Source organism: Lepisosteus oculatus, chromosome 6 (assembly GCF_040954835.1).
Source record: "Lepisosteus oculatus isolate fLepOcu1 chromosome 6, fLepOcu1.hap2, whole genome shotgun sequence".
NCBI classification, from domain to species: Eukaryota; Metazoa; Chordata; class Actinopteri; order Semionotiformes; family Lepisosteidae; genus Lepisosteus; species Lepisosteus oculatus.
The window spans coordinates 42331299-42587356 of NC_090701.1; the positions used below are offsets into that span (position 1 = coordinate 42331299).

At 50.5% G+C, this 256058-nt stretch overlaps 14 protein-coding genes and 1 long non-coding RNA gene across 25 annotated transcripts; 7 read left to right on the forward strand and 8 right to left on the reverse strand.

Moving 5' to 3' along the window:
* Window positions 1–1104: 1104 nt before the first annotated feature.
* Window positions 1105–21194, reverse strand: ssh3 (slingshot protein phosphatase 3). The gene is made up of 17 exons (XM_069191360.1): window positions 20674–21194; window positions 15991–16068; window positions 14718–14755; window positions 13049–13223; window positions 12293–12408; window positions 11924–11992; window positions 11241–11306; window positions 10576–10764; window positions 9666–9747; window positions 8972–9100; window positions 8393–8439; window positions 8123–8269; window positions 7582–7782; window positions 6846–7029; window positions 3570–3704; window positions 3013–3141; window positions 1105–2615 (listed from the first exon to the last, which is right to left on the reverse strand). Exons 2-17 carry the CDS (start codon window positions 16051–16053, stop codon window positions 2259–2261), a joined length of 2127 nt encoding a protein of 708 aa, XP_069047461.1. The 5' UTR covers window positions 16054–16068; window positions 20674–21194; the 3' UTR covers window positions 1105–2258.
* Window positions 21195–25825: 4631 nt separating this feature from the next.
* On the reverse strand, window positions 25826–41419 carry ankrd13d (ankyrin repeat domain 13 family, member D). The gene is made up of 15 exons (XM_069191363.1): window positions 41244–41419; window positions 39582–39717; window positions 37417–37541; window positions 36346–36391; window positions 35874–36017; window positions 35235–35424; window positions 34889–34955; window positions 34701–34782; window positions 34479–34540; window positions 34003–34133; window positions 32142–32299; window positions 31288–31407; window positions 29932–30104; window positions 28866–28945; window positions 25826–28157 (listed from the first exon to the last, which is right to left on the reverse strand). The coding sequence occupies exons 1-15, from the start codon at window positions 41325–41327 to the stop codon at window positions 27785–27787; spliced, it is 1971 nt and encodes a 656-aa protein (XP_069047464.1). The 5' UTR covers window positions 41328–41419; the 3' UTR covers window positions 25826–27784.
* Window positions 41420–44132: 2713 nt separating this feature from the next.
* On the reverse strand, window positions 44133–67264 carry kdm2ab (lysine (K)-specific demethylase 2Ab). Of its 2 annotated transcripts, XM_069191361.1 has the most exons (22): window positions 66427–67264; window positions 63147–63285; window positions 62869–62947; window positions 62557–62603; window positions 61794–61972; window positions 60015–60121; window positions 59638–59731; window positions 58534–58687; window positions 56586–56701; window positions 56357–56483; window positions 55906–56144; window positions 55744–55821; window positions 55202–55456; window positions 53427–53561; window positions 52508–52594; window positions 50789–51127; window positions 50538–50570; window positions 48715–50021; window positions 47491–47654; window positions 46638–46784; window positions 44856–45071; window positions 44133–44371 (listed from the first exon to the last, which is right to left on the reverse strand). In XM_069191361.1, exons 1-22 carry the CDS (start codon window positions 66460–66462, stop codon window positions 44190–44192), a joined length of 4260 nt encoding a protein of 1419 aa, XP_069047462.1. In that variant the 5' UTR covers window positions 66463–67264; the 3' UTR covers window positions 44133–44189. The 2 variants fall into 2 exon arrangements, with proteins under 2 accessions (XP_069047462.1, XP_069047463.1); XM_069191362.1 differs by lacking the exons at window positions 63147–63285; window positions 66427–67264 and having other exon boundaries at window positions 61794–61968; window positions 62869–62913.
* A 2885-nt stretch (window positions 67265–70149) lies between these two features.
* Window positions 70150–91380, reverse strand: stx3b (syntaxin 3b). 7 transcript variants are annotated; one of them, XM_069191365.1, is made up of 12 exons: window positions 90964–91376; window positions 83252–83329; window positions 82390–82489; window positions 81665–81739; window positions 80528–80595; window positions 80042–80150; window positions 79152–79225; window positions 78937–79071; window positions 78212–78322; window positions 77418–77528; window positions 72049–72130; window positions 70150–70862 (listed from the first exon to the last, which is right to left on the reverse strand). In XM_069191365.1, the coding sequence occupies exons 1-11, from the start codon at window positions 90991–90993 to the stop codon at window positions 72053–72055; spliced, it is 969 nt and encodes a 322-aa protein (XP_069047466.1). In that variant the 5' UTR covers window positions 90994–91376; the 3' UTR covers window positions 70150–70862; window positions 72049–72052. The 7 variants fall into 7 exon arrangements, 6 of the variants coding, with proteins under 6 accessions (XP_069047466.1, XP_069047470.1, XP_069047465.1 ...); XM_069191369.1 differs by lacking the exon at window positions 78212–78322 and having other exon boundaries at window positions 90964–91374; XM_069191364.1 differs by lacking the exons at window positions 70150–70862; window positions 72049–72130 and adding an exon at window positions 73704–74516 and having other exon boundaries at window positions 90964–91375.
* A 1224-nt stretch (window positions 91381–92604) lies between these two features.
* Window positions 92605–99345, reverse strand: ran (RAN, member RAS oncogene family). The gene is made up of 7 exons (XM_069191370.1): window positions 99267–99345; window positions 97531–97589; window positions 96948–97032; window positions 95759–95884; window positions 95320–95507; window positions 94387–94557; window positions 92605–92999 (listed from the first exon to the last, which is right to left on the reverse strand). Exons 2-7 carry the CDS (start codon window positions 97561–97563, stop codon window positions 92955–92957), a joined length of 648 nt encoding a protein of 215 aa, XP_069047471.1. The 5' UTR covers window positions 97564–97589; window positions 99267–99345; the 3' UTR covers window positions 92605–92954.
* A 2932-nt stretch (window positions 99346–102277) lies between these two features.
* On the reverse strand, window positions 102278–116385 carry LOC138239432 (red-sensitive opsin). 2 transcript variants are annotated; one of them, XM_069191377.1, is made up of 7 exons: window positions 116283–116366; window positions 106543–106701; window positions 105733–105922; window positions 105299–105437; window positions 103201–103365; window positions 102919–103006; window positions 102278–102631 (listed from the first exon to the last, which is right to left on the reverse strand). In XM_069191377.1, the coding sequence occupies exons 2-7, from the start codon at window positions 106690–106692 to the stop codon at window positions 102422–102424; spliced, it is 942 nt and encodes a 313-aa protein (XP_069047478.1). In that variant the 5' UTR covers window positions 106693–106701; window positions 116283–116366; the 3' UTR covers window positions 102278–102421. The 2 variants fall into 2 exon arrangements, with proteins under 2 accessions (XP_069047478.1, XP_069047477.1); XM_069191376.1 differs by having other exon boundaries at window positions 102287–102631; window positions 106625–106701; window positions 116283–116385.
* On the forward strand, window positions 110531–114565 carry ndufs8a (NADH:ubiquinone oxidoreductase core subunit S8a). The gene is made up of 7 exons (XM_069191378.1): window positions 110531–110604; window positions 112092–112139; window positions 112372–112437; window positions 112592–112681; window positions 113166–113338; window positions 113733–113861; window positions 113974–114565. Exons 2-7 carry the CDS (start codon window positions 112094–112096, stop codon window positions 114103–114105), a joined length of 636 nt encoding a protein of 211 aa, XP_069047479.1. The 5' UTR covers window positions 110531–110604; window positions 112092–112093; the 3' UTR covers window positions 114106–114565.
* tbc1d10c (TBC1 domain family, member 10C) lies at window positions 116324–136752 on the forward strand. Its single transcript, XM_069191371.1, has 10 exons — window positions 116324–116415; window positions 122009–122156; window positions 125153–125252; window positions 126534–126641; window positions 127044–127150; window positions 127354–127468; window positions 128116–128181; window positions 130549–130738; window positions 131830–131984; window positions 133018–136752. Exons 2-10 carry the CDS (start codon window positions 122017–122019, stop codon window positions 136411–136413), a joined length of 4377 nt encoding a protein of 1458 aa, XP_069047472.1. The 5' UTR covers window positions 116324–116415; window positions 122009–122016; the 3' UTR covers window positions 136414–136752.
* rad9a (RAD9 checkpoint clamp component A) lies at window positions 136405–150290 on the reverse strand. 2 transcript variants are annotated; one of them, XM_069191375.1, is made up of 13 exons: window positions 150200–150290; window positions 145229–145313; window positions 144945–145015; window positions 144049–144171; window positions 142488–142602; window positions 142007–142106; window positions 141391–141497; window positions 140573–140679; window positions 140118–140182; window positions 139278–139373; window positions 138051–138291; window positions 137590–137719; window positions 136405–136907 (listed from the first exon to the last, which is right to left on the reverse strand). In XM_069191375.1, the coding sequence occupies exons 2-12, from the start codon at window positions 145260–145262 to the stop codon at window positions 137597–137599; spliced, it is 1182 nt and encodes a 393-aa protein (XP_069047476.1). In that variant the 5' UTR covers window positions 145263–145313; window positions 150200–150290; the 3' UTR covers window positions 136405–136907; window positions 137590–137596. The 2 variants fall into 2 exon arrangements, with proteins under 2 accessions (XP_069047476.1, XP_069047475.1); XM_069191374.1 differs by lacking the exon at window positions 150200–150290 and adding an exon at window positions 147015–147176.
* Window positions 150291–150296: 6 nt separating this feature from the next.
* Window positions 150297–162167, forward strand: LOC107078198 (182 kDa tankyrase-1-binding protein-like). Its single transcript, XM_069191373.1, has 7 exons — window positions 150297–150488; window positions 151471–151646; window positions 152953–153313; window positions 154212–154338; window positions 155814–156013; window positions 161260–161333; window positions 161778–162167. The coding sequence occupies exons 1-7, from the start codon at window positions 150297–150299 to the stop codon at window positions 161839–161841; spliced, it is 1194 nt and encodes a 397-aa protein (XP_069047474.1). The 3' UTR covers window positions 161842–162167.
* Window positions 162168–163789: 1622 nt separating this feature from the next.
* Window positions 163790–191798, reverse strand: LOC102692622 (sarcoplasmic/endoplasmic reticulum calcium ATPase 2). Its single transcript, XM_069191372.1, has 23 exons — window positions 191452–191798; window positions 190423–190546; window positions 188889–189011; window positions 187854–187871; window positions 187202–187284; window positions 186940–187044; window positions 184985–185123; window positions 184206–184372; window positions 179758–179913; window positions 179345–179486; window positions 178188–178354; window positions 176704–176792; window positions 176406–176508; window positions 174338–174469; window positions 174029–174154; window positions 171732–171950; window positions 171260–171604; window positions 170453–170673; window positions 169552–169754; window positions 167932–168017; window positions 167666–167799; window positions 166686–166803; window positions 163790–166250 (listed from the first exon to the last, which is right to left on the reverse strand). The coding sequence occupies exons 3-23, from the start codon at window positions 189004–189006 to the stop codon at window positions 165945–165947; spliced, it is 3177 nt and encodes a 1058-aa protein (XP_069047473.1). The 5' UTR covers window positions 189007–189011; window positions 190423–190546; window positions 191452–191798; the 3' UTR covers window positions 163790–165944.
* Window positions 191799–197872: 6074 nt separating this feature from the next.
* On the forward strand, window positions 197873–207736 carry clcf1 (cardiotrophin-like cytokine factor 1). 2 transcript variants are annotated; one of them, XM_015353984.2, is made up of 3 exons: window positions 197873–198184; window positions 205351–205505; window positions 206478–207736. In XM_015353984.2, exons 1-3 carry the CDS (start codon window positions 198169–198171, stop codon window positions 207504–207506), a joined length of 1200 nt encoding a protein of 399 aa, XP_015209470.2. In that variant the 5' UTR covers window positions 197873–198168; the 3' UTR covers window positions 207507–207736. The 2 variants fall into 2 exon arrangements, with proteins under 2 accessions (XP_015209470.2, XP_069047480.1); XM_069191379.1 differs by lacking the exon at window positions 197873–198184 and having other exon boundaries at window positions 205056–205505.
* Window positions 207737–219486: 11750 nt separating this feature from the next.
* On the forward strand, window positions 219487–231508 carry pold4 (DNA polymerase delta 4, accessory subunit). The gene is made up of 5 exons (XM_069191380.1): window positions 219487–219592; window positions 221169–221267; window positions 221386–221481; window positions 225080–225191; window positions 231324–231508. Exons 2-5 carry the CDS (start codon window positions 221171–221173, stop codon window positions 231346–231348), a joined length of 330 nt encoding a protein of 109 aa, XP_069047481.1. The 5' UTR covers window positions 219487–219592; window positions 221169–221170; the 3' UTR covers window positions 231349–231508.
* On the forward strand, window positions 221491–223173 carry LOC107078196 (uncharacterized). The gene is made up of 2 exons (XR_001479162.2): window positions 221491–222799; window positions 222895–223173. It is a non-coding gene; the product is annotated as an uncharacterized lncRNA (long non-coding RNA).
* Window positions 231509–234851: 3343 nt separating the features above from the next.
* Window positions 234852–254893, forward strand: LOC102693228 (FACT complex subunit SSRP1). Its single transcript, XM_069191381.1, has 16 exons — window positions 234852–235331; window positions 235660–235845; window positions 237240–237345; window positions 237819–238012; window positions 239115–239345; window positions 239443–239546; window positions 240088–240216; window positions 240810–241031; window positions 241701–241773; window positions 247252–247390; window positions 248376–248421; window positions 248540–248675; window positions 249206–249376; window positions 249631–249734; window positions 250935–251100; window positions 253329–254893. Exons 1-16 carry the CDS (start codon window positions 235278–235280, stop codon window positions 253389–253391), a joined length of 2124 nt encoding a protein of 707 aa, XP_069047482.1. The 5' UTR covers window positions 234852–235277; the 3' UTR covers window positions 253392–254893.
* The last annotated feature ends 1165 nt before the right edge of the window (window positions 254894–256058 follow it).

Genomic DNA, 256058 nt, shown 5'->3' on the forward strand with positions numbered 1-256058 from the left:
GTTCAACAAGAGGGCTGATCAGCTCTGTAGCTTGTGTTTGACCTTTACAGGCTGCTGTAAGACCATGAGACGGGTCCCAGACACGAGGAGTTCACGGGCACCCCATCTGTCCTGATCAGTAGTTCGCAGGTAACCGATCCTAGGATCTCATCCAGCCGTCTCTTGAAAGAAGCCAGGGTATCGGCCTCAACCACGTGGCTGGGCAGCTTGTTCCACACTCCCACCACCCTTTGTGTAAAGAGGTGTCTCCCGATCCCAGTTTTAAACGCACCTTCTTTAGTTTCTGTTTTGCCCTCTGGTTGGTGTTTCGCTGCTGATCAACTAATCTTAACAACTTAAGAAGGTGCATTTCTTAATGCTGAAGTCCCTCTTAATGCAAAGTCCTCAAGAAGGACTGAAAACGTGATTGACCATCTAGTGATCCACTGTCCTCAGTGGGGGGTCTCGAGAGGTCCACTGCAAACCAGAAGAGAAGGGGAGGGGGATCGAACCACTGCCTCAGACAAGGGACCCAAACCGCTGCTCTCACTGGTCCAATATAGCGCCCTCCGTTGGGCACTGCTGTTCTTGGGAGTGTGCTCCCAGCCCCCTCTGCACGTGCGATAACACACCCACGACACAATCTTACAAGATGCACAAACCCCCAGTAAACAACATCTAGATGCTGAAACCCTCCAGAAGTATCTGGTGCTCCAGAGGCCTGCTGATTGCCTGGGAATGTCAGAGAAACATGCGAGTCAGAGATATAGAGTGTCAGGGAAATAAGGGAGTCAGAGAATCGAGAGTCTGAGAAAACAAAAGAGTCAGAGAAACTAGAGAGTCAGAAAAATAAGTGTTAGAGAAAATAAGAGTCAGGGAAACAAGTTTCAGAGAAAAAAAGAGAGAAATAAGAGTGTGCGGATGCAGAGTGTTTTCTGCCTGTCGTGTGTGAGGTACCAATCGCTCAGTCACTCGAACACGCAGTACAGACCTGCTTGTACCAGTGCTTCAGAATAACCCAACAATCATGACCAGACTGCAACAAATCTGCACAGACTGCTCTGACAGGGACGGATGAAAGACACTATATAACCAACCAGCAAGCTCTTGAAAACTGTCCAACAATAAGATTTTAAAAAGTAACTTTATAATTTCACAGTTACAGTATAAACAGAGTGTACATACAGCATACAATATCTTCATTGAAAAAGGATTAATACAGCATGTGGAACAATACAGTGCAGTATAGACAGGGCCCTTCAGCTCTGCGCCCAGTGCTGTATCGCAGACAGGCCGCCCAGTCACTGTCCAGTGCTGTATCGCAGGCAGGCCGCCCAGTCACTGTCCAGTGCTGTATCGCAGGCAGGCCGCCCAGTCACTGCCCAGTGCTGTATCAGTGACAGGATATAGACAGTCACTGTCCAGTGCTGTATCAGACACAGGCCGGTCAGTGACTGTCCCGTGCTTAATCAGAGAAAGGCTGGTTAGTTGCTGTCATATGGTGGTCAATGTCCAAAAAGCACTGAATACATTAATACAGGCATGAACAGTCCCAGTGTCTGGAGTAAACCGATTCAGATACGAGCACAGTCCCAGTGTCTGGATTTAACACTTAAACTCACTGGCCAGTGAGGACAAACACGGGAGTCAAAGGCCATAGTTATACAGTAATAATAACTGGAAAAGAAGACGATTTCAACTCCATCACCTCCGAAATGAAATAAAGTATTCTCCCAAATACCAAAGTAGAATTAAAAAATACTTTAAAATTTAAAAAAGTGAACATTGCATAGTATTCTCATTAGAGAGTGAACACTGACTGTACATAAGCATTCCCACTTGAGAGAGGAGCTCTTGGGCCATTTCTCAGGACCTTAGTCTCCCTTCCTTCCACTCCCTCTCCTGTCTCCTCTCTTCCACTCCAGTTCCCATTCCTCTCTTCCTCCCTACATCTATCTACTCTCCTTCCTCTCCGTCTTTCCCTCCCCCTCCCCCTCTCTCTCCCTCAGCTCCTCCCCCTGCCCCCTCAGCTCCTCCCTCTGTCCCCAGCCCCTCCCCCAGCCCCTCCCCTCTCTCAATCCTTTAATCTCTCCCTCAGCTCCTCCCTCTGCCCCCCTCCCTCCCACTCTCCCTCAGCTCCTCCTACTCCCCCTCAGCTCCTCCCCAAGCCCCTCCCCCTCTCTCTCAACCCTTATCCCTGCCTCTCTCTCTCCCTCAGCCCCTCCCCCTGCCCCTCTCCCTCCCTATATGCCCCCCCCTCAGCCCCTCCACCACCCCTTTCACTCTCTATCCCTCTGTTCCTCCTCTGCAGTACCTCCACCTGTCTCACCCTCTGTCCTGCCCACTGCCTCTCCTCTTGTCTCACTCTCTGACGACCCCTCTGCCTCTCCCCTAGTCTCACGCTCTGTCCCTGCCCCACTCTTGCTCCCTGCCTCTCCCTCCGTCTCTTCAGTATTCAAGGTTGAGAAATGCGGCTCCTCTCCTCTTTGCCCCTCCCCTGCTGTGCTGTGCTCCAATTGGCTGCGGGGCTCGGGTGACACGTCCACATGTCTCTGCTGTACCAAGACCCGCCTCCTCGCACTGTCTGCCCGGGACCGCCTCCTCGCCGCTGGAGACCGGCGCTGATGGAGAGCTATCTGTACAGACATTATCACACACAACCCGGGTCACACTGAGCTTGAGAAAAGAATGTCAAAACCAAAATGTATTTAGACTGACAAAGTTAACAATAATCCAGGTGGAAATTTTGAATCAATGAACTGCAACACAATGTTCTGATGACCCCGGTTAAGCCACTCGCACTGGTTCTAGGATCGATAAGCTTGACTTTAAATACTACACACAGTTAGACAGACTGCCAAAACACACAGACGACAAGAACTGAGAGTTTGATATGGCGCACACACTGCTAGAAACAAAGACACACCCACTGCCAGATACAAAGACACACCCACTGCCAGAGAAAACTGACAAACACAATGGGAAACAGACACAGGCAGGCATACAAGCAGACAGGAAATGGAGTCCACTGACCTCTCTGTTCTCTGTCTCTTCTTTCTCCTCTTGCTCTTCATCCAGCACACTGATGGACTGCATGAGGGAGAGCAGGTTCATTCTCCCACTGCGACTAGGGCTCGGCACAGTCGGACTCAGCACTGCAGACTGAAAGAGAGGGGTTAATACAGTCCAGACACACTGACTGGACACTACAGTACATTAACACTGCACTGAGAGAGAGGGGTTAATACAGTCCAGACACACTGACTGGACACTACAGTACATGAACACTGCACTGAGAGAGAGGGGTTAATACAGTCCAGGCACACTGACTGGACACTACAGTACATTAACACTGCACTGAGAGAGAGGGGTTAATACAGTCCAGACACACTGACTGGACACTACAGTACATGAACACTGCACTGAGAGAGAGGGGTTAATATAGTCCAGGCACACTGACTGGACACTACAGTACATTAACACTGCACTGAGAGAGAGGGGTTAATACAGTCCGGACACACTGACTGGACACTACAGGACATTAACACTGCACTGAGAGAGAGGGGTTAATACAGTCCGGACACACTCACCTCTCTTCCCTGTATCTCAGGCTCCTCCACAGTGATATTGGGAGAGAGGTAGTTGTAGGGTCCACCAGTGTCCCCTGAGACAGGATCGCTGGAGTCCTGAGGTGGTTCGCTCTGAGTGGCGATGTCAGTGAACACCTGGGACAGAGGCCACAAGACAGAACAGGCTCAATCCCTGAGTGCATCATGACAGAGACAGGGAGGAGAGTGAATGGAAGAGAGAGGAGTTGATAGACATTTCACCCAGCGATGCCCGAGCCAAACCCCGTAGCCCTATGCCTACTGCTACCTCATCGTCACACAATTTGACAACTGGGAACTGAGGACAGGGACACACAGAGCTCCTGTCCTCTGGTCTGTCAGGCTGGAGGAACTGAGGACAGGGACACACAGAGCTCCTGTCCTCTGGTCTGTCAGGCTGGAGGAACTGAGGACAGGGACACACAGAGCTCCTGTCCTCTGGTCCGTCAGGCTGGAGGAACTGAGGACAGGGACACACAGAGCTCCTGTCCTCTGGTCTGTCAGGCTGGTGGAAGTGAGGACAGGGACACACAGAGGTCCTGTACTCTGTTCCTGATTCGCATGTCCCTCAGACTGGAGGAACTGAGGACAGAGACACACAGAGCTCCTGTGTGCTCGAAAAGAGTAGGGGTGTAACCCCAGGCCAAATTTCCCATTGGCCCTTACCAATCATGGCTTCCTAATAATCCCATCTACGAACTGGCTTCATCACTCTCCTCTCCCCCCCCCTCATAGCTGGTGTGTGGGGAGCGTTCTGGCGCACTATGGCTGCCGTCGCATCATCTAAGGTGGGGTTGCACACTGGTGGTGGTGGAGGAGAGTCTCCATTACCTGTACAGCGCTTTGAGTGGAGTGTCCAGAAAAGCGCTATATACAGTGCCTTGCGAAAGTATTCGGCCCCCTTGAACTTTTCAACCTTTTGCCACATTTCAGGCTTCAAACATAAAGATATAAATTTTTTATTTTATGTGAAGAATCACCAACAAGTGGGACACAATTGTGAAGTGGAACGAAATCTATTGGATTTTTGAAACTTTTTTAACTAATAAAAAAATGAAAAGTGGGGCGTGCAAAATTATTCGGCCCCTTTACTTTCAGTGCAGCAAACTCACTCCAGAAGTTCAGCGAGGATCTCTGAATGATCCAATGTTGTCCTAAATGACTGATGGTGATAAATAGAATCCACCTGTGTGTAATCAAGTCTCTGTATAAATGAACCTGCTCTGTGATAGTCTCAAGGTTCTGTTGAAAGCGCAGAGAGCATCATGAAGACCAAGGAACACACCAGGCAGGTCCGTAATACTGTTGTGGAGAAGTTTAAAGCCGGATTTGGATACAAAAATATTTCCCAAGCTTCAAACATCCCAAGGAGCACTGTGCAAGCGATCATCTTGAAATGGAAGGAGTATCAGACCACTGCAAATCTACCAAGACCTGGCCGTCCCTCTAAACTTTCAGCTCAGACAAGGAGAAGACTGATCAGAGATGCAGCCAAGAGGCCCATGATCACTCTGGATGAACTGCAGAGAACTACAGCTGAGGTGGGAGAGTCTGTCCATAGGACAACAATCAGTCTTGCACTGCACAAATCTGGCCTTTATGGAAGAGTGGCAAGAAGAAAGCCATTTCTCAAAGATATCCATAAAAAGTCTCGTCTAAAGTTTGCCACAAGCCACCTGGGAGACACCCCAAACATGTGGAAGAAGGTGCTCTGGTCAGATGAAACCAAAATCGAACTTTTTGGCCACAATGCAAAACGATATGTTTGGCGTAAAAGCAACACAGCTCATCACCCTCAACACACCATCCCCACTGTCAAACATGGTGGTGGCAGCATCATGGTTTGGGCCTGCTTTTCTTCAGCAGGGACAGGGAAGATGGTTAAAATTGAGGGGAAGATGGATGCAGCCAAATACAGGACCATTCTGGATGAAAACCTGTTGGAGTCTGCAAAAGACCTGAAACTGGGACGGAGATTTATCTTCCAACAAGACAATGATCCCAAACATACAGCAAAATCTACAAAGGAATGGTTCACAAATAAACGTATCCAGGTGTTTGAATGGCCAAGTCAAAGTCCAGACCTGAATCCAATCGAGAATCTGTGGAAAGAGCTGAAAACTGCTGTTCACAAACGCTCTCCATCCAACCTCACTGAGCTCGAGCTGTTTTGCAAGGAAGAATGGGCAAGAATTTCAGTCTCTCGATGTGCAAAACTGATAGAGACATACCCCAAGCGACTTGCAGCTTTAATCGCAGCAAAAGGTGGCTCTACAAAGTATTAACGCAAGGGGGCCGAATAATTTTGCACGCCCCACTTTTCATTTTTTTATTAGTTAAAAAAGTTTCAAAAATCCAATAGATTTCGTTCCACTTCACAATTGTGTCCCACTTGTTGGTGATTCTTCACATAAAATAAAAAAATTATATCTTTATGTTTGAAGCCTGAAATGTGGCAAAAGGTTGAAAAGTTCAAGGGGGCCGAATACTTTCGCAAGGCACTGTAAGTGTAAGCAATTAATTATTATTAAATCTTCACAAATGTGGAAGAACTCTGAAATACAGTGCTGTATTTCAAACTGAGCGAACAAATGTTGCAGAGATCGAGGATCCTGGGATAGCAATACTCCAGCCAAATGTTCTCTAAAGGCTCCAAGGTTGGGTAATATAAAACACAGGGGATTGTGGGAAACTGCGGCTCCTCTGGTACTTTAGCGTTGTAAAAGTATAGCTGTATATGGGCTCTGTATATAACAAAACCTTCTAGACGGCAAACGCCACTCTTATAACACCACCAGTCGCCAGCAATAGTGGCCCTCATCACAGCTTGTCTGTTCGTTACTGTCTCAATGGGGGACTCATTAACTCCCACAAGTCCCATTATCCCATGAGCACATGGCATGACGTGACATTTCTCGCCCTGTTCCCACTTCGTCTGACCTCGCGGCCGGAGACAGAGTGGTCACAAACCCGGTAAAGTCCAGGCGAATAAGCAGGCCGCAATAGAACCGTACCCACTCGGTGTCGCGCTTCCGCGCAGATGGGTGTCGAAGGGCATGATGGGACGGCCGCATGGAGGCAAAATGGATGAGGGCAATTTGAAATAAGAAATTCAAAAAAATGCCCCAGAACGGTTACCGAGAGTTACACAGTGGGGTTGAGGAAAGGGCAGGGTTGTCACGAGACCCCCCTCCCCCCTCCCCCCGTCTCAACTCAAGGACACGCAGACGAGCCACACGACGATCGGGCTGCCCTTACCTCGCCGTCTCCCTCGTTCTCCGGGCCCTTCTCCTCCTCCAACTCCCCCTCCCCCTCACTCTCTCTGTCCTTCTCCACCTCCCCCTCCTCTTCGCTCTCGGAGTCGCTGCCTTCCCCGCCCTGCAGGGGGAGCCCTCTCATCTCCCGAGACTTCCTCCTCCAGAGGGCGCTGTGGCGCTGCTTGCTGAGGGGAGAAACGGGGCAACAGAGGTGCTGACACAGTGCAGATTCACAGACAGGAAACTGGGACAGGCCGCAGTGTGAGGCCATACAGTACAGCAGGCATCGTATCTTTATATTCCTACATGACGATATGACGTTCAGAGACGTTGTGCTCCTGTTGTTTTTATGCCCAGCTACCAAAATTTCCCTTTAGCTGTAAAATTCCATATTAAGCGAATTTAATCACGCACAGTAGAGAGATTAAATGAAGCAATCGTCTCACTAACAACTAATGCTCCAGAAGTGCCACCTGGGCATCATCTTTGGTCTGCAAATCACGTACCGCGGCCGACTGCAGCCCGAAACCAACGGTATAGGCTTTTACAGCGCATTTTGAATGGCTACATCTGTACTTCCAGGGCTGTGCATCTGATGATACAGTATACAAACACGATACTTAGCACACAAGTAAACAGTGACTCAAGATATTGCACAGCAGATTCTTTAAATATCTGAGACATTTTAAAAGAGAGTATCTAACGAAGCAGAAAGTCATGCTACAAACACAGCTCACCTGGCCTGCAGAATCCCACTGTAGGTGGCCAACTGCTTGAGGAAGCCTGCGTTGGGCTGGACGATGGGCCTCCTCTCTCGGATGTGGCCCAGGGTGTCCTCGAGTGACCAGCCATACTCCTTCATCACAAATGCCACCACTGTGGAGGCTGAACGGCTCACCCCCATCTTACAGTGAACCAGAACCCTGCTGCCCGCGATCCTGATAGAGAGATCGGTATATAACACTGCACTGAGAGAGAGGGGTTAATACAGTCCAGACACACTGACTGGACACTACAGGACATTAACACTGCACTGAGAGAGGGGTTAATACAGTCCAGACACACTGACTGGACACTACAGTACATTAACACTGCACTGAGAGAGAGGGGTTAATACAGTCCAGACACACTGACTGGACACTACAGGACATTAACACTGCACTGAGAGAGAGGGGTTAATACAGTCCAGACACACTGGACACTACAGTACATTAACACTGAACTGAGAGAGAGAGGCGTTAATACTACAGTACATTAGAATACATGTCAGTACTCTACCTAGCTCTGTGGATGAAGTGGTAGGTGTTGTTCCAGTGAGACAGGAGGTCTGTGGTCTCTACATCATACACTCGGATGTTGAGGTAGGTGAATGTCTCTGGAAAGAAGTTGTCTATTTCTCTTGTTACGTTCAGTATGTATCCCACACTGTCAACACACAGTACACAACTATCAATGCACAATGCACACTGTTACTAACACACTGTCAATGTCCATCATTCCAGAGCTGCACGGCGATGTGTGAAGTGTCGGGCTTTGATTGATCTTTACCCGTTTTTCTGTAGCTCTTCAAAATTGGCCGCATTCCATTCTGACCCCTGTAACAATAAGATGATGTCAAAATCAGACTTTTACAGAAACACCCCCTTTTCCTCTCTTAAACCCCAGAGTGAGTGTGTGACGGCTTACAAGCTTACGAGACGCCCCTGACAGCCCCAGTGTGAGGATGAGGGAGACACCCCAGGGTGAGGATAAGAGACGCCCCTGACAGCCCCAGTGTGAGGATGAGGGAAACGCCCCAGGGTGAGGATAAGAGACGCCCCAGGGTGAGGATAAGAGACGCCCCAGGGCGAGGATGAGGGAGACGCCCCTGACAGCCCCAGTGTGAGGATGAGGGAGACACCCCAGTGTGAGGATAAGAGACGCCCCTGACAGCCCCAGTGTGAGGATGAGAGAGACACCCCAGTGTGAGGATAAGAGACGCCCCAGGGTGAGGATAAGGGAGACGCCCCAGGGCGAGGATAAGGGAGACGCCCCAGGGCGAGGATAAGGGAGACGCCCCAGGGCGAGGATAAGGGAGACGCCCCAGGGCGAGGATAAGAGATGCCCCTGAGGCCCTGTGATTCTCACCAGGTACAGATAGTCGAAGATCCTGGAAGGCTTGTCCATCTGAGCCATGGTGACCATCATCTCATTATCGATGAACTCCTTGTAGTCCTTCATGTCCACACCAAGGCACTGCTCCAGGGCACAGCGCACCTGCGATCACAATCACAACAACCGAGTGAGAGAGTGCACACCCTCCATCACAAAGGCACAGCAGCCAGTCTGAACATACACAAATACAACTCCCAGGAGACACTGGGGTGCTCACGGAGTGGACATCAGTGTCTGAGGTGCTGTTATGCATTATGGGAATTGTAGTTCAGAAAACTAATGAGCTCCTGCCATCATCACACACAGGTACTAGTTGATCACTATAGTAACAATTACAAGAGCGATGGCAATAATCATACTTCCCTTGAGAATCAATCTGGTATTCATCAAGTTTAAAATGAAAGTGACAAGTTGATAAGTTATTCAGTCCTTTCAGCCTGCAAGTACATCTTAAATTGCCCCCCCCGGGGATGAATAAAGTATTTTGAATTGAATTTACACTTGTCTGTATTAAATGTCATCTGTCAGGTGTTTGACCACTTTTGAATTTGTATTTAAGTCTAAATCAGAGGCAGGTGAGTCTCTGACAGAGAGACAGACACTCCAGCAGAGGCAGGTGAGTCTCTGACAAAGAGACACCCCAGAGGCAGGTGAATCTCTGACAGACCTGTTTGGAAGTGATGTTCTCCAGGTCCTCTTTCCACATGATCTCTCTGAGCTGAGACTTAATCCTCCTCTCCATCATTGCTCTAGAATACAACACCATCATTAATACAGTACAGACACAGACTGCATCATCTGTCTAGAATATAAGCATTCTCTACCATCAGTACAGACACTGACTGGACACTACAGGACATTAACACTGCACTGAGAGAGAGAGGGGTTAATACAGTTCAGACACACTGACTGACATTAACACCAGCAGCCATATCACACTGCAGCTCCCATCTGGTAAACCCACTGAAGTTCAGCAGGTGTGAGCCTGGTCAGTACCTGGATGGAGACTCCTGGGAGTAGTAAGGCTGCTGCTGGAAGAGGTGTTAGTGGGGCCAGCAGGGGGCGCTCACCCTGCGGTCCATGTGGGTCCTAATGCCCCAGTATAGTGACGGGGACACTTTACTGTAAAAAGGCGCCATCGTTCGGATGAGAGATAAAACAGAGGTCCTGACTCTCTGTGGTCATTAAAAATCCCAGGGCGTTTCTCGTAAAGAATAGGGGTGTAACCCAGGGCTCCTGGTCATATTTCTCCCTGGTCTTTACCAATCATGGCCTCCTAATAATCCCCATCACTTCATCACTCTGCTCTCCTCCCCACTGAGAGCTGGAGTGTGGTGAGCGTACTGGTGCATCATCCAGGTGGGGCTGCACATTGGTGGTGGTGGAGAGGATCCCCATTACCTGTAAAGAGCTTTGAGTGGAGTGTCCAGAAAAGCGCTATATAATGTTAGGATTATTTATCATTATGCTAGTACTTATTATTATTAAACTAGAACCTTCGAGTAGCAGTGTTTCACGGACGGAGCATGGCAATCCATGTATTTGTACCCATTCTTGACCTGTCTGCCCCCACTGACCTGTCTCCCTCTCGGCAGTAGTCCCGGCGCACAGACTCCAGATCGGTCATGGCGTTCCACTCGTGGATGCAGTGCCTGTCCGAGCCGAGCCGCATCCTGTAGTGCTGGGCCCAGTCCAGCCCGGAGCCCGGAATGACAGAGCCGATCACTGCACTCTCACAGCAGCGGTGCAGAGCCTGGAGGACGGACCTGCGACAGACAACGTGCCTCGGGAGTGAGGAGGAGACTGAAGGAGAGAGACCGACACTGCACAGGAACAGAGGCAGAGCTCAGGCAGTCCAGCAGTGAAACAGAGACACAGACACAGAGAGCTCGACACACAGAGACATCCAGCACAGACAAGCAGACTCAAGGTACAGACAAACACAGATGCTCAGACTGGACAGATAAATAGACAGACAGTATGGACTGAGAGATAGAGAGACTGAGAGAGACAGTATGGACAGAGAGACTGAGACAGACAGTATGGACAGAGAGACAGACAGTATGGACAGAGAGACTGAGAGAGACAGTATGGACAGAGAGACAGACAGTATGGACAGAGAGACTGAGAAACAGACAGACAATATGGACAGAGAGACTGAGAAACACACAGACAGTATGGACAGTATTGCCTGAGAGACAGTATGGACAGTATCGACTGAGAGATAGACACATTAACTCACCACATGGTCTGTATTGACACGGGTTTGAAGATCCTGGTCTCTTCTGCTGACACCACACTGAAGCCGCTGAGAGAGCAGAAGAGAGAGGAAAGGAAGTTGTTGTCCTTCACTGTTCTTGTTGTTGTTTCAGTTTAGGCAGAAATACCTGATCTGAAATTCCAATCTGAAACCTGAGCGACTCTCAGAATGCATTTTCTTCAACACACACACGGTGCTGACTCTGCTCCAGAAACCTGTGACAGTGAATGTAAAACCTGGACTGGATTCCAATGCTGTACACTGGGAGTGTGGCCAACAACCCTGTAAAACCTGGACTGGACTGCAATGCTGTGCACTGGGAATCGGATTGACAATGTTGTAAATCCTGGACTGGATCGGACTGCTGTGCACTGGGAATCTGATTGACAGTGCTGTAAATCCTGGACTAGATCGGACTGGTGTGCACTGGGAATCGGATTGACAATGTTGTAAAAACTGCAGTAGATCAGACTGCTGTGCAATGAGAGTCTGATAGAATTCTCCAGTTTTAACAGAAAGTTATGTTTGCTCTGGGGCAGACTATTTTGAATAGGCCCAGAAGACGTCACTATTCATTAAATTTATCAGATAAACTGCCAGGAGAATTTAAATTACACTGAGTATTTGGTTAGAATAATGTCCCTGTGGGACAAGAGCCATCTTACCCGTCTCCATCCAGATACACCTGCGTGTCGCTCCAGATCGGCAGGACAAGACCGATAGTGCAGTCATCACTGAGGGAGAAAGACACTGCTGTCACACAGACAGACGCACAGACAGCACAGACAGCACAGACGCACAGACCCACAGACGCACAGACGCACAGACGCACAGACGCACAGACGCACAGACGCACAGACGCACAGACGCACAGACAGCACAGACAGCACAGACAGCACAGACAGCACAGACAGCACAGACGCACAAACACAGAGAAACACACTCAGGACAGCAAAGAGGGACAGAGACAAACGTAGGACAACATACAGAGAAGTGTGCAGGACAGCACTGACACAAAACAGTACTGTTGGTACCTATCAGTCTTGAGGAAGTCCATTCCCAAAAGGAGGTTCTCACATTTTCGGGAGAGAGTAGAAACAACCAAGAGATACCTTACACGGACTGGACTGACTGACTCCAACTGTACAGCCTGAGAGAGAGAGAGAGAGAGAGAGGTTAATACAGTCCAGACACACTGACTGGACACTACAGGACATTAACACTGCACTGAGAGAGAGGGGTTAATACAGTACAGACACACTGACTGGACACTACAGGACATTAACACTGCACTGAGAGAGAGGGGTTAATACAGTCCAGACACACCGACTGGACACTACAGGACATTAACACTGCACTGAGAGAGAGGGGTTAATACAGTCCAGACACACTGACTGGACACTACAGGACATTAACACTGCACTGAGAGAGAGGGGTTAATACAGTCCAGACACACTGACTGGACACTACAGGACATTAACACTGCACTGAGAGAGAGGGGTTAATACAGTCCAGACACACTGACTGGACACTACAGGACATGAACACTGCACTGAGAGAGAGGGGTTAATACAGTCCAGACACACTGACTGGACACTCCAGGACATTAACACTGCACTGAGAGAGAGGGGTTAATACAGTCCAGACACACTGACTGGACACTCCAGGACATTAACACGGCAGCAGGAGAGTAAAAAGATCAGCTTCAACATGTTGTCAGGAAGTTGCAGCCTATTATGAGTATAAGACAGAGGGGTGAAAGAAACTGCGTGAGGGAGTCAGAGTCTCACCAGTTTCAGTTTGTCCTCTGGCCGCAGTAGCGCAATCATGGCCTCCAGGTGTCGCTGCTGAGCGCCAGAGCGCCCGCCTGTGGGGCAGGGCCTGGACAAACGGGTGATTTCATCATCTGGCTCCTCCCCTTCATCAAGGAGAAGGACCGCCCCCTTAACCAGAGCAAAGCTCTCCCTGAAAGAACAAAGCCCATCGATACGCTACACGGAAACAAAAATACAACAGCTCACTTACATGACCACCCTGATCAATGATATCCGCCACAGCTGACCTGGGGAGTAATGTATCCCCAGTCTCCTGGGTCAATCACACCCAATCTGTCGTCCCTGAAGTTCCCCCTTATTCCACTTGGTGCAGCAGTTTCTCTCTCCTTCCCCTGACCTGTGTGCAGTGGAGCTGCTGGTGCAGGAGGGGGCTGTGTGTCTCCCAGGTGGGGCCACTGGTGCAGGAGGGGGCTGTGTGTCTCCCAGGTGGGGCTGCTGGTGCAGGAGGGGGCTGTGTGTCTCCCAGGTGGGGCTGCTGGTGCAGGAGGGGGCTGTGGGTCTCCCAGGTGGGGCTGCTGGTGCAGGAGGGGGCTGTGTGTCTCCCAGGTGGGGCTGCTGGTGCAGGAGGGGGCTGTGTGTCTCCCAGGTGGAGCTGCTGGTGCAGGAGGGGGCTGTGTGTCTCCCAGGTGGGGCCACTGGTGCAGGAGGGGGCTGTGTGTCTCCCAGGTGGGGATACTGGTGCAGGAGGGGGCTGTGTGTCTCCCAGGTGGGGCCACTGGTGCAGGAGGGGGCTGTGTGTCTCCCAGGTGGGGCTGCTGGTGCAGGAGGGGGCTGTGGGTCTCCCAGGTGGGGCTGCTGGTGCAGGAGGGGGCTGTGTGTCTCCCAGGTGGGGCTGCTGGTGCAGGAGGGGGCTGTGTGTCTCCCAGGTGGAGCTGCTGGTGCAGGAGGGGGCTGTGTGTCTCCCAGGTGGGGCCACTGGTGCAGGAGGGGGCTGTGTGTCTCCCAGGTGGGGATACTGGTGCAGGAGGGGGCTGTGTGTCTCCCAGGTGGGGATACTGGTGCAGGAGGGGGCTGTGTGTCTCCCAGGTGGGGCCACTGGTGCAGGAGGGGGCTGTGTGTCTCCCAGGTGGGGCTGCTGGTGCAGGAGGGGGCTGTGTGTCTCCCAGGTGGAGCCACTGGTGCAGGAGGGGGCTGTGTGTCTCCCAGGTGGGGATACTGGTGCAGGAGGGGGCTGTGTGTCTCCCAGGTGGGGATACTGGTGCAGGAGGGGGCTGTGTGTCTCCCAGGTGGGGCCACTGGTGCAGGAGGGGGCTGTGTGTCTCCCAGGTGGGGCCACTGGTGCAGGAGGGGGCTGTGTGTCTCCCAGGTGGGGCTTCATCTCAGTGGGGAGGAGGTGTGTCCCCCCAGTGTGTGAAGAGTTCTGGGGTGAAAGGCGCTGTGTAAAATATGATTCTCATACCAATTGGTCACTGAGATTACAGTAGGTGTGAGCAGCAGGGGGTCAGTGGCTGGACCGTCCAGCTACAACAGACTGATGCCCTGCTGCTCCCTCACACAGTGAGGCAGTGGAGTGGACCGTCCACTACAGGGCCGGGTCTGCACAACCCCCTCCCCGCGGTCAGGCACGCGCCTCTCTACCCTCGTAACGCCGAAGACGACCTGACCGAGAAAGAGCAGCTGTTACCTCTTCTGGAGTCTACCTCGTCGGGGAATCCGCTCGCCCTACAAGAAATCGACAGCACTGATCAGAACCGAGAGAGGCAGAGCTGAACCGGGCCGGGCCGGTCTCCTGCCCTGTGAGGCAGCGAAGGGTTAATGACTGAGGGAAACCTGACACCAGCACGCTACCTGAAACACGACTGACATGTTGAGACACAGCAGACTGGGAGAGAGCCTGCTGAGACACCTTAATAGTGCAGCATCCTGGAGGCACAGACACACAGGAGGAGATAGAAGAGATACAGAGCACCACTACTGAGGAACAGGAGAAAGACAGATAAAGTACAGGACCTTAACACTGCACTGAGAGAGGGGGGTTAATACAGTCCAGACACACTGACTGGACACTACAGGACATTAACACTGCACTGAGAGAGAGGGGTTGATACAGTCCAGACACATTGACTGGACACTCCAGTACATTAACACTGCACTGAGAGAGAGGGGTTAATACAGTCCAGACACACTGACTGGACACTACAGTACATTAACACTGCACTGAGAGAGAGGGGTTAATACAGTCCAGACACACTGACTGGACACTACAGGACATTAACACTGCACTGAGAGAGGGGTTAATACAGTCCAGACACACTGACTGGACACTACAGTACATTAACACTGCACTGAGAGAGAGGGGTTAATACAGTCCAGACACACTGACTGGACACTACAGTACATTAACACTGCACTGAGAGAGAGGGGTTAATACAGTACAGACACACCGACTGGACACTACAGTACATTAACACTGCACTGAGAGAGAGGGGTTAATACAGTACAGACACACTGACTGGACACTACAGTACATTAACACTGCACTGAGAGAGAGGGGTTAATACAGTACAGACACACCGGCTGGACACTACAGTACATTAACACTGCACTGAAAGAGAAATTAATAAAGCAGATGTACCACTGCCACCAGTGCAATTAGCACTTCTGCTACTACTACCAGTGTAACTCACCGCAACTACTAGAGCTAATGCAACATGTGCTTATGCAACTACCGTAGTGCTCTGAGTGCTGCTGCCTGTGGTTAATGTTGCAAACACTTGCAGAAGAGATGCTGTCAGGCACAGCAGCTCATAGGAGCAGCAAGACTCAGGGAGGTCAGCACAGTCCCCGCCCAAGACGAGGAAGAGGAAGAGGAAGAGGAGAGGGGAAAGAGGAACTGGCAGGAGCAGAAGATGCTGGAGGAGGGGAGGGAGGAAGGCTGAGGAGGAGGAGTCACTGACCTTGGCGGTGGGGCCGCTGGCTGTGTTTGCTGATGGAGACCTGTGCAAGGTCAGCAGAGCCATCCCGCGGAGACGGCGCTGCCAATGCAAATCATTCACAGCGTCACAATTCACACCAAGACCCCGTCATTCAAAACGTCACAATCTACACTGACAGCCCATCAACTCACACCAACACCCCGTCATTCACAACATCGCAATCTACACTGACAGCCCATCAACTCACACCAACACCCCGTCATTCACAACATCGCAATCTACACTGACAGCCCATCAACTCACACCAACACCCCGTCATTCACAACGTCTCAATCTACACTGACAGCCCATCAACTCACACCAACACCCCGTCATTCACAACATCGCAATCTACACTGACAGCCCATCAACTCACACCAACACCCTGTCATTCACAACATCGCAATCTACACTGACAGCCCATCAACTCACACCAACACCCCGTCATTCACAACATCGCAATCTACACTGACAGCCCATCAACTCACACCAACACCCCGTCATTCACAACATCGCAATCTACACTGACAGCCCATCAACTCACACCAACACCCCGTCATTCACAACATCGCAATCTACACTGACAGCCCATCAACCCACACCAACACCCCGTCATTCACAACGTCTCAATCTACACTGACAGCCCATCAACTCACACCAACACCCCGTCATTCACAACATCGCAATCTACACTGACAGCCCATCAACTCACACCAACACCCTGTCATTCACAACATCGCAATCTACACTGACAGCCCATCAACTCACACCAACACCCCGTCATTCACAACGTCACAATCTAGACTGACAGCCCATCAACTCACACCAACACCCCGTCATTCACAACGTCACAATCTACACCAACACCCCATCATTCACATCACAACTCACACCAACACCCCGTCATTCACAACGTCACAATCTACACCAACACCCCATCATTCACATCACAACTCACACCAACACCCCGTCATTCACAACGTCACAATCTACACCAACACCCCATCATTCACATCACAACTCACACCAACACCCCATCATTCACAACGTCACAATCTAGACTGACAGCCCATCAACTCACACCAACACCCCGTCATTCACAACGTCACAATCTACACCAACACCCCATCATTCACATCACAACTCACACCAACACCCCATCATTCACAACGTCACAATCTAGACTGACAGCCCATCAACTCACACCAACACCCCGTCATTCACAACGTCACAATCTACACCAACACCCCATCATTCACAATGTCACAATCTACACTGACAGCCCATCAACTCACACCAACACCCTGTCATTCACAACATCACAACTCACACCAACACCCCATCACTCACAACGTCACAATCTACACTGACAGCCCATCAACTCACACCAACACCCCGTCATTCACAACATCACAACTCACACCAACACCCCATCACTCACAACGTCACAATCTACACTGACAGCCCATCAACTCACACTAACACCCCATCATTCACAACGTCACAATCTACACCAACACCCTATCATTCACAATGTCACAATCTACACTGACAGCCCTTCAACTCACACCAACAACCCGTCATTCACAACATCACAATCTACACCAACACTCCGTCATTCGCAGCCTCACAATCTACACTTGACACCCCATCATTCACAATGTCAGTTTACACAGTCTCTCACAAACAGGAACCTGGGCATGACACTGTGATACCAACCCTGCCTGCTCAGGTTCACTGAGCTACACAACTGGCACCCTGACCCCCACACAGAGACCGATAGCCTGGAACACTGACCGACCAACACACTGACCAACAGCCTGGCACACTGATGGACCAACACACTGACCAACAGCCTGGCACACTGACCGACCAACACACTGACTAATTCTCTGGCACCCTGACACACTGACCAACAGTCTGGCACACTGACAGTCCAACACACTGACCGACCGTCTGGCACACTGACCGACCAACACACTGACCAATACTCTGGGACCCTGACACACTGACCAACAGTCTGGCACACCAACAGACCAACACACTGACTAATACTCTGGCATCCTGACACACTGACCAACAGTCTGGCACACTGACCGACCAACACACTGACCGACAGTCTGGCACACTGACCGACCAACACACTGACCGACAGTCTGGCACACTGACCGACCAACACACTGACCGACAGTCTGGGACCCTGACCAACATGCTGACCAACAGTCTGGCACACTGACGGATATCCTGTCACACTGACTGATACCCCAGCACACTGACAGACTGACATGCTGACTGATACCCCAGCACACTGACTGATACCCCAGCACACTGACAGACTGACATGCTGACTCACACCCTTGCACACTGACTGATACCCCAGCACACTGGCGGACTGACATGCTGACTGATACCCCAGCACTCTGACTGATACCCCAGCACACTGGCGGACTGACATGCTGACTGATACCCCAGCACTCTGACTGATACCCCAGCACACTGACAGACTGACATGCTGACTCACACACTGGCACACTGACTGATACCCCAGTACACTGGCGGACTGACATGCTGACCGATACCCCAGCACTCTGACTGATACCCCAGCACACTGGCGGACTGACATGCTGACTCACACCCTGGCACACCGACTGATACCCCAGCACACTGACTGATACCCCAGCACTCTGACAGACTGACATGCTGACGGATACCCCAGCACACTGACTGATACCCCAGCACACTGACGGACTGACATGCTGACTGATACCCCAGCACACTGACTGATACCCCAGCACACTGACAGACTGACATGCTGACTCACACCCTGGCACACTGACTGATACCCCAGCACACTGGCGGACTGACATGCTGACTGATACCCCAGCACTCTGACTGATACCCCAGCACACTGACGGACTGACATGCTGACTGATACCCCAGCACACTGACTGATACCCCAGCACACTGACGGACTGACATGCTGACGGATACCTCAGCACACTGACTGATACCTCAGCACACTGGCGGACTGACATGCTGACTGATACCCCAGCACACTGACTGATACCCCAGCACACTGACAGACTGACATGCTGACTGATACCCCAGCACACTGACTGATACCCCAGCACACTGACGGACTGACATGCTGACTGATACCCCAGCACACTGACAGACTGACATGCTGACTGATACCCCAGCACACTGACTGATACCCCAGCACACTGACAGACTGACATGCTGACTCACACACTGGCACACCGACTGATACCCCGGCACTCTGACTGATACCCCAGCACACTGACAGACTGACATGCTGACTCACACCCTTGCACACCGACTGATACCCCAGCACTCTGACTGATACCCCAGCACACTGACAGACTGACATGCTGACTCACACACTGGCACACTGACTGATACCCCAGCACACTGGCGGACTGACATGCTGACTGATACCCCAGCACTCTGACTGATACCCCAGCACACTGACAGACTGACATGCTGACTCACACCCTGGCACACTGACTGATACCCCAGCACACTGGCGGACTGACATGCTGACTGATACCCCAGCACTCTGACTGATACCCCAGCACACTGACGGACTGACATGCTGACTCACACACTGGCACACTGACTGATACCCCAGCACACTGGCGGACTGACATGCTGACTGATACCCCAGCACTCTGACTGATACCCCAGCACTCTGACAGACTGACATGCTGACTCACACACTGGCACACCGACTGATACCCCGGCACACTGACTGATACCCCGGCACACCGACTGATACCCCGGCACACCGACTGATACCCCGGCACACTGACTGATACCCCGGCACACCGACTGATACCCCGGCACACTGACAGACTGACATGCTGACTGATACCCCAGCACACTGACTGATACCCCAGCACACTGACAGACTGACATGCTGACTGATACCCCAGCACACTGACTGATACCCCAGCACACTGACAGACTGACATGCTGACTGATACCCCAGCACACTGACTGATACCCCAGCACACTGACGGATACCTCAGCACACTGACGGATACCCCAGCACTCTGACTGATACCCCAGCACTCTGACAGACTGACATGCTGACTCACACACTGGCACACCGACTGATACCCAGCACACTGACTGATACCCAGGCACACTGACTGACCAAAACGCTAACCAATATCCTGTCCCACTGACCAATACCCTGGCACACTGACTAACTGACATGTTAACAAACTGCATGATCGACACACTGTAACAATGATAAAGTGATACACTGATACTCTGACTGTCACACTGCCACACTTGAGTGTCACACGGACACACAGATAAACCGCCACACTGACTGACTGACACTCAGTATCACACTGACACACAGATAAACTGTCACACTGACTGAGAGACACACCGATTAACACACTCACCATCACACCGACACACAGATAAACTGTCACACTGAATGAGAGACACACCGATTAACACACTCACCATCACACCGACACACAGATGAACTCACTGGCACACTTCCTGACGGACACACAGATACACTGACTGGCACAAAGATAACACTGGCTGACACACAGATGAACTGACTGACACAGCGACACGCAGAACACACTAACACCCCGGAGAAACTACTCCCAGGCGTACCTAGAGCGCACCGCCGGTCACCGTGTTTCAGAGTCCCAGCAGCCTTCAGTAAACTTGCAGTTTCAAAACTCCTCTGGCACTAGGAAAACCGCAGCGCGGCGCGTCTGGACCAACACCCGCACACGCAGCTTGCGGGTCCGGGGACCGAGCACACGACCGGCCACCCACGGTCCCACTCGCCGCGAGCGCAGGCTCAGGTCGCCTCCGTGGGCAGCTTGCGCAGGACTCGGTCGCTCTGAGGCGCACGAAACTCTCCCTCCAGCTGCAAATTAAGGAAGTGCAGACGGAGCCTGAGACGCCGCGAAAGAGACTCCGCCGTCGCGTTCCCCAGTGCACCGACTCCCCGGGATCTGTGATCCCCCGCCTCCCCTCTCTACCCTCTACCCTCTGCCCTCTACCGTCCTCGTCGCGACACCCCCTCTGCCAGCCTGACACCCGAAATCGAGCAATGTATGTGTGAGAGCGCGTTAAAGGGGAGGGTCTGTCCCTCTGTTCGACGTTGCGAAAACCAGGAAGAAATAAACTCGGCCGAGAAAAAGTAAACATGCCCTTATTTGGCAGAGGCGGATTCCACTGCCCCTTAAAGGCGCAGCTGCTGGAATTCGGCTGGTTTGTCTGTACCTGTATGTGTATCGGCTACATCTCCTTGGGCCACGGGTGCGATAATACAGTGATGTGTGTTACAATACAATCAATAACGCGCCTCAGTACTCCTCAAAAATCAACTGTCTCAACTTGTCTCTCTCTGGACAGTGTCTACTGGACACAGTGTGACCTAGCCTATCTCTCTCTCTGGACAGTGTCTACTGGACACAGTGTGACATCAATATCCACAGCCTTTCTCTCTCTCTGTGGTTAGTGTCTACTGCACACAGTGTGACATCAATATCCACAGCCTGTCTCTCTCTGGACAGTGTCTACTCCACACAGTGTGACATCAATATCCACAGCCTGTCTCTCTCTCTGTGGTCAGTGTCTACTGCACACAGTGTAACATTAATATCCACAGCCTGTCTCTCTCTCTCTGGAAAGAGTCTACTGCACACAGTTTGACCTAGCCTGTCTCTCTCTCTCTGGACATAGTCTACTGCACACAGTGTGACCTAGCCTGTCTCTCTCTCTCTCTCTGGACAGTGTCTACTGCACACAGTGTAACATCAATATCCACAGCCTGTCTCTCTCTCTCTCTGAACAGTGTCTACTGCATACAGTGTGACCTAGCCTGTCTCTCTCTCTCTGGACAGAGTCTACTGCACGCAGTGTGACCTAGCCTGTCTCTCTCTCTCTGGACAGTGTCTACTGCACACAGTGTGACCTAGCCTGTCCCTCTGGAAGCCTGGAGCGCAGGGTCTCAGCGAGGAGCTTTATCTGCTGTGTGTGGGAGCCGTGCTGGAAGAGGCAGCCTGCTCCTGCAGAGGACACTCTGTTTCCTGGAGATAGTACAGATCTGGCTCAGTGGCCACACCCCACCAGGGACAGCGGACAGGCAGGGAAAGATGTGCAAACAGACACAAGCGCTTACAGCCACAACAGGACAGACAACTACACGGATAACTACAAGGGGGCCTGATCCAAATATCCCAGGGTCACTGACAATGTCAACCCAGCAGGAGTCTTCAGAAAATAAATCAGAGGACACAGGTGGAAACTATGTAGGAGAGCTTGCAAAACTGAGAATAGGGGGGAAACCTTTCTTTACACAAAGGGTTGTGGGAGTGTGGAACAAGCGGTCCAGCCATGGCAATGTGGCTTCTCTGAGGACCCAGCTGGAAGAGAAACCTCTAGTCATTACAGGAGGCACTTCTTTACACAAAGGGTGGGGGGGCTTGGGGGGGTGGAACAAGCTGCCCAGCCACGTTGTTGAAACGAATACCCTGATGTCTCTCTAGACGCAGCTGAAGTCTACTGACAACCAAGCAAGCTAGATGGGCTGAATGACCTCTTGTTTGTGACCTGTCTGGTCTTCTCTGGTCTTCAGAGAGACAGCAAGTGAGACTGACGAACAGCGTGACTGACAATCTACAGAAGACTGTTACAAGACTGTGGGTAGAAATCATGGAGTGGTGAACTATTTATTAATTCACATTATAAACAGAAAATCAGATGCTAACTGCAGTTCTCTTTAAAAAGTAAGAGTCATACAGCCCTTAAAGTCTGGGAGTACTGAACAGTACCTCTTACAGGCACTTGATTACCAGTACAGGGAGAAAACTGAAAAACGTACGACACTTACCGCTGTTAAGGGCAGAAGGGAGTGTCGGTCCCTCTATTGGATCCTGTGAAGCCCAGAGCCCATATTCGACAGAACCAGGAAACGGAACTGAACCCTGAAATTGAGACACAAACACTGTAGAGGAAAAAAAACTAAAAGACCCTCACAGGACTCAATCACTCCTGTACACCTGATATAGAGATGTCAAACGTTTCTCTTTCTCCCAAACACTGCATCTCTTGACCAGGGAATAATTTCTTTGGTGGACACAACAAACAGAAAATCAATATTTCCTCAACTATAAGCCAAGAGTCCCTTCAGAAAACCCAGAGTCAGTCTCCTCAGTACCCACATCCCCCGAACTGGAGTTCTGCTGCAGAAGGAGCTCCTGTTTCTCCTCCTGCTTTCTCTCTTCTGATCTGATTCTCTCTGTCCCCTATCTGTAGCCTCTTAGGGCCTACCTTCTGTCAGTGCCATCCCAAAGAAGCTGTCTTAATCATCTACCAGAAGCTCAAAATGAGTACAACTCCCAGGCCACCTGGATAATTGATCAGTATGAGCACCTCAAGGAAACGATTAAATCACCTGGATTATTGGTCATTGTGAGCACCTCAAGGAAAAGATTAAATCACCAGGATTATTGGTCATTGTGAGCACCTCAAGGAAAAGATTAAATCACCTGGATTATTGGTCATTGTGAGCGCCTCAAGGAAAAGATTAAATCACCAGGATAATTGGTCATTATGAGCACCTCAAGGAAAAGATTAAATAACCTGGATTATTGGTCATTGTGAGCACCTCAAGGGCAGGATTAGGCCACGGTCACTGAGATGTTCAGAGACTGTCCATTGACTAATTCTAAACATATCTGTGAGGTGAAGTTAGAAATTAGGTTATGTTGATAGCCCGTGTCACACTTGACAATATAATACATACTGAACTTCAGAAAATCCACCCTCCTCAGTTTGCTGGCCATTGTTAAGATAAACAATTCCTACTAGTTGATCAGTTGGTGATGAAGAGAAACACGTGGGAATGACATGGTATTGGGCACAGCCACTATATCAGACTCGCCCACGGTGGGAGAGACAGTATATCCGACACGCCCACAGTGGGGGTGGCACTGTATCAGACACACCCACAGTGGAAATGACAGTGTATTAGACACACCCACAACTGGAGTGACACTGTAATCAGACACACCCACAGTGGGAATGACACTGTATCAGACACACCCACAGTGGGAATGGTATTCTATTAGACACACCCACAGTGGGAGTGACACTGTATCAGACACGCCCACAATGGGAGTGACACTGTATCAGACACGCCCACAGTGATCAGTGTTTTTCCTTCTGCAGATCTAGTTGGTCCCAGTTAAGGCTGCACACCTGAGTGAGAAAGACAGGGCCTGGTAAGTGTGTGGCAGTGATGCTGGGTCCTGGAGCCCCAGTGGAGGTCAGGGTGATGATCATCTGGGGCTCAGAGACCAGAGGAGAGTCAGGCTGCCCAGACGTGTCTTATCCAGAGATCAGGCACAGTCAATCTCCCAGCCCTCTCCCAGTGTGAAGCAGGAGCCCTGATTCCAGCAGAGACCCACCACTGCCCGACTGTGACTGCTGATGAGAAAAATAACCAGCAGAGAGAAGGTACCTGTCAGGCCTGTTTGATAGCCTGTCAGTGCACCTGCTGCAGAAAGCCTGCAGTCGCCTGGCGGTAACCTCACGACATTGGCTGTGTCCCAAACGCCTCACTCAGCCCTAATCCCTTCCTGCAGGACCACTCTGTTATGATATAGAGCAGGTGTGCACTTCAAGTGCCTGAGCATTCAAGGTGCACTGAGACACCCTCGCACTATAGCTCCCGGTCACAATAAAGTAAACCCGGCAACACCTCTCTCTGTTTATTCAAAGCTTTGTGCTGTTGAATGCTTTGTCTCTCCATACAAAATACACCACAGTGAACTAATATTCACCCATTGAAATGGGTTAACACAATAATAGCGTTATGTCAACGCTTGGCAGCAAGAATACATGGGAATCTAAAGAGAAATTCTTTTTACGTAAAATATGAGTTTTAAAGCTGTAAAAAAGTGAAATGATACCAACAGGTGAATATTTCATTCTCCACGGAAACTTCTCTCCGCTGTGGTAGGCTGGAGCATGAAACGTCGGCTCCGATGCGGACTTCAGAGAAGGGCACGCTGGGGGCGCTCGTGAGCACCCTTGTGACACACAGACGAGGAACGGGGACACCCTCAGCCCTTGCAGATCCGAGTGGGAACGCGCACAGGAAGGCCACGAGACGCAGGTTTGGATACCGGGACTGGGCCTATCTTTGGGAGCTGGGTGCCAAGGTTTTCATGTCCAGGATACAATGCAGTTGTACTACAGCTGTAGTTGTAGTGTGGTTTATGTGCTACTGTACCGACTTCGGCACCCTCTGACACGTTAGTGCCTTGCGTCGGGCCCGTCAGGTCACTCGAGACTGGAGAGGTGAAAGCCATGGCACTCCCCGCCAGCCCCTAGGAGTCACAGGGTCCCGCTGCAGTGTGGAAAACCCACCACCGGGTGGCGCTAACGTCCGCGCAGGAGAATCATTGAAACGAGAGCAGGACCTCCTTTCCGAAGCGACGCTGTGCTGCTGCAGTGTTTTTTATTATATCACCAGTGTCAGGGCTGGTGTGTGTGGACGCAGTCTGACCACAGCACTGACACACACTGGAGGGACAGACCAGTGTCTCACTGTGACTGGTCACTGAGGGCTGGTGTGTGTGGACAGTCTGACCACTGCACTGACACACTGGAGACACAGTGTCTCACTGTGACCGGTCACTCAGGACTGGCGAGTGGACACTGCAAGTCAGAGGACAGACGTCATGTAAAACAGACCTCAGAGGAGATATGGACAAACACAGCACACACACTGAGCATCAGCAAACACATTTTAGTAATCTTTTATTAATACGTGTCACTTCAACACAATGTTCTCATTCGTTTCCTTCATCTTTATCATCTTAAGTTATTTTTGCTGTAAGACTCCTTATATCATTACATCATGTTATAGCATTAAATTAAAATTCATTTAGGTTCAAAGTCTAGGGATCATTCTTGCTCAAGTATACTGTACAGTATCTCAAACAACTTCAAAGAAAAAAAGGTTTCTAAAACAATAAAAAAAACTTTCTCAGTGCAGTGTTAATGTCCTGTAGTGTCCAGTCAGTGTGTCTGTACTGTATTAACCCCTCTCTCTCAGTGCAGTGTTAATGTCCTGTAGTGTCCAGTCAGTGTGTCTGGACTGTATTAACCCCTCTCTCTCAGTGCAGTGTTAATGTCCTGTAGTGTTCAGTGTGTCTGTACTGTATTAACCCCTCTCTCTCAGTGCAGTGTTAATGTACTGGAGTGTCCAGTCAGTGTGTCTGTACCGTATTAACCCCTCTCTCTCAGTGCAGTGTTAATGTACTGGAGTGTCCAGTCAGTGTGTCTGTACTGTATTAACCCCTCTCTCTCAGTGCAGTGTTAATGTACTGGAGTTTCCAGTCAGTGTGTCTGTACTGTATTAACCCCTCTCTCTCAGTGCAGTGTTAATGTCCTGTAGTGTCCAGTCAGTGTGTCTGGACTGTATTAACCCCTCTCTCTCCCATTGCAGTGTTAATATACTGTAGTGTCCAGTCAGTGTGTCTGGACTGTATTAACCCCTCTCTCTCCCATTGCAGTGTTAATATACTGTAGTGTCCAGTCAGTGTGTCTGGACTGTATTAACCCCTCTCTCTCAGTGCAGTGTTAATGTCCTGTAGTGTCCAGTCAGTGTGTCTGGACTGTATTAACCCCTCTCTCTCAGTGCAGTGTTAATGTACTGGAGTGTCCAGTCAGTGTGTCTGGACTGTATTAACCCCTCTCTCTCAGTGCAGTGGCATCCTCCGTCACGACAGAAGGCTCTTCTTTACACAAAGGGTGGCGGGAGTGTGAACAAGTTGCACAGCCATGGTGTTGAAGCCAATTACCCTGGTTTCTTTCAAGACACAGCTGGATGAGATCCGGGATAGATTAACTCTGTGATGGTCAGGTTTGGGGTGACCGGGACACCAGGCCAGGATTCTTCAAACATCACAAAATCCAGATGCTTTTCATGTTTCAGCATCAGAAGGGTGTTTTACAAACAGCGAACAAGAAAGTCCTGTCTGTCGTGAATCTTGGCTTGTGGTCCTGAATGGTCTGTCTCCTCCATCACTGCGCAGCCAACAGGTGTGGAATTGACTCAGCTTCATAGCACAACGCCCCAGAAGTCTCATCCCGAAGTATTTTCTTTCATTTCATCCAGTTGGAGTGTCTCTTACCTCTGACTGTGCCTCCTGTCCTGTTGTGTGTGACTATTACTGAGGGATTCTCTGTGATCTCCTCTCTCTTTCACTGTGTCTCCTGTCCTGTTGTGTGTGACAATTACTGAGGGGTTCTCTGTTATCTCCTCTCTCTTTCACTGTGTCTCCTGTCCTGTTGTGTGTGACTATTACTGAGGGATTCTCTGTGACCTCTCTGTCTCACTGTGTCTCCTGTCCTGTTGTGTGTGTTTTTGTGTGTGTTTATCACTGAGGAATTCTGTTATCTCCTCTCTCTCATTGTGTCTCGTGTCTTGTTGTATGTGATTATTACTGAGGTATTCTGTTATCTCCTCTTTCTCACTGTGTCTCCTGTCTTGTTGTTACTGAGAGATTCTGTGATCTCCTCTCTCTCACTGTGTCTCCTGTCTGTGGTGTGTATTACTGAGGGACTCTGCCGTCACAGAGAGAGAGGAGAGAACATGAGGAACGGAGCAGTTGCAGTTACAGTTACAAACCAGAGACATTAAAGTATTTTGTTAAGAACAGAAGCAGCTGCAGTGAATCCAAGGTAACAGGAAGCTCTACTTCTCCGTGAGTGACAGCTGCAGTATCCTCTCCAGCTCTTCCTCTTCCTCCCGCCTCTTCCTGTCCTGCTCTTCCTGCTCCAGGCAAGACAGCTCCATGGCAATGCGAAGCTGCTCGTCAAAGCTGGTTGCCACGGCGAAGGCCCCAGGCATTCTCTGGGCGTAGTTGGGGTCATCCAGTGAGCTGTAGGAGGGTGGCGAACGGACTTGAGAGGGGGAAAGGGAGAGAATTGGGGGAGGAGTCAGATGTATTGACTCCTCCTCTTCCACCTGCGACTCCTTTCCTGTCACTGTTGAGGTCTGCATGCAGGTCCCACTCTCTCCACCCTGACCTCCAGCCAAAGAGAGGGAGAGAGACTCCTGTATAGCCCTGAAACAGAGAGAGAGGGGTTAATACAGTCCAGACACACCGACTGGACACTCCAGTACATTAACACTGCACTGAGAGAGGTGTTAATACAGTCCAGACACACTGACTGGACACTACAGGACATTAACACTGCACTGAGAGAGAGGGGTTAATACAGTACAGACACACTGACTGGACACTCCAGTACATTAACACTGCACTGAGAGAGAGGGGTTAATACAGTCCAGACACACCGACTGGACACTCCAGTACATTAACACTGCACTGAGAGAGAGGGGTTAACACAGTCCAGACACACTGACTGGACACTACAGTACATTAATAGTACTGTGACTGCACTGGGACTGGTCTGAGACTGTCCTGTCCATCTGTGACAATGGTGCTTCTGATTCTGATCCCTGTTACACTGAGATTGGACACTGAGCCACTATGCTGTCGGCTTCTGGTTTGCTGGTTCTGGAAGCCCTGGGACAGTGAGTCGACAGAACAGGACCAGGATAGCGAGGCAGGCCCACGGGCCATCAGCCAGCACTGTCTGAACACGTAAGACTTGTCTTGCCAGTGAAGCGTTTGAGCCTCAACAGGAGAAGGAGATAAAACGCCACTAAACATTCAAATCGGAGTTTAAACAGAGTCGTATTTCCATAAAGATGTAAATGCCTGCTTGATAAAGGGCTGGAAGAAGAGCTCTGTGTGAGAGGGCCTCACCTCTCCAGCTGGGTGTCCTCTTCGTACAGGGGAGTGTGGGACACAGGGCGACTGTTCGTCAGGGCTTCCCATATAGTCACCTGGGGAGAGAGAAAGAGTCTCATTGCTGGGATCAGTACCTTTTCCCTGGATGTGCATGTGAAACTGGGAACCTGAGGCCCTTCTTTGCACAGAGGGTGGTGGGAGTGTGAACAAGCTGCCCAGACATGTTGTTGAAGCTGATACCCCGACTAAATCCAAGACGCAGTCAGAGGGGATCCTCTAGTCAGGATAGGAGACACTTCTTTACACAGAGGGTGGTGGGAGTGTGGAACATGCTGCCCAGACATGTTGTTGAAACTGATACTTTGGCCTCTCTCAAGACACAGCTGGATGAGATCCTGGAAACCATACTTATGACCAAACAGGCCCACCTCCTTCATTTCATTTGTGACCTGCACTGTTGATCAACACTGACAGTGGTGTGTGCTCCCATTAACAGAGAGAGGCTCAGACCTGGAGCCTGTACCGGAAGGGTAATAATAATAATAATAATAATAATAATAATTGCTTACACTTATATAGCGCTTTTCTGGACACTCCACTCAAAGCGCTTTACAGGTAATGGGGACTCCACTCCACCACCACCAATGTGCAGCCCCACCTGGATGATGCGACGGCAGCCATAGTGCGCCAGAACACTCACCACACATCAGCTATCAGTGGGGAGGAGAGCAGAGTAATGTAGCCAATTCATAGAGGGTAGGGCACAAGGCAGGGCTACTCCCTGGACTGGGCTTCTGTCCACCACAGCTCACACACACATACCAGGACCACTGAAGGAAACCAATTTACCCAGACAGTAGTCCTTGGATGGGACATCCCAGATGGGAGAAAACCAGAGCCCTGGAAAAAATTCACATGCGAACTCCACTCAGAGGGCACCCTGGTCTGGACTGGATACTGGAAATACTTGTGTCTGCGTTTTGTGCCCAGTTGGTCATTCCCAGTTCAGGGCTGAATCAATACACGGATATCTGTAAAAGTGGAAGTGGAAGTATTACCAGTGTCTAACTGCTGCCCTCACCTGGTCACTTTCCGTTCCAGCATCCAACAGGCTCTGCTGAATGGCAAACTGCAAGAGGTTGTCATCCTCGTCTCTCATTGGCTCACTGCGGCCAGTACCAAGTGTGGCGTACTCTGCGGGAGGCTCAAACACGGAAGGATCCACCTCACAGCAGAGGGGCGGGGGGGTACCACCTGAGTGAAAGAGAGCAGATCAAGACGGGAAATCTATGATATGTCTATTTGCATCTGCACATATTTAAATACCTGAGTATTTTATTGGAACTATTCAAGTGATATACCTCGCTCAATTGTATTATTTCACCTGGGATTTAAACCCACAGCCTTTCAGTAACAGGTCCGGGGCTCTGACCAGTGCTCCACACTGCTGCCCAACACGTATGATCTGCAACATGATATCAACAGTGGAATCCCTGGAGGGCTCTGCCATGCGTCACGTGACATGGTCACATGCTGGTGTCACATGACGTGCCCAGTGGGGGTTCTGAATCGAGGCAGCGAGGTGAAGCCAGCCCTCCCAGGGGCCAGCAGGCTGTGGAGAGCCCAGCCCGCTGTGTCCCGTCATTTCACACTACAGTGAATCGGCCTCGCTGCGCCGGCTTCCCTGCTCCTGCTGCTCCCCCTGCTCACACACGTGCGCCTGAAACACAGTGTCTCACACGAGCCTCATGATCGCCCATCGTCCCCCCTGGTGTCGCCTCGAGGGTAACCCCAGTCCCAGCAGCTTCAGGTGCCCCTTTCCTTTCTCCTTCTGCCTACCAGTTTAAGTCCAGACTCTGTGAGGCTTCTGGAACAAGCTGCCCAGCCATGTTGCTGAAGCTGGTTCCCTGGCTTCTCTCACCACACAGCTGACAGAAATTCTCCAGTCAGGACAGGAGGGTCTTCTTTACACAAAGAGTAGAGGGAGTGTGGAACAAGCTGCCCAGCCATGGTGCTGAAGCCGGTACCCTAGCTTCTCTCACGACACCGCTGGATGAGATTCTGGAATCAATTCGCTGCAAACTATCAAAGAATGGCCTCCTCCTGTTTGTGACCTTACTCATTTTCTTATTTGACACATAACGACATTGTGGCAACACAATTTGCTTAATAATTTGCTTACAAATGCTCAAGTGGCCGAGCTTCCCCAGCAGAACAATGACACAGCTCAGTCAGGATGCCTGAATCCCAGGACAGCGTCCACCGCTGAAGTCAGCTTCTGCAGCTGCTGGGCGGCTCTTCAAACAGGAAGCTAACAAGGGCAGCACAGAGGGCCGCTCTGCCCTGGGAGGGTGGAAGTCCGAATCTGGCCCTGGTCGGCGTCTGTGGCCTGTGAGCGCCTGCTGAAAGAGTGACGACTTCCCCCCTGGACCAGTACCTGTCTCAGCTGCGCCCTCTGGTGGCGGGGGGCAGACAGTGACGGAGCTGACGGGCTCGTCGCAGCCGCAGAGGTTACTGAAGGTCACCCGCGCGTTGAGGACGTGGAACAGCGGGATCTCTGCGAGAGAGAGAGAGAGAGAGAGAGTGGGAGAGGGTTAGGGTCACCAGTGGGAACGTCAGGTGGGAGACCCGTCCTGAGGTCACAGTGTGGCCCGGTCCGCTGCCAGCTGGGCTGGACACGACCGGGGCAGGACTGGCAGGAGGGTTCGGGGACACATTCATTCTGGGGCCGTTTCCCTTCCTTCTGCTATGATAACCAGTCATGTTTCCCAGTGCCCTGATGGCCATGGGACATGGTGTGTGCCACTGTCAAATACTGAAAGGAAAGCTGTGGACCAGAGGAAACCAGCTGTATGTGCTGGAAGTGTTTTCTAATGAGGGGACAGGGACTGTGCTTCCCTTTTCAGTACAGTGATCTCTCACAGTCAACCTGTACTAAGCAAAGCCTCATTCTCCACCTTATTCTCCCTGATCTAGTCTGTCTCTCTGTGTCCCCCCACACCCTCAGTCCCCTCCCACTCTCTCATGGGGTCCCCCCACCCCCTCAGTCTCCTCCCACTCTCTCACGGGGTCCCCCCACTCCCTCAGTCCCCTCCCACTCTCTCTCTTTTAAACACCTCAAACTCACACACTGTTCCCTCCCACTTTTTCAGTCTCCTCTAACTCTCAAGCTGTCCCCACCCACTCAGTCCCCTCCCACTCTATCACACGTCCCCTCCCACTTGCTCACAATCTCCTCCTACTTCCTCACTCTCCCTGTCTCCCCCCACTCTCTCCCACAGTTTCTCTCACCGATCTTGACGGGGAAGCCAGGTGGCAGTCTAAGAGTAATGAAGTCTCTCAGCTTGGCAAAGTGGGCGTTGGAGATTGCCATCAGGTCAATAATGGGGGACACCTGCTCCACTAGAGACAGGGGGTGAGACTCACTTAACCACAGCGTCGCCTTGAACCTGAAACAGAAGGACAGGGTTAAATAGCAGAGAGGACACCAATGACAAGGCATTACTGAGCCAGTCAGTACCTCTGCACCTTACTGCTGAGCTCCACTGACACTCTCACACACAGTACGGTACAGTACCTCTGACACTCTCTCACACAGTACGGTACAGTACCCCTGACACTCTCACACACAGTACAGTACCCCTGACACTCTCACACACAGTACAGTACAGTACAGTACCTCTGACACTCTCTCACACAGTACGGTACAGTACCTCTGACACTCTCTCACACAGTACAGTACAGTACCCCTGACACTCTCACACACAGTACAGTACCCCTGACACTCTCACACACAGTACAGTACAGTACAGTACCTCTGACACTCTCACACACAGTACAGTACCCCTGACACTCTCACACACAGTACAGTACAGTACCCCTGACACTCTCTCACACAGTACAGTACCCCTGACACTCTCTCACACAGTACAGTACAGTACCCCTGACACTCTCACACACAGTACAGTACCTCTGACACTCTCTCACACAGTACAGTACAGTACCCCTGACACTCTCACACACAGTACAGTACCTCTGACACTCTCTCACACAGTACAGTACAGTACCCCTGACACTCTCACACACAGTACAGTACCCCTGACACTCTCTCACACAGTACAGTACAGTACCCCTGACACTCTCACACACAGTACAGTACCCCTGACACTCTCTCACACAGTACAGTACAGTACCCCTGACACTCTCACACACAGTACAGTACAGTACCCCTGACACTCTCACACACAGTACAGTACCCCTGACACTCTCTCACACAGTACAGTACCCCTGACACTCTCACACACAGTACAGTACCCCTGACACTCTCTCACACAGTACAGTACAGTACCCCTGACACTCTCACACACAGTACAGTACCTCTGACACTCTCTCACACAGTACAGTACAGTACCCCTGACACTCTCACACACAGTACAGTACCTCTGACACTCTCTCACACAGTACAGTACCCCTGACACTCTCACACACAGTACAGTACCCCTGACACTCTCTCACACAGTACAGTACAGTACCCCTGACACTCTCACACACAGTACAGTACAGTACCCCTGACACTCTCTCACACAGTACAGTACAGTACCCCTGACACTCTCACACACAGTACAGTACAGTACCCCTGACACTCTCACACACAGTACAGTACCCCTGACACTCTCTCACACAGTACAGTACAGTACCTCTGACACTCTCTCACACAGTACAGTACAGTACCCCTGACACTCTCACACACAGTACAGTACAGTACCCCTGACACTCTCACACACAGTACAGTACCCCTGACACTCTCTCACACAGTACAGTACAGTACCCCTGACACTCTCTCACACAGTACAGTACAGTACCCCTGACACTCTCACACACAGTACAGTACCCCTGACACTCTCTCACACAGTACAGTACAGTACCTCTGACACTCTCTCACACAGTACAGTACAGTACCCCTGACACTCTCTCACACAGTACAGTATCCCTGACAGTCTCTCACACAGTACAGTACCCCTGGCACTCTCACACATACTGTAGTACAGTACAGTACCCCTGACACTCTCTCACACAGTACAGTACCCCTGACACTCTCACACACAGTACAGTACAATACCCCTGACACTCTCACACAAATACAGTACAGTACTTCTGCACTTTGCTGCTGAGCTCCACAGGCCTGCCGATGTCTCTGCGGGTCAGCGAGAGGTCAGGGTTGAAGTACTCCTCCGCAGTCAGGGCACTGGGGTTGGTGGGGCTGGCACACTGGGAAACCTGGCTCTGTGGGGAGGCAGGAATGTCAGCGAGACTCAGTGCCACTTCCCAGTGTCCTTAGCACCCTGGTCACGGCTGAGACAGAACAGCGCCGAGCAGGGCAGCGGACCGTCCAGTAAAGTCACGAGACAGGTGACAAACAAGAGGAGGGCAATCGGCAGACAGTAGAGACTATCATTTCCAAGACAGTGGCTAATTGATCCAAAGTCTTCGTCCAGCTGTTTCTTAAAAGAAGCCAGGGTAACGGCTTCGACAACTTGACTGGGCAACTTGTTCTACACTCCCACCACCCTTTGTGTAAAGACACGTCCCCCTATCCTTGCTTTTCAAAGTTTTATTATAAGAACTGACCCCACTATGAGAGACGTGCTGCTCAGCAATTCCCAGGAAGGACTGGAGAGGAGTCTTAGAGCCTGGAAAGAGAGAGAGAGGAGCTGAAACAGTACAGTTACCCACACAGCACTGTGTTTCTCTGTGCCTCTAATCTCTCTGTATAGAGAATGTGATGACGACGATGACGATGTGTTTATTTCATGCGCTGGTGTAGCCAGGCGGGTCTGGGGGTTCTGGTACCTCTGCTCCTGGACTTGTCCTGGTCCGAGAGATGTTCTGTTCGCGTTCGGGTCACGAGCTCCACATTGCTGGCACTGTAAACCTTTAAATGGAAACAGACAGAGTCAAGAAAGCTGAAACAGTTAGCTCTTCCACTTCTGGATGGAGTTTAAAGAGGAACACAGACTGACAGACAGAGATGGACTGACCTTCGCCTCATATCCACTGATCATCTCAGTCTTCTCTGATCGCCAGCCCCAGATCCCAGACTTGTTCCTGCATAACAACACAAACACACACGTGCAGATGTCACACCTACTGTCTCTATCCTGGTCTGTCTCGTCTCACCTTGCATCTGAAATTCCTGTCTGTCTCTCTGTCATCTCACTGCCCGACTCCCACTGGCTCTGATCCTCTCTTCCTGTCTGTCTCTCTGTCATCTCACTGCCCGACTCCCACTGGCTCTGATCCTCTCTTCTTGTCTGTCTCTCTGTCATCTCACTGCCCGACTCCCACTGGCTCTGATCTGTCCGGTATCTCTCTCTCTCTCTGTACCTCTCAAAGGAGATGTTCTTCGTATTCAGATGAGTGGACACGATAGGAGAAGTCAGCCTGTGGGCAACACTGTCTTCAGTGGGCATCATGGCCGCCAAAAGAGACTCAGGATCCCGCAAAGGAAGGGAAAGAGACTCTGTGTAGACCACCTGCTTCTCATGGTCAACCTCCATTACTACTGCTCCTCCCTCTGAGCAAGAGAGAGAGGGGTTAATACAGTACAGACACACTGGACACTACAGGACATTAACACTGCACTGAGAGAGAGGGGTTAATACAGTCCAGACACACTGACTGGACACTCCAGTACATTAACACTGCACTGAGAGAGGGGTTAATACAGTCCAGACACACTGACTGGACACTCCAGTACATTAACACTGCACTGAGAGAGAGGGGTTAATACAGTACAGACACACTGGACACTACAGGACATTAACACTGCACTGAGAGAGAGGGGTTAATACAGTCCAGACACACCGACTGGACACTCCAGTACATTAACACTGCACTGAGAGAGAGGGGTTTAAAAACAAGGAGCAATAAGGCCATTGAAGCCAGTTCTGTTAATTTCCTTATAATCAGGCATCATCACAGAGCATCAACATCATCAGCAGAGCTGAGACGAAAGCTGTTCACCTCCTCCCTTGAAGATGTAGCTGCGTCGCCCCTTCAGCCAGGTCATGTGCTCAAAGCCCAGCAGGGTGGTGTCCACTCGCAGGCTGGAGCCACTTTTCCACACCCGATACACATCACTGGGACACACCTTGGACACCAGAGGTACTATGAGAGAGAGGGGTTAATACAGTACAGACACACTGACTGGACACTCCAGTACATTAACACTGCACTGAGAGAGAGGGGTTAATACAGTCCAGACACACTGACTGGACACTACAGGACATTAACACTGCACTGAGAGAGAGGGGTTAATACAGTCCAGACACACTGACTGGACACTCCAGTACATTAACACTGCACTGAGAGAGAGGGGTTAATACAGTAAAGACACACTGACTGGACACTACAGGACATTAACACTGCACTGAGAGAGAGGGGTTAATACAGTTTGGACACACAGATTGGATGAAGACAGAGCACGGTGTCTCACCCCAGCTTGTGAACTCCCATTTCATCTCTACGTAGAAGTCACGTGCCTGCAACCACAAATACAGCACACTGTAAGGACACAGAGCACACAACAGAGTAATTAAGTCCTGTTCACAATGGCAGTACTACAAGTGTGCTCAGAACAACGCAAAAAAGTATGCAACTGTTCACGTTAGTGTTAGTCTGCAGTGTATTACAGTGCAGTGTACAGTATTACTGTGCAGTTCTGTGTGGTGTTTTATAGTGCAGTGTATTTCCCCTGACCTTGCACAGTGTTGTGTGCAGTGGGCTACAGTGCTGTGTTGTGTGCAGTGTGTTCCAGTGCTGTGGATCTCCCCATGACCTTGCACAGTGTTGTGTGCAGTGTAGTGTGCAGTGTATTTCCCCTGACCTTGCGCAGTGTTGTCTGCAGTGTGCAACAGTGCAGTGTTGTGTGCAGTGTGTTCCAGTGCAGTGTTGTGTACAGTATGTTCCAGTGCAGTGTATTTCCCCTGACCTTGTGCAGTGTTGTGTGCAGTGTGTTCCAGTGCAGTGTTGTGTGCAGTGTGTTCCAGTGCAGTGATGTGTGCAGTGTGTTCCAGTGCAGTGTATTTCCCCTGACCTTGTGCAGTGTTGTGTGCAGTGTGTTGCAGTGCAGTGATGTGTGCAGTGTGTTCCAGTGCAGTGATGTGTGCAGTGTGTTCCAGTGCAGTGTATTTCCCCTGACCTTGTGCAGTGTTGTGTGCAGTGTGTTCCAGTGCAGTGATGTGTGCAGTGTGTTCCAGTGCAGTGTATTTCCCCTGACCTTGTGCAGTGTTGTGTGCAGTGTGTTCCAGTGCAGTGATGTGTGCAGTGTGTTCCAGTGCAGTGTATTTCCCCTGACCTTGTGCAGTGTTGTGTGCAGTGTGTTCCAGTGCAGTGATGTGTGCAGTGTGTTCCAGTGCAGTGTATTTCCCCTGACCTTGTGCAGTGTTGTGTGCAGTGTGTTGCAGTGCAGTGATGTGTGCAGTGTGTTCCAGTGCAGTGATGTGTGCAGTGTGTTCCAGTGCAGTGATGTGTGCAGTGTGTTCCAGTGCAGTGTATTTCCCCTGACCTTGCGCAGTTTGCTCAACAGCTCTGGGATGCCAGCCAGTCTCTCTGTGGCTCTCTTGTTGTCTCTGTACTGCAGAACCAGCTGGACCAGCTCAGGGTCTCCAGTACTAACCGCCTCCTGTAACACTGACCACATACGACGCTTACTAACATCCGACATCTTTCATGTCTCACCAGTCCAACCCTGTGCTGTGTGTGGTCAGTGTGTCTCACCAGTCCAGCCCTGTGCTGTGTGTGGTCAGTGTGTCTCATCAGTCCAGCCCTGTGCAGTGTGTGGTCAGTGTGTCTCACCAGTCCAGCCCTGTGCAGTGTGTGGTCAGTGTGTCTCACCAGTCCAGCCCTGTGCTGTGTGTGGTCAGTGTGTCTCACCAGTCCAGACCTGTGCTGTGTGTGGTCAGTGTGTCTCACCAGTCCAGCCCTGTGCAGTGTGTGGTCAGTGTGTCTCATCAGTCCAGCCCTGTGCAGTGTGTGGTCAGTGTGTCTCACCAGTCCAGAGCTGTGCTGTGTGTGGTCAGTGTGTCTCACCAGTCCAGCCCTGTGCAGTGTGTGGTCAGTGTGTCTCACCAGTCCAGAGCTGTGCTGTGTGTGGTCAATGTGTCTCACCAGTCCAGCCCTGTGCTGTGTGTGGTCAGTGTTTCTCACCAGTCCAGCCCTGTGCAGTGTGTCTCACCAGTCCAGCCCTGTCCACCCCTGGTCAGTGTATCTCGCCAGTCCAGAGCTGTGCTGTGTGTGGTCAGTGTGTCTCACCAGTCCAGCCCTGTGCAGTGTGTGGTCAATGTGTCTCACCAGTCCAGCCCTGTGCTGTGTGTGGTCAGTGTTTCTCACCAGTCCAGCCCTGTGCAGTGTGTCTCACCAGTCCAGCCCTGTCCACCCCTGGTCAGTGTATCTCGCCAGTCCAGAGCTGTGCTGTGTGTGGTCAGTGTGTCTCACCAGTCCAGCCCTGTGCTGTGTGTGGTCAGTGTGTCTCATCAGTCCAGCCCTGTGCAGTGTGTGGTCAGTGTGTCTCACCAGTCCAGCCCTGTGCAGTGTGTGGTCAGTGTGTCTCACCAGTCCAGCCCTGTGCTGTGTGTGGTCAGTGTGTCTCACCAGTCCAGCCCTGTGCTGTGTGTGGTCAGTGTGTCTCACCAGTCCAGACCTGTGCTGTGTGTGGTCAGTGTGTCTCACCAGTCCAGCCCTGTGCAGTGTGTGGTCAGTGTGTCTCATCAGTCCAGCCCTGTGCAGTGTGTGGTCAGTGTGTCTCACCAGTCCAGAGCTGTGCTGTGTGTGGTCAGTGTGTCTCACCAGTCCAGCCCTGTGCAGTGTGTGGTCAGTGTGTCTCACCAGTCCAGAGCTGTGCTGTGTGTGGTCAATGTGTCTCACCAGTCCAGCCCTGTGCTGTGTGTGGTCAGTGTGTCTCACCAGTCCAGCCCTGTGCAGTGTGTGGTCAGTGCGTCTCACCAGTCCAGCCCTGTGCTGTGTGTGGTCAGTGTGTCTCACCAGTCCAGCCCTGTGCAGTGTGTGGTCAGTGTGTATCACCAGTCCAGCCCTGTGCTGTGTGTGGTCAGTGTTTCTCACCAGTCCAGCCCTGTGCAGTGTGTCTCACCAGTCCAGCCCTGTCCACCCCTGGTCAGTGTATCTCGCCAGTCCAGAGCTGTGCTGTGTGTGGTCAGTGTGTCTCACCAGTCCAGCCCTGTGCTGTGTGTGGTCAGTGTGTCTCACCAGTCCAGCCCTGTGCTGTGTGTGGTCAGTGTGTCTCACCAGTCCAGCCCTGTGCAGTGTGTGGCCAGTGTGTCTCACCAGTCCAGCCCTGTGCAGTGTGTGGTCAGTGTGTCTCATCAGTCCAGCCCTGTGCAGTGTGTGGTCAGTGTGTCTCACCAGTCCAGCCCTGTGCAGTGTGTGGTCAGTGTGTCTCACCAGTCCAGCCCTGTGCAGTGTGTGGTCAGTGTGTCTCGCCAGTCCAGAGCTGTGCTGTGTGTGGTCAGTGTGTCTCACCAGTCCAGCCCTGTGCTGTGTGTGGTCAGTGTGTCTCACCAGTCCAGCCCTGTGCTGTGTGTGGTCAGTGTGTCTCACCAGTCCAGCCCTGTGCAGTGTGTGGCCAGTGTGTCTCACCAGTCCAGCCCTGTGCAGTGTGTGGTCAGTGTGTCTCATCAGTCCAGCCCTGTGCAGTGTGTGGCCAGTGTGTCTTACCAGTCCAGCCCTGTGCAGTGTGCTGTGTGGGATCTGCCTTGTGTCTCAGTAGCACTCGGGTGCTCTCCAGGTGTCCTAGGCTAACAGCCAGCTGCAGTGGTGTCCGTCCACGAGGGTCCACTGCCTCCTTGTCATGCTGTAAAAGACAGTGAAACACATACCATCAGTACCAGTGTACAGTGTGGAAATATGCCAACAGACATACAGTGTAAAGAGCAAAGTGTTCTGTGGTGCACTCTGCAGGTACATCTATCATGAATAAGAACCGTGAACAAAGCAAGTTTCACAGATACTGCATCTGTTTATTAATAGAGACACACATGAATACAAAACCATATCACGGATAGCTCAGTATAACTATCAATACTGCTACTGCACACAAATACAAAGCTCACACTGTAGAAGAGATCAATACTGCTGAAAAACATCAGTCACCTGTCTACCTGCACAGTGCTGAAGACCATCAGAGACCTGAACACTGCTGAAGAACATCAGATACCTCTCCAGCTGAACACTGCTGAAAAACATCAGTCACTTGTGTACCTGCACACTGCTGAAGACCATCAGACACCTCTACCCGAACACTGCTGAAGAACATCATATACCTCTTCGCCCAAACACTGCTGATACTTGTCCACCTAAACACTGCCGAAGAATAGGTACCTCTCCAGCTGAACACTGCTGAAAAACATCAGTCACCTGTCCACCTGCACACTGCTGAAGACCATCAGAGACCTGAACACTGCTGAAGAACATCAGATACCCCTACCCGAACACTGCTGAAGAACATCAGATACCTCTTCGTCTGACACTGCTGACACTTGTCCACCTGAACACTGCCGAATTATAGGTACCTCTCCAGCTGAACACTGCTGAAAAACATCAGTCACCTGTCCACCTGCATACTGGTGAAGACCATCAGAGACCTGAACACTGCTGAAGAACATCAGATACCTCTTCGCCTGAACACTGCTGACACTTGTCCACCTGAACACTGCCGAATTATAGGTACCTCTCCAGCTGAACACTGCTGAAAAACATCAGTCACCTGTCCACCTGCACACTGCTGAAGACCATCAGAGACCTGAACACTGCTGAAGAACATTAGATACCTATTCGCCTGAACACTGTTGACACTTGTCCACCTGAACAGTGCCGAATTATAGGTACCTCTCCAGCTGAACACTGCTGAAAAACATCAGTCACCTGTCCACCTGCATACTGGTGAAGACTATCAGACACCTGAATACTGCTGAATAAAGCTACCTCTCCAGCTGAACACTGCTGAAGAACATCAGATATCTATCCACCTGAACATTGCTGAAGAACATCAGGTACCTGTCCACCTGAACACTGTTGAAGAACATTAGATATCTGTTCACCTGAACACTGCTGAAAAACATGAGGTACCTGTGCACCTGAACACTACTAAAGAACATCAGATACTTGTCCAACTGAACACTGCTGAAGATCGTCAGATACCAATTCAGCTGAACACTGCTGAAGAACATCAGGTTCTTGAATTGGAAGAAGCAGCAGCCAATAGTATTAATTGCAAATGTTACTACTAATAATAAGAACATGGAAACAGCACACAAGTAAATACTACTTTAGAATAATAAATTACTACCACTACTACTACTAATAATAATAAATACATACCTTGTTCTTCTGCAGTTCTCGGTCCAGTTCTATGTACTGGTTATACCAAACGAAATAATGTAGCGGATACGTCTCCTTGTCCATTTTTACATGAAGAATGTCCTAATAATACTGCTGAAATTATCAATCGGCTTCAGACATCATTTACACGAGAAAGAAAATCAAATTATAATATATTTCTCTTTTCCTATTTATACAGTTTTCTCTGTCAGCTACGGGCGTTTTTTAAATAAGTTACAATAAATAATCTGGAAGACAAATAAATAAAAAATAAATAACATTTAATTAAAATATTTCAAATGACACTGCGGCAACGGTATTGACTGAACTGAAACGGCTTATTCAGCCGGCGTCTCTTCACCATTCCCACTGCCAAGATTCAGATGGTATCAAATATGACATTTCTCAGTAGATGTTATTTATCTCATTCCTGACCATTTCGCTCTTCAGAAGCGGTCTACGTATTGCCGGACTGTCACTGCGACTGAGCTCTATACTGCGGCCTACTTCACATTTCACATCCAGGTCTCTCAAGTGACGCGCCGCGCCGGGAGGGGGATGCTGACAATGCGGGATCACGGCTCTCTCTCTCAGTCGGTCAGCGCCAGGATCCGTGCTCTCTCCCAAACCGGGCCTTGATCGGCTTTCGTGAAGTTAAAACAGAAAACGAAATCCCTGCGTAACACAGTCCATTTTCCGACACGCACGTCTTCAGTGTCTTGAAACGAAATTGGAGTTTAAGACGTGCATTTCTGTCGCTTTTGTGTGGACCTGTCAGCAAACGTACTTAACTTCCAGGTTAACGGAGTGCAAGGAGATCCGAGTGCGATGTGCACGGAGACAATATATTATTTATTTATCGGTTTATTATTTATTTCATTTGAAACGGAGAAAGTGAGCCGCTAGGGTCGTTCAGTAAAGCGCAGGTCCATGTCTGCAAAAGTTAAAGTATTTACATTGTTACAAATATACCAGTTCTGTAGCTAATAATTGTGAAAATTTGAGTTCTGCTTTAAGAATGTTTTTTTAAAAAAAACGGCATGCTTGTTAGCTCAATTCGACATAAATTACCAGAAACAAAATAAGTTTAAGCATTTTAAATGTATAGTCTAAAGGACTATAATTAAGAATTCAGAAAACCAATCTCCAACCCTGTTCCCATAGTTCAGTTTAGAAAGTTTTAGAAATGACCCGGAAACCATCAATTTACAAAGACACGGAACAATAATCATGAATTTAATTAAAATTATGTTATTCAGCCATCGCTTGGAACAAATCATCTGAACATCGTTAAACCCCTGAGGACCAGAGTTCACTAAATGCAATAAATTACTTACTTAAGGTACACATCTGCAGTCTTTATAGAAAGGGGGCAATTGAGGGTCTTATAAAACTAACCCAAATGGAGCTCACCAGGATTAGGGCTGGAAACCTCCGAATTAGTGTGTTCCTTCCACTGGTGCCTGTACAGATCTGACGACAGGAACGGTCATTTAAAAGCTGTGGACAAGACAGGCTAGCCTTGATTAGACCAGACTTCTGGCCCATCAAGCGATGGTGAATTCTGAACTCTGCACTTGACCGCAGGACTCCACACTGGCCTTGTAATCTGTCAATCAGATGGTTGATTGGGCCCACATTTTTCTCACTACAGATTAAACAACGACGGCACCTAGTTTCTCCAGGATATGCGTGGATGACTTGAACGGTTTTCTGCCCACTCATTCCTCTCTCCCCGACAGCATCACAGAAAAAAAAAACCTGTTTTTTTAACGAACTTGTTGAAACCACATCCTTATCAAATGCAAAGCTTTTATTTTGATGCATTTTTTTTTCTTTTTGGAAAAGAAAACAAAAAAATAAAGAAAGTTTCTGAAAATAATTATAATGCTACAAGATCTGTCAGTCATTAAACAGTGAAAAGAGGGGGAAAAAAAATCTGAACATCATTTATATTCCTTTTTGAAAACAGAAGAGAGAGAGATGGGGGAGGAGAGAGTGGGAGACGGGGAGCCAGCAGGAGAGAGAGAAAGATTAAGACATTTACAGCACCATCAATATTTGTGTTTCCAATAGTCCTGCAATGGCCAGCCCTGCTGCAGCGCGGGTTACCACTCGCCCTGAGGGATCGGGCACGGGGGCCGCTTGCTGTGTCCGCTGGTGCCAGGGCGTGGCCACTGGGCTCTCGGGATTCTCTCCGGGAGGTCTGCGACCTGCAGCAGGGCACGTCGCCCGGGGAACGGGTCGGAGGAACGCCAGGACGGGCTCCGATCGGGCAGAGGCCCTGCGGGAAGCGGGTCTGGCCGGCTCCGAGGGGGCCTGCTGGTCTCTGCCCCGCTGGGAGCGGCTCGTCACCGGTGTGTGCCACAACTGCCTGGGTGGAGGCAGCGAAGGCGAGGCCCAAGGGGCTGTGTGGGCACCACGGCCTCCGTGATCTCCCATGTAGTGGCCTGTTCTTCACAGCTCCCAGAGGACTGACTCGGACAAAGAGATGTCTTGGGTAGCACGTGTACAGACTCGCTTCTCCCCCTGTGGAGTTTCCTGGATTTGTTTTTTTTACAACGCGTCTAACTAGAACACAATTAGCTCACTTCCTCTTAATATTGGAACTGATCGAGAGGTTGTGCATTTCTGAGCGGTCTGTAAAACACCAGCACCCCACCCTCACTAATTTTCCTAACCCCTCCACAGTCTGTCTGGGACTGTATGACACCCCCTCTGCCAATCTAACACCCTGTATCAGCTTGTCCTCGCACCGACAGTAGTCTCTTTCACAGTAGTCATTCCCCCCTGTGCAGGGCAGTCTCTCCCTCGCTCCGACACCCTCAGCATCACCTTGTACAACACACTCTTCCCCTCGGCACACCAGTCTCTCTCACACAAAACAAGCCTTTGTATTAGTTTATCCTCTGATAGTTCTCTTTGTCCGTACAGCATAGTCTCTCTCTATGAGATCCTCTGTATAAGCTTGTCCTCAGAAAGACAGTACAGTGCGTTGACAGACAGTTCGGAGATAAAGGCCTCGCAGGCTCTTCGGCTGATTCCCTTACAACCCCGCAGATCCAGAAGAGATAGACAAGACACCCGCTTCAAGAAGACCAGACAGTCATCCGTGAGCTTGTTACAGCCTGAAAAAGAGAAAGAAAGAGAGGGGTTAATACAGTCCAGACACACTGACTGGACACTCCAGTACATTAACACTGCACTGAGAGAGAGGGGTTAATACAGTCCAGACACACTGACTGGACACTCCAGTACATTAACACTGCACTGAGAGAGAGGGGTTAATACAGTCCAGACACACTGAATGGACACTACAGGACATTAACACAGCACTGAGAGAGAGGGGTTCATACAGTCCAGACACATTGGACACTCCAGTACATTAACACTGCACTGAGAGAGAGGGGTTAATACAGTCCAGACACACTGACTGGACACTACAGGACATTAACACAGCACTGAGAGAGAGGGGTTCATACAGTCCAGACACATTGGACACTCCAGTACATTAACACTGCACTGAGAGACATGTAACAGACGTACAGAACAACAAGGCTAGGCAACAAGGACAGAAGAACAAGCTGACAGAGTGACAAACATTCAGCCCACCTCCCAGGTTGATCTCAGTGAGGGTGTTCCTGGTAGAAGACCCCACAGCGGTCAGCAGATTGACGGACTGGTCAGTGATGAGGCGACAGTGTGACAGATCCAGCCGGGACAACAGGGGCATGTGTCTAATAATGAGCCTCAGCGTGGCATCGCTCACTTCTAGACCAGATAGCCGGAAAGACACCATGTTCCTTAGCTTACTGTGATTGTCACAGCCTGCAAACACAGGGATAAGGCATAGGTTTGAAGAGCTTAACTCCATCCAGCAAAAGAAAACACTGCCATGCAGAGAAACAGGTTAGAGAACGTCTGAGCATGCAGCAACAGCTGAGACCCGAGACCAAATAGGACCGATTTCCATGGGTTCAAGTTGTAATATAAACCATGTCTCCAGCTCCACTTAATGGACAGGATAAGTAAGAGAAAACAAGACAATGAGAGAGCACAACATTATGTAGAAGACAGCGAAAACAACAAAAACAATACAAAATAAAAAAAAAGTACACTGTGTAGGTGCGTAACAGTGCACGCGAGTATGGACGTGTAGCTATGGACGTGAATACAGTAATTTCTATTATAACGCAGGTTCCCATAACATGAATTGAGCAACTCCGATTTATTGGGGAATGCGTTTTGCATGCTGGCTGTAACGTGACTTGAGTATACTGGGACTAGCGGAGCAAAAACTGCTGTGCAGCAGCCTCGACTCAGCGACAGACTCATGGGATGCTGGCGGTTCTCTTGCGCGCTGGCGTCAGCCTCTGTCCAGCCTGCAGACACATCACAGCGCATCTGCGCTGAGCTGCTGTCATACAGCCATACGAGAGAAGCATGGTATAGTTCACACTACTCCTCTCAAACCTCCATCACGTCTGCTTGTGGGGAGTGCCGAACACATTTTATTTATACATTTATCCAATGTTCTTAGGGGAAGTAAAAAAATGATAGTGGTTTGTATTGTTAAAAGATGTTCTCACCCTCCTCCACTGCAGAATTTCTCATCCTTAGTGATAGAAATACTGATGCACACTAACCCTTACTTTTTCCCCCATTTAATTTTGCAATTACAAAAACACATTAGGAAGACGTAATGTATTCAAACTAATATGACCAATTACTATAGAAAAAAAAACCTTTGTTATTGTGAATCTTAAGCTCAACCCCCTAACCCCTTAATCTCCATTGAACTAATGGTTTCTAGAACATGATTTTGTAAAACAGTTTTCCAAACCAGCTATCGTGGTATAGCAGACATGCTAGAGTGTGAGAGGGTGCGAGTATATTACTGTGTGTGTGAGAGAGTGTGAGAGTGTGAGAGTGTGAGCTTCACAAGAGGTCATAAGCTGAAGACTAGGTTTGTCTTTACCACAGAAACCAAATACTTTCATGCCAGAACGTCCCGATTCTCTGCGGTTTTGGTGAACGATTGTCATATGCTCTGATTGCCCTGCACGAGGAGGTTCAGCATCAATCCACAAAACCAGGCTGCCGATGTACCTGCTTCAGTCACACACAGACGTGCAGAGGGCAAACTCTGTGTGTGACAGAAATACGGGACTCAAGTCCAAAACACCACCACCTGGAGGCAACCTAAATACCACACCTGGACACTGAACCTCCCGAAATCCCCGATGTGCTCACAGGCAGCTACTGGCTCACAGAATAAGAGCTGAACACAGTGCCTGTGCGCCCCTTGGGGCTACTTGTTACCGAGGCCTAGAGCCATGAGCAGCTCTTGACGCTGGATGAATCAAAGTGATGGCGGCTGCCGGGTGAAAGTACCTGGGGGGATGATGAGGTCCCTGATCTGAGTATCTCTGACCCCCTCAGCCCAGCGCAGGTCCAGAGTCCTGAGGAGGGGACAGCTGGGTGTGCTAAGAGCTGACACTGACGACCATGAGCAGCCAGACAGCATCAGATCCTTTAGCCCTTGGCAAAGAGAGAAGGAAGTTAATACAGTCCAGACACACTGACTGGACACTACAGGACATTAACACTGCACTGAGAGAGAGGGGTTAATACAGTCCAGACACACTGACTGGACACTCCAGTACATTAACACTGCACTGAGAGAGAGGGGTTAATACAGTCCAGACACACTGACTGGACACTACAGGACATTAACACTGCACTGAGAGAGAGGGGTTAATACAGTACAGACACACTGACTGGACACTACAGGACATTAACACTGCACTGAGAGAGAGGGGTTAATACAGTACAGACACACTGACTGGACACTCCAGGACATTAACACTGCACTGAGAGAGAGGGGTTAATACAGTACAGACACACTGACTGGACACTACAGGACATTAACACTGCACTGAGAGAGAGGGGTTAATACAGTCCAGACACACTGACTGGACACTACAGGACATTAACACTGCACTGAGAGAGAGGGGTTAATACAGTACAGACACACTGACTGGACACTCCAGGACATTAACACTGCACTGAGAGAGAGGGGTTAATACAGTACAGACACACTGACTGGACACTACAGGACATTAACACTGCACTGAGAGAGAGGGGTTAATACAGTCCAGACACACTGACTGGACACTACAGTACATTAACACTGCACTGAGAGAGAGGGCTAACAGAATGGATGAGGCAGAGATGGCGAGGTTACCTGGAAGCCTGTTGATGAGCCAGGTAAGCTGTTTTTTGGAAATGCTGGTCCAGCTGAGGTCCAGGATGATGGGCTGGCGCTTGATGATGCCGGACAGAGCCTGGGGGCTGACTGACCGACAGCGGCTCAAGTCGATTCGTGTCCATAAGCGCTTGTCACAGGTCCTGGATTAACAGCACAACACTGGGTCAGGGCACAGCACTACAGCTCTTAATGGAGTCACAGCAGCCTTTCCATCAAGTGCAAACTACAGGGAAGAGGACTTAAAGCTGAGAGAAGAAACAACTGGATAAGATCCTCAAATCAAATAGCTACTAACACCCAAACAGGCTGGACAGGCCAAATTGCCTCCTCTCCTTGGCAACCCTTATCCCAAAAACAAGAAAATAAGATACCTGAGAGCTACTAGATCACCAGGTGTAGAGAAACATAAAAGAGCTAAAATCTTTTCTCTCCCCAGTATTTGTGGGGAAACTGCGCAAGTCAGCACACCAAGCCCACAGCCCAAGATGACACACCGAGCCCACACCTCACTCTTTCTTAATCAATTACGACACAAGAGAACACAGTGAAAGTGCTGCTCCTTCAGTACTACAGCAAGCTGGCTCAATATGGCAGATGTAAAGTCAATAGCACATTGCGCACTCTCCAAGAGTGCTAGACACACCAGGCAAAAGAGAACCGGAGGAAACACAAAGCACTACAATCCCCCACCCAGCTACAGGAATTAACGAACACCATCACCTGGACAGGCATCCAGCCAGCCCAGCCTAGCCCAATCGCACCCAGCCACGCTCTGCCCATTATACACAGTAGAGCCACCACGCCATACCCCGCCCATCATGCAATGCAAAGCTCCACCCATTATACACTGAATCTCCACCCACCCAGTCAAGCCCCACCCATTATACACTGAATCTCCACCCACCCAGTCAAGCCCCACCCACTATACACAGAATCTCCACCCACCCAGTCAAGCCCCACCCATTATACACAGAATCTCCACCCACCCAGTCAAGCCCCACCCATTATACACAGAATCCTCACCCACCCAGTCATGCTCCACCCATTATACACTGAATCTCCACCCACCTAGCCACCTCCCACCAATCATACACTGCAAAGCTCCACCCATTACACGGTGATGCTCTGTCCCAGCCAGACCTGCCCCGCCCTGTTGCTCCCAACAACCCTCTGCCTACACCCCCCTTGCCTGCGACTCACCATTTGTACCAGCTCTTGCACACAGTCATGCAGACGCACAACTCAGCCCGGGTCAGGTAGCGGAACACCGACACCCACACCTCCTTCTCACAGCCCGGCTCGCTGCCCCCGTCCTGCGCAATGAGGAACGACGAGGCTGAGGAGAGCGTGGGAGGGGGGGAAGAGGAAGCGGAGCCCCCGATGCTCGATCCTGCGAGCGCCGCGGAGAGGGTGTGAGAGAGCTGGGAAGAAGTCTGCTGGTGACCGTGGTGATTGAATGAGGGGTGGCTGGAGCCAGCGACGCAGTCGGGGCGACTGTCCCCTCGCTCCCTCCCTCCGTCCAGCCTGCAGACCACAACTCGGGCCTCCGACACCCCAAGCTCCGAGTGCCTGGGTGTGGAGAGGGATGGCTGAGCAAGGGGGGAGTTACTGGAAAAGTTTCGGGAAGCGCGGGACGATGAAGACCTCCTTTCGGAGTAGGGGTCGGGATTTTCAGACGCCATCAGTCCAGCCCTCGACTTTGGCCTGTGGAGGGACTTCCTTTGGATGTACCCCTGGTTGAGTTGTGTCCCTGTTTTGGGGGAGACGGCCTCCAGCTTGGGGACGATGGAGCCAGGGTCCCTTTTGGAGCGTGTGGGGCGCTGGAGAGTGACGGTGAGGTAGGAGCCGTTCAGCAGGGGGTCGTCGCTCAGATCCGACACCAGCAGCACGGGCGGGTCGGGCTCCGAGTCCGAGTGGGCCTCTCCGTCCTCCCCCTCGTCGTCCTCCTCCACCCCTTCCATCTCTTCCTCCTCGCGGTCTTCGTCATCGGAAGGGTCTCTGCTGGACTTGTGCGGCCTGTTCTCCTTGCCGTGCGACGAGACGCCCCCGAGGCGGTCGCGCTCGCCCTCCGAGAGGCCGTCGTCTGTCCGCCGGGCCTTGCACTGCTGCCGGCGGCGGAAGCGTGCCCCCCGCTGGCTCTCCTCCTGCCTCTCGCCCTCCCTTTTCAAACCCCCTCTTCCGCTGTTGCGCCGGGAGACTAGAGAGGAGGGTCGGCCCAATTTGGGAGGGCGTCCCCAGGTGCCCCGCCTGCCGGTCCCCCTGTGCCGGGTGTCGGAGGCGGCGAGCGCCGGGGACAGCCGGGAGGAAGAGCGCAGGCGGGAGGAGGAGGACGTGGAGGAGCAGCCGGCGCGCGTCTGCGGCCCGTCCTCCACCTCTGCCCCGGGAAACTCGCACTCGTCGTCCTCGTCGTCGGGGGACGCGGCGTCGGTCTCGCCATCCCCGCGCCTCTGCTGCCGGAAGAGCTTGGCTCTGGAGTCTGAGGAAAAGGAAGAGGACGCCTTCCTCTTCTGGAGAGAGAGAGAGAGAGAGAGAGAGAGAGAGAGAGAGAGAGAGCACAGGAGAGGGGTTAGATTACAGCAAAGACTGGACACCATCTTCTGAGAAAGACGAAAAAACAACCCAGATTTCTGTCAGCACCACTCTTGGTCCAAGGGGGAGGAGACGGATTTCCCCAGCACAGCGCTATAAAAAGGCCGACCAACCACAGCAGCGGCCTTCGTTCCCCCTTAAGACGCTTTTCTGACTTCTGCTACTTCAAACTAGTTCACGCACACACAGAGGAGAGCACGAGGAAGCAGTCCTTCCAGCTCCCAGGAAACACCCTTCCAGCTCCTCGGTACCAGGCTCGGCTCAGCGGGAAGGGCGTTCCATGGGGAGCAGGGAGGACCCTCTGTCTAATTCTCTGAAGATGCCGCATGAGTTGCATTACTCCTGGCAATTGGGAAGGACCAAGCAAAGGCACAATGACGCAATGAGAACTCTCGGCCATCACAGGCATTTGAATAATTTTCTACTATACTCACAGAGTTTAAGATCTTGTCACGCTCCATTTTTATCTGTTAGGGAAAAAAAAACAGATGTCATTCAGATAGCAGAACAGCCCAATCCAGCTATAAAAGAGCAATAGAAAAGCAACAGCTACACATAAAAGCGATAATCTATTATAATTAAGTGGACTGTAGTAACGAGTAAGAGTGCTGTACTTCTTCCACAGTGCGTCCTCCACAGCTGTATTCACATCAGCGCTACAGTGCCAGTGGTGACAGTGACGTACCCTCTTTCTCAGATTGAACCCCAGAGCCCCGGCTCTCCTCCGCTGTTGCTGCTGTTGCTGCTGCAGTAGCAGCCTGTGGGAGGGAGGGGGCGCTATTCTGCGAGGACGCTGGCTGAGGGAGGAGGATGGTTGACGCCGGGACAAGGGCAGAGCTGACAGTGGGAGAGGGGGTTTACCAGCATGTTTGCTGGACCTATACCCCCCTCCCTCATCCCCCTCCCCGCCCCCTCCACCACCCACTCCCTCCCTCAGGGAGCGCTTCTCAGATGGGGGGGCCGCTGGAGAGAGAGAGCCTGCTGACGCCACACTGTCCTCATCCCCTTCATCACTGACTGAGGACTGAGAGAGAGAGAGTGAGAGAGAGGGGTCAACACAGTCCAGACACACTGACTGGACACTACAGGACATTAACACTGCACTGAGAGAGAGGGGTTAATACAGTCCAGACACACTGACTGGACACTACAGTACATTAACACTGCACTGAGAGAGAGGGGTTAATACAGTCCAGACACACTGACTGGACACTACAGGACATGAACACTGCACTGAGAGAGAGGGGTTAATACAGTCCAGACATACTGACTGGACACTACAGTACATTAACACTGCACTGAGAGAGAGGGGTTAATACAGTCCAGACACACTGACTGGACACTACAGGACATGAACACTGCACTGAGAGAGAGGGGTTAATACAGTCCAGACACACTGACTGGACACTACAGTACATTAACACTGCACTGAGAGAGAGGGGTCAACACAGTCCAGACACACTGACTGGACACTACAGTACATTAACACTGCACTGAGAGAGAGGGGTTAATACAGTCCAGACACACTGACTGGACACTACAGTACATTAACACTGCACTGAGAGAGAGGGGTCAACACAGTACAGACAAACTACTGGACACGACAGGACATTAACACTGCACTGAGAGAGAGGGGTTAATACAGTCCAGACACACTGACTGGACACGACAGGACATTAACACTGCACTGAGAGAGAGGGGTTAATACAGTACAGACACACTGACTGGACACGACAGGACATTAACACTGCACTGAGAGAGAGGGGTTAATACAGTCCAGACACATTGACTGGACACGACAGGACATTAACACTGCACTGAGAGAGAGGGGTTAATACAGTCCAGACACATTGACTGGACACGACAGGACATTAACACTGCACTGAGAGAGAGGGGTTAATACAGTCCAGACACATTGACTGGACACGACAGGACATTAACACTGCACTGAGAGAGAGGGGTTAATACAGTCCAGACACACTGACTGGACACGACAGGACATTAACACTGCACTGAGAGAGAGGGGTTAATACAGTCCAGACACACTGACTGGACACGACAGGACATTAACACTGCACTGAGAGAGAGGGGTTAATACAGTCCAGACACACTGACTGGACACGACAGGACATTAACACTGCACTGAGAGAGAGGGGTTAATACAGTCCAGACACCCTGACTGGACACTACAGGACATTAACACTGCACTGAGAGAGAGGGGTTAATACAGTCCAGACACACTGACTGGACACTACAGTACATGAACACTGCACTGAGAGAGAGGGGTTAATACAGTCCAGACACACTGACTGGACACTACAGTACATGAACACTGCACTGAGAGAGAGGGGTTAATACAGTACAGATACAGTCACTGAGAGAGCGTTCCAGGGAGCTGCCTTACCTCAGTCTGCGTGTCTTTGGCCAGAGTACACTTGGGACACTCCCAGCAGCTTGGCAGGTCCTTGTTCACCACACCCTCTCCTGACACCTGAAGAGAGGGAGGTTGAGTTGTTGGAGTAGTGTAGAAGGAAAGCTTGCATGTACAGATAAATATTGAAGTATGGAATCACAGGACTACACTAGCCATATTAAAATGATTTTTACATAAAAGGTTGTGAGAGTCTAGAACTGTATCTGAGCCAATAAGATGGCTTGTTTAATGTTTAATTCTTCTCCTTTGTAAGATGGCTTGTGTCCAAATCTCCTCTGGATGTGTTCAACACCGTGCAGGGATTATTTCTTTATCACGATTGCAATGAAATCTCAGGTAAAAACATAAAGTATGTTTTCCTGGGTAGCAATGCAGGATTGATGAACACTGTGCTAATAATTAAGCACAGACACAGTGATAACTTCAACTCCCCAAGCGTTTAGGTTCAACATTTGAAGTGGAAAAATAAGGAAAGAAATCTGGTTCCCTACTTTATGGCACAAGTACATCGTTATTGAACACACATGCACAGATATGGTGACTTCAACTGCATGTGCAATGAGAGGATACAGTGTTACTGCGTGTGCAGTGTATGCAGTCAGGAGCTCAATCTGTATGTGTTTGCAGTCAGAGGATACAGTGTTTCTGCGTGTGCAGTGTATGCAGTCAGGAGCTCAATCTGTATGTGTTTGCAGTGAGAGGATACCGTGTTACTGCATGTGCAGTAAATGCAGTCTGGAGCTCAATCTGTATGTGTGTGCAGTGACAGGATACAGTGTTACTGCGTGTGCAGTGTACACAGTCAGGGCTCAATCATACCTGTGTGCAGTGAGAGGATACAGTGTTACTGTGTGTGCAGCTATTGAGTGTGCAAAAAGCTTTCCGTTACCTTGATACAGTCGGGATGTGCAATCTGCCCACAGGCCGTGCACTCCATTAGGGTGAGAGAGAAAACTGGAGTCTCACTGGGGTCCTGAGAGCCCTCCCCACACACCTCACACACTGCTGACAGGGGCAGGCCAGGCTGAGAGACAGAGAGATGTAGAGACATTAACAGCATCCACACACACCCACAAGGTTTGAGACAGTAACAACGCACACACACACGCGCACACACACACACACACACACACGGCCAGGTGTGAGATTTAGAGTCCACATATGCTTCAAACGTTACAAATACAGTCATGTGGTAAGTATTAATCTTTGTGGGGAGAAAGTAGAATATTCACACTGCACTCATCAGGCACACACAGTCTGATGTGTGCAGTGTGAGTGTGTGTTATACTTCGCCTGTAACACTAATGTTTTTCACATTATCAAACACATGGAAACCCAAGATAATTCAGGTCCTCATTTGTCAAAAAAATGTCATCGGAGATGATGCTTCTATAAAAATTAATGACAAGAAGTCTGCTGGTAGTGATGTCTATTTTAAAAATACTGCTTATCCCAGAAAAGTAGAGGCATGTCAAACCCTCACGAACAAGCACCGGGTGCTAAACCTGGCCTGCAGCTCAGTTTGTCGAAAAAGCGGATTCTCGGTGTCACAGGAGACAAACTCCAGGCATTTCACCACCTCAGTAGTGACACAAAAGTGCCTGTCGTGTCGAGATATCTTGAGTCAGTTAATCAGCAGTACACGTGCAGAAAGAACACCAGGGCAGAAGGGCAGCGGCGCCTCTGGGTGCGAGTCGGGCAGCGCTGACCGGAAGACGCGTGATTTTAAATCGGCTTCCGAAGAGAGACGGGTGGGGAGGCTCATTCGCCCTCGGGCAGAGCGTGCAGTTCTGGAGAAAGACCCCCTCGACTCGGGGGTCTGGAAACAGCTCTGAGAGTCCTTTTCGCTCGACCCCTGCACCCATCAACAGTGCCGTGTGCTGACGGAGACTGGGGTGAGAGGAGGAGCACAGTGCCAATCTAAAACACCGTGTTCTGCAGTAAAACTACCCAAGGATTAAATAACTGCTGTTGCAATCACTAGCTGAATTTATTTAAGGGGTTAAGACCAAGGGGTGAAGGACGAAGGAGAGGGGTTAAGGCACTACGCAGCTGTAAGTAGTTCTCACTTCTGTATGCTAGGCCTTAAAGTCTGCAAACCGTTTTCATGGACCTCTGGTTGTGCAAAGTTAGAATTGCTCAAGCGGAGCGTTGCGGAACTCGAGAAGCGACTTTCCGGGTGTTTAACACTGATGATGTCCCCTCACACTCACTCCATCACCAACTACCCCCAAAAGTCACAAAATTGACATCTGGCCTCTTTCCATCCCATCGGGGATCGCCGCTGACGGAGAGCGTCGAGCAGTACGTTCTGGCACTGACAGGTGGAAACGCACACAGGTGTTATTCAGTCAGAACAACTGTCCAAAATCTCAAAAACTGGCTGGGTCAGGAAATGTAATTAAATAATAGTTGCGCTGTTATAGCACAATTAACAGTTTCCAGACAGCATTCATTTTCGGAAATAGTACAGCTGAGACTACTAAGAGAGCCTGCTTTGCCGTCCATCTCCAAAGCAGAGGACTAGACATCACGACCCCGGCGACACAGAAGTGGGCTGGACAGCGCCGGAAACGAACACATACATGTCACATGAGCAGACACACGCGGCAGCTCCACACACAGACCTTCACATCACCCACTGCGCCCCCTCTCTGTACTCACAGCGAGACACTGGCGGAGCACGCAGGTCTGTTTCAGACGCCCGGGGCCCCCGAATTTCTTCATGTCTCGGCAGAAGTTGCAGACGCCGCACTCCTGGCGCAGACAGGCGGCACAGCGCTTGCAGCGCACCCGGCGCCTGCGCAGAGCCGACACAGAGGCGGGGCGGGGCGGCCGGGACGGCGCAGGACACGAGGGGTACAATCGTGGACGCCCCACTGGCAGTGGAGGAGGAGGGCACGGCTGGTACCAGGAGGGCTGGGAAAATAAGGATTAAGGATTACTACTGACACTTGGCCTCTTTCATTCCCATCGGAGAACACTGATGATGGAGAGCATGTCAGGGGTTAATACAGTCCAGACACACTGACTGGACACTCCAGTACATTAACACTGCACTGAGAGAGAGGGGTTAATACAGTCCAGACACACTGACTGGACACTACAGGACATTAACACTGCACTGAGAGAGAGGGGTTAATACAGTCCAGACACACTGACTGGATAGCACAGATTCCAGCATCAGTATTAGATGTGTAACTCACTCTCTTTGGCCACTGTACTATGGGAACTCCACTATAAGCTAGTTTGGGGTCATCATTAGCATGTTCTTGCAGCAGGACCTGCGATGACAAAGAAGACAGTCAGTCTACACTATCATTTCAATAACGGTTACATATAACACAGAGACAGGTGTAGGTACTAGCCTTGATGTCATGCAGCAGAGCAGGGGCGTTGTGAATGCCAGCTGGCACACACTTCTTGTGGGAGGGAAGGGACTCCAGCTTGCCCAACAGGTTCCATAGCCCCTCCATTTCAAAGGGTGTCAGGTGAATTCTCCCATCAGGGCCAACTGGGGAGGCAATAGGGGAGTCGTCCTCTTCTTTCAGGGCATGGCCATTAATGGGTTTGGCCTCAGTCGAGGAGGAAGGATCAGGTTTCAAACCTTAACAAGAGAGAGAGGGGTTAATACAGTCCAGATACACTGACTGGGCACTCCAGTACATTAACACTGCATTGAGAGAGAGGGGTTAATACAGTCCAGATACACTGACTGGACACTACAGGACATTAACACTGCACTGAGAGAGAGGGGTTAATACAGTCCAGACACACTGACTGGACACTACAGGACATTAACACTGTTGAGAGACTCACCAATGCCTAGCGACAGCCTCTGAAACTCAGGAGTGAGGTAGGAGGTCTTGGTGAGGCTGTACAGGTATCTCTCCAGCACATACCAGCACATCTCATAGTAGAAAGGGTAGCGAAACTTCGTAGGTACCTACAGCGAGATGGACACAGGCAGAAGAGTCAGGCCATTCTCTTTCATTCAAGCCGTATGGCACAAGCAGAGCCACAGCAGTGTGACCGAGTGGAGACTCACTCTGGTCCTGTCCTCAATGCTGTAGATGTGGAGCTGCATGGGAATGTTGAAGCTGTGCAGGAAGTTCCCCCCAAACACCAGAGTGTCCACTGGGGTGTAGACGGCGTGGATCCAGCCTGCAACAAAGCAACACAGAGAGAGAGAGGGGGGCGTTAAAACTTCCCAGCTCAGGGAGGACACTGGAGAAGCCTGCCATAATATTTCCCAGAGGCCTGAGCAATTCTGAGGGTCAATTGCCAGGAGGAAGATAATTCAAGCTCGCAGTTACCCAGAGAGAAGCTGGACAGAGCAACGTCTGAAGTTTAATATTGCCTTTTTTTTTTTTAACATGCACCCAGGACCAGGGAGTGCACTCGCCCCTGTTACTGCAGCGTGATTTTCATTCCGCTGATCGCAGCCTTCACCGAGCATGTTGGACAGAGACCACAGCCCCACGCTGACCACCTCTGCGGCCGCTCCCTCGAGAGACCTGCCCGAGGACATCACGAGCTCTTCTAAAGCCACTGGGGACTCCGCACAGCAACACTCGCGTCCAAACCAAACAGCAGAGGAAGAGCCAAAGAACCTGGCAGGACAGCTCTGCAGAAAAAGCACACCTGCTGTAAGAAAGGTGTGTTTTTACAGCTCCCTCGCTCAAAGGGCACGAAGACCCAGGGTCTGTGCGTCAGACTCGAAAGGGAAAGTACCAGCAGCAGTCTCGCACAAGACGCAGCAGTCGCGCTGTAAGCTGCAGGGGAGCCCGAACATCCCTCGGGGCAGCTGTCCTTGGTTCAGAAGTTCACGCAATTTTTTATTTTTTTTAGCAAAAGCTGAACAAATGTTTAGATGTCTTCTTGCCAAAATCGCAGGGGGGGAAAAAAAAATGAAGAGGCGGTCTCCTAGGTTACCATCGCGACCTTTTCCGACGCAAAGCATGATGGGATGGAAACACGTGCGCTACAGACCCCGAGAGGATTTCTTTTCCAGTCTTATTTGGGAAGATGATGCGGCCACGGGCGCCCTGTGTTGTAAAAAAAGATGCTCGAGATATACGATCCCCAACTGCAGCAGCAGGTCCGGTGCCGCGCCGGGAGAACGAGGGCCGCGAGTCGCGCTTCTCCAACGGCGGCTCTGCAGCAGCAGCAGCCGCGTTTCTTCTGAAGCCGAAGAAACCCTGGCTAACGAGCGCCCGGCACACTCGTGGTGACGTGCCACCGGTTCAGGAACGCAGTCATGTTCCTAAAAGCCTGTTTACAGTATAGTGTCCCCGTCACTATACTGGGGCATTAGGACCCACATGGACTACAGGGTGAGCGCCCCCTGCTGGCCCCACTAACACCTCTTCCAGCAGCAACCTTAGTTTTTCCCAGGAGGTCTCCCATCCAGGTACTGACCAGGCTCAGTGGATTGCCAGTTGTGAGTTGCAGGGTGATATGGCTGCTGGCCCTTACCAATCATGGCCTTCTAATAATCCCCCCTCTGTGAATTGGCTACATTACTCTGCTCTCCTCCCCACTGATAGCTGGTGTGTGGGGAGCGTTCTGGCGCACTATGGCTGCCGTCGCATCATCCAGGTGGGGCTGCACATTGGTGGTGGTGGAGGGGATCCCCATTACCTGTAAAGCGCTTTGAGTGGAGTGTCCAGAAAAGCGCTATATAAGTGTAAGCAATTATTAAATAAGCAGTTGACAGGCTCAGGCAAGCACCGCCCGGGCCACGGAGGTCCGCCCGCAACCATCTCCACTGAGGTCTCCTGTCGCTCGGGATCCGGACAGTCCCACCAAGAGAAGAAACAGAAGGGCACTGCTGAGCACCGGGCGAGGCTCTGGTCAGGTTGGAGGGGACCCCAGCCTACCGTCTCCCCCGTGAGCCTCTGGCAGCAGGTGTGGGCACAAAGCGGAGAGCTACTTCCTGAGGGGAACACTCAAGATCAGCACCCTCCAGAGTCTGACCTCAGCGCTGCCCTTACCCGAGGGGATCATGAAGGTGTAGCCCTGCTTCAGCTCGATCCTCTGGCAGTCGCTGGCCTTGTCCCCGAGGAAGATGTCGCCTTGTTTGCCGGACAGGACCCAGTTCTCGTACAGCTCCAGATTCTGAGCAGTGGGGGGTATCAGCCAAAACACCTAAAGGGGCAAAAGGGGGGGGTTAATACTTTAGATCATATTAAGTACGTGGCCCGCAGGCCATATTCAGCCCACCAAATATATCGGTTCAGCCTGCATGGCAGCTGCAGCCACAGCCATCAGCTCGCTGCTGAAGTTCTCTCCCTCTGTCCAATCACGCTTGATGTCACAGCCCAATCTGACAGGAGCATGGGGATCGATGGCCGAGATTATGGCCGAGGCGCTGGTGTGACTGTACCAGTCTGGCGCACAGTGCTCGCTGCTGAGGTTCTCTCCCTCTGTCCAATCACGGTGCCCCGGCTTCATGACGTCACAGACCCACTCTGACAGGGGCGTGAAGCCCAAAACTCGAGGACACAAACCCCCCCCCCCCTCCAAACTCCACACAAAACCCAAAGCAAAAAAAAAAAACGATTCGGGCAGAAATCCTGCAAACCCCTTGTCCAAACTGTGGAGCAAGCTCATTTACTGAACCACCGATGGTCTCTCAGTAATTGTCCCTGAACACAGCAGAAAGGGCCTTTCAATTCTATTAAAGAATAGCAACTTGGGGTTCAAGACAAGTGGAGCAATATGTCTTCGTAGACGGTAAGTGAAAGCCAACAGGCTTGATTTGTACAAGGAGCTGGTATCAAAGAGCTAAAGCAATATTTGTTAATTAATTGTGTTCTTTTAATTCCTAATATCAAACAGTACCCCTTTAAACTGCTATTTGTTAATCCAATTTAAAATTCTGGAGCTCCACTAAAAAAAAACAGTTACAAAAGAGATGCTTTGAGCAGATCACTAGTGCTGCGTCAGTTTCTCAAGCAAAGTTCAAAATGGGTGCTAGTCAATAAACCAAAGCACATATAAACAAGACATGTCCGATCATTGTCTATATCTTATTAACCACTATCACTGCACTGAGAGAGAGGGATTTGAAAATGACAGGAAACCAGCTGAATTACCTTTCCTCCCCTTAGTATGTGGTACCAGACAGAGGTGCCTCCGAAATCGATGTGGAAATCAGTGTAACAGCCCTGGACACTCATCAAACAGTACCTGTGAGCAAGAAAGGGGTGAATACAGTACAGACACACTGACTGGACACTACAGCGTTCACCACTCCTTAACACTACTGCCTCTTTCTGACTTGATCTACACACCCAGCGTAATTCTGACTAATGTACTGAGAGGTGCTATATGACCATAGGTGTCATCATGGTGGTTTTCTGAATGACAAGAGTATTACCAAAGTGGAGTGTTGCAACAGTATAGCCACTGCAGGTAGTGAAGGTTCTGCAAAAGTGGTATACAGAAACAGGGTCAAACTGCACACACTTACTTCTGTACTTTGGGGTACTGCATCTCTATAATGGCATTAGTGGAGTCTCTCTGTCTCTCCTTCAGATGGCGAGGCCACATGTTATCAACCCAGTCAATCACATCAACCTGGAGGGGTTGAAGAGGGGAGAGAGAATTAACAAGAGACGATGAGTGCAGAGTCAGCCTCAGGGACAAGCACTATTAACTTTCCACACAGGGGTAGCACTACACTGCACCCCACGCTGAAGTACTGCTCCACAGGGGTAACACTACACTATAGTGTAGCCCCTACACTGTAGCCCCCTCTGAAGTACTGCCCCACAGGGGTAACACTACACTACACCCCACTACACTATAGCCCCCTCTGAAGTATTGCCCCACAGGGGTAACACTACACTACACCCCACTACACTATAGCCCCCTCTGAAGTATTGCTCCACAGGGGTAACACTACACTACACCCCACTACACTATAGCCCCCTCTGAAGTATTGCTCCACAGGGGTAACCCTACACTACACCCCACTACACTATACCCCACACTGAAGTATTGCCCCACAGGGGTAACCCTACACTACACCCCACTACACTATAGCCCACACTGAAGTATTGCCCCACAGGGGTAACACTACACTACACCCCACTACACTATAGCCCCCTCTGAAGTATTGCTCCACAGGGGTAACACTACACTACACCCCACTACACTATAGCCCCCTCTGAAGTATTGCTCCACAGGGGTAACACTACACTATTACCCACTACACTATAGCCCCCTCTGAAGTATTGCTCCACAGGGGTAACACTACACTACACTATAGCCCACACTGAAGTATTGCCCCACAGGGGTAACCCTACACTACACCCCACTACACTATAGCCCACACTGAAGTATTGCCCCACAGGGGTAACACTACACTCCACCCCACTACACTATAGCCCCCTCTGAAGTATTGCTCCACAGGGGTAACACTACACTACACCCCACTACACTATAGCCCACACTGACGTACAGCTCCACAGGGGTAACACTACACTACACCCCACTACACTATAGCCCACACTGACTTACAGCTCCACAGGGGTAACACTACACTACACCCCACTACACTATAGCCCACACTGAAGTATTGCCCCACAGGGGTAACCCTACACTACACCCCACTACACTATAGCCCACACTGAAGTATTGCCCCACAGGGATAACACTACACTACACCCCACTACACTATAGCCCCCTCTGAAGTATTGCTCCACAGGGGTAACACTACACTACACCCCACTACACTATAGCCCACACTGACGTACAGCTCCACAGGGGTAACACTACACTACACCCCACTACACTATAGCCCACACTGAAGTACAGCTCCACAGGGGTAGCACTACACTATACCAAACAGTGAAATAATGTTACACAGGGGTACTGGCACACTACATCTACGACACTGACCAGCAGTATTAATGGTATACTGTTAAGCATAGCAGGCATGAACAACACTGCACTAATGCAGGCCTAGCCACTGACAATATGAGCACAACACACAATACAAGTGAGAGGTAACCACACGCTGTACCTTTACTGCCAGGGCTTTTGACTGAGATTGAGAATTATAAACACAGAAAACCTGTCTTCATGTGTGTTTATGGGCGATAACATACAAAGGCAAAACAAAGATCATCCTCCAGGAATATAAATGAGGGTAACACTGTCAAATGTGGGCACTGAATTGATGGTACTTTGCATGTCGGTGTTTGAAAGAGCACGACCACACAAATATTAGGACACAGAGACTCACAGAGGCAGGCCTCTTGACCAGGTTCTCCAGCTTGGTGTGGCTGAACTCTAGACTGATGACATTGTAAAGCTTCTCCCTCTGGCTTGGCGGTGTCTCGTAGTACCTTCGCCACTGGGCCATGGACATCTCTATACCCTTCTGTGTGTTCACATCCATCACATCTACCATCCGCCTACTGCCTGAGAGAGAGAGAGGGGTTAATACAGTACAGACACACTGACTGGACACTACGGGACATTAACACTGCACTGAGAGAGAGGGGTTAATACAGTACAGACACACTGACTGGACACTACAGGACATTAACACTGCACTGAGAGAGAGGGGTTAATACAGTACAGACACACTGACTGGACACTACAGGACATTAACACTGCGCTGAGAAGGAGGGGTTAATACAGTCCAGACACACTGACTGGACACTACAGGACATTAACACTGCACTGAGAGAGAGGGGTTAATACAGTACAGACACACTGACTGGACACTACAGGACATTAACACTGCACTGAGAGAGAGGGGTTAATACAGTCCAGACACACTGACTGGACACTACAGGACATTAACACTGTACTGAGAGAGAGGGGTTAATACAGTCCAGACACCCTGACTGGACACTACAGTACATTAACACTGCACTGAGAGAGAGGGGTTAATACAGTCCAGACACACTGACTGGACACTCCAGGACATTAACACTGCAACTGTCATGCTGACGATGACAAAGTTTCAAGAAAAGATCTGAAGAACTAGAGCGTCTTACCAACAAACATTTTGACGTCATTCACACTGAAATCCGGATCAGGCATCCTGACAGAGAGAGGGAGAGAGCAGGTGTTACAGCACAGCGCCTGGTCACTGCGGTAAATGCAGCACTAGGCAGCACGCTGACAGCAGAAGGAAAGGAGATGAGCACAGACTCGCTGCTGCTGACAGGAAGAGAGAAAGAGGAAGGAGGGCCGACAGGGGAAGAAGGTGGCAGAGAGGCAGAGGAAGGGGTGGACAGGAAGCCAGATGCAGTGGGAGAGGCGAGCGAGGGCGGCAGAGACGGGATGGGGCAAGTGGGAGGGCGTACTTGATTCCCAGCCCGTCCGGCTTCTCGAAGATGATGGGATCCCGCAGCCCCTCCCTCTGGATGTACTCAAAGGTGAAGTCTGGCAGAGAGAGAGGGAAGAGAGGGGTGAGAGCACTGAGCACACTGCTGCTCTCTAGCTTGACCAGCCCTGTCGCTTTCTCCACCCGTCTGTCTTCCCGAACTGATCGCCCTGGCCCCCTGTGACACACTGCCCTGGCCCCGGGCAAGCCTATCCCCGCCGCCTGTCCGAGTGCTTCCCGAGAGCCGCGCACACTGACCTTTGCCCTCCATGTGCTTGACCAGGTTGGCATTGTATCTGTCGCTCATGAGCTTGTCTTCCAGGTCAAAGGTCCTCTTGCCTTCTATCTCGTCATCTGAAATCCCGTCGTCTTGGTAACGCCTCCGCGTGCCGGAACGCTTGGAAGAGAATTGTTAAAAACGTTGAATTACCAATTACCACATCCCGCCCATCATCGGCACCAAATCTCCATGGGCAACACTGGCACAAAACCTAGATCCGAATGAAATCACACACTCATTTGGGTTCCCACAGACGCATGCAGAAGACAGAGCGGGTATAATTTACTGGGCGGCTGGCACAAAGCGACCACTCGGAGATGCTGTAATACTCCCAGGGCTTCGCCAGCTTCAGCACACAGGATGGCTCTGAATAGGCCCAGACTCCCACAGGTGACCAGACTCTCCCCGACCAGGCTGCACGGGGAGCCCCATCCTTACGGGTTTGAAGACAATCCGGACCTGTTCCGAGGAGGTGCTAGTCCACTCGGGGAGAGAAGGCATTTCCCTGCCTCTCTCCGGCTGCCTCTGTCTTGTGCTGCGAGCCGGAAGAGGGGGATGGGGAAGAGGGACGGATGACTGTTTATCTCCCCAGCGGGGTACAACAGATTAAAAAGGGATAATCCCTCCATTGCCAGCCCCTTGATCCCAACTCCAACCCCCACCCACATCCTGCTCTCTCAGTTCAGGGGTACCCCCTCCCCCCCCATCCTCCTTCTCTCTCTCAGTCCAGGGGTGCCCTGCTACCTGCAGTAGCGCTGACCCAAGCACATGGCCAAGCTGCATAAACACCTCGCTGGGACGGGGGGGGGGGAACCCACAGGCAGCAGGAGAGTCCATCTGCTGACCCGAGTCCGTCCTCCATTCATTCCTGGTGTCACACTAGTACTCAAGCAGAAGAGCGCAACCTACAGCACCTCCAGATTCCTTCAGAACCAGGGTGGGACAGGAAACGGTACCCAGTCTACATCGACCACACCCTCCTGTAGCTCGTGTCCCGTCAGTGCTGCTCCGGTCCAGTCACACTGACCACACGCTCCTGTAGCTCGTGTCCCGTCAGTGCTGCTCCGGTCCAGTCTACACTGACCACACGCTCCTGTAGCTCGTGTCCCGTCAGTGCTGCTCCGGTCCAGTCACACTGACCACACGCTCCTGTAGCTCGTGTCCCGTCAGTGCTGCTCCGGCCCAGTCACACTGACCACACGCTCCTGTAGCTCGTGTCCCGTCAGTGCTGCTCCGGCCCAGTCACACTGACCACACGCTCCTGTAGCTCGTGTCCCGTCAATGCTGCTCCGGCCCAGTCACACTGACCACACGCTCCTGTAGCTCGTGTCCCGTCAGTGCTGCTCCGGTCCAGTCTACACTGACTACACGCTCCTGTAGCTCGTGTCCCGTCAGTGCTGCTCCGGTCCAGTCTACACTGACCACACGCTCCTGTAGCTCGTGTCCCGTCAGTGCTGCTCCGGTCCAGTCTACACTGACCACACGCTCCTGTAGCTCGTGTCCTGTCAGTGCTGCTCCGGTCCAGTCACACTGACCACACGCTCCTGTAGCTCGTGTCCTGTCAGTGCTGCTCCGGTCCAGTCACACTGACCACACGCTCCTGAAGCTCGTGTCCTGTCAGTGCTGCTCCGGTCCAGTCACACTGACCACACGCTCCTGAAGCTCGTGTCCTGTCAGTGCTGCTCCGGTCCAGTCACACTGACCACACGCTCCTGAAGCTCGTGTACTGTCAGTGCTGCTCCGGTCCAGTCACACTGACCACACGCTCCTGTAGCTCGTGTCCTGTCAGTGCTGCTCCGGTCCAGTCTACACTGACCACACGCTCCTGTAGCTCGTGTCCTGTCAGTGCTGCTCTGGTCCAGTCACACTGACCACACGCTACTGTAGCTCGTGTCCCGTCAGTGCTGCTCTGGTCCAGTCACACTGACCACACGCTACTGTAGCTCGTGTCCCGTCAGTGCTGCTCCGGTCCAGTCTACACTGACCACACGCTCCTGTAGCTCGTGTCCCGTCAGTGCTGCTCCGGTCCAGTCTACACTGACCAAACGCTCCTGTAGCTCGTGTCCCGTCAGTGCTGCTCCGGTCCAGTCACACTGACCAAACGCTCCTGTAGCTCGTGTCCTGTCAGTGCTGCTCCGGTCCAGTCACACTGACCAAACGCTCCTGTAGCTCGTGTCCCGTCAGTGCTGCTCTGGTCCGGTCTACACTGCAGTCTGGCAAATTTGAGTCACCTCTTTCTGCAATTCACTTTCAAAAGAGACCCTTTCCATGCAGCCCAGCCATGAACTCCTGAACAAACTGCCTCTCAGCCTGTGGTGAGAAGACACACTGATATCCTCTGCCTGACTGAACAGCCACTATACCTGCAGCCCCACAACGGACAGCACCCCTGCGGCACACCATCCCCCCACACCAGACAGCACCCCCATCCCCCGCCGTCCCTCCACACCACACAGCACACCTGCACAGGCTCCTGATGTAACCCAGCCGTTTCCTGCAGCCAGGTAACACGCACCCCAGAGCAGTACTGATGTTCGTGTTACCATCAGACCTGCACAACTGACAAACTCTGCTCCTTCTACTATGATGAAATTATCAACAACTGCACCTCCCTGCAGAATAGGTGCCCCTGCTGTTGACAGGAAGAAGCCCTGATGGTAATACTGACAATTACAGAGTGCAGCACATGTGGGGACCCCTGGGTTAGAAACTGCACCGCTTACATAAACACCAAGCAGGACCCAATGTCTGTGGAAAAAACATCAAAAACTGCACTGAAGAGGAAAGATTGGTGCTCCTGGGGGTTCAAAGCAGCTGGTACCCCAAGACTCCCAGCCCAGAGAGCGGCGCTCTTGGAGGTTCAAAGCAGCTGGTACCCCAAGACTCCCAGCCCAGAGAGCGGGGCTCTTGGAGGCTCAAGGCAGCAGGTACCCCATGACTCCCAGCGCAGAGAGGGGCACTCTTGGAGGCTCAAGGCAGCAGGTACCCCAAGACTCCCAGCACCGAGAGGGGCACTCTTGGAGGCTCAAGGCAGCAGGTACCCCAAGACTCCCAGCCAAGAGAGGTGCGCTATTGGAGGTTCAAGACAGTTGGTACCCCAAGACTCCCAGCCCAGAGAGGGGCGCTCATGGAGGTTCAAGGCAGCAGGTACCCCAAGACTCCCAGCCCAGAGAGGGGCGCTCATGGAGGTTCAAGGCAGCAGGTACCCCAAGACTCCCAGCCCAGAGAGGGGCGCTCCCGGGGCGTGCTGTGACTTACCAGGCGCTTGCTGTACCTCGGTCTGGACTCGTCCATGCCGGCTCACTCTCGGGATGCGGCTTTTGCAGGGGTTCAGTTTGAGGAGTTAATCACCTCTTTGCTTCCTTATTCCCCTCTTCACTTATTGATGCGGTTTTGTTTTGTGTTTCCACTTAATTCCCGACCATCCAGTACAGCACCAAAAACAAACGAACAAAAACACGTCCGAGAGAAACAACGTCGCTTTTCGAATTATTTTCAAACGGTTCTGTGGCTTCGGGAAACCGAGGGCAGCTTTATCACAGCGGACAGACCCCGGGAAAGAGAGAGGGGGCCAAGCCGCGATCAGGCACAGCAGAGAAAACGAACTAACATCCGCACGAAGATTTAAATGTCGGGAAAACAGACTTGACTTCTGCCTGACGGAGCCCCACGGATCTCCTCCTCCCGAAAAGGGACAGGGAGAGAGCGGCTCCCCTCTCCTGCTCGGTGCCGGAGCGCCGCTCTCCCGCTTCCCGGTGTCGGCAGCCGGTCTCCGGGCGGCTGTCGGCTCTGGCAGCCGCTACGAGCGAAGGGCTCGGCGGACACGGAGTCCAAGTTTAAATTTCCTCGGCAGCGATTCCGACCAACTTTGCGCCCTTCAGCTCGGCGAACTGGAGGTCCGCGTCCGCCCTGCAGCCGCGGCAGGAACCTCCCGGGCAGCGCTACGAGTCCACCTGCACACTTTCACACCCTACTGGTGTATTTTGCGGGTATTAGGTATTATTTTTGGCGTTATTAAGCGATAAAGTTAGTGTGCTCTCTCTACCTCTCCGCCATTTTCAACTCGTCACAAAACACACACACACCACTGGCTTCCTAGGAAGACCCACCTCCTCCCCCTTCTCGGGCCAATAGGAGACCGAAAAAGGGCAGCCGGCTAGGCGTCGATTGGCCGTCACAGACGCCAATCCTGAAAGGAAATGGCCGAATGTGATTGGGCAGACCTGCCAAAAAGTTGAGCCGCTCCCCACGTGGGGTCAGAAGACGGCAGCCGGCCAATGGGCGCCCGGATTAAGGAGAGAAGGCGTTTACATTGGTCAGAAGTTGGCGTCGGTCACAAAAACGGGGTCACTGAGCGAACCAATCAGCGGGAGCTCTCAGCAGTTTCTAATCTGGAATTTAACTGCGAGCCTCCTCTCCAGTCCCTTTGCTGACCAATCAGATCGTGGCAAAGCGCGTCTTTGGGGGATGCGATTGGTTGACGTGAAAAAAATAAAAAAAGAATTCCAGCGCCCTGCGATTGGGCAGCTCAGGAGTGCTATCCGCCCGTTAGCGGGAAAACACGCCCCCTCGCGAGCCTTTATCGGGAGTTTAAATGCAGGGCGCGGCCGATGATTGGCTGTCAAGCGGGATCGCAGGCGCCGATTGGCTAGCGAAGTCTGTCAACATAACGTCACAGCCAGGAGGACGGAAAGAGAAAGTGGTCATAAAGAGTGTCTGTGTGTTCTCTGTGCATTATCTCAATATAGCTATCAAGATAATGTTACCTTGCAAAATACAACGAGAGAATACGACACGTCAAAGTATAGGCGCATAGTACAGCACAACATCCTCATAGGCATAGGAGGCTAAGACAAATACAGAGAGTACCGACACATGGTACAGTATAATAAACACACACACAGCTCAGTGAAGCATAGGTAATATAGTATAGACACACACAGCGCAGTATAATATAAACGGTACAGTATAGACAGTATGGTATAGCCAATATACAGTAGTATAAACATATACAGTATAGTATAGACAGTAATGAAGCACAGGGCAGTATAGGAAGGACTCACATGGGGCAGTTTGTATAGACAGTAAAGAAAGACACAGTGCTGAAACACAGGACAGTATAGTACAGACACACACAGCAGAGTATAATATAGACATATCAATAAAGAGGCTTGAACCAGAGAACTGACTGGTACTTGTCTATAGGACTTGCAGGGTTAGTGCTCACAGGTGAACTACATTTCCCATAACCCCACTGTTTACTTCCTGTATTTACAGGGGTACAGTGTGCCCTGTGATTGGTTAGGCTGCCTGTCAGTCCTGCCTCCCTCCAGCTCCCACCCCAGAGTCTGGTGGTTGCTCTGGTGCTTTTGCTGCACATTGAGACATCACCCACACAGGCGGGCTGATTCACACAGTTTATTTCTGGAAACGGAGGGTTTAATGATGTAGTCTCCTCTGGCTGTGGCACAGGACACCAGTCCAAGAGCCAGCGTGAGCAGGAACTGCCTTCCAGCTGGCGTGAGAATGCCAGCATGCAGTCATGCCGCTCCAGTGAACCCAGCCTGGCTCTGGACTGGCCTGCAGGGGGAGCCCATCAGGACGCCACATCGTCTGCGAACACCCCCGCGTGGAGTCGAACCCAGGACCCGCGAGCTGAAGAGCAGAGGCGCTATGCTCCACGCCACCCCGCTGACCTGCTCTTCGGCCCCTCGAAAAAGACTCTTGAATTGGCACTTTCACACCCTGGACACTTCTAACAGTGAGACGCCAACCAGAGGACACGGGAGAAAACTTTCTGGAAGAGCAGTTACAAACGAGAACAGGAGGCCCGTCTTTACACAAAGAGTGGTGGGAGTGTGGAACAAGCTGCCCAGCCATGTTGCAGAAGCCTATACTGTGGTTTCTTTCAAGAAACAGCTGGATGAGATCCTCCAGTCAGGACAGGAAGCTCTTTACACCAAGAGTGGTGGGAGTGTGGAACAAACTGCCCAACCCTGATATTGAAGCCGATACCCTGGTTTCTTTCAAGAAACAGCTGGATGATCCTCAGCTCAACACACTACTGACTAGCGAACGGGCTGGATGGGCTCCTCACATCTGTAACTGGTCTTGATCTGTCTCACAATCACACACGGAGAGCCAGTGTCTTTGTCCACAGGGTTTAATGATGCTTGATAAAAAACTGTTACATCACAGCAGGGTTGTGTGAGAGGGAGGGCGGGAGACTGTGAGAGGGAAGAGGAGTGGAGAGAGAGCAGATGAGAGAGGGAAAGGGAGACAGCCAGCAGCTGCCTGATGGCCAGGTTCACCAGAGGGACACACACAGACCGAGAGGATTCAGTTAGTCAATAAACCCAGAACCAGCAACAACTCGATATTCAAACACGGACACACAGAGAAACAACTACAACAACGCCGACAGACTGCGCCAGTCCCGAATCCGGATGATGGCCAGCGGGAACCCCCCTCTCTCTGTCCAGGCACAGAGGGGAAACTGAAGATCACCACCACCGTGCTACAACCAGTAACGATCACTTCACCTGCACACAAATACTGATGAGCCGCATTCTGTGGGTTAGACAGCAGGGGGCGCTGTATCTCACTCTCTGCACAAGAGGTTCTCAGTGGTGGTCCTGGGGACCCCTGCCTCTGCTAGTTTCATGCCAGCTGTGGCCCGAAATCACCAGGGATAACAGCCGCCAGGAACTGATCTGATTGTTGGATTATTTCGAGCAGCTTTTGCAATCTGAAATTCATGCAGTCAACGTTAAGTCAATTTAAGAAGGACCATGTCAGCCGTGGAGCCTTTCTCAGGTGTGAAGAAGAAGGAAAAAGGATCCACAGCCAAAATATTGAACGGCTTTTCTTTTCCTTTCAGCATGGAATAAATCTTTACCTGTTCCCTCATAGGAGTGACACTGTATCAGACACGCCCACAGTGGGAATGGCACTGTATCAGACACGCCCACACTGGGAGTGACATCATATCAGACACGCCCACAGTGGGGGTGACACTGTATTGGATACGCCTACAATGGGAGGGACACTGTGTGAGACACGCCCACAGTGAGGGCGACAGGTGCCTCTTCTCATGTATTCAGAGCTAAACGCAATTTTAAGAAACAGGCCACGAATTAAAAAATGAAAGAAATCAAACTGTGATTAACACTAAGATCCCGGACCAGGACTGAGAATCACTGATCTTGCCCAGGGGTCCCCACTCCTGCTTCTGTAGGCCCACACACCTCCTGCTCTTCATTCTGGCCTGGATAAATCACCTGCCTCATTCTCACATTTACAGTTCCTTTCTACTCTGTGAGTTTCTAAGTCTCATGTAATGCGGTGGTTAAAAGGTGATCTCAGGTGACAGTTGGCTCAGCAGGACCAGCACTAGGAGCCCTGCTGGAACCCGACTTTATTAATATTTTTATTATTATAATAATTATTATTATTATCAATGGCAGTAGTAGTACTATGTTGCAAGATGTGTGCCATCATCCTCACTCCTCTCTCTCCTCTGAGCCCCCTTGTGGACTGGGACAGACCCGGAGAGAGGGGGACCTGGAGGCAGAGAGAGATGGGGAGACCCAGTGCTGTCTACAGCCAAACAGACAGACAGACGAACAGTCAGGACGATTCCTAGCGATGGGCCAGCGCAGTGCCCCCTGGAGCCCAGAGGCCTCTCTGTACCCCTGTAAAACAGCAACAGCCGGGAGTTAGAGTGACAGACACCACCGCCGCTTCACTCTTCATCATCATCATCGCCATCCTCAGGCTACAAACGCATGTGGACGTGGCAGCTGCAAAAAATGAACAACATCTCCCAGGAGACCCTGCTGCTAGACCAGAACAGTCACCAACAGGATCAGCCAACAGCTTCCTAATCCTAATGACAAGGAGGACACTCTGACACTCTGGTGGGGTTTTTTTTTGTCATATGACTCTTCCAGCACAGAGACAGTTACTGTCACAGGAAATGACCTCACTCACAAGAGCCCTTGGTAATGCTCAATTCTCCAGTGATAGGAGGCCTGGCCCTTTGGTGTAGGGGAATTCCCCACAGGTTGCAAATCAGAAAGGTGTGGATCTGAAGCCGGGGTAACATATCCCAGTTATTTATTATTTTTAAAAAATTGACCCCTTGAGATCACTGCTATAATGACAACAAATTGCAACAACTAATTCAGATGGAGTAAAAGTTACCTCATTCTTACTTTCTTACTTTTTAGTAATTGCACAATCTATTTTTCTAACACAGAGATGAGGGGAGTTAACACATGATACATAATTTAACAGATTAAAAACTAATGACAGGGTACCCACTCCGAGGCTGAGAAAATGAAGAGAGCTCACTCTTGGGGCACAGGTCAGCTGCAAATTAATTCAGTCTGAGTTTGGAGGAACAGGATATTGGCAAGTGTAATGCCAGTTAAGCTTTTACCTTGGAAATGCCCTGGTGATTTGTCACACAGGTTAACATCCTGAAACTAACCCATGCCTTTGACAGCTCAACTGTCTCACAAGACTCTTACATATTGATTCTCACATCACCTGTCTGTGTTAACAAATTGTGTAATAATTAATAATAATTCCTTACATTTATTTAGCACTTTTCTGGACACTCCACTCAATGCACACTCACAGCCTCGGTTCTACGTCTCATCCGAAGAACGATGCCTTTTTTTCCCCCATCATTATACTGGGGCATTAGGACCCACAAAGACTGCCAGGTCAGCGCCCCCTACTGGTCCCGCTAACACCTCTTCCAGCAGCAACCTCAGCTTTCCCAGGAGTCTCCCATCCAGGTACGGACCAGGGTCACACCTGCTGAGCTGTGAACTAGCTGCTGGTCTAATACTGTCCCCTGTGGACACTCACCTGTCTATGTGAACATGCTGCCCAGTGTGGAGGCCAGGATGATGGCCAGGATGAGACAGCAGACCATGATCATGATCTTCTTCTGCAGGTGGGAGCCAGAAAAGAAAAAAAACGACAGGAGAAATAGAGAGATGGAAACAGCACAGGAGGCTTTCACAAGGTAGGACGCAACACTACAGTACAGCCACCAGGGGGCGATGGCCCAACTAACATCAACCTGCTCCGCCACAGCGCGGCCAAAGGGAGCCTGCAGGCTGAAGTCAGTGAGCAGACTGGAGGTGGGACAGGCTGAGGCCCCTCCAGCCCTTCAGGCGAAAGCAGCCCGTCTGGTGTCAAAGCTGCTGGCTCCCCGGCCATCTGGAAGGCTGGTGCTTTCAGCAGATCTACTCGCCAGGTCTGGACCAAAGACTCTGAGGATACTCATCTTTCCCACACAGCCTCCCGGGAGCAGGCATGTGCCAGCTGGTCCATTTCAACCTTCTGTGCTTTCTCAAAACGTTATATTTCAACCTGTGACGAACTGGTAGGGGGAACGTGTTTATCCAGAGCGGCCGACAAGTGCCCCCGTTCTTACAGCTGGACAGACCACCACAGCAGCTAAAGAGTCAGCTACCTCAAGGGGACACCAGCTAAACACCAGTTAAAACGAACTAACCAGCTGTTTCCAACTGCTTTATCCAATACAAGGTTGCAGGGGTCCGGAGCCTATCCCAGCATGCAACAGACACACGGCAGGGCACACCCTGGACGGGACGCCAGCCCATCGCAGGGCACAGACAGACACAGACATGCACACACTCACGCCAGGGCCAGTTTTCCCAGAATCCAATTCACCTACCAGCATGTGTTGGGAATTGATCCCAGGGATCCAGAGCTGTGAGGCAGCGATGCCGACTACCACAGCACCATGGCCCCCCTCTGCTAACTACTCGGTACTGTCGCAGCCACGCAGGTGGGGCTGAATGGCCTCCCGTCGTCTGTAACCGCTCCTGTGTGCCGGCAATCTCAAACACAGTAGCGGTGGTAATAGTAAAGTCTCCAAGACTCCTCGCCCAACAAGGTGTGAAAACAGAGCTGCAGTCAGGAGGCTGCAGGGCTGAAGCAGGTGAGCAGGGAGACTTGCTCACAGGGCACTGGAGACTGAGGAGACCCCTCCCAGCAGCAGAGATGCTGAGCACCATGGCGCCTGGGCCTCATGTTTTTAACGGCGTGATAGAGTCTTTAACTGGGGAGCAGCGCTGGACGCAGGTGAGGTTAAAGACCTCTGGGCCTCTGGCAGCTGGCCGCTGGACTGATGGAAGAGACCAGTCTGCGGGGCTGGGGAGAGCGAGTGCCATCTGTGATCTCTGCCACGCCAGCGCACACAGAACAGGTGCGCCCCATGAGGATGATGGCACATGACCCTGACATGACCTTGGCGCATGACCTTGACAAGTGCTCTGGCTGTAGGGCCTAGTCACATGACCCTGACCCAGGAACCTGTCATGTGACCCTGCCATGCAGCCTTGTCGCATGATCCTGGTGAGGGAGGAGGTAGGGGGAGGAATGGAGGACGGACTGAGGAGGAGGAGGAGGAAGAGAAGGATTAACAGGAGAGGGAGGAAGAGAGGAACAGAGACAGACTGAGAGAAATTACCCACTGAACCCCAACTGCATAAAACACAAAATATAAAATCTCTTTATTCCTTCAGTTAAAATGTTTAAAGATTGAGAACAATAACAAAAAATTACTGTCAAATCAAATCTGAAAGTCACATGCTCTCCCCTCTGTGATAATCAGCGCGGTCTCAGTGGTAGAATCTGGTGAAGTGAGTGGGGCACAGTCGGGGGCATTCTGATTGGCTCAGCCCCAGGCCCGGATTGGGAGCTGGATACAGGGAAACCTCAGAGCAGGAGAAAGAGGAGGGAAGGGGCTCACTCTGCAGAAGGGGACCGGCCAAGTCAGACAGGACGTGAGGCAGAAAGGGTGAGTGGGCACAGGTCCTCAACTGGTAGACGGGAGCAAACGTCATCAGAGGGACGAGCAGGATGGAGACAAGCCCAGGAGGCCCTGCCCGGCTGACTTAGTGTGGCAAGACGTGGCGAGCAGCAGGATGAGTGAGAGCGAGGAAGAGAGAGCCTTCACACTGTCTGTCTCCATGGTCTGGCTCTGTCTGTCCATCTCCCTCTCGCTCTCCTCAGTGGGCGTGTCCATCTCAGGAGTGCATGGGCGGAGCTCCACAGAATGGGAGGAGCCACAACAGAAAACAGGAAGTTCCCACCCAGTTGTCTTCGTCTGATTGGTGGGCGCCGGGGTCAGGAAGGCCAACAGTTGCACAGGGAACAGGGAGGTTAGGAACAAGGGATGATAGGAGGGATTTGTAGGATGCAAGGTTTCAGCCTTCTTGTCACTTAATGGTTGTTCCCAGAACAATTGCCAGGATGACCAAAACTAGGACTGTGCAGACCACACTTAGAATGATGACTTTCTGGGGAGGAAAGAGACACAATATCAGTCATTCAGTAATTACGTAACGAGGGCTGGGTCACTGAGGGTCCGCAGCCCCCAGAGCGCAGACAGCGCCTGCCCAGTGTCGGGTGAAGGGAAGACACACGTTTCTGGGTGTGTCGCAGCAAAGAGGCCAAACTGATCATCTGCAGAAGAAAGAAGCACTACAACTGAGACCTGCAGTCTGTCTCATGAGTGCAGCCCAAAAACTGACCGGTACCTCTGAACAGAGACTGTTAGTACTAAAAAGGATCAAGTAATAGGTTTATTCCATGCCGAAAAGAGAAGAGAGAAAACGCAACGTTTCGGCTGTGAAGCCTTCTTCAGGTGTCAACATTGCGTTTTCTCTCTTCTCTTTTCAGCATGGAATAAACCTATTACTTGTTTCCTTGTAGCCTACGCATGCTGACGCAGCTACCCACCTGAACTACACTGTACTGTGATTTCACCCTAATCTCACTGGGCACTAGTGCACTGCACTGAGATTTCACCCCAATCTCACTGGGGAATAGTGCACTGTACTGTGATTTCACCCCAATCTCACTGGGCTCTACTGCATTGTACTGTGATTTCACCCCAGTCTCACTGGGCTCTACTGCACTGTACTGTGATTTCACCCCAATCTCACTGGGCTTTACTGCACTGAGATTTCACCCCAATCTCTCTTGGCACTAGTGCACTGTACTGTGATTGCACCCCAATCTCACTGGGCACTAGTGCACTGTACTGTGATTGCACCCCAATCTCACTGGGCACTAGTGCACTGTACTGTGATTGCACCCCAATCTCACTGGACACTAGTGCACTGCACTGAGATGTCACCTCAATCTCACTGGGCACTAGTGCACTGTGCTTTGTGATTTCACCCCAATCTCACTGGGCTTTACTGTACTGTACTGTGATTTCACCCCAATTTCACTGAGCTATACTACACTGTACTAACAAGGCATTAACAATGCTTTTGCAGCATGCTCCAGCCTGCTGTTCCTCAGACTTCTCCATCACCACCAATCCAAACTCCAAACAAGATCCCAATGAGAAGCAGAGACCAGGAAGACACCCATTAAACCACACAGAGCCCTCTCACCAGGTACGTCCCCAGCTTGACACCAGCTTGAAACCACACACCCAGTCACCCTGTTCCAGCCGAGGAGAGACCGTGAGAGAGGAGACAACAGGCACAGCACAGAGATTGTAGACTAGTGTTTTAATTCATGTCCAGTCAGTGCGTCTGTACTGTATTAACTCCTCTCTCTCAGCTGCCCCAGTGTAACAGTGCTCAGTGTCTTTACTCACAGACTGAAGTCTCATTTGCGAGTGAGTCCCACCGACAGTCCGATGATGAGCGCAAGGACTGCCAGACACACCAGGGCTATTGCCACTATAATCACCACTTTCTGAGGAGGACAGCCAGAGACACAGCGCTGATCAGGGAGCTTCTGAGCGGAGTCACTGTGGCACTAATATTCCAGTACTGTTACTATATGACAGAGATCTCTTTCTCCCTTTCAATGGGGAAAGGATCTGTGGGTGTCTGGCTGCTTTGCAGGAGATGTAGCTGCCTGCTGGCTTCTCTGCTGTAGTGTGGAGCCTCACAGGCCTGTGTGACCACTACCGAGCAGTGCGACTGCGCAGGTCCGGGCCCCAAGGCAGTGCGGGCCCCTGCGGCTGCGCAGGTCCGGGCCCCAAGGCAGAGCGGGCCCCTGCGGCTGTGCAGGTCCGGGCCCCAAGGCAGAGCGGGCCCCTGCGGCTGCGCAGGTCCGGGCCCCAAGGCAGAGCGGGCCCCTGCGGCTGCGCAGGTCCGGGCCCCAAGGCAGAGCGGGCCTGCATACAGAGGGCTGTGGTTTTAGTATTAACTGAAGATCCACACACTGCCGCACACATGCTGACACACACACTGCGCACACAGTCACTCCTGTGTGTAACTCACATGGACACAGCAAGGGCAGGGCTACAGGGAGAGGACAGGCTGACGTTTGAGGAGAACCAGTTCAGAGAAAAGGAGCAGCAGACAGAGGGACAGGGAGAGGGGTGCTGGCAGTGTCCTGGTGCTGGGACACAGCGGGTCAGGCCGTCTGGAGGTCTTGAGCCAAGAGGCGCAGTTTTATGTGGCAGGAGTCTTTCCTCTGGGGGGAAGGGGGTCTGAGGTCACTTCTGGTGTGTTTTGGGGGGTTTTCTGGGAGAATTCAAGGCATGCAACACAAGACAGCACAGTTGGCACACTGATGGTGTTTCAATGGCTTTACGTTCCACGACGTCCAAGATGCTTTTTACAGCCGAACAGCGCCACCCTGTGGTGACGCAGCTGAGAGGAGGCAGGAGAGGAGGAGGTGCCGCGTCTGCTGCCACCATAGTGTGGCAGAACAGGAAGGGCAAGGGTGAGGGTGAATCTGAGGACAAATGTGAGGGTGAGGGTGAGTGAGGGTTGAGGGTTGAGGGTTGAGGAGGGATGGGCTCACAGCCCGACGCGGGTGCGAGACTGGCCTGGGATGTCCAGGAAGGGGAAGTCAGGGAAAAGCCTGGAACCCCAGCTCCACGCAGGCAGGCAGGCTCGGGGGCAGGGTTCAGGAGCGGGGTGACACCAGGAGCAGGCGAGACCAACTGCAGTGGTTTGGGGTACCACAGAACTAGGCTTGCTCCCCCTTTTCCCCATGTTTGCGTTCGAGCCGCGCAGGGACTCCAATTACACAGTGCCAGTCTCTCGATGCCTCAGTCGAACCCGGAACATTTCGCCGGTTGGCACGTGGCCCTGCATCACAGTCTCGACCCGATCCATCCGTCGCTCAGAGGAAGCGGGCGCAGGGAATGTGGGGACCAAGGCATTTGGGGTGGCGGGGGGTAGGTATTCCGGGGTCCAGGGGGGTACTGTGACGCGACTCACCCGGCGAGCCTCGCTTTGAAACTTGACGGCTTTCTTAGTGTCGGCGACGGCGCGCTCGACGAAGCCCACTGACTGGTCCATGTTACTCTCGATCCTGTCGATCATGCCGCCCTGACGGGGGCGGGGGGGCGGGGGGAGACAGGAAGAGAGAGGGGGAAACCGGACAGGAAGAGAGGAAGAGAGCCGGTGCCGTCCAGGACAGGCGGGACAGGATCGGACAGAGACAGAGACAGGACAAAGAGAGAGAGACCGAGGGGGGCGACGGAAGGATGGAAGGAAAGACAGTGAAAAAAGAAAGTGTGTCACACTCGGGGACAGTGAGTCCAGTGTGTGTGTGTGTGTGTGTGTGTGTGTGTGTGTGTGTGTGTTTGCGCATTGTACAGTGTGTCACACTTAGGGACTGTGAGTCCAGTGTGTGTGTGTATTTGCACATTGTACAGTGTGTCACACTTGGGGAGAGTGAGTCCTGTGTGTGTGTGTGTGTGTGTGTGTGTGTGTATTTGCACATTGTACAGTGTGTCACACTTAGGGACAGTGAGTCCAGTGTGTGTGTGTGTGCGCGCTGAACAGTGTGTCACACTTACAGTGAGTCCAGTGTGTGTCTGTGTGTGTGTGTGTGTGTGTGTGTGTGTGTGTGTGTGTGCTGAACAGTGTGTCACACTTACAGTGAGTCCAGTGTGTGTGCTGTATAGTGTGTCACACTCGGGGACAGTGAGTCCGGTGTGTGTGCGTATGCTGTATAGTGTGGTGCTGTGTTCAGTACGCTGTCACACTGTACAGGGTGAGTACAGTACCTTCCGTGATCGGCTCTGGTATTTTACAGCTTTCTTGGTCTCAGTTTTTGCCACTGCGATATGATCCACTGTCTTAGACACTTGGGCTTCTATATTATCAACTATCTCTCCCTGAAAGAGAAGCAGAAATACTCTGTCAGACACACAGCTACGCTGGACCGACACAAACTTGTCTCACTGCCTCCACGGACTTATGCCAGACATGTTCTACGGTCTTTCTTACTCCATTAGTGCACTAACACGCACACAGACCAACAGACACTTCCCATACACAGGTACCGACATGCAGAAGAACACGGATCCTTACCTTAATCCTAACTTTCCCCAGAAAGCATTTAACAAGTGAAGGAAAACACTGGTTAAAATAATTCTTTACAATGAGGTCTATATGGACATAGATGAAAAGCTACTTCGAGACATACAGTAAAGAAACACATTATCCCATGCCAATCCAACAACAGAGAGACACAGACAGGTACCCAGTACTGCAACAGCAGAAACACAGACAGAGGACGACGCACAGACAGGGACCCTTGTACTGCAACAGGAGAGACACAGACAGAGGACGACACACAGACAGGTACCCAGTACTGCAACAGCAGAGACACAGACAGAGGACGACACACAGACAGGTACCCAGTACTGCAACAGCAGAGACACAGACAGAGGACGACGCACAGACAGGTACCCAGTACTGCAACAGCAGAGACACAGACAGACCGTACCTGGTTCTCCACCAGCATTGCAATGTCCACAAACATGTCGTGCAGCTCTTTGATGCTGCTCTCCAGTCTCACGATGTCCTTGTGCCGGGACTCGATCTCACTGAGGGCCTGCTTTGAGATGCTGGAGTCTATGATCTGGACAGAGGCAGGAGAGTGTTAGCACACTGCAGTCCAGACACCGCTCCGAGAGAGCGCCAGGCAGAGGGACACATTACCCCTGCAGTGAAGATAGCTGGGTTCCCACTCTCCAGCATTTCCTCCAGCTCCTCATCTGTCGTGTTCTTACCAGCTGGAGGGGAGAGAGATAGCGAATAAGCAGCAGCACAGAGACACACAGAGACATACAGAGACACAGAGAGACACATGTGGTACAGCACAGAGACACAGAGAGACACGAGATACAGCACAGAGACACACAGAGACACAGAGAGACACAGAGAGACACAGAGAGACACAGAGAGACACATGTGGTACAGCACAAAGACACAGAGAGACACGAGATACAGAACAGAGACACAAAGAAACACACAGAGACACAGAGAGACACAGAGAGACACAGAGAGACACAGAGAGACACATGTGGTACAGCACAGAGACACAGAGAGACACGAGATACAGAACAGAGACACAAAGAAACACACAGAGACACAGAGAGACACAGAGAGACACAGAGAGACACATGTGGTACAGCACAGAGACACAGAGAGACACGAGATACAGAACAGAGACACAAAGAAACACACAGAGACACAGAGAGACACGAGATACAGAACAGAGACACAAAGAAACACACAGAGACACAGAGAGACACGAGATGCAGAACAGAGACACAAAGAAACACACAGAGACACAGAGAGACACGAGATGCAGAACAGAGACACAAAGAAACACACAGAGACACAGACACAGAGAGACACATGTGGTACAGCACAGAGACACAAAGAGACACGAGATACAGCACAGAGACACAGAGAGACACAGAGAGACACATGTGGTACAGCACAGAGACACAAAGAGACACGAGATACAGCACAGAGATATGTAGAGACACACAGGTGACACATGGTACATGTGGTGGACACGAGAGGGTGAGGCACAAACTCACTGATCTCCAGCTGTCTTTGGATACGTCCTTTACTCCTCTCCCTGAAATCCACCTGTGCTTCATTGTACTTTGTCATGACCTCTACAAACTTCCTGGAGAGGACCGAGTGCTGGTGGAAGAGAAAGACAAAATAGTTAATACAGTCCAGACACACTGACTGGACACTACAGGACATTAACACTGCACTGAGAGAGAGGGGTTAATACAGTCCAGACACACTGACTGGACACTCCAGTACATTAACACTACACTGAGAGAGAGGGGTTAATACAGTCCAGACACACTGACTGGACACTACAGTACATTAACACTGCACTGAGAGAGAGGGGTTAATACAGTCCAGACACACTGACTGGACACTACAGTACATTAACACTGCACTGAGAGAGAGGGGTTAATACAGTCCAGACACACTGACTGGACACTCCAGGACATTAACACTGCACTGAGAGAGAGATTAACAGTGATTGATCTGTTATATTATACCTGAGATTTCCGTATCCGCAGGTCTGCAGAAGACCGTTCCTCATCCTGCTCTATGTTCCGTTCAATACCTGGTTAAAACGAAAAATAGGCAAAAATTCGATAATTCATTACATATTCTATGCCCTCCCTTGTGTGCAAAAGTAGTAGTCAGTCACAGGTTCTAGACTCTTATAGACCTGTGAGTGTACTGACACAGCCCAGTCACAGGCTCTAGACTCTTACAGTCCTGTGAGTGTACTGACACAGCCCAGTCACAGGCTCTAGACTCTTACAGTCCTGTGAGTGTACTGACACAGCCCAGTCACAGGCTCTAGACTCTTATAGACCTGTGAGTGTACTGACACAGCCCAGTCACAGGCTCTAGACTCTTACAGTCCTGTGAGTGTACTGACACAGCCCAGTCACAGGCTCTAGACTCTTACAGTCCTGTGAGTGTACTGACACAGCCCAGTCACAGGCTCTAGACTCTTACAGTCCTGTGAGTGTACTGACACAGCCCAGTCACAAGCTCTAGACTCTTATAGTCTTGTGAGTGTACTGACACAGCCCAGTCACAGGCTCTAGACTCTTACAGTCCTGTGAGTGTACTGACACAGCCCAGTCACAGGCTCTAGACTCTTACAGTCCTGTGAGTGTACTGACACAGCCCAGTCACAGGCTCTAGACTCTTACAGTCCTGTGAGTGTACTGACACAGCCCAGTCACAGGCTCTAGACTCTTACAGTCCTGTGAGTGTACTGACACAGCCCAGTCACAAGCTCTAGACTCTTACAGTCCTGTGAGTGTACTGACACAGCCCAGTCACAGGCTCTAGACTCTTACAGTCCTGTGAGTGTACTGACACAGCCCAGTCACAAGCTCTAGACTCTTATAGTCTTGTGAGTGTACTGACACAGCCCAGTCACAGGCTCTAGACTCTTACAGTCCTGTGAGTGTACTGACACAGCCCAGTCACAGGCTCTAGACTCTTACAGTCCTGTGAGTGTACTGACACAGCCCAGTCACAGGCTCTAGACTCTTACAGTCCTGTGAGTGTACTGACACAGCCCAGTCACAGGCTCTAGACTCTTACAGTCCTGTGAGTGCCCATCAGTGTGGCAGTGTAAGTCATCTTATTTCCAAGTCTGAAATACTAACTTTTTAGTTTGTTGCGAACACTGTTTGCCATCTTCTTGATGTCATTGGTCAGAGTTTCCAAGTCATCTTTGGTTTCTGCAGTAAAAAGAACAGAAGAAAGGGTGTTAAATCCTCATGTGCCCAGGGACAGTGTGAACGAGAGGGGAGTGCCCAGTGACAGTGACAGTGAGAGGGGCGTGCCCATTGACAGTGACAGCGAGAGGGGCGTGCCCAGGATCAGTGTGTCAGTGTCAGCTAGAGGGGCGTGCCCAGGGTCAGTGACAGTAACAGTGAGAGGGGCGTGCCCAGGGTCAGTGACAGTGAGAGGGGCGTGCCCAGGGTCAGTGACAGTGAGAGGGTCGTGCCCAGGGTCAGTGTTAGTGAGAGGGACATGCCCAGGGTCAGTGTTAGTGAGAGGGTCGTGCCCAGGGTCAGTGACAGTGACAGTGAGAGGGACGTGCCCAGGGTCAGTGTTAGTGAGAGGGTCGTGCCCAGGGTCAGTGTTAGTGAGAGGGGCGTGCACAGGGTCAGTGTTAGTGAGAGGGTCGTGCCCAGGGTCAGTGTTAGTGAGAGGGTCGTGCCCAGGGTCAGTGACAGTGAGAGGGGCGTGCTCAGTGACAGTGACAGTGAGAGGGGCGTGCTCAGTGACAGTGACAGGGGCGTGCCTAGGGTCAGTGTCAGCGAGAGAAGGGAGCAGGGGACCAGAGACAGAGAGACAGATGTATCCAGTAGAGAGCAGGACGCACTCTGGTCTGTAGTGGGTGCGGACAGGATGACGGAGTACAGCTTCTTCACTTCGGCCACATTCTCATCTATCTTGTCGATGCTGGAACGAATCTCCTCGATCTGGAACAGATGGCACACAGCACTCTGAGCACAGACACTGGACGCGCCTCTCCAAACGCAACGCTCGGATCTCTTTGCCATCTTCATTAGCTCCGGCTGACGCAGTCTGACCACACCCCAGGGGGTACACTGGGAGTTCAAGGAGGGAGAGGGCCATCCTGCACTGTTACCCCTGTGCTCAGCCTCTCAACGCACTGATCACACTGTCCCAGCTTCTTTTGACCAGGCGGCGGCTCTAGGGATCAGGTAACACAAACACCCTTGCTCCACTGTAGCACATCCGCCACAATGGGTGTGACACTGTAGCAGACCCGCCCCCCCCAGGGGGAGGGACACTGGAGCAGACCCGCCCCCCAGTTGGAGGGACCCTGGAGCAGACCCGGCCCCCCCGGGGGAGGGACACTGGAGCAGACCCGCCCCCCAGGGGGAGGGACACTGGAGCAGACCCGGCCCCCCAGGGGGAGGGACACCGGAGCAGACCCGCCCCCCAGGGGGGGGGGGGGGACACTGGAGCAGACCCGGCCCCCAGGGGGAGGGACACTGGAGCAGACCCGGCCCCCCAGGGGGAGGGACACCGGAGCAGACCCGCCCCCCAGGGGGAGGGACACTGGAGCAGACCCGCCCCCCAGGGGGAGGGACACTGGAGCAGACCCGCCCCCCAGGGGGAGGGACACTGGAGCAGACCCGCCCAACGGGGTTTGAGCGTCAGAGACAACGGCACCCCTCAGTCCAGACAGCGATGGGACGGTGGCCCGCTCTCACCTGAGTGAAGAACTCATCCATGAAAGCTGCATTGTCGACAGAGATCTCCACCTCGTCCACGTCATCCGTGTCACACGTCTGCAGGAGACACATGAACACAGACAGCGTTACTCAAGGCAGCCTCCTCCTGCAGCAGTCTGATCCGCTCCAGACACAGATAGAGCAACGGGTGTCATCACACATGATGACGTTAATAAAGCACTGAGCAATGAAACAGTCCGTTCTCCTGAGCCTGTATTCACTGATATATGAATAGAGGGCGGAATATCAGCTCACCCAGAGACAGGAAGTACTGCAGTGAGTATGGTGTTACACCAGGCTCACAGCGACACATCTCTACCTCCCCCTCCTCCCGAGACAACCGAGTCTGGGGTTGTGGCAAACGAAACCTGGAGAAGCCAGAGTCAACGATGACTGAGAGAGCCTCGGGGTAGGAGCTCTGTGGGTGCTGTGCGCTCAGGTGCCCCGATATTCCTCACACGTCCCGCTGGTGTTAAAGCGGGGCGGATTCGGGGGCCATGTGACTCCCAGGACGGCTCGATCAAGACACCAGCCGGGGCGCCTTCTCAGACAGACAGGCGCTCTGGTACATCAAGCCAGAGCTTCTCACCCCCAACTTCAAGAACAGCACCAGGCCTCGGTTCTTGGAGAGCATCAAAGAGCATAAAACTGCATACGGCAACCACACATAAAAACATTCTGATGATGGGTTAGGAACAGTCTGTTGCCGTACACAGTACAAAACCAGACAGCGTAGACAGCTGAGCTGGGATAACCTTGGGCAATCAGCCAAAGTCCCTGTTCCCACGTTATGTAGCTAAATCAGGCACGGGATACAGACCCCACCACCGTTCACAAGTCCCCGGCTGTCGGAAGCCCACAAGCAAATCTTGCAGAATTTGCTGATCAGATTTTGTCATATAAATCGGAACAAGCGGGAAGGCTGAATGCCTTCAGCAAGCGGTCATCGGAGTGCACTGCACTGCCCCCAGTGGCTGGAGGTGGGAAGTGCAGGCGGGGCGGACCTGCTGTCCTGTGTGTAATGTTAATGTTGCTTTATTAGCCCTATACAATTTCTTGCATTAGGAATTTGTCTTTTCGCATACCCCAGCCTGCTCTCCATGAGACACAGACACACAGACAGGGAGAGAAGCTTGGGGTCAGAGTGCAGGGTCAGCCATTTATACGGCGCCCCTGGAGCAGTTGGGGTTAAGGGCCTTGCTCAGGGGACCAACGGAGTAGGATTCCTCTGCCGGCCGCGGGATTTGAACCAGCAACCTTCCAGTCACAGGCACAGATCCTCAGCCACAGAGCCACCGCTCTGCAGAAGTGCAGCCATATCGGCTCTGAGCTCCTCCGACTCCAGCACAGGTCTCACCCTGGCTAATTATTTAACCTCGTTAGCTGCGACTTGTGATCGCACTCTGCGCCTGCCGTCAGTGCGTGTCAGCAAGCTGAGCGGCTGTAACAGGAGTCCCGTGGTTTCAGAGCAGGGTTAGAGCAAAGTGCGGATATCTTACTACTCTGACGGGGGCTCTGGGGGACGGCGAGAAACAGCCTGACTCAGCTGAGAATCAGCTAAAAACACATTTAAAAAACCTCTGACTGGGCTGTGTCAGTACACTCACAGGACTGTAAGAGTCTAGAGCCTGTGACTGGGCTGTGTCAGTACACTCACAGGACTATAAGAGTCTAGAGCCCGTGACTGGAGTGTGTCAGTACACTCACAGGACTATAAGAGTCTAGAGCCCTGTGACTGGGCTGTGTCAGTACACTCACAGGACTATAAGAGTCTAGAGCCTGTGACTGGGCTGTGTCAGTACACTCACAGGACTATAAGAGTCTAGAGCCTGTGACTGGGCTGTGTCAGTACACACACAGGACTATAAGAGTCTAGAGCCCTGTGACTGGGCTGTGTCAGTACACTCACAGGACTGTAAGAGTCTAGAGCCTGTGACTGGGCTGTGTCAGTACACTCACAGGTCTATAAGAGTCTAGAGCCTGTGACTGGGCTGTGTCAGTACACACACAGGACTATAAGAGTCTAGAGCCTGTGACTGGGCTGTGTCAGTACACTCACAGGACTGTAAGAGTCTAGAGCCTGTGACTGGGCTGTGTCAGTACACTCACAGGTCTATAAGAGTCTAGAGCCCTGTGACTGGGCTGTGTCAGTACACTCACAGGACTGTAAGAGTCTAGAGCCTGTGACTGGGCTGTGTCAGTACACTCACAGGACTGTAAGAGTCTAGAGCCTGTGACTGGACTGTGTCAGTACACTCACAGGACTGTAAGAGTCTAGAGCCTGTGACTGGGCTGTGTCAGTACACTCACAGGACTATAAGAGTCTAGAGCCTGTGACTGGGCTGTGTCAGTACACTCACAGGACTATAAGAGTCTAGAGCCTGTGACTGGGCTGTGTCAGTACACTCACAGGACTGTAAGAGTCTAGAGCCTGTGACGACTGTGTCAGTACACTCACAGGACTGTAAGAGTCTAGAGCCTGTGACGACTGTGTCAGTACACTCACAGGACTGTAAGAGTCTAGAGCCTGTGACTGGGCTGTGTCAGTACACTCACAGGACTGTAAGAGTCTAGAGCCTGTGACTGGGCTGTGTCAGTACACTCACAGGTCTATAAGAGTCTAGAGCCTGTGACTGGACTGTGTCAGTACACTCACAGGACTGTAAGAGTCTAGAGCCTGTGACTGGGCTGTGTCAGTACACTCACAGGACTGTAAGAGTCTAGAGCCTGTGACTGGGCTGTGTCAGTACACTCACAGGACTGTAAGAGTCTAGAGCCTGTGACTGGGCTGTGTCAGTACACTCACAGGTCTATAAGAGTCTAGAGCCTGTGACTGGGCTGTGTCAGTACACTCACAGGACTGTAAGAGTCTAGAGCCTGTAACTGGGCTGTGTCAGTACACTCACAGGACTGTAAGAGTCTAGAGCCTGTGACTGGGCTGTGTCAGTACACTCACAGGACTGTAAGAGTCTAGAGTCCTGTGACTCGGTTTGTGTAGTCCAGAGCAGGGGCACAGGCATGACCAATCATACTCAGCTTAAGTGGAGGGACGCAGGCATGACCAATCTCACACAGCTCCAGTGCAGGGTCGCAGGCATTACCAGTCACACTCATCTCCAGTGCAGTGCCCCAGGTATGACCAATCACACTCAGCTCTGGTGCAGGAGCGCAGGCATGACCAGTCACACTCAGCTCCAGTGCAGGGGCGCATGCATGACCAGTCACACTCAGCTCCAGTGCAGTGGCCCAGGTATGACCATCACACTCAGCTCCAGTGCAGGAGCGCAGGCATGACCAATCACACTCAGCTCCAGTGCAGCAGCAGCGCAGGCATGACCAATCACACTCAGCTCCAGTGCAGTAGCGCAGGCATGACCAGTCACACACAGCTCCAGTGCAGGAGCGCAGGCATGACCAATCACACACAGCTCCAGTGCAGGAGCGCAGGCATGACCAATCACACACAGCTCCAGTGCAGTGGCCCAGGTATGACCAATCACACTCAGCTCCAGTGCAGGGGCGCAGGCATGACCAGTCACACTCAGCTTAAGTGGAGGGATGCAGGCATGACCAATCACATCCAGCAAGCCCTGTACAGTATGCACATTACTCAATCCTTTCACTTTGAATCAATTTTCTTTAAGCACAATTTAACAATTTCCAATAAATCAATTGACAGGTCTTTGATTAAGAACATAATTAACATCAGAAATGGGCCAAATGGCCTCCTCCTAACCAGCATCTTTGATAATCAGTAGTTAATTTATCTGAGTATCTCATGTGGCTCTGTGGCTAAGGATCTGTGCCTGTGGCTGGATGGTTGCCAGTTTGTATCCCGCGACCGTCAGAGGAATCCTACTCTGTTGGGCCCCTGAGCAAGGCCCTTAACCCCAGCTGCTCCAGGGGCGCCATATAAATGACTGACCCTGTGCTCTGACCCCAACTTCTCTCCCTGTCTGTGTGTCTCATGGAGAGCAAGCTGGGGAATGCGAAAAACACAAATCCCTAATATAAGAAATGGTATATGGCCAATAAAGTGATCTGATCTATCCGTTTTTTGAAAGAATTCAGGGTATCGGCTCTAACAACATGGCTGGGCAGCTTGTTCCACACTCCCACCGCCCTCTGTGTAAAGAGGTGCCTCCTGTCCTGACTGCAGGAACTCATCCAGCTGTGTCTTGACAGAAACCAGGGTACCGGCTTCAACAACAATGAAATGACGCCCGTTCCCATTTTTAGAAGACCTTCCAGGTGGTTTCCACCGGTGTCCCGTGATTCCTGTTTCACTGTTCACTGTCAAAGCCTTTGAGGATTCCGAACACTCGTAGCGGGTCTCATCACAGTTCTCTGGTCAACTTTCAGTTCCCACAGCAATCGGTGTCCTAATGCGTACATCCTGTGAAGGTCCCACTGAAAGCACCGCTCTCTCTCTCTGCGACGTGACCGACGGGACAAAACCACCAGGGTTATCTCGCCAGATGAGGCTTTTGATCGTTTGGGCAAATTTGCGCATGCAAATCTCCGGTCTTCGGCATCGGAGGAGCGGACAAACCGCGTCTGGCGCTGTTCCCGAGACTCGCCCGGCTGGCGGGAGCTCGATTTCGACCCCGCATGCAGCCTCGGATCAGAACCACGAGAGAGGCCCAGCACACAGGACGGGGGGGGCGTGGGCTCTTTAGTCCCGCACGTGGGAGACCACCAGGGACCGGATCCGGACCCCCGACCCAACCGTCTATCCAGAACGGAGGGGGGGGGAGGGCTGTGAAAAGTCTCTAAACGCATCCTGCAGACCCTTCCCACCTTTCAGGAACGGAAGTTAAAGGGAACCACTGCAGTCGAGGCAGGAGACCTGAAAGACCCAGATCACTAGATGTGCTTGAAAACTGGGCAGATCTGCCCGGCAGAAGCCACAGAGCACCGCAGAGGACCGGCAGGAAGGTCTAGCCGGTCCACAGACCGGCGTGGCTTGCACAGAAGAAGAAAAAAACCTTCCCACAGCCTCATCACGAAAGGCAACGTCTCAAGTATGCAAAACAAAACCCTGACAAACCAGTAACCTTTTGGAACAAAGTGCTGCGGCCTGTCAAAATGGTAATTGGGTTTTTTGGCCGCAACGCGCAGAAGAAACGTTTGGAGAAAAACAGGTGAAGATTTTGGAGAAAAGAGCCCCTTGCCCGCCGTTAAGCTGGGCAGAGGAAGTAGCGAACAAGTGGAAGAAGAATGGACCCAGCTCAGTGCCAACAGATCCTAGAAGCTCATGTCCCAGAGGCAGCGAGGAAAGTGAGGTTGAGAAGAGGATATTTCAGCAGGACACTGGTCTGCAACATACCTCAAAATCAGCCGCGGAGTTCTTACGGGAACGAAAGATTAAGCTTTCGGAATGACCTTCATAGTCCCCACACTGGAATCGTTTTTAAAATCTGTGCGGGGATCTCAGTCATGCAGTGGGTTCAGGAACACTCTCCCAGCTCAGAAATACCACTGTACACTACTGTATTTCTGACCTGGGAGCGTTCGGCAAGGAAGAGAGGGGAGAAACCCCACAAGCTCGAACAGAAAAACTGTTCTCTGGCAGCGGGAAACGTTTGAAAGCTGTGATTTCGGCCAATCAGGATGTTACAAAGGACAGACAGGGTGCCCAAATGTGTGCACGTGCCATATTCGCCATATTATTTTATTAGGAAAATCTACAAAACTGTAAATAGATACTAATTGTGCAGAAATATATCATGTTCAAGTGTGCACCACGCAGAGGTCGTGTCAATTTCTTTTCACTTAGGGATTCACTAAAACATACGACTTCACCAGGGGGTGAACAGAGTTTTGCACACAACTGCATATTTAGTCAACTATTTATGTTTACAGATAGTATATCAGATGTATCAGAGGGCTTGCAAACCCTGTAGTAGCTACAAAGGAAGTAGGATTTACAGATAAAGAGTTACATGCATCTATAACAACAAAATACAAACACAAAATGGGAACCACTCAGCTAGAAGTGGCTACTTGTGAAACAGGCTGTGGTGTGAATATTCTTCTGAATAGTGTGAGGAAGCAGTTAAAAAGACAAACGAAGAGTTATGATACACAGCTAAAGACTAAGTATTGTGAAGTTCTCCACATCCGTAGTCAAGGGGTGTTGTGTTCAAACTGTGTAACTTGTTAGGACGTACGACCACATTTAGAATATTGTTCTATTCTGGTTCTGTTAATGAGAAGACACCGCGGCTCCGGAACCAGACTAGAGAAGGACAACCAGAGACATGCTGTGGGTGGAAGGAAAGTCCTACACTGGCAGGCTGAAGGAACTGGATATCTTTAGTCTTCAAAATCCTCCACGACTCTGACAAACTGAACCCAGAAGACCCCTTTGGAATGAACAGTGAAGCACCAGCCTGAGGACTCCGGCAGAAACAGCAGTATGTGGAAGAGCATCTAGGACTAAGAACCGGAGGCTCTTCTGTACACAAAGGGTGGTGGGAGTGTGGAACAAGCTGCCCAGGCCTGTTGTTGAAGGCGATACCCCGACTTTTTTCCAAGACACAGCTGGACACAATCCTGCGATCAATAAACTGCTGGCTACCAAACGGACCAGATGGACAAAGATCAGCTGCAAAGTGGACTTTCGCAAGTACAGCAGGATAATCCCGTTGCAGTAGGGGGGCTGTAACAGAAGAGCACTCAGACCCCGGCGCGTTCCTGTCTGCCTCTCCGCCCGTCGTGGGGGCCAGATACTACGTGTGTGTGTGTGAGCCAGTACACTCCTCCCACCAGGCAGACCGGCCGGTTCCAGCGCGACACCCCTCAGCGGGTTCAGTATGGAAGCGGCGGCGCGTTGCTTTACATACAGGCGCACCTGCGGGGCTGGGAGAGGCGAGAGAGCGGCGGAGAAGCAGCGAGATGGGGCAACGGCGCCGGGGGCGGCCCGGAGACAGGGAGTGGGGGCGGGGGGCCGAGACTCGGGGTGCGGGGAGCCGCGCAGCCTGTTGCCCGGCCGGGTGTGAGCGGGAGCGCCGAGAGACCAGCAGCTATCAGAGTGTCCTTGAGCACCAGCGACTGCAGACCGCCTTGTGTCCTTCCTTAATCGGTCCTTCGCCCCTCCTCCTCCCCCGTCTCCCGGCCAGCTGACAGGCGCAGACGTACAGGTGTCACCGGGGCTCGGCAGACTCGGAATTCAACACACCGGCACGCCAGAAACAGGCTGAGCAACTGAGCGTCTCCGTCCCAAACCCCGGAACACGACACGACAGCCGTGATAATCGTCTGCACTGCGCCGATGTATATATAAAAAAAGATTAATAAATAAAAACGCTTTTCTGCACCCCAAAGGACGGCCCGCTGCGTTATCCCCTCTCTCGCTTGTTTGTTTCTGAGGAGACCGATACCCAGTATCGATTAACGTGAAACCGGTTATACCGATGAGGATACGCCGACAGGCTCTGGATCTGGATTGTTTAAATAAACAATAAAACACACAAAAGCTGGATGTTTAACATTTCTCAAGAGACAATCCATATATTTGAAACCCTCAGTTTAATCATCTAAAATTAAATCCACTGTCACTCCAATGCAGTCGAACATCAATATTACATAAGAACTGTTGTTACTGCCGTAGGAACAGTGTGATTCATTATACAGCACACAAAGCTCAGTGAATTTGAAAAGACTGAAAAACAGGGAATTATACTCACCGCTTTGAGCTGGTCCAGGCGGTCTTTCATCTTTAAAGTTGAAAAATTCTCCTTACCGACTGACCAAAAACAGTAAAACCGTTATTTATAATATTTTAAGCACTAAGTCCAGACAGGACAGGAGTTTTCAGAACTTTCTTCTTCCCAGGAAGATCGTTCGAACTTTTCTCCTGATTTATTTTTGCGAGTCGTGACGTTTCACTGGGTTTAAACGTTACGGCTCTGCAATATGGAGGTTCTCCGCTGTCGGTGGCCCCGGTCCTCTGAGTCTATCGGCTCAGAGGGGATTAAACCAGCAGTTAGGCTCCCTGCGCTTAATCTCCCCCTCCTCCCTCTCTCTCTGCGGTCTTGTAGAGAAGCGCTGTGCCGTCCGCACATGCCCAGTCCGTGGAGCTGAACCTTTTAATTCCTGTTTACGCCACCACACCCGGACCCGTTTAATACCTGGAGGGAGCCGACCTGCCTGCATCTTAAAGGGACCGCGACGCTCAGTCCAGTGTTAATGGACTGTATTAACCCCTCTCTCTCAGTGCAGTGTTAATGTACTGGAGTGTCCAGTGTGTCTGGACTGTATTAACCCCTCTCTCTCAGTGCAGTGTTAATGTCCTGTAGTGTCCAGTCAGTGTGTCTGGACTGTATTAACCCCTCTCTCTCAGTGCAGTGTTAATGTCCTGTAGTGTCCAGTCAGTGTGTCTGGACTGTATTAACCCCTCTCTCTCAGTGCAGTGTTAATGTCCTGTAGTGTCCAGTCAGTGTGTCTGGACTGTATTAACCCCTCTCTCTCAGTGCAGTGTTAATGTCCTGTAGTGTCCAGTCAGTGTGTCTGTGCTGTATTAACCCCTCTCTCAGTGCAGTGTTAATGTACTGGAGTGTCCAGTCAGTGTGTCTGTACTGTATTAACCCCTCTCTCTCAGTGCAGTGTTAATGTCCTGTAGTGTCCAGTCAGTGTGTCTGTACTGTATTAACCCCTCTCTCTCAGTGCAGTGTAAATGTACTGAAGTGTCCAGTGTCTGTACCGTATTAACATACTGTAGTGTCCAGTGTGTCTGGAGGATAGTTAGAGGGTTATTTTGGACTATATGGTACATATTAATACTGTGATCTGTAGAGATATGGAGACCAATCATTGCGTGGAATCAGAATAGTAGTCAGAAAACTGTTGTAAAATGTTCAGGTTGGAGACAGCTTGGTAGGTTTTTAGTAGGTGAAGTTTTTAGTTTTCACAACAGCCTCTATCTCACTCAGAGATCAAAATGTTGCTCTTGACTTCACCACTTCCTTCACAGATCACGTTACAACAGTTTCTCAAGTCTATAAAGATACACACACTGACCAAGACACTCAGTTCAAGAACAGTTATCACCCCTACTCTTACTGACAGTGTCCTGGGTCTGTAATGACCAGTCAATCTAACATTAAAGTGAAGAACAGCAGCCCACAACACAGTATCTCTGGTCACCATACTAGGACACTGGCCTGGGCATCACGGTCCAGAGGATACAGAACCACTTACTGATCCTCCAGGACCACTAGTCTTGGGAGGGGGAACCTCCAACACCAACAGGAAGTCACATTTTTAGATATCTAACTCACCCACACTCATCTAACTAGACAGAAGAAACCAGGAAACATTCAAGAACATAAATTTAGACAGTTTTTATTCAAACTTTTTTCAAATAAGTGCATCCATATTTTAAACATTTTTCGGTATCTCCCAGCATCCACACTCTTCCTCCGTGTGCAATCTGCTGCCAGCACGACAGCCTGTGAAGTATTTGTCTTTACTGTATTGTCTGTACAGCACTGTTTGTCCTGTACCATACTGCTTGTCTGCACTCTCTCAACAAACTTGCATTCTTCAAGATGAAAAAAGTAAAAAAAAAAATCAAAATAATCTGAGACTGGGTTTTACAGTAAAGGTAATAGTGCAGCCAGAGCACTGTGACTCCCAGACATCTCCTGCTTCCTCTGGAGAGGTCAAAGGTCACAGGTTAGAGGTCATCCTCCTCATCTGGTAGTGCTGTTTCCGATGCCACCTAAGAGGATACAATAAACACGTGTCACAGCCCAGTGAGAAAGAGTGCCCCAGCGCTCTGCATGCACAGTGGGAAAACTGCAGCTCACAGTGAACAAGTGCTGACACCTAGTGGACCCAGCGCATAACTGCATCATGTTGTACTGCACGTCAAGTTAAGCACTGATGGGTATCTCGCATTAATATGAGCTATTCTGCTTTAACAGGAAATATTATTCCATTGGCCTATTTCACCAATGCAGTGTGTACAAAAGCCAGCAGGTGTCAGCATTAAAACTCGGAACGGATCAAACTGCTGAGCAACGGGAGCTGGATTTCCAATTCCCATACCCAGGGCTCTGGCGTACCAGAGGGTTCATTCCGGGGTTCGTACCGCCTTTCCCCAACCGAACGGCCTGTGGCCCGCGACAGCAAAAGGACAACATGACTAGGCTCATAATGACTCGGGAAATAAGGTTCTGTCCTTAGGAAAGACTGACTAAAAATCTCTTTTCTCAAACACGGGCACCTATAGATCAAACTCGTTCCACAGCTGGAACCATCACCGACAGACTGAGCCTTGTTTTGGGAATTAAGTCCCTAAGTGGGAGAAGTAGGGGGTGACTTAAATCTGACCACAGTGTGCATGTCGGCAAACACCTGCCCAACATGGCTGCCTGGACTCCTGGCCATCACTAGCTCTGGAAAGGCTGTATTGGTCCACATAGCAGTGCTGAGCTCGCAGTCTGGCATCACACACCAACTGAAAAGAAGCCCAGCTATCAGGGGGAACACAGTGGGTGACATCTGACACTAACCTGAGAGCTGAGTCCCACAGTGTCCACAGCAGAGTGAGCAGAGACTGGAGGAGAGACACAGCTCTCACTGACAACACTGTGAGCCCCACAGTGCCCACAGCAGAGTGAGCAGCGAGCAGTGTCACTGGAGGAGTGACGCAGCTCTCACTGACAACACTGTGAGTCCCACAGTGTCCACAGCAGAGTGAGCAGTGACTGGAGGAGAGACACAGCTCTCGCTGACAACACTGTGAGCCCCACAGTGCCCACAGCAGAGTGAGCAGAGACTGGAGGAGTGACACAGCTCTCACTGACAACACTGTGAGCCCCACAGTGTCCACAGCAGAGTGAGCAGTGACTGGAGGAGAGACACAGCTCTTGCTGACAACACTGTGAGCCCCACAGTGCCCACAGCAGAGTGAGCAGTGACTGGAGGAGAGACACAGCTCTCGCTGACAACACTGTGAGCCCCACAGTGCCCACAGCAGAGTGAGCAGAGACTGGAGGAGAGACACAGCTCTCACTGACAACACTGTGAGCCCCACAGTGCCCACAGCAGAGTGAGCAGAGACTGGAGGAGAGACACAGTAGAGTTGCTGGTCCAGCCTGTACCTTGAGGTCGTGCTCGTACTGCGCCGCCAGAGAGGGGTCCATCGAGACCTCAGGGGGGGCCAGAGCTGGCATGGCAACAAACTCCAGATTGGGGTCACCGATCAGCTTCCGGGCCAGCCAGAGGAAGGGCTTCTCGAAATTGTAGTTACTCTTTGCAGAGATGTCATAGTACTGAAAGAGAGAGGGGGATGTGGGGGTTCATACAGCCGTTTTGAAGCCGTGGTTCAGTCCCTGATCTGAGCATTGCTCTCTAGGGTTAATACAGCACTTGGCAGCCCAGTCCTGCTACTCAGGGAGCTACGTGGCTCAGTACGGGGGTCACACTGGCTGGCTGGCTCTTCTTCGGACCGGAGTGCTGTACTTAGGCCTGCAGTGACAGCTGACCCGCCCTAGACAGCTGATAAGGCCTCTAATGGTTGCACATAGAGACATGATGGGAATTAGTTCATTATTAGGTTTACTACTGAAGCATTAGGAATGCCACATTTGCCCCTGGGTGTCAATTAGAGTTTGGGATGTAAAGGGCGTCACGGTGTGGGGTTGTGCTGGAGAGGTGTGCCGAGCCCAGACTCCTCTCCCTGCAGTCTCCGGTCCACTGAGGGCTTTCACAGGCTCAGCCCTCACATGCCGCACGACTGAAAGGGGGGCCTCTGTTGAATTGCATCCCCTCCCGCTGATGTTACTCGAAAAGAAGTCAAGCCTGCGTACTCCTTCACGGTCAACACTGGAGCACTAACCACAGGACACAAGTGGAAACCGCATGGATTTGCAGTTAGAACCGGGAACTGGAGGCACTTCTTTACACTAAGGGTGGTGGGAGTGTGGATCGAGCTGCAGAAGCAGATATCCTGGTATCCTTCAGTAGCCGCTGGATGAGATTCTTGGACTGGATGGACAGTGGCCAGAGCAGACAGACTGCCCAGTCAGGGTTACCTGCAGGTTCTTCTTGCGGTGGAAAACGATGCTCTTGGCCTTGACCTTCCTGTCCTTGATGTCCACCTTATTACCGCACAGCACGATGGGGATGTTCTCACACACACGCACCAGGTCCCGGTGCCAGTTAGGGACGTTCTTATAGGTCACCCGAGAGGTCACGTCAAACATGATGATGGCACACTGAGCTGCGAGAGAGAGTACAGAGAGACTGGACACTACAGTACACTATAACCGCAGAGAGAAAGAGCTCTGCCCAAACATGCTTTACAGTAGCACTGAGACATATGCAAGTCATGGTGCACTGCAGTTACTATCATCACAATCCACAGACTCACATTGTACAGAAGGGAGCATGACACCCAACAGACCCTCAATAAGACTTCAGTGTAGGTGGGTTAAAACTGGAATAAAGGCCAGAGGTGGACAGACAAGGTACCTTGGATATAGTAGCCATCTCTGAGGCCACCGAACTTCTCCTGGCCCGCTGTGTCCCATACATTAAATTTGATGGCACCCCTGTTAGTGTGGAAGACCAGGGGGTGAACCTCAACACCCAGGGTGGCTGAGAGAAAGACAGACAGAGAGGGGTTAATACAGTCCAGACACACTGACTGGACACTACAGGACATTAACACTGCACTGAGAGAGAGGGGTTAATACAGTCCAGACACGCTGACTGGACACTACAGGACATTAACACTGCACTGAGAGAGAGGGGTCAATACAGTCCAGACACGCTGACTGGACACTACAGGACATTAACACTGCACTGAGAGAGAGGGGTCAATACAGTCCAGACACACTGACTGGACACTACAGTATATTAACACTGCACAGAGAGAGATGGGTTAATACAGTCCAGACACACTGACTGGACACTACAGTACATTAACACTGCACTGAGAGAGAGGGGTTAATACAGTCCAGACACCCTGACTGGACACTCCAGTACATTAACACTGCACTGAGAGAGAGGGGTTAATACAGTCTAGACACCCTGACTGGACACAACAGGACATTAACACTGCACTGAGAGAGAGGGGTTAATACAGTCCAGACACACTGACTGGAAACTACAGGACATTAACACTGCACTGAGAGAGAGGGGTTAATACAGTCCAGACACACTGACTGGACACTACAGGACATTAACACTGCACTGAGAGAGAGGGGTTAATACAGTCCAGACACACTGACTGGACACTACAGGACATTAACACTGCACTGAGAGAGAGGGGTTAATACAGTCCAGACACACTGACTGGACACTCCAGGACATTAACACTGCACTGAGAGAGAGGGGTTAATACAGTCCAGACACACTGACTGGACACTCCAGGACATTAACACTGCACTGAGAGAGAGGGGTTAATACAGTCCAGACACACTGACTGGACACTACAGGACATTAACACTGCACTGAGAGAGAGGGCTTAATACAGTCCAGACACACTGACTGGACACTACAGGACATTAACACTGCACTGAGAGAGAGGGGTTAATACAGTCCAGACACACTGACTGGACACTACAGGACATTAACACTGCACTGAGAGAGAGGGGTTAATACAGTCCAGACACACTGACTGGACACTCCAGTACATTAGCAACACGTCAGGGATTACCGACATATTTCTTCTCAAACTCTCCTGTCAGGTGTCTCTTCACAAATGTGGTCTTTCCTGTTCCTCCATCTCCTACCAACACCAGCTGAGGGGGGTGAGAGAGAGAGAGAAGGGGAAAGAAAATATTAATTGTAAAAGCTCAGCTCCTCGGAATGACTGTACTGCTTGTTGTAAGCGCCGTGTTGACGGTTTGTGTTTAGGCCACACTGTAACTCCTTGGTCAGGCTAGCCAAGCCCTTTGACTCTGAACTGGAGGGGAGGGAGCGAGATGCTCCAGGGGCTCCTGCTGCAGGATCAGACCACAGCTGGACGAGTGGCACAAGCACACTGCCACTCCCACTGTGCACCAAGGACAGAGCGCTGCTCAGCCAGGTGGGTCCCCTCCTGTAGGACACACACCGCCCCCTGCCCAGCAGACCTGCTCTGCAGGATAGCAGGTGGAAGACATGAGGGTTCAGCCACATCCTACACTACAAACCCAGGCCAAAGTCTGTCACAGGCCTCTGTATACACCCTGTGTCCTCTGTATACAGTACATGAGCCTGCAGGTGATCAGACTGAACACCAGAGAGAGCGCACTCACCTTGAACTGGACCTGAGGTTCTCCTTCGGCCATGACTGACTGGACAGCAAGACACAGTACTGAGAGAAAGAGAAAGAGGGGTTAATACAGTCCAGACACACTGACTGGACACTCCAGGACATTAACACTGCACTGAGAGAGAGGGGTTAATACAGTCCAGACACACTGACTGGACACTACAGTACATTAACACTGCACTGAGGGAGAGGGGTTAATACAGTCCAGACACACTGACTGGACACTCCAGGACATTAACACTGCACTGAGAGAGAGGGGTTAATACAGTCCAGACACACTGACTGGACACTCCAGGACATTAACACTGCACTGAGAGAGAGGGGTTAATACAGTCCAGACACACTGACTGGACACTCCAGGACATTAACACTGCACTGAGAGAGAGGGGTTAATACAGTCCAGACACACTGACTGGACACTCCAGGACATTAACACTGCACTGAGAGAGAGGGGTTAATACAGTCCAGACACACTGACTGGACACTCCAGGACATGAACACTGCACTGAGAGAGAGGGGTTAATACAGTCCAGACACACTGACTGGACACTCCAGGACATTAACACTGCACTGAGAGAGAGGGGTTAATACAGTCCAGACACACTGACTGGACACTCCAGGACATTAACACTGCACTGAGAGAGAGGGGTTAATACAGTCCAGACACACTGACTGGACACTACAGGACATGAACACTGCACTGAGAGAGAGGGGTTAATACAGTCCAGACACACTGACTGGACACTACAGGACATGAACACTGCACTGAGAGAGAGGGGTTAATACAGTCCAGACACACTGACTGGACACTCCAGTACAATAACAATTCTCTATGACATTAGTTAACAATCACGCACATTGAAAGATCTGTGAAAAACATTAATATAGTAGCCCGGAGAGCCCAGTAATGAACAGACATGAATGCGCACGACAGTCCATCAGTGGCAGTTCAGTCAAGTGCACAAGAACGACTCATCTGCGCCAGTGTTACTCACTCCGGTATTACTGAAGGCGCAGTTTATTGCGTGGATTCGCTTACAAGTACTAACGATGCAGGGCTTAGAGCAGCGGGCAGTCAATCTTTAAAATGTCAGCTCCCAAATGAAACAGAATTATCCGACCTAAGGTACAGTAGTTAGCTACAAACACGGGTCCGAGTCACTCGTCGGGCTACCCCTGTCTGGCGATGACTACTGGACAAGAGTGGGGTCGCGCCGTTGAGGATGGGGGACATGGACCGGTCATGCCGGGTCACGATGGCGGCTGACTGGAGGTGCGCTCCGGGTTATTTGAGGAGGAAGATGATGAGGAGGAGTAGGAGGAGGATGGGGGGGCAGAGTGTCTCCGGAGTTAGTGCCTCTGTCCCGGAGAAACCCCGGAAACACAGAACTACGGCACCTCGCTCATTACAACACCTCCCCCACCCAGTCCCAGACAGTTTTGGCCACAGCACGCCCAGAAAGTGCACGCCGAAGCGCTGCGGCTATATCTGGACCGCCTGGCTCCGCTCCCCGATACAAACACGAACTCCATCGCCCCTCGGCACTACACACGCGTCCCCCCCTACCACCACCCAGCACCATGGCGCTCACCCACCCCACCACGGCTCGCTTGCGGCTCCACGCAGGAAAGAAATCACAGCTATGGCCGTTTTGCCTGAGCAGGGTAGCCATTCGGTTTTAAAAAGTCGCCCATAAGCCAGAGGCAAGCCGCACTTACCCGGCGCTCCTCCTGAGGTGCCTGGACGAAAGAGGGAAAGAGCAAATGGCGGCGCCCGCGAAGGCTTCGACCAGCTCCGGCCCCGCCCCCCTCGGTCGGAGCGTGAATAGGTGAGCGGCGGGGTAGGGAGGGGTTTCCCTCGTCATGTGATGTTGGTGAGCCGTCTGTATCCGGAAGTGTGACGGCAGTGTGTGCGTCATGCTGGTCTCCGTTAAACATGCTATTTGTTTCGTTCAAAATTGGTGTCAGCTTTGCTTTTTTTTGGACTGCTACTGGATAAGAATAGCACTCAATATTTGGCACAGGGGTGATGCCAATTAGAAGCCCGTTCCTTGTTATTGTTTTGACAGAGCTGACTGAACTGGTTCAACAGCTCCTGCCAGCTCTTCCCCTGCTGCTGCTTTGAAAAGACCTAGAAAACATGCAGACACGCCGACCCTCCAGGACGAGGCTTAAGGTGCCCTGTTTCTTCAGCTGAAAGCAAACTTAAAAACATCGCCTTGAACGAAAAAAACTGCAGTCTCACTAACGGGACTGGGAGTGAAAACCGGAGGACACAGGAGACCCCAGGATCAGAGCTGGGTACCCCTGACTTTTTGTTTCCCCGCTCTCCAGCGCTGTCATGGAATCACATTAAAGAAGCCGTCGCTTTCCACCGCTTGGCAACCAAGCCTGCTGTCCTCTGGTGCTCGAGCCCCCTGGTGTTCAGCTACATTCCCAGGACGGCAGCTGGGTTCATTATTTAATTAGCTGTGTAATGGTAATGCTTGGAACCAGGCTCTGGGGTGTCTTGTTGGTAACTGCACATCCTGTATAATCAGCTGGAAAAGACCTAAAGAAAAACTTCACCTGTGTATGGCTCAGAACCTGTGTCTAGTTCATTGTTTAATTCACTCCTCAGGCTGGAAGAGCATCTTGTGTGAATCACAATATAATATAATGGAGTGTAGTGTTTTAGAGAGCAGGCACAGCACACTGAACCCCACACTGTTCCCCTCTCTTTAACACCCCGACAACACACTGAACCCCACACTGCTCCCTTTTCTTAACACCTTGACAACACACCGAACCCCACAGACCTGCTTCCCTCTCTTTAACACCCCGACAGCACACTGAACCCCACAGACCTGCTCCCCTCTCTTTAACACCCCGACAGCACACCAAACCCCACAGACCTGCTCCCCTCTCTTTAACACCCCGACAGCACACCAAACCCCACAGACCTGCTCCCCTCTCTTTAACACCCCGACAGCACACTGAACCCCACACTGCTCCCCTCTCTTTAACACCCCACAGCACACCGAACCCCACAGACCTGCTCCCCTCTCTTTAACACCCCGACAGCACACCGAACCCCACAGACCTGCTCCCCTCTCTTTAACACCCCGACAGCACACTGAACCCCACACTGCTCCCCTCTCTTTAACACCCCACAGCACACCGAACCCCACAATCCTCCCCTCTCTTTAACACCCCGACAGCACACCGAACCCCCAAAACCACCCTGCCTCTCTTAAACACCGAGTGTACCTTCATGACTCCAGGGACTGTTTCTGTTCTGCAGAAAGATACACAGCGCACTACTGCAAGGAAGAGACAGCCTCTGTGCTCTGTGGAGTTACAGTACAATTCACTACTCTAAAAGATTACAGCTAGTGTAGAGTATCAAAGAAAATGGATTATTGGTAAATCCACTGCAACATGGGCAGGCAAGAAAAGTGAGAATGTCAAAATAAGGATGACAAAATCATCTTTCTTTATTCTTAAGAGTAATGTCTGAACAAGAGATCGGAAGCAAAGCCAGCTACATCATTCTAAAGGAACAACAAGACTGCATCTTATATGATCCATCCACTGGAGCAGATGTGAAGAGAATCGTGCTGCTCAGTTTCTCTAGCTTCTTCTGAGCAACTGGAGTGACCAAGGCACAGCTGTGGAAGGAGTGGCATAGTAGTCTGTTCTGTGGGAGGTGTGGTATAGTGGCTCTGTGCTGTGGGAGGTGTGGTATAGTAGCTCTGTGCTGTAAGAGGTGTGGTATAGTGACCCTGTGGGGTGGGAGGAGTGGTATAGTAGCTCTGTGCTGTGGGAGGAGTGGTATAGTGGCTCTGTGCTGTAAGAGGTGTGGTATAGTGGCTCTGTGCTGTGGGAGGAGTGGTATAGTAGCTCTGTGCTGTGGGAGGTGTGGTATAGTAGCTCTGTGCTGTGGGAGGTGTGGTATAGTGGCTCTGTGCTGTGGAAGGAGTGGTATAGTGGCTCTGTGCTGTGGGAGGTGTGGTATAGTGGCTCTGTGCTGTAAGAGGTGTGGTATAGTGGCTCTGTGCTGTGGGAGGAGTGGTATAGTGGCTCTGTGCTGTAAGAGGTGTGGTATAGTGGCTCTGTGCTGTGGGAGGTGTGGTATAGTAGCTCTGTGCTGTGGGAGGAGTGGTATAGTGGCTCTGTGCTGTGGAAGGAGTGGTATAGTGGCTCTGTGCTGTGGGAGGTGTGGTATAGTGGCTCTGTGCTGTAAGAGGTGTGGTATAGTGGCTCTGTGCTGTGGGAGGTGTGGTATAGTAGCTCTGTGCTGTGGGAGGTGTGGTATAGTAGCTCTGTGCTGTGGGAGGAGTGGTATAGTAGCTCTGTGCTGTAAGAGGTGTGGTATAGTGGCTCTGTGCTGTGGGAGGTGTGGTATAGTAGCTCTGTGCTGTGGGAGGAGTGGTATAGTGGCTCTGTGCTGTGGAAGGAGTGGTATAGTGGCTCTGTGCTGTGGGAGGTGTGGTATAGTGGCTCTGTGCTGTAAGAGGTGTGGTATAGTGGCTCTGTGCTGTGGGAGGTGTGGTATAGTGGCTCTGTGCTGTGGGAGGTGTGGTATAGAGGCTCTGTGCTGTGGGAGGAGTGGTATAGTAGCTCTGTGCTGTAAGAGGTGTGGTATAGTAGCTCTGTGCTGTGGGAGGTGTGGTATAGTGGCTCTGTGCTGTGGGAGGTGTGGTATAGTGACACTGTGCTGTGGGAGGTGTGGTATAGTGACACTGTGCTGTGGGAGGAGTGGTATAGTAGCTCTGTGCTGTGGGAGGAGTGGTATAGTAGCTCTGTGCTGTAAGAGGTGTGGTTTAGTAGCTCTGTGCTGTAAGAGGTGTGGTATAGTGGCTCTGTGCTGTGGGAGGTATGACCCCGTGACTTCAGGTTTCAAGCTGGTTAACAGACATTAATTCAGGATCAGTTGAAGTCTTTCTCTTGACCTGCAGTAGACTCAGAACAGCCCCTCGAAACTCTGCATTGATGCAGTAGATCACTGGGTTGAGTCCACAATCCAGGTAAGCAATGACTGATGACAGAGTCCGCAGCCACTCAGGGGCAGGAGAAAAGTCCAGATTCCCCAACAGTATCATCTGAAAGGAGCACAGAACAGACACTGACTGTTAGGATCACACTGAGCAAATTGAAACTTTCTCTACACTACCTACAGAATGAGATGGCCCTTTCTGTACTGTATTAACCCCTCTCTCTCAGTGCAGTGTTAATGTCCTTTAAGTGTCCAGTCAGTGTGTCTGTACTGTATTAACCCCTCTCTCTCAGTGCAGTGTTAATGTCCTGGAGTGTCCAGTCAGTGTGTCTGTACTGTATTAACCCCTCTTTCTCTGTGTCTGTAGTGGACTACTTTTAGCAGGTTTATCACCTCAGCCACAGTGAATGGAGTGTAGCACAAGCAGTAGGTAACCAGGAGGAGAGGAGTTACAGAGGACAAATCATCTCCATCATTCTTACTGCAGGGACAAAGAGATACAAAAATTGACTCTCGGTTACAGAAGAGAACATAAATATTTGTATGCTTTTTAAACAAACACACAGATCTCCCTGAGATACCAACACACAGGTTCACACAGAACCAGCCTCCTTAGTCTACCTTATAATTAATTAATTATAATTATTCATCTCATGATTGTGAGCGGAGTCTAACCTGTTGCAAATCCAGCCCCGGCCAGAAGAGGTCAGCAGAGTGCAGGCAAGGATGAGGAGGAGAGGGAGGAAGACGGTGACGGAGAAGGCACACAGGATGTAGAGCAGCATGTCTGAGTAGTTGTCCTCCCAGAACACCGCACAGAGCATCTCTGCCGGGTCGTACCTGGGACACACAGAGGGGTCAGTTCACGAGAGACACACAGCAGATGGGCAGTCCTTTTCCAGATGTCTGCAGACACACACACTCTTCCTGCAGTCCAGAGAACCTCCCAAATGACACCCCTGCCTGAGAGCAGCTGTCCAAGGGAACACCGAGAGCTCAGGCCGGCTGCTCTTGCGTCAGCCTTGGTGAAGTCTCTGGAGAGGAGCTCGTCAGTGGGAAACCTGATCCATATCAGTTTGCTTAAAAACCAGGGCCAATCACAGCTGACGCTGTAGTTACCTGTACTCGTCTTATTCCAAAGCATCTAGGCTCCTGTTCCTTGACTTTGCTTTAGCTAAGATGGCCTTCCTCCAGGGTAATGGGTGATCATTAGCAGAACGCTAATTAGTGTTCTGGTGCACTATGGCTGCCATCGCATCATCCAGGTGGGGATGCACATTGGTGGTGGTGGAGAGGAGTCCCCTTCACCTGTAAAGCGCTTTGAATGGACTGTCCAGAAAAGCGCTATGTAAGTGTAAGCAATTATTATTATTATTATTATTATTATTATTATTATTATTATTATTATTATCATCTGTTTTCCTCTGAGGTGATAACCAACAACGGAGTGGCCCAGGGGTGTGTGAGTTCACCACTGGTCTGCGCTCACTGTGGGACTGTGATTGTGCAGCCAGCTATCCAAGCCAATTCCTTATCAAACTTCCTGCTCAGTCCACTACCCTCTCTGGGGTGAAGGATGGTGATAGCAGACAGTTTACATGGTGTGACTGGGTTGCCTTCATTTTAAATACCAGAATAACAGAAGAAATTGTCTTTGGCCTTGAACAAGATGAATATCCGTCTCCAGTCCTGATTAAAGATGAGTCCATTAAGCAAGTTACATCCTGGGAATCTCTTGGAATACACATAGATGTTAATCCGTTTGGGAAGGTGCATGTTGCATTTGCTTGTAATAAAGTACAACAGCGGATCTCCTTTCCTCACAGGTTACAGGTTTTTGGTGCCAGTAGTCGAATTATGTCCGTGATTTTCAGTTCTGTTGTGCACAGTGCCCTGCAGTATAGACAGACCAGCTGGTGTAACAGTCTTTCTGTGACACAGAAGGCCGAGATGTCTCGACTCTTGAGGATGTGTACCAAGATGGCGGGACAGCGACTGGAGCAGAGCGTTCACACTGCTTACGGCAAGGGTGTGTGGAGACTGGCTGTTACTATCTCTGTTCTGCATGAAGCACACCAATCGATGCCTTCAAACAGATGTGCATGGTTCATGGGCAAGTGCAGGCAGTGGACTACGTGCAAAAGAGCTAGGTGGTGATGTGCAGTTACAGGGGCTCAGGGAGACTGTGAGGGAGTAATCTGTGTGGAGTACTGGACGAGTGTGTGTAATTACTTTGTATGGGCTGATGTCCTTTATGTAATGCCATATTTATTTTTAATGCAATGTTTATTTGTACTGTTTGTGTGTTTTTTATAATTTTCTGTGTGTATAAAACATAGCTGCCTGGATGCAAAAGAAATGTCTGAGAAAACAGACAGTAAAGTACTATCATATCATAATAAGTCGGGATGTTTTTTCTTCCACGATTAGAAGGTTTTCTATTTACTTCTTTTACTATCAATCCATCCAGTTCAGAGTCACAGGAGAGACACGGCCTGTCCTGGCAAGCAATGGGCTCAAGACAGGACACTCTCGTCTGCGTCTCACCTGGGATTCCAACCCACAGTAACCTTCCAGTCACAAGTCCTGAGCCCTGCTCCACACTCCACTCTCTAACACACACAGTCTTTCCTTCTCGTGAAGACTAGCAGCGCACTGTCTCTCATTTCTGCAAGTGACATTAATTAATGTCAGAGCGTGGAGGTATCTACCAGGTGCAAGATGAGGCTCCATGGACAAGGAGAAGAGAACACACACAGTCAGGGTCAGTCACCTGATCCACTGGAACACCACCGGCACACTGCCAAATATGATCCCGGTCATCCAGGAAGTGATGCAACCACCTACTATGGCAACTGTCTTCCAACTTCCTGCGGAGGCCACGCCCACACACCTCTGAACCGAGAGGATGGCTGGAAGACAGAACAGGTCCCATGGTTACTCTTATTTCTGTGAGCTGCACACTGCGCATGCAGGCGATGCACTGTACAGCACGCGTTCCTTAGATTGGTTATAAACAATTGGCAACAGGGAGACTGAGACACAAATGCCTGGGTCAGTTGTAACACAATCAGTCCCGGTTCTGGACAGTCCCGGCTGGATGTGGTTTAGCACTGCTCTAACCAGATGGATACTGTTGGTCACTGCTGATGATTCAGGCCTTACAGCTGCTCCACAGTCACACTGGACGCGAGGCAAGGGGCGTACCTAGGCTGCCCAGAGAGGAGGTGATGAACGCAAACTTGAGCAGGCTGACCACCTCACACCAGGGGGACCCCTGACCTCCTGAGAGGACAGCCAGTAGGGATGCCGGGATGATTAGGAGTGAGCAACCAAGGTCCGACACAGTCAGATTGACGAGGGGAATGGGGCTGAGAAAAACACGCTGACGCCAGCACTACAAGAGAGAGAGGGGTTAATACAGACACACTGACTGGACACTACAGTACATTAACACTGCACTGAGAGAGAGGGGTTAATACAGTCCAGACACACTGACTGGACACTCCAGTACATCAACACTGCACTGAGAGAGAGGGGTTAATACAGTCCAGACACACTGACTGGACACTACAGGACATTAACACTGCACTGAGAGAGAGGGGTTAATACAGTACAGACACACTGACTGAACACTCCAGTACATTAACACTGCACTGAGAGAGAGGGGTTAATACAGTCCAGACACACTGACTGGACACTCCAGTACATCAACACTGCACTGAGAGAGAGGGGTTAATACAGTCCAGACACACTGACTGGACACTACAGGACATTAACACTGCACTGAGAGAGAGGGGTTAATACAGTCCAGACACACTGACTGGACACTACAGGACATTAACACTGCACTGTGAGAGAGGGGTTAATACAGTCCAGACACACTGACTGGACACTACAGGACATTAACACTGCACTGAGAGAGAGGGGTTAATACAGTACAGACACACTGACTGGACACTACAGTACATCAACACTGCACTGAGAGACATATTACCAGATATTAAATATAAGTACCTTAATTTTTGTGATAATGACCAGAGCGTTCCCAGTCACCCCCAGGATTATCTCCACACTGAGAGCGGCTGCTAGCACTGACCTTTGAACTCCGAACCCTGCTGAGCCTGACACATTGGCTGATTGATTGACAACAGTAGGGCAGGACATCCCCCTCACCTGGCAGCGAGAGGACAGGAAATCATGAGGCATGATGGAGGGAGAGACTGAATGTCAAACAGACGCAGAGATGAATAGACGTCCTCTCAGAGAGAGACACATGGGCTGACACACAGAAACAGACCTGAAACAGAGCCCAATTCAAGTTCAGTGGCACCTACACATCTATCATGGCCAGCAGTCAGGACACTGGGGTCAACACCCCTACTCTCACTGACAGTGTCCTGGGTCTGTAATGACCAGCAGTCAGGACACTGGGGTCAACACCCCTACTCTCACTGACAGTGTCCTGGGTCTGTAACGACCAGCAGTCGGGACACTGGGGTCAACACCCCTACTCTCACTGACAGTGTCCTGGGTCTGTAATGATCAGCACTCAGGACTCTGGGGTCAACACCCCTACTCTCACTGACAGTGTCCTGGGTCTGTAATGACCAGCAGTCAGGACACTGGGGTCAACACCCCTACTCTCACTGACAGTGTCCTGGGTCTGTAATGACCAGCAGTCAGGACACTGGGGTCAACACCCCTACTCTCACTGACAGTGTCCTGGGTCTGTAATGACCAGCAGTCAGGACACTGGGGTCAACACCCCTACTCTCACTGACAGTGTCCTGGGTCTGTAATGACCAGCAGTCAGGACACTGGGGTCAACACCCCTACTCTCACTGACAGTGTCCTGGGTCTGTAATGACCAGCAGTCAGGACACTGGGGTCAACACCCCTACTCTCACTGACAGTGTCCTGGGTCTGTAATGACCAGCAGTCAGGACACTGGGGTCAACACCCCTACTCTCACTGACAGTGTCCTGGGTCTGTAATGAGCAGCACTCAGGACTCTGGGGTCAACACCCCTACTCTTACTGACAGTGTCCTGGGTCTGTAAAGACTAGTTTTACTCAGTACCTGAAAGCTGAGCTGATATGACATTTCTTTCAGACACAGATGCCCTTGTCTCAGCATCCTGACCACAGCTCTATACAGTATTCCATACAAAGGCTTTACCAAAACTACACAACAACACCAACAAGAAACGAATCACAGAGGAGTTTTGTTGTGAACATAGGTAAGGCCACAAACAAGAGTAAACCCTCCTCAAGCCATGAAGCCCTTCTGACTGTTAGTAGATAATAGATTGATAAGCTTCCTCTCGGTCAGCTGATACACAAACGTAGTCTTCAGTTTCGCTGTTAAGCGTGTGATGCTCAGATTGACATGAATACTTCTCCCCCCTCTGATCCACTCTCTCCGTCACTTAACTCTCCTCCCTGTAACATCAAACTCTGGTGGACGTTCAAATTCCCTGAAGCAAAATAGTGACAAAACCAATTTTACTGGTGGGCAGCGAATGTCAGCTGGAAAAGCCGGAGAGCTTCACAGTAATGGCAGAAGGCTTCTCCACGCAGGCAACAGCCCTAGTCCAGAATCTGGGAGTCTCACTTGATCCTCTCCTGACCTTTGAGCCTCATGTGAAAAATCTAATAAAGACATCTTCCTTTCACATTAGAAATATGGCCCGCATTAGGCGATTTCTATCAGTGTCTGATGCTGACTGCCCGATTCATGCATCTATAATATCAACTCCAATTCTTTACTCCTAACACTCTTCTCAACAAACTGCAACATGACCAAAACTGCAGCTAGACTACCAGCTCAAACCAGACCCTGGCAGCATTTCACTACTACACTCACGTCTCTACATTGGTTGCCTATAAAGTCACGTATTCAACAGAAGATCCTGTTACTGACTTATGCAGCTCTGAATGATCTGGCTGTATCATACATCTCCGAATTTCTCCATGTTTGCACTCCCTGCCATAGGCTCTGTCCAGTTTGGTCTGATCCTTGATCACTGCTCCCGAGATTAAATCTTGGACTTCTGACCCTGCCTTTTCTGTCGCTGCTCCAGTGGAATACAGTAGAATGCAGTTCTACAGCGCAGACAAATTCTCTGCTCTGACTCTTCAAATCCAGACTCAAACCCCATCTCACCTAGGGCCTGTCTGATTGCCTTAAAACCTGTCTGTATGAAACTGTATGTTCTTCTTTATTTTTTTCATTTGACTGTTTTTTGTCTTTTTCTTTATCACTATGTACAGTGCCCTTGGGTTTGGAAAGGAGCTTTATAAATAAAAACTAGTATTATTACTATTGCTGATACTCAGCTGAGTAAATTACTCCTGCTTCAGCAGCATGTACCACTTTTAGTGATGATATTACTACAAGGCTGCTCACAGTTCTCCCAACACTGGATATAACAACAGAAATAATATCTTACAGATTCTGCATCCAGGATCTTCCTGTCACAATTCACTCCAGCATAGCAGCCCTCAGAACGCCTCTGCACACTTTAATTAAAACACTCCTGCTTCGTTAGCCGAGATTTAACCACAGGGGCTGACGTGCCAGGAAACGTCACTCATGCGTCATTCTCAGGTAATAATCAAGTGTTAATTACACTGAGTTACACAGAATTCTGGATTCACAAAGACCATCTCCTCACTATCTGCCCCAATCAGAATTCCAGTATTTCACTGTGTGTGTTAAAACAGTACAGACACTGACTGGACACTACAGGACATTAACACTGCACTGAGAGAGAGGGGTTAATACAGTCCAGACACACTGACTGGACACTACAGGACATTAACACTGCACTGAAAGAGAGGGGTTAATACAGTACAGACACACTGACTGGACACTCCAGTACATTAACACTGCACTGAGAGAGAGGGGTTAATACAGTCCAGACACGCTGACTGGACACTACAGGACATTAACACTGCACTGAGAGAGAGGGGTTAATACAGTCCAGACACACTGACTGGACACTACAGGACATTAACACTGCACTGAGGGAGAGGGGTTAGTACAGTACAGACACACTGACTGGACACTACAGTACATTAACACTGCACTGAGAGAGAGGGGTTAATACAGAGACTGAGATAGAGGGGGAACTGATCTCTGAGGTACTAATAAAGAAATGTACGAGGTGAATGCTTTGGGATTTCATAATCAGCAAAATGTTCATTTCATTAGCTTAGTTGCTAACAAACAGCAGTCAGTGTCTGCTATTGCCTGCAGTCACCTTTCGTCCCTGGAAAGCGCAGGGGTAATAATTACTGTGATGGTGAGCAACAGAACCCAGGTCCAAGGTTCCTGTGGCAATTGTGTTCACCACGGTGTAGGAGAGGCACTGCTTCTGGGGATCAGCACAGAGACGAGTAGTGACGTTCTGTGGATTGAAGGAATGTTCTACTCTGACAGTCTGAAGGAATTGATTATCTTCAGTATTGAATAGAGAAGACTATGATGGGACCCTAAAACACACAGTCTCCTCTTTACACAGGGGGTGGTGGGGGTGTGAAACAAGTGGCCGAGCCATGTTGTTGAAACCGATACCCTGACTTCTTTCAAGAAACAACTGGTTCTTTACACTAAGGGTTGAGGGAGTGTGGAACAAACTGTCCAATTACATTGTTGAAGCCAATAACCTAAATTAAATAGAAAAAATGGCTCAATGGATAGGAATAATGGCCTCCTCTAATTTTTAACCTGTTTCATGATGTTATGAAGACAAAAAGTGCAACAAAATAAATGTGCCTTTCTATAACAATTCTGTAACAAAAAGTTGTTTTGACTCAAGATTGAGTCTTAGGTTTCTTTTCAACAGCAGGCATTCACCACACTCACTTTAGTCCTTTTTCGAACTACTTAAGCTAATACAGTGGGAATGATTCTCCAAAGAAAATGTATTCTACCTTACGTCGGCATTTTGACACACCCAAAATGGCGGACACCGCTGACGGCCGCCATCGCCCTGTCCAATTACTTCTTCCGTTCTGGCGAGAACTTCCGGTAATGTCCGCTGTTCTGGTTGAGGAGGCCAAATAGCGACAGGTTGGTGACTTTGTTGACGCTTTTGCAATTTTATACCTTTTAACACTCAAATCTGACCGTTTGAATCTCCCTGACAAAAAAATTATGCGACTTATGCATGTCGAAGAGCTCAGGAAACGGCTTTGGAAAATACCGCAGCTCGGTGTTTTTAGTGACATAACCGGCAGATGCGCTGTGAGTCATTGAACAGTCCTTGAGTGCTCTGCAGCAATGTCAATGTTCTGCCTGTCACTGCTTTCAGCTTTTAGTTTTCTGAAAGTTCATTCTATCGGGTTTTCTACTGATATCTCTATCCGAAATATGAATTATGATCAGCAAGGCAACCGTGTGTGAGTGTGTGCCGGTATAGTACAGAGAGACTGTGTGTGTGATTGTGTGCCGGTATAGTACAGAGAGGCTGTGTGTGTGAGTGTGTGCCGGTATAGTACAGAGAGACTGTGTGTGTGATTGTGTGCCGGTATAGTACAGAGAGACTGTGTGTGTGATTGTGTGCCGGTATAGTACAGAGAGGCTGTGTGTGAGTGTGTGCCGGTATAGTACAGAGAGGCTGTGTGTGTGAGTGTGTGCCGGTATAGTACAGAGAGGCTGTGTGTGAGTGTGTGCCGGTATAGTACAGAGAGGCTGTGTGTGATTGTGTGCCGGTATAGTACAGAGAGGCTGAGTGTGAGTGTGTGCCGGTATAGTACAGAGAGGCTGTGTGTGATTGTGTGCCGGTATAGTACAGAGAGGCTGTGTGTGTGATTGTGTGCCGGTATAGTACAGAGAGGCTGTGTGTGTGAGTGTGTGCCGGTATAGTACAGAGAGGCTGTGTGTGTGTGCCGGTATAGTACAGAGAGGCTGTGTGTGAGTGTGTGCCGGTATAGTACAGAGAGGCTGTGTGTGAGTGTGTGTGTGAGTGTGTGCCGGTATAGTACAGAGAGGCTGTGTGTGAGTGTGTGTCGGTATAGTACAGAGAGGCTGTGTGTGTGTGAATGTGGGCCGGTATAGTACAGAGAGACTGTGTGTGAGTGTGTGTCGGTATAGTACAGAGAGGCTGTGTGTGAGTGTGTGTCGGTATAGTACAGAGAGGCTGTGTGTGTGTGAATGTGTGTCGGTATAGTACAGAGAGGCTGTGTGTGAGTGTGTGCCGGTATAGTACAGAGAGACTGTGTGTGAGTGTGTGTCGGTATAGTACAGAGAGGCTGTGTGTGTGTGAATGTGTGTCGGTATAGTACAGAGAGGCTGTGTGTGTGAGTGTGTGCCGGTATAGTACAGAGAGGCTGTGTGTGTGTGAATGTGTGTCGGTATAGTACAGAGAGGCTGAGTGTGAGTGTGTGCCGGTATAGTACAGAGAGGCTGTGTGTGAGTGTGTGCCGGTATAGTACAGAGAGGCTGTGTGTGTGTGAATGTGGGCCGGTATAGTACAGAGAGGCTGTGTGTGTGTGAATGTGGGCCGGTATAGTACAGAGAGGCTGAGTTGTTGATGGGGTCTCCTGTTTCTGTTCTAGACATGATGTCTGCAGCTCTGCGTGTGCTGTACTCAGCCTCTCGGGCAGGTAAGACTGACTCACACTCCTCTCAACAGACTGACGGAGAGGCAGTGATCGATAACGAGACAGGTCCGACAGACAGGTAAACTCACAGGTGGACAGGTCCACCGATAGAGAGACGGACAGGTAAACTCACAGGTGGACAGGTCACAAGTGGACAGGTGTATGCACTTGATTGGTAGGTTTGTCTGTTATTATTTTCTTGTAAGTTTACTGTTATTGTTTTTCCCTTATTTAGGCAGGGTGTCTGTCTGTCCCATGCTGGTGCGTCCCTTCAGCCTGTCTGTTCACAGAGAGGGATACAGTGAGTACCCTTCCTAAGTCTTCTAAGTCTTATTTCCTGAGCTCTGTACCTGTACTTCATTGGCTGTGTGTACAGTATATAAGCTTGTCGATATCCATGTCCCTCTGTCACTCTTGAGATCGGAATGTGAGTGCTTGCACATTTGTCTCTCTAGAGTATGTCAACGCTCAGGAGCTGCCCACAGACATGAAGTCAATCACAGACAAAGCTGCTCAGACCTTGTTGTGGACAGAGCTCTTTAGAGGTGAGAGCCCCACTTTCCCTCTCAGTGCAGTGTTAATGTCCTGGAGTGTCCAGTCAGTGTGTCTGGACTGTATTAACCCCTCTCTCTCAGTGCAGTGTTAATGTCCTGTAGTGTCCAGTCAGTGTGTCTGGACTGTATTAACCCCTCTCTCTCAGTGCAGTGTTAATGTCCTGTAGTGTCCAATCAGTGTGTCTGGACTGTATTAACCCCTCTCTCTCAGTGCAGTGTTAATGTCCTGTAGTGTCCAATCAGTGTGTCTGGACTGTATTAACCCCTCTCTCTCAGAGCAGTGTTAATGTACTGGAGTGTCCAGTCAGTGTGTCTGGACTGTATTAACCCCTCTCTCTCAGTGCAGTGTTAATGTCCTGTTGTGTCCAGTCAGGGTGTCTGGACTGTATTAACCCCTCTCTCTCAGTGCAGTGTTAATGTACTGGAGTGTCCAGTCAGTGTGTCTGTGCTGTATTAACCTCTGTTTCTGTCTTAGGGTTAGCAATGACTCTCAGTTACTTGTTCCGGGAGCCAGCCACTATAAATTACCCATTTGAGAAGGGTCCACTCAGCCCAAGGTTCCGTGGTGAGCACGCCTTGCGCCGGTACCCCTCAGGAGAGGAACGCTGCATTGCCTGCAAACTATGTGAGGCCATCTGTCCAGCCCAGGTACTGTTCATAGTGTGTAGTCAATCAATGTGTTAATCTTGTACTGTATTAACCCCTCTCTCTCAGTGCAGTGTTAATGTCCTGTAGTGTCCAGTCAGTGTGTCTGGACTGTATTAACCCCTCTCTCTCAGTGCAGTGTTAATGTCCTGTAGTGTCCAGTCAGTGTGTCTGTACTGTATTAACCCCTCTCTCTCAGTGCAGCGTTAATGTACTGGAGTGTCCAGTCAGTGTGTCTGGACTGTATTAACCCCTCTCTCTCAGTGCAGTGTTAATGTACTGGAGTGTCCAGTCAGTGTGTCTGGACTGTATTAACCCCTCTCTCTCAGTGTAGTGTTAATGTACTGTAGTGTCCAGTCAGTGTGTCTGGACTGTATTAACCCTCCCCCTCTTTCAGGCAATCACCATAGAAGCAGAGCCTCGTGCAGATGGCAGCAGGAGAACGACTCGATATGACATTGACATGACCAAGTGCATCTACTGTGGCTTCTGTCAGGAGGCCTGTCCTGTTGATGCTATTGTAGAGGTCTGTAATTTTTGTCATTTTAATTAACTTCTTTCAGCGCAGTGTTAATGTACTGTAGTGTTCAGTCAACTTTATGATGTATTAATCCAGTACCCCTTTCTCTCTCTGCCAGGGTCCTAATTTTGAGTTCTCCACAGAGACCCATGAAGAGTTGCTTTATAACAAGGAGAAACTGTTGAACAATGGGGACAAGTGGGAGGCAGAGATTGCTGCCAATATACAAGCAGACTACCTGTACAGATAGGTCCAGTGAGACACATTCAAACGCAGTGCCTGCCTGCCTGCCTGCCTGCCTGCCTGCCTGCCTGACACACACACTGACTGACTGGCACAGACAGAGGTAGTAGCCCACACACTGGTTGACTTTGTCTGCAGGTAGGCAGGTCGATCCGCTGCATGATGCACACACCCGACAGGTGTATAAACCGACAAGCTGGGATCGCAGACGTTCATCTCTTGACAGGCCAGTTGGCAGGTACACACTCTCACACAGGTGCTGTGGCACCGTGCAGTGCCACGAGCGCAGACAGACACACAGGCTCGTGCAGACAGGCCCTGCGCTTGAAAAGCCCTCCTCTCCGCAGCGGCAGTCCTTTCTCACATCGCGGCGCTGACCCCCCTGGGAGCTGGCAGCCCTCTCCCCCTCCAGGACCGAACACGGCCGTTCTTATAAAAAAAAATAAAATAAAACCTGCTCGATTCCAGATTCTGGTCTCCTTCTCGTTCTTGTTCGTTTGAATGTGTGGATTCTGCAGGACTGTCCCGTGAGAGCTGGAACTCAGACTGCCAGAGCCCTGCGGATTTCTGCCAACTTTGGTGATCACATTCCCTTTACGTACACAGTCCCTACCCATAAATGTGCCGTTAAGCGTGCTGCTCTCATGTGCATTTATATATATATATCATGCTGAAGGGGCTTGGCTTGCAAAATTCATTTTGGAAAAACCTGTACTCAGAACTTTGACATGAGCTATCAATGAATGTTTTGCCATAGCAAACAGCACTAAAATAAGATGTTAATATCACCAGAGAGCACTGAAATCAAGGTGCGGGCATCTCCACTGTGCACCAGAGAGCACTGAAATCACATTGTGCTAATATCTCCAGTGTGCACCAGAGGGTGCTCACATCACCAAAAGGCTCTAGTACCTACAGTGCACACTAGATGGTGCTAAGATATCCAGTTTTCAACCAAAGGCTGTAGCATCAGTGTGCAAAGGGGTCTCTAGAAAGTACTAGTATTTCTTGTGTACCAGAGGAATACTGCCATGACTGAGCTGTTGCAGCTCCATGTGGTGTTAAGTGCTGTCTTTAAGAATGTGTCCCCTTTGTGTGTGGACTAAATAAAGGGCTCCAAACTACAGGAAAAGGCATGGCTGCATCAATGGGTACAAATGGATGTTTCCTTAATGAAAAATGTATCAGGCCTTTATCAATAATTAATATGCAATGCACATTTATAATTGTTTAACTTACTTTTTGAACGATAAATGTTTTCAGATTTTCTAATTTGTTTAAAAAAATCTCACATGTAAATGGCACATCTGTAATAATTCATTATTTGTAGTTTTACAATCACCTCTCTGTATCACCTCAGCTTTGTCTTGGTTTACTAAGATAACTGACTGACGGCACCAAGAACACCAGTGACTTCCAAAGTCTTCCTCTGTCAGTCTGATACACAACCTTCTACCTCCTCAGAACGAGGTGAAACTGTATTACTGAGTTTCGTTCCTCTGCTCAGCAGGATGCTGTTTTCATGTGAGGAAATGCGATAAAGCTACACACACACACTCTGACACCAGACGCTCATAGACGGATGTCAGACATGCACACTCATGGACACCCACATCTTGACACTCCTGCTGAGAAACACACACACACACAGGTGCACTGCCACATGCAGCACAAGAAAATTGCCATATGTACACACAATCTTAGGACACACACAGGAACACTGCCATCCACACGCATAAACTGAGCCACACACACCCAAACTGAGCAGCACACACAGACAAACACATACCCATACTGAGGCACCCCCTCAAATTGAGCAACACACACATACAAACACACACAAATTGAGGCACGCACACACATACACACACACAAACTGAGGCACAAACACACAGAGCAACACACACACAAACTGAGGCACAAACACACAGAGCAACACACACACATGCACAAACTGAGGCGCACAGACAAACACATGCACAAACTGTGGTGCAGACACACACACAGAGACAGGAATACAACCCTTTGCACACACACACAGAACACTCCCAGTCTCGTTCTCACAGCGGAAGTGTGGCGCAGAGCTCAGAGCATCTCCACACCTCTGTCACAGAGCCTCTCGCTCGCTACACCCGAGCTCTGCGCCCCTCAAGCTGGACAGGGCTGGCCATGAGCCGGACTCACACATGCTACTGCTGAAACTGCTGCTGCTGCAGGGGCTGCTGGGGCTGCTCTTGACACTGACCATCACCGTCATCTTCCTGCTCTCCTTCATCATCCTCTTCATCCTGTCTGAAGACACACACCTCAAGAGAAGGTACTGCTAACGCTAGACTGGAGGGTACTGTCGTTAGTGCTGCTAACACTATTAATATCACACAAGACTGGAAGGTACTGTCATTAGTGCTGCTAACACTTTTAACATTATCGCACAAGACTAGAGAGTACTGTCGTTAGTACTGCTAACACTATTAATATCACACAGGACTGGAGGGTACTGTCGTTAGTGCTGCTAACACTATAAATATTATCACACAGGACTGGAGGGTACTGTCGTTAGTACTGCTAACACTATTAATATCACACAGGACTGGAGGGTACTGTCGTTAGCGCTTCTAACACTATTAACATTATCGCACAAGACTGGAGGGTACTGTCGTTAGTGCTGCTAACACAATAATATTATCATACAGGACTGGAGGGTACTATCGTTAGTGCTGCTAACACTATTAACATTATCGCACAAGACTGGAGGGTACTGTCGTTAGTGCTGCTAACACAATAATATTATCATACAGGACTGGAGGGTACTATCATTAGTGCTGCTAACACTATAAATATTATCACACAGGACTGGAGGGAACTGTCGTTAGTGCTGCTAACACAATAATATTATCATACAGGACTGGAGGGTACTGTCGTTAGTGCTGCTAACACTATAAATATTATCACACAGGACTGGAGGGAACTGTCGTTAGTGCTGCTAACACTATTAACATTATCGCACAAGACTGGAGGGTACTGTCGTTAGTGCCGCTAACACAATAATATTATCATACAGGACTGGAGGGTACTGTCGTTAGTGCTGCTAACACTATAAATATTATCACACAGGACTGGAGGGTACTGTCGTTAGTGCTGCTAACACTATAAATATTATCACACAGGACTGGAGGGTACTGTCGTTAGTACTGCTAACACTATTAATATCACACAGGACTGGAGGGTACTGTCGTTAGCGCTTCTAACACTATTAACATTATCGCACAAGACTGGAGGGTACTGTCGTTAGTACTGCTAACACAATAATATTATCATACAGGACTGGAGGGAACTGTCGTTAGCGCTGCTAGCACTATTAATATTATCAGAGGGTACTGTCATTAGTGCTGCTAACACTATTAATCCAACCTACAGGACTGGAGGGTACTGTCGTTAGTGCTGCTAACACTATAAATATTATCACACAGGACTGGAGGGAACTGTCGTTAGTGCTGCTAACACTAAATATCACACAGGACTGGAGGGAACTGTCGTTAGTGCCGCTAACACAATAATATTATCATACAGGACTGGATGGTACTGTCGTTAGTGCTGCTAACACTATAAATATTATCACACAGGACTGGAGGGTACTGTCGTTAGTGCTGCTAACACTATAAATATTATCACACAGGACTGGAGGGAACTGTCGTTAGTGCTGCTAACACTATAAATATTATCACACAGGACTGGAGGGTACTGTCGTTAGTGCTGCTAACACTATAAATATTATCACACAGGACTGGAGGGTACTGTCATTAGTGCTGCTAGCACTATTAATATTATCAGAGGGTACTGTCATTAGTGCTGCTAACACTATTAATCCAACCTACAGGACTGGAGGGTACTGTCGTTAGTGCTGCTAACACTATAAATATTATCACACAGGACTGGAGGGTACTGTCGTTAGTGCTGCTAACACTATAAATATTATCACACAGGACTGGAGGGTACTGTCGTTAGTGCTGCTAGCACTATTAATATTATCACACAGGACTGGAGGGTACTGTCATTAGTGCTGCTAGCACTATTAATATTATCGGAGGGTACTGTCATTAGTGCTGCTAACACTATTAATCCAACCTACAGGACTGGAGGGTACTGTCGTTAGTGCTACTAACTCTATTAATATTATCACACAGGACTGGAAGGTACTGTCATGAGTACTATTTTAATAAACTGTGGACCCCTGCCTCTCGGCGTCATGTGCTGGTGGGAGGAGGTCAGCAGACCCCTGAGACCTGTGCTGTTGGAAGGTGTATGACACTTGCCCAACGAGGGAGAGTGCTGTGCTTTTGCCAGGCTACGGGCTTTTTAATTGTGGTTGTGTTGCTGCAGAGATGGAGGGAGGTCAGTCTTAAACTGTGGTAAAGATAGCACATTGCAAAGAAATTATAAGGCAATGATACTAAAGCAATGATGACCTCCTACCACATCACACCACCACTGCCAAAATAACCCTCTGTCCTTCCCACACAAGCTCAACCATCACAAAGCAAACAGCACATACATCTGCAGTGGGAGTCTTCTGGAACACCGTTTGTCCATAGACACATTCTCCAGAATGCCTGATAGTCCTCTCAAACACTGAGGTGTTTTTCCTAGCAGAGCCGGGATATTAGAGGGGAGCTACACTGGCGATTTTCCAGTGGGTATTTCACATTATAGTGCCACCAAATCAAGTCTGAACCAGCAAACGACTCAGCTCCACAGAACTGAGTCTGAGCCAGTGAACAACTCAGTATCACTGAATCGCATCTGAGCCGGAGAACGACTCGGCATCACTGAATCAAGACAGCAAAAGGTTCAGCGTTACTGCATCAAGTCTGAGCCAGCAAACAACTCAGCGTCACTGAATCGAGTCTGAGCTGGCAAACAACTCAGAGCCACTGAATCGAGTCTGAGCCAGCGAACGATTCAATGTCACAGAATTGAGTCTGAGCTGCTGAACAACTCAGCATCATTAAATTGAAGTAGTACAAGCAGGGAGCTGCGTCAGCATGCGTAGGCTGCAAAGGAACAGGTAGAGGTTTATTCCATGCTGAAAAGCGAAGATAAGAAACGCAACATTTCCGCAGTGAAGCCATCCCATAGATGGCACTATATTGAGTCTGAACCAGAGAACGACTCAGCCTCACTGAATTGAGTTTGAGCCAGCAATGGACCTAGCAGTACTGAATACACAACAGAAACATGAAATTATTACTGAAATGAGTCTTCTACAAAGCTAAATGGAAAATAAGTGTATGAAATTGACAGGCTTGGTAGTTTACCATCTTCCACGTGGAAAGTTACGTAGTTTGTGAAACTTCTAGCGGAAATCTCACATACAGACAGATAAAATGAGAAATGTTTTTCACAGACTTGTCTTTTGCGGGGTAAAAGGAAGCAAAACGTTAAGTGAAAATATCACCAAAGTCCACTCATTATATCAAGGTTTTGAGCTAATTCTTTTGACATCAACTATTTAACAGCAGATTAATAAACCCATAAAACAGCACATTCTTCCAAATTTAAAACATAATGGAAATGATGTAGTCCTCTTTTAATAGATGTCTTTATCATTATCATTTAATCTGATATATAATCCTTAATTTGGGGGGAAAGTCGAATCAAAACAGCCATCCGAAATTACCAACAAATGCGGGATTCGTGAGCTGCCCCCAGCTCCTCAAGCATTATTAATACGAGCGCTATGCGTGTTGAGTTTGACGATGTAGGATTGCTTAATATTAACACCCTGGCCTTCGACTCGCAGTGTCCTCCGAGTTGAATGGTCGGGACCGAATCATGTCCAGTGTTGACTCGCTTGGCTCGGTACTCGATTCGGAAAACTGAGACAGGACGGTGAATCGACCGAGACGAAGCGTCAGGGGACTCGTGAGTCAATTCGGCCGAGTAAGTCATTCAAACAGTAACGGATCGTCCGCGCTCTCCGGCCTGTCGCCCGCTGCTCGTCCTGCAGCGGCTTTCGTCGGCCAGGAAGAGGAGGGAGGTGTGAGGATGTCAAAGTTTAAAGCCCCAAAACAGGACGTTAACGCCTACAGACAGGGCGACATCTTACAGACGGGCTCGGACTCTTTAAAAGGACCCAACCCCCCTTTTTTTACGTTTTGCCGGTGGGTGCGGCCTCTGTGAAGTTGGGCAGTGTTAAAAGACCACGGTGACGCTTAGTAAGGAAGAGCTTTAATCCGTGACGGTTAACTGGCCTGATGGCAGGCACAGCCCAGCCGCTCCTCGAAAGAAGGTGCCGTTTTACCAGTAACGTTCACAGCTCACACGCTTCCTGCGGTTTCCGGATCACGTGGTGACGTCACACAGGGGCCCGCTGCAGCCTGCTCCCCGGTGCGTCACAGAAAACGCGACGTGACAGAGGCTCGTGTCGGTGTTGTCCGGATGAGTAAACTCTCTTTCAAAGCCCTCTCTGGGAGAACTAACGCAAACCCGTCTGCCCCGAGAGCGGTATGGTCTCTGGTCACTGTGTAAACGTGCAGGCCTGCAAGAACTGTAGTTCAGGGTGCTTTGCACACTAGAGCACAAATCCCTTTGGAAAGGTATTTCAATATGAGCTCAGGAGGTGCTTCTTTACACAAAGCACGGTGGGGGTGTGGAACGAGCTGCCCAGCCATGTTGTTGAAGAAAATACCCTGCATTCTTTCAAGAAACGGACAGATGAGAACCTTGGATCAATTAGCCCCAGGATTTCATACACAGCAGGGTGTCTCTTTTCAGATATTGCCTCCAAATGTCCTGTTCCATTTTCTTTTATCAGTTTCTGTGATTATATTAAAAGAGATTAGCCCGTCTAGCCCATGAAGTAGTTAGTAGTTAATGGATTCCAGGACCTCATCCAGTTGTCTGTTAAAAGAAGTCAGGGTATTGGCTTCAACATCAGGGCTGGGCAGCTTATTCCACACTCCCACAGCCTTTTGTGCCTCCTGTGCACATTTTTAAAGGCTCTTCTCTGTGGATTCCAGTGTGTTACAGACTGCCACACTCCCTGTCTCTAAATGTGTCTCAGGGGCTCACTGCCTCTTCCAGCGGGTGTCTTCTTCCAAACTATATATGACAGTTCTGTAGCCCAGCACACAATGGTATGAGAGCCAATTCCATGAGTCCACAGTTTCAGGCCACAGAGACTTGTTGTTGTTGGTTGTTTGTAATAACATTTAGCTATTGATAAAAAGTATCTAAATAAAACTAATCACCTCTATCTCAGTGCAGTGATTTACTGTAGTGTCCAGTCAGTGTGTCTGTGCTGTATTAACCCCTCTCTCAGTGCAGTGTTAATGTCCTGGAGTGTCCAGTCAGTGTGTCTGGACTGTATTAACCCCTCTCTCTCAGTGCAGTGTTAATGTCCTGGAGTGTCCAGTCAGTGTGTCTGGACTGTATTAACCCCTCTCTCTCAGTGCAGTGTTAATGTCCTGTAGTGTCCAGTCAGTGTGTCTGTGCTGTATTAACCCCTCTCTCTCAGTGCAGTGTTAATGTCCTGGAGTGTCCAGTCAGTGTGTCTGGACTGTATTAACCCCTCTGTCTCAGTGCAGTGTTAATGTCCTGTAGTGTCCAGTCAGTGTGTCTGGACTGTATTAACCCCTCTCTCTCAGTGCAGTGTTAATGTACTGTAGTGTCCAGTCAGTGTGTCTGGACTGTATTAACCCCTCTCTCTCAGTGCAGTGTTAATGTCCTGTAGTGTCCAGTCAGTGTGTCTGTACTGTATTAACAACCTCTCTCTCAGTGCAGTGTTAATGTCCTGTAGTGTCAGTCAGTGTGTCTGGACTGTATTAACCCCTCTCTCTCAGTGCAGTGTTAATGTACTGTAGTGTCCAGTCAGTCTGTCTGGACTGTATTAACCCCTCTCTCTCTGTCAGGGGGTGCGATGGAGAACGTTTCGGCCCCGACAGATCCAGACTGTGACTCTGGCTCCGGTTCTGATGCCATTTCTCAGCTCAGCACTGGGGTGCCAGCCCGAGAGACAGACAGGTTTGGCTTCATCCTGGGAACCGGACTTTCTTCAGAGTGAGTGTCGGTAGTGTCGTCCCCGTTGGTACTGAACTCCGGGTCTCTCTCTCTCTCTGCACGTCTGCCTCTTCCTCGCTCTCGAGGCGCTTCCTGTGCGGTCGCCGTGGAGATGGCTGTACCTCGTCAGTGTGCGGTTTTCCTGTTTCCTGTTTATCAAGTTGTGGCCCCCGGCGCAGCGCCTGTCCTCCTCGCAGCGGAGCTGGCAGCAGAGATGCTCACTGCACGATCAGAGGAGCATCACAACAACAGGCCTTTCGGCCCATCCAGCATGTGTCATCGTTAACTGATGCCAGGACGGGGGGCACAGTGGCGGGGTGTTTAAAATTGCTGCCTCACAGCGCTGGAGGTCAGGGTTGACTGGGGTGCTGACTGTGTGGAGTTGGTGCGGTCTCCCCGTTTTCTTGCGGGTTTCCTCCGGGTGCTCTGGTTTCCTCCCACTGTCCCAGGACGTGCTGGTTAGATCAATTGGACTCTGGGGAAATTGGCCCTGGTGTGTGCGTGTGCCCTGTGGCTCTCCTCTGACCCTGTTCTGGATAAAGCTGGTAGAAAATGGATGAATCTCATCCAACTATTTAGTCAAACAAGCTACCTGTGGCAGGGTAGCGTTTTCCACACCCCCACCACCCTTTGTGTAAAGAAGCACCTCCTGTCCCAACCGGAGGATTTCACCCAGCTGTTTCTTGAAAGCAAACAGAGAATCAGCTCCAACCACATGGCTGGGCAGCTTGTTCCACACCCCCACCACCCTTTGTGTAAAGAAGCACCTCCTGTCCCAACCGGAGGATTTCACCCAGCTGTTTCTTGAAAGCAAACAGAGAATCAGCTCCAACCACATGGCTGGGCAGCTTGTTCCACACCCCCACCACCTCCGATCTCCCCCCCCCGGCAACAAGCCTCTAATGTCCAGCCGGGCTGGATGGGCGGAATGACCCCCTCTCGTGTGTAATCGTTCTCATGTTTACATGTCCTAATTAGAAAATCTAATACAACATGGAATCATCGGGGCATTGGGATGCAGTCTGGGGGAAAGAGGCGCCCCACTGCGCTCGCAGTCCCAGGGATCGTGGGTAATGGAAGACACCAGGCTGAACTTTTCTTCCTGATCGGAGAGCTGATCCGAGCGCCGCAGAGCTGTCATCCATAGCCAGGTCTCAGGAGTACAGGAACGCCGGCCGCGGAGCCGAGCTGAGCGGCACCAGGGAAGACGACTGGAGCCCGCAAAGACGTCCAAATTGCGTCCAGATGCCGAGGACGTGAGAAGCAGAGGGGCCGGGGGGGGACGCAGAAGGGAAGATTCAATCCAGATGGTGTCGCGTCGGGGGGGGTTGGGCGTCGAGCATTACCACGTTCCAGATGTCAGCTGAGCAGAGCCCAAAATTCAGCCTCCGAGTGGAAAAATCCCTCTGTTCCCCGCAGAGGATGGAAAAATGTGAGGAGCCGGCTTATTGGAACAAGGCTGTCGGAGAAGATAAGGGGGTTCTGGGGGGCGGGGGGGGGGGTGCGCTCATCATGACAGAATTGGCACAGCCCGGCAGCAGGAGAGCAGAGACCGGATCTGAAGAGGAAGGGGGGAAATCGGATTTAAAAGGGGCAGAACTTGTCTCTTGTGTGGTCTTGAAGGGTCAAGCTTTGGGAAGGTTAAAACACGGACACCACCGTGGAGTGAGTAAAATCCACTGGGTGAGGGGTGTTGCAGATTAATTAGCACTGATATCTCCCAGCTCCACAGCTTTTGGGGTGCTGGGCTGGATTCTGGACTGGGGTGTCTGTCTGTGTGGAGTTTGCATGTTCTTTCAGTTTACCAATGGCCATTCCTCTGGGGAATTTGTACCCTGTGCAGGATGGGCATTATAACTGGGAACCCCGCCAGCTTTTTGAAGAACAGAGTGGGCTTCCACTGGCCACACTGCCGCCAGGCCAGAAAAGCACGAGATGGCTCACACACGAGAAGCCGTTCGGCACACCCTGATTGAGTCTTAGTAGCTGACCCAGCTGTTTCTCGAGAAAAGGACATTGCTGGGCGGCTTGTTCCACACTCCCACCACCCTCTGTGTAAAAAAACACCCTCTATGTAAAGCAGTGGATCTCGTCCAGCTGTGTCTTGAAAGAAGCCAGGGTGTCAGTTGCTATAACAAGGCTGGGCAGCTTGTTCCACACTCCCACCAACTGTTCTGAAGGAGGCACAGGGACACACCCACTGCCCCCGGCTCCCTCTGACCAGGGCTCCTCCCCAAGTCTTATCCTCTAGGGTGACAGTCCAGCAGTATCTGCAGTCCTCTTTCAGTCTCCGGCTGCCGCACACTGCTGGTCCCCCATTATCCAGTTGGATGAGCTGGAGCCAGTGGGGTAACAGCAGTGCTTCCAGCAGGGAACTGGACACAAAACCTGTCGGTTCCCCCACTGGAGCAATTAGGGTAAAAGTGGTCCGATGGAGCCCGAATTGATAGGAATGTCAGGGTGGTGAGAAGACAAGGAAGAGATATTAAAGGTCCTCAGGGTAAAGATTTGTGTTTTTGATGAGGCCAGTTAGAGAAAGAGCCTGTGCTGACTTCTCAGATCAGATCTTGACATCAACATTGAGGAGGGAGATGGGACGGCACCGCGTCCTCGAGCTCGTTCCAGCCATCCGTCACTTTACCTTAGATGGCCATGGTGACCCAGGACCAGTCCAGCCTGGCTCGGCATACTCAGGGCACAAGGATTCATTAACCCAGCCAGCATGACCCTGGAGAGCAGCGGGAGCAGCCTGGAGCACTCGTGTCCAGAGTGGACACAGGCAGAACATGCAGGCTCCACACAGAAGGGCCCAGGAGCTGTGAGGCAGCAGTGCTCCTTCCCACACACATCACTGGATTTCTCTCCTGTTTCAGCTTCGGACACATGGACTTCACCAGTGTTTGTATTGTGTGTACCTGTTGTTCAGGACCATGCTCTGTCTTTTTTGGCACCAGAACGAGAGTGTGTTAACGAGCCGATGACTTTCTCTCTGTCAGCTGTGAAGGGCCGCCTCCTGAGGTCATCCGTCAGAGAGAGGTCAAATGGCTGGAGATCATCAGCCACTGGGACCGCTTCCTACTGAAGAAAAGCAGCAAGGTCCAGCCCAGCCACTGAGCACTAGTGATCTTGACTGTGGACTGTCTGTGCAATGTGTGTGTAGTGTGTACCTGTCCAGGTGTGTGTGCTGTGTGTGTAGTGTTTACCTGTCCAGGTGTGTATACTGTGTGTGTGTAATGTGTTAGTGTCCAGGTTTGTGTAGTGTGCACTTGTCCAGGTGTGTATACTGTGTGTGTGTAGTGTGCAACTGTCCAGGTGTGTGTACTGTGTGTGTAGTGTGTACCTGTCCAGGTGTGTATACAGTGTGTGTAATGTGTACATGTCCAGGTGTGTATACTGTGTGTGTAGTGTGTACCTGCACAGGTGTGTGTACTGTGTGTGTGGTGTGCACCTTTCCAGATGTGTGTGTAGTGTGTACCTGCACAGGTGTGTGTACTGTGTGTGTGGTGTGCACCTTTCCAGATGTGTGTACTGTGTGTGTATAGTGTTTACCTGTACAGGTGTGTATACTGTGAGTGTATAGTATACACCTGTCCAGGTGTGTGTACTGTGTGTGTAATGTGTACATGTCCAGGTGTGTATACTGTGTGTGTAGTGTGTACCTGTACAGGTGTGTGTACTGTGTGTGTATAGTGTGTACCTGTCCAGGTGTGTGTCTGTAGTGTCTACCTGTTCAGCTGTGTAGTGTTTGTAGTGTGCACTTGTACAGGTGTGTATAGTGTGGGTGTATACTATGTATCTGTACAGATGTGTATTTTATCTGTGGAGGTATGTTTACTGTGTGTGTAGTGTTTGTGTACTCTGTGTGTACCGTGTATGTGTATAGTCTGTACCTACAGGTGTGCGTACTGTGAGTGTATACTGTGTACCTGTACAGGTGTGTGTATTCAGTGTAGTGTGTGCCTGTACAGCTGTGTGTACTGTGTTTTGTAGTGTCTACCTGTGTACTGTGTGTGTACTGTGTCTGTGTAGTGTTTGTAGTGTGTACTTATATAGGTGTGTATACTATGTATCTGTAAAGATGCGTATAGTCTGTACCTACAGGTGTGTGTACCGTGTGTGTAATATTACCTATACAGTTTTGTGTAGTGTGTGTTCACTGTGTATATGATGTGTACCTATACAGGTGTGTAACATAGTATGTAACATACTACCTTTTCTTGTTTAGTGTAACAGTTCATTACTTGTTAAAGTGAAGATATCAGATGGGGCATGTACCATGTGTACTACACAGTGCCTTAATGTAGTTTACAGCAGTAATTAATTCCTGCGCTATGTGTGCAGTATCACTCTGTTACTCATCTGTCTGATGTTTTGTAGGTCAAAAGTCAGTGCCGGAAAGGTATCCCACCATCCCTTAGGGCCAGATGTTGGCCACTCCTCTGTGCTGCCACTGCAAAGATGAGCACATATAACAAAATATACGAGGTATACTGTATGTCCAGGTAGTCCCAGCTACCAGAGTCCTGTCAGTCAGTGTGTCTGTACTGTATTAACCCCTCTCTCTCAGTGCAGTGTTAATGTACTGTAGTGTCCAGTCAGTGTTTCTGGACTGTATTAACCCCTCTCTCTCAGTCCAGTGTTAATGTCCTGTAGTGTCCAGTCAGTGTGTCTGGACTGTATTAACCCCTCTCTCTCAGTGCAGTGTTTATGTCCTGTAGTGTCCAGTCAGTGTGTCTGGACTGTATTAACCCCTCTCTCTCAGTGCAGTGTTAATGTCCTGTAGTGTCCAGTCAGTGTGTCTGGACTATATTAAACCCTCTCTCTCAGTGCAGTGTTAATGTGCTGTAGTGTTCAGTCACTGTCTGTATTATCCTCTTTCTCTCTCAGATGCTGGACTCCTCTGAAGCCTTACAGAGTTGGGTTGATGTGATTGAGAGGGATATAGATCGTCAATTTCCTTTTCATGAGATGTTTCTCTCCAGAGATGGTCACGGGTGAGTCACTCTTGCTACTATTACTTTATATTATTAGCTTTACTTTTTGCAGTATGATTTTTACTGTATTATGAAATCTACTGCTTGAAGCATTATGACTACTGTATTAATAGCTTTACTAGCTGCTGTAGCCTTACTGTATTATTCCCTTGTGTATTGGTATTACTGCAGTTCTTTTTGATGACATATTTTTAATCGGGCAGTCAACAGGGCCTCTTCCGGGTCCTGAAGGCCTACACTCAGTTCAGGCCTGAGGAGGGCTACTGTCAGGGACAAGGACCCGTGGCTGCTGTGCTACTGATGAACATGCCAGCCGAGGTAATTGCTGTGTCTGTCTTTGCCACTCTGAGTGAATGTCTGAGTATGTGCCAGTCTGGCTGTTTGTCTGCATGAGCCTGCCAGTCCTGATAAGAACATTACAACAGTTACAGATGAGGAGGCTGTTGAGTCCATCAAGCTTGTTGGGCTGGGCAGGTTTCTCCACACTCCCACAATCCTGTGTGTACAGAAGTGCCTCCTGTTCTCACTTATGTTGTCTACTTTGTTTTGCTCTGTCAACAGAAAAAGTCCCGTGGATTGGCATTTATATACGTGTATTAGGTCCCTTCGTAATCTTCTCTGTTCAAGACTGAAGAGACTTAGTTCCTTCAGCCTGTCAGTATGGGACACTCCCTTCAGACTAAAGAGACTAAGTGCCTTCAGTCTGTTAGTGTGGGACACTGCCTTCAGACTAAAGAGACTTAGTTCCTCCAGCCTGTCAGTGTCAGACACTGCCTTCAGACTAAAGCGACTCAATTCAATTTTTTACACAACATTCCTTGGTTTAAAATCTATGTTTTTAAGAATGTTTCCTAAAGTGTTAGTCCTCCTGTCCATATGTGTGAGTGGGTGTCAGACTGCATATCAGTCAGCCATCCTGTTGGAAGAAAAACAGATATTCACTCTCAGTCCATCTGTATGAACAGGAGGCGTTCTGGTGTCTGGTTCAGATCAGTGAACAATACCTGCCTGGATATTACAGCCCCCTGCTGGTAAGAGTCTGCCAATACAAATATTGCTTCACTATTAGTTTGATGCTCAATTTTTTTACTCACACTCTCAGTCTACTCAATGTGTCTGTACTGTATTAACCCCTCTCTCTCAGTGCAGTGTTAATGTCCTGTAGTGTCCAGTCAGTGTGTCTGTACTGTATTAACCCCTCTCTCTCAGTGCAGTGTTAATGTACTGGAGTGTCCAGTCAGTGTGTCTGGACTGTATTAACCCCTCTCTCTCAGTGCAGTGTTAATGTCCTGTAGTGTCCAGTCAGTATGTCTGGACTGTATTAACCCCTCTCTCTCAGTGCAGTGTTAATGCCCTGTAGTTTTTCTCAATTGCTTAAATACAGTTCTTGAAACAGAATTAGCAATGTTAAAACAGTGAACATGCATCCCCACACTCTATATCTGTTAGTAAAATAACACATCTACCAAATCTACCAGCCAGTACAACAGTGTGGGTAAGTGGAAGCTCTCTCTCAGTGTTTAAACAGCTCCCGACACAATACTGAGTATCAACATCAATATGAGCCAGAGTGCTTGTTCCTTTTGTTCAGCTCACTGAAGCTCTAACTACAGTAGATCACTAGTGTTGTTGTGAATAAGGACATTTCCCACACACAATATAACACACTGACAGTATATCAGCACCGGGGTCCTCTCAGTTTTCAGTCAGTTAAATGAAACCAATGCCCATACAGAAGGGAAACAATGTCATATTGTAATCAGTGCTACAATAAAAACGTCCACAAAATTATAGAAAAACACACTGAAAACATCTTATTATAAATCAAAAATATGTTCTCACAATTACTGCCACATTGTTGTGGCAAAAATGTGGTTTCCTTAAAGAAAACCCTTTACATTGCTGACTTATTTGCTGCTATTTATATCCAGTGCTACTGGCCACTTTTATGTGTTTTTTAAGTGTTTGTTCATAAATATGAAATGTTTTTACACCCACTGTGCATAATATATTTTACAGTCAAAACCTTAAATTTTAACGTTTTTTGTAAGTTACTGTTCATACACAGTTATTAATAAATCTGAATACTGTATTGGGTTTAAAAAACAAGAAAGTGTGTACAGTAACTGTTTCTGTATAGTATGAGTAGTGCAGGAAAGCACTAATGGGTTAATACACATTTAATTTTTATTATTAAAAAACTGGCAACCTACTGAAGCTAAGCAGGTGTGAGCCTGGTCAGTACCTGGATGGGAGACCTCCTGGGAAAAACTAAGGTTGCTGCTGGAAGAGGTGTTAGTGGGGCCAGCAGGGGGCGCTCACCCTGCGGTCCAATTGGCTCCTAATGCCCCAGTATAGTGACAGGGACACTATACTGTAAACAGGCGCCGTCTTTCGGATGAGACGTAAAACCGAGGTTCTGACTCTCTGTGGTCAGTAAAAATCCCAGGGCGTCTCTCGAAAAGAGTAGGGTGTAACCCCGGCGTCCTGGCCAAATTTCCCCCTGGCCTTTACACATCATGGCCTCCTAATAATCTCCATCTATGAATTGGCTACATTACTCTGCTCTCCTCCCCACTGATAGCTGATGTGTGGGGAGCGTTCTGGCGCACTATGGCTGCTGTCGCATCATCCAGGTGGATGCTGCACATTGGTGGTGGTGGAAGGGAGTCCCCATTACCTGTAAAGCGCTTTAAGTGGAGTGTCCAGAAAAGCGCTATATAAGTGTAAGCAATTATTATTATTATTATTATTATTATTATTATTATTAAGAATTGTGTGACAGCCACATGCAGCTGTGACACATTCAAGATTCACTGCGCCACCTGGCAGTTTCACAGAGTACTGCAGCCCTGCATCGGATTACTTGAAAAACTGAGGTGTTGGGCATTACCTTTCAGTGTACCACAGCATGCTTTTTGTGACTCACCACATTACACCTCAAGCATTCTGAGTGGCTGCATCTGTAAATCCAAAGAGTGATCCAACTAAATGAAAACCAAATTTCATATTAAAGTGTAAAAGAAAGAGACACAGATGATCAGCTGTTCACCTCTCTCTCGTAGTTGGTTCACGGTTCAGGTAAGGATGCACACACATGGGATGGGTTATTTTCAGCTGTAAAACTAATGAATTCCTCTTGTTTCACACGTCTCACTAGATTGGTTTGCGTGTCAACTCCAGTGATCTGCATACACTGGTTTGCACATTCATTGTGTCTGGCATTAACATTTTGTGTGAACACAATTAAAATGATCGAGTGTTTCCCAAACCACGCTACTGTTGTGGGGTTTGTATTCACTGTTTGGAAAATGTGGACAAGCTTTCAGGACCTGCGTGTAAGCAACTGAGAAAACCGGTAAGGTGGTGGAGACACAGGTATTCCCCTGTCTCTGCAGGAGGGGGTGCTGTTTGACTCGCGGCTGTTCTCCAGCGTGCTGCGGAGGGCGTGTCCCGTGGCTGACAAACACCTGCGCAAACACGGGGTGGAGCCGCTGATGTACCTGACCGACTGGTTCATGTGCCTGTACACCCGCAACCTGCCCTTCAACACGCTGCTCAGGGTGTGGGACATCTTCTTCTCCGAGGGTCAGTGCGCCTCCCCCTCTCGCCTCTCTCCGGCCCCCAGCCATCACAGCAACCTGGTCGGATTACAGTTAACACCCAGCCAGGGACATCACTCAGGGCTCAGTCTGTCTCTCTACAGTGTCTGTACTGTATTAACCCCTCTCTCTCAGTGCAGTGTTAATGTCCTGGAGTGTCCAGTCAGTGTGTCTGTACTGTATTAACCCCTCTCTCTCAGTGCAGTGTTAATGTACTGGAGTGTCCAGTGTGTCTGGACTGTATTAACCCCTCTCTCTCAGTGCAGTGTTAATGTACTGGAGTGTCCAGTGTGTCTGGACTGTATTAACCCCTCTCTCTCAGTGCAGTGTTAATGTCCTGTAGTGTCCAGTCAGTGTGTCTGGACTGTATTAACCCCTCTCTCTCAGTGCAGTGTTAATGTACTGGAGTGTCCAGTCAGTGTGTCTGGACTGTATTAACCCCTCTCTCTCAGTGCAGTGTTAATGTCCTGGAGTGTCCAGTCAGTGTGTCTGGACTGTATTAACCCCTCTCTCTCAGTGCAGTGTTAATGTACTGGAGTGTCCAGTCAGTGTGTCTGGACTGTATTAACCCCTCTCTCTCAGTGCAGTGTTAATGTCCTGTAGTGTCCAGTCAGTGTGTCTGGACTGTATTAACCCCTCTCTCTCAGTGCAGTGTTAATGTCCTGTAGTGTCCAGTCAGTGTGTCTGGACTGTATTAACCCCTCTCTCTCAGTGCAGTGTTAATGTCCTGTAGTGTCCAGTCAGTGTGTCTGGACTGTATTAACCCCTCTCTCTCAGTGCAGTGTTAATGTCCTGTAGTGTCCAGTCAGTGTGTCTGGACTGTATTAACCCCTCTCTCTCAGTGCAGTGTTAATGTACTGGAGTGTCCAGTCAGTGTGTCTGGACTGTATTAACCCCTCTCTCTCAGTGCAGTGTTAATGTCCTGGAGTGTCCAGTCAGTGTGTCTGGACTGTATTAACCCCTCTCTCTCAGTGCAGTGTTAATGTCCTGTAGTGTCCAGTCAGTATGTCTGGACTGTATTAACCCCTCTCTCTCAGTGCAGTGTTAATGTACTCTATCAATTCCTGTCTCTCTCAGGAGTGAAGGTGTTGTTCAAGGTAGCTGTAGTCCTGGTGCGGATGGCTTTAGGGTCCTCTGAGAAAACGAAGGAGTGTGATGGACAGATGGAGACTCTGGAGCGACTGCGCACTATCAATGACAAGAACCTGCAGGAGGACACATTCATCGAAGAGGTGGGCGGGAAGACAGAGTGAGAGGATAAGGGTGAACGTGTGGACGAAATGGGTCTCCTTTTCCACACAGCTTTCAGCTGCCGGGTCCAGCCCAGGTGGGGCCGTGCGTATGTACACCAGGCGAAGCAGTTCATTCCGAATCGCTGGGGCTGACAGCTGCGTCGTACAACAGGCAGGCCACCCGACTGCCGGCGCTCGTGAGTTCGGGAGCCTGTCGGAGGGAAAGAAAAGGCGGAGAGAGGAAGTTCAGAATAAGCAGGCAGACGGAGCTGAATCGGGCAGGGAGGAGGCTGGTTATCCTGGCAGGAGGATAAGCCACGGGGACGTTCCAGGCTGAACAGGGTCACTGCAAGTCCGGGAGACGGGCGTTCGGGGGTTAGAAGTCAGGATCAGGGCTTTCGTTCGAAAGAACCGAGAGACGCCGAGACAGGCGAGAGTGTACCACTCCCCTGGGCGCAGATGACGCGTCTCCCCCGGGGCAGTTCAGATCTTTTATAGACGCTCAGGATGATGAGGGGAGGAGCTGGCTTGATAGAAGGAGGGGCGAACTGGTACTGGACCCGACCCGACCCGAGTGTGTAACAGTTGGAGCCCCGAGAGGACTGTGTTTGTTCTGGGAAGAGCTGCATTCCCCCCGTGGCTACTGTGGGATGTGAGCCGCTGGGAAGAATAGCACCGCACACTGGACTATTTACCGTGCTGTAGGAGTTATTGTGCTGTATGAACCCGTCTCAGGGTGGGGCAGTGTGGTGCAGTGGCTCTGTGGCTCAGGATCTGCGCCTGTAGCTGGAAGGTTGCTGGTTCAAATCCCGTGGCCGGCAGAGGAATCCTACTTTGGTAGGCCCCTGAGCAAGGCCCTTAACCCCAACTGCTCCGGGGGTGGCTGAACCTGCACTCTGACCCCAAGCTTCTCTCTCCCTGTCTGTGTGTCTCATGGAGAGCAAGCTGGGGTATGTGAAAAGACAAATTCTTAATGAAGGAAATTGTATATGGCCACTAAAGTGATCTTCTTCTTCTTCTCCTCTCTTTCCAGGTGTGTGCAGTCTCTCTCTCGGTGAAGGAGGTAGAGAAGGAGACGGAGAAGGAGCTGGAGCGCTGGCGGGCTGACCGACCGCAGTCAACCTTTGACCCCCGGGGTCGATGTCACGGTTACAGAGCAGCCTGGGAAAAAGTCAGGAGGGAGGAGGAGGAGAGGGTGAGGAGGGAGAGGAAGCAGGGGAACCTCACTATTCCCTCGCACTCCTCGGTCCCCAACAAGAAGCGCAAAGGCAGCCGGACGCAGACAGAGCTGTCGCGCACGGGATCGAATTCCGAGAACACGGACCTGGGCCATAATCCCAACACAGGCGGAGCGCTGGGGCCTGGCAGACCGGTGTGTGTGGGCAATGGGCTGAGAGAGAGAGACCTGGAAGGGAAGAAAGAGGAACTGACGATGTGCGAGAGCCAGGTCCCTTCACACACAACCCCCTCTGGGGAACTGAGCCGAGCTGCTGCAGAGCACACTGGCGCAGCCGTGAAGCCAGCTGAGCTTACCGAGCCTCACAGTAAAACAGCAGAGGAACCGGTCCGAATGAATGAGTTTACCGAGCCTCACAGTAAAACAGCAGAGGAACCGGTTCGATTGAATGAGCTTACTGAGCCTCACAGTAAAACAGCAGAGGAACCGGTCCACATTAATGAAAATCAGAGTGAGGTGTTAGAGCCCTCCAGTGAAATCGGCACTGGCCACAGTCCAGTGTTGGAGAGATCGACTGCAGTGACCAGGGATCACGGAGAACTGTCGGGAGAGTCTTGCGAAGTGGCGGCTGGTCACAGTGAAGCAGAGCGGGATGAATCTGGAGACGGCAGCCCCCAACATCACTGCGGAACAGCAGAGTCGTCGTCTCGGAGCACCACCACTGACACCAAAGCACCAGCTGAGCAGTCCCGCCTGGCAGAGGAGCAGACAACTTCACAGGATACACCAGCGCCCGCTGAGGGGCCAGCTCTGGAACGGGCTCAGTTGGCTCCTGCTGCTGACCGGGGCGAGATCGCTGCGGATCTCAGCAACGTTTTAGAAAATGGCACTGAAACCAGAGCAGAGCATGACAGCACATTGCAGGCTCCTGGCCCGATCCCTGTAGGACCTAGTTCAGCAGAGGGACCGGGACTGTTGCCTACCAATTCTGGTCAACGAGCAGATGATCACGGCGACTTTTCCAAAGAGCCCAACTCTGAAGTAAGTGAGGACACAGAAGCACACGTAGCAGATGCAGGTGACAGACACACCTTTGAGTGCTATACCGATGCAGACGACACCACATCAGCTACAGATCAGTGCGATGGTGTCAGTCGAGCCCAGGGTGACACCCCAAACTGCTACAGTGGCACAGCTGCTTCCAGGGAGGGCACGACTGACGCCAATACAGAGCAGACAGCACAAGTCCTGCTCCCTGGTGAGACCACCCACCTGGAACAGGGAGAAGGGAACACAGCAAGCTGCCAGCCTGCTGCTCCAACACCTCATCCAGATACTCTGACCATCCCATCTCTTCCCCAAAACACGTGCAGACGTGGGCTGAGCCAGTCAACTCCTGACCTGAGAAAGGCCACAACTCCAAGTAGCAACACGACAAGACCCCCTTCGTCAGCAGACCAGGGCCACAGGCACCCAGGAACGCTGCCCGTTACGGATCTCCTCGAAGACGGGGACAGGGGGGAACTAGTCGGCACGAGCCGTTTGGAGCAGGAGGAAGGGAACCTGCGCAAGAGCAAATCTTCCTCCTGCCTGGAGAGCGGAAGGGGGGAAATTCGGCCTGATCCGAGGAACAAGTCGTGTGTGCACGTCAGCCAGCCAGTACGAGGTCTTGCAGCGACCGCGAGTCTGGGCGAGAGCGCTGGGGCGACCGGATCGGCCCCCAGCCAGCAGGAATCCGACGCGCATCCTGGAACCGCGGATAGAATCCAGGAGGAATCGGACATTCCAGATCCCGGAACTGGAGTGCAGGTTGACCTGGAAAACCTGGAGACTGAAAGCCCTAGGGAACACCTAGAGACTCAGGGGAGGCTGCAGTCTGATATGTCAGGAGCAGAATCAGAGGCTGATTTTCAGTCTGTAAAGGAAAACCAGTCAAGAGATACAGCAAATCAGAGGGAAGCAGGACAGGAGTCCCTGTGTGTCCAGGGCCAGGAGGGGCTACAGTCACAATCAGAGTCTGATGTTGGAACCGATGTGATGGACCTCAGGGGAACTGAGGCTGATGTGCTGACACCTGAAACAAATCTGACTCTTCCTGAACCTAGCTGTGATTCAGAGGTGAACCCCCTACCAACAACCCAGGAACAGTCAGAACCCAGAGATCCCAAAACAAGTGAATGCAGAGATCCAGTCCAATCTGATCCCAGCCTTCCAGTAGCTAATTCCTCTCTATCCACATCTGCCGGAGCACCGGAGTCATCAATGTCAAATCCCTCCAGAGCCTCGTCCGGAGATCCCACTGGAACAGCCGCTGCCGGGTGTGGAAATCTCCCAGCTACGACTCCTTCAAATCACAACTCGACTCCGCACACCCCACCCCACGCCCAAAACGAACCAGATCCCCCTAGCCTCGCTCCAGAAGGGGTCTGTACTAAGGAGTCCAAGACGGAGCTGACCGAAAGCACAAACGAAGCCCTTCCCAAAACAGACCTGGATACTGCAGCAGGATCAGTGGATAAGGTCCCAGCTCTACCCGAGGTCCGATCAGATCCCACTGGCAAAACACCAGCGCATCCAGGTGGATCCATCATAACCGATTCAGTTGTGCCCAAGCAGCAGAAACTAAAAACTGAAAATCCCTTGGACACAGAAAACATACCCTGTTCCCCCCCGGAGCACAGGAATCAGGACAGAAAGGGGAGCCAGGAGATCCCAAAAGATTCCATGAATCCACCCCCGAAGCGGTTTGGGATCTTTCGCAAACTGAAGTCCGAGAAAACAAAAGGACAGAAGGAGGTGAAGACGGAGCAAGAAGCGAGGGAGGACAGGGAGCCGGCGGGAGAGGAGAGCAAGAAGAAAAAGGCGAAGGGCAAGGAGACCCCCAGCACGATACCCACCATCGTGATCCAGGACTTCAGCGTCACGGATGGAGCAGACGAAAGAGGGGCAGGAGGAGAAGCCGCTGAGGAAGAGGGGCTCACCGCCAGGGAGAGGAGGAGGAGGAAGAGGGAGCGGGAACGGCGAGAGAGGGAAGAGGAGAAAGCTCGGAAGAAGAGGGAGAAGGAGATGGAGAAGGAGAGGCAGAGGCTGGAGAGGGACAGGGAGAGAGAGAGGAGGAAACCGCAGACCAGGGGGAAGAGTTTTCAGGTGCACAGCAAGTGTAGCCACAATATGCCCCCCCCAGGAAACAAGACGACAGACAACTTGGTTTCCAAGCGAAACTCGGACCCCTATTTTGATACCTACTTTTGATTTCAAGTTTATTGCTTTTCTTGCTATTCATCCTGCACCACGAGTGCAGAGTGTAAAATAAAGACAACCTGTGGCAAAGAGAGCGTCAGGAGCAGCAGACGTTTACAAAAGACTCAGGAAAAACCCACACTTCATCCGTGTTCCCTTGACAGGCAAACAGCAGAGTGTCTGAGAAAATGTAAATTAAAATGTAAAGAAGTTGTACAATACAGAACAAAGTCTCTTAACAGTTTTAGTTTTGTAATATAAAATATTGCTCGTGATCATTACAAAAACAAAATACAAGTGCAGTTTTTAAATCCGAGATTCTTCCAAAATAAAAAAATACCATAATTTCAATTTTTCTCGTCTCTTGCTCCGTCTTCTGCCTAAGACCAGCTTCCAATTATCTTCTCGTCGAGCTCAGAGTCGAACCCTTCTCCCCGTCTCACGGTGGGGGGTGCCAGCCCGTCTCGTGCCTGGGGTGACCATTCTCTCTCCTCACGAGTGCGGCACTGAGCAAGACACAAGTCACAGATCACACGCGGCTCTACAGCTCTTCCTGCCTCCTCCAGTGCGAAGACAACAAGTCAAAATTCACAACTGAAACTGAAGTAACAGGTTCAAGTGGACTGTCACCTGAGATTAGAATCAGGCTCACCCTTACACTGAGCCTCTCCGGACTGGACTGACTTCACTGTGGATCGGATTAGCTGATAACTGAGATTATAATCTATGAATTGGCTTCATTACTCTCTGCTCTCCTCCCCACTGATAGCTGGTGTGTGGTGAGCGTTCTGGCGCACTATGGCTGCCGTCGCATCATCCAGGTGAGGTTGCACACTGGTGGTGGTGGAGGGGAGTCCCCATTACCTGTAAAGCGCTTTGAGTGGAGTGTCCAGAAAAGCGCTATATAAGTGTAAGATATTATTATTATTATTATTATAATCAGACTCGCACTGATGCGGACAGAGCAGTCTGAGGCAGACGCTAGACTAGACTGGACTCACTTTATTGTGAGCTGGGTTAGTTATTAACTGAGATTATAAACTGACTGGCAGTCCTGGACTGACCTTCACCTGGCTGTTTTTTTACTGTATTTACTGACAGCTGATGCAGTAGATTTCAGTGCATAAAACATGAAACAAAGCACAGCTAGTGAATGAGCAGGACATAGCAGGAACGGTCTGCTGTTACCTTGTTATCAGGGTGACTCTGGACCGACCTCATCCTCACTGTCACTTGCCAGCACATCCTGGTTCCTTACTGTCTGATTGGTTGCCTGGGAGGAACCAGGCAGAACTGACCCAAAAAATAGAGACCGAAACTGAAAGAAAGAGAGGAGTTAATATAATACAGTCCAGACACAGTGACTGGACAGTACATTAACACTGCACTGAGAGAGAGGGGTTAATACAGTCCAGACACAGTGACTGGACACTACAGGACATTAACACTGCACTGAGACAGAGGGGTTAATACAGTCCAGACACACTGACTGGACACTACAGGACATTAACACTGCACTGAGAGAGAGGGGTTAATACAGTACAGACACACTGACTGGACACTCCAGGACATTAACACTGCACTGAGAGAGAGGGGTTAATACAGTACAGACACACTGACACTACAGTAGTCAGAGATTAATAAAGTACCTTTTTATTGGGGGGGCCACCTGAATCCCTCTGTGCCTCTGTATCACTTGGTACGTCAGTGTCACTCTCTCTATCCCCGACGGGCATATCGGACACGTCCCTCTGCTGGCCGACGCCGGAGCTGTTCGGCTGCTGCCCTGCCACGTCCCCGTCCAGGGCGCTCATCTCCATAGCAATCATGTAGGAGTCCATTTCGTCTGTGAAAAACTCATCTTGAGGAGGAGGCGGGGGATGGGAGGAACTGAGGGAGAGGAGACAGAGACTCACTGATCAACATTTAGGTAACCAATAAGTATAGGCTGGTCATTCTCAAATCCTAGGCTTCCGAAGTAGCAGTGCTGAAGAGGCTGGAGGGGGCATGACTGGCAGGAGTCCCAGAGCCAGGAAACAGTAGCTACTGAGACATTGTTGTCAGCGAGAGCTGTGTCTCTCCTCCAGTCACTGCTCACTCTGCTGTGGGCACTGTGGGGCTCACAGTGTTGTCAGCGAGAGCTGTGTCACTCCTCCAGTCTCTGCTCACTCTGCTGTGGGCACTGTGGGGCTCACAGTGTTGTCAGCGAGAGCTGTGTCACTCCTCCAGTCACTGCTCACTCTGCTGTGGGCACTGTGGGGCTCACAGTGTTGTCAGCGAGAGCTGTGTCACTCCTCCAGTCACTGCTCACTCTGCTGTGGGCACTGTGGGGCTCACAGTGTTGTCAGCGAGAGCTGTGTCACTCCTCCAGTCTCTGCTCACTCTGCTGTGGGCACTGTGGGGCTCACAGTGTTTTCACTGAGAGCTGTGTCACTCCTCCAGTCACTGCTCACTCTGCTGTGGGCGCTGTGGGGCTCACAGTGTTTTCACTGAGAGCTGTGTCTCTCCTCCAGTCTCTGCTCACACTGCTGTGGGCACTGTGGGGCTCACAGTGTTTTCACTGAGAGCTGTGTCACTCCTCCAGTCTCTGCTCACACTGGGGTGGGCGCTGTGGGGCTCACAGTGTTTTCACTGAGAGCTGTGTCACTCCTCCAGTCACCGCTCACACTGCTGTGGGTACTGTGGGGCTCAGTGTAGAGTGTCATTTACCAGCACACAGTACTGGCAAAGTGTAATTACTTTGTAGACCTAAGGATCAGGGTGTCATAGGGTGTGCCAGGGTGTCAACAGGAGTGGTCTTGTGTGAGACGCTATGGCCCTGCATCACAGGGAGTGGCTGTACTGCACTGCAGTGTTTCAGAGGCTGTCACAGTTACCAGTGGGAGCTGGTGGGAGGCATCTCTTCATCAGACAGAGTGGCCAAGACAAAGTTCACCTCCAACACTGGATCACTGATGCTGAACACCACAGGCCTGGAAAACACACAGGAATAAAGATCTCATCACCACTGTCCTTCATAAAGATGTTTACTGTGATCATCATCTCAGAATGAACAGAACAGAACTGAGTATGCTGCTCAGGGACTCCTCTGTCACAGGGGGTGGCATCACACAGGGACTCCCCTGGCCTGGGGGGGGTACACAGGGAATCCCAATGGAGTTGTACTTTCAATGGGATCTTCATAGTATGCAGGAGGTACAACAAAACAGCTCTTCGCTGATAAACAGAGAAGATTACAAGGGGACCTGATACAACTAAAATCCTCCAAGACTGCAACAAAGTCAACCCAACAGAGCTCCAGAATCAACAGTGAAACCTGAACCACAAGCAGAAACCATGTGGCAGGGCATTTCAAACTGAGAACAGGAGACACATCTTTACACAATGGGTGGAGGGATTATGAAACGATATAGCTATCTTTTTTAAATGGGTACCTTGGTTTCTTTCAAGAAACAGTTCAATGGGTCAGTGAGCTATGGAAGGGCCTGATGAGCTGACTGGCTTCCTCTCATGTGTCACCTCTCTCATGCTCTTGTCCAGTGAGTTAATGTTGCCATATCTGGATTGCACAGATGTGCTTTGGTCTAACAGGGCTGAGAACCACTGCTCTAGAGCGCGAGCACGGTCTGTCGCACGACATTCTGCACTCCGGAGAAAGACAGGGGGAAGGCAGAGGGGAGACAGGGAGCAGAGGAGAGAGAGTGAGGAGGAGACACCTTCCAGGCTGGTCGAAGTGCACCGACACAGGCAGTCCAGATGACTCTGCAAAGCTCAGCAGACCCTGGAAGAGACAAGGTCACACTGCATTAACACCAGCTCACACCAGGGTATTAATGAACACAGCAAAACTCTCTCTCAGTGCAGTGTTAATGTCCTGTAGTGTCCAGTCAGTTTCTGTACTGTATTAACCCCTCTCTCTCAGTGCAGTGTTAATGTACTGGAGTGTCCAGTCAGTGTGTCTGGACTGTATGAACCCCTCTCTCTCAGTGCAGTGTTAATGTCCTGTAGTGTCCAGTCAGTGTGTCTGGACTGTATGAGCCCCTCTCTCTCAGTGCAGTGTTAATGTCCTGTAGTGTCCAGTCAGTGTGTCTGGACTGTATTAACCCCTCTCTCTCAGTGCAGTGTTAATGTCCTGTAGTGTCCAGTCAGTTAATGTACTGTATTATCTCACCCTTAGTTCCTTGAGACAGAAAGTGATTTGCGTTTGTTGCTTGATGCTGAAGCAGTCAAACTCGTCTTTGCTCAGACAGAGCTCAGTCAGCATGGTCTTCGCCAGGACTATCGCACAGGAACAAGGAGAAGAGAACATGGGGGTCAGTGTGTCTGTACTGTACTCTGGCTTGTGTATTAAACATTCTGCTGCTTGAGTTTCAGCTCAGTTCAATCACTAACACCTGGAACTGCTCCCCTGGTTTGTTCAGAGCTTTCATGACCTGTTTCTGCTCAGTCCTGAGGTTCAGAAGTATCCAGCACTGTAACACATTGTTTCCACACGACTGTTAAAACCTTCTCCTCACCTCACTGACCTTATCTCTCAGCTCTTTATGAGTGAACACTTACAGGTGGGGGTAAGACTCTCCCACAGTGACCAGTTTCTGATGGACACACACAGGTGGGGATGAGTGTATCAGACAGTCCACAGTGACCAGTTTCTGATGGACACACACAGGTGGGGATGAGTGTATCAGACAGTCCACAGTGACCAGTTTCTGATGGACACACACAGGTGGGGATGAGTGTATCAGACAGTCCACAGTGACCAGTTTCTGATGGACACACACAGGTGGGGATGAAAGTATAAGACCAGAACTGGGCTGGAGCAAACACCAAGGGACACAGGGGCCCCAGGACCAGGACACCCTGCTGTGTACCCCAGAACGCAGGTAGGACAGGGACCCCAGTGGTGAGTTTAGGCGGTGGGCATGCGTCTTGCCCCTCACTATGCATCAGATGCCCTACAGGGAGGGCCCTGCCCTGCCCCGCTCTCACCTGCCTCCTCCTCCAGATGGTTTCGCAAGCGCACGGCCTCCCCGCTGACCGACACGCTCACCTCCTCCAGCGAGGCCGGGAAGTGGACCACCGTCTCCACCAGGAGCCTGAGGGAGAGACAGGCCTGCTGCTGGCGTCACGGGGAACAGCACACACACACACTGCGGCCTCCTCTCTCACACCGTCAGTGAGCCTGAGCTGCCCAGGAGAGGACATTAAACCACACCGCCAATAAAGGAGAGGGCGAGCCACTGAGTCAGGTCTCTCCAAGGGCGGTGCGGTGTCTCTGTGGCTAAGGATCTGCGCCTGTGGTTGTCAATTCAAATCCCACAGTCGGCAGAGGAATCCTACTCCGTTGGGCCACTGAGCAAGGCCCTTAAGCCCAGCTGCTCCAGGGGCGCCGTATAAATGGCTGACCCTGCGCTCTGACCCCAAACTTCACTCTCCCTGTCTGTGTGCCTGTGTGTTTCATGGAGAGCAAGCTGGGATATGCAAAAAGACAAATTCCTAATGCAATAAATTGTATCTGGCTAATAAAAAGTGATCTTATCTTAAGGGAGTGCTGTGACCCGGTAAAGAAAGAGTAGACGGAGGCAGGGGAGAGGAGCTGACTGACCTGGGCTGGGCTTGGAGATGGTTGGCACAGTTCTCCTTCTCAAACACCGCCTGCAGACTCTCGCTGTCTTGGAATGACAGGTTGTGGGTCTTCATCAACCCTGAAAGAGAAAGAGAGGGGATAATACAGTCCAGACACACTGACTGGACACTCCAGGACATTAACACTGCACTGAGAGAGAGGGGTTCATACAGTCCAGACACACTGACTGGACACTACAGTACATTAACACTGCACTGAGAGAGAGGGGTTAATACAGTCCAGACACACTGACTGGACACTACAGGACATTAACACTGCACTGAGAGAGAGGGGTTAATACACTACAGACACACTGACTGGACACTACAGCACATTTTAACATCGAACTGACAGTCAATTTAATAGCATAGACTATAAGGTATTCAACAGCACAGAGACAGACTGAGAGAAAGACCGAAAGAGAAGAACACAGCCCAAGCAGAGGCAGAGGCAGACTCACCATGTCTGCAGTGCAGCTGGAAAGTAAGTCTGTTGCGACGGGAATTGAGGTTGATTCTGCACTTTTCCACTGTCTTCTCCAGAGTGGACAGGGACTTGAACACTGCCTGCACTGACTGACACAGAGACACAGAGAGATGTGACTGACTACTTTCAACACACTCTGTATCAGACCAAAAAAACAGACACAAATTTGGCTAGACAAGATTTAGATCATATATTTGAGAAAATTGCCTTAAATGAAAATGAAATAGAACACAGTATAAAACACACTCAAACAACCAAAGCAAAAGAAGAAGGGTTTGATATAGACTGCAGAAACACCAGAAAAGCACTGTGAGAACTATTACACCAAGAATACAGACAACCACACAACTCAGATCTGCACCTCAGATACTGCGAGATGGAAAAACACTACCAATACATCCTAAAGAAGAAACAGAACGCACACAAAGACAACTCAGAAACCAAAAAGTCAATACATCAAAGCTGTATCTGGGAAAACCTGAATAATACATAGGAATCAAAACCAGAGGAAAGTCAAAATGCCATTTTTTAGTTTTGAACATCTCTCTACCAACAGATCCCAAACACAGAAACATTATAAACAAAAACAATATATTCCAAAAAAAGAATACATTGGAATTGGCTATGAAAGACGACCAAAACCCCTTAGACTCCCCAGTCAATGAGCAGGAGCTACTGGACAAACTCCAGGCCCTCAGACCACAAAAGGCCTGTGGCCAAGATGGAGTCAACAACGAGATGCTGAGACACAGCAGCTCGAAGTTGCAACAAGCCCTGCTCAACCTCATCATGACAGCCGGATGTTTCCCCCAGACCTGGAACCAAGGACTGATCGAGTGCACTGATTGGCTTCTTTGCCAACTGCCACACATCCAACCACAATAACACAGACTTAGAAACAACCATGACAAACGTTTACAGACAGTACTTCTAGAGCCGCACAGTCAGATCTGGGCTCTGAGAGTCAACCTGGACAAGACCAGAGTCGTGGTTTTCCCAGAAGTAAGTCCAGTTCTATGGGAAGGCTGTGGTCTCTGAGCCTGTCCTCTCTGGACAGTCGGGTTTGTCTGTGTCCAGTTTCTATGGCCAGGCTGTGGTCACTAAGCCTGTCCTCTCTGGACAGTCGGGTTTGTCTGTGTCCAGTTTCTATGGCCAGGCGTGGTCACTGAGCCTGTCCTCTCTGGTCAGTCAGGCCTGTCTGTGTCCAAGCTGAAGTCACTGAGCCTGCACAGTCAGGGTCTGTTTCTCTTTGCTGTCTCTTACGCCAATCAGATATTCAGCCGGCGTGTGTCATATTTGTAGAGTCTGGTCCAGTTTTTGTTGAGTCTGTGTGTCCAGTGGGTGAGGCAGAGTCGCTGAGTTTGTGCTCTGAATTGACTGACTATGACACAGCTAACTGACAGAGAGAATCAAACACCGACACACTGCAGCACCTACTGACACACAGTGACAGACTAACTGACAGAGACCAGAGAAAGACAGACATTAAGACAACTGCTGCACATCATTCACTAGTAGAAAACACAGTTTCATACCTTTATGGCCATTTTACATCGAAAAACTGGGCTCGCTGTGATGACATATTTTTGAAAGAACAGGGGAGCAAAAAGGAAACAGGCGTAGGCCGAACGAGACAAGTTCACTGTCCTGAGCGCTAGCTGAAATAAAGACAGAGTTAGAGAGCAAGATTCGAGTACTACAGTCCAGACACACTGACTGGACACTCCAGTACATTAACACTGCACTGAGAGAGAGGGGTTAATACAGTCCAGACACACTGACTGGACACTACAGTACATTAACACTGCACTGAGAGAGAGGGGTTAATACACTCCAGACACACTGACTGGACACTACAGGACATTAACGCTGCACTGAGAGAGAGGGGTTAATACAGTCCAGACACACTGACTGGACACTCCAGGACATTAACGCTGCACTGAGAGAGAGGGGTTAATACAGTCCAGACACACTGACTGGACACTACAGGACATTAACACTGCACTGAGAGAGAGGGGTTAATACAGTCCAGACACACTGACTGGGCACTACAGGACATTAACACTGCACTGAGAGAGAGGGGTTAATACAGTCCAGACACACTGACTGGACACTACAGGACATTAACACTGCACTGAGAGAGAGGGGTTAATACAGTCCAGACACACTGACTGGGCACTACAGGACATTAACACTGCACTGAGAGAGAGAGGGATTAATACAGTCCAGACACACTGACTGGGCACTACAGGACATTAACACTGCACTGAGAGAGAGGGGTTAATACAGTCCAGACACACTGACTGGACACTGCAGGACATTAACACTGCACTGAGAGAGAGGGGTTAATACAGTCCAGACACACTGACTGGACACTACAGCACATTAACACTGCACTGAGAGAGAGGGGTTAATACAGTAAGTTTCTCACCCCTTCTTCCAGTGGTTCCAAGTAGAGCTCCTCCCCAATCTTCGACAGAGAGTGAATTGACTTGGCTATAACTGATGAGACCAACAAACATAACGACAAGAAGAACATAAGAAAGGTCATAAACGAGAGGATTCAACCTATCCAGCCCTTTTAGTGATTAGAAACAGGTTAAAAACTATTACCTATAAACTTGTAAGTGGTTTGGAGTGAGTAATTAACTGTGCCCAGGATCACAGAGCAACAACACTATTATTATTATTAATATTAATATCTGTCTGCAGTACCTTTCACGTTGCTCCCAGTGATCATGCAGTCCATCCTGAGCGAACGTGTTTGTGCTCCGATTCCTCACCCAGACTCTGCCAGCGCCTGTACAAGAAGGCCAAGAGAGAGTGAGGACAGCTGAGTGTGCCCCCCAAGACTGGACAGCCCTACTGTAGACACAGAGCCCTGGCAATGGGACACTGGACAGCCCTACCGTAGACACAGAGCCCTGGCAATGGGACACTGGACACTGGAGAGCCCTACTGTAGACACAGAGCCCTGGCAATGGGACACTGGACAGTCCTACTGTAGACACAGAGCCCTGGCAGTGCGACACTGGACAGCCCTACTGTAGACACAGAGCCCTGGCAGTGGGACACTGGACACTGGAGAGCCCTACTGTAGACACAGAACCCTGGCAGTGGGACACTGGACACTGGAGAGCCCTACTGTAGACACAGAGCCCTGGCAGTGGGACACTGGACAGCCCTACTGTAGACACAGAGCCCTGGCAGTGGGACACTGGACACTGGAGAGCCCTACTGTAGACACAGAGCCCTGGCAGTGGGACACTGGACAGCCCTACTGTAGACACAGAGCCCTGGCAATGGGACACTGGAGAGCCCCACTGTAGACACAGAGCCCTGGCAATGGGACACTGGACACTGGAGAGCCCTACTGTAGACACAGAACCCTGGCAGTGGTACACTGGGCACTGGACAGCCCTACTGTAGACACAGAGCCCTGGCAATGGGACACTGGATACTGGAGAGCCCTACTGTAGACACAGAGCCCTGGCAGTGGGACACTGGACAGCCCTACTGTAGACACAGAGCCCTGGCAGTGGGACACTGGACACTGGAGAGCCCTACTGTAGACACAGAACCCTGGCAGTGGGACACTGGACAGCCCTACTGTAGACACAGAGCCCTGGCAATGGGACACTGGATACTGGAGAGCCCTACTGTAGACACAGAGCCCTGGCAGTGGGACACTGGACAGCCCTACTGTAGACACAGAGCCCTGGCAGTGGGACACTGGACACTGGAGAGCCCTACTGTAGACACAGAACCCTGGCAGTGGGACACTGGACAGCCCTACTGTAGACACAGAGCCCTGGCAGTGGGACACTGGACACTGGAGAGCCCTACTGTAGACACAGAACCCTGGCAGTGGTACACTGGACACTGGACAGCCCTACTGTAGACACAGAGCCCTGGCAGTGGGACACTGGACAGCCCTACTGTAGACACAGAGCCCTGGCAATGGGACACTGGACAGCCCTACTGTAGACACAGAGCCCTGGCAGTGGGACACTGGACAGCCCTACTGTAGACACAGAGCCCTGGCAATGGGACACTGGACACTGGAGAGCCCTTCTGTAAACACAGCGTCTCGGGAATGGGACAGGATTGAGATCCCCTGACTAACACTCGCAGGACGGGGCTGCAGGTCACTATCACCGCCTTCCTGTTTTCCTCCGACCAACGGCACCCCGCATGTAGAAACAGAAATGAGAGGAGGGATTCAAAAGCCTTCACTGCCGTTTCAGCGGTAACTACTGCAGCGCCTGTCAGACTGCTGGCCCGCATCAGAGGAAACACACACACCTCACTCGAGTTCTGATACATTGAAATAAATCATCGGAGTCACATCTAACCTCCCAAGCTAGGTGCAAACTGACATATTTAAGTTTGCTCCAAGTGTTAACTTGTTTAGATATTCTAGGACACATGAAGGAGATGCGGTACTGCTGCTCCCACACACACAGGACTCCTGTCAAGCTGGAGAAACACTTTAACTCACTGAGGAAGAGACAACACTCGCAAGGTTACTGGCGCTGCACATCATTGACAAGATAATTATTTTCCAGTGTAATCTCCTTCTTCTTGTGTGACGAAACAGCGTCACACACTTCAAACTCCGCCATTACGCGCTCCCGTCATCCGTCGCTTACTATTGGGCTTAACCTCGAAGCCTCCTATTGGATGAAGCAACTGTCACTCCTTAAGGTCCGCAAATGAAATTGGTTGACACGGAGCTGTAGTGGGGGAGGGGGGAGATCCAAACAGCGGGAGTACTGATTGGCTAAGCCAGCCTTCCGTCACCGCCCAAAAGATCACGTGCAATAGGAAAGTCGAAGCTGCGCTGTATGTTCACATGAGTAGGGAGGGCTGATGTGAAAAACCTGGGGACTATTACACGAAGCAGGTTTAACTAAATCAGGATTTTCTCAAAATTAGCCAGACTGAATTAATCCGGAAACTGACCGCAGGACTTCTCAATTTTTACGAAGGCAAATCGGTGAACTGGAATTACTGCTCTTCATGGAAAACTAGTAGGATTAGATCTGTTGTAGCAAAGAGGAGCTACTGGATACTGTAGCCACTGCAAAAGCCAGGGAAGACGTCGCAGACAAATTGAATGTGGAAGTTAATTAGTTAATTACGAAATCCAGTCAGATATCTCAGGATAAAACAAACTATACAAATTATGCGAGTTCGCATGTATTGGCATTATATAACATAACTTACTATATGGCATTGAAGTGCAGTATTGTAATACTGTAACTTCAGTATTAGTATTACTATATTATTATATAGTATTACTATTGTAATACTGTACAGCAGTAATTTCTCCATGTACAGTAGCTGGAGCACGATGGAGGATCTGGCAGCAGGGCGAGACAAAATACAGGAATCGCGTCCACAGTGGTCCTGTACGGTGTAGACCAGTCCCCTGAGTGACACTGTTCCCTAATGTAAGCCCATAGGAAGAAGCGTGAGCAGAGCAAGACTGGAGGAGGAGGAGGAATCATCTTCATCCTCAAAACAACGAAGAACGTATTCCTTTATTGGGATATTGTTATATTACTGAGATACTGTCTTTTCTCTGCATCATGTGGTGAGAATCTGGTAGTATACAGTAAGTCAGGCTTCGCCCCAAGTTGCAGAAGGTCTTAAACCAGGTAAAAATGTGACCTAATTGAAAAAATGAATCCTAAATAAATTTGATCACTGTTTCTCTGGACAGTCAGGTCTGTCTGTGTCCAGTTTCTATGACCAGGCTGTGGTCACTCAGTCTGTCCTCACTGGGCAGCCAGGTCTGTCTGTGCCACCCAGTATCTCTTTTTGTGCCCTGTGATCAGAGGAAAAGGCAAGGAGAACCGAGAGGATGGTGCAGTACCTGTGATCATTCAGATGAGATGAGTGAGATTAATACAGTCAGCATTAATATAGACACTCCAGTACATGAACACTGCACTGAGAGAGAGGGGTTAATACAGTCCAGACACACTGACTGGACACTACAGGACATTAACACTGCACTGAGAGAGAGGGGTTAATACAGTCCAGACACACTGACTGGACACTCCAGTACATTAACACTGCACTGAGAGAGACGGGTTAATACAGTCCAGACACACTGACTGGACACTACAGGACATTAACACTGCACTGAGAGAGAGGGGTTAATACAGTCCAGACACACTGACTGGACACTCCAGGACATTAACACTGCACTGAGAGAGAGGGGTTAATACAGTCCAGACACACTGACTGGACACTACAGGACATTAACACTGCACTGAGAGAGAGGGGTTAATACAGTACAGACACACTGACTGGACACTACAGGACATTAACACTGCACTGAGAGAGAGGGGTTAATACAGTACAGGCACACTGACTGGACACTACAGGACATTAACACTACACTGAGAGAGAGGGGTTAATACAGTCCAGACACACTGACTGGACACTACAGTACATTAACACTGCACTGAGAGAGAGGGGTTAATACAGTCCAGACACACTGACTGGACACTCCAGTACATTAACACTGCACTGAGAGAGACGGGTTAATACAGTCCAGACACACTGACTGGACACTCCAGTACATTAACACTGCACTGAGAGAGACGGGTTAATACAGTCCAGACACACTGACTGGACACTACAGGACATTAACACTGCACTGAGAGAGAGGGGTTAATACAGTCCAGACACACTGACTGGACACTCCAGGACATTAACACTGCACTGAGAGAGAGGGATTAATACAGTCCAGACACACTGACTGGACACTACAGGACATTAACACTGCACTGAGAGAGAGGGGTTAATACAGTCCAGACACACTGACTGGACACTACAGGACATTAACACAGCACTGAGAGAGAGGGGTTAATACAGTCCAGACACACTGACTGGACACTACAGGACATTAACACTGCACTGAGAGAGAGGGGTTAATACAGTCCAGACACACTGACTGGACACTACAGGACATTAACACTGCACTGAGAGAGAGGGGTTAATACAGTCCAGACACACTGACTGGACACTACAGTACATTAACACAGCACTGAGAGAGAGGGGTTAATACAGTCCAGACACACTGACTGGACACTACAGGACATTAACACAGCACTGAGAGAGAGGGGTTAATACAGTCCAGACACACTGACTGGACACTACAGGACATTAACACTGCACTGAGAGAGAGGGGTTAATACAGTCCAGACACACTGACTGGACACTACAGGACATTAACACTGCACTGAGAGAGAGGGGTTAATACAGTCCAGACACACTGACTGGACACTACAGGACATTAACACAGCACTGAGAGAGAGGGGTTAATACAGTCCAGACACACTGACTGGACACTACAGGACATTAACACTGCACTGAGAGAGAGGGGTTAATACAGTCCAGACACACTGACTGGACACTACAGGACATTAACACAGCACTGAGAGAGAGGGGTTAATACAGTCCAGACACACTGACTGGACACTACAGGACATTAACACTGCACTGAGAGAGAGGGGTGGTGCTTTGTTTTAAGTTAGAAAGATCACAGGAGAGGGAGGAGACAGAGGGAGTGAAACTGCTGGAGGGTGTTCCACAACATTTTTGGAGACTAGACTTTCGAGAGAGAGAAGGAAGTAGAGAGCAGAGAGATTTTACAGGTCACAGACTCACCAGAGGCTGGGAGAGTGTGGGTCAGCAGTGGTCATGCAGTCCTGGCCACACGGGTTGAGCAGCTGAGAGATCAGGGTCAGTGCGTCTCTGTGCCTGGATGTCCAGACCGGACACATTGAGTGTCGTCCAGGCCATGCTCTTGCGAGTGTCCTTCAGAGAGCTGTCCTGGACAAGCCCGCGGGACAGCCAGCAACAGGTGGGACAGCTATCTGTGGCTCCGCTCCGCGAGGAGAGGACTGGGGTGGCGGCGGAGGGGAATCCCGGCATTCCCAGCGCTCCAGAGAGACAGGTGAGAGACGGGGACAGTGTGTGTGTGAGTGTGTGTCATCCTGCTGCATCTGTCTTTCAGGCCCTCTCCAGATTTCAGACTGGACACCCAGAGACAGGAGAGAGACAGGCAGCACAGGCTGTAGACAGACAAGTACACCTGAGATACAGACAGCACAGGCTGTAGACAGACAAGTACACCTGAGATACAGACAGCACAGGCTGCAGACAGACAGGTACACCTGAGAGACAGACAGCACAGGCTGTAGACAGACAAGTACACCTGAGATACAGACAGCACAGGCTGCAGACAGACAGGTACACCTGAGAGACAGACAGCACAGGCTGCAGACAGACAAGTACACCTGAGATACAGACAGCACAGGCTGCAGACAGACAGGTACACCTGAGAGACAGACAGCACAGGCTGCAGACAGACAGGTACACCTGAGAGACAGGTACAACTGAGAGACAGCACAGACTGCAGACAGATGGGTACACCTGGGAGAGAGACAGCACATACTGCAGTTAAGACAGGTACACCTGAGAGAGAGACAGCAGAGGCTGCAGTTAGATGTGCAGACAGGATGAAGAGAGCACAGACTGATTCCAGAGCAGCAGCATCTTATCTGTAATGTAGTGACCAAGCTCATACAGGCTAAACGACATCTCGTTAGGAAGTTCTATTCAGTTTAATTACTGAGTCTCTTGATTTAATTACTACACCAGGGGCCTGGGGCTGGAATGCTGGATTTCTGCAAATGTCAGAGACACATGTCAAGCTCCAGCATCAGCAAGTCCTGTAGGAGCAGAACTCCAGCTGCACTCTGTATCCATGCCTTTCTAATTGTTTCTCCTCGTTGTTGACAGGAAATAGATCAAAACTGAATTGTTAGCAATTGAGCAAGGTAACAATAAACCAATGAGGTGCCATGGAAGGTTATCAGATTTGAACATCAATTTGGTCTTTGAGATCATAAATGTGTAACAATTTCCTTTGATAGCTTGGTCGCACGCTCCACCCCCTGCTGGAGAAAATGCCACACACCTTCCCTCTGCCAATCAGGGCAGAGAGTCACAATGACCTCGTGGCTAAGAAGGCAGAGCCGAGCGCCAGCACAGGGGTCCAGGCTCCACCCACACAGGAGGGGCAGAGGGGTGGTGACCTGGGACACAGCAGGTAAGGAGTGTCAGGTCAGTCATGCACTACACCTTCAGAAATGCAACCGGACCAGTTTCCAAACCCTGTCGCCAGCATTTTTCATTTTCTCTATCATGAAACCATTTTCAGCTTCCTGTGGACCCAATGTGAAAGAAGGATTTACCAACTCTGTGGCACCTGTCCATTTTTTTTATCTTGCTCGCACAGAGAGACTATTGATATTGAAACATCCCCTCGAGAAGCAGGAAATGTATTTTGCCGTCAAGCAAAATCCTGGCCTCTTGCTATGACATAAGATTTATCTTCTCTTTTCACACAAGAATGAAATATCACAACACATACTCAAGGGTCAGTACACTCACAGGACTGTAAGAGTCTAGAGCCTGTGACTGGGCTGTGTCAGTACACTCACAGGACTATAAGAGTCTAGAGCCTGTGACTGGGCTGTGTCAGTACACTCACAGGACTGTAAGAGTCTAGAGCCCTGTGACTGGGCTGTGTCAGTACACTCACAGGACTATAAGAGTCTAGAGCCCTGTGACTGGGCTGTGTCAGTACACTCACAGGACTATAAGAGTCTAGAGCCTGTGACTGGGCTGTGTCAGTACACTCACAGGACTATAAGAGTCTAGAGCCCTGTGACTGGGCTGTGTCAGTACACTCACAGGACTATAAGAGTCTAGAGCCTGTGACTGGGCTGTGTCAGTACACTCACAGGACTATAAGAGTCTAGAGCCTGTGACTGGGCTGTGTCAGTACACTCACAGGACTATAAGAGTCTAGAGCCCTGTGACTGGGCTGTGTCAGTACACTCACAGGACTGTAAGAGTCTAGAGCCTGTGACTGGGCTGTGTCAGTACACTCACAGGACTGTAAGAGTCTAGAGCCTGTGACTGGGCTGTGTCAGTACACTCACAGGTCTATGAGAGTCTAGAGCCTGTGACTGGACTGTGTCAGTACACTCACAGGGACTATAAGAGTCTAGAGCCTGTGACTGGGCTGTGTCAGTACACTCACAGGACTATAAGAGTCTAGAGCCTGTGACTGGGCTGTGTCAGTACACTCACAGGACTGTAAGAGTCTAGAGCCTGTGACTGGGCTGTGTCAGTACACTCACAGGACTATAAGAGTCTAGAGCCCTGTGACTGGGCTGTGTCAGTACACTCACAGGACTGTAAGAGTCTAGAGCCTGTGACTGGGCTGTGTCAGTACACTCACAGGACTGTAAGAGTCTAGAGCCCCGTGACTGGGCTGTGTCAGTACACTCACAGGACTGTAAGAGTCTAGAACCCTGTCTCAGTCACTTATTTATTATATTTTACAGGGACAGCAGCAGTTTTGAAACTCTTATCCCCGGCCTTGACTTTCATGCTAAGATTTTTACTGGATCTGAAAACACCAGGCTCTGTTCGGGATCTCAAAGCTGCCCCACTGGGGTATCCGGGTTTGGACCTGAGGCCCTGGAGAGCAGTCAATCTCAGGACGGTGTGTTGCATGAGGTGTTAATAATGAGCAGTCCACGCGACCGTCCAGAGGGGCAGTGTGACATTCTGAACACCAGTAGTGGGGAGAGCTTTCAGGAGAGGAGTGTTCGTGAGCCAGTGGAGGCCTACTGGGCGACAGAGACTGAGCAGTCGAACATCCCCAAGGAGGAACTGCAGCCCCTCGACTTCTCCTGCATTCAGGTCACCTAAACACTGCTGTTAACCCCTCTCTCTCAGTGGAGTGTTAGTGTACTGTAGTGTCCAGTCAGTGTGTCTGGACTGTATTAACCCCTCTCTCTCAGTGCAGTGTTAATGTACTGTAGTGTCCAGTCAGTGTGTCTGTACTGTATTAACCCCTCTCTCTCAGTGCAGTGTTAATGTCCTGTAGTGTCCAGTCAGTGTGTCTGGACTGTATTAACCCCTCTCCCTCAGTGCAGTGTTAATGTCCTGTAGTGTCCAGTCAGTGTGTCTGGACTGTATTAACCCCTCTCTCTCAGTGCAGTGTTAATGTCCTGTAGTGTCCAGTCAGTGTGTCTGGACTGTATTAACCCCTCTCTCTCAGTGGAGTGTTAATGTACTGTAGTGTCCAGTCAGTGTGTCTGGACTGTATTAACCCCTCTCTCTCAGTGCAGTGTTAATGTCTTGTAGTGTCCAGTCAGTGTGTCTGGACTGTATTAACCCCTCTCTCTCAGTGCAGTGTTAATGTCTTGTAGTGTCCAGTCAGTGTGTCTGGACTGTATTAACCCTTCTCTCTCTCAGTGCAGTGTTAATGTCCTGTAGTGTCCAGTCAGTGTGTCTGGACTGTATTAACCCCTCTCTCTCAGTGCAGTGTTAATGTCCTGTAGTGTCCAGTCAGTGTGTCTGGACTGTATTAACCCCTCTCTCTCAGTGCAGTGTTAATGTCCTGTAGTGTCCAGTCAGTGTGTCTGGACTGTATTAACCCCTCTATTTAATTTGTGTTGTTATATTCTAGTTCAGCTTAATGACTGTATGTCTCTCGTTGATTTGATTTGCCCTAATATCTTGGTCCACGTTTCCAGAGGTTAAATGTGAATGGATGTTGATGTCTTCTCTCACCCCCGCGCTCTCTCTGCTGCAGTCTGCGGAGGTTCTGAACAGCAGTCCCTGGGTGGAAAGGGCTCGTCTGAACCGAAGGAGAGCGCACCGTCCAGCCGGTTTCAGAGAGAAGGACGATGACGCATACTGGATGTACAGAGACACCACAGGTACCAGACAGCACTGCTGGGCAGGGTGTCGGTCAGTCAGGGTACAGGCTGGGGCCGTGGTCAGAGTGCTGGTCAGGGGGAAAGTCTGGCTATCTGTGTGTGTATTGATCAGGGTATGGGTGAGTGTATTGATCAGGGTATCTGAGTGTATTGGTCAGGGTATCGGTGAGTGTATTGATCAGGGTATCAGTGAGTGTATTGATCAGGGTATCAGTGAGTGTATGATCAAGATATCGGTGAGTGTATGATCAAGATATCGGTGAGTGTATTGATCAGGGTATGGGTGAGTGTATTGATCAGGGTATCTGAGTGTATTGATCAGGGTATCAGTGAGTGTATTGATCAGGGTATCAGTGAGTGTATGATCAAGATATCGGTGAGTGTATTGATCAGGGTATGGGTGAGTGTATTGATCAGGGTATCGGTGAGTGTATTGATCAGGGTATCAGTGAGTGTATGATCAAGAAATCGGTGAGTGTATTGATCAGGGTATCGGTGAGTGTATTGATCAGGGTATCTGAGAGTATTGATCAGGGTATGGGTGAGTGTATTGGTCAGGGTATCTGAGTGTATTGATCAGGGTATCGGTGAGTGTATGATCAAGATATCGGTGAGTGTATTGATCAGGGTATGGGTGAGTGTATTGATCAGGGTATCTGAGAGTATTGATCAGGGTATGGGTGAGTGTATTGGTCAGGGTATCTGAGTGTATTGATCAGGGTATCGGTGAGTGTATGATCAAGATATCGGTGAGTGTATTGATCAGGGTATGGGTGAGTGTATTGATCAGGGTATCTGAGAGTATTGATCAGGGTATGGGTGAGTGTATTGGTCAGGGTATCTGAGTGTATTGATCAGGGTATCGGTGAGTGTATGATCAAGATATCGGTGAGTGTATTGATCAGGGTATGGGTGAGTGTATTGATCAGGGTATCTGAGAGTATTGATCAGGGTATGGGTGAGTGTATTGGTCAGGGTATCTGAGTGTATTGATCAGGGTATCGGTGAGTGTATGATCAAGATATCGGTGAGTGTATTGATCAGGGTATGGGTGAGTATATTGATCAGGGTATCTGAGAGTATTGATCAGGGTATGGGTGAGTGTATTGGTCAGGGTATCTGAGTGTATTGATCAGGGTATCGGTGAGTGTATGATCAAGATATCGGTGAGTGTATTGATCAGGGTATGGGTGAGTGTATTGATCAGGGTATCTGAGAGTATTGATCAGGGTATGGGTGAGTGTATTGGTCAGGGTATCTGAGTGTATTGGTCAGGGTATGGGTGAGTGTATTGGTTGAGGGTATTGGTTAGGGTGTAGTTCGGCGTATTGGTCAGGTATTGGTCTGGGTGTTGGTGAGGGCATAAGACAGGGTGTCAGTATATCAGGATATGAGATGATGTTTTCATGTGTTAGTGTGTCAGAGTAGTGTTAATGTAATGATTTGTTCAGTGGGTGTCTCTCTTTGTCTTCCAGCACCAGTTTTTGAGATAGAGACATCAGATGAAGAAATGTCAGAGGATGAGGATAAAATGACACAGTGGAGGAAGGGGATATTGTATAAAATCCGTCGTTCACGGCTCCTGGCTCACATTCCTACTGACACCTCCAGATCCTCTTCCACACAGCAGCAGGACACAGCTAGAGCTGGACACACTGATATTCTACCAAAGAAGGTAAAATACCTGTGAATTAAGCATGTCTGTACTGTATTAACCCCTCTCTCTCAGTGCAGTGTTAATGTCCTGTAGTGTCCAGTCAGTGTGTCTGTACTGTATTAACCCCTCTCTCTCAGTGCAGTGTTAATGTCCTGTAGTGTCCAGTCAGTGTGTCTGGACTGTATTAACCCCTCTCTCTCAGTGCAGTGTTAATGTCCTGTAGTGTCCAGTCAGTGTGTCTGGACTGTATTAACCCCTCTCTCTCAGTGCACTGTTAATGTCCTGTAGTGTCCAGTCAGTGTGTCTGGACTGTATTAACCCCTCTCTCTCAGTGCAGTGTTAATGTCCTGTAGTGTCCAGTCAGTGTGTCTGGACTGTATTAACCCCTCTCTCTCAATGCAGTGTTAATGTACTGGAGTGTCCAGTCAGTGTGTCTGGACTGTATTAACCCCTCTCTCTCAGTGCAGTGTTAATGTACTGTAGTGTCCAGTCAGTGTGTCTGGACTGTATTAGCCCCTCTCTCTCAGTGCAGTGTTAATGTCCTGTAGTGTCCAGTCAGTGTGTCTGGACTGTATTAACCCCTCTCTCTCAGTGCAGTGTTAATGTCCTGGAGTGTCCAGTCAGTGTGTCTGGACTGTATTAACCCCTCTCTCTCAGTGCAGTGTTAATGTACTGGAGTGTCCAGCAGGGGCATAGCCAGGAATTGATTTTTGGGTGTGGCTGGGCTCTAACTGACCGTCCTGCCAGCATACTGTAGGGGCACCCCTCCTATTTACAATGCAATCCTCAAGGTGCATAATCAAACAGCAGAATTAGCGGAACCTCATACTGTATATACATACTGTCTCTCTCACGCTATTGTGCCACTGCGGACACACACACAAAAACAACCAGTGCCTACCTCTGTTGTGAGGTTGTGGTCTTCTAGACCAGACGCAGGCATCGGGGCTTGGAATTGAATATGGCGATAATCTCGTCACTGTCGAAGAGTCGGCAAATTCCCGTTCAAATGACAGCTAGTTTGCAAAGGTCTCGCATATAAGGAAGCTAAAGAAAACTGCAAGAGCTCATTTTTACTTGTTGCTTGTAACAGTTCTAAGGATTTCGTATGCCTGCTTTCAGATTGTTCAGTAGTTTTACGAGTTACTCTGAAGTTAATATTTTATTGCAAAACGCAATGAAGACAGTGCAAAACCCAAGATTCAAAATCCGTCCGAAAGATTGTATTTAAAATACCATGCAGGGTTTCCCTTGCGCTCAGTGAAGTTGCCTCCCCCCCTACAGACAGCACAAACGATGAAACGCACCTCATTCGTTTGTGGCGGTGAAAGTAGCGCTTGTGTTGCTTTCGTTCCCGAGATATAGCGCCTCATTTCTCCGGCGATCACGTGACTATGCGGGTGCCTTTGACCTCCAGTGACCCCGTCTGCCGAGTTCAAGCGTCTGTTACCGGTGCGAGAGTAACAGTTCTGCAACTGTGTTCCTCTGTGTGTCCGGGTGGGGATACGGCGGTAGATTTTGCATTTAATATCAGTGTCTTCTGTGCGTTTGTGTGAGCAGGAAAATTAAATTTGTCACGAATATCACATACCGTAATCATACCGTACACCCAGAGTTGCGGGTGTAGTCTCAAAAAGCGAACACTAGCAAACAGTTGCATGTTCTTACCAAGAGGCTTTAACGAGCACGTCTTAATGCTTCGTAGCGGTGTGTTTTTTAAAACCCTGAAGAAGTGAGCAGTTTCTCACTGTCTCCTTCTTAAATAAACACGCGCACCAAGGGACGTGTAAAGATTCGACTCGTCTGTCGAGCCACGTGTTCAAAAAGGCTTGAATCTGCAACTTTAGAACAAAAAGACCACTGTTGTGGGGTGGATGGTCCATTATATATATTTCCTTTATTAATTCAATCCAATCATTCATTGCTGGTAGATCTGTGAGAAGCCATTTTCTTGTTACAGCTTTCTTCCCTGCTGATATAAGAATTCCAAACAAATATTCGTCACTTCCCCTCCAAACAAAATCCAGTTTACCGAAATATAAAGCCTCAAATGTAAAGGGTACATTCCTTTCAAATATAGTTTCCAGGGCCTCATGTAACTCCTTCCAGAAAAGCTTTATTTTAGGGCAGTTCCAGAATATATGCCGATGATCACCTTGGTCTCCACACCGTCTCCAACACTTCGAGTTTTCCTCCGTATGGTGCGCCTTCTGACTCGGAGTAATGAAAAATCGAACAATGTTTTTTCAGCAAAACTCTCTCCATAAACGAGTTAGTACATCTCCATTGAAATTCACAATTTTAAGCCACTCTTCATTCGAAATTCGAACTTCACTTTCTTTCACCCATTATCTTTTATATACTCTGTAGAATATGATTTCTTTTCCATGAAACTTTTATATAATCTAGATATAATACCTTCACCTAATTCTGGTTTGTAGGCTTCTGTAACTATTTTCCCTACCCCATCATTAACAATATCTAAATCTCCCCTTATAATCTCCTTATTAAAATAGTGGCGCATTTGAAGATATCTATAAAAATCTGAATTCTCCAAATTATGCCTCTCCTTCAAATACTGAAAACTTTGTAAATGATTCTTATCCATTATATTACAAAATGCAGTTATTCCTTTTGTAGTTTGTGTACTCCTTTCATTGGTGAAGAGACACCAGTTTCCAAATTACCGCTGGTACAACACGAGAGCCCATATTCACATTTTAAGGTATTGGTTTCAAGATCGCTATAATTTAAGAATAAAAAACAAAATCGAAAGCACGAGCATAATAATATAACGATCATAGACTTTACATTTCTATTCATTTTTGGACAAGTACAAAGCAGAAAGTGTTTCCCCTACCTAAAATATACGATTAAAATTGTCCAAATACCGTGTATTCATTACAGAAAGCAGCGGAGACAGTTATATTGCAAATAAAAATGTATTTATTTCGAAGAGCACGGGACATTGCGAATCAATAAAACGTTAAAAAGACGTTAAAAAATAAGCCGATGTAGTTATTTTGCAAATTAGTAAAGCATTTTAAAACTAGATTCTCACTGACACAGTAAACAAGCCGATCCACCTGGCGCAGCTAGCTCTCAGCTCTCAGACCCGTGATTGGCTAAACCCCCGAACAGTTTGGGTGAAGAGTGAGAATCGACACTCTGATTGGGTAAAGCGCCACAGCGGAAGTTCTGTGTGTACCGTGTGTTCTGTATGAGCACGCTGGATATACAGTAACACACGCATTGGTTTCCAATTACTGATCAAACTAAGAGAAGTGGCACTGAGGTCAAAACTGAATAGCAGACAAAGAATGTCATGGCATCCACAGCGCGTTCACGACTCCGATAGCATGTCACGATAGGAGTGCGCGCATCACCAGCACATCGCGATACCCACTGCGACTGGCGCATCACTGTCCATATATCGCAATATGACATACCCTGACAAAAGCCCCCACCCCCATGTCACGACACTGAGTCCACATATCGCGATATAACAGACAACCCCGCGCCCATGTCGCGACATGAATCCCATATATCGCGATATGAAATACCCCGACAAAATGCCCCTCCCCCATGTCGCGACATGAAGCCCGTTTATCGCGATATGAAATACCCCGACAAAATGCCCCGCCCCCATGTCGCGACACGAAGTCCCTATATCGCGATATGAAATACCCCAACAAAAATGCCCCACCCCCATGTCACGACATGAAGCCCGTATATCGCGATATGAAATACCCCGACAAAATGCCCCGCCCCCATGTCGCGACATGAAGCCCGTATATCGCGATATGAAATACCCCGAAAAAATGCCCCGCCCCTATGTCGCGACATGAAGCCCATATATCGCGATATGAAATACGCCGACAAAATGCCCCGCCCCCATGTCACGACATGAAGCCCATATATCGCGATATGAAATACCCCGACAAAATGCCCCGCCCCCATGTCACGACATGAAGCCCGTATATCGCGATATGAAATACCCCGACAAAATGCCCCGCCCTCATGTCACGACATGAAGCCCTATATCGCGATATGAAATACCCCGACAAAATGCCCCACCCCCATGTCACGACATGGAATCCATATGTTGCGATAGGACATTGCGACACGTCTTATCTGGGTATATCATATCCTGATATGAGATCTTTGTTGCGACAGCGGTGCCAGGGTGGGATGGAAACAAGGCGCCAGTTGTGATATACATTGCCGCGATATACTGTACATGGGGTCCCTATCATGACATGCTGCGGAGCTCTTGTCCCGATGGTATGCACAGTTATGCGTTTGGCAACAGCGTGTCACGGTAGGGAAAGAAAGGAAAACGTGCCTTAGAAACTAAAAACCATAGATCTGACAATCACAGTGATTTTACATACATTACAACCACAGGTTTATGTCATAGATAGTTAACTTGTCGGCATCCGTCATGTCTTAGTATCTAAGGAGGCTGATATGTTTATGGATATTGATTGTCTTTTAAAATGTTAAGGGTACGAGCGAAACTGTAACAGAGCGCTTGAACTCGGCAGACGGGGTCACTGGAGGTCAAAGTCGCCGTGCATGGTCACGTGATCGCCGGAAAAACAAGGCTGTAGCACTGTACAGTAACAAATGAGACCGGTTTGGTTTTAAACTTGTATGAAGCCCACGAAATTTGTATTCTATTTTCGATGCCAAAAGACACCTAATTTGGAAAATCGTAACTTCCCACAAGACTTAACACTGAATTGGTATAGTCGCACTACAGCGCTAACCAATTCATCGGATCTTTAATTGCAAGAATGGTTTGCTAACAAAAGCGTCAAGTACATACTTGGGATGTATTTTAGCTCTGTAAACGTCGTTCGCTTATAAATACTGCAGGGTAATTAGAGGCGATTAGTTCAACTTGAACTGTAAAATGCACATTCGCATCTGTCAACAATACAGCGAACCAATAGAAAACCACATACGTTGAAAAAAGTCTAACACGTAACGTTAAAAAGCAAATCGTGTAACGGAAACATCTTAAATTACTTTGGACTGATTGCGTAGCCCTAAGATCAATGGCTACCGTGGCTACACCCCTGGTGTCCAGTCAGTGTGTCTGGACTGTATTAACCCCTCTCTCTCAGTGCAGTGTTAATGTCCTGGAGTGTCCAGTCAGTGTGTCTGTACTGTATTAACCCCTCTCTCAGTGCAGTGTTAATGTCCTGGAGTGTCCAGTCAGTGTGTCTGTACTGTGTTAACCCCTCTCTCTTTCTCAGAGGAAAATTATGAATCCCATTCAGACATCACGATCACCAGTGAAGTCAGCTTTGCTGCCAAGGAGGGAGAAGGGGTGAGAGATTTTGACAATGTTGGAATTTTCTTACAAAACAGCATATGTTGCTTTAGGTGTGATGTGTCTAAATTGTTTATGAAACATCTCAGTTATAAACGCAGTGTTTGATACTAAATCCTGGAAAAAATGACTCAGAGTCAAAGAACACCATAGACTAAAAGTTCCACAGACTCACATAAATGGCCTCACAGGCCGCTTCGCACACAGAATAATACACACATAGACTTGTAAATAACCAGAGACTCACACAAACCTGCAGACAGCTTCAAAGACATACAGACTCACAGACGTACATACAGACTCATGAACAGATAGACAGGCTTGCAGGACGAGCTCATAGGCAGACTCTCGGAGACAAGCCTGGGACCTGGCTCTCAGAAATAGGCTGAAAGCACACAGCTGACCCCTGACCCCTGACCCCTTCCCTGCCTGTGTTTTCAGATCCAGCTCCCATTGTCCCAAATGGATCCAAGTGCAAAAACAGAAGAGGAAAAGGAAACCGTAGAAGAAATAATGCTTTTATTTAATAACACAGACAGGACATTTTCAGATATGACACAGAGCAAGGAGCACCACCTGGTCTGCAGTGATCTCCTTCTGTTTATATTGCTGCATTAAGTTAATGAAAGACTGTGAGCAAGACCAAACTTTAAAACGCCTTGGGAATTCTCTCCCAGCATGGATGAGTTTTGTGTCTAGGTTGTAGAACAGTTTGTCCATGTTTTGAAACTGTAGTTCAGAATACTTCCAGAAAGGGATCTCCCAGCAGGCAATTGTTTTAAAATGGACTAATGTTTGGAATAAACATGGAATAAAATGGAATCATTTCAATACAGTACCCCAGATATCACTGAGTGGACCCTGTAGGTCAGTGCTTTCTGAAAGGAGAAGCCTAAATTTAAGTAGGTAGCTGCGTCAGCATGAGTAGGCTGCAAGAAATAAATGATTTTTTCATATTGAAAAGAAAAGACACAATGTTTCGGCTGTGGAGCTGTCTTCAGGCACACCTGAAGAAGGCTCCACAGCCAAAACGTATCTCTTTTCTTTTCACCATTTACTTGTTCCTTTGAAACCTAAATTGGACTATCCAAGCCAGTAACAAGCTGCAAGTAAATCTGATGTACATTAAGAGCAGAGATGGAATATTGGTCAACATGTTATAGAGATGCCTCTAGAAACAGTCAAGGGAAGAGCACTCAGGGTCATTCTCATATTAAAGTTCCACACTAACAGACTGAAGGAACTGGGTCTCTTTAGTCTCAAGGGAGTGTCCCAAACTGACAGGCTGAAGAAACTGAGTCTCTTTAGTCTGAAGGGAGTGTCCCACACTGATAGGGAGAAGCAGCTGAGTCTCTTTAATCTTGAACCGACAAGACTATGAGGGATCTGAGCCTAGTGTTCAGAAGTGTTGAAGTCATCGACAAAGTCAACACTGTGCCAGGGCCAGATGAACCTGTTGGTGGCTCTAGGCAAACAAAGGGTCTATACAAATACATTTTAACCCCCACAGATGTGAACGCTGGTAATACAATTAATTAAACCACATTTGTGATGGTTTGGCTGTCAGTGTTGAGCTGATGGATTAATAGTGTAGCTGAACGCTCTTACAACACCTCTCACTCCAGCTGACATGAACACCAGCAACGGGCCTGACCTTCCTGCTGAAAGGTTACAGCCAAGTGGAATCTGTCCCGCTGTTAATGAGAAAGTAAACCTGATCCACATCTGAAACACTACAGTGATAGTTAACACGGCAGCTTTCTTTCTCGATCTTGTCCTGCGAGCTCGACAGTCCCTGTTTCCGAGCCCAGGGGGCGCGGTGGTCTGCGGAGTGACACAGTCACGCACGGTCCCTGGCCACGTCTCTGAGCGTCGGGGCGAAGGGCTGTTTTAAATGCTCTGCGGCCTGAAGGACGTTTCCCCAAACATTGAACTGCATTAAACATTTCTTCTGTTCCTCCTGTAAACTGGGAAGCTGGGAACAATATAGCGCCCAGATCCCCTGGAAATAAAAAGACCCTGGACAAGGCACTTTCACTGTTGTAACAGAACTGTTCTACTGCACTGGGACTGTAGCTCCTATTGTAGCAGGACTGCTCTACTGTACTGGGACTGTAGCTCCTATTGTAACTGGACTGTTCTATTGTACTGGGACTATAGTTCTTATTGTAACAGGACTGTTCTACTGTACTGGGACTGTAGCTCCTATTGTAACAGGACTGTTCTACTGCACTGGGACTGTATTGAAACATTGAGAAATGTTTTGAACTGAGGGACTTAATTGATCGAGTTTCTCTGAATGGATTTCTGTTTACTTAAAACATCAGAGAACAATGTAAAGAAATATAGTGTATATCTTCCATAAAGTCAAACACTAATACAAAATTAGTAATCGATTAATAATTTAACAGTTACAATATCTAATAAAACTTAAAAAAAGATACTTCAAACACTTATAATGAACTTTTTTATTTGACTTACTTTCCAAAGGTCATAGTATTCAGTTTTTGTAACATTTCATCCGTTTGAAAAAAATAATAATGCTACAAAAGTTGTCTTCCCTTCATTGTACAATAAGAAAAAGAATTTTTTGCTTCTCAGTTTCAATGAAAAACTAAAGATTTATAAGACATGAGGACATGATATAAGACAAGAAAGAAAAGAGATTCCAGCCCCACACACTGTTCCCTGTAGCTCCAGTGCTCCAGGTGTCCTATACAACTTCCGTCAGGACTTTAGATCAGTGTTCAACTGACTCACTAAGACAGTAACTGGGTCAGCTCAGTCTCTGAGAGACTCTGTCGGGACTGTAGGTTAGTGTTCATCTGATTCACTGAGACAGTGACTGGGTCAATTTAGTCTCCGAGAGTCTCAGTCTTTTAGTTGGGACTATCAATCAGTGTTAATATGGACCCACGGAGACAGTAACTGGGTCAGTTCAGTCCCTGAGATCCGCAGTCCTTCAGTCGGGACTGTAGATCAGTGTAAATATGGACCCATAGAGACAGTAACTGAGTCAATTCAGTCTCTGAGAGCCCCAGTCCTTCAGTCGGGACTGTAGATCAGTGTTAACATGGACCCACGGAGACAGTAACTGGGTCAGTTCAGTCTCTGAGAGCCCCAGTCCTTCAGCTGGGACTGTAGATCAGTGTTAACATTGACCCACGGAGACAGTAACTGGGTCAGTTCAGTCCCTGAGATCCGCAGTCCTTCAGCTGGGACTGTAGATCAGTGTTAACATGGACCCACGGAGACAGCAACAGGGTCAGTATGGTTATTGTGAGTTGGGTTAGAGTCTTCTGATCTCTTTTTTCAAAGCCTGATTTTGAGGTTATATTTACTCCTCCCTTATACTTATCCATTAATAGTAATAACAATGAAGATATTATTTTACATCAAGCTTGTGTTCTTGCAATGAAAAAAATGAAATATAAAATATATTCAGTGTTTAAAATCAAGAAAAAAAACTAAAATCAAATTTATAATAAATAAGTGGCATATAGTGCACAGACATAACTTATCGATGGTGACGTTTATCCAATTTCATTGTAGCTAATCTATCTTTCTAACCCTTTCCAATCCTGCAGTGGGAGGATATGACAGAATCCCACAGAAATAAACACACACCGCAGGAAAGGAGCCACAGTGAGAGAGAGGAGATAACAGAGAATCACTTAATAATAAACACACAACAGGACAGGAGACACTGAGAGAGAAAGGTGATGAAAGAGAATCCACCCATCTGTACATTTTCTAAACACTTGATCCAATTCAGGGTTAAAGGGGAGCAGGAGACTATCGAGGTAAGTAACGAGTGCAAGGCAGGGTACACCCTGGATGGGATGCAGGAAACACAGATACAAACATGCAAACAGTTGCATTAGGGACAATTTTCCCAGGAGGCACAGTGAGAGATGAGATGGTAGAGAATGTCTGTACTGTATTAAGCCCTCTCTCTCAGTGCAGTGTTAATGTCCTGTAGTGTCCAGTCAGTGTGTCTTTACTGTATTAACCCCTCTCTCAGTGTAGTGTTAATGTACTGGAGTGTCCAGTCAGTGTGTCTGTATGAACCCCTCTCTCAGCGCAGTGTTAATGTACTGTAGTTTCCAGTCAGTGTGTCTGGACTGTATTAACCCCTCTCTCTCAGTGCAGTGTTAATGTCCTGTAGTGTCCAGTCAGTGTGTCTGGACTGTATTAACCCCTCTCTCTCAGTGCAGTGTTAATGTCCTGTAGTGTCCAGTCAGTGTGTCTGGACTGTATTAACCCCTCTCTCTCAGTGCAGTGTTAATGTCCTGTAGTGTCCAGTCAGTGTGTCTTTACTGTATTAACCCCTCTCTCAGTGTAGTGTTAATGTCCTGTAGTGTCCAGTCAGTGTGTCTTTAATGTATTAACCCCTCTCTCAGTGTAGTGTTAATGTACTGGAGTGTCCAGTCAGTGTGTCTGTATTAACCCCTCTCTCTCAGTGCTGTGTTAATGTCCTGTAGTGTCCAGTCAGTTTATCTCAGGGTTTTCAGCACCAACACTAGCAGTTGTCATCCCTATGAACTTGGTGTACTCTACCTCTAGCTTTTCCTGTCTTCCTCTGTCTCTCTGCACACCCAAATCTCTCTATGTCCAGAAGATATTGGTGATGTCAGAGTCCAGGCTGTAGATCCACAACAAGAGTGGGGCGGACACCAGGACAAAAACCCAAGACACCCCTGTCAGAGCACGGGCTAGCGTGGCCATCCCCCACCACTGCCCCCCTGCCTCCCTCTGGTTCTCGTCCTCCTCGTTCGGGATGAGCTCCAGCCCCGGGTCAATGTAATTGCGGGCCAGGAACTTGAGGAGCTCGTCCAGCAGAATGACAGGAAGAGACATCTTGAGGACCGTCACCCACTGAGGCCAGGACAGCGGGTGGATCTGAAATATGATCTGCGAGCGCAAAAGAAGGAAAGGGAGACATGTGAGCACAGAGGTATGAAGACGGAGATGGATACGGGCACTAATATGCACTCTCGACAGTCCTCACTTAGAGATCAATACTGTCCTCAGTCAGAGATGGATAGAGTCAAGGGAAATGAATGACTGTCTAGAAGTGCCTTGACCCCCAGTGTTTCCAGCTGGTACGAGGGATTAGTTAGGTTAATGAGCGCCTGCGCTCTGTGTGGCTGGGGTGGGTAGGGGTGCACCCAGCTGTGTCCGACTCTATCGACTGTCCTGCCTGTTAGCACACAAATCCCGTTGGAAATTCGTGCTCTCCTGCCAGTCAGACAGCCCCAGGGACTCGGGGGTGGAACGTGGGTCCCTACGGGGCGTGGGGACACAGGACATTCTGACTGCAGACAGAGGAGACAGGGAGAGGCTCACCGGCAGCGGGTCGACGTAGAGGATGAGGAAGTGGAGAGCCATGGACAGACAGATTGCTCCCACCAGCCACGGGTTCGACCAGGGCGGCATCTTCAACAGGGACTGGTTCTCTGACAGACTGTGTGAGAGAACAATGTTAATCAGTGACAGGGCATCAGAAACAGAAATGAAGCGATTACTTCATTCTGAGCACTTACATAGAGCTCCTCATCCCAGGGAACCCTAAAGCTCTCTACCTACAGGAGGAAACCAACTTAGTGCCCTGTTGATGTGTGACCCCACCTGGGAGACACACAGCCCCCTCCTGCACCAGCAGCTCCACCTGGGAGACACACAGCCCCCTCCTGCACCAGCAGCTCCACCTGGGAGACACACAGCCCCCTCCTGCACCAGCGGCCCCACCTGGGAAACACACAGCCCCCTCCTGCACCAGCGGCCCCACCTGGGAGACACACAGCCCCCTTCTGCACCAGCAGCTCCACCTGGGAGACACACAGCCCCCTCCTATACCAGTGGCCCCACCTGGGAGACACACAGCCCCCTCCTATACCAGCAGGGGAAACTACTGACAGTGTCCTGGATCTGTAATGACCTGCAGTCGGGACACTGGGGTCAACACCCCTACTCTCACGGACAGTGTCCTGGGTCTGTAATGACCAGTGGTCAGGCACTCTGGCCTGTTCTGTTCTGGGTCCATAATGAGAAAGCAGTCACGCCTTTAATTTGACATCACATCCGAAGGACAGTGATGCCTATAGCACAGTGTCCCCTGTCATTGGATTGGAAATTATGGTCCAGAGGACAGATCGGTGCCTAACTGTCTACCAGAATCATCATCAACCAGGTTTTCCTCAAAGGTCTCCTATACCATATTTGCCAATTGTAGATTAAGAACTCTATTATCTCTGTGATCCATCAGCATCACTCTTGCTCAAGAGGTACATATGAACAAAGCTGTTGCATTGTGATTTAATTCATACCTGTTGAGGGCGTTGCACATTTCAATGGTGACTAGCACCGACAGTGCCATCGTCATGGGGTAGGGAGACTCAAACACTGAGCAGTCCACTCCTTCAAACTCCTTGTGTTCCTCACTGCACTGCAGATAGTGACTCTGACAGAGAGAGAGAGAGAGGAGTCAGACACACTGACTGGACACTCCAGTACATGAACACTGCACTGACAGAGAGGGGTTAACACAGTACAGACACACTCACTGCACTGAGAGATGCAGTTTTGTCCTCACCAGCTGGTAAAAGCTGACTTTCGGTCCATCATGAGCAGCCATAAACCACCAGGCAGCAGCTCCTACTGTGGCAGCACCAACATAACCTGGAGAAACAGGAAAGTATGTCACACCAGGGACAGAGGAAACAGACACAGTAACACACATCCCAATACATCACTAAAGACCCTTATATGCCCATGTTTTTCAAGCTTTTCACCCCCTAGCATCTATACATAAATACAGACACTCTATGGTGCACTGGTACTCAAACAGTTTGATTTCTGTTGGTCATGAACTGAGGACCGAGACTCACAGAGCTCCTTTTCTCTGGGCTCGACTCTCATGTCCCTCAGGCTGGAGGAACCAAGGACAGGGACACACAGAGCTCTTGTCCGCTGGTCCGTCAGGCTGGAGGAACTGAGGACAGGGACACACAGACCTCCTGTCCTCTGGGCTCGATTCTCATGTCCCTCAGGCTGGAGGAACTGAGGACAGGGACACACAGACCTCCTGTCCTCTGGTTTGTCAGGCTGGAGGAACTGAGGACAGGGACACACAGAGCTCCTGTCCTCTGGGCTCGGTTCTCATGTCCCTCAGGCTGGAGGAACTGAGGACAGGGACACACAGACCTCCTGTCCTCTGGTTCGTCAGGCTGGAGGAACTGAGGACAGGGACACACAGAGCTCCTGTCCTCTGGGCTCGATTCTCATGTCCCTCAGGCTGGAGGAACTGAGGACAGGGACACACAGAGCTCCTGTCCTCTGGTCCGTCAGGCTGGAGGAACTGAGGACAGGGACACACAGAGCTCCTGTCCTCTGGGCTCGATTCTCATGTCCCTCAGGCTGGAGGAACTGAGGACAGGGACACACAGAGCTCCTGTCCTCTGGTCCGTCAGGCTGGAGGAACTGAGGACAGGGACACACAGAGCTCCTGTCCTCTGTTCGTCAGGCTGGAGGAACTGAGGACAGGGACACACAGACCTCCTGTCCTCTGGGCTCGATTCTCATGTCCCTCAGGCTGGAGGAACTGAGGACAGGGACACACAGAGCTCCTGTCCTCTGGTCCGTCAGGCTGGAGGAACTGAGGACAGGGACACACAGAGCTCCTGTCCTCTGCCATTCCCATGCGTCTTGCAGTGGAGCCCCAGTGTCGTGCGTGAACTGACCGTGCAGCACTCCACAACACTAATACAAATAAACAATTCTTCACATTTTGTTTGTCTCATGGGTGACTTTTCCAAACTTCTGCGACACAACTGTTATTGTCAGAGGACAGACCCAACAACATCTTAAGACACCGTACTGTTTCAGGGCACACTTGTTATTGCCTGAAGGAACACCTGGTAACCTCTGAGGACACACCTGTTAGCCTCTGAGGGCCTACCACTGTGCAGTAGCACACCAGTTGAGAAACACTGCAATAGAAGACCCTAGTATCACCCCTTAACACAAGTCATCCTCAGGTAATACTGAGAGAGATATATATATAGTCCACAGAAACACAAGATGGGAAAAGACACGGACTCTAGGCTCAGCACTTGTGTGCAAAGACAGACACTCACAGCCTATGATGAGATGTCTGAAGAACAGCCAGCCCCAGCCTGAGATGAGAAAAGGGGACAGAGGGACAGACACTCACAGCCGATGATGAGATATCGGAAGAACAGCCAGCCTGAGATGAGGGGCTCCTTGGGCGAGCGGGGAGGCTTGATCATGATGTCCAGGTCCGGGGGGTTGAAGCCGAGGGCAGTGGCTGGAAAGCCATCTGTAACCAGGTTCACCCACAGCAACTGGACTGGGATGAGAGCCTCGGGCATCCCCAGTGCAGCAGTGAGAAAGATACTGAGAGGCAGAGACAGACACAGGGCTGTGATTAACTGACCATGGGATAACTCTTATAATTATATATATTATAAGTGTTTTCCAGACACCCAATTCCAACATAGTCAACCAAGAGGAAAATTAGATTACATATTAACAGGCATAGTGTCTTCATCAGAGCGAGCAGACAGTGTCACCCCACTGTGTGGAGCCTGGTCTTCATCAGAGTGAGGAGACTGTATCACCCCACTGTGTGGAGCTTGGTCTTCATCAGAATGAGGAGACAGTGTCACCCCACTGTGTGGAGCCTGGTCTTCATCAGAATGAGGAGACTGTGTCACCCCACTGTGTGGAGCCTGGTCTTCATCAGAGTGAGCGGACTGTATCACCCCACTGTGCGGAGCCTGGTCTTCATCAGAGTGAGCAGACTGTATCACCCCGCTGTCAGGAGTCTGGTCTTCATCAGAGTGAGGAGACTGTGTCACCCCGCTATCAGGAGTCTAGTCTTCATCAGAGTGAGGAGACAGTGTCACCCCACTGTGTGGAGCCTGGTCTTCATCAGAGTGAGCGGACTGTATCACCCCACTGTGTGGAGCCTGGTCTTCATCAGAGTGAGCAGACAGTGTCACCCCGCTGCCAGGAGTCTGGTCTTCATCAGAGTGAGCAGACTGTATCACAGATTACTCCTCTCCAACACACAAAGAAGTATAGAAACTCACCAGACAACCTCTCCAATGTTCGAGGAGATGAGGTATCTAATGAACTGCTTCATGTTGTTGTAGATAGCCCTGCCCTCCTCCACTGCAGCCACGATGGTGGAGAAGTTGTCATCAGCAAGGATCATCTCAGATGCAGACTTAGCCACTGCAGTTCCTGAACCCATTGCAATTCCAATTTCTGCTTTCTTCAGGGCAGGAGCATCATTCACTCCATCCCCTGTCTGAGAGAGAGGGGTTAATACAGTCCAGACACACTGACTGGACACTACAGGACATTAACACTGCACTGAGAGAGAGGGGTTAATACAGTCCAGACACACTGACTGGACACTACGGGACATTAACACTGCACTGAGAGAGAGGGGTTAATACAGTCCAGACACACTGACTGGACACTACAGGACATTAACACTGCACTGAGAGAGAGGGGTTAATACAGTCCAGACACACTGACTGGACACTCCAGTACATTAACACTGCACTGAGAGAGAGGGGTTAATACAGTCCAGACACACTGACTGGACACTACAGGACATTAACACTGCACTGAGAGAGAGGGGTTAATACAGTCCAGACACACTGACTGGACACTACAGGACATTAACACTGCACTGAGAGAGAGGGGTTAATACAGTCCAGACACACTGACTGGACACTCCAGTACATTAACACTCCACTGAGAGAGAGGGGTTAATACAGTCCAGACACACTGACTGGACACTACAGGACATTAACACTGCACTGAGAGAGACAAGCTCACTGAGGCTAACGCGAGAGTTGAGTAATGCTGTTTCTGTGGCAGCTCACCATGGCAGTGATGTCGCTCAGGCTCTGCAGGTACTCCACGATGCGGCTCTTGTGCGCCGGCTCCACCCTGGCGAAGCAGCGCACGGTGCGGCAGGCCTCCCGCTGCATGGCGGGGGGCAGCTCGTCAAACTCGCGGCCGGTCAGCCCTCCGCTGTCCCCCCGCTCCATGTCTTCCTCGGCCGTGATGATACCCACTCTCCGGCAGATGGCCAGCGCTGTGCCCTTATTGTCGCCCGTGATCATGATGACCCGGATTCCCGCCTGGCGGCACATCCGCACGGCGCCCACGACCTCCTTCCTGGGGGGGTCAAGCATGCCCACGCAGCCCACAAACGTCAGGTCCGACTGAGACAGAGAGAGACACGATCAACGACCCTGGTCATGCTGGCACTTCTTCTGTAACCTTGAGCACAGCTCAGGGAGCATCTCAGCCCTTCAGTGGGTAAGAGGTGACTGCATCAGTTGTCCTCACCTCATATAGTGAGAACTTGGTTGTGTCTTCCAAGCTGAGCTGCTCTCTTCGCAGTGGGCTGTCTCTGGTCGCCATGGCGAGGCAGCGGAGGGTGTCCCGGCCTGAGCCCCAGCTCCTCACTACACCCAGCAGTTGCTCCCGGAGACTAGGTGTGAGGGGCACCCGCAGCGAGTTGACCCTCAGCCAGTTACAGCGCTCCAGTATCCCCTCCGGAGCTCCCTGATGGAGGGGGGGGGAGGGTTAGTATAGGACAAGCAGTATCACCGGTGTCCACTGGCCGCGTGTCCCCCAGGCTTGCCTCATTAACAGCCATCGCTGCGATTTACCGAGCACCTGGGTTTTTGAAGCACTGTCAGAGAGAGCATCTCTCCTCTGCTCGAGACTCACTGTGATGTGCAGGCAGTGCTGGACACACAGACCTCTGACAGTGCACACCCCAGAGAATCAGACACAGATCTCATCCCTGCAGACTGGAGTCAGGGGGCTCTGACAGTGCACACCCCAGAGAATCAGACACAGATCTCATCCCTGCAGACTGGAGTCAGGGGGCTCTGACAGTGCACACTCCAGAGAATAAGACACAGATCTCATCCCTGCAGACTGGAGTCAGGGGGCTCTGACAGTACACACCCCAGAGGATCACAGACACAGATCTCATCCCTGCAGACTGGAGTCAGGGGGCTCTGACAGTGCACACCCCAGAGAATCACAGACACAGATCTCATCCCTGCAGACTGGAGTCAGGGGGCTCTGACAGTGCACACTCCAGAGAATAAGACACAGATCTCATCCCTGCAGACTGGAGTCAGGGGGCTCTGACAGTACACACCCCAGAGGATCACAGACACAGATCTCATCCCTGCAGACTGGAGTCAGGGGGCTCTGACAGTACACACCCCAGAGAATCAGACACAGATCTCATCCCTGCAGACTGGAGTCAGGGGGCTCTGACACTGCACACCCCAGAGGATCACAGACACAGATCTCATCCCTGCAGACTGGAGTCAGGGGGCTCTGACAGTGCACACCCCAGAGAATCACAGACACAGATCTCATCCCTGCAGACTGGAGTCAGGGGGCTCTGACAGTGCACACTCCAGAGGATCACAGACACAGATCTCATCCCTGCAGACTGGAGTCAGGGGGCTCTGACAGTGCACACCCCAGAGAATAAGACACAGATCTCATCCCTGCAGACTGGAGTCAGGGGGCTCTGACAGTGCACACCCCAGAGAATCACAGACACAGATCTCATCCCTGCAGACTGGAGTCAGGGGGCTCTGACAGTGCACACCCCAGAGGATCACAGACACAGATCTCATCCCTGCAGACTGGAGTCAGGGGGCTCTGACAGTACACACCCCAGAGGATCACAGACACAGATCTCATCCCTGCAGACTGGAGTCAGGGGGCTCTGACAGTGCACACCCCAGAGGATCACAGACACAGATCTCATCCCTGCAGACTGGAGTCAGGGGGCTCTGACAGTGCACACCCCAGAGAATCAGACACAGATCTCATCCCTGCAGACTGGAGTCAGGGGGCTCTGACAGTGCACACCCCAGAGGATCACAGACACAGATCTCATCCCTGCAGACTGGAGTCAGGGGGCTCTGACAGTGCACACTCCAGAGAATCACAGACACAGATCTCATCCCTGCAGACTGGAGTCAGGGGGCTCTGACAGTGCACACTCCAGAGGATCACAGACACAGATCTCATCCCTGCAGACTGGAGTCAGGGGGCTCTGACAGTGCACACCCTAGAGAATCAGACACAGATCTCATCCCTGCAGACTGGAGTCAGGGGGCTCTGACAGTGCACACCCCAGAGGATCACAGACACAGATCTCATCCCTGCAGACTGGAATGGGCTTCTTTCAGTGAATGCATCACTATCCACAAATATCCAACAACATAGCTTCTTCATTAAATTGTGTTCCTTTTCTCCTTTATACTGCATGATTGTTTTAATTTGTACTGGCTAATATAATACTTACATGTGTATTACACATTTATCTTTCTTTACTGTTATTAACGTGTGTTATTTCAGGTCATGTAAATCTAATTACTGACTTGAATTAATGGGAAATTACTTGCCATTTAAGAACTGTTCATGTAACGTCTCTTAATGAACCAAGCAGTTAGTACAATTTAAAATGATCACATGATTCGTGTTGATCAGTTACTGAAGCCAGCAGTCACTCCTCAAGGAGGTTCAGTCATCTTGGCGCTGCTGTGAGATGCCATCGAGTGTGAAAAGCGCCTTACTGCTATCAAGAACAGCGAGCGGCTCACCTTGACAAACATCTTGGCCCCTGAGGTGCTGTGTGTGGGCTTCACTGGAGAGCAGAAGACCGACATGGACTTCCTGTCCCGGGAGAACTCCAGGGTCATCTCCTTCTTCATCAGCTGTCTGATCACCTGGGAGACAGACAGACACAGGGAGAGGAGAGGAGGAGGAACAGACAGCAAGATGGTGAGAGAGGATGAAGAGAGACATAAAGAGAGTGGGAGAGAGACAGGGGCAGAAGGAGCTGTGTAAGAATGTCAGAATGGTCATGCAAGTAAAGCGTCTGAGAAATCCAGAGACAGACAGGTACTCACTGAGCTGCAGGCGGTAGCTCTCTCGGGTGGGCTCAGCCCACTGAGGTCAGTGTTGAACACATTCATCTTCTCCACCAGACAGCACAGTGCTGCCTCTGTAGCCTCCCCCACCTTCTCAAACACTCCCTTAGACTGGAGAGAGACAGGGGTTAATACAGTCCAGACACACTGACTGGACACTACAGGACATTAACACTGCACTGAGAGAGAGGGGTTAATACAGTACAGACACACTGACTGGACACTACAGGACATTAACACTGCACTGAGAGAGAGGGGTTAATACAGTCCAGACACACTGACTGGACACTACAGTACATTAACACTCCACTGAGAGAGAGGGGTTAATACAGTCCAGACACACTGACTGGACACTCCGGGACATGAACACTGCACTGAGAGAGAGGGGTTAATACAGTCCAGACACACTGACTGGACACTACAGGACATTAACACGGCACTGAGAGAGAGGGGTTAATACAGTCCAGACACACTGACTGGACACTCCAGGACATTAACACTGCACTGAGAGAGAGGGGTTAACACAGTCCAGACACACTGACTGGACACTACAGTACATTAACACTACACTGAGAGAGAGGGGTTCATACAGTACAGACACACTGACTGGACACTACAGGACATTAACACTGCACTGAGAGAGAGGGGTTAATACAGTCCAGACACACTGACTGGACACTCCAGGACATTAACACTGCACTGAGAGAGAGGGGTTAATACAGTCCAGACACACTGACTGGACACTACAGGACATTAACACTGCACTGAGAGAGAGAGGGGTTAATACAGTCCAGACACACTGACTGGACACTACAGGACATCAACACTGCACTGAGAGAGAGGGGTTAATACAGTCCAGACACACTGACTGGACACTCCAGTACATTAACACTGCACTGAGAGAGAGGGGTTAATACAGTCCAGACACACTGACTGGACACTCCAGTACATTAACACTGCACTGAGAGAGAGGGGTTAATACAGTCCAGACACACTGACTGGACACTCCAGTACATTAACACTGCACTGAGACAGAGATGGGTTAATACAGTCCAGACACACTGACTGGACACTACAGGACATTAACACTGCACTGAGAGAGAGGGGTTAATACAGTCCAGACACACTGACTGAACACTACAGGACATTAACACTGCACTGAGAGGGAGGGGTTAATACAGTCCAGACACACTGACTGGACACTACAGGACATTAACACTGCACTGAGAGAGAGGGGTTAATACAGTCCAGACACACTGACTGGACACTACAGGACATTAACACTGCACTGGGAGAGAGGGGTTAATACAGTCCAGACACACTGACTGGACACTACAGGACATTAACACTGCACTGAGAGAGAGGGGTTAATACAGTCCAGACACACTGACTGGACACTACAGGACATTAACACTGCACTGAGAGAGAGGGGCTAATACAGTCCAGACACACTGACTGAACACTCCAGTACATTAACACTGCACTGAGACAGAGATGGGTTAATACAGTCCAGACACACTGACTGGACACTACAGGACATTAACACTGCACTGAGAGAGAGGGGTTAATACAGTCCAGACACACTGACTGGACACTACAGGACATTAACACTGCACTGAGAGAGAGGGGTCAATACAGTACAGACACACTGACTGAACACTCCAGTACATTAACACTGCACTGAGAGAGAGGGGTTAATACAGTCCAGACACACTGACTGGACACTCCAGTACATTAACACTGCACTGAGAGAGAGGGGTTAATACAGTCCAGACACACTGACTGGACACTGCAGGACATTAACACTGCACTGAGAGAGAGGGGTTAATACAGTCCAGACACACTGACTGGACACTGCAGGACATTAACACTGCACAGAGAGAGAGGGGTTAATACAGTCCAGACACACTGACTGGACACTCCAGGACATTAACACTGCACTGAGAGAGAGGGGTTAATACAGTCCAGACACACTGATTTATGTTATTCTATAAACACAATATGTGACCAGTGTGTTTGTGACCTTGCTATGAAGTGAGATTATTACCTCATTGAAGTACAGAGAGGAGTCGTTGCACAGAGAGCAGATGGAGGCCAATTCCACCAGTCCATCATACTGGGAGCACATCACTGGAACTCCGTCCTTCAGCCTAGCAGGAAGGGAACGGGAGGGTCAGCAGAGACAGTGTCACTAACCCACTGCAGTGTCAGGCAAGAGGTTTCTCACGTCGGTCAGTCACTCTTGCTTTACAGGCTGAGAGGCTATGGCCGCCCATGGTAACAGTGTTAATCAGGTTAATCGGAAAGAGGTAAAAGAAGCAGGTAATTAGTAAAATGAGACTCACACTTCTCCCTCAGGTGCGTAAGTTGATCCAGTCACTGTGAACTCGCTCAGGGTACAGTGCTGCCCCGCCAAACTCTCCACCACAAACATCTATTGCACAGAGAAACAGCATCGCTTACCAAAACCACACCGCACATGCACAAGGGTTAGGGGTCCCGGAGGAGCCGCATAACAAAACATTAACACCCCACACTTCCATCCTACAGACACCTTTGTGCTACACTGAGGGTCAGAGGTCAGGGGCCATGACTAGCTTATACAGAGGGTCACAGGCCAGAACAGAGCTATACCAAGGGTCAGAGTTCATCACAGGCCTGTACAAGGGGGACAGATTTCACAGAACACCACTGTCCAATACCTGTTCATTTCATGTAGCTTGGCTGGGGACACAGTGAGACACAGGGACTGACGCTCACTCCCTGTCCATTTCACACAGCTCTGCTGGGGACACAGTGAGACACAGGTGTTCAATCACTGTCCATTTCACACAGCTCTGCTGGGGACACAGTGAGACACAGGTGCTCACACCCTGTCCATTTCACACAGCTCTGCTGGGGACACAGTGAGACACAGCTGCCCAATCCCTGTCCATTTCACACAGCCCTGCTGGGGACACAGTGAGACACAGGTGCCCAATCCCTGTCCATTTCACACAGCCCTGCTGGGGACACAGTGAGACACAGGTGCTCACACCCTGTCCATTTCACACAGCCCTGCTGGGGACACAGTGAGACACAGCTGCTCACACCCTGTCCATTTCACACAGCTCTGCTGGGGACACAGTGAGACACAGGTGCTCAATCCCTGTCCATTTCACACAGCTCTGCTGGGGACACAGTGAGACACAGGTGCTCACACCCTGTCCATTTCACACAGCTCTGCTGGGGACACAGTGAGACACAGGTGCTCACACCCTGTCCATTTCACACAGCTCTGCTGGGGACACAGTGAGACACAGGTGCCCAATCCCTGTCCATTTCACACAGCTCTGCTGGGGACACAGTGAGACACAGCTGCTCAATCCCTGTCCATTTCACACAGCTCTGCTGGGGTCTACTGTTCAGATGGGGGCCATGGCATGACCAAGCTTGTGCAGATTTCAAAAACGGCTTAAAATCTGAGTCCTGACCCTCACTCTGCATCCTTTTTGCATACATGCGTAAAAAGACATAAACATAGGGGTTTCATGTTTTGTTATTAGGCGCAATAGTTTCATATGCAATGGGAAAGGTTACATTTTAAAAAAACAAAACTGAAAACTCCAAGTGGTTACACCGCATTTCACCTCGTCCAGCAGATCCTACTCCCAGTTAATGATGTATGTTAGCAGCATGAAGGATGAGAGCACACATGCACTTGCTGGACCTGCGCCCGCTGTCCAGACGAGGAAACGAAACGGTGCAGCCAGCGAGTCCATGTGGCTCCTTGGCCAAGACTGGACCCGAGCCCCCCCGGGCCGAGCTGGGAGGACCAGCTGGGTCTTACCCGGCACACGGACATCTGGTTGGTGGTCAGCGTGCCAGTCTTGTCAGAGCAGATGACAGAGGTGCAGCCCAGGGTTTCGACAGAGGGCAAGCTCCTGACAATGGCATTTTTCCGGGCCATTCGCCGAGTACCCAGAGCTAGACAGGTCGTGATGACTGCTGGGAGACCTGGAGAAAAGAGAGGTTAATACAGTACAGACTGGACACTCCAGGACATTAACACTGCACTGAGAGAGAGGGGTTAATACAGTCCAGACACACTGACTGGACACTCCAGGACATTAACACTGCACTGAGAGAGAGGGGTTAATACAGTCCAGACACACTGACTGGACACTCCAGGACATTAACACTGCACTGAGAGAGAGGGGTTAATACAAGCCAGACACACTGACTGGACACTACAGGACATTAACACTGCACTGAGAGAGAGGGGTTAATACAGTCCAGACACACTGACTGGACACTACAGGACATTAACACTGCACTGAGAGAGAGGGGTTAATACAGTCCAGACACACTGACTGGACACTCCAGTACATTAACACTGCACTGAGAGAGAGGAGTTAATACAGTCCAGACACACTGACTGGACACTCCAGTACATTAACACTGCACTGAGAGAGAGGGGTCAATACAGTCCAGACACACTGACTGGACACTACAGGACATTAACACTGCACTGAGAGAGAGGGGTTAATACAGTCCAGACACACTGACTGGACACTACAGGACATTAACACTGCACTGAGAGAGAGGGGTTAATACAGTCCAGACACACTGACTGGACACTACAGTACATTAACACTGCACTGAGAGAGAGGGGTTAATACAGTCCAGACACACTGACTGGACACTACAGTACATTAACACTGCACTGAGAGAGAGGGGTTAATACAGTCCAGACACACTGACTGGACACTACAGGACATTAATGCTGCACTGAGAGAGAGGGGTTAATACAGTCCAGACACACTGACTGGACACTACAGGACATTAATGGTGCACTGAGAGAGAGGGGTTCATACAGTCCAGACACACTGACTGGACACTACAGGACATTAACACTGCACTGAGAGAGAGAGGGGTTAATACAGTACAGAAGCTCAGAGAGTGGCGTGAATGTATAACAGGAAAACAGACAATACAGTACAGTACCCTCTGGTATAGCAGCTACAGCCAGTGCCACAGCAATCTTGAAGTAGTACACTGCTCCCCTGAACCACGATCCCCCATGGACTGGATCACTGAAGTGACCGACATTGATCCCCCACACGGCCACACAGATCACACTGATCACCTGAGAGACAGAGTTAATAAAAGAAGAAGTGAGATAAGAGGTTGGTATGTATGTACACTACAGGTCAGACAAAAAGAGCTGGCCGCCCAGAGAGAACAAGCTGTGCTCCCACTGCCAGCATGGAGAAGCAGAGACAGAGATACGAGAAGAAAGTTTTATTGATTGTAAATATCTGTGAAAGTCTTCGAAATTACTTACTAATTAGGCAAGACGTTAATTCACTGGTGATGCCAATAAAGTTGGCTGAGTTTAAATTTGAGAGGTGGCTGACCTTCGAGAGCTGCTCTCCAAACTGGTCCAGTTTCTGCTGCAGTGGTGTTCTCTCAGGGTCGGTGGAGGCCATCTCATCCCGAATCTTCCCAATCTCCGTATGGACTCCCGTGGCCACTACTATACCAATCGCCTTCCCTGCAGAGATATTTGTTCCCTGAGGTGGGGAGGGGGGTAGAAAAGGAGAATATACTCAACTCATCACTGATACAAGAGAGTCACTCATATAACTGTCAGACATGTGAACACATGTATTGACACTAGGGCAGCCATGCACATGCAATCAGGTGTTCTTACAGTATAACGTACGTACACATTCAGATGGGCAACGCTGCACACACTCAGACCAGACGGCCAACGCTGCACACTCAGACAGGCAGGCAGGAGTGCGCACGCACACACACACACTCAGACAGGCAGGCAGGAGTGCGCACACACACACACTCAGACAGGCAGGCAGGAGTGCGCACACACACACACTCAGACAGGCAGGCAGGAGTGCGCACACACACACACTCAGACAGGCAGGCAGGAGTGCGCACACACACACACTCAGACAGGCAGGCAGGAGTGCGCGCACACACACACACTCAAGACAGGCAGGCAGGAGTGCGCGCACACACACACACACTCAAGACAGGCAGGCAGGAGTGCGCGCACACACACACACTCAAGACAGGCAGGCAGGAGTGCGCGCACACACACACACTCAAGACAGGCAGGCAGGAGTGCGCGCACACACACACACTCAAGACAGGCAGGCAGGAGTGCGCGCACACACACTCAGACAGGCAGGCAGGAGTGCGCGCACACACACTCAGACAGGCAGGCAGGAGTGCGCGCACACACACACAGACAGGCAGGCAGGAGTGCGCGCACACACACACACTCAGACAGGCAGGCAGGAGTGCGCGCACACACACACACTCAGACAGGCAGGCAGGAGTGCGCGCACACACACACACTCAGACAGGCAGGCAGGAGTGCGCGCACACACACACACTCAGACAGGCAGGCAGGAGTGCGCGCACACACACACACTCAGACAGGCAGGCAGGAGTGCGCGCACACACACACTCAGACAGGCAGGCAGGAGTGCGCGCACACACACACTCAGACAGGCAGGCAGGAGTGCGCGCACACACACACTCAGACAGGCAGGCAGGAGTGCGCGCACACACACACTCAGACAGGCAGGCAGGAGTGCGCGCACACACACACTCAGACAGGCAGGCAGGAGTGCGCGCACACACACACTCAGACAGGCAGGCAGGAGTGCGCGCACACACACACTCAGACAGGCAGGCAGGAGTGCGCGCACACACACACTCAGACAGGCAGGCAGGAGTGCGCGCACACACACACTCAGACAGGCAGGCAGGAGTGCGCGCACACACACACTCAGACAGGCAGGCAGGAGTGCGCACACACACACACTCAGACAGGCAGGCAGGAGTGCGCACACACACACACTCAGACAGGCAGGCAGGAGTGCGCACACACACACACTCAGACAGGCAGGCAGGAGTGCGCACACACACACTCAGACAGGCAGGCAGGAGTGCGCACACACACACTCAGACAGGCAGGCAGGAGTGCGCACACACACACTCAGACAGGCAGGCAGGAGTGCGCACACACACACTCAGACAGGCAGGCAGGAGTGCGCACACACACACACACTCAGACAGGCAGGCAGGAGTGCGCACACACACACACACTCAGACAGGCAGGCAGGAGTGCGCACACACACACTCAGACAGGCAGGCAGGAGTGCGCACACACACACTCAGACAGGCAGGCAGGAGTGCGCACACACACACTCAGACAGGCAGGCAGGAGTGCGCACACACACACTCAGACAGGCAGGCAGGAGTGCGCACACACACACTCAGACAGGCAGGCAGGAGTGCGCACACACACACACACTCAGACAGGCAGGCAGGAGTGCGCACGCACACACACACACTCAGACAGGCAGGCAGGAGTGCGCGCACACACACACTCAGACAGGCAGGCAGGAGTGCGCGCACACACACACTCAGACAGGCAGGCAGGAGTGCGCGCACACACACACACTCAGACAGGCAGGCAGGAGTGCGCACACACACACACTCAGACAGGCAGGCAGGAGTGCGCACACACACACACTCAGACAGGCAGGCAGGAATGCGCACACACACACACTCAGACAGGCAGGCAGGAGTGCGCACACACACACACTCAGACAGGCAGGCAGGAGTGCGCGCACACACACACTCAGACAGGCAGGCAGGAGTGCGCGCACACACACACACTCAGACAGGCAGGCAGGAGTGCGCGCACACACACACACTCAGACAGGCAGGCAGGAGTGCGCGCACACACACACACTCAGACAGGCAGGCAGGAGTGCGCGCACACACACACACTCAGACAGGCAGGCAGGAGTGCGCGCACACACACACTCAGACAGGCAGGCAGGAGTGCGCGCACACACACACTCAGACAGGCAGGCAGGAGTGCGCGCACACACACACTCAGACAGGCAGGCAGGAGTGCGCGCACACACACACTCAGACAGGCAGGCAGGAGTGCGCGCACACACACACTCAGACAGGCAGGCAGGAGTGCGCGCACACACACACTCAGACAGGCAGGCAGGAGTGCGCGCACACACACACTCAGACAGGCAGGCAGGAGTGCGCGCACACACACACTCAGACAGGCAGGCAGGAGTGCGCGCACACACACACTCAGACAGGCAGGCAGGAGTGCGCACACACACACACTCAGACAGGCAGGCAGGAGTGCGCACACACACACACTCAGACAGGCAGGCAGGAGTGCGCACACACACACTCAGACAGGCAGGCAGGAGTGCGCACACACACACTCAGACAGGCAGGCAGGAGTGCGCACACACACACTCAGACAGGCAGGCAGGAGTGCGCACACACACACTCAGACAGGCAGGCAGGAGTGCGCACACACACACTCAGACAGGCAGGCAGGAGTGCGCACACACACACACACTCAGACAGGCAGGCAGGAGTGCGCACACACACACTCAGACAGGCAGGCAGGAGTGCGCACACACACACTCAGACAGGCAGGCAGGAGTGCGCACACACACACTCAGACAGGCAGGCAGGAGTGCGCACACACACACTCAGACAGGCAGGCAGGAGTGCGCACACACACACTCAGACAGGCAGGCAGGAGTGCGCACACACACACACACACTCAGACAGGCAGGCAGGAGTGCGCACGCACACACACACACTCAGACAGGCAGGCAGGAGTGCGCGCACACACACACTCAGACAGGCAGGCAGGAGTGCGCGCACACACACACTCAGACAGGCAGGCAGGAGTGCGCGCACACACACACTCAGACAGGCAGGCAGGAGTGCGCGCACACACACACTCAGACAGGCAGGCAGGAATGCGCACACACACACACTCAGACAGGCAGGCAGGAGTGCGCACACACACACACTCAGACAGGCAGGCAGGAGTGCGCGCACACACACACACTCAGACAGGCAGGCAGGAGTGCGCGCACACACACACACTCAGACAGGCAGGCAGGAGTGCGCGCACACACACACACTCAGACAGGCAGGCAGGAGTGCGCGCACACACACACACTCAGACAGGCAGGCAGGAGTGCGCGCACACACACACTCAGACAGGCAGGCAGGAGTGCGCGCACACACACACTCAGACAGGCAGGCAGGAGTGCGCGCACACACACACTCAGACAGGCAGGCAGGAGTGCGCACACACACACACTCAGACAGGCAGGCAGGAGTGCGCACACACACACACTCAGACAGGCAGGCAGGAGTGCGCACACACACACACACTCAGACAGGCAGGCAGGAGTGCGCACACACACACACTCAGACAGGCAGGCAGGAGTGCGCACACACACACACTCAGACAGGCAGGCAGGAGTGCGCACACACACACACTCAGACAGGCAGGCAGGAGTGCGCACACACACACACTCAGACAGGCAGGCAGGAGTGCGCACACACACACACTCAGACAGGCAGGCAGGAGTGCGCGCACACACACACACTCAGACAGGCAGGCAGGAGTGCGCGCACACACACACACTCAGACAGGCAGGCAGGAGTGCGCGCACACACACACACTCAGACAGGCAGGCAGGAGTGCGCGCACACACACACACTCAGACAGGCAGGCAGGAGTGCGCGCACACACACACACTCAGACAGGCAGGCAGGAGTGCGCGCACACACACACACTCAGACAGGCAGGCAGGAGTGCGCGCACACACACACACTCAGACAGGCAGGCAGGAGTGCGCGCACACACACACACTCAGACAGGCAGGCAGGAGTGCGCGCACACACACACACTCAGACAGGCAGGCAGGAGTGCGCGCACACACACACACTCAGACAGGCAGGCAGGAGTGCTCACACACACACTCACAGAGAAGAGCATGTTCTTCTTGTCCTGGTTGACCGCCCTGGGGTCAGGAACAGGGTCGGTGTGTTTGATGACAGAGACGGACTCCCCAGTGAGGATGGACTGGTCCACCCTCAGCGTGGTGGATCTGATGGAGGTGATGCGGATGTCGGCCGGCACCTTATCACCCACTGAGGTGTCAGAGAGAGGAAGAGAGGGGTGCTTACTCAGTTTGACTCCTGCCCCAGGCTGTTCCAGTGTAGAAACAGTATACAACAGCGGTTTCTCAAGAAGTGACTATGCCACCAGCTATTTCTGAATACTGCAGCACTGAGATCCCATGGCAATCGTGAAATTAAACACACATACAGGTGTGGGGAGAAGAACACAAGGGAACAGGTCTCTCATGAGCCGATGCTCACAGAGAGCAAAAACGTGTCTCTCTTGCATCAGTAGTCAGAAGCTCAAGCCATGCAGAAGCTCCTGTGTAAGTGTGCTTGTTTACTGTCAACTGCAATTCTTCACCTCGCCTTAAAAAAATGCTCAATCCGTAAAACATTTACCCCAATCATATACGGTAATAAATAAACTGCAGTCTCCAATCATTGAGTGTGTCTGTACTGCATTAAAATCACTTGGTGCAGTGTTAATGTACTGGAGTGTCCAGTCAGTGTGTCTGTACTGTGTTAACACCTCTCTTTCTCAGTGGAGTGTTAATGTACTGGAGTGTCCAGTCAGTGTGTCTGTACTGTGTTAACACCTCTCTTTCTCAGTGGAGTGTTAATGTCTCTCTGTTTCATTACCAGCCACTTCCACTATGTCTCCAGGGACAATGTCGGTAGCCTTAATCCTCTGGATACTCTTCCTGTCCTGTCGGTAAACCTTTCCCATCTCCGGCTCATACTCCTTAAGGGCAGAGATGGCATTTTCTGCATTGCGCTCCTGGAACACACAATAGAGTACAAATCTGTTCACAACATTACACAATACATCAGTCCCTTGGCACAAAATGGAGTTCTCTGTAGTGCACTCCTGCACAACACAGAATTATACATCGTCAGCACACGATGGCTCTCAGGATTAGATGAACATGAGACACAGCAGTCTACTTTATCACAGAGATCACTTAATTACTGCCTGGCCCTCCCATTCCTTTGCCCGAGCTCACACTAAATCTCTCTCCCTTTCCATCCTGCACCCTCTCCTCCTCCCCTCACCGCCTCCCTCTCTCCCTCCATCTTCCCTTCACTGCCTCCCTCTCTCCCCCCTCCCCTCTCTACCTCCATCCTCCCTTCACTGAATCCCTCTCTCCCTCCATCCTCCCCTCTCTCCCTCCATCTTCCCTTCACTGCCTCCCTCTCTCCCCCCTCCCCTCTCTCCCTCCATCCTCCCTTCACCGCCTCCCTCTCTCCCCCCTCCCCTCTCTCCCTCCATCCTCCCTTCACCACCTCCCTCTCCCTCCATCCTCCCCTCTCTCCCTCCATCCTCCCTTCACCGCCTCCCTCTCTCCCTCCATCCTCCCCTCTCTCCCTCCATCCTCCCTTCACCGCCTCCCTCTCTCCCTCCATCCTCCCTTCACCGCCTCCCTCTCTCCCTCCATCCTCCCTTCACCGCCTCCCTCTCTCCCTCCATCCTCCCCTCTCTCCCTCCATCCTCCCTTCACCGCCTCCCTCTCTCCCTCCATCCTCCCCTCTCTCCCTCCATCCTCCCTTCACCGCCTCCCTCTCTCCCTCCATCCTCCCCTCTCTCCCTCCATCCTCCCTTCACCGCCTCCCTCTCTCCCTCCATCCTCCCCTCTCTCCCTCCATCCTCCCTTCACCGCCTCCCTCTCTCCCTCCTCCCCTCTCTCCCTCCATCCTCCCTTCACCGCCTCCCTCTCTCCCTCCTCCCCTCTCTCCCTCCATCCTCCCTTCACCGCCTCCCTCTCTCCCTCCTCCCCTCTCTCCCTCCATCCTCCCTTCACCGCCTCCCTCTCTCCCTCCTCCCCTCTCTCCCTCCCTCCTCCCTTCACCGCCTCCCTCTCTCCCTCCATCCTCCCCTCTCTCCCTCCATCCTCCCTTCACCGCCTCCCTCTCTCCCTCCATCCTCCCCTCTCTCCCTCCCTCCTCCCTTCACTGCCTCCCTCTCTCCCTCCTCCCCTCTCTCCCTCCATCTTCCCCTCACTGCCTCCCTCTCTCCCTTCTCCCCTCACTCCCTCCATCTTCCCTTCACTGCCTCCCTCTCTCCCTCCTCCCCTCTCTCCCTCCATCTTCCCTTCACTGCCTCCCTCTCTCCCTCCTCCCCTCTCTCCCTCCATCTTCCCTTCACCGCCTCCCTCTCTCCCTCCTCCCCTCTCTCCCTCCATCTTCCCTTCACCGCCTCCCTCTCTCCCTCCTCCCCTCTCTCCCTCCATCCTCCCTTCACCGCCTCCCTCTCTCCCTCCTCCCCTCTCTCCCTCCATCCTCCCTTCACCGCCTCCCTCTCTCCCTCCTCCCCTCTCTCCCTCCATCCTCCCTTCACCGCCTCCCTCTCTCCCTCCTCCCCTCTCTCCCTCCATCTTCCCTTCACTGCCTCCCTCTCTCCCTTCTCCCCTCTCCCCCCACTGCCTCCCTCTCTCCCTCCCTCCTCCCCTCACCGCCTCCCTCTCTCCACCCTCCACCCTCCCCTCCCCCCCTCCTCCACCCTCCCCTCACCGCCTCCCTCTCTCTTTCCTCCCTTCACTCCCTCCCTCTCTCCCTCCCTCCCCTGTCTCCCTCAGTCTCGCTCTGTGTCCGTGTACCTGCCATACTCCCACGATGGCATTTGCAATGAGGATTAGCAGAATGACAAAAGGCTCGACGAAAGCTGTAATTGTGTCATCCCCTTCCTCAAACCAGGCCAGCGCCTGCAAGAGAAAGAGGAGTTAAAATCAGACAAGACTGGCAGACTCACGTATTGACACACCTGTTCTCAATACATGAAAACGAAGAGGCACAAATATAGAAGACGTATACAAAGAGAATGTCACAAGACAGAGACACAAAGACAGAGAAGAACCTTACGAAGGAAATGCAGGCAGCCAGCAGTAATATCCTGACCAGGAGATCTTCAAACTGCTCCAACACCAATTCCCATAGAGACTTCACTGATAAAGAGAAGAAGAGAGAGAGGTTACTACAGTACACTAACACTGCTCTGAGAGAGAGGGGTTAATACAGTCCAGACACACTGACTGGACACTACAGGACATTAACACTGCACTGGGAGAGAGGGGTTAATACAGTCCAGACACACTGACTGGACACTACAGGACATTAACACTGCACTGAGAGAGAGGGGTTAATACAGTCCAGACACACTGACTGGACACTACAGGACATTAACACTGCACTGAGAGAGAGGGGTTAATACAGTCCAGACACACTGACTGGACACTACAGTGCAGTTTATTAACACTTTACTGTGAGAAAACTGTGAATGTTTTTAATGTAAATTAGTAAACAATAAGCCACAATTGAGCACAGATGGAGAGTCACTGCACCAGAAAATGTTGCCGTTTAGCCTCTGACGGCAAGCCCTCGGCTCTAGATCTCCTAAAGATGGAGTGACCTCATCCTTCTCTGTCTCCTCTATCCCCCTGGGCCTCCTGCACACACTGGACCGGACACTCACAGTGTACCTGTTACACCCCACAGTGACTGTTAGATCTCTCACCTTCTTCAGCAGGCAGCTCTTTGTTTCCAGAGGCACAGGTCCGCAGGAAAAGAGAGGGAAACAGACAGGTCAGCTCAGAAAGACTGTGTTAGCAGCCCAGCGCCGTACAGAGCAGGGGCAAAAACCAGGAGCTATCAACACTGCTACAGCTGTGGCTGCCATCCTGAGAGAAATCTTTAAGCACTGGGCCTCCTGCGTCACTCAGCTAGCCAAGGCGGGTGAGCTCTGTGGTCGTGGGTTCGAGTCTGGGCTGTATCTCCATCTGACTGTGACTGGATTCCCTCAGCGTCAGTGCACACATGAGTGCTGCAGGGGGTAGGAGGGGATTCATCCGACAGCAATCTGTGGACGAATCCCCGCTGTGGACAACACAGCGCCCCCTCCTGGGCACCTACAGGCAGGCGGTGCTGCCAGTGAGGGACAGATCTGTCCTCTTATTGGTGCTCATCCCCTCTACATACAGTAGGAGACCCATTCCCTCCCCTGCTGAAGTGCAGCCCCACCTGGGACACACAGCCCCCTCCTGCACCAGCGGCCCCACCTGGGAGACACACAGCCCTCTCCTGCACCAGTGGCCCCACCTGGAGACACACAGCCCCCTCCTGCACCAGTGGCCCCACCTGGGAGACACACAGCCCCCTCCTGCACCAGTGGCCCCACCTGGGAGACACACAGCCCCCTCCTGCACCAGTGGCCCCACCTGGGAGACACACAGCCCCCTCCTGCACCAGTGGCCCCACCTGGGAGACTCACAGCCTCCTCCTGCACCAGTGGCCCCACCTGGGAGACACACAGCCCCCTCCTGCACCAGTGGCCCCACCTGGGAGACTCACAGCCTCCTCCTGCACCAGTGGCCCCACCTGGGAGACACACAGCCCCCTCCTGCACCAGTGGCCCCACCTGGGAGACACACAGCCCCCTCCTGCACCAGTGGCCCCACCTGCCACTACTAATAATAATAACTAGGACAACAAGCTGGTCCTCTTCAATTTCAGCACTAAAAACAATCGGAGGGCTGTTACAGAGTGTGATTACCGTTGGTGCCCCATTGTTCTTTGGCCTTCTTGACTTGCTCACAGCTGAGGCCTGTTGACTCATTCACTCCAAAATAGCACAGTACCTCCTCCACGGTCTTCGTATGTGCATTGTTCATCTCTCCTGAAATACAGACACAGGCGCTTGCTGGCTAGTGGGACGCTACACCAGTAGTGAGAGAGAGGAGGTTTAATACATGTGTGTGTATTCTGGGGCATGTGTGAGTGTGGGGAGGTTGCATGCACGAGTGCGTGTACGAGTGTGGGTGTATGTATGTGTGTGTGAGTTTCTGAGTGCACGTGTGGCTATGCAGGTGTGTGTGTGTGTGTGTATGAATGTGTGGGTGTTTATAAGTGGGCGGGTGTGTATGTCTGGGTGCTTGTTATGTGTGTGCAGGTGCGCATGTGTTTGTGTGGTTGGATGAGCGTGCAGGTATATGTGTGAGTGTGTGGATGCATGGGAATGTGCAGTTGTGTGTGGGTGTGTGTATGCATGTGTGAGAGTGTTTGGGTGAATGTGAGGGTGCATGTGTGAGTGTGTGGGTGCGTGTGAATGTGTGCGAGTGTGTGAATGTATGCATGTGAAAGTGTGTGACTGTGTGTGAAAGTGTGCGAGTCTGTGGATGTGTGTGATGCGTATGAGTGTGTGAGAGTCGCGTGAATGTGTGTGCGTGACTTTATGGTGCGTGTGAATGTGTGAGTGTCTGAGTTTGTGGGTGTGTGTGTGTGAGCAAGTGAGTGTGTGGATCTGTGTGTAAGTGTGATCATGCTTGTGCGAGAGTGTGGGTGTGTAAGTTAGTGTGAATGTGAGTATAAGGGTGTGTGAGCCTGTGTATAAGTGTGCAGGGGTTTGTGAGTGTGAGCGTGTGTGTGTGAGAATGTGGGTGTGTAGGTCTGTGTGTAAGTGTGCAGGGGTTTGTGAGTGTGAGTGTGTGTGTGAGAGTGTGGGTGTGTAGATCTGTGTGTAAGTGTGCAGGGGTGTGAGAGTGTGGGTGTGTAGATTTGTGTGTAAGTGTGCAGGGGTGTGCGAGTGTGAGTGTGTAGGTCTGTGTGTAAGTGTGCAGGGGTGTGCGAGTGTGTAGGTCTGTGTGTAAGTGTGCAGGGGTGTGCGAGTGTGTAGGTCTGTGTGTAAGTGTGCAGGGGTGTGCGAGTGTGTAGGTCTGTGTGTAAGTGTGCAGGGGTGTGCGAGTGTGTAGATCTGTGTGTAAGTGTGCAGGGGTTTGCGAGTGTGAGTGTGTAGGTCTGTGTGTAAGTGTGCAGGGGTGTGTGTGTGTGTAGGTCTGTGTGTAAGTGTGCAGGGGTGTGTGTGTAGGTCTGTGTGTAAGTGTGCAGGGGTGTGTGTGTGTAGGTCTGCGTGTAAGTGTGCAGGGGTGTGCGAGTGTGTGTGTGTAGGTCTGTGTGTAAGTGTGCAGGGGTGTGCGAGTGTGAGTGTGTAGGTCTGTGTGTAAGTGTGCAGGGGTGTGCGAGTGTGTAGGTCTGTGTGTAAGTGTGTGGGTGCTCGCTCTGTGGTGGATCATGTCCAGGGTGTATCCTACCTTGTACACTGTCTGCCAGGGTAGGCCCCAGCTCACAATGCCTCTGAGCAGGACTGATGGGTATGAAATGATGGTGATGGCAAAGAAGGAGTCCTGTTGTCTCACAGCTGTCCTGGCGTCCCTGCTGAAGAAGGCGAGATCACAGATGGCAGCCCTATCAGTATGGGTAGCATTGCCCCTATTCTCTTCTTTAAAGGGGTACAGGGCACATCCTGATCAACGCCTGTTCTACAGCCTCCATCATCCTACCCAGGAAGTTCCCTGGCACAGTAGAGAACTCAGGTTGTGGCAGCGAGCTGCCCACTGGTCATCAGGCCCCAGTGTTCATGGGAAGACCCCTGTCAGGCCAAAGAACGTGGCTGCTCCTGCTTCCCTGAGCCCCACAGTCTTGCGCAGGACTGGGAGCCCAGAGCCAGTGCACTCTGGACACACGGCTCTCCAGGGAGTGCAGCCTGGGGCTGACCCCATCTCGGCTGCACTGGCCCACCTGAAGCAGAGAGACGGCACCAGTAACTACTGAACAGTGACCAGTGACCAGTGCAGCTCTCCCTAGCCCTGTGCTGGCTCAGTCCCAGTCCTCTGTCAGGGGAGACCTCTACACAGCACCAGTGACCAGTGACCAGTGACCAGTGACCAGTGACCAGTGACCAGTGACCAGTGACCGTGTCTTCAGTAACTCGCCGTACAGACCCTGGAAGGGCGGGGGGCGACAGTGACTGCTCTGCAATGCCGGACCCCCCGGCACTGGCATGATGAAGCCACCCTGCCCGCTGGCCCCCCGAGAGAGAGAGAGAGAGAGAGAGAGAGGACAGGGGGTCAATATGGCTATCCTGGGGGCCCGCACACTCTCTCTGGCCCTCAGCCTCCTCTTCCTGCCGCAGGCCGGCAGCGCCCACCTGCCCGCCCGCCGGGTGGCTGACGGCCGCGGCCCGCTCGCCTGAAACGCCGGGCTCCGGGTCCGTGGCGGCCGCCCTCCCGGAGGACAGGACCGCTACCGCGGGCACGATCACTGCTGTGCTGTATACTTACCGGTCCGGCTAGAAATCGCGGTCCTGACGGCGGCGAGAGCACCGGCGTCACCGAGCGGCTCGCGGTATTGATGAAGCACCGTGACGTTAACACGGGATTTTCATTCTTTTACCTCTGCGACGCTTGGCGAAATTTTACATAACGCTATTCCTAAAACAATGACACCCTGTCGAAGTGCACTTAATCGCGTCAGTAACTACAACGAAACGCGACGAGATGAATTAAGTAATTGGTCAAATGTCTGACTTTGTTTTTCTATTTGCGGTTTCACTACAGTACTAATCCCCGGACTGCCGTTATGTACACTGACAGCTCGAGCCCAATTGTTTCTAGGCCATTGCTGACCTCGAGGGGGCGCGTCACAGCCAATCATAGCTCAGGAAAACTGACGGACACGGAAGCGAACGAATCGGATTTCCACTTTGACATAAAGGTCCACCTCTACCCGTTATTGTCCCCCACTCCCACTCTTTACTTGAGCTCAGGAAGGGGGGAGCTTCACCCCTTCTGGCCATCGCAGCCAATCCAAGCGCCTAATTAAAAAAAGGCGGTGATGGACAGCTCCAATCACCAAAGAGCGCACAGACATGCTGTGAGTGACGTTGAACTAACCTATTGTGTTCAGGAGACGTCTGAACAAGGCGGGATTGCAGTGGGAATTGGAATGCGGAGATTTCTTCTATTCTCCGCCAATCGGACAGCAGACCGAGCTCAGGGGGCGGGTTCAATCAGAGGAGCGACGTCTCTCTGTAACAACTGCAGAGCCGTGCCCTGAGAAAAATGGTCTAATCGCCGTTACACAGACCAGGGCCGAGACGGTAGTAAATTCCAACTACACTCGTCCGATTCCAGTGGGATAGAGGGAGAATTGCCCCAGTTAAAGAAATACCAATTATCTTCTGTTCATCTGTTTTGAAATTGTGATATTGACCGATGACTCACTGTCGATACTGTCGATGCTTCCAGGCACTGCGAGTTTCCCAGTGCTCTTTCCATAATTAGCTCTTTTAATTGCGCTAATTAGGTCGGTTCCCTTAAGGTTTAATTAGCACAGAGCGTCCATGACTGAAACACGAGAGATGCAGTATCAAAGAGTCTGAAGGGATGGAAACAAAGGATTTTTGTTTTTTCAGCTCTCGTCTATAGTTTTTCGTCTTCTGGTTGATAGAGATATCAAAATATTTGTATCACTTGTAATAGCAACAATGTCGTGAGGTTACCGCCAGGCGACTGCAGGCTTTCTGCAGCAGGTGCACTGACAGGCTATCAAACAGGCCTGACAGGTACCTTCTCTCTGCTGGTTATTTTGTCATCAGCAGTCACAGTCGGGCAGTGGTGGGTCTCTGCTGGAATCAGGGCTCCTGCTTCACACTGGGAGAGGGCTGGGAGATTAACTGTGCCTGAACTCTGGACAAGACACGTCTGGGCAGCCTGACTCTCCTCTGGTCTCTGAGCCCCAGATGATCATCACCCTGACCTCCACTGGGGCTCCAGGACCCAGCATCACTGCCACACACTTACCAGGCCCTGTCTTTCTCACTCAGGTGTGCAGTGTGCAACTGGGACCAACTAGATCTGCAGAAGGAAAAACACTGATCGCTGTGGGCGTGTCTGATGCAGTGTCACTCCCACTGTGGGTGTGTCGAATACACTGTCATTCCCACTGTGGGTGTGTTTGATACAGTGTCACTCCCACTGTGGGTGTGTCTAATACAGTGTCATTCCCACTGTGGGTGTGTCTGATACAGTGTCACTCCAGTTGTGGGTGTGTCTAATACACTGTCATTCCCACTGTGGGTGTGTCTGATACAGTGTCACTCCAGTTGTGGGTGTGTCTAATACACTGTCATTCACACTGTGGGTGTGTCTGATACAGTGTCACTCCAGTTGTGGGTGTGTCTGATAAACTGTCACTCTCACTGTGGGGGTGTGATAATGTTATGAAAGTCAGAAAGGCTGATAGTGTGTATGGCCACTATAAGAAGCAAAACAAGCTGTACAGCATCTCTGCCCCCCTCGTGTACCAGCCTCGGAGTTTCTCCTCCTGCAGGAAGGACTGGGTGTTGTCCGGTCCTGCTGGAACAGTGTCCCGTCAGGATGAGCCTGCAGGCAGGGCAGCGGGTGAGTCCCAGGACGGGATCGATGTAGCGCCCTGCAGTCACTGCAGGCGGAGCTCTGGCCGTGCCAGGTGAGACCGCGAGCGAGCGAGAGAGCTGGAACAAAGACATCCCATCTGGCCTGGCCTGGCCTGGCCTGGCCTGGCTCTCCGATAACAGGTCACACCACCTCATCCTGTCTGAGCTGTGTCCCGTCGGCTCCCTCGCCCCCGAGACGGCCAGTCTCTCCAGCGATCCGCTGCCTCTCACCATCCACCCATTGAGCAAAAACTTCGGCCAACATCCCACAGTGCTCTGGGCTCTTTCATCTTCTACAAGCACCGAGTGTGAAGTTCCTCCTGGTGCTCAGTGTACAAACCCCAGTTCACACAGACACCTTATTTGCTGAAGAATACAGAGCTGATCACCACGTCCATGACTGACATAACATCCCAGGGTATCCCAGGGTATCCCTCTCTGAATAATCATTTACTCCTGTCTGCCTCCACAATCAGGGTCTGCCCATCGCCTCCGTCCGCTGATGCCTGAGCAGAGCAGCTTTGGCCAGGATCAGCACAGACTCTCCGATCAGATCGCTTCTCTGAGATTCAGCAGAAAAAAATCTTTGCTGCTTGATTTTTCTGGATGATGGCACCTATCATTGCACCCTTCACTGTCACCTAAGGGGCGTTTGTAGTGACTGTAGACAGTGGTGTAGTTAGTAAACTACTGCAGACCTCCTGTGTGTTCGCTACATTCACTGCAATTCAGAGGTAACAGGGGTAGCAAGCACTGTAGACACTACAACTGAAGGATGTAGATTAACTTTCACAAATGGGCACCCCCTGCATCCCTCTCCTCCTCCCCACTGAGAGCTGGTGTGTGGTGAATGGACTGGCGCATCATCCAGGTGGAGCTGCACACTGGTGGTGGTGGAGGGGATCCCCATTACCTGTATAGAGCTTTGAGTGGAGTGTCCAGAAAAGGGCTATATAAGTGTAAGCCATTATTTATTATAAAATGAGAAACACTGAGACAAAAGGGGTTACATGTGAGAAAAACTGAGGTGTTTAAGTGGAGACATCATTTGCATCTTTATTTACATCTTCTTGATGATGTGGAGAAGGAACTGGAAAAGCAAACAAAATGCTGGGATACAGTGTGAAAAGTGTAGAATATAAATCAATGTTGTATTAAAATTGTATAACGCACTAGTATGGCCTCATTTAGATTGTTGTAGACTGCACTGGTCACCACCTTACAGAGAAGACATTGCTGCTCTGTGAAGTTGCCCTCCTACAAACACTGAAACTCACCACATTCGTTTGTGCTCGGCTGTGCTGTTGAAAGTAGTATCTGTGCTGCTTTCGTTCCAGAGACAAAGCACCTTCTTTTTCTAGCAATCACATGGCTCTGTGACATTGACCTCCTACAAATACACAGAGCTCATGATCTGCAGATCATTCAGTTATGATCTTTGGATCAGCTGAAACCAGCCTTTAGTGTTTAATTGAGTTCTGAGATATCACCTGGACCTTCAGCTGAGACCTTTTCTTGCGAATCAGGTTACTTTCTAGCACACTCTAGTCTGAAGGGAGTGTCCCACACTGACAGGCTGAAGGAGCTGAGTCTCTTTAGTTTGAAGGGAGTGTCCCACACTGACAGGCTGAAGGAACTGAATCTCTTCAGTCTGAAGGGAGTGTCCCACACTGACAGGCTGAAGGAACTGAGTCTCTTTAGTCTGAAGGGAGTGTCCCACACTGACAGGCTGAAGGAACTGATTCTCTTCAGTTTGAAGGGAGTGACCCACACTGACAGACTGAAGGAGCTGAGTCTCTTTAGTTTGAAGGGAGTGTCCCACACTGACAGGCTGAAGGAACTGAGTCTCTTTAGTCTTTAAAACAGAAGACTATAAGGTAACCTTAGACAAGTATTCAGAGGACACAATGTGCACTATTTGCAAGTGCATGTAAAATTGAGAATGGGAGGCACTTCTTTACACAAAGGGTGGTGGGAGAGTGCAGCACACTAACTATCCATGATGTAGATGCAAAAACCCAGGCTTCTTTCAAGAAACATCTGGATGAGATCCTGAGATCAAGCAGTTACTAACAACCAAAAGCGCTGGACGGACCGAACAGCCTCCTCTCATGTGCAAACTTTATATTCTTCTGCCAGTCCACTCCTCCAGAGCAACACTCTGTCGGTTCGGTCAGAAGCCTTACTTCATCAAACCCACAAACCCGGCTGGACTGACGCCCTGGGCGAGCGGACTTCGAGAGCCCTTTAATAAAATTATTTTATTTAATAAAAACGTGTCGATGAGGCCACAATCCGTCACTCAGCCTGTCCTTCCGCTACTGGCCACCAGAGGGAGACACCACACCGTTTTTTTTTCGGTCCTCCCGCAGTCCGAGGCGCGCTGCGAGTCCACGCGCGTGTCGGTGTGTGGCTGCACTGGAGTCTGACGGACAGCCAGGACAAAAGCATTCCTCGCGTTCATCCCTCAGACTCACCTGCCTGCCCGCCCCCCCGTCTCACCCTGGTGTGAACAGTGTGCACGCAGGAGCCCCGCCGGTCAGCCCCAGAGCTCCGCGGACGCGTCTCCAGAGCACCCAGCACAGCCAGATCCCGGCCCGCGGCTCCATGGCTGCAGGGTCGGGGTCACTGTTAGGGTCAGGTAGGGGTCGGGGTCACTGTCAGGGTAGGGGGTCACTGTGAGGGTAGGGGGTCAGGGTCATGGTAGGGGTCAGGTTCAAGGTCAGGGACACACACACACACTGACACACACAGCCCCACCCCTGCACTGACACACACACACAGACACACACGCTGAGGCAGTGGCAGAGCTGGACCGCTTCAGCCCGGGAGCGGGGCTACATGAGCAGCTGGCCCGGGACCGACAGCGCGCTCCTGGGGGCCTCCTTGTCGCCCAGCCTGACGACTGCTCTCTGTGGACAGGGACCCACGGCTCGTGGACAGGCTATTCCTCGCAGGAAGTGGCACGAACTGCAGGGCGTTGGCAGGTAACCGAGGCGAACCGGGGCGCCACAGGTCCGAACCGGAGCGTTTGGACCCGAGCGCTGCTTGGCGGACAGCGCGCTCACCCCGCCTCACCTCACCTGGAGCCCTGCCGCGAGAGGTGCGCGCGCCTGCCGGCCTGGACCGGGGTCTCCAGCCCTGGTCCTGGTCTCCTGCTCTCAGTTTCTCCCGAAAATGTTGCCACAGCGCGCAGCGGGGGCCGCTTGCTGCTCTCCCGCGGGCTCTGGTCCGAGGGGCTCTGCGCCCCGCCGGCACGCGCGCTTGAGGGCCGACACGAGCTGGGGTACCCCCCCCCCCCCGCCACTCCTCACCCTCAGTGTGGGCGCTCGAGCCCCCAGTGCTCGAGGGCCACGCTCTGCCTCACGCGCGCACATTGCCGATGACCGGCGCTCCTGTACCGCGGGGCGGCCGGCGCCCGGGGTGGCAAACAGCGCTGCTGTTGGTTTTAGACTCGGCGGAATCTGGGCTTTCCCAGTCGGCGCCCACCGTCTGCCCTTCCAGTGTGTGTTCAGTCTTCGGGGAGGCCGGTGTCGCTTTCTGCCCCGACCAGGAGCTGTGTGGGCCCGTGTGTGTGGCTGATCCGAGCCAGGACTCAGCCGAGGGTCACAGGCCAACGGCCGGCGAGGAGCGGCCGGACCTCCGGCACACGCCTCGCAGCGCCGGGTCTGTCCCGGGACGGGGGTCTGTCCCGGCACTCGAGCGCTGGGGGTTGAGAGTCGAGCTTCGCGGATAGTGAGCACTTTATCGGCTCTTGGAGGAAGCGCATCGCCTGTCCAGTATGAAAGTCACATATAGCGATAACAGCCGTATCTGTTTGTTTTAAACACTGGTCTGTACGGAGTCCATAGCAAACTGCGACTGGAGATAAAATGCTTTGCCACTGAATTGGTAACGAGGCTGTCTACCCCAATAATACCTGCCGGCAGCATCCCGCAGAGCTGGGGAACCTTCTGCCGCAGCCGCCCAGCGGCCCGACAGCCGGGCCCAGCCGCCCGGGTTTCCCGTGGGTCACAGGAGCGACCCGGTGACCCGCCGCCGAGACGGAGCGAGGGAGAGGGAGAGGGAGAGAGAGGGATTGGGAAAGAGGGAGGGAGGGAGAGAGGTGGGTGCTTACTCGTCATCGGAATTATGCGGTTTTTCGTTTCAATGCGTCAACCATCTGTAAGATATTTGACAGACTGAATCACTGACAGAGAAAGAGAGAGAGAGGAATAAAACTTTCTCCCCTCTCCCTCTCCCTCCCTCTCCCTCTCCCTCCCTCTCTCCCCCGTGTGTTAGATTATAAAGCGCGGAGCGCAGTTGAACTCATCAAGTCCGACTCTCGGGTCCTGAGAGGCAGAGAGAGACGGAGCGAGGAGGCGCGAGAGGCTGAGCGAGCCGCACTCACCGCTGTCCAGCCCCCCCCCCACCCCCCTCACCGGGAACAAGCGCACGCGACCCCCCGCGCGCCGCACCGGGACCTCAGCGCGACCCGTCCCGGAGACAGCGGCACGAGCGGGCCCGAGTTTTCTCGAATTCTGTAATAAGAATAAAACTCCGGCGGACCTGCGAAAAGCCGCTGTTTGCGACGGAGTGCGAGATGAGAATTTCTGGAGGTGAGTTACTCGTTAAAGGTGCTCGTATAGTTACAGCGCTGCAACAAGTGAAAGTGTTTCATCCAGTTCCTGTCGTTAATCGCGCTGTAGCGTGTCTGCGAGAAAACGTGCGTGCTGCTCTCGTCTGGTGTTTGGGAATTGACAGAGAACCCACTTAGTCCGACAGTCCTGCATTTCTTTCAAGGAAAACTTGCCAATCCCTATGTCAGTCTGATCATGCTGTCAGCGTCACAGCCACTGTGACAGTCTGTCAGTTTCTGAGTGTCTCACTGTCACTCCACATGTATCAGTCTGTCAGTAAACAGTGTGTCAGTCTGTCAGTGATGCAGCAGGTCAGTGATACAGTGTGTCAGTCTGTCAGTGATGCAGCAGGTCAGTGATACAGTCTGTCAGTCTGTCAGTAAACAGTGTACAGTATCAGTCTGTCAGTGATGCTGTGTGTCAGTGAAACATTGTATCAGTCTGTCAGTGATGCAGTAGGTCAGTGATACAGTGCATCAGTCTGTCAGTAAGACTGTTAGTGATAGTGTATCAGTCTGTCAATGATGCAGCAGGTCAGTGATACAGTGTATCAGTCTGTCAGTGATGCAGTATATCAGTCTGTCAGTAAGACTGTCAGTGATATGGTGTATCAGTCTGTCAGTGATGGAGCAGGTCAGTGATACAGTGCATCAGTCTGTCAGTGATGCAGTAGGTCAGTGATACAGTGCATCAGTCTGTCAGTGATGCAGCAGGTCAGTGATACAGTGCATCAGTCTGTCAGTGATGCAGTAGGTCAGTGATACAGTGCATCAGTCTGTCAGTGATGCAGTAGGTCAGTGATACAGTGCATCAGTCTGTCAGTAAGACTGTGTCAGTGATACTGTGTATCAGTCTGTCAGTAATGCAGCAGGTCAGTGATACAGTGTATCAGTCTGTCAGTAAGACTGTGTCAGTGATACAGTGTATCAGTCTGTCAGTGATGCAGCAGGTCAGTGATACAGTGTATCAGTCTGTCAGTGATGCAGCAGGTCAGTGATACAGTGTATCAGTCTGTCAGTGATGCAGTAGGTCAGTGAAACAGTGTATCAGTCTGTCAGTGATGCAGCAGGTCAGTGATACAGTGTATCAGTCTGTCAGTAAGACAGCATGTCAGTGATGCAGTGTATCAGTCTGTCAGTAAGACAGCATGTCAGTGATACAGTGTATCAGTCTGTCAGTAAGACCGTGTTTTAGTGATATAGTGTATCAGTCTGTCTGTAAGACTGTCAGTGATGCAGTGTGTTAGTCAGTGATGCCTGTGTGTTAATCAGTGATGCAGTCAGCCAGTGTGTTATTCAGTTAAACTACATAAATATTCAAGGATTAGACATTAAACATCTGTAAAATAACAATTCAAATCCCAGTCATCATCATCCTCATTTTGTGCCATTTTTTTAGATTTTATTTGTTGTAAATATTTGTTAATGTATTCTTATTGTTATTGCTTTGGCAACACTATAATTAATTGGTCATGCCAATAAAAGCTGTTGAATTTGAATTTGAGTTTGTGTGTATAAATAGTACACACTGACTGGACACTACAGGACATTAACACTGCACTGAGAGAGAGGGGTTAATACAGTCCAGACACACTGACTTGGCACTACAGGACATTAACACTGCACTGAGAGAGAGGGGTTAATACAGTCCAGACACACTGACTGGACACTACAGGACATTAACACTGCACTGAGAGAGAGGGGTTAATACAGTCCAGACACACTGACTGGAAAAGTATGATACATTTGCCAGCATTTACCATTTAACATTTGTACAGTTGCCTGCAGTTATATCACCCTGGATCTCACAACAGGCAACCCACTGAAGATATGCAGACGTGAGCCTGGCCATTACCTGGATAGGGTACCAGTAGGGGCGCTCACCCTGTGGTCTGTGTGGGTCCTAATGCCCCAGTATAGTGACGGGACACTACACTGTAAAAAGGTGCCGTCCTTCGGATGAGACGTAAAAGTGAGGTCCTGACTCTCTGTGGTCATTAAAAATCCCAGGGCGTTTCTCGTAAAGAGTAGGGGTGTAACCCCGGGCTCCTGGTCATATTTCTCCCTGGTCTTTACCAATCATGGCCTCCTAATAATCCCCATCACTTCATCACTCTGTTGTCCTCCCCACTGAGAGCTGGTGTGTGGTGAGCGTACTGGTGCATCATCCAGGTGTGGCTGCACACTGTTGTTGGTGGAGGGGAGTCCCCATTAACTGTAAATTTCTTTGAGTGGAGTGTCCAGAAAAGTGCTGTATAAGAATTATTATTTATTACATTAACACTGCACTAAGAGAGAGACACACTGACTGGACACTACAGTACATTAACACTGGACTGAGAGAGAGGGGTTAATACAGTACAGACACACTGACTGGACACTACAGGACATTAACACTGCACTGAGAGAGAGGGGTTAATACAGTACAGACACACTGACTGGACACTCCAGTACATTAACACTGCACTGAGAGAGAGGGGTTAATACAGTACAGACACTGACTGGACACTGCAGTACATTAACACTGCACTGAGAGAGAGGGGTTAATACAGTCCAGACACACTGACTGGACACTACAGGACATTAACACTGCACTGAGAGAGAGGGGTTAAGACAGTCCAGACACACTGACTGGACACTCCAGTACATTGATAGTGCTGTGATTACAAGCTGTATTAAGTCTGATTATTCTGTAATTATAATGTTTGCAGTATTTGTACTGTATGACTGTACAATGGCTGTATGTTGTAATGGTCTTGGCAATCCTTTTTGAATAGTCATGCCAATAAAGTATCTTCTAATGTGAAACAGAAAGAGAGAGACAGACTGTCAGACACCCCATGGGAGACAGACAGAGAGAGAGAGACAGGTGAGCGGGGCTGAGGAAGAAGGAGAGGGGAGCGAGAGAGAGGAGAGAGAAGGGAGAGAGGGAAGGAGAGAGGGGCTCAGAGGAGGGATAGAGGGAAGCAGAGAGGGGGAGACAGGAGGGTGATGGGGTGGGATATTGGGGCCGAGAGAGGGGGTGAGAGGAGGGAGAGAGGAGGAAGAGGGAAGGAGGGATGAAGAGAGGAAGGAGAGAGGAGTGAGAGAGTGAGGTAGAGAGCGAGAGGGATAGGAGGAGAGAGTGAGGGAGCGAGTGGGGGAGAGAGGGAGAGGAGGAGAGAGAGGAGAGAGAGGGAGGGATAGCGAGTGGGGGAGAGGGAGAGGGAGAGGAGGAGAGAGCGAGTGGGGGAGAGAGAGGGGATGATACAAAATCAGTCGGTCACGGTCTGAGCACTTACACATGCTGTTTACATTTCTGCTAAATTAGCGCGGCCCCACAGCCAGGCAATCGCTCTCCTTCCCCTCTGCTCTTTTTCCGATCCCTCGTTCATTTTCAAAAGCAGCGACAGATTGAACGAATTGAGGGCTCTTGTTTTTTTTAGCATTTCTTGGATTGAATTAAAATCTGGAGAGCTGTGTGTCTGTGTTTCACGAGAGCCGTTCCTGAGAGAGGAGAGAGGTAGCGAGAGGTCGTCGAATCCACAGTCACAGGCATAAACAAAGTCTCAGTTCAGAGTCTTCCTCTGCTGTCCTCTCCCTTCTTCTCACTCTCTGTGCTGTCTGTCTGTCAAACCGTGTGTCAGACTGACTGCCTGTGTGCCTGTCTGACTGTCTGTATGTCTGACTGTCTGTCTGTTTGTGTGCCTGTCTGATTGCCTGTGTGTACTCTGACTGCCTGTGTGTCTGACTGTCTGACTGCCTGTGTGTCTGTCTGACTGACTTCCTGTGTGTCTCTCTGACTGCCTGTGTATCTTTCTGACTGTGTGTCTGACTGTCTGTCTAACTGCCTGTGTGCCTGTCTGACTGTATATCTTTCTGACCGTGAGTCTGACTGTCTGTCTGACTGCTTGTGTGCCTGCCTGACTGTCTGACTGTCTGTGTTTCTGTCTGATTGTGTCTGTCTGACTGTCTGATTGCCTGTGGGTGTCTGGCTGTGTGTCTGACGTTCTGTTTTGTGAGAGTCAGCATGTGTGAGAATGTGTCATTGTGCATGATCTTGTGAAAATCAGTGTGTGAGTGTGAGTCTGTGTGTTAATCAGTACGTGCATCTCTGAATGTGAATCAGTCTGTATATGAATGTGTGAGTGCGAATCTGTGTGTTTATGTGAATTAGTGCATTTGTGTGAATTAGTGTGTGTAAAGCTGTGTGAATCAGTGTGTGTAACTCTGTGTGAATCAGTGCGTGTGTAAATCTGTGTGAATCAGTGTGTGTAAATCTGTGTGAATCAGTGTGTGTGAATCTGTGTGTGAGTGTAGGTGTCTGTGTGAATCAGTGTGTGTATACATGTGTGTGAATCTGTGTGTGCAGGTGTGTGTGAGTCAGTGTGTGTGTAGGTGTGTGCATGAATCTGTGATTGTAGGTGTGTGTGTGAGTCAGTGTGTGTGTGAATCTGTGAGTGTAGGTATGTGTGTGAGTCAGTGTGTGTGTTCATGTGTGTGTGAGTCAGTGTAGGTGTGTGTGAATCTGTGAGTGTAGGTTTGTGTGTGAGTCAGTGTGTGTGTAGGTGTGTGTGAGTCAGTGTGTGTGTAGGTGTGTGTGAGTCAGTGTGTGTGTAGGTGTGAATCTGTGAGTGTGGGTGTGTGAGCGAGTCAGTGTGTGTGAATCTGTGAGTGTAGGTGTGTGTGTGAGTGTGTACTGTAGGTGTGTGTGTGAGCCAGTGTGTGTGTAGGTGTGTGTGTGAGTCATTGTGTGTGTGAATCTTTGTGTGTAGGTGTGTGAGTCAGTGTGTGTGTGAATCTGTGAGTGTAGGTGTGTGTGTGTGTGAGAGAGAGAGAGTCTGTGCAGGAATGCAGAATTTATTGAATACAGCAGGGAGAGCTGTTTGTTGTCCAGCAGTGTGTCTCTGACTCCAGTTCTCATTAGCGCTGCACTGCGCTGGCCCACTCCTCCTCTAACAGTGCGCCTCACCGCCAGCTCGACGGCGCCCCCTGGGCACAGACATGCCTGCGGTGACAGCAGGCTTCAGACTCATCTAAAAGTGCAACACTCTGGGTGTGAAGTCCCTTTCTTCCCACTTTCACGTGTGAATAAATACTGGGGATCATGCTAGGAGTGCTATTGGGCACTCAATGTCCCCTGGTGGAACCACAGGTCAGTCCATGTCTTCGTCACGGGGACTAGTCAGCTCAGCGTCAGTCTATCTCCCCAGCAGAACCGCTGGCCAACTATCAGCCAGTCTGTGTCACCTGGAGAGGGGTTGGTCAGCTATCGACCTCTCCATGTCTCCTGTAGAGCACCTGGTAGGCTATCGGTCAGTCCGTTTCCCTACAAGAGGGACTGGTCAGCTATGGGTGAGACCATCTCCCCACTAGAGCAACTCCTCAGCTATCAGCCACTCCATGTCACCTGGAGAGAAACTGGTCTGCTACTGGCTAGTCTGTTAGTCCTGGATAGGGACTGGTCAGCTATTGGCCAGCCTGTGTGTCCTGGACAGGACTGGTCACCTAAGGGCCAGTCTGAGTCTAAAGAAGAGAAATGATCAGCTGCTCTCAGCCAGTATGTTTCCTTGTCAGAAAGATCAGTCAGGACAGGTCAGAACGGGATGAGCAAGACTGAATGTGCAAGACTGAAGCACGGGCTCCCTGTCTAGCAGTTAAAACTGAAACAGCAACTTTTAAAATGAGTATGTCTGATCACAGAGCACAGACAAATACTGTGGAGTGCTGAAGCACAGAGGAATCTCAATGCAATGACTGAATAACCGTGGAGTGACAGAATGCTGTAATACAGAGAGAGGGGTTAATACAGTACAGACACACTGACTGGACACTACAGGACATTAACACTGCACTGAGAGAGAGGGGTTAATACAGTCCAGACACACTGACTGGACACTCCAGTACATTAACACTGCACTGAGAGAGAGGGGTTAATACAGTACAGACACACTGACTGGACACTACAGGACATTAACACTGCACTGAGATAGAGGGGTTAATACAGTCCAGACACACTGACTGGACACTACAGGACATTAACACTGCACTGAGAGAGAGGGGTTAATACAGTCCAGACACACTGACTGGACACTACAGTACATTAACACTGCACTGAGAGAGAGGGGTTAATACAGTCCAGACACACTGACTGGACACTACAGGACATTAACACTGCACTGAGAGAGAGGGGTTAATACAGTCCAGACACACTGACTGGACACTGCAGTACATTAACACTGCACTGAGAGAGAGAGGGATTAATACAGTACAGACACACTGACTGGACACTACAGGACATTAACACTGCACTGAGAGAGAGGGGTTAATACAGTCCAGACACACTGACTGGACACTACAGGACATTAACACTGCACTGAGAGAGAGGGGTTAATACAGTACAGACACACTGACTGGACACTACAGGACATTAACACTGCACTGAGAGAGAGGGGTTAATACAGTCCAGACACACTGACTGGACACTCCAGTACATTAACACTGCACTGAGAGAGAGGGGTTAATACAGTACAGACACACTGACTGGACACTACAGGACATTAACACTGCACTGAGATAGAGGGGTTAATACAGTCCAGACACACTGACTGGACACTGCAGTACATTAACACTGCACTGAGAGAGAGAGGGATTAATACAGTACAGACACACTGACTGGACACTACAGGACATTAACACTGCACTGAGAGAGAGGGGTTAATACAGTCCAGACACACTGACTGGACACTACAGGACATTAACACTGCACTGAGAGAGAGGGGTTAATACAGTCCAGACACACTGAATGGACACTCCAGGACATGAACATGGTGCGTTAATTGTACCTGCTTTGAAAACACTGTCATTCATTACAATAAAGAGCTTTGATCTTGAACCTGAATCGGTCACACGGCGCTGGCAGGGAAGAAAGCTAGAGATGAGGGCAGTGTGAAGGCACCAGCCGCGGCGTGTTAATGCGACACCGCGGCGCTCCGACTGTGTCTCCACAATGGATAATGACAGCGCTGGGACAGGTAGTACCTGTAATGGCCAGGAGAGAAGTGAGGCTTTTACTCCATTATCCCAGCAGTCCTCCGGGCCTGGAGCAGGCCGCTGCGCGGCGGGAGGCGGAGCGCGGTTCTAATCAGCCCCTGGCTCTCTTCCCAGCCCGGCACGGCTCCCTGGCTCTGCTGCTGGCGGCCGCGGTCAGCACAGCGCACGTCTCCGCCCTGGGCTCCGCGGGGCACCGCTCGTCCATCGAGAGGACCTACGAGCTGACCAAGTACCTGGAGCACCAGCTGAGAGACATCAAGCACACCTACGTGAGTCTGCGCGGCGGTCTGATGTGCCGACTCTCGCACTGTCCTCTGCCTGTCCACACAGGGCGGGGTTTCTGTGTGACACTGCTCTACCTGGAGCTTATCATCTGTACCTTCCTGTATGTTCACCAGTCAATCAGTGTGTCTGGACTGTATTAACCCCTCTCTCTCAGTGCAGTGTTAATGTCCTGTAGTGTCCAGTCAGTGTGTCTGGACTGTATTAACCCCTCTCTCTCAGTGCAGTGTTAATGTCTTGTAGTGTCCAGTCAGTGTGTCTGGACTGTATTAACCCCTCTCTCTCAGTGCAGTGTTCATGTACTGTAGTGTCCAGTCAGTGTGTCTGGACTGTATTAACCCCTCTCTCTCAGTGCAGTGTTAATGTCCTGTAGTGTCCAGTCAGTGTGTCTGGACTGTATTAACCCCTCTCTCTCAGTGCAGTGTTAATGTCCTGTAGTGTCCAGTCAGTGTGTCTGGACTGTATTAACCCCTCTCTCTCAGAGCAGTGTTAATGTCCTGTAGTGTCCAGTCAGTGTGTCTGTACTGTATTAACCCCTCTCTCTCAGGGCAGTGTTAATGTCCTGTAGTGTCCAGTCAGTGTGTCTGGACTGTATTAACCCCTCTCTCTCAGGGCAGTGTTAATGTCCTGTAGTGTCCAGTCAGTGTGTCTGGACTGTATTAACCCCTCTCTCTCAGTGCAGTGTTAATGTCCTGTAGTGTTCAGTCAGTGTGTCTGGACTGTATTAACCCCTCTCTCTCAGTGCAGTGTTAATGTCCTGTAGTGTCCAGTCAGTGTGTCTGGACTGTATTAACCCCTCTCTCTCAGTGCAGTGTTAATGTCCTGGAGTGTCCAGTCAGTGTGTCTGGACTGTATTAACCCCTCTCTCTCAGTGCAGTGTTAATGTCCTGTAGTGTTCAGTCAGTGTCCAGTCAGTGTATTAACTCTCCTCTCTCTCTTCTTCTCTCCCTGTTTTCTAGTTGAGTTACCTTGGTCCTCCATTCAGTGACCCCGATTTCGCTCCCCCTCGCCCAAACTCCAGTGCTCTGGCCCTGCCCAGCGCCGCCACCCGCTTCGAGCTGTGGAAGGGGCTGGAGAACCGGGCCCGGCTCCTGCAGAACCACCGGGCCTACAGCCTGCTGCTGGGCGCGGTCCGGGAGCTGGCCCAGTCCACCGTGTGTCCGTACCTGCAGAGGTCCCTGCTGCATTTCTGCACCGGCCTGGACGGGCTGCTGGGCAGCATCTCGGGGCTCCTGACGGCCCTGGGGTACCCTCTGCCCCCCACCGAGCCCCCCGCCCCTGGGGCGCCGGACCCGGAGGGGGGTGACAGCGAGGAGGGGGCGGGGCCGCTGGCCTGGGGGGGCAGGCGGGAGCGAGGGCTCAGCACGGACAGGATGTGGGGCGCGCCCCTGTACCAGACCCCCCAGAACGTGTCCGGCGCCCCGGCCCTGCTGGGGGAGCTGGGCGAGGGGGAGGGGTGGTGGCCGAGACGGAGGCCGCTGGGCCTGGCCGCCGAGCCCCAGGGGAGCGCGAGGAGCAGGCGCCCGCCCGCACAGCGGCCGGAGAGGTCAGAGGTCAAGCGGGAGCTCGCTCCGGGCGGGCAGGGAGAGGGGGTCCTAGCGCAGCAGGAGGAGGGGGATCTGCGGCAGGGCCGCGCGCAGACTGCCCCCCTCTCGGACGGCCGCCGCCGGCCCCGCAGCCTGCCCCCCTCGCCCCCGGACCCCTACGCCCCCACCCTGCACCCCCCGCTGTCCCCGCTGCCCCTCTACTACGGCTTCGGGGTGAGGGGGGGCCACACCGTGCTGTCTGGGCTGGAGCGCCTGGACCCCGGGGGACCCCTCTCTCTGCGCGCAGGACCCCCGCTGTCGTCCCCGCTGGCCTCCCCACCACTCGGGCTCAATGACTTCTCCCGCAAGGTGGAGAGCTTCTGGGTCCTGAGGGAGCTGCAGAGCTGGCTGTGGAGGTCAGCCAAGGACTTCAACCGGCTGAAGAAGAGACTGAGAGCGTGAGAGACTGGACACTCCAGGACATTAACACTGCTCTGAGAGAGAGGGGTTAATACAGTCCAGACACACTGACTGGACACTACAGGACATTAACACTGCTCTGAGAGAGAGGGGTTAATACAGTCCAGACACACTGACTGACACTACAGGACATTAACACTGCTCTGAGAGAGAGGAGTTAATACAGTCCAGACACACTGACTGGACACTCCAGGACATTAACACTGGACTGAGAGAGAGGGGTCAATACAGTCCAGACACACTGACTGGACACTCCAGTACATTAACACTGCACTGAGAGAGAGGGGTTAATACAGTACAGACACACTGACTGGACACTCCAGGACATTAACACTGCACTGAGAGAGAGGGGTTAATACAGTCCAGACACACTGACTGAACTCTACAGGACATTAACACTGCACTGAGAGAGAGGGGGGTTAATACAGTCCAGACACACTGACTGGACACTACAGAACATTAACACTGCACTGAGAGAGAGGGGTTAATACAGTCCAGACACACTGACTGGACACTACAGGACATGAACACTGCACTGAGAGAGAGGGGTTAATACAGTCCAGACACACTGACTGGACACTACAGGACATTAACACAGCACTGAGAGAGAGGGGTTAATACAGTCCAGACACACTGACTGGACACTACAGAACATTAACACTGCACTGAGAGAGAGGGGTTAATACAGTCCAGACACACTGACTGGACACTACAGGACATGAACACTGCACTGAGAGAGAGGGGTTAATACAGTCCAGACACACTGACTGGACACTCCAGTACATTAACACTGCACTGAGAGAGAGGGGTTAATACAGTACAGACACACTGACTGGACACTCGAGGACATTAACACTGCACTGAGAGAGAGGGGTTCATACAGTCCAGACACACTGACTGGACACTACAGGACATTAACACTGCACTGAGAGAGAGGGGTTCATACAGTCCAGACACACTGACTGGACACTCCAGGACATTAACACTGCACTGAGAGAGAGGGGTTAATACAGTCCAGACACACTGACTGGACACTACAGGACATTAACACTGCACTGAGAGAGAGGGGTTCATACAGTCCAGACACACTGACTGGACACTACAGGACATTAACACTGCACTGAGAGAGAGGGGTTAATACAGTCCAGACACACTGACTGGACACTACAGTATATTAACACTGCACTGAGAGAGAGGGGTTAATACAGTCCAGACACACTGACTAGACACTCCAGGACATTAACACTGCACTGAGAGAGAGGGGTTAATACAGTCCAGACACACTGACTCACTGACTGAGAGCTGGGCAGTAGCTGGCACAGGGTACAATACAAACTCACTGACTCACTATTAGACCAGCGGTTTCCCCTCGATCTCTCTGTGTATAGTTGTGAAATATCTATTGTCAGAGCCCTGCTCCTAATGTTGACAGTGCCCCAGTCCAGGCGGTTTTCCGTGTGCCTTCCTGTAGCAGTGTTAATAATATTTATTTCTGTACAGTGTTATTTATTTTACTGCAGTATTTATATTGTCGGAACGCTTTAAAAGAAAAAAATAAACTTTTCTGTTGGAACTGCGTGCTTTCCCAGGACTGGTTTTCTTTGCGAGACAGAGATGGAAAAAGGAGAGCGCTGCTTGTGAATACCCCCTGCTGCCCCGGGGCTATGATCAAGGCGTGAAGGCGAACTGCTCTTGAATTTAGGGGATCAGTTAGAGAATCAGCCCGCTCCCTCCGAGCGACACACCTGCGCCGCTAAATCCCCGGCCGACACCTGGACCGTCGAGGTAGGGACCGTGTCGCAATGCCATCGCCCCTCCTGGAGCGCAAGGGACCGTCTGGCAACTCCGTTGTTGCGACAAAAACGGTGTACTTGTCTGAGCACAGCGTGGGCGTGAAATTCTCTTCGTGGAGGGCCCGGTGTCTCTTGGACTTTCCTCGGGCCCGAGCTGCCAATTAAACAATCAACCTCATTATTTTCTGAGTCAGACATATACAGGATGTTGCTTAAGGCCTTTTAACGGTTGATGACTCAATGCACTCACGTCCTTAAAGGTACAGCAACTTACAAAGCACCTCAAAGCCGGATCCTAAGATGTATATGGTCGCTGTGAGTTCGTTAATGAACTAATTAGACCCTTTAATGAACTGAGAGATCGAGACGGAACACAATCCGGCAGACACCGGGCCAACCGGGAGCTCAGTCTGACTCCCCCCCGAGACCTGACCCGCGAGTGTACCGACGGGCAGCCCGCTGTTTTCAACACTGAGCAATACATTGATACGAGGATACGCACAGTGATAACAAAACTGCAGTTTAATTACATCCCCAATTTCAGAGAGCTGGATAAGCTACACCGTGTTTCAAACTATCAACTGACGGGACATTCACGAAAAAGACATTATCGTGACGCGTCCTCCGGCTGTGGTAGGGGATAACGCACTGTATTATTATTATTATTATTATTATTATTATTATTGAGAGACAGACTCGCTGTGCTTTCCTCCGGCTGTGTCTTCAGATCACAGACCGGGCTGGCGTGTCCTCCCACAGTGGGGGGAGACAGGAGACGCGATCGCGCGACGTGAGCTTGACCGCCACGGCGCACACAGAAGAGACGCCGGGCGAATTCCTCTGCGGTTTGGACGCTGTGGAGGGCCGCTGAGCCACGGTCACGCCGCACTTGCGTCACCCTGGCCGCGGCGGGGGAGACTGAGTAACCGGACTGGCCCCCGGCCACGGCTGCCGCCCACTGCCGCGCGGACACGCAGCCTGTCCACGGGCCTCACGCGCGCAGGCTGCACGCGCTGTGGCACCACACTGCCCACGGGGGGCGCTCTAGTCGTCCGCCGCGCTGTTTACACATATGTGATGATCTGTTTTCCGCGGGTCTCCCGCACGTTTGAGTTCACGCTCGGGGCGGGTTTTCCGTGGGCAAGGAGTCCGCGCAGAACCGTGGCGGTTTAACTAAGCGACAGGAGGAATGTCGACGTGTTTTGATCCAGGAATCCTGGCTGCTTTTTACGTTATTAAACTGTGAAGAATTATTATAGCTCGTGGGTTCTACAGTAGCTTGGATTATTATTAATGAGCAATATATCCATTAATAATTAATAGTATTATAAAGCACTTATATAGCGCTTTTCTGGACACTCCACTCAAAGCGCTTTACAGGTAATGGGGACTCCCCTCCACCACCCCCAGTGTGCAGCCCCACCTGGATGATGCGACGGCAGCCATAGTGCGCCAGAACGCTCACCACACATCAGCTATCAGTGGGGAGGAGAGCAGAGTAATGAAGGCAGTTCATAGAGGGGGATTATTAGGAGACCATGATTGATAAGGGCCAATGGGAAATTTGGCCAGGACACCGGTGTAACGCCCCTACTCTTTTCGAGAAACACCCTGGGATTTTTAATGACCACAGAGAGTCCGGACCTCGGTTTTACGTCTCATCCGAAGGACGGCGCCTGTTTACAGTATAGTGTCCCCGTCACTATACTGGGGCATTAGGGCCCACATGGATCACAGGGTGAGCGCCCCCTGCTGGCCCCACTAACACCTCTTCCAGGTGTAACCTTAGTTTTTCCCAGGAGGTCTCCCATCCAGGTACTGACCAGGCTCACACCTGCTGGGCTCCAGTGGGTTACCAGTTGTGAGTTGCAGGGTGATATGGCTGCTGGCATAAATCAGATTGCATTACACATGGTGATACAGTACTGTACAGTGTAGCAGAGCACATTGTAGGGCAGTGTGTTACAGTGTGGTACTGTAAAGTGTAGCAGAGCACATTGTAGAGCAGTGTGTTACAGTGTGGTACTGTAAAGTGTACCAGAGCACATTGTAGGGCAGTGTGTTACAGTGTGGTACTGTACAGTGTAGCAGAGCACATTGTAGAGCAGTGTGTTACAGTCTGGTACTGTACAGTGTACCAGAGCACATTGTAGGGCAGTGTGTTACAGTGTGGTACTGTACAGTGTTCCAGAGCACATTGTAGGGCAGTGTGTTACAGTGTGGTACTGTACAGTGTAGCAGAGCACATTGTAGAGCAGTGTGTTACAGTCTGGTACTGTACAGTGTAGAAAAGCACTCTAGTGTGTGTGAAAGGCAGGAGAGATAGAGAAATATTCTCACCTCTGTCTGCTCTGCACTGTTCCCCAAGGTCAGAGCGACAGGGGGAGAGAGACGGGAGGCTGTGTGGACAGGAGAGAGGGAGACGGGAGGCTGTGTGGACAGGAGAGAGGGAGACGGGGGGAGAGAGATGGGAGAGAGGGAGACAGGAGGCTGTGTGGACAGGAGAGAGGGAGACGGGAGGCTGTGTGGACAGGAGAGAGGGAGACGGGGGGAGAGAGATGGGAGAGAGGGAGACAGGAGGCTGTGTGGACAGGAGAGAGGGAGACGGGAGGCTGTGTGGACAGGAGAGAGGGAGACGGGGGGAGAGAGATGGGAGAGAGGGAGACAGGCCTGTAATTCCAGCCAGTCAGCCCTGTCTGGGAAGGGGCACCACTGGTCTGCTGGGTGACTCATGTCCTGAATCAGCCTGGGAGACACAGCAGGGCTGTCCCTCTGTGTCCTGGCGACTGGGTCAGGCCTGCGTCACGCTGCGGACAATGGCGGCTCTGTGCAGGGAGGGACGGCGGAGTGACGCATCTCTCTCCCGCTGAGCGGGGCCTGTCGGGAAGGGGCACAATGGGGCTTTAGTCACCCCGAGGGGGAGCAGCACGCTGGGGCAGGGGGGCGATGCAGTCTCAGGCCTGGGGGGGCAGAGGATTTCACTGCAGAGCAGAGCAACAGGCAGCACCCTGGGGCGCCAGCAGGCACTTCCTCAGTGTGTCTCAGTGTGTCCCTCTGTCAGACAGTGTGTCCTTTAGTGTGTCCCTCAGTGTGTCTCAGTGTGTCAGTGTGTCCCTCAGTCAGACAGTGTCAGTGTGTCCCTCAGTCAGACAGTGTCTCAGTGTGTCCCTCAGTGTGTCAGTGTGTCCCTCAGTCAGACAGTGTGTCAGTGTGTCCCTCAGTCAGACAGTCTCAGTGTGTCCCTCAGTGTGTCAGTGTGTCCCTCAGTCAGACAGTGTGTCAGTGTGTCCCTCAGTGTGTCAGTGTGTCCCTCAGTGTCTCAGTGTGTCCCTCAGTGTGTCAGTGTGTCCCTCAGTCAGACAGTGTCTCAGTGTGTCCCTCAGTGTGTCAGTGTGTCCCTCAGTCAGACAGTGTCAGTGTGTCCCTCAGTGTGTCCCTCAGTCAGACAGTGTCTCAGTGTGTCCCTCAGTGTGTCAGTGTGTCCCTCAGTCAGACAGTGTGTCAGTGTGTCCCTCAGTGTGTCCCTCAGTGTCTCAGTGTGTCCCTCAGTGTGTCAGTGTGTCCCTCAGTCAGACAGTGTCTCAATGTGTCCCTCAGTGTGTCAGTGTGTCCCTCAGTGTGTCCCTCAGTGTGTCAGTGTGTCCCTCAGTGTCTCAGTGTGTCATTGTCTCAGTGTGTCAGTAAATTTCAATTCAAGGTGCTTTATTGGCATGACAAATGAGTAAAATCAGTGTTGCCAAAGCAAAACAAATACAATTAACATACAACAAAACATCTACAGACATTTATAATAAAGACACATCATAAGATATTTACATGTAAACATATGGAGCATTCCTTCTGTCAGATGAGACGTTAAACCAAAGTCCCGATTCTCAGTGGTCATTAAAGATCCCCGGGCATTCCTCCAGAAGAATAGGGAGTTATCCTGGTGTCCGGGCCAAATTTCCCCCTTCAGCCTTTACCGTGACCCCTGAATTGTCCCCCTGTATGATTGGCTTGCACTTGCCCTGCGATGGACTGGTGTCCTGCCCAGGCTGTACCCTGCCTTGCGCTTGTTGCTTGCCAGCTAGGCTCCGGCTCCCCACAACACCGTATGGTATTAAGCAGTTTGGCAAATGACATGACATATAGAGCTTTACCGGGAAAACACTGTGAGAGTCACCGTGCCTCTCTGTAACCAGGGCTGCCTGGACCCAGCTGGTCACCCTGCTGACCTGCACTGGCTCTGTCCTTGAGGTCACACGGTGCAGGTGGTGCTGAAGAACCACGGTCAGATTCACTCACTGGCTGTGGGCACACACCAGCCCTGGGCTCTCTGGGAGGGCTCAGACTGGGTGTCCTGTGAGTTTCAGGGCCACTGCAGACAGCACTTCTTTACACAAAGGGTAGTGGAAGCGTGAAACAAGCTGCCCTGTCATATTGTGGAAGCCAATACCCTGTCTTCTTCCAAGACACAGCTGGATGATGTTGTCTAAATCAGAGACAAAGCAGATAGACAGACCACAAATAAGAGTTGACAGTACTGTCATGCTTCTGCACTCAGAGGCTGCTCTGCAAACATGTGTCCTCACCTGGCAACAGTTGCTGGGCACACCCACCCCATCCTGGTTACATCACCCTTGGAACTGGAAGATCAAGACACTCCTTTCTTACTCTTTCCTGGATACAGTACCTGGATCCAGGGCGGATGCCTTCTCGTAGTCTTGGAAGCTATTCCTGGATTCCTCCTGGTGTTGTGCTGTGCTGGCTGATTTCCTGTCTCTGTGCGTGTCTGCGTCGGTCAGCCTCTGTCTGCCTTGGTGAGGACCTGCCTCTCGGGACAGATTAACACACACCTTGCAGAGTGTACAAGCTCGTCTTCCGTCTCCAAATTCCAAAACTGTAACTCAGGGGTTATCAGAGGGTAAGATCCATCCATCCATTTTACTCAAGAGTAACTTAGAGTACAACATACTGTACTACCTCATAATAGTACTGAGGACCAGTACTGAGTGACCTGTAGCAGGACAGCTGGTCTTAGGACAGTGACGAGTACTGGGTGACCTGTAGCAGGACAGCTGGTCTCAGGACAGTGACCAGTACTGAGTGACCCATAGGAGGACAGCTGGTCTCAGGACAGTGACCTGTAGCAGGACAGTTGGTCTCAGGACAGTGACCTGTAGCAGGACAGCTGGTCTCAGGACAGTGACCAGTACTGGGTGACCTGTAGCAGGACAGCTGGTCTGAGGACAGTGATCAGTACTGAGTGACCTGTAGAGGGACAGTTGGTCTCAGGACAGTGACCTGTAGCAGGACAGCTGGTCTCAGGACAGTGATCAGTACTGAGTGACCTGTAGAGGGACAGTTGGTCTCAGGACAGTGACCTGTAGCAGGACAGCTGGTCTCAGGACAGTGACCAGTACTGAGTGACCCGTAGGAGGACAGCTGGTCTCAGGACAGTGACCTGTAGCAGGACAGCTGGTCTCAGGACAGTGACCAGTATTGAGTGACCTGTAGAGGGACAGCTGGTCTCAGGACAGTGACCTGTAGAGAGACAGCTAGTCTGAGGACAGTGATCAGTACTGAGTGACCTGTAGAGGGACAGTTGGTCTCAGGACAGTGACCAGTACTGGGTGACCTGTAGCAGGACAGTTGGTCTCAGGACAGTGACCTGTAGCAGGACAGCTGATCTCAGGACAGTGACCTGTAGAGGGACAGCTGGTCTGAGGACAGTGATCAGTACTGGGTGACCTGTAGCAGGACAGTTGGTCTCAGGACAGTGACCTGTAGCAGGACAGCTGATCTCTGGACAGTGACCTGTAGAGGGACAGCTGGTCTCAGGACAGTGACCTGTAGAGGGACAGCTGGTCTCAGGACAGTGACCTGTAGAGGGACAGCTGGTCTGAGGACAGTGACCGGTACTGTTACCTGTACAGGGAAGGCCTCTCTGATCGGCGAGCAGTACAGAGTGACCGGTGTGGACGCACCTAGCTCTGTCGCAGGATTACTGCACTGTCCCCTTTAATATCACCCTCTGTTTTCTCCTGCGAGTTCTCATTCCTCCCTGGTCACAGCTGTTCCTTTCACCTGGCGTGCATAAAAATTCTTCTCTTCATCTCTAGAGATTTCCAGTAGCCTAGGGAACTATCTGCATTCCTTTTTCCCTCTCCCACTCTCCTAACCGGTCCTACATCATCCAAACTCCCCCTCCTCGCCCCTCTCAACCACCCCCCCTGCCCTGGGCCACTGCCTAACAATGGAACATTCCCCACCTCCATTGACTTTGCTGGAGGGCACTAGGCTGGGCGCTACCACAAAAACCGCTGAAAGGGGGAGGTCCTGATTCAGGGTGTAGCTGCTAACAGAGCTCAGATCTTTGCTGTTTGGGAACTGAGTTGTTTATTTTGCAGATTAAGTGAGACCTCGGTGTGTTTGCTGTGGCGAGTCTGTGGTCTGAGGAAGATGTAATGGTTTGCTTCTTTTCTCTCAGGGTGGAAACCGTTCAGGAAAAGGCCACTATGCTGCTGGGCACCAAAGTGTGTTCTCTCCGTCTCTCTGTCTCTCCTTCTCACTCTCTGGCTCTCTGTCTCTCTGTGTTTCCTCTGATTCACGGTGTCTCTCTGTCTCTCTGTGGGCCTGTCTCACTCTCTGTGTCTCCTTGTCTGTCTGTTCTCCCTTCTCTGTCTCTCTGTGGGTCTGTCTCACTCTCTGTGTCTGCTTGTCTGTATCTGTTCTCCCTACGCTGTCTCTCTTTGGGCCTGTCTCACTCTCTGTGTCTGTTCTCCCTACACTGTCTCTCTGTGGACCTGTCTCACTCTCTGTGTCTGTTCTCCCTACACTGTCTTTCTTTGGGCCTGTCTCACTCTCTGTGTCTGTTCTCCCTACACTGTCTCTCTGTGGACCTGTCTCACTCTCTGTGTCTGTTCTCCCCACACTGTCTCTCTGTGGGCCTGTCTCACTCTCTGTGTCTGTTCTCCCTACTCTGTCTCTCTGTGGACCTGTCTCACTCTCTGTGTCTGTTCTCCCTACACTGTCTCTCTTTGGGCCTGTCTCATTCTGTCTCCTTTTATGTGTCTGTTCTCTGTACACTATTTATCTGTCTACCATATCCGTTATCCTTACTGCCTCTGTGCAGTCTCTGTCTCTGTGTCTCTGTGCGTATATACAGTACCTGTCTGTCTGGAGAACAGTGCCTGTCTCTCTTAGTCTGTTGTCCTCCCTGTTTGTGTCTCTAAGTTTTTTCAAGTCCAAAAATTTCAAATTCAAAGAACTTTATTTGCATGACAGATGAGTTAAAGTGTTGCCAGAGCAATTACAATCAGTAAAAAGTTACAGACTTTTACAATATAAACAGTAGTAGTATTATTATTAGACATGTTCAAAAATTCATTGTTATTTGTTCCTCAGGCTGTGCTGGGCTGCAGCTCTATTGAGTTTCCTCTCGCTGTAGGACTGAAGGCTGTTGTGATTCGGATTGTTTTCCGATCCTGGAGTGTTTCTCTGCCAGTGCATCTACCGGTCTCTCTCATCTGCTAGCAGAAATCTAAACTACTGATATCACAAGGGAAACACTCAGCTTGAAGAGAACCGAGGAGTTCAGGACACATCGTGCACATGAGGGCAGGGAGAAACTGTCTGGCCCATCTGGATAATATTAACAACCTGACCCACCCAAATACAGGCTTGAACCTGGGCCGTCAGATGTAAAGTCTGATGGTCTACTGACTAAGGTATCAATGCTGAAAAACATGAAAAAGAATAGAAGTTGCTACAACTTCCAGACAGTGTAGGGGAGCAATACAAACGTATGGATAAAATGTTTATCCATAGTGGAGAATTAAAAACAAGGGTGTTGTGCTAAACTTGTGCTAAAAACCTGCCCAGACAAAAGCAGCCAGAGACATTCAGTGGATTAAAGGGAAGTTCTACACTAAATCTACACTTTAGTCTGAAGGGAGTGACCCACACTGACAGACTGAAGGAACTGAGTCTCTTTAGTCTGAAGGGAGTGTCCCACACTGACAGGCTGAAAGAACTGAGTCTCTTTAATCTGAAGGGAGTGTCCTACACTGACAGGCGGAAGGAACTGAGTCTCTTCAGGCTGAAGGAACTGAGTCTCTTCAGTCTGAAGGAACTGAGTCTCTTTACTCTTGAACAGAGAGGACTATGAGGGAATCCTCAAAGTCTCAGTGGACAGTCAGAATTAACAGTAAGAAACGAACCAAAGGACAGAAGTGGAAACTAAGTGAAAGAGCAATTAAAGCTGAGCACATGAGGCTCTTACTGACACAAAGGATGGCAGGAGTGTGGAACAAGCTGTCCAGCCATGTTGTTGAAACAAATTCTATGGCTTCTTTTAAGAATCCTGGGATCAAGTAACCACTGACCACCCAACTGGCCAGACGGGCCCCCCTATTTTCTCCCTGCTGTGTGCCAGTGTGACTGTCGCAGTTCCGCACGGTCTCGTGCCCTCCGCCGCTCCACCCCGTCCGGTTCGTCCCGCAACAACCGGGCCAAGCCTGTGTGCAGCAGGAGTTCTGAGGAGTTCTGGGAGAATCCCGGAGCGCCGAGTTCTTTCAACAGCGCAGGAGCCGCGCAGAGCGACAGACAGGATGAAAGATGTGGAGCTCAGCACCAGTACAATGAGAGGCGTCTGAGGGGCTTAACATTAATCCTGCAGGTGTAAAAACACTCACACAAACTCCATCACTCCACACACCTATGTGTTTCTCTAACATTACCCTTCTCAGTGCAGTGTTAATGTCCAGGAGTGTCCAGTCAGTGTGTCTGGACTGTATTAACCCCTCTCTCTCAGTGCAGTGTTAATGTCCTGTAGTGTCCAGTCAGTGTGTCTGGACTGTATTAACCCCTCTCTCTCTCAGTGCAGTGTTAATGTCCTGTAGTGTCCAGTCAGTGTGTCTGGACTGTATTAACCCCTCTCTCTCTGTGCAGTGTTAATGTCCTGTAGTGTCCAGTCAGTGTGTCTGGACTGTATTAACCCCTCTCTCTCAGTGCAGTGTTAATGTCCTGTAGTGTCCAGTCAGTGTGTCTGGACTGTATTAACCCCTCTCTCTCTCAGTGCAGTGTTAATGTCCTGGAGTGTCCAGTCAGTGTGTCTGGACTGTATTAACCCCTCTCTCTCAGTGCAGTGTTAATGTCCTGTAGTGTCCAGTCAGTGTGTCTGGACTGTATTAACCCCTCTCTCCCAGTGCAGTGTTAATGTCCTGTAGTGTCCAGTCAGTGTGTCTGTACTGTATTAACCCCTCTCTCTCAGTGCAGTGTTAATGTACTGTAGTGTTCAGTCAATGTGTCTTTACTAATCCATGTTAAGCCTTTTGGTCAATATTGTCTCTGTTGTAAAGGCAAACAAAAAAGCTTTTAGTGTCTGTTCAGGTATAAAGCCAGGATTTCTGTCTTTAGTGTGGAATGTCTTTGAGAAAAGAGGTGTGACAGGCGCTCTCTGAGACTGAGAGGGTCTCTGTGTTGTAGGTTTCAGGCGAGAAAGATGAATCTACTCTCTTGTGCATTACTCTAAGGGAAAAAATATTAGCATTGAAATTCATGCACGTCATAATATGAAACCCAAAGTAATATGGAATTTTATTATACAATTCATCATATAATTGAGCCAATCTTCAGACTAATTTAATGAATTACATAAATTAAATACCCATTATATGTCAAAGCTTGATTATTTGGGACCCAATTACTCTCTTTTATTAGCACTAGAACCTCACAGAAAGATTGTGACCAACAGGGTCAGGGGTTAGACAGAGGGGAGAGGAAACACCAGGGTGAGGAGTCAGACAGAGGGGAGAGGAGACACCAAGGTCAGGGGTCAGACAGGGAGAACAGGAGACACCCAGGTCTGGGTTTCAGATGGGGAGAAGAGGAGACACCACAGTCAGGGGTCTGACAGGGAGAAGAGGATACACCAGGGTCAGGGGTCAGACAGGGAGAACAGGAGACACCAGGGTCAGGGGTCAGACAGGGAGAACAGGAGACACCAGGGCCAGGGGTTGGACAGCAGTCCCTGGAGCACTGGAGCACAGACACGTGTGCTGAGAGACACCGTAGAGCAGAGACGCATGAAAAACCGGAAGGAGAAGCCGACTCGTTCTCTTATCCCCGTGTCTCCTGTCCTGAGGTTTGGTACTGTCCGGCGCCTCCGGCCCAGAGCGGCTCGCGCCTCTGTCTCTTTAACACCCCGAGCGCCCCGCTCTGACGTCACCGCCCGCTCGCTTCCGTGTTTTTAAGAGGCCGAAACAAACGGAGCGAGAGCACCTGGACTCAGTAAGGGCGACCTAATGCCATTGTTTGTGAAGTGCTGGACGTCTATTTCTTTAGGGCCTCTGTGCTTTCCGGTCGATAAGCCGTATATATGTCCGATTTGTGCATCGGCCGGGTTGAATGTACTGTAAGAAGAAGCGAACTATTTTGTTTGCAGCGCAGCTGATATGATATCCGCTTTCATCTTCGTGCAATGCTCGCTGCATGAATTCTGCAAAGTAATGCAACAAATAACAATGAATGCATTGCAATTAATTAATTACGGAACCACAACACTGCAGAGCCGATAGTGGTCATTTCTTAGGAGAAAGGTCCGCGAGGAAGGCATTCCCAGACTGAGCTCGTTTCGGGATCTCAGACTCTTAGTAACCGAGAATCGAGATCAGTTCGGTGAAGATGTAACGATGCATATTTCGCTAAGTTTACCATTTTAGTGTCTTCACCTAAGGGCACCCTTTCTCAAAGAGTCCCGTGAAATATGCGCAGCGTCACTGAAGCGATAGAAGACCGTGATTATGACCTCAAGCATAACCTACTGTCATTTGATCATTTTCATATGATTTACAGATATCTGTTTGCTTTTTAGTGTCATAAATCACCCCAGTGCCCCCTCTATCAAATGTTTTATATTGCTCTTCTCTGACAGTATCAGAAACACGAGCCTGTATCGGAGTTGATGATTAGTGCTGTACAGAGCCACTGAATTTGAAAAGTTTGCATTTTCAGTCAGAGCCTCTGGCTTCTGGAATACAGTACCGTCTAGTTTTAGACAGTCGTCTCATTTTATACCATTTAAAACTGAAGTGAACTCACGGCTTAAAGCAAATCAGTCTTCTGATGTCTCTTTTAATGACTAACACCATGACATTGGTCTTGATAAGTGTTGTCTATTGTGACTCTTTAAATCTATTAATTTAACGTGTCATTTTTGTGCACTTTACAATTTGTAATATCTTTTTTAACATTTTTCTTACAATATGTCTTCATGTTTTTATATATTCCAGTGTTTTGTATATTGTTAATTGGGTCCTTTCCATGGACTACAAATGTACAGTAAATGAGCTTTTAGCTAAACCGCTGCAGGTTCAGAGCTGTGCACTGTCCCCATTACATTAACTGAAAAAGCTGTAGTGAACATTAACCTACTACTAATATGTCTCTCAGTGCAGTGTTAATGTCCTGTAGTGTCCAGTCAGTGTGTCTGGACTGTATTAACCCCTCTCTCTCAGTGCAGTGTTAATGCACTGTGGTGTCCAGTCAGTGTGTCTGGACTGTATTAACCCCTCTCTCTCAGTGCAGTGTTAATGTACTGGAGTGTCCAGTCAGTGTGTCTGGACTGTATTAACCCCTCTCTCTCAGTGCAGTGTTAATGTCCTGTAGTGTCCAGTCAGTGTGTCTGGACTGTATTAACCCCTCTCTCTCAGTGCAGTGTTAATGTCCTGTAGTGTCCAGTCAGTGTGTCTGGACTGTATTAACCCCTCTCTCTCAGTGCAGTGTTAATGTCCTGTAGTGTCCAGTCAGTGTGTCTGGACTGTATTAACCCCTCTCTCTCAGTGCAGTGTCTGTACTGTATTTACAGGTATGGCTCCGAAGCGCAGACTGATCACTGACTCCTTCAAGGTGGTGAAGAGGGTGCGGATCGAGGAGAAGAAGGAGTCTCCTGTTGTTGAGGAGAAAGGTGAGTTGTCAGCAGTGTGTGTTTCCCCTCTTCCCGACCCGATCTGTATTCATGTTGCGGACAGGGCCGATTGGGCAGAGAGGAGATCAGGAGCCGGGCTGTGCTCTTGTCCTTTCAGAGCCCGAGACGGACAGTCCCCCTCTCTCCGAACGCGAGCAAGACCTGGAGGAGCTGAAGAAGTTTGACCTGGACTGGCACTATGGGCCTTGTACAGGTGACCTGCTCTCTGTCCTGTCCTGAGTCTGAGGGACCACTGAGGGATTGTATGTGATCTCCTCACTCTCACTGTCTCCTGTCCTGTTGTGTGTGTTTATTACTGAGGGATTGTCTGTGATCTCCTCTCTCTCACTCTGTCTCCTGTCCTGTTGTGTGTGTTTATTACTGAGGGATTGTCTGTGATCTCCTCTCTCTCACTCTGTCTCCTGTCCTGTTGTGTGTGTTTATTACTGAGGGATTGTCTGTGATCTCCTCTCTCTCACTCTGTCTCCTGTCCTGTTGTGTGTGTTTATTAGTGAGGGATTGTCTGTGATCTTCTCTCTCTCACTGTGTCTCCTGTCCTGTTGTGTGTGTTTATTACTGAGGGATTGTCTGTGATCTCCTCTCTCTCACTGTGTCTCCTGTCCTGTTGTGTGTGTTTATTACTGAGGGATTGTCTGTGATCTCCTCTCTCTCACTGTGTCTCCTGTCCTGTTGTACGCGTTCATTATTATTTTGTGTCGTGGACACAACGTTTCGGCCGTGGAGCCTTCTTCAGGGGTGAGGGGGAGAGGGAAAATAGCCGCTGATAAAGTATGGTTCAGCATGATATCCCCCTGCTTTATCAACTCTTCTGATGAGGCGTTAAGCAGGGGTCTTGATTACACTGTCTGGAGTCAGATGCCTTTGATTCTGTAAGTGCACAATGTCCGCCTTGCACGCAGCTCACCAGGCTGTGTATGGTCAACACAGGAGAGCTCGTGCCTGTCCCTGTCTTCTGTTTGTGAGCTGCTGCTGGAGATGGCCCGGTCCGGTCCCAGACTCTCCCTCTCATCTCGGCGCATTGGTGATGGTGACGCGCCAGAAGCGTCTCTCCCAAGCGAGCGGGCAAAGACGTTGCTGTGAGCTTCTGGAGCCTCTCTGCTGCGGCCATGAGGAGTCACGTCGTCGATGCGTACGAGCGAGCCGGTTCCGGGGGTGACCATGCGTGTCCGGCCATGACGGGACCTCCGAGCTTCACACCTGTGCTGGTGTCTCTGGGGCTTCTGCAGGTCCTGTCTTTCTGTGCGACCTCACCCCTCTATCACCTCGGTGAAGGGTCGTCTTTCTGTCATCTGTCCACAAAACTCTTCCCAAGCTCTCCTGGTTCATCTTTATAACTGCGGGCAAACTGTGGCCTGGCTTTCCAGCTCTTGGTGCTGATCAGATCTGTGTGATCTGTGGACTGAATACCCTCCCTCTGCGCTCTGGAGACTGTGCATGTGGGATTTTCCCAGACAGGTCAGAGGATTGCTGCTTGTCAGGATGCCATCAGCCGTGGATACTGTTCTGGGCTGGTGGGTAATTCTACCTGTGGTTGCTTTCTGCTGTGGATCTTGGCACGACCCAAGTTCTGCACTAAAGGCCTGATCGAGTTTTTCCTTTCTTGCAGCTGCGAAATGACCTGCTTTTCTTCTGACGTTTCATTTTGACTTTCGACATACGGACTCAGAGCGCCGAAGTCGAAGTGAGACAGGCGGGCAGGGCGTTCGGGGTAATTCCCCAATAACGAACATCTGACTGAACGGACAGCTGTTCTGATACTTCTGCCCCCTCAAAATCGAGCGCCTCCACGGAGTGTTCATCTGGGCTCCGAGGGCAGAACTGAATTGATTTCTCTTAAAAATAAAATACCCAGGAGCTGTATGCATCAGCCAGGATTGTTAAATGATCTCAATGATTACAGTTCTTAGTGAAAATCCTGACTTATACTTCGCTGTCCCCGTACTTCTGCAGGGCACTGTGTATGGGGATGCAGTGAATGAATTCATGAGTTACTGGGGTTGCACTGGGACCCTTGTGATTGCTTGCCTGCTGCTGTGGCTCCCAGCCCGTATCCGGACGAGTGCTGTTCAGCCGTGTCTCAGCTTCCTGCCACAGCTGTCGAGACCATTGCACTGGCTCTGCAGGAAACGTGCAGCAACAGCCCGCGCCCACAGGCAGCTTCCTCAGCGAACCGCGCAGAGCGCTCTGCACGCGTACCGTGATCGATCACAATGATCGCTCTCCGCGTGCACCGTGATCGATCTTCACAAGTACAGTGCTCGCTTTCTGGGTGCACTGTGATCGATCTTCACGAGCACAATGATCGCTCACCGCGTGCACAGTGATCCCTCTCCACGCGCACCATGATCGATCTTCACAAGCACAATGATCGCTCTCCGCGTGCACCGTGATCGAAGTTCACGAGCACGGTGATTGCTCTCTGCGTGCGTTGTGATCGATCTTCAGGAGCACAATGATCACTCTCCATGCGCACCACGATTGATCTTCACAAGCACGGTTATCACTCTCCATGTGCACCATGATCGATCTTCACAAGTACAGTGCTCGCTCTCTGGGTGCACTATGATCGATCTTCACGAGCACAATGATCCCTCTCCACACGCACCACGATCGATCTTCACAAGCACAATGATCGCTCACCGCGTGCACCGTGATCGAACTTCACAAGCACAATGATCCCTCTCCACGCGCACCACGATCGATCTTCACAAGCACAATGATCACTCTCCGCGTGCACCATGATCGAAGTTCATGAGCACAGTGATTGCTCTCTGCGTGCGTTGTGATCGATCTTCAGGCGCACAATGATCACTCTCCATGCGCACCACGATTGATCTTCACAAGCACGGTCATCACTCTCCATGTGCACCATGATCGATCTTCACAAGTACAGTGCTCGATCTCTGGGTGCACCGTGATCGATCTTTACGAGCACAATGATCCCTCTCCACGCCCACCACGATCGATCTTCACAAGCACAGTCATCACTCTCCACGTGCAACATGATCGTTCTTCACAATCACGGTTATCACTCTTCATGCGCACTGTAGTCACTCTTCACAAGCACTTCAAGCTCTTCAAGTGCATGGTGATTACTGTCTACGTGCACTGTGATTGCTCTTCACGTGCACATTGATCACTCTTCACGTGCACATTGATCACTCTTCACACACTCTGATTGCTCAGTGATCGCTCTTCATGCACATGGTGATCACTCTTTACACAGTGATTGCTCTTCACCTGCACGTTGATCAGGGTTCACGATGCTCTGTGATGTCAGGGGTACAGGGGTGCACTCCTCCTGGCTCTCTCAGCTGCGGGGCTGTGTGATGTCGGGGTACAGGGGTGCACTCCTCCTGGCTCTCTCAGCAGCGGGGCTGTGTGATTTCGGGGTACAGGGGTGCACTCCTCCTGGCTCTCTCAGCAGCAGGGCTGTGTGATGTCGGGGTACAGGGGTGCACTCCTCCTGGCTCTCTCAGCAGAGGGGCTGTGTGATGTCAGGGGTACACTCCTCCTGGCTCTCTCAGCAGTGGTATTGTGTGATGTCAGGGGTACAGGGGTACACTCCTGCTGCCTCTCTCAGCAGTTAGGATTTGTGATGTCAGGGGACCTGAAGGAGGTGGCCCCTCGAACAGCCCCCCCCCCCCCCCCCCTTGGGGTGTCAGAGTCGGCCACGGTCCCCCGACTCCGTACGCAGCTCGGGGGGGGCTCCCCGAGAGGGAGGGGGCGCTGCCTGTGTGCCAGCCTGCCTGACTGTGTGTGTGTGTGTGTGTGTTTGCTCCCCCCCGCAGGAATCACGCGGCTGCAGCGCTGGCAGCGAGCGGAGCGCTGGGGGTTAAGTCCGCCCCGGAGGGTGCGCGAGATCCTGCGCCGGCACGCGGCCGAGGAGGACTACACGCACTGGTACGCCCCGCCGCGCTGCCAGCGGCTAGCCGGGCTCCGTCTCCGGCTGCTAATCCACACATCTGGTCCGGGGCCATTCCTGGAATGCTTGTGCAGCTTCCCTGTGGAGCACACCTGTCTGACACTGCTCTCGCACCAGTAATTACATCCGCTGAGGAATTTCACTCACGAGCCGCACCGTGTGTGCTGCACACTGCATATACTGGACACACTGGGTATACTGTACACACTACACTGGACACACTGGATATACTACACACTGTACACACTGGGTATACTGTACACACTACACTGGACACACTGGATATACTACACACTGTACACACTGGGTATACTGTACACACTACACTGGACACACTGGATATACTACACACTGTACACACTGGGTATACTGTACACACTACACTGGACACACTGGATATACTACACACTGTACACACTGCATATACTGTACACACTACACTGGACACACTGGATATACTACACACTGTACACATTATACTGTATACACTAGGTATTCTACACACTGTATATCCCACACACTGTGTATACTACACAGTGCATATACTACACACTGTACACACTGGATATACTGTACTACACTGTACACACTGGTTATACTACATACTGCATATACTCTACATACTGGATATACTACACACTCCATATACTACACACTACACTATACACACTGGATATACTACACACTGTACACACTATACTGTATACACTGAGTATTCTACACACTGTTTATCCCACACACTGTGTATACTACACACTGCATATACTACAAACTGTCTGCTGTACACACTATACTGTATACACTGCCTATAGTACAAACTGTCTGCTGTACACACTATACTGTACACACTGCCTATAGTACAAACTGTCTGCTGTACACGCTATACTGTACACACTGCCTATAGTATAAACTGTCTGCTGTACACACTATACTGTACACACTGTGTATACTACACACTTTGTATACTACACACTGTCTGCTGTACACACTTTACTGTACACACTGCCAATACTGTGTATACTGTGCACGCTGTCTACTGTATACACTGTGTATACTATATGCATTACATATTGTATATCCTTTATGTACGGTGCACACTGTACACATACTATATTCAGTACACTTTATTCACTGTATGAACTGTACCTATCATATACTGCACACACTTATATTCTGTCCACTGTATACTACACTATACTCTATACAGTGTATGTATATTGTACACACTGTCTGTATTGTAATCAATAATATGATAATATAATATATATATAATATATTATATTATATGAATATATATTGGATTCACTGTACATACTCTGCGATGTGATCACAGAGCCCTGATTGGACCCTATGAAGTTTGTTAAGTGAGCACGTGAGGAAACTCACAGTAAAGGCTATCGCAGTAATGTAGCCGCGAGGCGATGAAGGCAGGAGTCAGGGTTTCTGCAGGACTGTCATCAAGAACAGACCGAATGTGGGAGTGTGTTTCTGAGGTGAAAGTAAGAGTCTTTACAGGTGGTTTTCATTTGCGCTTCAAAACAGAGCTCCTGATCAAACAAGACTCCCAGATTTCTCATTACAGGGTGTAATTTGAGGCCTGTAGGGAATTTAATAAATTAGATGTATGTTCCTCGGGATTTATGCACATCACCTCAGTTTTTGTCATATTTAAAAGTGGAAGAAGTTTGAACTTGGCCAAGCCTGATTTTCCCTCACATAGTTTGACAGAATGGAGACGTCAAGGGGAGGATTAGATGAGACAGAGATGTGAAGCTCTATCCCTTTTTGCCAATAAGCCTGCCTAATGGGAGTAAACCGAATACAAACAGAATAGGTCCTAGGATAGAGCCCTGAGGGACACCTGAAGAGAGTGGGACACTTTTAGACTTATTGAAAAATAATGTATTTTCTTACTTGAGAATTATTAATGGCAACAAAATTGTCCCCGGTTTGAAAAATAAGACTCCAACCATTTGAAAGCTGTTGCAGTCTGACAGATACAGCATTCAGGGCGAATTATAGTAGATTGTGCTGGTCCGCAGAGTCAGACACTGCTGTCAGGTCTAACAGGTCCAACATAGAACTGGAGCCAGATTCCGAGTTTTACAGAAGGTCATTTAAAACTGAGCCCAAGGCTGTCTCTGTACAGCTGGTCCGATACCAGAGTGAAACTGCTCATAGAGCTCTTTTAAGTCTTTTGGGTTAGAATTGGTGATTAGTCTCTCCAAGATCATTGAAGGGAAGATGAGGAATGGGACTGCAATTTGCAGATTCTTCTATCCATCCATTTTCTGATTGCGTCATTCAATTCAGGGGCATGGGAGATTTGGGGCCGATCCTGACTAGCAACGGGCACAAGGCGGGATACACCCTGGATGGGACGCCAGTCCACTGCAGGGCACACACAGGCACACACACTCACACCAGGGCCACTTCCCCAAAATCCCATGTTAATCTACCAGCATGTCTTTGGACTGTGGGAGGAAATCCACATGGGAGGAAGCCCACGTGAACGCGAGGAGAACATGCAAACTCCCCACAGACAGCACCCCGGGGTCCGGAATCGAACCCAGGGCTGCGGGGCAGCAGTGCTAACCCATGCGCCACCGTGCCGCCTTTGCAAATTCTGAGTTTTCTAGCTGAGATTTTCTAAGCAGAGGAGTAAGCACAGTCTGGAACGAGACTGGAGGTGAGTGACAGATTTATCACATGTAGTAGAACAGAGGCAAGGGGGCTAAAATTAGACTTTAGAAGATGGGATTGGAGGGGATCCAAGGAACCAAAGGTGGTCTTCAGGGAGGAAGGCAGTCCAGACAGCTGGGCTGTCTTGGCAGGAGCAAGCTGTGAAAGGGAGGAGACAGGGGTGTTGAGTTATTGTGGAGTGTGAGTGTGCACAAGGGGGCTGGCTGCTGCTCTTCGCGGAGCAGATCGCAGGGATAGTGTTTCTTGGGGCAGTTTTAAGTTTGCGTCTTCGCAGTGTTACGTTTGTGTCTCACAGCAGGTTTTCCCTGACCCGGGGAAGACGAGAGCCCTCCGGGGTGACAGGAACCTGTCAGTACTAGAGAATAAAAACCTGGGGTTGTGTTTATTAGCAGTGAACAGTTCAGAAGTATGTTGCTTCTGAGAGTTTAAATACACTAAGCTGTACACACTGTGTATACTGCTTGCACTATATGGCCTACACTGTACAGGCTATAGTGTGGATAATATATGTACAGTACACACTGTACTGCATACTATGTAGTGCACACAGTTTGTGCTATACACACCATTCATTTCACACTATAATGCACACTACTGTACACTCGGTATATGCTATGCTTAATATATTTACACTGACACTGTATAGATAATACTGTATTCACTGTACACAGTGTACACACTATACAGTATATGCTGCATATTCTACGTACTATAAACACTGAAGATAGTGCACCCACTGTACAAGCTGTACACTGTACGCACTACTGTAATGCTGTGTGCACCATATTGTACACACATTTACTGTACACACTAAATACTGTACATAGAATACACTGTATTGTAAGCACTGCACACAGTGCACCCTGTAACCCTATTAATACTGTGCACACAGTACTATACTGTACATCCTATCCTGTACACTTTCATTTTCACTGCATGTACACTGTACACGCCTCTCACTGGATATGTATTGCACACTGTACACACACTCCTCTCTGTATGTATATATTTTGTGCAGACTGTGGACAGTCCTCTCTGTATACATACCATACACACACTTAACTATATACTGTGCAGACGGTGCACACTCCTCTCTGTATACATACCATACACACACACTTCACTCTATATATACTGTGCACACTGTACACACACTCCTCTCTGTATATATACTGTTCACACTGTACACACTGTACTCTGTATATACAGTGCCTTGCAAAGGTATTCAGACCTTTTAAACGTTTTCAGATGTTGCTGGATTACAAATAATCCTTACACATCCTTTTCCAGTCACGCTTTTTTTATGGCAAACTCACGCACTCAAAATGAGATTTGTCAGCAAACATCAGCATTTATCTTTAAAGAAATTCAAAAACTGAAATATGCTGCTTGCGTAAGTATTCATGTAACTGCATACATAACGGCTTTAAGTGTTTTGATGATAGGCTTTGCACACTGGTCAGGAGTGAGATAGGCCTTGCACGCTGGTCAGGAGTGAGGTAGGCTTTGCACGCTGGTTAGGAGTGAGGTAGGCTTTGCACGCTGGTTAGGAGTGAGGTAGCCTTGCACGCTGGTTAGGAGTTAGGTAGGCTTTGCACGCTGGTCAGGAGTGAGGTAGGCTTTGCACGCTGGTCAGGAGTGAGATAGGCTTTGCACGCTGGTCAGGAGTGAGGTAGGCTTTGCACGCTGGTCAGGAGTGAGATAGGCTTTGCACGCTGGTTAGGAGTTAGGTAGGCTTTACACGCTGGTCAGGAGTGAGGTAGGCTTTGCACGCTGGTCAGGAGTGAGATAGGCTTTGCACGCTGGTTAGGAGTTAGGTAGGCTTTGCACACTGGTTAGGAGTGAGGTAGGCTTTGCACGCTAGTTAGGAGTGAGATAGCCTTGCACACTGGTCAGGAGTGAGATAGGCTTTACACGCTGGTCAGGAGTGAGGTAGGCTTTGCACGCTGGTCAGGAGTGAGATAGGCTTTGCACGCTGGTTAGGAGTTAGGTAGGCTTTACACGCTGGTCAGGAGTGAGGTAGGCTTTGCACGCTGGTCAGGAGTGAGATAGGCTTTGCACGCTGGTTAGGAGTTAGGTAGGCTTTGCACGCTGGTTAGGAGTGAGGTAGGCTTTGCACGCTGGTTAGGAGTGAGATAGCCTTGCACACTGGTCAGGAGTGAGATAGGCTTTACACGCTGGTCAGGAGTGAGGTAGGCTTTGCACGCTGGTCAGGAGTGAGGTAGGCTTTGCACGCTGGTTAGGAGTTAGGTAGGCTTTGCACGCTGGTTAGGAGTGAGGTAGGCTTTGCACGCTGGTTAGGAGTGAGGTAGGCTTTGCACGCTGGTTAGGAGTGAGATAGCCTTGCACGCTGGTCAGGAGTGAGGTAGGCTTTGCGTTTCTTTAAGGCATGAGCACAGTTAGGTTTGCGCCACACATAGCACTTTGACTTTTGGCCGATCTTGGTCTGTCTTGGTCTCTTTGTCCAGATCTTAGCTGGATACCTCTTGTGCTGTCTGGTGAACTCCAGACGGGCTTTGAATTGTTTTTTTTGATGGGTGTCTTTCCTGCCATCCTCCCATACAGGCCAGTGATAAAGACCACAGCTCTTGATATAGCTGACTGATGCACCTCTACTCCACTCTCAGCCACTGAGCTCTGTAGGTCTTTCAGATTGATTGCTGGTTTCCTTCACAGGTCTGCTTCTTGTTCGGATGCTGAGTTCTGAGGAACAGCCTTTTCCAGGCAGTGTCCGGGTGGTGTGAGCACTGTTAGATTATTGAGCTGACAGTGCTCACTGGGATATCCAGGCACTGTGATATTTCTCGTACTCATTGCCTAATCTATCCAATTTTTAATCACTTTATCTCTGATGTCCTTAGAATGCTCTTTAGTCTTCATTTTCATGGCTTTATAGCTTTACTTCAGATTCACTGCCTGACCAATGATCCTGAAACACACTGGGGGTTTTATCCAGTAAATGTGACAGTCACTTCAGTAAGTGTGACAGTGACTAGGCAGGGGCCAATGGTAACACAATTGTATCCTTGTCAGGGCAATTTCATTCACCTGTGTTAATTCAGAGCCATGAGATTAGAAGGGCTGGAATACTTATGCAAGCAGCATATACACACCCGTATACAGTATATATACTGTGCACACTGTACACACAGTCTACTCTATCTATATACTGTGCATGTGCACACTGTACACAAACTCTCATTGTATATATATATACTGTGCACACAGTACACACTACTCTGTATATACTGTGCACAGTACACACACTCTACTCGGTATATATGCTGTTCAGTCTCTACACACTCTCTACTCTGGATATACTGTATACTGAAGGCATTGTGAGTACTGCAGAGCATAACTTGCCAGTGTGCACACAGTGTAATCAGTCCTTTTTCTGTGTCTTCCAGTCTGTGGCACGAGTACCCCCTGTGACCCAGCGCTGTGGAGAAGAGAGCGAAGAGTGAATGTCTTCAGTGTTACACACACCAGCACCTCTATTCCAGAGCCCTGCGCTCCTCTTTTATACTGGATTGTAATCACAGCTTTGACATAGTGATTGTTCAAGAAAGATTAAAATTTTAGATTTTGGAAACTGCATTTCTCATGCCTGGTCTGTCTCAGTGCAGTGTTAATGTCCTGTAGTGTCCAGTCAGTGTATCTGGACTGTATTAACCCCCTCTCTCTCAGTGGAGTGTAAATGTCCTGTGGTGTCCAGTCAGTGTGTCTGTACTGTATTAACCCCTTTCTCTCAGTGCAGTGTTAATGTCCTGTAGTGTCCAGTCAGTGTGTCTGGACTGTATTAACCCCTCTCTCTCAGTGCAGTGTTGATGTCCTGTAGTGTCCAGTCAGTGTGTCTGGACTGTAATAACCCCTCTCTCTCAGTGCAGTGTTAATGTCCTGTAGTGTCCAGTCAGTGTGTCTGTACTGTATTAACCCCTCTCTCTCAGTGCAGTGTTAATGTCCTGTAGTGTCCAGTCAGTGTGTCTGTATTGTATTAACCCCTCTCTCTCAGTGCAGTGTTAATGTACTGTAGTGTCCAGTCAGTGTGTCTGGACTGTATTAACCCCTCTCTCTCAGTGCAGTGTTCATGTACTGTAGTGTCCAGTCAGTGTGTCTGGACTGTATTAACCCCTCTCTCTCAGTGCAGTGTTAATGTCTCTCTCTTGCTCCTTCTCTTATTTTCTGTTCCATTACTCTGTTTTCATCTGTCCCCCCTTCTCTCTCCCTCCTGAAACATGATCTTCTACATCTCTCTGTGTTAAACCTATTCACCTCGAAGGCACTCATTAAACACTTCAGATTGATCTCTTTATCGCTCATAAAAGAAGGAGAATTTAAAATGAAAGAGAGAAGTATTTTAATGTGATGGTAACACCCATCTTCTTTCACAATCGTTCCTTCACACACACACACACACTCCCTTTCCTCTGCATTCAAACACATCAGCCTGACACCTTGTACTCTCAGAAAGCAGAGACGTGTTGGGATTTTCTTTTTTGTTTCCACTTAAAGCTTCACTTTTGAGGAAGAGTTGTGGGAGTGTGGAACAAGCTGCCCAGCCATTTTGTTGAAACTGATACCCTGATGTCTTTCAAGAAACATCTGGATGAAATTCTTGGATCAATTAACTGCCAATTATCAAAGAAGGCGAGATGTGTCAAATGGCCTCCCTTTGTGACTTGTGATGTTTTTCCGAGTATACTTTTACAAAAACAACGTAGTTTTCATGTACTGTAGAGTCCACTCTGTGTGTACTGTATTAACCCCTCTCTCTCAGTGCAGTGTTAATGTCCTGTAGTGTCCAGTCAGTGTGTCTGGACTGTATTAACCCCTCTCTCTCAGTGCCGTGTTAATGTACTGTAGTGTCCAGTCAGTGTGTCTGGACTGTATTAACCCCTCTCTCTCAGTGCAGTGTTAATGTACTGTAGTGTCCAGTGTGTCTGTACTGTATTAACCCCTCTCTCTCTCAGCTGTTTCCGTGATGCTGCTGGTTAAGACCTCATTGCCAGATGGTACAGTTTTGTGCAGGAGGTATACGTTAAGTTTAAGCAGTGTAGGACTGCTTAAAAGCTCTCCTGTTTCGTCCTTAATTGTGAAAGTCTCTGGTCTCTCTCCCCCCTCCCTGGTCTCTCTGTTGGAACAGGACTAATCCTAGATTACCAAAGCAAACAGAGTGTATCTGTCTCACTGTGTTCAGTGCCTCTTCTTTCTCTTCCTATTGTGCCCCAGTCATTCCTGAAGCATTAGCAGTGTTTGCTGGGTGATTACTTTAATACCTCCATGGCACCTCACTCTGACAACTGCTACACCAGACTGCACACATAGTGTGGCCACAGCTAGTGTGTGCATGGTGCAGGAGAGAGATTGTGTGTTTTGTGTGTACAGTATGTGAAAGGGAGTGTGTGTATTGTGTGTACAGGGTCTGAGAGAGAGAGTATGAGTGTGTATTGTGTATGCAGTGTAAGCAATTGTGTGTATATTTCACATGCAGTGTGTGAGGAAGTGCGAGGGAGTGTGTATGTATTGTGTGTCAGCAGGTGTGTGTGTAGTGTGTGTAGTATGTGACAGTGAGTGTATGTAGTGTGTGTAGTCTGTGTGTGTGTAGTCTATTTGTGCAGTGTGTGTGCAGTGTGTAGTGTGCATGTGTAGTGTGTGTGCAGTGTGCATATTGTGTTTGTGTAGTGTGTGTGGTGTGCATGTGTAGTGTTTGTGTAGTGTGGGTGGTGTGCGTTTGTAGTGTGTCTGGTGTGAGTGTAGTTTGTGTAGTGTGTGTGTGGTGTTTGTGTAGTGTGGGTGGTGTGCGTTTAGTTTGTGCAGTGTGCGTGTCGTTTGTGTAGTGTTTGTGTAGTGTGGGTGGTGTGCGTGTAGTTTGTGTTGTGTGTGTGGTGTTTGTGTAATGTGGGTGGTGTGCGTGTAATTTGTGTAGTGTGTGCCAGGAAGCGCGGTGTTTTTACAGAACAGTCCGGACAAACCCGCTGCACTGATCGCTACAGCCCGGCTGCTTTGTTTCCCCACAAGGCTAAAGCTTTCAGTTCACAGACCCCATGAATTATACATTCCTCCATCTTAAATTATATTTGTCTGTATCTTTGAAGTTTTTCAAACACTAGAGTGATTCTGTCCAGAAAAATATTATTGGACGTATTTGCGCCTCCCTGCGACACTGAACCGACAGCGGCTGCTCCGAGCACGAAAACCTCAAGCGCGGTCTATGTCTCCCTCTGCTGTCAGAGTGTGTGTGTATCGTTTATACAGTGTGTGAGAGTTATTGTGTATACAGTTCGTGTGTATTGTATATACAGTGTGAGTGTGTGTGTGGTGTATACTTCATGTGTATTGTGTGTACAGTGTGAGTGTGTGTTGTGTACTCAGTGTGAGAGAGAGTGTGTGTATTGCATATACAGTTTAAGTGTGTGAATTGTGTATACAGTATGAGAGTGTGTGTATTGTGTGTAGAGTGTGAGTGTATTGTGTGTACAGTGTGAAAGTGTGTGTATTGTGAACACAGTGTGAGAGTGTGTGTGCATTGTGTATCTAGTGTGTGTGTATTGTGTATACAGTTTGTATGTATAGAGTGAGAGTGTGTGTATTGTGTCCAGTGTGTGAGTGTGTGGATTGTGCACTCTGTGTAAGCGAGTGTTTGTGTATTTGTACACGTATGAGAGAAGCAGTTTGTAGAGCGTGTTTACTGTGTTGTCTCACTAAGCCCATATAAACTCTCCGAGGCCAAGACAGCGCCTCCACGGTCCCCACGGATTGTGTGCGCTATTACGGTAAAAGAACAACAATAACCATACAAATTTATGCGTTGTAAAGGTCGATAGTTCATATAGATTGTATTGGGTTTGGCTCGCCCTTTTCAAGCGGAGGCAGAGTAAAATACATTGCGCCAGTTCATTGTGTTATACGGCAGGTCGTAAGGAAGCGGAAGTCAACGCTTTGAGTTTCCGGCTCCTCTTCCGGTAGAGGCCCAGGTGGCGGGTTTGACGCGGGAAAGTGTCTTCTGTAACACAAGTAATCACGATTTCCGAAGACATTTTACAACAGGGGCACCGAAAGTTGTAAGTCCAAGAAGACTAAGCGCATGTCCTTTCATTTCTTCGCAATCGAAATTAACAGTTAAGAGACGCAGCTGGGGCACCGCAAAGCAACATTTTAAACCCCTTGTTATTTATGCGCTACGTTGTGTTGACTCGGCGTGGTGACTTACTGAGCGCCGGGAGAGGAGTCGTTGGTTTCGAATCGTGCCGGGCACTCGGAGCAGTACCATACCGCACCTCGTTGTTGATAGAGCCCGTTATTTCGCAGCTACAGACATTTGAAGTCTCAGTTTTTAACCCGTGGAGTGTCGCAGTGGAAAAATGGGAGACACTCTGGAATTTAACGAGATCTACCAAGAGGTGAAAGGATCGTGGGTGAGTTACACTGAGCTCTCTCTTCCTCTGCATCTCGGATTGAGAAATATTCAGTGGTGACGAGGGGCTTATAATTTTGAGAATTTTACTGTTGTTTGTAGTCGTAGGATATACTGTATATTCTCTCTCAGTGCAGTGTTAATGACCTGTAGTGTCCAGTCAGTGTGTCTGGACTTTATTAACCCCTCTCTCTCAGTGCAGTGTTAATGTCCTGTAGTGTCCAGTCAGTGTGTCTGGACTGTATTAACCCCTCTCTCTCAGTGCAGTGTTAATGTCCTGTAGTGTCCAGTCAGTGTGTCTGGACTGTATTAACCCCTCTCTCTTTCAGAATGATGGTCGTCTGCGTCTCAGTAAGCAGGCTGTGGTGTATAAGAACAGTAAGACCGGGAAGGTGGACAATATCCCCGCGAGTGAGCTGACAGAGTGCGTGTGGCGGCGAGTGTGCCTGGGTCACGGGGTGAAGCTGCTGACCAGCACAGGACACATCTACAAATACGATGGCTTTCGGGAAAGTGTGAGTACACTGGCCAGCCCCCTCACACGCCGCCAGAGATCGAGGACAGGGATGTTGTGCCGTATGGATTTCATGAGCAGGGTCTGTCTGGCGGAGTCTGTTAGGAGAGATGTCTTGGCTGCAATAGAATGACAGGGGTTATGCTGAGCGTGTGTCTCTAGTACTCTCTCTCTCTCTCTCTCTCTCTCTCTCTCTCTCTCAGTGTACAGCCCTGTGAGAAGACGCACTGTCAATTCAATTCAAGGTGCTTTATTAGCATGACCGATGGGTACAATCAGTGTTGCCAAAGCAAATGAAAGTAAAACAAAAAATAGAAGTAAAATAAAATCTACAGACATTTACAACAAAGACATATTATAAAATATTGACATATACTTTAGGCGGCTGGAGCATTATTGGGAGACAGACTCACCGTTCCTCAGGCTGTGACAGGAGCCTGGCCATAGAAACTGGGCGACACAGGCAGACCTGGCTGCCCGGAGAGGACAGGCTGTGCTCCCACTGCCAGCGGGGAGAAATGGAGACAGAGGTGCACTTCCTACTGCACTGTGAGGTCACTGTCTCTCTCTCAGTGTACAGCCCTGTGAGAAGACGCACAATTTAGTTCAATTCAAGGTGCTTTATTTGCATGACCAATGAGTACAATCAGTGTTGCCAAAGCAAAACAAATACAATTAACGTAAAACAAAACATCTACAGACGTTTACAATAAAGACACATCATAAAACGTTTACTTATGGACATATGGAGCATTATTGGGCTACAGGTTCACTGTTCCTCAGGCTGTGACAGGAGATCACATACTGGGCTGCCAATTCAACTGAGTTCCCTGCTCCCTCTCCCAGTAGGATTGGGACACTCTCTCATTGTACAGCCCTGTGAGAAGATGCACACATTAGTTTCCTTCCTATCTGTTATCGGGTTTTGCATTAGGATGTACAGTAGATGTTCGTAAACATCAAACATCTAAAGAACACATGTTTATTTGAGAAACAAGACGTCTTAATAGAGCTGCAGTCTTTTCCCAACGGCATCATGTAGCTCTGGAACGTGTGAATGATCTCTTCAGAGAAACAAAAATTGTCGTTCAGCAATCCTGGAGCTATTTGGACCAAGTTCAGTGCAACATACAGTCTAACAAGTTGATGTTGGTGTGCACTTACAAGTGGATGAGACCTCTGAGAGTTTTGTGGTAGATGATTTCTAAGGAAGCCCGATTGCTAGTGTACTGGTGCGGGCAGAGCACCTCCATCTGGATCAGAACGAGTCCGCTGTCCCAGGTTGGGAATTGTGGTCCTTCGTGTCCCCCAGGTGCCTGCCTCTCAGTGGGGTCCTTGTAGGTCTGTGGGCCTGGTGCCCCCCTGAGCTGATGTCATGCCCTCTTATGTCCGCAGGACTTTGAGAAAATATCGGAGTATTTCAAGAACAATTACAGGGTGGAGCTGATGGAGAAGGACCTGTGTGTGAAGGGCTGGAACTGGGGTACAGCCAAGTTTGGAGGTACGCCTTCAGGACAAGTACAGACAGGGTGTCATCACTGTTGTCAATTTCATACCCTTATGCAGGAGGGTTTAAGTATGAAAAAATATATACTCAGTGTGTGAATCTGTATCATACTAACCCTTCTCTCTCAGTGCAGTGTTAATGTCCTGTAGTGTCCATTCAGTGTGTCTGGACTGTATTAACCCCTCTCTCTCAGTGCAGTGTTAATGTACTGGAGTGTTCAGTCAGTGTGTCTGGACTGTATTAACCCCTCTCTCTCAGTGCATCCAGTGTTAATGTACTGGAGTGTTCAGTCAGTGTGTCTGGACTGTATTAACCCCTCTCTCTCAGTGCAGTGTTAATGTACTGGAGTGTCCAGTCAGTGTGTCTGGACTGTATTAACCCCTCTCTCTCAGTGCATCCAGTGTTAATGTACTGTAGTGTCCAGTCAGTGTGTCTGTACTGTATTAACCCCTCTCTCTCTCTCTCAGGTCCTCTGCTGTCATTCGAGGTCAGTGACAGTCCTGCGTTCGAGGTCCCCCTGTCGAATGTGTCCCAGTGCACTACAGGGAAGAATGAGGTGACTCTGGAGTTCCACCAGAACGACGATGCCGAGGTCTCACTCATGGAGGTCCGTTTCTACGTGCCCCCCACTGCAGCGGATGACGGGCTGGACCCTGTTGAGGTTTGTCTCTCTCCTTTCTTCTGTCTCCGGTCTCTTAGTGAGCACAGAACAGGTCATAAACGTGACCCGTTTGGTCTTTTGTAGTTAACAGATTCCAAGATCTCAGCTATCAGGCTATCGGCTTCAAACAGCAGTTCCTTGTGTGTTCTATTTAAAAAGTATTTCTGCATAGTTTCCATTGGTTCCTTTGTATTTTTGTTTGTTTCACTTTTGATTCTGAATAAATCCATTGGGTTGACTTTGCAAGTGTCTTTAAGGATTTTGAATGCTTGCATTAGGTCCCCACATAGTCTTCTCTGTGCAAGACTCAAGAGACTCAGTTCCTTCGGCCTGTCAGTGTGGGACACTCCCTTCAGATTGAAGAGACTCAGTTCCTTCGGCCTGTCAGTGTGGGACACTCCCTTCAGACTGAAGAGACTCAGTTCCTTCGGCCTGTCAGTGTGGGACTCTCCCTTCAGACTGAAGAGACTCAGTTCCTTCCGCCTGTCAGTGTGGGACTCTCCCTTCAGACTGAAGAGACTCAGTTCCTTCGGCCTGTCAGTGTGGGACTCTCCCTTCAGACTGAAGAGACTCAGTTCCTTCGGCCTGTCAGTGTGGGACTCTCCCTTCAGACTGAAGAGACTCAGTTCCTTCGGCCTGTCAGTGTGGGACTCTCCCTTCAGACTGAAGAGACTCAGTTCCTTCGGCCTGTCAGTGTGGGACTCTCCCTTCAGACTGAAGAGACTTCAGTTTATTAGTGTCAATTTGCCCCACATCTGTACTGTTTTCTATTTAGTAATCAATTCTCAGTCCAAATGTACATATTTCCCTGAATACCTACTGCAGTAAACTCAAGGATTGATGTGTCCTGGGAAACACTCCACATGCCCTGTGTGCAACCATTATGCCCACTCCTGGGTCCGTTAAGGGCTTCACTCCGCTAGTCCTGTCCACAAGTCAGGAGCAACCCTGTCTTTGCCGTTGTGTGACTGGCCGGAGGGGGGGGGCACCTTCTCCGCCTCCCCCAGCTCCAGCAGGCGAGGGAGGCGCGCTCGTCTCTGGGACGCCTCCCTGCGCCCACCACGGCCTCACCCCCTCTCTCCCGCCTCTCCGTCTCTCGCAGGCCTTCGCGCAGAACGTGCTCTCCAAGGCCGACGTGATCCAGGCCACGGGCGACGCGCTGTGCATCTTCCGGGAGCTGCAGTGCCTGACCCCCAGGGGGCGCTACGACATCCGCATCTACCCCACCTTCCTGCACCTGCACGGCAAGACCTTCGACTACAAGATCCCCTACACCACCGTGCTGCGGCTCTTCCTGCTGCCCCACAAGGACCAGCGCCAGATGTTCTTCGTGGTGAGCCGGGCGCTCCGGGGGGGTCGTGCCGCGCACGTGTGCGTTAGAGGTGGGGACGTGAGCCACACCTGTCTCTCTGTGCTCCCCCCCCCCACAGATCAGTCTGGACCCCCCCATCAAGCAGGGTCAGACGCGCTACCACTTCCTCATCCTGCTGTTCTCCAAGGAGGAGGACATCTCCCTGACCCTCAACATGAGCGAGTGAGTGCGGCCTGCAGAGGAGGCGCTGTCCCACACCGTTACGTTCGTATATTTCGGGGTTAGAAAGAATCGGCCGTGATGGGGGCGTTTCGAACCACCATAAAAGTCAAATATACACGGTAATCTGTACCAACTCCAATTTTACATCACAAAATAGAGGAGGTTTTCAGGTATGCAGTGCCATATTCTGAGATTCACAACGAGGCAACAGTTGTCTGCTGCACCACCTGTACATCTCGTTACCGTGACTAGTGAGCAGGAAGGGCTGCTTCACAACACAATTCATGTGAGCTCTCGCCGTGAGTGAGACCAGGGGTTTGCGACAAAATGGCGACTTACAGTACTGTCACAGGGTTTCACGATTTTGTGCTTAATTTGAAATGTGTAGAATCTGGCAAGAGTCAGTTGTTACCGAGATTCAATAACAGGTCTGAGAAAATGGGGGCTGCAGTTCCCCTTTGGTCTCTCTTTCCCTCTCCCTCTCTCTACCTCTTTCTCTCTTTCCCTTGTTCTTAATCCATTTCTTTCTCCTCTCTCCCAGGGAGGACGTGGAGAAGCGCTTCGAGGGCAAGCTCAGTAAGAACATGTCCGGCTCTCTGTACGAGATGGTGAGCCGTGTGATGAAGGCGCTGGTCAACAGGAAGATCACCGTGCCCGGAAACTTCCAGGGGTGAGCTCTGCTCTCTCACTCTGCCGCCCCACGCGGGCCGGGCCCTTATCCCTCTTCCTAGAGGACCCGAGCCCCCGCCGCCTCTCCTCTGCAGTCCGAATCCGGCTGGAATTGGTAAAGATGAGGATCTAGGCTGTAGCTTAATGAGGTGAATCGGGGGGCTTCTGCTCCGCGGTCACTTGTTGCAGCTGGTCAAGTCTGCACAGTTGAACAGCACAACGAGACACACAAACTCACAGACTCACAGCCCATCTAGCCCCATTTGACTGTAAATAATTGATCCAGCGATCTCATCCCGTCATTTCATGAAGGAAACCAGAAAATCTTTTTCCACTACAGGGTTGGGCAGCTTGTTCCACACTCCCACTACCCTTTGTGTAAGGAAATGGGCCCTGCTCTGTTTTAAATACTCCCTGGGTCTTGTTTCACCTGGTCGCGGTCTTCGAGGGTTTTGAATGTATGTGTCGGGTCCCCTCACAGTCTTGTGTTCAGCTCTAAAGAGACTCAGTTCCTCCAAGGCCTTGTAAAATCCTGGCTGTAAGAAGCAGGATCAAACTGCTGACCTGCGGCGACTCTCCTCCGTCCCCTCACAGCCACTCGGGGGCGCAGTGCATCACCTGCTCCTACAAGGCCAGCTCGGGGCTGCTGTACCCGCTGGAGCGCGGCTTCATCTACGTGCACAAGCCCCCCGTGCACCTGCGCTTCGACGAGATCGCCTGCGTCAACTTCGCCCGCGGCACCACCACCACCCGCTCCTTCGACTTCGAGATCGAGACCAAGCAGGCCGCCCAGTACACCTTCAGCAGCATCGAGAGGTGAGAGAGCTGCGTGCTCCTTCCGGGAGAAGGGCTCGTGGGCAGGAGGAAGCCGAGCGGCGGTGGCGGCGCCTCTGGGTGCGGGTAGGGCGCCGCCGCTCGGAAGGATCGCGTTTCCGAAGAGAGAGGGCTGGGGAGGCTCATTCTCCCTCGGGCAGAGCCTGCAGTTCTGGAGAAAGAGCTGGCGTCTTGTCACGAAATACCCAGGCTGCCCTCGACGCGGGGGTCTGGAACCAACTCTGAGAGTCCTTTTCGCTCGACCCCTGCGCCCATCGGCAGGGCTGTGCGAGCTGGATCCTGGCACTGGCCAGCTCACAGGACCACGGTTCCAGTATAAAACACTGTGTTAATAACCTCCATTATACAAAAACACTTGTGTATTCACTTGTGAACGATATTGCAGCCCGCTTAGTTCCAGACTGATCAGTGCAGGGAGAATCAGCACTAATAGAAACAGTGCCTAACCAGACATCGCTGTATAGTACAGTATATATAGAAGTAGAAATTATAGAAAAATCTGAAACTCCTGAGTTTAGTAGTGGAAGTTATTTCAGGAAGCGCTGTGTAAGTGCACGTTGCAAGTTGTGAAGTGGTTTCCAACTGGCCAAGGCCAGTGTCTCTTCACCCAGGGGCCTGTGAGCTATGACCTGTGATCTTTCTGTCTTCCAGAGAGGAGTATGGCAAGCTGTTCGACTTCGTCAATGTCAAGAAGCTCAACATCAAGAACAGGGGCTTCAAAGAGGTAGGTAGCCCGAGATTCGCGGTCAGCAGCAGTGCCAGCGTGGTCACTCCTGACAGCCCGTCCTCGTGGGCCCTGTGTCCAGTGTCCAGCTGTGCTGGAATGAGCAGCTGGACACGATACCGTCATGCAGGGCCTGACTCAGACGAGCGTGCGCGTCATGCTGTGACCATGTATGGACGTAGTCTCTCTCTGAGTAACTGTGATAAACATTGGTGTCTTGTTCTTCTGAGATCTTCTTTTAATTTTGTATTTTTCCTTTTTGTTTTGTCCTCTAGAAAAATAAGGTGGGTTCTTGTCCAGAGTACTGGCAAGGGTTTGCGATTAAAGTTGGTGAGGACACTGCATGGTGTGGATTTTTACTGTTTCTTGCAGGGTAATATGGGACTTCTGATCAGCTGGTTATAAAGTCAATCCATTGTAAATGATCATTCAAAACATACATTTTATTTGGGTAAAATGGTAGTTTATTTAAACCTTTCTTTCATTCACCTCTATCGCATACTTTACTGTATTTCCTTATTTCCTGTTCCCTGTCCTGTATAGTAACTTTATCACCTGCTCTATTTCCCTGTTATCTCCATCTCCTCTCACATGTCTCCTGTCCTGTACCGTAGCTGTCTGTATCACCTGCTCTATTTTCGTGCTATCTCTTCTCACTGTGTCTCCTCTCCTGTCCTGTACTGTAACTCTTAGTATCACAGTTATTCCCTGTTATCTCCTCTCAGTGTCTCCTGTCGTGTCCTGTAACTGGCTGTAACACCTGCTCTGGTCCCCTGCTATCTCCCCTCACTGTGTCTCCTGTCCTGTACTGTAACTGTCTGTATCAGCTGCTCTATTCTCCTGCTATCTCCTCTCACTGTGTCTCCTGTCCTGTACCGTAACTGGCTGTATCAGCTGCTCTATTCTCCTGCTATCTCCTCTCACTGTGTCTCCTGTCCTGTACCGTAACTGTCTGCATCACCTGCTCTATTCTCCTGCTATCTCCTCTCACTGTGTCTCCTGTCCTGTACCGTAACTGGCTGTATCAGCTGCTCTATTCTCCTGCTATCTCCTCTCACTGTGTCTCCTTTCCTGTACTGTAACTGGCTGTATCAGCTGCTCTGTTCTCCTGCTATCTCCTCTCACTGTGTCTCCTGTCGTGTCCTGCAACTGACTGTAACACCTGCTCTGGTCCCCTGCTGTCTCCTCTGTCACTGTGTCTCCTGCCCTGTGCAGTAGGTGTGTTTCAGTGTATGCCTGCTCTGGCCCCCTGTGTCTATCTGAATGTCTCCTTGAACTCCATGCGAAGGCCTGTACGGGGATGATTCCAGATAAGATCTCTTGAATCTGAGTGGCTTTGACTTTGTAACCTGCTGATGTGCTTGTGCTGCTGCGAACAGTGGACGTCCTGGACGGACTGGACTGGACTGTGAGTGTGTCGAGTTACTGAAGGCACGGGGAAGGGATTTCTTACTTTGTGCAGGGGTGGAGAAACCAGGGAGTCCCTGTCCGAGAGAGAGCGGAGACAGTCCTGCTCTGCCCTTCTGACTGCGCCGGGGGGCTCGGGCTGCGGTCTCTCCAGCACTCAGCCCGTCCGTTCTGCGCAAGTGTGAGGCTCGGCACTGGTCTGTGGCCCACAGCCGCCGTCTGCCAATGTGCCCCTGCAGCCCGTTGCTGCGCCAAAAAAACCCCGAACGCGCCTTGTCGCCCCCGCGTAGAAAAACCGCCCGCCCTCCCTCGCTCTGCCTGCCGTTGGCCTGTCCCACGGCGCGCTGTTGCGAGTCCAGTTCATAGCGAGGTGTCACGCTAGCTCCGCACAGACGCATGGGAACGATGCCGTTCCGCACGTTCCGCAGCTGGGGGTGTCTACAGGAGGTGACCGAGGGAAGTAACGAGTGTCAATAGAAAATCGGGGGCTGACCCCAGCACCCCTGCTGGCAAGCAGATTAGAAACTGTCAGGTCCGCCCCCTGTGGCCTGGGAAACTGAGCAGTGACTCTCCCGGGCGTAAGGTTTCCCCATTCCTGTAGGAGTGAGATAGGGTAATAAACTGGGCAGCAGGCAAGAGCCATCAGACCGCACCTGCTTCTGCTATTTACAGTCCCTGCCGTACCCATGAGGCCCTGGGACCTTGAAACGGAGACACAGCCACCTGAGAGGGAACAGGGGCAACCTGTCGTAAAATAACCAGACTCCTTGCTGGGTTCAGTTCCTCCCTAAACACGTGATAAGTGAGAATCTTGTCTCCCTGCTTTGATCAAACTTATTTTTGCTTGTTTGAAAGAGGGTTTCTCCACCGTTACACAATTTAAGTTGCTGTTTACGTTGACACAGCAGACTTGAGTCTCTCTAGATAAAACTGCGATTATAACCAGACTCCTCTTCCCACTGACAGAGGAGGGGTGCACTCCAGGCTGAATTGGACTGACTTCACTGTGAGCTGGATGAGTTAACTGACCGCAGTTTGAGACTCTCCATTCTAGACTGGACTTTACTGACTTTATTGAGACCTGGGTTAGTTATTAACCCAGATCAGAATCAGGCTCACACTCACAGTGGTCAGAGTGACTCCAGGTTGAACTGGACTGAATTTCCTGTGAGCTTGATTAATTAACTGAGACTATAATCAGTCTCCCATGGACACTGACCGAGCAGTATGAGCCAATGATCTTGCTTTGAATATCGAATCTCAGTAACAAAGGAGAGCAATTGTGGGTTTGATTTTAACAAAGTGATTGATTTTAAGGCTAATTGCTTTGCTTCCAATAATTGTATATGTGCTTTATTAAAGCAGTGTTCATCCACAATGACCCCTGTTCTGTCTGCATTAACAATCCAAGGGAGAGGCAATAAGTTCATAGAACAAGGTGTTCCCATAGAGCTGGACCCCTGGCAAGCCTGAGGCTTGAGGGGTGTGCGCTGGGGAAGACACTGGCACTGTAGTGAGGTCGTGACCCTGAAGACGTCAGTCGCTCGGCCGGCTCGTAAGTCCCCCTCCACAGGGGCGTCCAGCGAGGGCGGGCGAGCGTGCCGATGGCGCCCCCAGACGCGGGCTCTTCCTGGCCGGGGGGCTGTCCCCGTGGTGGTGTGGCGGTGCCCCCGGCGCTGTCCGAGGTCACGGCCAGGAGGGGGCCCCGCGACCTCGGGGCTCTGTGGGACGCTGTCGAGTGTGAGGAGCTGCTCGCTGACCCCCGCCGTGCGAGCCTCCGGACCGGAATGGCCATCTCTGTGGTCGTGACCTGTGTTGTGTTGCCATCTTGTGGCATCGCGGTCTGAGGAGGCCAGGCCACAGGCACGTCCTGCAGACTGACTGGACTGTGAGCTGGATTCGTTAACAACTGAGATTATAATCAGACTCGCATGGACAGAGCAGTCTGAGACACTTTAGACTGGACTGCGAGCTGGATTAGTTATTACCTGAGATTATAATCAGACTCGCACGGACAGAGCAGTCTGAGACACTCTAGACTGGACAGACTGGACTGCGAGCTGGATTAGTTATTACCTGAGATTATAATCAGACTTGCATGGATAGAGCAGTTTGAGACACTCTAGACTGGACTGCGAGCTGGATTAGTTATTACCTGAGATTATAATCAGACTCGCACGGACAGAGCAATCTGAGACACTCTAGACTGGACAGACTGGACTGCGAGCTGGATTAGTTATTACCTGAGATTATAATCAGACTCGCTCGGACAGAGCAGGCTGAGACACTCTAGACTGGACAGACTGGACTGCGAGCTGGATTAGTTATTACCTGAGATTATAATCAGACTCGCATGGACAGAGCAGTCTGAGACACTCTAGACTGGACAGACTGGACTGTGAACTGGATAAATTATTACCTGAGATTATAATCAGACTCGCTCGGACAGAGCAGGCTGAGACACTCTAGACTGGACAGACTGGACTGCGAGCTGGATTAGTTATTACCTGAGATTATAATCAGACTCGCTCGGACAGAGCAGTCTGAGACACTCTAGACTGGACAGACTGGACTGTGAGCTGGATTAGTTATTACCTGAGATTATAATCAGACTCGCACGGACAGAGCATTCTGAGACACTCTAGACTGGACTGTGAGCTGGATTAGTAGAGATTATAATTAGACTCGCATTTACAGTCTGAGACACTCTAGACTGGACTGTGATCTGGATAAATTATTAACTGAGATTATAATCGCTCACACTGACACTGACAGAGCAGTCTTGAGAGGCTGCTGGATGGTCTGCACTGGGTTGATTTTATTGTGAGTTTGGTTTTTAACTGGGATTATAATCAGACTCATGATGACAGCAGTCTGAGCCTCTCCAGACTTTACTGTTTTAACTGTGAACTGGATTAGTTGTTAACAGCGATTATAATCAGACTCACACTGATAGAACAGTCTGAGATGCTCCAGGCTGTACTCGACTGACTTTACTGTATGATTACTTAACTGAGATTATAATCAGACTCTGTTGACACTGACAGAGCAGTCTAAGCCTTCTTAGACTGTACCGACTTGACTGTGAGCTGAACTTTCTTTAATTTGGACACCTCCTGCAGAGATGTGCTGTGTCCATCCAGCACGGACAGTTTGAAGAAGTGGACTGAGCTCCCTTGACCCTTGCATGAAGTACCTTGTTGTATAAAGTTATTGTCTTACCCTGGTTATATTAACTTCATGTGTTGCTTATGTGGGAAAACACTCTCACTGAGTGATGTATGTGCCTTGTCTCAGGAAGAGCTGCTGTTTGTTTCTAGATGTGATAGCTCTGTCTCAGAGCTCAACTCAATATCGCGGTGAGTCCAGATTAACACTGAGAGCCCCAGTCTGCCTCCAGGACTGTGGATCAGAGGACTGAACTGCCTGAGCTACTGTCTCACTGAATCATTCAGGTTAACACTGATCTGCAGCCCCTGACTGAAGTGAGGATTGGGGCACACAGATTAGAATAATCCAGTGATAGTTTACTATTCCAAGAGCCAGACTCTCCAGATTCCCTTATTCACCCCCCTGTGCAGTGTTTAAAGAGCCAGACTCTCCAGATTCCCTTATTAACCCCCCTGTGTAGTGTTTAAAGAGCCAGACTCTCCAGATTCCCTTATTCACCCCCCTGTGCAGTGTTTAAAGAGCCAGACTCTCCAGATTCCCTTATTCACCCCCCTGTGCAGTGTTTAAAGAGCCAGACTCTCCAGATTCCCTTATTAACCCCCCTGTGCAGTGTTTAAAGAGCCAGACTCTCCAGATTCTCTCATTAACCCCCCTGTGTAGTGTTTAAAGAGCCAGACTCTCCAGATTCCCTTATTAACCCCCCTGTGTAGTGTTTAAAGAGCCAGACTCTCCAGATGTATTTTTACGTAGCGTAGCCTGGGGGTGAAGATGGAGTCGGGGTGTTAGGGTAGAGTGCTTTCACACTGGGAGTCGAAGAAGCCTGTTGCCCAGTCCGATGGGTTTTTGCGGTGCCTGTAAGCGTTCGCACTCCCTCAGACGTCTGGTTTGTCGCGGTTTCAGGGCATGAAGGGCAACGACAACGTGTACTCGGACTCTGATGATGACCAGCATGATGCCTACCTCGAGAGGATGAAGGAGGAAGGGAAGATCCGGGAGGAGGCGGCCAACGACAGCAGCGATGAATCGGGAGAGGAGACCGGTGAGTGACGGGCCAGGGGGGCCAATCAGAGCTGAGGACTGTGTGCGCGAGGTTGTGCAGTTGTTGCGTGCCTGGACCACCCGATAAATTAAAAGCTCTAACGCACTCTCGATTTGACTCGCAAAATCTGCTCAAATTTCGTCTGTAAAGTCAGAGATGCCCCGAATTTCCCCACGGAAATGCACAAATACAAAAACAAGGTGAAGAGAAATACTACATGGGAATTTAAAATTCTGGAGTGCCGCTGGTGCCCTACAGGGGTGGATCGATTGTGATGGGTGTGTTTTTGCACCTGTCAGATGCATCTGAGTTTTTTTACAGAATTTTTACAACGCGTCAAATGAGTTTGTGTGTTCATGATAAAAATAGTTTTCGTTAACTGTGTTGATTGCTGTTTCCTTCTAAATCTTTTAACTAATTTGAAGGTATATGAGACATTAAAGTTAGATTATGTGTAACTATACTGCATGTAACTACTATTTATGATGTTTATACTATATGTAGCTATACTATAGATATGATCAGGCTGAAAAAACCTCATTTGAGATTTCACAGCCACTTGGCAGTAATGGACACCCCTAACCTTGACCCGTTATGAGTCCGATTGCCGGTAGAGCTCCTTAAATCGGGGGACTGTTCAGGACCAGGGGGGGCATTTAACAGCAGAGGCCGTAAGAAGGACACGGAAGTGTTACTGCCCTGACAGCACTGTACCCGAGTTAGGCAGGTCCACTCCGAGACCTGAGGGAGGTGGATTACAGTGGGGTTCCCTGGAGAGAGTGGGCCGCACTGCAAATCGGCACCCGAGCTCCTCCCGCGGGAGGACGGGGCTGAGATCCGAGGCACAACCAGGCTGCCAGTGAACAGGGGGGTCACATAAGAGGGGCGGGGCCCCTGTCCACATTGACAGGAAGTGAGGCCGTCTTCGGCAGAAAGCGCCGCCCGTCGTTCTCACGTGCGTTGTGTTCTGGGCTTTCCCTTCCAGACGAGTCCTTCAATCCCGGAGAAGAGGATGAGGACATTGCGGAGGAGTGAGTACTTGTCGCAATCGTCAGTGGGGTTAGTGTTGATGGGGTAATGAGCGTCGCTCTGTTCTGGGGTCCTCCTGACCCTCTGCTCTGTCCCCCACTCCCCCCCCCCCCCCCGCAGGTATGACAGCAACGCCTCGGCCAGCGACAGCAGCGCGGACGATGGGGAGAACGACAGCGAGGCCGAGAAGGAGAGGCCTCCCAAGAAGGTCAAGGTGGAGAAGGAGAAGAAAGTGTCGAAGCCCCGGAAGAAGGAGGTGAGAGGGCAAGTGGGGGCGCCCCGGGGGTCCGAATCGGCTGTGTGGGTTGAAGGGGTTCCTCTGGTTCTGTCAGGGCAGGAGGCTCTGCCTTGATATGGCCCTCCCTCAGTTAGGGGCAGGACAGGGGGCAGCCACCAGCAGGGTCATGACAGCAACCAGAAGCACTTGCATGCTGGGAGTCACGCCAACCCTCTGATTTGGTCCAGTCTGGCAAGACGGCCAAATACCTCCTCTCAATTCGGACCCATTTCATGTTCTCATGTTAACGGATTTTGCCCATCTGGCCCGTTTGCTCGTTAGCAGGTAATTCATTACAGGTCTCATCAAGTTTTTTCTTACAAGAACCCACACTCCCACCACGCTTTGTGTAAAGAAGTGCCACGTGTTCTCGGTCTGAAATTCACTCCCACACCTTGCGTGCTTCACTGAAGAAGTTGGAAAGTTGTCAGGAGTGTGAGTGTTCAGTTTTGTTTGGCATTATTAACTGGGTGTCTGCCTCTCCTGTCTCCCTGCCTCCCTCTTCTCAGAGCAAGAAGGCGAAGGACACCGGCGCCCCCAAGAGGCCGATGAGCGCCTACATGCTGTGGCTGAACGCCAGCCGGGAGCGCATCAAGTCAGAGAACCCAGGCATCAGCGTCACGGAGATCTCTAAGAGGGCTGGGGAGATGTGGAAGAGCTTGGGCAAGGACAAGAAGGAGGTGTGTCCTTCTCCGTCTGTGTGCAGTGTGTCTCTCTCTCAACAGTGTACTATACTGTATTAACCCCTCTCTCTCAGTGCAGTGTTAATGTCCTGTAGTGTCCAGTCAGTGTGTCTGGACTGTATTAACCCCTCTCTCTCAGTGCAGTGTTAATGTCCTGTAGTGTCCAGTCAGTGTGTCTGGACTGTATTAACACCTCTCTCTCAGTGCAGTGTCAATGTGCTGCCTCTCTAAAATGTACTTCTCTTTCTCAGGAATGGGAGCAGAAAGCAGGGGAGGCGAAGAGAAACTATGAGAAAGCTCTGAAGGAGTACAAGGAGAGTGGTGGTGGTGGTGGTGCCCCAGCTTCCAGCAAGAAGTAAGTGTGGAATGCAGTAGTACCAGTGCCTGATAGTTCTCATGTCGCTCGTTGCCCAAAGTATCATTGGAGCTGGGCTGGTGGCTCCTGGATTGCGGAGATGTCAGAGCGAAGGCATCATGGCCAGGAGGGTGCTGAGTGGACAGGCTCAGTAACCACACTCTGGACACACTGACTGACATCTGTCTAACACAAACATTCCCTCACACACCCGGGAGGACAGGCTCAGCCTGGACAGAGACTGGAAACAGACAGACCTGACTGTCCAGAGAGGACAGACTCAGTGAGTACAGCCTGGACAAAGAGACTGGACACAGACAGATCTGACTGTCCAGAGAGGACAGACTCAGTGAGTACAGCCTGGACAAAGAGACTGGACACAGACAGACCTGACTGTCCAGGGAGGACAGGCTCAGCCTGGACATGGAGAGTGGACACAGACAGACCTGACTGTCCAGGGAGGACAGGCTCAGCCTGGACATGGAGAGTGGACACAGACAGACTGGACTGTCCAGAGAGGACAGGCTCAGTGACCACAGCCTGGATATAGAGATTGGACACAGACAGACCAGACTGTCCAGGGAGGACAGACTCAGTGATACAGCTTGGACATGGAGACTGGACACAGACTGACTGGACTGTCCAGAGAGGACAGACTCAGCGAGTACAGCCTGGACAAAGAGACTGGACACAGACAGACCTGACTGTCCAGAGAGGACAGGCTCAGTGACCACAGCCTGGACATGGAGAGTGGACACAGACAGACTGGACTGTCCAGAGAGGACAGGCTCAGTGACCACAGCCTGGACATGGAGACTGGACACAGACAGACCTGACTGTCCAGGGAGGACAGGCTCAGTGACCACAGCCTGGACATAGAGAGTGGACACAGACAGACCTGCCTGTCCAGAGAGGACAGGCTCAGTGACCACAGCCTGGACATAGAGAGTGGACAGACAGACTGGACTGTCCAGGGAGGACAGGCTCAGTGACCACAGCCTGGACATAGAGAGTGGACACAGACAGACCTGCCTGTCCAGAGAGGACAGGCTCAGTGACACAGCCCGGACATAGAGACTGGACACAGACAGACCTGCCTGTCCAGAGAGGACAGACTCTGGGGGAGACGGGTGACTGGAGCAGTGTTCCCGCCCTGCTTGCCTGACGCCGCCCTGCTGTCCCGCTCGTGTCTCTGCTCAGAGAGGCCAAGAAGAAGGGCAAGTCGGAGGAGAAGAAGCCGGCGAAGAGCGTGGGCGCGCCGGCCGCGGACAGGGAGAAGGGCAGCGAGAGCTTCAAGAGCCGCGAGTTCATCTCCAGCGACGAGAGCTCCTCCGACTCCGACCACGGCAAGGGCAGCAAGGCGCAGGTGAGGGGCAGTCGCTCCGTCTGCTGTCAGCCAGTGCAGTTATACTGCCATCGTGCGGTCCTCCGGGGCAGGAAGATGTAGAGACGTCTGGGCTGGCCTGTGGGGCGATTGGTCTGCCACCCCTGTGAGTCATTTAGACCAGCCTGTAGGGCAATTGATCTGCCCTCCCCTAAGGGGTGTTTAGACTGCAGGACAGCTGGGTTTGGGGGCAAGTTTGTTTTAAGTTGGGAAGGACGCAGGTAGCCTGACACACCGGGAGCAGCAGGGGGCGCCGTTTCTCCATGGTGAAGCCAGCCAGGGGGGTCCAGGATGTAGAGGAGAAGGATTGCAGTGTTTCTCGCTGTGTCGTGTGCCCTGCTTCTCAGTGGCGCTGCGTGTCGGGGTGACGCTGAGAGCATCCCCCACCCCCAGGCACAGGAGGGTTTGCGGGGTACAGTCGTAGTGGCCTGAGTCTCAGTGTTTTAGGGATCTGCGGAAAGAGCCCATTTACACTGGGAGCTGTTTGGCTCACAAGCGATTCCTGCTCGGCGATTGAAGAGTCCAAGCTTTGGCCTTTTGGGATTTTTTTTTATTTATTCCTTTTAGCATTCATTTTGATGCTGGTTTGTCAAATATTTGACTTGGTTTTTGTGTGGCCAAATGTATGCCTGTTTTTTGGTTTGATACGAGGGGTTTAGGACTTTGTTCAGTAGTCTCCGAATATTTAGGACTGGTTAAAGCTGTGCAGATGGCTAGGCATGTGTCTTTGTGCTGGTGTGCTCTCTTGATGTCGAGCGTGATCTAACTGTGACCGGGATGTCGGAGAGAGGCGGTTGAGGCACTACCACAGGAGGGGTCCAGGTCGGTGATGGCGTAGTCCACCACACTGCTGCCCGGAGCTGATCTGTAGGTGAACCCGCCTGAAGAGTCCCCTCCGGTCCTGCTGTTGATGATGTAGAGGCCCAGCCCTTGACAGAGCTGCAGCAGCTGGCGCCCGGTGCTGTTGACCGTGGTGTCATGGCTGCACCTGTGTGTGGTACACAGGGGGTTGTCTAACTATATGACTGTTTCCCTGTGTGCTGGTAAAGTCTGCCTGCGTGCCTGTTTGTGTGTTGGGGTCACCACACAGCAGCACGTTTCCCTGGCTCTGGAAGTGGCAGATCTCTCTGTGGAGGCTGGAGAGAATTTTTCCTCTCTGGAATATGAAGAACGTGCAGATTAGTCTGCCTATTCTGAGCCTTAGCTGTGATGCCCCTGTCTTAACAGGCTGTATTGAGTCACTGAGCTCCTCTCTGTACCACACAATGGTCCCCCCATCGACCCGGCCCTGGGTAATTCAGGGGGTGATCGGCCTGTAGCCTGGGGGACAGTGCGGGGCCGTGTCTCCTCGACACCACGTCTCCAGTAGGAACATGATCTCTGTTCTTTCTGTATTCTTCATAAACTCTGGGTCCGTGCTCCTCAGCCTGGATTTCGAGGAGCCCAGGCCCTGAATGTTCCACGTACTGATGGTAAGAGAGCTCATTCTGGCTTTAGAACTTTTTATTTTATTGTTTTCTGGAACAGCAGCAAGCTAGTGTAGAGTTAGTGCTGTCAGCAACACTTTATAGACTCAGTACTGATTCGTTTTTTTATCATGGTTCATTCTTCTTGGTAATGCTCTATGGGGTTTGTGTGTGGGCTGTCCTGTTGGTTTATGTGCTGGTGTCGGAGCTCGTGAGACGAGTGCAGGTGTACCTCAGGGGGTGCTGTATCACTTTGGGCTCAGAGCTGGTTCTGCCCGCTCTGCTGGCTGCAGCCGCAGTGTAGCTGTCCTGGACGGGCTCGGTCCAGTCCTGCTGCTGTGCTGCGTGAGGGCGGTGCTGTGTACTCCTGGTCCTGGTTTGGTTCTGTTGCTGAGCTGGGTCAAAGCTATGATGTGTAGTACTGGGCCTGGCCTGGCCTGGCCTGGCCTGGCCTGGCCTGGCCTGGCCTGGCCTGGCCTGGCCTGGCTGTGTGCTGTGTGCTGTGTGCTATGTAGGTCCAGATTGCCTTGAGATGTGCCCAGTGTGGTGTCCTTCAGTGTTCTTCTGGATCATGTGTTTTCATGGCAGCGGGGTGGAGATCACGACTCTGGTAGAGCCTGTCTGGCAGCACGGGAGTTCCCTCACTCCACTCTCCTGAAGACTGGGCCACCTGCTCTTGATGGGTCCCCCGGTCGCTGGGGCTACTGTGTGTGATGATGTGTCCCCTCTCTCTCTCTCCCACAGGGCTCAGATGAGGAGGAGATCGCAAGTACTCCCCCCAGCTCTGAGGAGTCTGGATCCGACTGAAGCCAACGTCGTTAACCAATTAACTGGACTCATTAACCAATGAGAGGAAAAGTGACCAAGAGGGACCCAAGCATCACACAGGCAGAACACACTCTGCTTTTTCTTCTGTAAATAGTGATTTGTAGGCTTGTATTTGTTGCTGAACTGACTCAAGTTTAGTCTTTAAAAGTTCGAATGACTGAAGTCAGAGATTAAGCCCATTCCTCAAGATTTATTTGAATTTTTTCAATTTTGTTTGATTACCCTATTTTTTTTCCTAAGAAGGTTCTGGGCCATTTTTCAAGCGTGCTGTTGTTTCAGAGCACACCTCTGGGAAATGCGTACTCATTAAAACCTCTAGTGTTTCTGGACATCCTGTACTTTCAGCTTGATGACAGTGTTTTATAGGATTATTTCATCTGGAAGAGAAAATAAAATACATTTCCCATGATTCTGACTGCTAGGTATGAGAGCAGAAAAACTACACTTCCCATGCTTCCTGCCCATGGGCATGAGGACAGAGAAAAACTATCTGATGGGTGTGATCTGCTGATGGGAGAGGGTAACTGTAATGTTCCTTTGAATTTGAAAGGGATTGTGAAGTCTGTGCTCCAGTACCATGCAAATCCATGCTTCTGTGAACCATTCTGGTTTTGGCATTGTGTGCAAATGCAGATATTGGATTCCAGGGGAGGTAGTGTACTTTGTACTGATACAATAGTATTAACTTAGACCTCCCTTGAGCTCCTGTGATTTCTTTTTGTGACCCAGACTCTTATCACTATATCCTAGTGTACCCTGGATGATGTAGTCCTTAGAAACATTCGAGAGGACTGCAAATCCCACTTGTTTGGCACCCCTTTACTTTGCTTTCAATGCAGTGTAGCATGGGAGCTGTAGTTCTCGTTAATCTGGGGATCAAGTCTGTGAGGACAGGTTGAAGATGAGACTGTATGTTGCATGAAGGCCATTTGCTTGTACTTCTGTGCTGTGGATGCCTAATGTGCCTTGCTGAAGTGCGGGAATTGTAGTTTATTTTTTATTTTGCCTTCCAGCCTCTTACAACTCTCTAGTCTGTAGTGCGAAAGCTGACTATCAGGATTTCACACTTACATTTTCTACAAAGAACTGACTTGTCTTTTCCCTGACACGGGCCCTCTTTTGCTCGGCCTTCTATGTTAATGTGTGAGACACTCACACAACAGGACAGGAGACACAACAAGAGAGAAAAGAGATCACAGAATCCCTCCGTAATCAACACAACAGGACAGGAGACACATTGTGAGAGAGATCACAGAGAATCCATCAATAATAAACAACAGGACAGGAGACAGATAGATCACCGAAAATCTGACAGTAATAAACGCACACGAGGACGCCAGAGACAGAGGAGAAAAGAGCTTGAATTAGAATAGACTACAGAATAGTTGAAGTCTAGAGATCTTATTGTCAAGTTGAAACCATGTGGAATGGTTTGTTTTTGTGTACTGGCTCAAATCAATAAACATTTTGTATAAAAAGGATATCCTGATTTGGTAGTTTTTCTTCTTAATTGATCACTTTTCTCTTACTCAGAATTTAAATGCGGGACCTTACAGTGCATCACAGAAAGCCATGTTTTTCAAAAGTTAAATCCCTTCCACAGCTACCCATCATTCCAGTACAGACTGGCACAGACATACCAGAGCACAGTACAGACCCACCTGTACAGACTGGCACAGACATACCAGGGCACAGTACAGACCCACCTGTACAGACTGGCACAGACATACCTGGGCACAGTACAGACCCACCTGTATAGACTGGCACAGACATACCAGGGCACAATACAGACCCACCTGTATAGACGGGCACAGTACAGACCCACCTGTATAGACTGGCACAGACATACCAGGGCACAGTACAGACCCACCTGTACAGACTGGCACAGACATACCAGGGCACAGTACAGGCCCGACTGTACAGACTGGCACAGACATACCAGGGCGCAGTACAGGCCCGACTGTACAGACTGGCACAGTACAGGCTGGCATGCGGCACTGCTGTTGTCTTGTCCTTCCTCTTCCTCTGTGGGATCAGGACGATGGGAAGCTGCAGTCTGATCCCTCCTCTCCTCCAGCCCGCCCGCCCAGTCGTCTCGCCCTGTGTCTCCTGAGCAGATTCAACCAGCTCCACTGGACAATGAAGTACAGAGCTTCCAAAGCAATAAAAACTTGAAGACATTTACAACAAAAAACATTATTATGTATTTTGTCAGGGTCTGTTATGCGTCAAATACTCAGCTAGTTTGTTTGGTCTTTTTAGGGTTCTGTAGCATTCCAGCTTGTGTGTCTCAGTGGGTGAGGTAGAGTTGTCTGCCTTGTGTTGTGATTTCATGCTGTTTAAGCAGTGCTGTCCTGAGGCTGGCTGGTGTCAGTGAGCTTCAGGACCAGCTGGCTGGAGGGGGCTCTTCTCTGAGCTCAGCTCTTGGCTCAGAAGGGCCTTGTAGTGGTGGAAATTCTGGTCACTGTTTCTCAGGTGTAACTGAGATTTGATTGCTCTCTTCTGTGTATTGATTAACAATGAGCATTGGTCTGATTCTGGCCTGCCTGTGTTGTTAGGTGTGTTTCATTGCACAAAGATGACATTTCTACAGAACTCTGTGTGCACTATGGGGTGTTTGTCCCATTGAGTGTAATCCTGGTCTGT

What these genes read in the sequence shown, in the direction of transcription:
- ran (XM_069191370.1), bottom strand. Translation starts at nt 97,563, where the DNA reads ATGGCCGAAGGAGAACCTCAGGTCCAGTTCAAG. An exon ending in GTTTGAGAAGAAATATGTCG is followed by an intron (nt 95,885 to 96,947) that starts GTAATCCCTGAC and finishes TCTTTCTCTCAG; the next exon opens with CCACCCTGGGTGTTGAGGTT. An exon ending in AGTACGAGCACGACCTCAAG is followed by an intron (nt 93,000 to 94,386) that starts GTACAGGCTGGA and finishes GTATCCTCTTAG; the next exon opens with GTGGCATCGGAAACAGCACT.
- LOC102692622 (XM_069191372.1), bottom strand. Translation starts at nt 189,006, where the DNA reads ATGAACAATGCACATACGAAGACCGTGGAGGAGGTACTGTGCTATTTT. An exon ending in TACGCACCTGAGGGAGAAGT is followed by an intron (nt 176,509 to 176,703) that starts GTGAGTCTCATT and finishes CCTTCCTGCTAG; the next exon opens with GCTGAAGGACGGAGTTCCAG. An exon ending in ATGTGCAACGCCCTCAACAG is followed by an intron (nt 166,804 to 167,665) that starts GTATGAATTAAA and finishes TCTCTCACACAG; the next exon opens with TCTGTCAGAGAACCAGTCCC.
- LOC138239432 (XM_069191376.1), bottom strand. Translation starts at nt 116,385, where the DNA reads ATGAAGAGGATGATGAAGGAGAGCAGGAAGATGACGGTGATGGTCAGT. An exon ending in CTCCTCTCTGGGCAGCCTAG is followed by an intron (nt 105,438 to 105,732) that starts GTACGCCCCTTG and finishes TCTGTCTTCCAG; the next exon opens with CCATCCTCTCGGTTCAGAGG. An exon ending in CTCCATTCACTGTGGCTGAG is followed by an intron (nt 102,632 to 102,918) that starts GTGATAAACCTG and finishes TGCTCCTTTCAG; the next exon opens with ATGATACTGTTGGGGAATCT.
- tbc1d10c (XM_069191371.1), top strand. Translation starts at nt 122,017, where the DNA reads ATGGAGAACGTTTCGGCCCCGACAGATCCAGACTGTGACTCTGGCTCC. An exon ending in TACTGAAGAAAAGCAGCAAG is followed by an intron (nt 125,253 to 126,533) that starts GTCCAGCCCAGC and finishes GATGTTTTGTAG; the next exon opens with GTCAAAAGTCAGTGCCGGAA. An exon ending in CTCTCCAGAGATGGTCACGG is followed by an intron (nt 127,151 to 127,353) that starts GTGAGTCACTCT and finishes TTAATCGGGCAG; the next exon opens with TCAACAGGGCCTCTTCCGGG.
- clcf1 (XM_069191379.1), top strand. Translation starts at nt 205,158, where the DNA reads ATGCGACACCGCGGCGCTCCGACTGTGTCTCCACAATGGATAATGACA. An exon ending in GAGACATCAAGCACACCTAC is followed by an intron (nt 205,506 to 206,477) that starts GTGAGTCTGCGC and finishes CCTGTTTTCTAG; the next exon opens with TTGAGTTACCTTGGTCCTCC.
- ndufs8a (XM_069191378.1), top strand. Translation starts at nt 112,094, where the DNA reads ATGATGTCTGCAGCTCTGCGTGTGCTGTACTCAGCCTCTCGGGCAG. An exon ending in AGGCCATCTGTCCAGCCCAG is followed by an intron (nt 113,339 to 113,732) that starts GTACTGTTCATA and finishes CCCCTCTTTCAG; the next exon opens with GCAATCACCATAGAAGCAGA. An exon ending in CTGTTGATGCTATTGTAGAG is followed by an intron (nt 113,862 to 113,973) that starts GTCTGTAATTTT and finishes TCTCTCTGCCAG; the next exon opens with GGTCCTAATTTTGAGTTCTC.
- stx3b (XM_069191364.1), bottom strand. Translation starts at nt 90,993, where the DNA reads ATGAAAGACCGCCTGGACCAGCTCAAAGCG. An exon ending in GCCTGGACCAGCTCAAAGCG is followed by an intron (nt 83,330 to 90,963) that starts GTGAGTATAATT and finishes TGTCTCCTGCAG; the next exon opens with ACGTGTGACACGGATGACGT. An exon ending in CCAAAGACAGCTGGAGATCA is followed by an intron (nt 79,226 to 80,041) that starts GTGAGTTTGTGC and finishes TCTCCCCTCCAG; the next exon opens with CTGGTAAGAACACGACAGAT.
- LOC102693228 (XM_069191381.1), top strand. Translation starts at nt 235,278, where the DNA reads ATGGGAGACACTCTGGAATTTAACGAGATCTACCAAGAGGTGAAAGGA. An exon ending in AAGAGGTGAAAGGATCGTGG is followed by an intron (nt 235,332 to 235,659) that starts GTGAGTTACACT and finishes TCTCTCTTTCAG; the next exon opens with AATGATGGTCGTCTGCGTCT. An exon ending in ACGATGGCTTTCGGGAAAGT is followed by an intron (nt 235,846 to 237,239) that starts GTGAGTACACTG and finishes TTATGTCCGCAG; the next exon opens with GACTTTGAGAAAATATCGGA.
- LOC107078198 (XM_069191373.1), top strand. Translation starts at nt 150,297, where the DNA reads ATGTCCAGACCGGACACATTGAGTGTCGTCCAGGCCATGCTCTTGCGA. An exon ending in CCAGCGCTCCAGAGAGACAG is followed by an intron (nt 150,489 to 151,470) that starts GTGAGAGACGGG and finishes TTCCTTTGATAG; the next exon opens with CTTGGTCGCACGCTCCACCC. An exon ending in TCGACTTCTCCTGCATTCAG is followed by an intron (nt 153,314 to 154,211) that starts GTCACCTAAACA and finishes TCTCTGCTGCAG; the next exon opens with TCTGCGGAGGTTCTGAACAG.
- rad9a (XM_069191375.1), bottom strand. Translation starts at nt 145,262, where the DNA reads ATGGACTGCATGATCACTGGGAGCAACGTGAAAG. An exon ending in CATCTCCAAGCCCAGCCCAG is followed by an intron (nt 141,498 to 142,006) that starts GTCAGTCAGCTC and finishes TCTCTCCCTCAG; the next exon opens with GCTCCTGGTGGAGACGGTGG. An exon ending in CCTCCCACCAGCTCCCACTG is followed by an intron (nt 138,292 to 139,277) that starts GTAACTGTGACA and finishes CCTCTCCCTCAG; the next exon opens with TTCCTCCCATCCCCCGCCTC.
- ssh3 (XM_069191360.1), bottom strand. Translation starts at nt 16,053, where the DNA reads ATGGCTCTGCTGACCTTGCACAGGTCTCCATCAGCAAACACAGCCAGC. An exon ending in GTGTCAATACAGACCATGTG is followed by an intron (nt 10,765 to 11,240) that starts GTGAGTTAATGT and finishes TGTCTGTCGCAG; the next exon opens with GTCCGTCCTCCAGGCTCTGC. An exon ending in TACTGCCGAGAGGGAGACAG is followed by an intron (nt 9,748 to 10,575) that starts GTCAGTGGGGGC and finishes GTTGTATTCTAG; the next exon opens with AGCAATGATGGAGAGGAGGA.
- pold4 (XM_069191380.1), top strand. Translation starts at nt 221,171, where the DNA reads ATGGCTCCGAAGCGCAGACTGATCACTGACTCCTTCAAGGTGGTGAAG. An exon ending in TCCTGTTGTTGAGGAGAAAG is followed by an intron (nt 221,268 to 221,385) that starts GTGAGTTGTCAG and finishes TTGTCCTTTCAG; the next exon opens with AGCCCGAGACGGACAGTCCC. An exon ending in GCACTATGGGCCTTGTACAG is followed by an intron (nt 221,482 to 225,079) that starts GTGACCTGCTCT and finishes TCCCCCCCGCAG; the next exon opens with GAATCACGCGGCTGCAGCGC.
- kdm2ab (XM_069191361.1), bottom strand. Translation starts at nt 66,462, where the DNA reads ATGGACGAGTCCAGACCGAGGTACAGCAAGCGCCTG. An exon ending in CAAGCACATGGAGGGCAAAG is followed by an intron (nt 62,948 to 63,146) that starts GTCAGTGTGCGC and finishes TCTCTCTGCCAG; the next exon opens with ACTTCACCTTTGAGTACATC. An exon ending in GGTTCAATCTGAGAAAGAGG is followed by an intron (nt 50,571 to 50,788) that starts GTACGTCACTGT and finishes TTTCCCTAACAG; the next exon opens with ATAAAAATGGAGCGTGACAA.
- ankrd13d (XM_069191363.1), bottom strand. Translation starts at nt 41,327, where the DNA reads ATGGACAAGGAGACGTATCCGCTACATTATTTCGTTTGGTATAACCAG. An exon ending in GAGAACTGCAGAAGAACAAG is followed by an intron (nt 39,718 to 41,243) that starts GTATGTATTTAT and finishes TGTCTTTTACAG; the next exon opens with CATGACAAGGAGGCAGTGGA. An exon ending in CACTGCACAGGGCTGGACTG is followed by an intron (nt 37,542 to 39,581) that starts GTAAGACACACT and finishes GTATGTGGTCAG; the next exon opens with TGTTACAGGAGGCGGTTAGT.